Source organism: Pimephales promelas, chromosome 11 (genome assembly GCF_988280905.1).
Source record: "Pimephales promelas chromosome 11, fPimPro1.hap1.1, whole genome shotgun sequence".
Classification (NCBI taxonomy): domain Eukaryota; kingdom Metazoa; phylum Chordata; class Actinopteri; order Cypriniformes; family Leuciscidae; genus Pimephales; species Pimephales promelas.
In genome coordinates this window covers 18,616,249-18,840,137 of record NC_142779.1, presented here as the reverse complement: position 1 = coordinate 18,840,137, position 223,889 = coordinate 18,616,249, and the positions used below count along the sequence as shown (strand labels likewise).

The window sequence follows — 223,889 nt, the reverse complement described above, 5'->3', positions numbered from 1 at the left end:
TGCGCGTTTCCTGCGCGCGAGCGATCTGTTCGCATTTCCGGCAAGCCGCCTTTCAAAATAAAGGTCTCTATAGGTTAAATAACTAAAATTTACAAAGCAAACCTCCAAATATATAATAAACTAATAAACAAATTAAGAATATAACATATATATTAAGATAATATTAAGAAATATAGAATTACGATAATGTCAGAATGATATATTAATGCCCAAAACTAAATAGAATAACTGAGGGTTATTTATACATCCCTCCTGACCATTTATAAATGGTGTATCTTTATGGATTATCTGAATCATAACTCCAAATGCAACACATTCCAAATCTTTGAAGCCCCCCTTTACATTCTCATCCTCCAGAAGGATTTGTTAATCCAAGGTGAAGATTTCTGAAAAGAAATGTGGGTGTGTCCCACTTCTTCTTTTTTTTTTCTTGAAAATTAAAGCCATGAGTCCATCCTAGGATGAGTTAGAGCAGGTTAATCTTTAAAAGAAGCGATACACATCGTTACTCTGTCTGAGTCAAAACAAAACTCTTGTTATCAGCCTCTTCAACTTTAAGGATTCTTCTCCAGCTTTGGATTTCACCGTCATGCATGATGTCAGCATAGCTGACAGATGAGACCTAAGCTTGAAAAAGCTAAGGGTCTGGAAAAAAATGCTACAATTGAAATGAAAGTGTTAACCTCAGGTACAAAATTCTTTAATAAATACTTGTTGGGAAAATCAAACAGATGTACAAATAAAATTCAGATTCAGTATGAGCATCAGTGAATGTAGAATAATCAAAGCCAGTCATGTAATGGACTTTTGGAGGGTTTTTTTATACAATAATGAAACTTAAATTAAAGAGTTGGTTCACCCAAAAATTCTGTCAATTATACTCACCCTTTATGACGTTCGTTATAATCCGAGAGCTTTCTGACCGAAAGTTATTTCCACTTTCAATGCCCAGAAAGGTAGTAAAGACATTGTTAAAATAGTCCATGTGACTGCAGTGATTCAACCTTAATGTTATGAAGCGACAAGAATACTTTTTGACTGACTGACAGTATTCTCGTTGCTTCATAACATTAAGGTTGAACCACTGTCACATGGACTATTTTAACAATGTCTTCACTACCTTTCTGGGGCTGGATAGTATACGTTGTGTGCCTAATTTGTCTTGCAAAGATGAATAAAGGTCTTACGGGTTTGGAACGACATGAGGGTGAGTAATTAATGACAGAATTTTCATTTTTGGGTGAATGACCCTTTAAGGTTATTGAATAAATCTGAATTACGGTCAAATTTTGCATTATCCAATTATTTCTATATTCAACTGTAATATTTTCTCTGCACTAAAGACACCAAATGAAACAATGACAAATGAAAAAACATAATTTTTTCCCCCTTCATTCAGCCACAGCAACATGCACTGATACAAATTTCCTGACCTTCCAGAAATCTTGAATAATTGTATTTGATTTGAGTCCAATCCAATTTAACAGAACAGCTCATAAATAAAGAGGGAACAATATACCCCAGCTACCTCAAAACAAGGGAGTATTTCAGAAAACATAATTTAATCTTTGCTCATAGTATTCTTTTGTAAAATGGTATCATAGTACCATTTTTTTATATATAAAATCTGTATATTCAACACTATACTCAGACAGAAGATCAACTCAAGTGTTTTAAGTTCTTGACTTGGGTCATTAAATGAAGAGACTCTGGTCCGTTTGTGGTTCATTTTGAATTGTAGTAGCACAATACCAAGCAATGATGTTCTGAAAACATTTAAGAATAATAATAATTGAAAAAAAAATCTTTCTTCCAAAAGTCTTCCAACATCCAACTTAAAAACCAGACAGTCTGGGACACTATAGAAACACATTATTATCATGATATTGGCTTGAAAATGCAGGTGTTAAACTTCTCCAAGAAGACGAGTGCCACTCGAACACGCAGCACATCTTTCTCCAATGACGTACTTTAGACCTTCAGAAGTAGTGATCAGTGACAACATTTGTTGTTGATTTTTACTTTCAGCATGGCCAATGTGTCCAATCCCAAGTTGACATTCATTAGGAAAGTCACAAAAAAAATAATAACAGATAATCTATTCTAACATGAAGACAGATCATGTAATGTTTAGAGTATTTCTTTAAGTCCCCACAGACTTACAGCCTGTGGCCATAAAACATTTTCTGACCAACATAAATAAAAGGAATGACATTGTTGAAAAAGAGAGACTGAAGGAGAGAATAAGAAAAAGTAATAATTCTAAGAATGACAATAATAAAAAGGTCACATAACTTACTAAACTCAAATATACACAGCTGTCTTTTTTCACTATTTACATATGTACATACGCATATCTTGTCATTTATCATCTCTTAGTAGTTAAAGAACTAAAATAATTTTCAACAATAGTGCGTTGAGTGAAGTGGCCCTCGATTTTTTTTTTTTTTTTTACACTTTTACTATTATATGGCTGTCATGTTAAAGAACAAAAAAATGAGCTATAATTTCACCTATCAAAAGCTGAATGAGAATGTATCAGTCAGAATACTCTTTAACTGTTTAGACTACGAGTACCAATTCCCAAAGACAGTTAATTTCAATAACAATAATAGAAAAACTAAACCTTTTTTATGACAGTCTTAAAGGGATAGTTCATCCAAAAATGTTAATTCTTTCATTATTTAGTCACCCTTATGTCATTCCAAATATCAATCTTTCTCTTTTCTGTTTATCGAAAGTAAATAATCACTGAGGCTGTCAAGTTTCTTAAAAATAAATGTATCTTTGAAAAGGTCTTCTGAAGTCATACAATAGATTTGTGTCAGGGACAAACTTCAGTTATTATTCAATGAATATCTTGACATCCGCCCCAGATGAGATGTAGAGATTGTCTGACTCATGTTTTGAGTTTGATCTTTCCAGTAAATCGGTTGATCTTGTACACAAACCGCTCTGAATGATTTGTTCATTAATTGGACTGATCTGATCTTAAACTGATTGAACAGTTAACAGCCCAACAGAATGTAAGATATTAGTGAATGATTTTTTCGCTGTGTGACAAATAGACCAAAATTGATCAGATAGCTCCAAGAGACTTGGAATATACCATACAAATGTATTTTATGATACTTTGACGATACTTTTATGTTGTTTCTGCGCCCCTTTTGAAGCTCGAAAGTTCTTGAGCAACTTATTACAATTTACTCATTTTTGTGTTAGAAGATCTTTCTTCATCATACGGGTTTAGAGTGACACACAAGTGACTAAATGGTGACCATTTTTGGGTGAACTAACCCTGGCTTTAAGTGTATATGTAGCATTTGTTACAAAAAAAAAAAACATATGAGTATCATCATTAAAAATGTATATAAAAGGTGTAAGAACTGTCTTGAAGGTTCAATGAGGCACTTGAATATATATATATATATATATATATATTTACCTCTGGAAGACTTAACGGCTCCTAGCACTTGACTTTGGGCAGGTCTGGACATAATCAAAAACATTTTAAAGCTGCCTATCGCCAATTTCTCCTCAGCCCCAAGGGTCAAAGGTCTCGCCACAGTTCACAGACATAATCTCAAAGTTCAGCCTTGTGTAAAAATGTCCTTCTTTTTTAGGAAAGTGAGTGCAAGTGTAAACAAAAGAAAAGGGTTTTGAAAGTCTGATTTGCTGCATTTATGTCTCACAAATCCCTGTTTCATTTGACTACACGATGATAAAAAGGATGAAAAAGACCAATCCCACCAGTCCCAGATGCTTTCAGATCAGTCAGTGAAGAAAATACTTATGTTTTTCCAGTTTGTCTGGCTTTTTCATACATAGTGATCTTTCATGTGCTCACTTAAGCTCTCGTTCACATTGTTCTTGCAGCGGTTGTCTTTGCTGCTGTAGTGTGTCCTGTGTGGCTGACTTTGGGCTGTAGTGTGAATAGTGTACACTGCGTCCCCTCTAGAGCACTCGAGAGATGAGCATTTATGCAGAACTACCCCTCTGTCGCTCTCTTCATCTCCCTCTTCCTCCTCTTCCTCTCGCTCAGCTCCGTCTCCAACCCGATCCAGAGGGTAAAGCAGGTTCTTGTTCTCCTGCAGCGGGTCCGTGTTGTCTTTGTGAGGTGTGCGAGTGCACAGTAGTGTCCCGCGCTGGTTGTTGATGCTTTCCTCCATCTGCGTGTCCTCTCTTTGTTTCGCTTTCCTGCGTCTCCGGAACCACCACACGCACACGATGACACATAAGATCCATAATACCACAAACAACACACACAGCAACGGGATGAGGTAACCTGTAGAGAGAGACTAAAATCATTTATTTGATCAACAAATACAGTAAAAAATATGAAATATTATTCCCATTTCAAATATCACATTTCCATTTTAATATTATTTTAAAATGTAATTTATTCCTGTGATGGCAAAGCTGTATTTTCAGCATCATTACTCTAGTTTTTAGTATCACATGATCCTGCAGAAATCATTATATTATGCTGATTTGCTGCTCAGGAAACATTTCTTATTATCAATGTTGAACACAGTTGTGACATTGTGCATCGATTTAATAATAATGCATCGTTACAGAATAAAAAAATCGTACTGCCCCTAAACCGTTGAATGGCAACATAAGAAAAAGGATTGAAAGAGTGAGAAAGGATGAGCATGTGAAAAGAAAAGGGATGTCACTCACCAGCGTGGGGACGCGGGTCCTGAGTGTCAACTCTGACCTCTCTCACAGCCAACAGTAACGTGCTGTTGTGAAGTTTGGACAGAACATCAATGATGGAGCGGACAACATCCTGTATCTGAGCTCGTCCCGCAACAAAGCTGTTTTGCTCGTATGACTGAGGAAAACAAAAGAAAGAGAATGAAAAAGCGCAAAAGAAAATGTGCTGAAGTCGTTTCTCTCAGCTTTAGTCCTGATGTTTTACTTAGACACCCACTTTGGAATAGAACAGTACTGTCAAACTAATTAGGCCGAACCAAATTACAACACTAATTACGCATAATTGTATCACTTGTTGGGAAACTCAAAAAAATTGAGTCTATTTGGCCCTAAAAAGACAGTACACAAATGTATCGTTACACTGACACATTAATGACAACAACAACTAAGAGCCACATAAGTACAGTTTTAGCAGACACAACCTTACTATTGAAACAGGCTATCACAGAATACAGATTGCGGCATCCAGGAAAATGTTCAATCACAAATTAAACCGATAAAACTCACATTCGATTGTGTATCACGCAAGGAAAAAATTCTTATCCAATTAGGCTAAATGCCCTTGCACCCGATTCGATTTTTTTATGACGGACGAAAATTTTGGAGGCAGCGTGCAAGTGTGATTGACATAACATGAGGTTGTTTTTATTTTTTAACGTGCGAAAATTGCATTTGTGAATTTCGGACTCAGTAAGCAAGGGCCTGAACTACATTGGGAAAATTTAATTTGAACCAGGATATAAACAAGTAATTCGATTTTTTTTATTTATCCTCTTTGGTTTTCATAAGAAAGCATTCAAAAATTTAAACTGAAAAGAGAAAAGAGGAGGAATAATGGGGACATGTTGGAATGACTAAGGAAGAAATACAGCATAAATTATGTAGCTTATGAAATTAAATAATTAAAAAATCAGAAATGACAGAAGACCTGACTGAGCAAGTTATTCAACTTTCCCTTAAATTTCATGACCAGCTACATGTAATTTTTCTGTGGAAATAGTCAGAGTATAACCACACTGGATTCAACAGGGGACGTCCCAGTGCTGAGCTTAAAACATCAGCACAAAGTCTTTTGAGAGTTCAAACCATTAAAGGTTACCGCTCCTTTTCCGGAAATCTTTCAATGTTACTACATAAATCTTGAGAGGATTACAACATCAGAAAGAGTAGAACTAAGATTCTGGTCATTAAGGGCTTAAAGTAGAGGACCAGACCTTTCCCCAAGATTACTACAGCAATGGTCCCAGAGCGAGTGAAGGAGAAAGTGAGAGAGAAAGACGAGAGGGACTACAGACTGTAGAGCAGGACAGGTGAGGTATGTTAAAAGTGAAAAGCTGGATTTATTTTTTTCATGTATAAAGTCTTGGTTTAAATTTTACAAGCACTCTTTTGAAGCCATTTGACTGATTTAAAGTGCCTTTTTTAAGGAATGCAAACTGGAAGACAGGCAGGGAAATGTTTTAAAGCAGAAACGAGATGGAAAGAAAGAAATAAACACTCCAAAGTGAAGGAAAACAGATGTGATGGTTTCAGGAAGAGCGTGTTATTGGATGAAAAAAATCAGTGTTTTGATACACACTGTTTTAAGCTGCCTTCTAGAGATGTCGGAGTGATTGCTTATATGAGACGAGTCTACATAAATTTAACCACAGTTGGGTTTAGCAGAAGGAAACTTAAGCAGGCCCAACTTTCCAAGTTGGAGGCGTGTCCATTAATAGCTGATGCTAATTGATCATAAAAAAAACTTTTACTATTTAGTTTTAATGCATTTTGTGTTCCGTTTAAGAATCGAGATCAAACTGTAGCGCGCAAGACAAAAAAACAGATCAGTTAAAGTGGAAAAAATAAAAACTCATGCTACTAAAATCTTCATTGTTAACATTTTTTCCTTAGCTTGTTACCAGTGTTTTTATGTTGTATGTCAAAACGTGTTGCTTTTTTTTCTTAGCAGCTCTGTGATTGAACATGAGTACCGGGCTTGTTTACAACCGATGATGTAATTTCGTAGGATTAAAGACTGATGGTTGAAGAGAGTGAGCTCACCATAGCAACCTCCACGGCATTCTGGCTGGACGGTGATTGGTCACAAAGAATGGAAAGGGTGTGGTCTTTGGCCAGGGTTCGTATGATTGGCAGATACGTTAGCTCTGTGCAAACACCTTCAGCAGTTGTGCCCTGTTAAAAAAACCCATGAACATGCCACAAATGGAAATCATGTTTATGTGAGTTAATAAGATGTGTAGGGGAGAGCGGGGCACAACCTAACACATTTTGGTTTTGGCTCAACTTATTAAAAAATAATTAGGTTAGATTAAGTTTTTGTTTTTTTTAACACAAGCAACATACACATCTCTGCTACAAATGAACACTTAAAGTTTTTTTCTAGGACCTACCATTTTCGTACAGTTGGATTGAAAGTAAAAGAAATGCAAATGTTACAACTTACCCCATATGCAGAGGGGTTAATTGTAACAGACAGAGGGGTTAGTTAAAAAAACACTTGTGTGTAACACACATAATTCAGTACAATTTTATTTGTAGAGTTTGATATTGTTTGTGCATCTGTATATAGACGGATATCCATACATCCATCCCTCATCCAATCATCCTTCTATTATGGATCAATATCATGGATAGAGACATAGAAATGGGCTGCACAATTTTGCAATAAATAATAATAAATAAAATCATAAAATATTGTAATTGCAATTGAATTACATTTGTGTGTGGCAGCTGCATGTACAATTATTAATTATTAATAATAACAGTAATAATAATGAAAAAATGAGCTTAAAATAAAATTTTAAAGGGTTTATTGCATTAAAAACAGGCCATATTTTTAATAAATAAACAAGTGGTCAATGCATAGTAAACTAAATTTTAAACATTTTAAATTCCAACATTGTTTGTGAAAGTCCAACAAAGTTAAATGATTAAATAAATACTCAAAGCTGAAAAGTTGTGTGGCTCCGTTTTCATTTGATTAACATTGTACACTTGGTGGCTTGTTTGTAACACTGTGCTACAACTAACCCCGCTGTGTATTACATATTTTAACCAAAGCTAACAGTCGCCAGGAATTGCTGACATGTTTCAAAACGGTGCTATGTTTGAGCCAACAAGACAGTGATTAAGGCAATATAAAGTTAGATTTGGAAACGTATACACACAACTCGGAAACCAAAAAAAACCTATGATGAAAAAATGTACTTTCATGGTGTCAAACACTCTTTGTCAAGTATCTTCACAAAATATTATCAAAACTTTCTGCAAATTCTCGTGAGACCATCTTCTGGCAGCAAGAGAAAAATATCGTAAACACAGCCTGCTTGATCCTGACGAACTATGTAAAAGCTCCGTTACATTTAACCCCCGTTATGTTGTGCCCCGCTCTCCCCTATGTCTTTCAATACTTTTAGCATTTACTAAATGAATACCTCTTACCTGCGGGACACTGTCAGAGTCAAATACAAGCGTAACATGAGCACAGTTATCATCTAGGTAGCCGTTGTTGGGTAGGCACCGAGTGCTGATGGGGGGTGGCTTAGAGGTGGAGCATATTCCCAGCTGACTGCAGGGTGGACGAAGGCAAGACAGGAAATGATGCGCTACACACTCCTGTCCTAGTGGACACCGGGGGTGCTGTAGCTCACCAGAGTCTGAATGCAACATGCAGGGCTGACGACCACAACGCACCTGCGGTCACAATAAAAAAAAAAACTTAGTGAAGAATTTATGTCTAGTTACAAATAAATAATGATCTACATTTTCAACAAAATCTACATGGAGGTCTCATTTTCTTTATGCAAAAAAAATATGTTTGTGAGATGCATTTTAACATTTTAACTCCTTCCAACAATATGATTTTACACTGAATGTGACTACAATTGGACTGTAAGATTATGTTGGTACAATAGCACAGTTTGAGGTAGATCATAGGACTCACTTTAGTGCATTTGATGTTTCCATTCATGCACTGACAGCTGTTGCACCCATCCTCCCAACGATCACCATGAAGAAGCTGCAAGCCTGAGCTATCGCATGCCTTTCCAACACCAATGACTACCGATGACAAGAGATGGAGAGGAACAAAAGGTTAAAAAAAAGGTTGGGGTCAGTCTTTTTTTTTCTAAAATTAATATTTTTATTAAGAAGGGATGCATTAAATTGATTAAATTTGACATTAAAATACATTTATAAGGTTTAGATGCATCACAAATTCCTGGTAAATTGTATAATGGTTTCAATAAAAATATTAGATAATATAATAATAATATATGTTTATTGAGCAGCAAATCAGCATAGTAGAATACTTTCTAGAGATCATGTGAAAGAGAAGACTGGAGTAATGATGCTGAACATTTAGCTTTGCACCACAGGCATAAAAAAATATTAAATAGAAAACAGTTAACATTTTAAATAACTATTTTTTAACAAATAAATGGAGCTGGAGACTATGTTATACTGTATATTGGACATAATTTAGTGATTTTAATTCATTAATAATCATAACATTTTTCTTAATGTGGGAGGGACAATGAAACATTTCACTGAATGTATTTAGCTGTTTTTGATGAACACATATTTCATTTTTTTCCCCCACAAACAGTGATGCAGTACCACCATGATGAACTTTGTTGAAACAGGCAATTTAGTCTGGTCCAGTTTTGTTTGGCTCAAATTAAGGTGTGTTCACACAACATGAGTAGACTGCAAAGATTTTCAACACTTCATTTCTCATAATGCAAACAAGTAGGGTGGTCTGTCAGTGGGAACTCACACTCCTGGCAGCGCGGTCCAGCTCGTCCCACTGGGCACAGACAGCTATATCCATTAATCTCATCCACACATGTGGCTCCATACGAACAGGGAGAGGACTGACACTCATCTATGTCTGAGATCGAGTGAGAGACAGAAGTAGAGAGAGCATGTTAAAGTCACAATGTAACGAAAGTAGTCACATATCTTTTCTTCCGTACTGTGACATACGTCGGAGTGAATTTTTTTTTTGAATGCAAGCTTGCAGTCGATTGTGAGAAAGGGACATAGCTTATGCAGACAATATGATTGTAGAAGTCCATATGTCACCAGAGAGAAGTATGTCAGTTTACAGGGACAAAGACATTTTGATAAATTATATGAATAAATTATTATTGAGTGTCGACTAGGTACCAATGTGTTATTAGACCAAAGGTTCATTTTGTGCCTGAGTTCTCCTTGTGTTATTTTTGCACCACTAGTTGCACGAAATGGAACAGAGTGTATTAGTGTACTCCCACTTTTTAACATGCACTCCTCTAAACTGTAGTCTATGGGTGCTGCACTGCTCTAGTTGACTGCTGCTCATTTTCCCCCGAGAATATCTATAATATCTAAAATAATATCTATAATATTTAAAAGTAGACATGTCTGTGAGGCTACCTTATATGCTGAGTTTTCCGGTTCATTTATGAGACGAGCTCCAGTTCATGCACCGGCGCCTCCGTTTCGTGATTATGCTAAAGCAAGAATATTGATCGTCTTATACTGTACCAATGGCATCAAATAGTGTGATATAGGTAGTCATGCCCTAAATAGAGGCAACTTTTAATTGAAAAACAAAATTACTCAGATTTTTTAAATGTTAAAAACTTGAATTTTCTGTTATAACTACTATGTTATAACCCAGGTGAAAAATATGTATTAAAAATGTAGCCTACTTGAGTATGTTTATATCTATATATATATATATATATATATATATATATATATATATATATATACTAAAGTATAGTTTTTATACATTTAACAGTATCTACCCTAAACATACTAATGTCTGCTGGCCTGATATACGATGGTAATAATCTGTACAATATTGTAAGCACAGTGTATATCCTTATCGAACGTGTATCTATAAGCACGTCTCTCACCAAGACACCTGTCCTGCTCTCCACTGGTTCTCCTCACACAACAACTCAATGTGTCTCTGACCGTTGTTCTGTCTAACATTATCCTGTCCTGCTGTCTTGGCAATATAGCAGGCTTATCATTGTATGGCTGTGGTCCGTCATACGAGTAAATATTTCCTCAGTGTCCGAAATGTCATTGCGATGTGTTGTTTTCCTGTTGTTTGAATCGACCGCTCTCCCGCCCATGACGTCACACCCATTTTCAGATGCAAGTAAAATTTTCTCACATAAACAACTCCAGAAGTTTCTGTAGCGTATTTCTAAGTATATTTTAAAGAAAAAAAATCTAGTTCCTACATTTTTTTCTGTACATTGACTCGTCCTTTAAGGATTTTTTGTCCTGTCATGAATATTCATAGTTCTTGCTGTATCATTGAATCATGTTTACAGATACAGTATGTGCAGATGTATTCACTCACTTATGCGACAGTCAGGCCCTGCAAATCCAGGTGCGCACTCACAACGAAACCAGTTGACCCCGTCCACACACTGTCCCCCATTATAACTAGATAGAGAGAGAGAGACAGAGAGATGGAATCTGAGTAATACATACTTTATCATAACTGACATGCTTATCAAGATAAAGATGCTACAGACGCATAAACTAGTAGGCCCTCACCCTAGATGTAGGCATTTAGACATTTATATATTCAGTCTCCCTAAGAGACTCTGCCAAAGTTTTGTGAATGATAAGCCCAGTTGTTTGCGTGAGTGATTGTTTTTTTTTTTTTTTTGCTCTCCTTTCTGTACTTTTCTTCACTTACGTTATCTATTTCATCACTTACCAGGGATGAGGGTTGCAGTCATCAACATCTGAAAACAGAATGAAAACATCTCATGAAGGCATAACTACCAGAGGATATATCAAAACTAGACCTGTCAGGGCAAATCACAGCCTGCCAGCACACCTAAAGCCCAATCACAGCTATACATGTGTGGGAGTACATCACAATTAACATGCACAAGGTTTTAGTTAGTTGATATTTTTGGAAAAGAGAGTAAGCTAGGGGGAAACAGATGGGTGTGGTCTTACCCTGAGCACAGATAGGCCCCGTCCATCCTTCCTTACAGACGCAAGTGAAGACGCTGCCCCCTCCAATGCAAGTCCCGCCATTTAGACACGGACCAGATTCACACGAGCTGTTCATGGCTAGAAAGAAAGAGAGAGATACAGTGAGAAAGATACAGACTAATGAGTTCAGCATGGAGGTGTTTTGGTTTCTATCTCACCCATGTTACAGGTACTGCCACCCCAACCGGAAGGACACACACATCGGAATGAGTCTCCATGATCGTGGCACGTTCCTCCATTAGCACATGTTGTGGAATCACACTGATTGTCTCCTGTAACAACAAATCCACTTTGAGGGCAGGCACGGACAGTTAGATGCCTAAAATGAAAATACATTTAAACATTCACTTACGTGAGTTACACGTCTTTCCTTTCCAGTTGTCAGTGCAGCGACAGTGGAAATCATTCAGCAGATCCTTACAAACACCTCCGTTTAGACAAGGCTCACCACTACACTCATTTACCTCTGAAGAGAACAATTTAAGATTTAAGATATATAAGATTATATACAGAACATTATACATAATGCTACATTTTAGAGGACTTGGATCAATATTGCCAAATCTCTCAACAAAAACAAACAACCTGGATAGAAGACAATGTAATTGTGTACTGTATATTTTCTTATGTTCCCTTATGGTTTCATTTTTATTCTGTTTGGTCTGTTCCTGTTTGCCTTAGTTTTGTTTAGTCCCACACCTGTTTCTTTTGTATCCCCATGTATTTAAGCCCTGTGTTTAGTTCAGGTTTTTGTCTGGTATTGTTAATGTGGCTGTGTTTGGTTTTATTAAAGAATGATTTGTTTCTCCACTCCTACGTGCGCTTTATTACACCCAAACTTGACCGAATGCTGGTCAGTAATATATATATATATATATGCATCCTTGGCATAAGAGACTTCTTTCAAAAACATTAAAAAAATCTTCTGACCCTAAACTTTAGAACCATAGAGTATGAAACATTTTAATATTTTTTGTAAACTTTTATATTTATTTAAAGAACAATTTCAAGATGGCAATTAATCTCGTTATAACTATGTTGTATGCTACTTTATGCAATTTAAACTCCTAGGAAGTGATATATACATACATATATATATATATATATATATATGGACTATTATTTATTTCTCTCTCTCTCTCTCTCTCTAGTCACACACCAGTCACACAATGCCAAATTATGGCATTAATTATTACAAATTAATATTAAACCATTTTTTTTATTATTTTCAATGTTTAAAACAGTTGTGCAAATTAATATTTTTATGGAAAGCCATATATATTTGTGAAGAATTTTTTTGATGAATAGAAAATTTTATAGAAATGAGCAGAAATATGTCCTTGCTGATTAAAAGTATATATATATACAGTATATATTAAATCTTATTAACCACAAACTTTTAAATGGCAGTGTTCAAATCTAAATCTATTCATAAAGCTCTCTCTCATAGGACTGATACACTACTCCACTAATGTCAGACACAAAAATGATATAGAGCTGATATTTTTACCCAGCTCACAGAGTTGACCTTCAAAGCCATCAGGACAGATACAGCGGAAGGAGTCGATGTCATCAATGCATGTTCCTCCGCTGTGACAAGTGGATGATTCACAGTCATTTATATCTGAGAGAGAAAGCAGAAACGAATGTTGCTTGTATGTTTATATTGAAGGTTTAATACGGGTGTGTGTATGTGTATGTGTGTAATATTACTCACTCTCATGACAGTACGTGCCAGTGAATCCTGGTTGGCAGGCACAGGTGAAGTTTCCTTCTGACTGGCTGATGCAGCGCCCATGAGGACCACACACATTTGATAAGATGTGCCGTACCGCTTTTGCTGTGCCGTTGGTTGTCACGGCAATAGTACAGCTGTCAATCACTAATCGGAAAAACAAAACAAGATTAAACTTAGATTGTCATTAATGCTTGTGTGTAATATCAGGATCTTTGAAAGAAAACATCTAAAGAAATAAATCTTAAATATAATCTTGCTGTTGCCAGCGCCGTCCTCTACTACATTAACACATCATAACATAAATTTGATCAGACCTTCAGTGAGGTCATTTGTCTACCTTGGCAGGTGCTGGTCTTGCAGTGGTCTCGTAGCTGACTGCATGTTTTCCCCTCATATTCATCTGTGCAGGCACAGTAAAAATCTCCCTGCAGAGAGTGACACTGGGCTTTATTCTGACACGGGTTTGGACTGCATAGATCTACCTGCACCTACAGAGAAAGTGAGAGAATGAGAGAGGAAATTAGTGATTGAGAAAGAGACAGTTTTTTGTGTGCATATGGAATTATTGACCTCACCTCACAGTTGGTTCCAGTGTATCCGTACAGACACTCACACTCATAGCCCATGGCTAGCGAACGGCACCGTGCATCATTTTGGCATGGGGAGCTTGCACACCTGCTCGGCTGCACTTCACAGTGTCTTCCCATGAATCCCGGCTGGCACTGGCACACATAACCATGACGACCATCCTAACAAATACACACAAAGGTGGAGATGATTTATAAGCTGATTTGTACGTGGTGTACAAAAAGTTCCATCTCCAAATCTCGATAGTTAGACTTATAAAACATTTTTTTTTAATAAAAAATGTTCATGTCATGTAGGCTATCTGGCTTTTTATTCTTGGATAAGAATTTTGAAGATATAATTAAATTTTTTATAATTACATTTTTTTGTAATAAAATTTTTTAACTGTAATTGCAATTTTTTTTGGTGGAAAAAGCATTTTCTGTGATTAACCCGATTTTGCCAATAACAAAGATAACTGATGAATCCTTCATGCTAATGCATAAGATATGGTACAAATAGTGCAATACAAATAGTAAACATAAGATAAAGTGAGAAGTAATAGTAAATAGTTTAGTCAATAAAATTAACAAACAGTATACGGCAAATAAAATAGTAATGAATAGTACAATTATATAATATCATAAGTACATAATATGATAATACAAATATTTATCATATAGATTATGTATAATATTATAATAATAGCAATGGAATAAGAAATATCAATTACAGTAAATAGACAATAAAAATAATAAGTTAAATGGTGACTATGAATAGTACAAACATTTAACAGCATAGTTGTAATAGATTGATAACTGCAAGTGGTATAATATTACAATAATAATAATAACAGCAAATACAGTACAATGTAATATCAATTGCAGAATAATATTAGCCTGGATGCCAGCCCCAACTCCGCCCATAACATTTTTTGGTCGGGAAGTTCGGTCTGGACTCGATCCATTGAGAAGTAATTATGATCAGACAAGAAACGTTCGGGCCAATCAAATCGCCAGGGCGGGCTTTATACGATGATGGATAGGTGATCTGCAAGGACGTAATCATCACGTTATCAAAGAGCGCTTAACTGGTTTTAATAGATTAATTAATAGACAAACAGAGAACTGCAATCAAGGCATTTGTCGATCGGAAAGATATTTTTGCCATCCTTTCTACAAGATTCGGCAAAAGTGTAACTTATCAGCTGGCTCTGACGGGTCGCTAAGAAGATGGGACGTAATGAAAAGCCTGTGGTCGTTGTGGTTTCTCCTTTGGTCACACTCATGGAGGAGTAAGTAAAAGACGCAACACTCGTTATTTAACTTCTAAAATTAGTAAGTTCTGTATTTGAAAACTGCGCTATGCAAAGGATTTGACTTACTGCATTGCTCTGATTGGTTGTAGGTTTACCGACTATCCAATTGAGTGCAGAGTTTTTTTTTCTTCCCCTGGTTCGATTATGACACGCCACATAATCAAAGCCCTACAGAGCAGTATCAGACTCATATTCTGACTAGAATATGAGTATGACGAAGTCAGGCTAGAATAATATAGACAATATGAAAAAATGTGAAACATTATAATATTGATCATTAAACTGACATTTAACAAAAAGATTTGAGTCATTTTACTTTATATAGGCATACACAGTGACAATTTATAAATTTTTAAATATTCCTACATAGACTATATAAAATAAAATGTCACAACCCTGTCTCTTTTTGTGAGACCAAAGATCGCCCGTCATATTATATCTCATGTTTAATCACTAGACTAGAGATATCCGAGCCAGCGGCACACGTCAGAAGCACTAGCCGAGGTAAAGCTGTTCCAGGCGGGGTACATGAGCGCTGAGCGCCCAGTGAATGCCTGGATCTCACAATTCCGAAAACAAATTTTTAAATAGGCGCTATCTTTATAGAGTCTTTATAGAGTTTTAACCACATTTCGTGACACAACAACAGTAGTATTTTAAAATTTCGTGGCTTTTCTCCTCTGAACTTTACTATTACTAATTATATCATGACCAAATACAACCAGAAACAAATGTTCAGTCTTGCTTGTGAAAGACAATTCCTCGAGACCTGTTTTCAATTGTGTGGCAATTTGTACAGCCCCAAGAAGCACACGAAACAGGCATTTTTCTCAATTCTTGTTATGAGAAGTATGAGAAAGGTGCCCTCCGCTATATGATGGCACCGTTGACGTACACTCCAGTGGCCAATAGGGCATCTATGTATTTATTATGTCTATGTTGTGCAGGGCAGAGGCCCAAGCAAGCTTGTAAAACTTTAAGACGTAAAAAAAAAAAAAACCCAAGATATTAAATCTCATTCCATTATTTTAACACATTTTTTTTGGTTTTGAAGAATATTGGAAACCAACAAGTTTTTGGTGACCACTGACTTCCATTGTGTGGCCAAAAAACACACCTCTTTTATGTTCCACAAAAGAACTATAAACAGTATTGCACCTAAATAAACTAGCCTAGATTGTGGATGATTAATGAAAAGATGCAGGTTTCTGTACTGATATACTGCGCACAAAAGCTGTACAACCGATTCAGCCCAGAATGTCTAAAAAGTAATGTCAAATAAAACAAGAATATGCCCACCTGACAGGTTCCTCCATTTTGACACTGACCGTAACAGCTGTTGACATCTGTGAAATAATCATTAACACATCAACATAACATTCTGGTCCAATATGTGTAAAAGCAAAGAAAAATAAGAAAACGAGATTAAAGCATCTCAGAGCTGTTAGACATGCGAGAGCAGGCTGCATTACAGAACACATGCACAGTTAGGAGAAAACCTTTAAGAGACTAATTTAGAATAACCAAAGATAGAAAATACATCACTTCCTTTACAATGTGCTCATGGCTTTTTTCTGTTGAATACATACATTTTAAAGTTTGTGCTGGTCACTTTTTAAAAATGGAATTAAAAAAATGTTCAAAAAGGACAACAAAAGGCATCATAAAAGTGTTTTTTTGATAGCTCTCTGATAACTTGTGATGATCAGAGCAAAATGTAGCAGACTGAAGTGCTTTTCCTTGGAACGTTCATCAGAAAAATGTCTGATTTATGAACAAATCAATTCTTTGAGTCAGATCGATTCAATGAATAGTTTGATCCAGTTTACAAAATTGGTCAAAAATATTTGTTCACAAACCTCACTGACTCAATGATTCCATCACATTAACACTGTAGGTGAAAATCAGCAAATATTGACTTAAACTGGTTTAAATATCAGCCCATTTGCCATTCAAAGCTGTATGGTGTAAGAGAAACATTCTCATGGATTTGGATACACAGTAGGATAAGCAAATTATAACAGAATTGTATTATTTTTTTGGGTGCCCTATTCATTTGAACAATTTTTCTGCTTAATAAAAAGCAAAACAGCTTTAATCAGCGTTAGAGAATAGAAAGAAGAGCAAAAGTTTGCTGCTTTGCAAAAAAAGGGTGGAAAAGTTTGAGAGATATAGACTTTATAGAGTTTGTATACTGACTGATATTACAGTTCGGTCCCGCCCAGCCCGGGTAGCAGTTGCAATGATATCCACCAATTAGATTTTTACAAGCATAAGCGTTTAGACAAGGTTTCCTCGTACACTCATTCACATCTGTGTAAGAAAGAAAAGGAGGATGAGGGGAGATAGAGAGATAGCATGATAGATCGAGCCCCACCACCAAGCACAAGATCTCTGTTGTGTCAAGCCTCTTAAAAAAACTCAGATTCGTATGATGCACTGTGGCATATATAATACACATCCTCTGTGCTGACAGATTCTCATTTAAATTCCCCTGTGTGTGTTGTTATGACACTATAGAAGTTCATATAAAGGAGGTGAAAGTAATCTAAATGTTCATGTTCTGTCTTAAAAGCTTTCAGACACCCTAAAACAATGGTTATCAACCAGAAAACTAGCTAAAACTAGTTAAATCTAGATATTTCTTATTTTAATTCACCCCCTCAGCAATGTATTTATGTATGATTTCTAGACCTAAATAAATAAAATCTTCCTGGGTATTTTAATATTACATTTATATTTTCCTAGTTATGACAAACGCTAAAATATTTTATTGAGTAGAAATTGTGAAAAAAAAAAATCATTAATCAGTAAATCATGAACAACTGAAAAAATCATGGGGCCTTTAAATATTGTTGTGGACAATGGTGAAGCCTTGGAGTAAAAAAGCTGACCTAAAACAGGGGTTCCCAAACTTTACTGTCACACCCAACCCCCTTAGATGTTAAATATTTTCATGAAGTACCTGCTGATATTTTAAGTTAATCATTTTAATTTTTAATTGAACAACTAAACGACATATGCAAATATCAATGGTTATTATTAATAGTAGTTATATTTTTTTTAACTCTAATTTAAACTTGTAATTACAACTGTCTTATAAGATATTTATAATAATGAAATGCACTGCACGCTTTACTCTGAAACAGAGGAAATGGGTTTAATGTGTACAGGAGGGTACAATATGTCTTAAGTGAACAAATTAAAGTTGTGTGGCTATATGGGACCGATGGTGTACCCTGGATGAAATCGGACACCCTCTTCAAACCTGCACAGGTACAGTAACCCTGCCTGCTCCACACCTGAGACTGGAACACTACCGGGGAAACCTGACCCGGCCCCTATAACCAGACACCACAGCTACAATTCCACACAGCACTTGTTTACAGGTTATAACGCATTTCCTGTCGCACTCAGTAAAATACTTCCACCACACCCCTTTTGAGCTTCTTTCTCCATGATCACTCTAATATAGTCCCACAAAAAGATAAATTTAGTCCCCGTCTTGGCAGTTGCCAGGCCCGTTGATATATTTAGCTTTACTTAAATCACCTGGGTCTGGTTACAGATAATATTCAGCTATGTGCCATGACCACACAGGCTCGCACGAAATTCACACACATACAGTACATGCCCGCAAACTCAGGTTAAATCAACATACAAGCACGCAATGCCAACATTTATACATATTTACAGAAATATCACACGCTCATGCACTCGCAAAAAGCAATTAAAGGCACAAGCATACAGTACGCTCACGCTGTAACACAATCACCTGTGAGTAATTCGTGATGTAAGATGTAAACGTGACATTCAGTTACACACCTCATTACAATAAACAGGTGCCATGAGGCATCCTATTTGGACGTGATACGGTCCAGTTAAACGTGGTACTGTTTTGTAACCCTAGCCTAATATCAGTAATATGAATAACTGTAAACACACACATCTTGCTCTCACCTATCTGACAGGTCTTGCCAGTCCACTGTGGGGGGCATAAACAGTCAAAGCCATTCTCCAGATCAAAGCAGGTCCCCCCATGAGCGCACGGTTTTGACGTACACTCATCTTTGTCTGAAACACATGTACATAGAATGAAAATAAATATGCACAATTGAGAGTATAGTCTACTTCATCTAGACTAGATAAAAGAGGGTAATTTCTGACCTTTCGCACAAGTTGGGCCATCCCACCCTGGGGGACACTGGCACTCAAACCCTGATGCCAGTTCATGACATGTCCCGCCATTTGCACATGGATTTGACATGCACGCATGCTCGGCTGTAAGTTACAAATATACACACATGTTTTGATATACCTAAAATCAAATATACTGCAACTGTATTTTTAACCATTAAGAATAGTTTGTAGAATTATAAGACAACTTTTGTCAGAATATCAGAAAGCTTTTCTGCAGAGTATCAGAAAGCTTGTTTCTTACCGATATGGCAGTTTTTGCCAGAGTAACCCTCAGGGCAAGAGCAGAAATATTCATCTGGCTCAGCATTCAGACAAGTGCCTCCATTTACACAGGGCTTGTGTGTGCCACAGTAATTTAAATCTGTACAGAAACAAACAAATAAACTATATACAATCTTACTTTTCTGACAGGAAAGAATATGGCAGAAAAGTTGCAACATGCCATTCGGAGCAGACAAAATGTGTGTGGATGTCAGTGAATGTCTAATGTGAGAGGGAACAGGCCTCGACTGCATTCATTTACTATCTTAACAAAACATATTTAAGTAAATGAGAAGTTACAGGTCACAGCACCAAGAATCTCATATTAGAGGGTTATTTTGTGAGTGTGTGTGTGTTTGCAAATATTTGGGTAATCTACCTGCTTAAAAGTTTGGCATCTCTGCAATTAATATATATATATATATATATATACTGTATATTATATTTATTATTTAAAATATCTTATGTTCACCAAGACTGCATTTATAAAGCACAATATAAACAGTAATTATTTGAAATATTATTACAATTTTAAAACATCTGTTTTTTTTAAACATCATTTTTTTTAAAGTGTAATTTAGTTCTATAATGGCAAAACAGAATCTCCAACAGTCATTACTCCAGTCTTCAGTCACATGATCATAATGTGATTTGGTTGGGAAACTGATTTGGTTCTCAAGAAACATTTTGTGCAACTTAATATTTAGAAAAAAAATCAGGATTGTTTGATGAACAGAAAAGAATATTTTTTTTTACATTAACAGCTTTTATTTAAAAAATAAATACGTTTGTGCAGTAGTGTATGTGTTTCTTTTTGTAAATACAGATGCACTATGCCTTTGAATGGAAGACGCTGCCATATATGTTTTTATATTTTTTTCAATTACATGATATGCCACTTAATTCCATCTATATTTGCTGAAAAAAGAAGGTACCGATAATTCAACTTACCTTTGTCACACAGAAGTCCTCCCCAGTTCTTCTCACATGTACATGTCCAGGGTTTCAGACAAGTGCCATGCATACACCCCGGGTACGGCAAACACTCATCGCACAGTGGACCTTGCCAGCCGTACTTACACCTACAACACAGTAGAGCATAAGCATGAGTAGGAGTGTGTGTGTGGTCCTGGTTAGCCATATGTTATGGGGTCAAAATGTGTGTGATATTCTGAACGAAATTTATACTAATGAACACATTTATCGCACTGCAGTAAAAACCTAATAAATCATATCAACTTTCAATGTGTTTAACTTTTTGTTTTACACAAGTTTTCTATTTACACAAAAAATGTTGTCACACATTGCACATGTACACAACACCAGAAACTGTGAGGGAGAGAACAGAGAAGTCTGAGTATCACAGGGAAAGGAGTGTAGTACACACAGGTCGTGACCTCTGTCTCTTTCCTAATCTAAGACAGCAATGAATTCCAGACAGATTGCTGGTCAAAGGTCATTTCCACCTCACATACTTTAAAAGATTTCTGAATTGCCGTAGAGGAAAATAAACATCACTCAGACACACCGGGGATCAGTGGTTATATACAAAACAGCAAACTACATACTATACTATTTCTGCAGTCTTCAGCATCTACTCAGGTGACCTACTACAAATTTACATGTAAATTCTAAAACGCTTTTCATTAAATCATTTTCCCAAGATGATAACTGGACAAATTGAACATGCAAATGTGAAGAGTTCATGTGACAAACAGATCATCTGACAATAACAGTAAAAATAGCATAGACTTAAAGTGTTTTATGCATTAATTCTCATGTATTTAAAAAAAAAATGCTGTATATATACTGTATTCCATTCTGAAAATAGCCAACCACTCATACCTTCATAGGGGAGACAGAGCTAATATTATCATTTTATCCTTCAGTTGTCTGCTCTGGACTATTTAAAGCTGCTGTGCATGCAAGTAAATGTGTGTGTGAAACAATTTTACTCTAACAGACAGACTCATTCATCTCTTCTGGATGCATGGCCTGAGAATAGAGAGAGATCAACTAACACTTACACACATTCTCCCGGAGCGTCACAGCTTCCGTGAAGCTCACTGCAGCCTTGCTTACAGATAGCTGAAAGACAGAGAAGTACAGTATGAATTAAGTTCAGTATATTCCTTTGCTCTCCCTTCATTGATACATGTGATTTACATTCAGAGACTGAAGACAGCGCTAATAAGGTGTTCACACATAAAATGATTTTATTGCTGGAGGTCACCCAGAGGTTGTTGTCAGGATTACGTTATGTTCATTGTGTTTTGGTTTTGGTTCCTGTGCTGTTTCCTTTGTTCTCATTGTTCAGCCATTAGTTTGTTCCCATAGTAACTGATTTCATTCACCTGTTGTCTAATTTGTATCTTCATTACTCCCCATGTTTTCAAGCCCTGAGTCTTCCTTAGTTCTTTGTCTGTATTATTATAGATGTGCATTTAGTTGTGTTTGAGTAATAATTCCTGCTATATATATATATATATATATATCAAAATGTATTTCAAATACAGTACATTTATTTTTTATGCTAAGTATACTAAAATACATTTACACATGTATACCCTGCAACTGTTCTTTGGTATACTAAATTGGGAATTTTGTGCTTAATGCACTTTAGTTATCCAGACATAGTGCTGAGGTCCAACTAAAGATATACTGAAGTATATTTGATTGTGCTAAAGAGGAATTATTGCAAGTATACTTTCGGGTACACTTTAAATTTCTTGCATTTACAGACTGATATTATACACTGATCAAACTATCCCTACTAATAGTGATATTAAAACACATTTTAGGCTTAATATTAAGAAATGTGCATTGTGCAATTGAGAAGTCCTCCAAATAAAGTTTAATTATAATATTTACTGTATATCAGTAAGTCTCAAGCGATATATCAGTTAATATGTTAATGGATTTTGTAGTATACTTAGTATGAAATAAATGCATTTTAAATTAATTTTACTATAGGTTTTTTTTCACTAGGGAGGAATTGATAATTGTTGGATCATTGTTGTTTGCTAATTGCTGTGATCTCATGTGAGTCACAGGTTGCTGGAGTGAAGGGATAATTGTTGTGTACTCACACGGAAAAGAGATGTTGTTGTGGGGGGGGGGATAAGTTTATTAACTTAAGATTATGAGGGTACATGAATGAAACAATTGGGATGTGCTCAGATAAATCATTTATAATAAACAATGCAATGTTTCATAAATAAAATAAAAAATTGTCAATTGTGATTTCAAGGTGACTTTAACGGAACCCTGTTGCATTGCTGAACATCACAACATCAACGGTTTCTGTCGCCACCTTTCTTGATCTCTGTATCCATTATATACCAAAATCAATATACTGTATGTTTACTCATAAACACATGTACACACCTTTCTTGCAGTCGGGCCCAGTCCAGCCGTCCATGCACTGCTGACCGCCCAAGTGATCGCATGTGTAATGGCCAAAGTAATCATCTCGGGGGCGACACTGTTTGTTACACTTGTTGCCGTAGTAATAGCGATCGCAGCGCACACACACGCTGTAGTTCATGCTGGCTGTTTGGCCCTTGTGCTGAATGGTCCGTCGCTTCTCTCCGGGGTTCATTTCTCCGCGATTTATACTCCTCTCGATTAACAGATCATCACCTTTGACAGAGACAAAAACATTGGTTTATATGGGTGTGTGTTAATTATGAAGCACAGTCGGTCTTCCTGCTTCAGTGGAACACACACACTTGTCTCAGACTGCTTGGGAGCCAGTGAGGAAATAATACAATCAGGAACAGACCAGGAAGAACCCCCCCCCCCCCCCCCCCCCCCCAAGAAAACACAAACACACCCAAACTTGCTCTCGAGAAGAGAAGAGAAACATGGTGACCTTGCGAACAACTACAGTCACAATGTAGCGAAGCAAAAAAAGTGTGTGTGGGTGGCTGGGTGTGTGGGAAAAAGACAAACAGCGTCTTAAAGAGCGAGCGAACACAACTTCAACAATGATTCAAATCTAATCTATGCTGTTCATGAAGGTGGGTGTTGGCTTGAGATTCTCACATTGCAGCACTTTCCATTCCATTCAAGAAATTCACACCTGATTAAATTAGCAATATCATCGTCTAGGGACACGACAGGGATAGGGATATGGCTGAATCAGGGGGTGACATGATCACCAGAGGCCCAATCACTTACCTGAGGCCAGAGACTCATTTGCATATTACCAAATGGTAGGCCTAATACTATTTACCAAATACTGTCAATACAATTTTTCCTCGATAGACTAACATTTTTCTTTTTAAACTGTACAGGTGAATTCAGGCAAACTGTACAAATAAACTGTACATTATAATGTTGTGTTTAATGTAAAATAAATCATGATGTGCACAGATAAATCATTAAACACATAAGAATTATATTTTTCTCAAATTTGATTGCATTTGAAAAATGATAGTATGTGTATATGACAGCAATAAGAGACTTTTATCGATGGTAAATGTTTACATTTGTACATTAAATTTGAATATATCTCCCACAGGAATGCAGAAAATATTTGAAACAGCCAAAGTAAATTGAGGATGTATCAGAGATAGCAGTGTTATTTCTGACAGGTCATTATGTTTGACCACTAGCCAAGGTGCTCTATAAATCGTCCTTGTGCACATTCACTCACGAATCCTTCCCCACATCCAAAATCACCCCACTCGCCCCATCTCAGTCCACTTGCTCTCTTCCTTAAATGGACACACGATTCCAGAAGTGGAACAAAAGCTATGACATACTTTCCTACTTTCTGACTAAAAAAAGGAATTTGTAAAGCTCTTTCATATCAACTGTGCCATCCCCCCTTTTTTCTATACTCTCTTCCCCCTCTCACTCTCCCCTCACTTATAAACCTAAAAAAAAAAGTACTCATCTCCTAATTCATCTACAGCAATTAGTTATAAAAATACACACCAATCACTCCCTCTCTATAAACTGAAGAAGACACTTAGAGACTGTTACTGGGTAGAGTCACAGTAGTGTGTGTGTGTGTGAGAGAGAGAGAGAAAGAGAGAGAGAGAGAGAGAGAGAGAGAGAGAGAGAGAGAGAGAGAGAGAGAGAGACTAAAGATAAGCCAGCTCAAGAACAGTCACACACATAGATAAGAGCCCTAACTATCAAACAGGTAAGCAGCAGCTCTCGGAGTAATCAGTCGAGTTTATCCCGTGAGCTCAATCAACGCTAGAACTTCAGCCTTGATCTGAGAGGCTCTCTTTAACTCAAAACAACAGCTTTAGATAAAGAAAAACCTCAGGAAATGCAGATGAGGGCTGCTGTTAGGTTTAGAAACAAAGCATCTTTTCTTAGTTTCTTTTCTTTCCTATTATTTTCTTTCTGTCCTATTTACATCTCTCCATCAGTCTGTCTCCAGTTTGCTCTGTTTCACTGCCTCCAGCACAATGGGCGCGATTTGGCCCCTATTGCCACGGCCGATAACAGATCACAAACAATAGACCAAAGAATGCCAATAGCCAAATAATTTCCCTTATAAATACACAACTCTCGCGCTCTCTCACCCACATTTCTAAGTTTTCCTCCATTATAATGTACCCCACCTTTCTTAACTTCCACTTCCTTTTTGCATTTTTTCACTTATCCACTTTATTACCATCTAGCGATACAGGCAAGCACTACAGTACAAGAGAAACACAATAACACCCCTTTCTCTGCCCCTTGACGATACATGAACAATGCAGTTGACGTGCTGGCCAGAAAGAGCTGTTTAGAGTCCAAACGCTGAGCTGGAGAGACGGACTTCCTGAAAGGTAAACAGCCCCACAGGACCCTCTCCTCCAAAGGGCCTCAGCTACCTGATGCCCTGTAAACAGCACCCCACCTATTTAGCACCTATATATATATAAATGCTTCATCATTATTTTATCCAAAACAACATTAGCATGCAATTTTGCAAGACCTGTTTTGTATTTGAAGTACCCCTATTTTGTTCCTAGTTCTGTCTCCTACAATATATTTACATGTTATATTTATAATATATATATATATATATATATATTTACAAAAACACATTATTTTCCTCATAATACACATTGCATATCACCTAATTTCTTAAAGAAATGGTTAGTTTAAAGATTCAGTCTCTCTAAACTGGTCTACTGCTTACAATGTGTGCCTATTACACTGTCTGCAACCAACTTTTTAAGCATTTTCCAAAAGTTTCATATCCCCACACTGATCCACACATATGTAAACCCTTATAAAAGCTCACCGAGATGATACAGATGGAACAGATCAAATCAAATTATCACTCTATTCTCATTTTATTTAGCAAAATATCTCACCATTCACTGATGCTTTCAGATCGCACTCAATCACCATTATATGTTTGGTCTAAAACGCACCTGCCTTCATGTTTTGCCGCGGTAAATTGTGTAACAATTTAAATTGTGTAAACAATCAATAATCAAATAATAATGTTAAAGGTTATGTTATTATTAAGTTGATTAAATTGTATTAAGTTATTATTAATTATTAATATTAATTATTAATTAAAATTTCTATGCATAGAATTTTTTTTTTGCAGATAATGGTATTAGGACAAATCCCTTCAAGGAATTACAACCGCATTTAAAGGGGCCCTAAATATGCTAAATTCTTTCTGCCCCTATTAGCATAGACCATATTTATCTCCGCATCAGAGCATTTATCAGCAACATTTAAGTAAGAAATGTATTCTTATTCAATCCAGAGCAGTAAGTGATTTTCTGTTTTTATATTGTTGTTTGATTCATATTAACAGCATATTTCGCAGTAGGTACTGTGCATTACGCTGCTTTCAGTTACACAGATATAATATACACATGACAGTTTAAGCGCAATAACCCATGAAAGAGAACTTAGTTTAATACTCAGCAGCTCATTTGCATTTAAAGATACAGTATGTGCACGAAAACAGTGTGTTTTTCCTTCCACACAAAAGTCGGCATTTAAAACATAATAAATTATCTGAGGGGTATTTCGAGCGGAGACTTCACAGACACAACCTGGGGACAACTGAGACTTATATTATGTCTTGTAAAAAGGTGCATAATAGGTCCCCTTTAACACTTAAATTATTTTTCACCCATCTGAATTACTCATCAGTAATTCGCTCCACTCGTAATGCATCAGGAACATTCACACACTCTCACTGCCTCTTTACCGGTTGATGTCTCAACATCTTGTCATCTGGATGATCATCTAAAAAAAATGCAGACTAGATCTTGCTCATGGTCTGTCTGAGTGAGATCTAGTCTGTTTGAAATCCATGCTAAGCAAAGCCCTGTGCTATGTTTCAGAGAGTCAGAAGACAATTGTCTGACAAAGTTGTGTATGTGAACATATCAGTGCCTTGTTAGTGTTGTGTGTATTTGTGAGAGTGAATAATCATGCCAGTCAGTAGCCCTTTGCTTTAGGATTAATTATCGGTGGTGTATTTGTTTTTACGTGTGTGTTGTGTGTGTGAAGAATAGCATCGCAGCTGCTCAGACAATAATTAGCTCAGACATGTGTGGAAAATAACGAGCAGCAGTAACGGTAATTAATGTCTTAACGAGGCGATGACCTCACGCTCTTTGTTTAGGCCCAAACTCTCTCCGGGGACTTTAAGCATTACACGCGGAATATAAACATTTTCCATTTGCATGCTAAAACGACCTCCCTTCCCCATTAAGGGCAAGAGCACACTAGCAACAAACAGCCACACAAGATATTCATCCACAAATAAACATAAACTAACATCTACAAATACTCAAATCTGCTGTAAAGTGTCTAGAAAGGTTTAAAACCATACTCTGTGCTTGAAGACTGAAGGAGACATGTGCGTCGTTTATTCTCTTTTTCTTCTACTTTGCAGTAGAATAGACTGTCTTAATAAATTAGGTAATCCAATTACGTTATTAGATATAATGGATCAGGATTTGCTTATTATAGAGCAGTTCAGTTTTGCAGTAACTTGTTTCTGACCAAACCACAGCCTCCAGTCATCACCACCTCCCGACTGACCTACATATAATCCTCATTTACAGTGACATTCAGCACTAACTGATGTCCACCTCACTTGTTTTTCCCAAAAAATAAAATAACAATTTACTTTCTAACATAACCTTTTCCCATCCAGTCAAATACGCAAATCTCCAGTCCATCTCAGCAATGCTTAGTTTTGATCAATCCAGTTAAACTTTTTAATTGCAAATCAGGGTTATACTACTTACAGCTAGTTCAATTTAATGCTAGTTATCGTTTACTTCACTTCTCATTGTGAAGAACACATTAGGTGAACAGTTTATGATGTTTTTGAAATACACACTAACAATCAAAAGTTTGGGTTCAGGAAGAGTTTTTATTTTAAATGTTTTTGAAAAAAATCTCACCAAGGCTGCGTTTATTTGACCAAAAATACAGTAAAAACAGTAATGTTGTGAACTATTATAACAATTTCAAATAACTATTTTCCATTTTAATATTTTGTTATATTTATTCCTGTGATGACAAAGCTGAATTTTCACATGGTCTTTCAGAAATAATTCTATTCAATTATTATTATCAATGTTGAAACTGCTTAATATTTTTGTGGACCATATTAAAGAATATTATTCTCTTGTTCTTTGTTCTTCAAACTGGAAACAATATTTATTTGAAGTTTTTTTTATAACATTATTGTCTTTAATATCACTTCTGATTAATTTGATGCATGACTTAAATTCCTCAAGGTAATTAATTACCTGGAAATTTTGAGAGTATTTAGCATGTTAGGGTTTATATAACACATTGCTTGTAAATGATCATCGAACACAGAGAACATGAATTCCTTCGTTAATGGTACTTCCTGTCAGAGTCATCCTCTGTTATGGAGCAAAGGAGAAGCACCGGAGGAGAAGAGGAAAACAGGACACATCTGTGTATGACAACACACACACATCAACATTCACACCATGTGTTAACATGTCCTTTGCACTGGGTTCCCATACCATGACAGTTGATACAGTGCGTTCTGATAAACAAAAAATCTAGTAAATTAGTCTCTCCTACAGTAATAAATGCAGAGTTAACAAGGCCCAGATCATAGAATCTGCTGATATTCAAAGTTTTCTTGTTTTCTGTTACTGTCATAGCATTTTTATTACACTCATGTGCCACACCTGTGTTTAATCAATGACCTCATTTAACCCATGGTTTTCATTGAAATACACTTTTTGCGATTAGATCAATCTCATTGTAGATCTCAGACATGTATGCTGTATGATAATGAGAAAAATGACAGAGACTTTTAAACCTATGGTGTATATAATGGAGACCTTTACTTTTTCAAATAATGTAGATCAAATTAGCCAAAATATTTAAACGTGAGCATGAGGGTATATTTGGAATTTAGGGAATGATGGGCAGTCGGATTCTGCAGAAACTTGTGTAATTTTTTGCTGAGTTTTGTGCATGCACATCCTTCATGAGCCTGGGGGTACCCCATAATGGTTCAAAGACACATCAGACCACAGGAATCTAGCTCTAACTTAATACTCTGATCAACCACCCACCTGCTTTTTTTATTACAGTTTTTTCTCAGTCGCTTTGGTGCTTTTCTTAGGTCACATTTGAAATTCTCAAAACTTGTTCAACCTCTACATCATCTAGTCAATTGTGCTCATCGTAAAAGCAATTACTCATTCTTTTGAACAAATTGCAAATGGTAGCGTTGTGCAATTTATTATGTACAACTTATTATGTCTGCTGTGACATTTATTGTAAACATAGTGTCATGCCATTTCAACAGATTTGGCAAGCGATCCAGTGTTGGCGCTCTGGAGAGTGTCAACGATTTCTATTAACAATGTGTTTTTGTAATGTTGAGCAATGTAACCAATCACAAACATATCTGTTGAGTTCTTGAATTCAATGGCCAATCAGAGGCTGGAGTTTTTGTTCAGAGCTGAGCTCTGCAAACTCACAAAATCTTCTTATAACAAAGTGTAGACATTATGTAAATAAGAGATAAATTGTGCAGTCAGCGTCACTGATTATAATGGAACTTTGTGAGATCACAATTAACTAAAATAAGTGACTGCTTTTTAGTGATTATAAAAGGGAGCGTTGCTTTCTGCCATGCCTAAAATATAAAAAAAAAATTTACCAGGAGCATTTATGCTGCTGAGATGTGTAGGTTGTGTGGCAACACGTAACTTGAAACCATTTCATGGAAATCTATTTAAATATGTTTTAAAGGGGAAACACATCTCCTTAGTCTTACCCTGATAATTTATTATTCACATTAAGCATAACATACTGCAAAACCCAAGCTAATTCAAGAATGTTAAGTCAAATGACTTTCTGTGTCATTGTGGATGTAAACATGTTCAAGAGAGGGACAGCAGGTCATGATAGCTTAAAGATTGTGCACGCAGTAATGCATGGTGGTGTGTGTCAAGGTGTTGGGAAATCATTACTCACTGCCATCAGTGATCGTTTGGTTGTCCCAGTCCCAAGCCTCCACGATCAAAGTGTACGCTAGCTAGGAGATAGAGAGAAAGAGCTGGTTAATATACACAGACATATAGGTCTCCACACTCAAAGTCTATGCAAAAGACAAATAAAAAATATCAATGAAATAATACGCAGTGCAAAAACGGACAAACAAAACACTTTGGCACAAGAAGCACATACACAGTACTTATTAGTCTACCTACAGAGGCAAAGTAAAATAAAGACTGACTACACAACCATCCAAAAAAAAAAAAAAATCAATGTTTATGTATTCACATTAACCTCACAAAACATAGACGCTTTCAGCAGTGACAACATAAACAAACGGTACTGCGCATGTGCATTAATCTGGCCCAAACTTAACTTCCGGCAGACTTGCGGAGACAATCCATAACAAGTAAATAATCTAGTAGCTGGTATTTCTTGCCAGTCAAAGAAAATAAATGTTACCTGGCCAAACTGAAATGTGACACTGCCAGACCCGTTGAACAAAATCGGAGACAAGATGTTCTACCGACGTGTCTGATTTACCGCAGTGTTAAAAAACTGTGGCGAGCGCGACGGCGGGGTTTGATAAGGTTAACATAGCTCTCCTTACTAGCTAGGCTTCTTACATGCTTGCTAACCTTTTTTTAAGGTGGGTCTCCACATTGACAGCATGTTGGATGGATCTGTGCAGCGCTGTTTGTGATACTAACCATTCAATACACAGACTGGTCCGCTGTCAATGTGTTTGCGAGAGAGATAGAGCGTGCGAATATGCGCTGCACGCAACTTTGCAGTCAATTACAACTTTTCCCATCTTAAATTGTTAAAAACACGGAAATCAATATGTGGCGGTCAGCGCTGATAATGTGGTGGGCTGCCACAAATAAATGTATGGGAAACACTGTACTGGTTATCACTCAGATAAACATAGGCTATTTTAATACCGCTGTCTCCCTCATAGGAAACCTTAACATTTTTATTTTTAAAAATTGCGTTTGCTCCCTAGGTCAGGTTGCACCCCACAGCTCAACAACCTGCTCATCACCTTAACTTTTACTGCATTTGTAGTCAATGCCATATTATCCAGTAAACGCTAATAAACGAACAGAACGGAAGTTAACTTTGGGCCAGCTCATCACCATGGCAACGCGTCTGATGAAAGCGTCTATAGAAGAACATCCAAAGACATCCTCAAAGAAAAAAAGATATTCAAGTATAATAATACCTGGGGATTTTCACTCTAGGGATATTACTCTAGGGATATGGTTAGTTTGTAGCCATTATAAAACAATAGCAATTTATTTGATGTCCTCGTTTAGATAGCGTGTGAAGTGAATATGTTTGTGTACCTTTTTAACCGGATGCAAGTCATAATAGCAAAGTGAATAACCTGGTTCCCACAGTCTGGTGACTGATTAGCCCGGTTATAAACCAGATGAACGATGAGATGGTGTAAGGACTTTTGTATGAGTGTGCATCAGGTCACTGCCGCAGTCAACAAATTCATAAATGATTGTGTGATGTTTATGCATGCATGTTTTGTTTTTTCTACACTGAACATGCTTCGACAATGTTCTTTAGTTCATTCATTGCTTGGGAAAATGTTTTGCTAAGTCAAGTTGATTAACAACATGACTTCAAAAGGTTCCTGAACCAGCAGTATTTTAGGTGAGGGAGAGGTCATGTTCTTTCTCAAATAAGTGATAATAGCGTTTATTTCCTCAAATCTAACAGAACCAGAGTGCTTTTGGGATTGCAAACACTGTCCTGGATGGAAATTTCAGGAAATGCTAGAAAGAGAAAGAAATCTCAAGCATAGACAGAAGACAGAATATCATACGTGTAATAAGCTTCTGTAGAACCACTTAACTGTCACCATCCTGCTAGCGTGACGCTTGGCGCTCTTTATTTATTGCCTTTTTTTTCGTATCACATATTTTAGTAATCATCATAAAATATGAATAGTTTGAAAGCTTACACATTTAAAATTCATACTTTGAAAACCATTTCGACATTGAGTTACCGTGGAAATGGTACTTTAAAGCCTCTTTGTCGAAATCTGCAATTGCAGTCATTCGTGGAATTATCAACTTTATGTGAGTTGTACCTCGGCACAGTACAGCGCAGATGAACACAATGTTTTGAGGAGAGTGTGCGGCTGTCAGTCACCACGACGGATACTGGCATTCAGAATCACAGATTCTACTTTTTGGAAGTATGACCAACATAAGATCTGAAACTTCAATTTTTGTGATATCAACTTCAAATTTGGAACACAACTTGGTTATATATATGGCTTTGATGTTATTCTGTAAAATATATATTTTATATATACTGAGTGTCTTCTTTAAACCAAGATCAAACTTAGGCCTAAGGTTTTCAACCATTGTGCATTTTCATGTCTATTCTCAAATAGGGGGTTGGCAGTTAAGAGGTTAACTGTACAATGGCTTGCAATTGGTTTAAAATCAGAGATTAAAATGCAAGGAAACAGCTTTTTATGTTTCAAAGAGCCACTTGTTGAAAACAGAGGAGCTTTATGAAGAGTTGTTTTTAGCAGGTCTATGTTTTGCAGAGAAGGTTAGTTTTTTTTTTTTTTTTGGTTTGGGCAGAGATCAGGTTTACTGCAGCAGCACGGCATGAGAAACATGCCCATGGATTTTGTGTGCTAACACTCAAGCATCTTTTCTCTGGAAGCATGAATCGGCACGCTAACATCAGTGAAGCCAAACTGCTCAAACTTGTATGTGCATGCAGTAAATGGTAAGAAGGAAAGACTCATGCAGGCATGGCTTCAAACCTTTCACCTCTAAGCAAAATTCACAAATCTTACAAATCCTTTATTCTTTTTGGCATTTCATTGACATTCACATGTGTACATTTTTACTTGTACAGGATGTTGAAGGATGTACATTAAGAAAAAATGTAACACGGTAAATAATCAAAAACTCCTGGTCTTCTACAAAACACCATCATCATTGCTCCAGAAATGCCATCACTCTTGTCTTGTTCTGCCACTTGTTTTTAAAAGTTTATATATATATATATATATATATATATATATATATATATATATAGTTTTTCCTTTGTAAACATGCACTATTGTCAAAGTGTCCAATCTGCTTTGACACACAATCTTTCTCTTCTATCTGATGCTGTGTCTGTGTACTGTATGTTTGTGAATGGCCCCCTAAAAATGTAAGTATAGCCAGTAAGACAATAACTATGACATAATTTCAATGTCTTAGAGAAATGAGTGAAAGGTATGGGCTACGCTTAAAAAAAAAACCCCAGAAAATATTCATCTTCAAAGTTGTTTCTCTAAAATATTTCCAAGTTCATTCCATTTTGCCTGGAGATTTTTGTGATCATCTCATCCTGCTGAAAACTAACAGACTCCATTCTTGACTTTTTGATTTATTGATCATTACACGTACACTTTTCACGAAACCCTGATATACTTTTTAAGAATTGTTTGATTAATTTTCAAAAGAAGAGCATTTATTTGAAATATAAATATCATGCAACATTGTAAATCTCTTTTTATCTTTTGATCAAAATGTGTTAACATTATCATAATCATCTTAAAAATAAAATGAACTATGTGCATGCACTGCAGTACTGCCATATTAATGTATTTATATACGTTTTATGATTCTTACATTACAAAATTAAATAATGATTACTGTGGGAACTGGGAAGGACAGTGAAACCTTTTTTTTTTTTAATTATCTTTGGTAGAAGTCACAGTTTTTCTCAGTCGCTTTGGTGCACTTCTCACATCACAATTTATATTTGGACAACAGTTAGTTCAACCTCCACAACATTTAGTCATTTGTGCACATCATAGTAGCAGTTTCTAATTCCTTCCAACAAATTGCAAATGCTTTTGGACATGCATCAGTTTTCATACAACTCACTGCTGTTTTATAACATTATCATTTGCTTATGTCATGTCAGTCAAAATTAACTATAATTGTGAATGCTGAATAGTCATTCCATATAAAACTAACAGTCCTCATTTCATTGCTTGAGTCATCACATACAAAAATGTTGAACTAGTTGTCAAAATCTGTCAAGCAAAATATATTTTTTGACAATTTCTCTCAGGTGAACCTCAGCTTTCAATGATGAGAAGGGATGCTCATGAATGATTTACAGAACTATGTACAGTATGTTGTATGTTCAGTTCCAATAAGTACTGCAATATTGTTTACAGTTGTGCACAGATCTACCCAATGTGAGTTTATGTTTGTTGTAAATATTTTTTTCTTTTGCACAATGCTGTGAACAAATTAGAATTGCAAAGAGCATATGCAGTAAAAATGTGAAACATACATATTCAGTGTCCGTTACCTCACTAAATACAGTAATGTGTAACTTTACTGTAGTTTTCAAATGGCTGTGAAAATAGTATAAAGTGTTGTATTGAGTATTTTCAGGTAGTGCCACCAAGATCTGACTTTTTTGCATTGGAGTAAACTGTCATAATGAAAACATGACAAAGCCATATGACTATGTTTTTCATAAACAATGATGTCAGAACTTTTCATCTTACAGTAATGACACTAACACTGTCATTGACATGAATACTTGCTTTTGAGGAATGAGCAATCCATTTTGAGCAAGTGACACACTTTGCAGGTTATCAACTAGGTTTTGCAGTTTGTAATAATTGTTTTGAGAACTGCATAAACTGTTGTGCAAATGTAAATAGTCATGTGAGAAATGCACCAAAGCGACTGAGAAAAACTGTGACACATTTTTCTTTAATGCCTACATTTTGTTTGACATGGAAACAATAATTGGCGGACCCCCTGTAGTACTGCCACAGACCCCCTAGGAGTTGCGTTCCTCTTTATAATATCCAGAATAAGATCCAAACCCCATTAAATGTGTAAGGATGTTGAGGAATCAGTGTCAGCACACTAAAGAAAGGGAAAGGTTTTTTGTTGCATTAGTTTGTAGCATGAGCATATAATGTAAGTTCAGTGGCGTAACACAGTTACTAATCTCCATAGACAGCCATCAGACACCAACCACCAGTCAAGGGAGGAGCAGGAGAGGGGAAGATTTTATCTTTCCTTAGTTGGAGGGAAATAAGACACCCACATGCATATACACATGCCAGCAGATACACAGGAACACACGCACACACGGGCAATGAATAAATTACGCTTCCTAAGTGACACTGAGCAGGCAGTGTCACAGTTTTTACACATCAGAGGACAGTGAGGGGGATGTACTGTACTGTCTATTGCAAGAGTCCAGCCTGAATTTGTCTTTCATTAACATTCATTGTGTGGGAAATACTCGCACCTGTGTGAACAAATCGGTCTAAGGATTCAGGTCAAATGCAAATCAATGCACAATAACACACATACCCACACAAACACAGGAACTGTTGCACCTAAAAGCTGAATGTGATATATGTAGGTTGGTAACACACCTGTGTTCTAAATTCACTTCATACCCAATGTGCTTGGGTTTCCATGGCACAGAATTAACAATGCAATTCCATTGTGTGCAATTTTCAATGAAAGAGGTGGTGGTTATTTTTTAGCAATAAGCCAAGTTAAGCTGTGTATTTTGATTTTACTATGGTGTGATCTTACCTTCTAAAAGGAATTTATCACTGAAAAACAAAAAATGAGTGCTGAAAAACCTAAAAAATATGGCCATTTTATTGACATTTAGATGTACATTTTTACATGTATACACAGGTCAAAACTGAAACTTAAAGTTGTCAAACCTCCTCAGAAAACATTTTCCATGCATGTCAGGGGTAACGGTGGTAGAGACTGAAGGTTGTAAATAAATCTAAATTCTAATGACAGATAATTACTGGGCAACTACAAAATATCATCACTTTCTTATTATAAAATGTGCCCTGATATAAACTTAATGAGATACTCCACCCAAAAATGAAAATTCTGTCATCATTTACTCACCCTCAAGTTGTTGCAAACCTGTATGAATTTCTTTCTTCAGCTGAACACAAAGGAAGATATTTTGAAGAACGATTGGAACCAGACTTAACACATAGTTACACATAGTCCCTTTAAAGTGGCTTTTTAAACATACTTTAATTGCCTAATTGAAGATTAAATTGTGATAGATCTTCTAGAGTCTTGCCACTTTTAACAGTTGTTTGGCACCATTGACTTCCACAGCAGGAAAAAAAATGACTATGGAAGTCAATGGTGCCAAACAACTGTTAAAAGTCTATGGCAAGCCTCTAGAAGATCTATCATAATTTAATCTTCAATTAGGCAATTATTGTATGTTTACAGTAAAAAGCCACTTTAAAGGGACTATGTGTAAATTTTTAAGTAATTTATTATTTAAAATCAATATTTTTATTCATAAATATGTCCTCAATGGTGTACAAGTACCTCTGCCAATTATCTGACTTATCCTAGTAAACGAAGATTTTATCTTTATATACATGGTACGAGTAGGTCCACGGAGGCTTCCATGTAGTTCCGCCAAAAAACTATAATAGCAGAGAGGGACTTAAAGTACTAGGCAAACGCGTTTCCACAACGCGCTTTCGTTCAGAGCCAGCCTGACGTGACTCAACGCAGAAGAATCAGAAGAGCAGAGCAGTGGAAGGCACTTGTCACTGCCCCGGCAAGTTTGGATAGAGGTGGATAGAGAGTATGCAGCGGAAGTCCTGTTTTCTTCTCGACAGGTAAGTCAATATACAGTCTTAATTACAAGCTTTTTTCATTGTTTGGTTGTGTACTTTATGATAGACAGACATTAGTTCATAATGATATCTAATGCACATAGGCTACTTCAAAAAATATAATGAATAAAGAAGGCTTAACTACTTATTACAACCGTTCATGTTTTTCACAGTCAGTAATTCATACTGTAACATTCGTTTATTCGTTGTGTCAAGTTGCTGTTTGTTTGAAATAACAAACCTGTTCACCCAAAGAAACACTCGACGAAGTGCTATTCTTATAGCTTTTTGATACATAATGGCTAACATTGATGCAACGCGTATTTGAAAAAGCAAGGCGCTGGAGAGTACAATTCGTTTGAATGCAAAATACATCCACAAGGAACACGTGTGTGCATTACAGTAATATGTCTGATAGTCAAATATCAACTGTTATCAGTCCTGTACCCAGTAGTTGATATCAGAGACCAGAAGAAGAACACATTGCAGGTTTGCATCAAACACCTGCTCTAATGCTCAGCCAACTAAAGAGCACTCAGAAAATAGGAGAAAGAAACAGTCATGAAACAAGAGACCCAACACTCATCCAAGATTTAAAGAAAGCAGGATGGAGTGAAAGGAGGACAGGACAGGTCTGAAAATAAAAAGTAGAGGAGATCCAGTATTTAGTCATGCAGGCCCTCATAATGGTTTTTGCTGTCAAGAATGATAGACTCAAGTTTGTTTTGTCACTAGCATCACTTTCTCTTTCAGTTAAACTTTCAATGCAGCTTCTTGGCAGGTCCACATTTCTGAGATATAAAACAGAGACATAAATGATAAAGACACAGTAATTTAAGTGGCCTTACCCCTATATCTCAAAACAACCAGATACACTGACTGCTTTTAAAAGAGCTCATGTTAGCTTTGGTAAAGATATATTGTTATTGTACATTCCTGCTTGGTTTGTAAAAAGATCTCTTTTCTTGACTGTGTATTCAGGGTTTAGATTGAAGACTGAAAACATCCTAATCGTAAAACAGAACATGTACTTGGGGAGCTCTTACTTGGAAAAGCTTAAATAATAATTTTAAAAAATGTGTGTGTGTGCTCAGTGGGACAAGATTTTTTTTTTATCCAAAAACAAAAGATGGTATGCTGGAAAAGAATCAAAGATCTAACAGCTGTAGGACGTCAAGCGCAGCAGGACTTATAAGGCCCATAAACATCACCTTCCGTAAACTGCACCCCTCCCCTTGGCACACCAGATTTGCAAAGAAACTATGGACAATGGCAGATGCAAGTGCTGATCTACATAACAATGATGATGCACAGAGTGCGTTGATGCAACTGTATCAAACAGTATTGTGTGCCATCATCATTCCTATTCGTTGTTGAATCATTTTGAGGCCCTAAAAGCAGACAAGCTGCAGAAAAGAACATTATGGGAGGATTATTCCCATTAGCAAGTGTTTATTTTTGTGGTTTGCCAGTTCCAGAAATAACTATAAAACATCACAGCAGGAGGATTTCCTTCCTATTATGGGCTGTCTTCACCCGAGTTGTTAACACAAGACTGCAGACTTCACAGACTCCAACAGTTACAGCAAAGAATCTTCAAATGTGCACCAGCTGACTCTGAAATCAGTTGCTCAAATGACTGTTGAAACTAAACAACTTCTGAGCATGCTATAGTAGAATGACATACAACAATATATAGATGGATAGATAGACAGACCGATCGATAGATAGATAGATAGATAGATAGATAGATAGATAGATAGATAGATAGATAGATAGATAGATAGACAGATAGACAGATAGACAGATAGATAGATAGATAGATAGATAGATAGATAGATAGATAGATAGATAGATAGATAGACAAAATATTCACGCACAGTCATTCTATCTCAATTTTAAAGCCACTTTTAAAGGCATATGTACACAACATAAGAACACTGACAGCTCTCACCAAATGCAGTGATTTCCACTACTTACAAAACAGATTTACCAGGTTTAAAAGGAAAAAAAAAAACGCACACTGATGTAAGCTCTGTGTGGTTTGAGTTAAATGTTTTACCCACAGTAATGTGCCTTGCGTTATCTTACAAACTATCTGTTCTGGTCTATTTAGCGACAATTCCGCTATCTGAAACATGATCGTGTAGACAACTCCCACTGCCTCTCTCTTTCTCTTCTCTATCCCTTGGGTTCTGATATCACTCATGCCAGCTCTAGACAAGGACTCAGTCTTGTGTAAATCGTGCCTTTCTTTAAAAAAAATAAATAAAAAAATACTCATCTAATTTACGCTGTTGTCCTTCACCATATCTTATGATTCAGTAAGAAAAGAAAAAGATGTTGCCAAGATGACGTGTTTTATTGAAAGGGTGGCATGTTCATAATGATTCCTTTCTACAGTAAAATCAACTGTAGCAACTATTTTGTTGTAAATGTACATTGTTGTAGACCCCCTGCTGAAAAAAAGAGAATACACTTAAGCAGCCTGATATAGATAGATAGATAGATAGATAGATAGATAGATAGATAGATAGATAGATAGATAGATAGATAGATAGATAGATAGATAGATAGATAGATAGATAGATAGATAGATAGATAGATAGATAGATAGATAGATAGATAGATCCATGCAGCCCCGTGCAGTAAAACACACTACGTCCTATAAATACAACACCATCAGTTACGCGTGTAACTGTATGCTCAGCGCGCGCGAGAGACACGCACCAACCGCCGCTCGCGCAGCGAGTAACCTGAGAAGCCCTACTCATCATCTCTACGATTAACGCCAGTGACCACTGTGACACCAAGCTCTCCTCTTTCCACCGAGTCAAACATTTGCTTTGCAATGAGTGTTTAATGCGCTGCTACCAGTTGGTGTTGTTAAGACCAGCATGTTTCACTTGAGCGTCTTGGCCATCTGGTCATGGAACATGGTAGCTGGTCTCTAACTGGTCTAAACTGGTCGTTAGCCAGTCCAAGGTAAGTAATCATGTTGGACCATCAATAAACAAGCTTCCTGGTTATATAATCTTAATGTGGTCAAGGTTATAGCTTAGCCAACCTAAATGCCTAACCATTTAAACCAGCGAAATGTTCACAGCCAACCATCTTAAGGTGGATAATATGCAAAGCAATTCATTGCATTGAAAACCCCTTAACATAAGCTGTAACATATATTTGCCTACTATATGATTTGATAGGCTACTTACCAAATGTCATGTTAAAAGTGTGTTTTCAATTACAATACCTTTATTGTATCATAAATTCAATGAACACCTTTAAGCCTCCTTTAACATATTCAACCTTAATTCAAGTTTAAACTCTGAAAGTTCACAAAAGCGAGCATATTTTTAACAGTCGATATAAAGTAGCCTATTACAGTATGCTAGCCTAGGCTACATGATCATATAGCCTATGTATGTAGAAAGTGTTCACAAAAAATGTTTGTTTTGTTGAGTATCGGTAAACACCTACCGGCCAAGCGAATTGAAAGGGAATGATAACGGTCCCGAGGTCATTGGCCTTGTTTGGGTTTCCATTGAATCCTTTCGACTGAAATGTATTCCCTCCGACCACGCTCGAGCGTCCAGTGCCGTACGTACATAAGCCAGATGTGGTGACCTCCACCTGGTATTCCTTTAGACACACTTTCAAGTACGTGTCACATTCGTCCAGGTCGCACAGACCGTCTCGTGCGCTCCGCGCGCCGTCACAGCAGTTTCCATTCGCGAGCTCACCCATGTCATTCTCCACGCTGATCAACTGGAGCTCTAAATAACCCGACGACTGGCACACCTAAAAATAACATAGTTAAAATATGAATTACAAACATTATTGCACAGAATAATGTGTCTTGTTCCTAATAATAATGCTTTATCACTATAAATAATATATAGCCGAGTGCATTGGCTTACATTTGTGGTTAAGAAATTATTTTAGCCTATGGTTCAGGTATTTCAGAAATACCAATGCATTCACAGAAAACGTCAATAAACAGGCTCGTGCAATATAGAAATATGCACTTTAAATCATTTACCGTATTATATGCAATGCTTACAGTTTCAAAGTCGGGGCATAACAGCCTACGCGGACTTGTTTTAAAACGCTTTAAACTTTGAGGATCACATGATTCCACTGACAGAAGGATAATTCTATTAGGACAAGAATCCCAAAATCTAATTTGACAAAAATCAATGAGTTTCAGTTCAATGTTAAGCGACTGTTTAATCTATGGACTTTGCAGACAGTGAAGGAAAAAAGTGGACTTAAAAAGGCTTAAGGAAATTTAACTCACCTCAGTCCAAAACGTCAAAATTAGCAACACTATTGAGAAACAAACTCCAAAATAGTTATGCATGACTCCTATGAAGTTAATACGACATGGTTAAAAAAAGAAAACCAATAAATGCATCGGCCACAGAAATCCAGCCATACAAAGTGATTCGTTTCTCCGCAAGACCTCCAGAAGATGAGATGAAAGTCACACACATACATCCACTCAGTTCTCCAGCGCGCTGCTCTCACTATATCAGTTAACTACTAGACGGCTGAACGGACTTGACTGACAGTTCAATAAACCATTGGCAAGTCATCAGATGAAGTAGAACGTCTGTGGCAGCCAATCGCATAGTCAGAGGGCGAGGCCTCCGTACAAAATTATAGATCTGACAGGATTATTGACTTAGTTTAGAGAGTAAAAGAAAAAAAGATTTTGAGATTTAAAGATTTTTCAAACAAGTACTGTTATCATTTAATCAATTTGAATCTTTCACAAAAGGAATAATTTTCTGTTCTATAGCCTAATATTTGACAACTGAATGGTTATATAATTACTGGTAAAGGTAGGGTGAAAATTATTATTTATTTTTTTAGCACTTTTTGTAAAAAAAAAAAAAAAAAATTCTCTGCTTGCACTCTTTCACAATCCAAATTGACACCCGTGTCAAGGCACAGTTAAAAGTTTTTTTGGTAACAGATACCGAGCGCCCTCTAGTGATCGATTACTGGTGGATTATATCATAATAATGTTGCCCTCTGAAAAAAAAAAGAGTTCACCCTTTGGCCTTATGTAGTCCTGGCTTCTTCTTCTTTTTATTTTATTTTATTTTTTATTTTTTGTCAATTGTAGGTTTTTTAATTCTCTCACAAATAGGATGGCTTACATGTTGAAAACATGTTGTTGGGATATGGGAATATATGAAGTAATAATCACAATTTGAAAGGCATGTCATGTCACACCCAAAACATCTTTTTGTGTGTGCATGAGGTTCACTACTAGGCCTATATACCAACATGTCTGTTTGTTTGTGCTTATAATTCAGTACTTGCATTTCACTCTGATATCTCTTTATTATTTTATCAGGCACAATATAAATATATAAATATATATATATTTGGTCAAAGGCTTCCCACCCCTCAGCTGTGATGCTAGACCTGAACTTTTGCTCTTAGTCTGTTAGTAATAGACTAAACAAGATGATATCACAAATTTGCTGTATTGTTGTGTCACATCCTACTATTTGTTAATCTTTTAATCTCTTTCTCTGCTCGCTCTCTTTAGGAAATAGGTGACGTTGTAGTCCTAATCTTGCAGTCAGACTCCATCCTGCGTTCTTCTACTGCCGGTCCATAGCCAGAGTAAAGGAATAAAGAAAGGAAGTCAGCTACATGCAGAAAAATTATATGTGAACAATGCTCGCTGCAGTCTGAGGATGTGACACACTGCAGCTCTGATAGAAAGAAAAGCACCTGCAGTCTGTTAAGTTCACAGAACATGTACAAATTTGGGAAGGGGGTGGGGAAACTGTTCTGTTTTCCAGTGGATGCACATGAAATGATATCTACACAGTGTTCTAAAGGTATGACTAATTGAAAGAGTTGTTGTTGTTGTTGCTCTGAAGTTTGGCCTGCGGTCGAAAGTACAATTGTAGTTTTGATACAGTGTTGATGATTGATTTGTTTAGTTGCAGGATGATATAAAAGATTAAAGCTTTGTCTGTTGATATAAGAGATTACCTCACATGCAAAATCACATTCATACATGCAGTGGCCCTAAATATTATTTTAAGCATATCTTAAAGGGGTCATATAATGCCATTTTTGTACAAGTTAATATGAATGTTTAGGGTCTAAATTAAAACTTTGTAATATACTTTTATTAAAAATTTGTTTTCAGCACGCCGTTTAGTCTATCTGCATTTTGTTCTCTCTGCTTCCTCTTGAAGATGCAGAGAAACTGAAGTTCTGAAGAGTTAGTGAGCAGGTGTGTCATTGGGAGGTGTGAAATTCTGTCTCAGGTTTATAAATGTCAGTGATGGAGTGTGAGAGTGCTTAACCTCTGACCTCAAGGCAGACTTCTATTACAGCTAATGCAGATTCCCTCAGTGTTTGCACTCTACACCTCTTTTATGGTCACTGAAGGGGTGCGACATGCCAATGGGCTGACCTGAATATGTCATCTTCAGAAGAGGCATCTTACAGCTCACCTCAGTTTGCCCCGTTCTGATTGATCTCAATTGCAGATCATTTTGTTTACTCTTTAGTTTTACATTTTCTTTTAAATCATATAAAGCAAGATTTAATTTCGACACCAAAAACAACAACAAAAAAAATTATTAAATGGCCTGTAATGTAGTGTAATGCAATGTATGCCAGGTTTGTCCTTTTTGGAGCTTGACAGCCCCTGGTCCCCATTTGCTTGGTGGTCGAATGGTGGTTTGTTCAACATTTTACGTTCCACTGAAGACAGAAAGTCAAAACATCCTTTTTAAAACGTGTTGAAGCATCTTTATGGAAGTATAATATCTGAATAGAATTTCAGAGAGAAATTTGGCAAACCTTCCACTTCTAAACTTTGATACATCTTGTTAGCATACTAACCAAATTTCATGGTATTTCTGCGAACCAAATTGTTAGGACAAACAGTTTCCACCCCAAACTTTAGTATTGAGCCAGTGTCATGACTCATGCCTGTCTCATCAGGGTGCTCAGACTGCAATTCTGTTTAGTGCCGCTAGTGACAAATATTACTACACCTTCAATTAAAAAAAAATTGGGAAACAAATGTCTGACTGTTGAACTGAAAGTTGTTTATAGTTTATATACAGCCTGAGACTGTAAACCGCTGGTAATTAGACAGCTATGTGACCCCACCATATAGGCCAGTTTTTGAAGCCCAGCTGTGGTTTTGATTCAGGCTTCTGGGAATAGATGCCAGGCAACGTTTAGGTCTGCGGCCCACGAGGGTTAACCTCAAGCGGGTGTGTGCGTGCCTAGCGGTGGGTGGGTATGTAAAGGATGGAGCTGTTATCAGCTCAGTCAGCTGTGCCAATCATTCATTGCATTAGAGTGCTGTAAGAGAGGGAGGAGTACACACACACACACACACGCACACAAACACATGCACACACAATGAGACATTGTGTTGCTTATATACAGTGCTGAATAGAAGGAGATAGGCAGGGCTGGTTGAGCATGGATTATGTGTTTCTCAGAGAAATCCCTTGAGTGTAACTCTGACCTTTACTCATGAGAATATTCTCTATTGTGTTTTTGAGGGGTGGGGGTATACATCAGTCCTCAAGTTTGACTGAATTTAATTTTGTATGAATTACTTCAATGTGATTTATTTGGAGACAAATGACTTTTAGAAGAAAAAAAAATGTTAAGCATGAAAGTCCACCCCTAAACCTACCCATCAATGGTGTATAAGCAGTTTGTACGGAAAAAAAAGATTGGTTGTTCAAACTTATACAAATTAGCTGCCAATTTGACAAAATGTAGTTATGAATGGCCATGAGAGTGTGTATCCAATATCACGCTCACAATCATGTTGTTGGTACAAATATCATGTATATTCGGTATATAGCCAAAACCTTATGTACAGAATTAATTTCCTCTTCAGCCTTGCTGTGTATTTGCTTTCACTTGTTACCCAGTGTTTAAACAAGTTTTCCTCTCTTGTTAAGACTTGCTAAGATTTTGTTCTTGTGTTTTTCGAAGGTAAGGGAACTGTTCTTGGGGAGGGAAAGATCCCGTGCAATTGTGTTTTACACAAAGGTATTTTTTGTATGAGGTAACATTTCCTACAATAGTGAGAGAATGAGAGAAAAAAAGTGAGGAGAACAGGGTTGAGAGACTTCATTGTTGAGAAATCTGTCAAAGCATGATGCAGGGGATTCGAGGGGAATTCCACAGACATTCCAGTCTGTCCCAAACACTTCACAGCTCAGTTTAGCAGCACAGGAAAAACACTCACCATGACTCAAGGTCATATCACTCTCCCTCTTCCATGGTAAATCTACCTGTACAATCCCATGCCAAATCACATTCCAAGTTTTTGCTTGAATGATACAAATTCCTCAACCTTGACACGATGTAGGCGGGAAAAACCTTTATATGTGAGACAATAATCCTCTCGTGTGCAGGATTCTGGTATTAATTTTCCAAGAAACGGAGACAGAAAGCATTAAAGAGGAGGAAAGTCTGGCCTCTACATGTCAAGGAGACTACAAAGTGCACACTCACATTTGTCTCTATGCCAAAAATAATGCCTGGGCAGATCTTATCAATCAAAGCACAACTGAACTCTAGTTAAACAAGAGAAGATGAGAATGGCTCTTATCTTTGTTTACTGTAAGCACAGAACACTCCAGAATTTTCCAAGGGCTCTTTGTGACATTACAGCTCCGGGTTCTGGATTCGGTTCGAAATGGAGCCAACTTTGTTGACAGTTAAGAGTTTAAAGAGCCTGATCTGTTTGTCTTTGACGCCTCAGATCTTTGGCGCTGCTCAGATTCACGGTGGTTTGTATTTCAGAAGCTCCCTGGAAGATAAACACGCTGGTCTGTGATTGATCATTTTCTAATTGTTCTCAAATGAACTGATAATGCGTCTACTTAGTGATGTCATACCAAAAGAGCGCTGTGATGTCATGATCAAAATAACCCCATACCATGAAATAGTCTGTGCTTGCAACTTTGTTGCAGAAATTAGGGGAGGTTTCATCTCTTTTCTCCCTGCACCAATCGTGGCCTATACAGAAATGAGTTACTGAAACCGCTGTGAAAGATCTTTTTTAAAGCTCAGACCTGAAGCCGGGTGAACAGTGTGTGAACCAGGCCTTATCGCCTACATAACTGTTTAAGCTACCTATATGTTCTTCAGTCTAATGGTGGCCAAACCGGCAGCTGTGTTCCGACTTGCAGTGAAAAGCCTTCCCAGAAGTGAGGAGGCTGTTATAGCAGAAACATTATGGATTTGAAGGAAAATATTCCGCGAGCGTATATGGGTGTGGTTTCACGAGTCTACATACTTTCATTTAGTATATACTGAAAAACACATCAAGGTTTTGATATAAATATTGTGAATGCATCATTCAGTCAGAATATTTAACATGTGCCTTTCTTTATCACACAGAGTTGAATACAGCCAGATAAAAACACATTGTAACTATTGCTGTTTAAAATTAGGTCATTTGTTGCTACATCTCTTGTTCTATTTTTCGATTGTATTGTATTCTATTTATGAAACTATAGTTTTGTACATTTTGTCTCTATTGTACATCTATTCAAAATGTAAACATAACTGTCTTTAAATAAAACATTTATCAAATATTTCTATAGATTATTGAAATTTATATTACCATGAACACTGATGGGATTTACTTTAAAACAATTTTCACATCACTGATAATCACTTTCACAAATAATTACAAAGAAACAGAAAGTAGGCTAATATTAAAGAATATTTAACACTTTTTTTAATACATGTACATTGGGCAAATAGTATGCAAAATATGCTAAATATTGTCAATTCTATAAATATATAAATACATTTTATTTACCAGGTTGAACAAACCATGGGCCAAATATTGTATTATCAAGTGGTAGATTAAATACTTTGTTGTTTTACTGAACGCAGATCTGTTGAAGTAAACATTAATATAGAAAGTGTTTTCTGTGATACTCCTTATTTTCCCATCTTAACCATGCATAATTATGTTTTGTGTAATTTTATTATTTTTGCATGTATCATTGTTTTTTCCTTTTCTTCCTGCTGCCCATCTATCACCAGTAACCACAAGTTGAGAACCACTGAGATAAACCAATATGGTCCAGGGCTTTTTCACTCTGTAGGGATCATTTGCTTTTCTTTTAGGTGGATAGATGACAAGCCCACACACCGGACAGGTTGATGACGGTGATTCAACCTTTACCTGAGTATTACTGCTCTTAAACATTGCTAGACATTATGTCTCCACACTGCATCAAACGCACACACATCACATCACCTATACATCCATTGAACTACAGTATCATTCATTAAAGCCTCACAATAACAGACGCAGCGTCTCTCTGTGCTTAGAGAGATCTGTGAAGGTGGGTATTGCAATAATAGGGCAGCTGTTTTGACTTTAGAATGTGTGTGTGTGTGTGTGTGTCTACACGTCTGGATATGGATTAACTTAATAGTGTGTGTGAACAGAGAAGTGTCTTTTAAGAAGGATTTTAAATTGTCTGGCTCCAAAACGCAGTATTACGGTCAGTCTTTTACGCAAAACCCAATTATTACCTGACCACATAATAATGTAGTGTTACGACGTAAATCACTGTCTGTACGATAAATAATTTCGTGATTTCATGATCACAAATGTGTCACGGTCTTTGAGAAAACAGAAAATGTTTCATATGATGTATATCCAACAACACAAATATAACTGCAAAACCATATATTATTCATCTACAACAAATATAATGATAAATACATGTAAATCCATTATCCACCCCTTCACTATTTTTAGCATAATTTATAGAGGAAGACAAAAATGCTTTCAAGACCAGTCCGTGACTGTAAAACAACAATGAATTGCAATAAACATGTACCCATATTCAATTGGTTTGGACCAAATTAAATGATTGGACAAACATTTTTTGATCCTAAGACTTTCACAAGAGGAGATACATTGGGCCTATACTTTTTTATATTTAGACCACTTCTATTTTTGATTGCTATCAAGATATGAAGAGAGTTTCAACCATTGGTCCATCAACCATTTTCTGATAGGCCCTTCCTTATCAGAGCATGCTACAAAAGTCCTTGTCCAAACTCTATCCAGACTGGACGTAATGCTCTCCTGGCTGGTCTTACAGTTTGCACTGTAAAACCTGATCCAAAATGCTGCAGCTAGAGTGGTCTTTAACGAGCCGAAGAGAGCATCTCACAAAACTGCACTGGTTGCCAGTTGCTGCTCTCATCAAATTTAAGTCACTGATTTTTGCCTACAGAACAACCACAGCCTCTCTACTTCAGACTTATACGTGCCATCCATAAACTTGTGCTCTGCAAGTGAACGCCGTCTTGTGGTGCATAATCTCAAAGAGGCACAAAATCTCTTTCTCGGACCTTCACCTGTTCCACGCTGGTGGAATGACCTGCCCAACTCAACCAGAGCTGCTGAGTCCATGGCAATTTTCAACAAACAGCTGAAAACGCATCTTTTATGGCAACACCTGATCCATAATACTAACTTTATCTTCTATATCTATTATCTTCAAAAAATAAAAGTAGGCCTTCATGTACTGTGTTAGACTAAACTGGGAAGGGTCATTGGGAAGCACTTGCATTATTGTTGTCCTATAAGTTTAACTGCTTATATTGTTCTCTTTTGTAAGTCGCTTTGGATAAAAGCGTCTGTTAAATGAATAAATGTAAAATGTAAATGTATTTTTTTTTTAAATGTATTAAAAACATTGCCAATGTTACACCAACCAACCAAACTTTTAAACACACGTTAAAATATTCATGCTGTGCTTTGATATGATGCCTTTAACTGATTTATTGGCAGCATGATATTAAAGGGATACTCCACTTTTTTTTTTTTTTTTGGAAATAGGCTTATTTTACAACTCCCCCAGAGTTAAACTGTTGAGTTTCACTGTTTTCGAATCCATTCAGACGATTTTCTGATATTTAGAAGAATATCATTAACCAGACAGTTTCTGGTCTCATTGACTTCCATAGTAGGCCTACATTTTTTTTTCCTACTATGGAAGTCAATGAGACCAGAAACTGTCCTGTTACTGATGTTCTTCTAAATATCAGAAAATCGGCTGAATGAATGCATTTGAAAACGGTGAAACTCAACTGTTTAACTCTGGGGGAGTTGTAAAATAAGCCTATTTCCAAAAAAGTATCCCTTTAAGTCATTTTGACATTTTCTTTAAATTGATTTCTAATAGATTACACACAGGCTAATAAATTCCTCAAACATGATCCACATAATGAAGGGTCCCATTGTAGCTCTGTTGTCAATATCAGCCATAGCTGTTAGGAATAAATCAGAAAAAATTTAATTAAATAAAAAATCAGTTTTAAAATTATTTTATCATGCCTGGAGCTGTTAGATGTCCTGTATTTTGTCAAATAAGATCACACTCGATATCTCATCTTATATTCATCTTATTAAAATCTTAATTTAGCACATACAGTATATCAGTCTGTACAGTATCCCAGGACAGCTGTTAGAAAGTGCAAGTCTCTGGTGGCTAATTCTAATGATCTTTGAGCAGAAATCTTTCATTGTGCTTCTATTTTCCAGTTTCTCTTTGATGGTGACCCATTTTCTGAAAACTGAGTAAAAGATATAAGGATGTATGTGTGTTTTCTATGTACACAGTTTGGAATTTTACAAGAGTAACCATCATTTGGGAGGTCTCACGCACATGTGCCCTTTTGGAATTAATTAAGAAAATTCTTGATAATTAGTCTTTAATTGCCCTGTTTTGCACGCTGCTCTTCTACAGGGACTTTTCTGCAGTTTAATTGGCCTGGCCTTAACAAGCTTTCTCTCATCATTAACCCCTCATGGGTTTAACGATCACTGGGCCTTATTTGAATATGAAAAGATGGCAATTTATGCAGATTTCTTCACTAAGAACCTTACAAAAGATGAGTGATCATATTTCGAATTATATATATAATACATACAATTATAATATATCATATATATATATATTCTAATATGTATATTAGAAGAGAGAGAGAGAGAGAGAGAGAGAGAGAGAGAGAGAGAGAGAGAGAGAGAGAGAGAGAGAGAGAGAGAGAGAGAGAGAGAGAGAGAGAGAGAGAGAGAGAGAGAGAGAAACAACGATGGACTCTATTCCTCCATTTGACCAGCAGGTGTAGCTGTACACAAACAAAAAATTGTATTATTCCTTTCAATTTGCCACCTGCTGCAACATCCTTTTTTTTCAATGTTTTCAAATTTTTTGATGCCGAGGAGCCACAAATATATTTTCTATATTTTGTAAAAAATATACAATTTATAGGATGTGAATGTCACAAAGATATCCCACAAAATACATATATTTTTGAATAATTCTCGAGTGTCCATAACAGGAGGCTAAGTCTGGTATGGTTTTCCTTAGACAAAATAGAACTCTTTTCTTCCAGCAGGATTCTCTACCACAAACTCAGATCAAAGCAGGAGTATGATTGATTTATGGGGTATCATGCTCCAATATAAACTATTTTTAATGCCCTCCTATTCCCTTCATATCATGTGTTTCATGTATGTGAGTGAGAGAGAGAGAGATATTTTGTAACTGGTGTGCCTCGGAAAAGAGATTTCAGTATCCATGGATTTCCCGGTTAAATAGCTAAAGGTTAAATAAAATATATCAAATAAAAAGGGTGTTACCATCTGTGTTTCAGAGTGTCATGTCAATCCAATTGTATTAGCATAGAGCTTTTTATATGCATTTTTAAAGAGCAGCTTCAAATTCATAATGTTAATGTTTATAATACCCTAATGCCTAGTACACATTTATCAGTTAGAGGTAAAATATTGATCAAATATTGTGTGAGTGCTGCAATGTTGTGCTGTAATCTAAGAATGCTGACTGCACAAAGGTTTGGTATGACCCCTGGTCCTCCATGCTTATTACACACCCTGAATAATAGTATTTAAACCCTATAAAATAAGCCTTTGACTTCAAGTCATGATGCAATGGTCGCCTTTGGTATGAAAGTACCTTAGGGTCATATAAATCCTAAGACACAAGTGAGATCACACTTTGTATCAGAAATAAACATGTTTTTTTTTTTTTTGGTTTTTTTTCAAAAATGGCCGCCACCGAAAAAAACTCTATAGAGCCCATATTTTTGCTTCTCTTATCGCTATAATGACAAATTTGGTGTCAAAGTATACATTTGTGGGATCAAGGAATCCAATAATTGGGGGTTAATATGCACATTTCACATAAAAAAAAATTGTCATCAAGAGTGACTTTACTTTAAAGGGAGGGGGGGGGGGTTGACTGCTTTTTTTCTTTGCATGATTGTGTTTATGAGGTGCAATATAACATGTATTTGTGGTTTTTCTTTTTTTTTAAAGTCTTATTTTTCATAAACTTCACCTTTATTGTAAGCCGCGCTCTCCTCTGTCCTCGAACGAGCGGTTGACTTCCTGATTCTATGAAACCACTCCCTCAGAAATAGGCAGTGGGCTCAGATTGGTTAGTTTGGGCCTGTATGTTGTGGTTGGCTAAACTGTCGCTCACATTGTCCGAGAGGTTAAAGCCCATTACCTTTACGGGCGAAACATGCATGCCAAAGGTCCTATCATGTAAATAATGGTTACAGTCTATGGTCAATACGTGCAGTATCAGTTTGAGGCAGAATCAGACAGAGAAAGCCGCGAAGAAGAGAGTCAAAAAATAATTTGCTACATTTTTTTTTTTACTGTAGACACGTTTGTGTTACACAATAGATCCGCAAAGCGTTCTCGACCGCCTTCATCTCTGGAAAGTTTATGCACAAGCTCTTTTTTTGGCTTGACCACAGGCCAAAAGTCAGTCTGCCCTCGTAAAAGCCGTCCCAGCCTGAATGGGCTCTATGCACGGCGGTATTTCCGGTGAAGGATTAGGGATGCTCGATAACTTCCGCCGATCATAGAGTCCAATGCAATACCGAGAATTTATATTGAATTTTATACTCCATGGTTATACTAATGAAACGTTAGTCACAAAAACAGATAAAACAGACACCCCTCGTTGTGTTTATGCTTCTTTTTAAAATTATATTAAATAAACATAACTATATATAAAATTACATCTTAACGTATGTACGTTTCGTTTCAAAGACGGGAGGACAGTAAATATTGAAGACTCTGCCATAATCCCGTTTTCTCCGGTTTTCCTCCGCTTTAATCTACACAACCGGAAATGGACGAGCATCCTTACGTCAAATGCGGAACTTATGCGTGCATATAGCCCATTGGTCTGTCCCCCAGGTTTACACCTATCTGATACCAGTCGATCGCCTTCCAGGGATCCAGAGCTGTGACACAGTTCTGAGTTACCTTGAGACGTAAACGACCGGATGCCCATGCTCGCCGCGGGACCTGCGTCTTCTGCCAGTGCTGTAAAGGGCGCATGCGAAGCGGACCTAAACGAAGAAATTATTAAGTTGTGATTAGACTGTGTTTGGCATGCATTTTTTTTATTAAATAAAAAAAAAATTATGTAAATTAAATTGTTTACTTGTCATGGTAAGGACAACATTCTTGTTTCTTAGTCTTGGAACCTAATTTATTGGACTCCTTGACCACAAAAATGTACACGTTGATACCAAATGTGTCATTATAGCTAATATCTATAAAAGAAGCAAAGATATGGGCCTCTCAAGTAAGGTCAGCGGCCATTTTTTTAAAAATGTGTGTATATTAGATACAAAATGTTCTCACTTTTGTCTTAGGATAAATTTATTCCTATGGCCCTAAGGTACTTCCATAGCAAAGGGGACCTTTGGATAATGTCTTGACCAAGTCACTTAACCTCCCCACTATAAAGCAGACCACAGCCAGTGTGCCTAGGTAGATGTGCTGTATCGAAGAAAGGTTTAAATGTCTCTACAAAGCGATTTATATTGTACTACTACTGCGAAACACCCAGTATATCCCAGGATTTCTTAATCTCTGACCTCTTACACACACACATCTGTCTTTTGAGATGAAAAACAATACAAATATGATATAAAAAGGGGGTCAAAGGTCAAATGACATGCAACAGGAAGCAGAGAGCTTTTTTTTACTTTGTAAAAGTTACTTAAAGCTTCAAATGTTACTATTTCCTAACGATTAATTGCTTGTTAGTATTCCTGATTTGTAAATCACTTCAAATAAAAGTATCTGCAAAAATAACATGCAAATAATATTCTGCAAAATCAAGGGAGACAATTCTTTCTGACAATGGTTACATTTATTTAAAGGTTCTTTTGTAACAGATTTACAAACAATTTCTCAGTCTGTATAAAAAAGTAATTTATTGTTCAAAACACATTCAACGCACATTGGAAGTTAAACCTGAATCAACTATTTTAAAAGTCGTATTCAAACAAATGTTAAACTGAAATCTAGAGCGGAATTTACTGCATCTAAAACTTAAATCTCACAGAAAACAGGAAGAAAGACCATCCCCGAGTAGGACCGTTTTTAATTAAGTTCCATAACAATGTCTTTAAAAAAAAAAAAAAGAAAAAAAAGGCTAAATTATGTGAATGAAGTTTTGTTTTATTTATTTTTTTAAGATTAATGCAATTAACAGCATTTAAAAATATACTCTAAGAATGATGAATGAGAACAGTGATTTCTCTTGACTTCGGATGACTTCTTGGCCTCGAATTTAGAGTCCATTCACGAATCTATCACTGTTGGTACAGATTATATTTACTTATTGTGCTTAGGAAGATCACAAATAGTCACCGATGAGTCATTTCCCCAATCCCGAAATGAAAACCCAGGGTAGACTGGTTGAGAAAAAGTGGTCTGGATTCTGTGTAAGAGGGTCATTTTATCACTTGAGACATTGTAACAGGACACGGTTCCTGCAACTTGATCGAGAAACACTCCAATTGTAGAGACCAAGCTAATGTTAGTCTGAAGGCTATTGTGGTTGACACAAATTTTAGCTGCTGGAAAGTCACATTTCCAGGATCTGTTGTTGGAGCCAAATATAACAGATCCTCCTCCTTGACTAATGTTGTCATATGAAAACGCAATAGAACCACCAGTTCCTCCAAACTGAACTTCAAAATAAGAGCGCCCAGACAGACAGTTTTGACACAACACCTGGTATGTGGCTGTAGCTTCATTGTAAGAACGTCCATAGTATGGGTCAACAACATTTTTCTTTTCACGCCTTGACACAGACTTGTTCCGTACAGAGAGCAGCTTACAGGCTGATGAGCTATTCAGAATCAGTTCAGAGGAATCTATTGATAAAATCAAATAAAAATTAAACATATGTAATTTTTTTACCACACTCCTGACATTTACAAACCGCTACAGTGCAACTCACACATAAGGAACTCCTCTCTAGTCTTGGGCTGAGCAGGCAAATCTAAACAAATAAAAAACATATATTTGAGACAAGAATATTTGAGAAAGCATTTTTATATTTATTTTATTTTTTTTAAATGTGAAAAATAAGCTGACTTACACTCTGTGATCTTCTTATTATTCACCATTATATGGATAGTGGGAACTATTAAGATAAAAAAAAAAAAAAACACATTCCATGATTATGACAATCTGCCTGCATATTCTCTAACATTTGTTTTGGTAGACATGATAACCAATGCTTCAAATCTGTTGCTTCAAGTCAATGCTCAAACCTAATTTTGACAACAGAAAATTAAACTAAAATAAAAAATTTAAATTCAGTTAAAGACAATAAGTAGATTTTATTTAAACATCTTTAAAAGCTATCTCACCTTTCTCTGATATCCGAACAATATCTTGTTCACAGAGATCCAGTTGACTTTTCAGCTGACAGATTATGGTTTCTATTTCCTTGAATGTCAAATGTTGTCTGACGGAGATGTTGCACAAATTTGAACACTGGTAGTCGGAAAGAGAGGAGAAATTCTGCAATGGAAAAAGCAGCAATAAATAAAACATTTCAAGAAATGACTTTTGATGCAAACCCAAGTCTGTTTATTGCCAGAGTTGTTACCTGAATGAAATAGATGTCATCCTCCACCTCAGAAAGTTGCCCCAGTTCATCACGCCTCCTCTTCAGGTCGCTGATCTCCTGCTCCAGTGTTAGTATGAGTTCCTCAACACTGCTTACTTCTGCCTTCTCCTGAGCTCTGATCACCTCTGTTACCTTAGCATGTCTTTTCTTCATGGAGCTTATCTGACCAGTAAATACCTTCTCACTGAGCTGCACTGCTGCCTGTGCAGAGAGCTGTTAGATGACAGAGGAAAAACTTTAGGCTGTAAGAAACACCCCATTGGTTCAGCTCTGACTGTAACCCCTAGACAATGTCAGCTCTGAAATTACACCTAAAACAATCAAATTGACAACAAAAACAACAACAACAACAACACATATCAGTGTTACAATAGACTATATTATAAATGACCCCCCCCCCACTCCCACTATTACAGTACTCTCATACTATAATATAGCACACTTTAGTTGAGTACATTATTATACTATAACTATAATAAATCATCATTTAGCAGTCAATCCTCCAAATAATCTGAAATGCTAATGTTGTATTTTGTGGTAAAATTAAAGATGTTACACAATGTACTTACCTTATGAGAATTCACGGCCTGTCTTAATTCCTGTACCTTTGTTTCTCGCTGCTGCATTGCCTTTTGTAGGGTATCCAAATTTTTCTTCAACCGTCCCTGTGACTGAATTTATAATAGTCTGGAATTAAGCTTCTGTAAAATTTTATGTTTGTTATGAAATTTGTTCCCAAACATTGAAAAGTATGCATTCTTTCAAAAAACATTTTGGGCATTACATTGATCTTATATTTTAACTACCTGAAAAAAAACAAACAAAAAAAAAAACAATCCACATCGAAGTGTCTATTTAAAACATTTTTATAAAGGTAGGGTATGGGATTTTTCCTACCTTCTTTCCTCCAACGCGGGCCCTGACTCCACCCACTCCACCCAATCGAAAAGGGGGGTGGGGAGGGGGAATACTACGACTGGTTGATTGACGCATTTACTGTTCAATGATTCTTGGTGGTCTAGGAAATGATTGGCCCTTCCCGGTCCACAGATGATTAAATTGTTTTATTTTCATTACAGTGCTTCTAACTCAGTGGCTGTAAGTGGGTTAGGAATAGGATTTCATGTGATTGAAAAAAAAAATCAAAAAAGAAAATCACATACCCCACCTTTAATAATCTCAGAGATGTACTGACAGTACTATATAGCTGATCTTCTGTCATTCAATGCACTGAAGTTTTTTTAACTCATTAGTATGTGAGGTCACATGTGATGGGTTTCTGACCAACTCTTATTGTTTTTTTTTTCCACCAAGTATAATATCTACTAGTCTTAATAATGAAATATTATTTGTGACAATTTTGTCCAGCACATCAGTTAGAGGTGGATGAAAACTAATTGTGTAACACATTCGTGTGTGAAACCAGACAGATCCTCAGTTGAATACAAGGAAAAAAGTCCAATTTAACAGACTTTTTAATGATACAAAATGTCATTCAGACAAATCAATAGCCCTACCTGTATGTCTTGTCTTTCTGCTGAAGATGAAGTCATTTTATGGTTCTGGTGGTTGATCAAAGCACACTGCATACATATCAGCTGGTGATCTTTGCAACAGTACAGCTCCAGTAGCTTACCATGTTCAGAGCAGATTTGGCCCAGTAGATGTGGTGAGGCATTGACCAGTTTGTGCCGCTTTAATGCAGGAGATGTATAATGAGTTTGGATGTGAGATTCACAGTAAGAAGCCAAACACACCAGACAAGACTTGATGGCTTTTAGTTTGGTCTCCATGCATATATCACACTCCACATCCCCAGGCACAGCATAATTGAGAACAGGAGAGGCTGTTCCTGCTTCTGGTGCTTCTCTCTTCATTCTCTCTACAACTTCAGCCAGCACCGTGCTTCTGCTGAGAGCAGGTCTTGGGATGAACGTCTGCCTGCACTGAGGACAGCTGTGAACTCCCTTCTGATCGTCTCGATCCCAGCACTCATTAAGACAGTTCATACAGAAACTGTGCCCACAAGATGTAGTTACTGGGTTGTTCAGAAGATGAAGACAGATCGGACAGTTAAAGGGATTTTGATCATCAGATGTTTCAGCCATTTTGCTGCTATGAGAACAGTAGAAAACCTTGAAGTGATGTTACTGGGAAAAAAAAGTAATTCATGAAACCTAAAACTGAGTCAAATGTCACTCAACAGCTTGCAACGGTAAACAAAAATATTTCAACATAAAAAATGACTTTTGTGGTTTATTCAATATTGCTACTAAGAGAAGCTTAAATATCTTGACTATCACTCCCAAGGTGCACTCAGTAACTTGCACTGGTAAGAGTATTTATCTGATGTGTAACGTTACAATAATGAATATTTTTCAAAAGTACTGCTCATTTCTTATAGGCAATAGCTTATTTGGGTAAAATAAATGAGTGCTAATTTAACGACAAAGAAATTTTGCAGTTTTTTTTTTTTATATTTATTTGGGTGAACAAAAGTATATAATTAATTAAGTTAAACACTATGACGTGATTAGTCAGTCTACCATTTCAAATCAAAACCACATCACTTCTTATGTTTCTCTAACATGCAACGAGGGCACACCTCATGATCGCACGACCGATCATAAACCTCTTTACCTGGAACTTTCAGTCAACTTACGTTCCACTTTCATTAAAAGTGTATCTCTCTGTCGTACACCGGAACCTCATTTGGGAAGAGAAGCAATGGTAATAGAGAAAAAGTAGCGCTAGCGCAAAACTAAAAGCATTTCCCCAAAGACATTCTCTGATTTCCGTTTTGAAAGTTTGAATCGAGTAGCTAACGTCCTCATCATAGGACACTGGCTAAATGCTAAATCCAAGCAAGGGGGTTGCCATTGGCTAACAAGCCTTCACCTGCTGTTAGCATTCCATTGACTCCCTTTCATTTTGGCGTCACTTTGACAGCGAATAACTTTACATCTGAGGCGTTTTAAGACTCCATTTGTCCATTGTTTATTTCTAAAGAAACACAACCACTCCCCCAGAGTTAAACAGTTGGGTTTTACCGTTTTCGAATCCATCCAGCTGATTTTCTGATATTTAGAAGAATATCAGTACCCAGGCAGTTTCTGGTCTCGTTGACTTCCATATTATATTATTTTCCTACTATGGAAGTCAATGAGACCAGAAACTGTCTCAGGGCTCCAGACTAACTTTTTTTACTAGGAGCGCTGTTGCCCCTAACTGAAAATTTTAGGAGCGCAAGCTGAAAATTTAGGGGCACACCTTAAATCAGCTTGCAATGCAATTATTCAAATTTCCCCCAAAATAACTGTAATACTGACAAATTCTTTAATAATAAATAGACTTAACATTATGATATGCTGTTTTGTTTTAAGTTCACAGGGTTTCAGACTCAAAGTTGAGGGCAGCATCACCTCAAATGAGAACTCACAGCGAGTTCTACAAAAAAAATAAAAAATTTGGTAGCACTGGTGCTGACAATAAATCACTAAGCTTAATTTAGGGTGTAGATGAAATTAACTTTAGTTATTATCATTTATAATGTCTTAATATTAATTAATAAAAGTAGTGAAAATATGTATATGGAGCGAAAATAGCCAATACACATCCTACTGTTTACAATGGTATTATTATTTTTTTAAAGTGTTTAAATAAGAGTTTTCCAACATCTCAATTTTTTTCTTTTTAGGACAATCTTTAAAGGATGAACAAAAAATGTGTTGGTAATCACATAAAAAATACAAAAAAATAAAACATTTATATATGATATTATTGAAGTGCTGGGAAAAGATGTGTAGCTGCTAGGCTACTTGTAAGCATTTGACTTTCTTACACATTATCATATTTATGGTTAGAGTTAACTTACTACATTAGCCTAAATCCATGGTTCTGTTAGGCTGATTTGTGGACTGAAAGCCTTCTATAAGTGTTTCTCCTTGTTTCCACGTCAGCGCTGTTTGATCTGATATGGTTTATAAAAGAACTCTGCGCCGAATCGGAGTGTTTCTCACTGGATCTCGTGGTGTTGATGTTATTAATTCTGAGGCGAATTCAATGGATTTCTTCACTGGATCTCCTATTAACAGTGTTGCGTGAGCGAGATCGGCCCGCGACTGGCAAGTTCGCGGCTTTATTTTACCGTCAATGATTCGGATCGCTGCTGCTGCTCCACGGTCCTATGAGTGACGTATTTTCGTTCCACTTTCATTTTGTTTGCATTCGCTGCTAGGTAACGACTAACGAGTCGATAGATCGCTGATTGCTCAGACGCACATCAGGTTGTGATATTTGTCTCCGTCTCCTTCCCACAGACGTTTACGCGCGCTATTCTTGTCACGGATTCATAGACGCGCCCCTTCCACGCTTTACCATGCGTTTAACGTGCGGCAAATTTACTGGTCGCACATGTGCGACTGGATGTAAAATTCAGTCGCACACTCTCAAATTTTGGTCGCAAAATGCGACCATTTGGTCGCAGTCTGGAGCCCTGTGTCTGGTCAATGATATTCTTCTAAATATCAGAAAATCGGCTGAATGGATTCAAAAACGGTAAAACTCAACTGTTTAACTCTGGGGGAATTGTAAAATGAGCCTATTTCCAAAAAAAGTGGAGTATCCCTTTAAGTTCAGGAAGTAGTGAAGCTGTGCATATGGTCAGAGAATGTCTAATTGAAGAGAATTGGCACTGGCTGGTTACTTCCAGGTTCTGGACTGGCTGCAGTAACACGTCTCTGTCCATGCGGGGGCGCTCGCGGTCGAGTGCAGAATGAATGGGAGTCAATGGGGTTTCACCCCCACAAATCTACTTTTCTCAGGATGTAATTTTTTGTCAAGTAATTTGAAAGTTGCATTCAAAAGGGAGGGCTAAGATAATACAATCAGCTGAAAATTATATTTTTAAGTTCACTTATCTGTTCAAAAATGTGATGACGTCACACAACAGCAGAATGCTAGCGTGTTCCGGCCAACAACAGTCTAACCTGTAAGAAATCAAAAGGACATAAGTACTCGTTCATTCGACTTTTACCCTGTAATCATATTGAACTTAAGGAATCAACAATAAAATCTATGTTAATTTAACGACAAGCAGGTGAAAGAGAAACATGTAGCTGTTTAGCCCCGGCCATAGACTCCCATTCATTCTGCTCTCGCCCGCGATCACCTCCAGTGGAATTCTAATGGAACTGCAACCAGGATGAAACACAACGGGGCTAATAGAAAGTGCCAAGGCTCTCCGTTAGACGGGCTCTGATATGGTCAATTGACTTTATGCACAGCTGCACTACTTCCTGAACTTAAGCCAGCTCCCTTGTTTCCTGTCTGCCATTATTGGCCAAATTGATTAGTTCAGGCAGAGCCCGTCTAACGGAGAGCCTTGGCACTTCCTATTAGCCCCGTTGTGTATCATCCTGGTTGCAGTTTCATTAGAATTCCACTGGAGGTGATCGCGGGCGAGAGCAGAATGAATGGGAGTCTATGGGGCTAAACGGCTAAAAGTGTCTCTTTCACCTGCTTGTCGTTAAATTAACATATATTTTATTGTTGATTCCTTAAGTTCAATATAGATTACAGGGTAAAAGTCGAATGAACGAGTACTTATGTCCTTTTGATTTCTTACAGGTTAGGCTGTTGTTGGCCGGAACACGCTAGCATTCTGCTATTGTGTGACATCATCACAGTTTTGAACGGATTTTTAGAACAGATAAGTGAACTTAAAAATATAATTTTCAGCTGAGTGTATTATCTTAGCCCTCCCTTTTGAATGCAACTTTCAAATTACTTGACAAAAAATTACATCCTGAGAAAAGTGGATTTGTGGGGGTGAAACCCCATTGATTCCCATTCATTCTGCACTCGACCGCGAGCGCCCCCGCATGGACACAGACGTGTTACTGCAGCCAGTCCAGAACCCGGAAGTAACCAGCCAGTGCCAATTCTTTTCAATTAGACATTCTCTGGTTCAGGTGTGCCTGACCTCAGTAGTCACAGCCACAATAATCAGACACACCTGAATTAATCAAGTTAAAACTGAACCAGGAGAAGAAAAATATCATATAAAACATAAAACAATTATGTTAATTCTGATGATCTATACTATAGGGGTTATGCGCAACATTCTTCCAGGTTCATCAGAATTAACATAATTGTTTCATGTTCAATTAAATAAATGTATACTTATTAATAACAATACTATTAAAATAGTGTACATGTGCTCAATTTATTTATAGAAAATCCCACAATATAACTTTGTATATTGTTACTATTACCTACATCCTATTTTTCTTCTCCTGAGGGCTGTTTCACAAAAGCAGAATTTAGAAATCCAGGATAAGAGATAAAGCTGGGCTTGACCTAGTGTGATCAGTGCATCCTGGCTTTATCAGTTTCAAAAAGGCCAAACCAGGCTCAGGAGGAGCGGCTATGTCAAGCCAGGTGTAAGTAATTCAGATAAGTGGGAGTCAACAGCTTTCTTCAACAGACCACACAGTCCATCACAGATTCATTGATGCTACAATGGATAAGTTGCGTGCGCTATACCTCAAGTGTTGGGTGTAACCAATTACTAAGTAAATTCCTTGTCCTCTCCTTGTAATTTCATTACTTTTCCTTGAAAATGTAAAGTAAGGGATTACTCTTAATTTATCTGTAATTTATTTACAGTTACTTCTGATGTAATTGAGGTAAAAACTGTGTATAGATCAATCCGATCTCACAGCGATTCGTATGCATTTTATGAGGAATCTAAATATTACGACCGCACTCGTACAAATTCGTATGAATTATTGTAAAATATGTATGAAAAAAGTGTGAAATGTCATGAGATCAGACATAAAACAGTAGTGGGTTTAACATCAAAATGTAGCCTATTGTCTGATGCTAAAAAGTATGTTTTTATAGCTAATGTAACCTTCTCCACCTTGGTCAGTTTAAGGATAATTCATGCAATTTTATAGTATTTATTTGAAAGAATTAAAACAGATTCATGCCTCTCCTTGTATTATTCAGCTGGTTGATATGGGATTTTGAAAGTAATTAGTAAATAAAAGTAATTAAATACTTTTTAGAGAGAGTAATTAGTACAGTAATCTAATTACACTGTTGAAGAGGTAATTGGTAACTAGTAATTAATTACTTATTTAGAGTAACTTACCCAACACTGCTGACAGCTGATTAATTTATGTTACACAGCTTATTAATGTTCCTCTTTTTTGTTAAAAATCCCCAGAAAAGCAGTAGGGTAGAGTGGGAGAAAACGCCCCCCAAGGGGCATAGTTTCTCTTTATCATAATTACTACAGTAACATATTTCTGTTCATCAAAGTCTTTATTTTACACTTGAATGCAGTATAACTAGGCCGTAAAATCTAAATATTTGAACAAAACATGAAAAAATGACTTCAAGTGAGCATTAGCTAGCTTGGTGAATGCAATGATGGAAGGTGGTTAGGTGACCCAATGATAAAACAGTGACTTTTAATGCATTTATGTAATATATTTCACTATTAATATACTAATTTATGTTTAATATTTATTTAGGGTTTTCTGTTTATCTTGATGATAATGATGAACAAATACTACATCAATTATAGACCTCGTGTAGAAATCAAAATATTCAAATGTTATAAATTTGGCTATTTTTTACATTCCTGAAATAAATATTAATAGGTATATACAGTATATTATGTTGTTGCATTACTTGTCTTTTACTTTTAGAGATTAAAAACTATGTTCATTTTGCTGTTGATCTATGAAGGAAACTGGTTGGTAAGAAAGGGGGCATTTTACCCCACCTTGGGGGGTGTTTTACCCCACCGCTGGGGCAAAACGCCCCCTTTGTACAAAAATATTTTCAGTCAAAAAACAAATTAATTATGAAGGTTGACCAATTTTAATATTTGGTAAATAACTCCTGCCAAAGACACTCAAAACTGGGATGGCAATTCTAGTCACATTTATGTTTTGTTTTACAGTAATGTCTTATTTTCTTTAAGGGGGGCATTTTCCTCCACTTCTACCCTAACGCTCTTGCAGGTAATTGTCGGGAAAAGCCAATGTGTCGGACCTGTCCCGAAACACTCTTTCACGTGTGAAAGGCCTTCTCAATATAAGTGCTTCATCAAATGTCATCCAAAAATAGGCATGCCATTGTATAGGAAGAAACATGTATTTAGAGCTACTTATATTGCTTGACTTGATTGACAAAACTTTTGCTTCTTTATCAGCCATTTCTCTAATTCCCTCATCACATACAATAGACTATTAAATACCTATCTGTCTTCAAAAACACAATTGAATAGTAACAATGCCCATATGGATAATTATTATTATAGTTAATAATGGTAGGCTACCATCATAATGTTACAATAATAATAGTAGGCTATACTTGACTGAATGCCAATATGTATCTGAGGTATTTTAATGCAGACTGATAAAATTGCGCTGAACTTATAGATGACAAAACGGAATAACTGACAAAACACATTGGATTCTGATCTGCATGACCACTGACTGAACAGATAAGGCACGAGGATTGACTAAGCCTGGCTGTTAGCCTGGTCTGGAGCAGGCTAGCTGCACAGAATAAAACGCCATGGTAACTTATGTGCTACTGCTTTCGTGAAACCGAGTCCCGGCTTAATTCAGCCAGGATATCTGGAAAATCCCGGCTTAATCCACTATCTTGGTTTTGTGAAATAGCCCTCAGGTTCAGTTTTAACACTATATCCTAATCCCACCAAAACATATAGGCCTACACATACACAAATGCGCCTACGATGCTTTTGGAAAACACTGCCAAGTGATTTGTGATATTTTGAGTAAAGAACACAATCTTATTTTTACACCACTTCATTTTATCATCACACTAAACGCCACTTAGAATTAAAAATTTTAAATAAAACTTGAGAAAAAAAGAAGAGTAGCTTGTACTCACCATGCAGCGATGAACAGCGGAAATGAAAACCGAAAGCATGCTAGAAATCGACGTCATGTGTTCACGGGCGCGGCCTACTGATTTTTTTTTTTTTTTTTTTTTTTTTTAACAGAGAATATACAAAGAGATGTACATGACAATTACAACTCACAACAAATAAAATAATAAAAAAGAAAAAAAAATCATGCCAGGGGTAAAAATAATAAATTAAAATAAGTTACAATAAATTAAAGTTACAAAAAGCTAGGTCTTTCTTGCCATTTTGAATTACGAATTACCATATTGTTTAATCTCTTTTATAAATTGTTCAAAGCTTGGCTTGGCTTTAGCCAATTTTTTTCACATGAATGTGATATTTTCCAAGTAATATGAAAAGTTGCATAAGGAAGCACTTTTGGAATCAACATTGTCCTGCAAAAAAAAAAAAAAAAAAAAAAAAAAAAAAAAACAACATCAAACAGCTCAATTTGTAGACATGTTTCAAACAACTTAGAAATACAATTTGAAACATCCAACCAAATTTTTTTTTTTTGAATAAATACAATTAAAAAGAGATGAGTTACAGATTCTTTGGCATTGTCACAAAATTTGCACAAGTTTTCAATATTCAAATGGAAACATTTAGAAAGTAACTCCTTGACAGGGTAAATTCTGTGTACAATTTTATATGATACCTCTCTAATTTTATTATTAATACAAAACTTATTTGTTATAGACCATACTCTTTTCCAATTAATATTTTCTAATTTCATTTAGATGACCAAAAACCTGTTGAACAAGGCAAAAAGTTTGTTTTTAAAGTATTTCTAATATATTTGTTACTGCATTTATCTATTAATATATTAATATCCCCAATAAATAATGTATCACAACAAAAACTGATTTGATGATCAATATTTATAGGGCATAACTAAAGATTGACTTTTTTTTTACAAGATATCTTTGTTATTCCATATGAAATATTGATGTGGTGAAATGTACGGCTGCTGTATTTCCCAAAAGCATTTTAAGCCTAAATTGATCATTAAGATCATGGGTGCCAATTGCTCAACAATCAATTTAGGCTTACAATGGTTCTGGTAAATGGAGCCCTGAGTGTGTGTCAGTGAACATGGCAATTCTACATTCGATTCATTCATTCCTAAACAGCCTGGCAACAAAAAACAACAACAACAAAAAATCCTCTTATTAGCAAAATTAATCAATATTCCCTCTCTCTCAGGTCATTTTCTCACGATCATGGGAAATCCTGTCCCTCTCACATGCTTCCACAGATTAACCCACAATCTCTCCCATCAGGCCCGATCTCTGATCAGCACTGTTTTCTTATGTGTGATATATCAAAAAGTCAGAGTAATAGGTTCCAGAGCAGTGAAAAAGAGATAATGATAAAGACAGAAATGTGAAGAGGTGAGTAGATCACGTTCATCATTTCCCTCAGGGTCTGGATCTTGATCAAGATATCCTCCCAAAGGATGCGGAACCATAGAATACCATTAGGATCACAGGCTAAATATTTAAATAAATTTTCTTTTCATCTCAGATATAGAGACTATACAGTTTCACAAAGGAAAATGTATGTAACAAAACACGTTTGTTGATGTTGCAGAGTTCTTTTCTTTTCAGAGATTTTAAAAGCCTTTAAGGCAAGACCGTCACACCCAGTAAACACAGATGACCCTAAGAGAACTTCAACTCCCAGCAGCCCATGCCCAGCAGAGACAAGATTGACTTCCAGGGTCTCATCCAGAGGGATCTTACAGTTAGTTATAACTGCTCATGTTTCTATGCCAACTAAAACACAACAGCCTTGAGCACAAGAACCTAAAAAAAACAGATGCTCAACTCTTTTCTTTGCCTTATTCAAGTTTTACCCAGTGGCAGTGAAGATAGCTTGTCTTAGGTCATAGTGTCGAAGGACTCGGACAGCAAGCAGACAAAAAGAATAAAAATACACAGTGGTCACGCTGAAAAATAAAGAGAGAAGACGTAGTGTATTATGATTTCACTTTATTTATTTGCACATAAATACGATTTAGGTTTACTGAACACTGATTTGAGTCTGTTGTATTGTTACTATTACTGCTGCAAGACCAAACCCAAAAGATATTGGCTCCAACGAACTCCTGAGGACTCGCATACCAAATCCCGAGTACTCACATACCGAATCCCGAGGACTCACATACCGAATCCCGAGGACTCACATACCGAATCCTGAGGACTCACATACCGAATCCCGAGGACTCACATACCGAATCCCGAGGACTCACATACCGAATCCTGAGGACTCACATACCGAAGAAATTTTTTATTATGCAAGCAAGAGTTCACAGATATCAACATTTATTTAACTACCGGTATATCGATTGTGGATGCAAGTCAATGGATTAATCAATTTGGGATCACTGATCACCTTTTATTTTACTGTATTTTCTAACAGTTTAAGATAGTTACCGTAAATTGGATCATTTTTACTTGTAATTATTAGCTTTATCAAAATCTAAATGGCTTGGGTCTGCATCAGTAATATCTGCTGTGTGTTGTGGCATGACTGACAAAATATAAACCCCTCCAATACTTTTCTAACAGGAAAAGAAAAAAAAGCGTACTCTATATTTGACTCATCTTTGAATCTGGGAAAGAACGAAGTATAAATAAAGTAAAACATTCTCGAAGAGCACCAACTTTCTGATACCGAGTATTCGGATATGAGTAATAATACTAAAACTATCCTATTTAGTTCTTCATTAACAAACCATCAATTCATTTAGAAACAATCCAACAATGTACACATCTCTTTTACCTGTTGAAAATATAAATATATATATATATAAATTGCATTTTGTAAATATTTAACAGCAAAAATAAGATCAAACCATTGATATTTTAACAGCATTTATCTGGAATGAATTTTTCAAGTACTCCTCTTCATAAACCAGAAAAGCGGCAACCATCAAATCAAAAATGATTATTATTCTCATCAAAGTACCTTTTAAACATTATTCTTAAGTTTAAAAAAAAAAACAACAACAACTAACTAGCCCAAAATGGAAAATGCAACAGACCAGTGGGTAATTTAATAATAAAAATTAAAAAAGGCACTAGGAAACTAGCCAGGTAGCTGAGCAAAATTGAACACTGTCACTAATCAGATTTCACACCCGTAATCCACTCTGAAAACATAAAGCTACATCTGGTTTAAAGAATAACACTTTGGCTCTAAAAATCATCATACTATTCAAGGTCTGTAATACTGCCATTGTAAAGGCACGTGTACATGCACACATTTGTCCACACAGAGGCCTGAGCCTCGTGTGGGCTAATCGCTTTAGATGTGCAAGATCATATGTCATCATTAGCCTAAAACACACAGTAATGCAGTTAGCAAGCGAGAGATAGAGAGAATCATCTCTCCCAGTCACCACACACATCCATTTAGTCTCATACTCCTGTTTTAAATAGTATTTAAGTTACTTAGTGCACATGAGCTCAGAACATGCACCTATTGAAAAGCACAAACACAAGAAGGTAGGGTCTTTGTTCTTGTTTAGCTATAGTTCTTCTCCTCTGTTGTGTGTAAAGTTCACAATATGTGTTTTCATCTTGCAAACATAAGCACGAACACAAGGAGTAGTGAGATGGAGGTTGTTGCATGTGTGTTGCATGTTTGGGGTCAAAATAAGCAGCAGGCTAAATCTTAGTGTGTCCTCTCCACTGGTGCTCCTACCCCTGGTTTCAGAAGCCATCATCGTCATCTAATTCATAACCATAATCTGTAGAAAGAAAAGGAGAGGAATGCAGAAAGCTAAGGACAAAACGTCTTCTCTTTTCTGATCTAATAAAATCATACAATAATAATAATAATAATAAAAAAAACAAAAGGATACTTATAAATAATAATAAAAGTGTCAAAAGGAACCAAGTTTATATATACTGTAAAAAAATATTTTCAAGATTTGTTATGACATTTTTTTCTTTTGTCAAATCAACTTAAATAATTTATTTAGTTCAGATAACTTATTATTTTGAGTTTCTGATGATTAATTAATCTCATCATTGTATTAACTTACTTTTTCCAGTTCAAACAACTTAAAATTAAGGCAACCAGGTTACTTAAATTTTTAAGTTAAACCAACAATCTTTTTTTACAGTGAATGAATAGTTTCCATGACGTAATCTTAAATTCATTCATTCATGACGTAACCTTTTTTAATCTTTTAAGCACATAAAATAGAAAGGTTAAAGCTCTTCATTAAAAAAGTTAATAAGGTTTATTTGAGAAAATCTATTTTTTTAATATTCATGGACTATATTTGGTTAGAAAAGGATGAAAGCCCCTAAAGCAGTATTATTATTGTTAACTTAATCTATTAAAATAGTTTTTGTTAATTGAAATACAGCTGCAAATATATGAAAAAATAAACACATAAGATAAAACAATGAAAAGATACTTCTTTTTTTAAGTACTAAAATTTCTCAAAACTAAAACTGAAATAAAAATAAAGCTTGATATAAATATTTTAAATAAAACAAAAAAATAGAAATGCACAACAAAATGAAAATATAAGAGAGAATATAAAAATAAAAGCTAATTCAACACATTAATAAATACTACAATAGTATATAAATAATAATAAAATGACATTGTTCTAATTTAATAAGTCTATATGAATAGTAAAAAAAAAATTCATCTAATAGGTCAAAGGCTTGCATCACATACCCGTGCTGCCCATTAACTGCACGGCACTGACACAATGTTCATCCTCATCATCCTCGTCTTCTTCATCTGCAGGCTCATCGTACGCCACCGGTCCGCTCTCTACAACAATACTATTCTGGGTTGGGGCAGCAGGAGTGGCCACTGGAGCACCAAATCCTTCCTAGAGGGCAAAGTCAACATGAAATGGTATTTGCAGCTCCTTTAGCATCAGTCATCATTCAACCTGTTTCCAAGTGAAAACATATTCAAGTAGGAGAAAAGAAAATGTAGGATTGAAAAGATTACGATTCCTCTCTGGAATAATGAGCATCAATAATTTGTGCATCATAAGATAAAGGATGTCAATTTAAATTTGTTGACTTCAATGTACTCCAACAAACCTTTTGACGGTGTGATTCTATTATAAAGCTATATTAAATAAGAATCACACTTATCTTTACAAGTAAGCTTCACAGTTAACAGATAACCTTGTCAGTGAATTTATGAGCCGTTTCTTTTCCTGAGGGACAAAGGGAATGATGTCAATCACAAACCTTCATTTCCTTTTGCCATGTGAAGGGGTGTGGGGGGGAGGGGGGGTGATTATGTATTCACACATATTCACAGAAGTTTAACAGTAGTAGAGACAGTTAACAGTAGTAGAGTAGTGTCATGAGATTGACACACAGACTGACTTAATAACAGGAAAAACAAGGCAGAGAAGAAAAGATCAAGGTCCCTGACATACAGAAAGATGAAGCATCATGGACGAAACAGCCGGAGGGAGTGACAGAGGCACTGAAGAGCTCCAGCGGTCTACGGCCAGAATGACGGCGTGGGATCAGTAGGAGCCGAGAGAAAAGAGCATGTGTCATCAAGGCCTCCTCAGAGTCCAGACATCAGCGGCCCACTTTCTATTACAGTCTGAGGCAGTACATTAGCTTACCATAACCCAACTCAAACCGTCCGGTGCCTTTGAGTATCGCCACAGAAATAGCCTGCTGATCTAGGAGAAGCTCGGCGGATCAAAATAATTCTCTTAATTTAAACATGAAAAGGAAGAACCCGTTTCTAGGTCAATTTAATGCAGTTTTTCTGCACCAGCGTTAAACTAAGTGAAGCTCTGGGCCAGAGGCCATTTGAGGGTTAAGGTAAATTAGTTTAATATATCCAGAGACCTGCCAAGGATGTGCTAGTATGACGGACTGTAATTTAAATTCACTCACCTGATCCAGGGCCAGCTTCTTAGAGGGTTGTGCACACACCAAAGGCTGTAACCTTAGAAACAGAAAGAGAGAAAAAGAGAGACATCAATGGCAGAATTCGTGGAGATACATTAGGTAGATTCACTTACTGCTCCAGATTTGGAACTAGTGTAGTTGATTATTCAACAACAGATATCAATCCAAACTTTATTATTAATGCCTTCACAGTCAGACCTCAGCTCCCGATCACTACCAAACTGTGCTTTATCTGAAACCCACCGTGTGAAATAACTAAAATCTGAAAAACTGTTTCCTCTGAAACCTAAACTTAAAATGGAATCAACCCAACTCGGATAAATTCAAAGAAAACATGAACAGTCCTAATTATATATAAAAAAATGCTAGATGAATTTATGTCCACCGACTTCACTTTAGATATTAATGGAATACATTTAGCAACAAGAAATGGTACTGTCCTGTTATCCAGACCCCACAATGGCCTATCCCTAACCCCGCCCCTAAACCTACCCGTCACTGGGGTTAAGACCAATCAGGGACGATGGCAAATTTGAAATTTAAAAATTGAAATTGAGAGACAGTGAAAAAGATAGACAAGATCATTAAGAGAACATGGATTATTTCTCAACAAAAGCTGCGCACGAGAATCAAAAATGACATGCTATACAGTCCAATACATTTTTATATTTACCTCGTCAGTTCTTTTCAATTCTGCTCAAATTGACACACTGCTTAGAAACACTGCTTAAAAGTCACTGACTTATTAGAATGCAAATCTTGACACATTATTTAAATGAATTCCCTAAACGTACAGAATTTAAATTCTACCAACCCAGAAAAACACAAGTTTTATAAACCCACAGGCACTTAACAAACCCCTGCTTCATAATGAAATGTCACTCTGTATATTTAGTAAAAATGTATTCACTATATTTTTCAGAAACAAAATGCATAAAAAACACTGGGAAATCTAGCACATTTTCATAGGTGGTGGTAGACATGGACAAGTCTTGTCTTGAATTACCTCAAACCTCTCACTGTACAATTCCCAAAGGAATAAACATGGCATCTCAAGTGACAACAGAAGGGGGAGATCAAGAGACAAACAGAGAGAGAGAGAGAGAGAGAGATGGGGGGATAGGACAAGAAGAATCCAGCGACGCAGTTTATCCCAGTATTTGCAAGTCAACATGCAGAGGCACAGTTCGAATAATAAGTTTACTCATTATTCCAAAGAATGTAAGATATGTTAATAAGGTACAGATATGTTGCACTAAACTCGCAGCATAAATGAACGCTAATCAGAGTCATATGATTCTCCTGATGATACATCTGAATATGCAGAAGAGATTCATTTCTCATGGGAGCAGTTCTCTTTATATAACCACAAGGCGTCCCAAATCTACTCAAACTCTTAAACTCAACTCAAACACAAAAATCTCTCACAGACAGACAGACTAAGAGAATGAACGATAGAAAGGAGAATATAATGAAAGGAGGATAGAAAATAAGGATATAACCAGTGCCGGTCCTCTATACGCAAACTACACAAGATGTTTGCGTATGGACCCTGAACCACCAGGGGGCCCCCTTGCTTTCACAGTTTATACAAGGAGTATATCATTATATATTCATGTCATTCAAAAAATGGCAAAATTTCTTTTTTCTAGTTAACAATTTATATTAATTTAATAGCTGTTTTGGACATCATGCAGTGCGGCAGATAATGACGACTATGGTGCTGAATCCGAAATCACCCTTAAATGTTAGACCATAGTGGATGTTATTGAGTGCGCCACATTGCAAAACCGCAAAACAAAGTGTATAACCGATGTACTCAACGGCTGAATTCGCTCACTCATTTTCATATACTCCTTCAAATGAACCATAAAGGGCTAACGTAGGGTTTAGGGGGCGCTTTTGGATTAAACACCACCCTCTCCATGTAATCTAATGCAAGTAATCTAATGCAAGTAGGACATCCAACTCCATCCACATCCAAAACGTCACCTTGTGACTCCTCATTCCCGTTTTGCCCTGCGATTGAAAGGGTTTTTAGGTATAAGGGTAGGTTTTGAGTGGGTTTCAGTCCGGTTTGTCATAAAAAAAAAAGTAAATTAAAGAAAATTGAGTGTGAGGGTTAAGACTTCTCAGTGCTTCTCCTTGTTTCAAAGTTAATGAGGAAATTAATCTAAAGTTAATGAGTAGTCACTGACGCATCAATATACTTTTTGGGGGATTTTCGGGAGGAGATTGTAGCTTTAAATCAAATTTTTACATTTCAGAACTGTACTTCACATCGACATAATGAGTTGTTCATCAGTAAACTGTACTAACCGATTCTGCAGATGTGGGCGGGGCCTTGATACCACGGCTCCACTTCACGATCACTGCTGCGCAGACTCGGCCTCCGTAATCAGCCCAAGATGTCAGCGCAATATTGAAACATTGGCGACTTAAATTCTCTACAATGGTAGTGAGTAGTAGATCGTCTTTTAACATGGCTATGGTTTCCAAACAAAGCTTTCTGTCCGGAGCAGAAAAAAAAGATAAAAATGTGCCAAGAACAAAGTAGGTATGTATTTTTGTAACATTTTAAATTCTTATTTACTCTTAACAAACCAATAAATTTGTAATAAATAAATAAATAAATAAAATACCCCAGTCTAGATCTCCGGGGTCAATATTAGTCACCTGTGATTCATTAGAAAGTTTGTGTCAATATACATCAATAATCAAAATGTTCTTGTGCATGGTTTATATTTAAGAATCAAACATTCCTGTTCAGTCACTCCTGTCAAGTGTTTTAGAAACAATGCCCATTAGGGTCTAAAGTTTAGAGAATTATTGATGTATTTTCGTATGTGGGTAAACTATATTTTTTATGCTTTAGTTTCGTTAAAGTAAATCACGCCTTTAGAAAATAATGTCAGCTGTATTATAGTTTTTCTGACAGCTAGATGGTGTCAGAGCAATACTTTCATAAAGCATTTATTTAGCTGTAAACATTTTTTTTTTTATTTAATATTACTCACAGTTTTGCTTGGGGCCGCTAGAAGTGTAGGACTAGCACCGGATATAACGAAAGAACAATAGAAAGAAGGCTATATTAGGAAAAGTAAAATAGAGAGGATGGACTGACAGACAGACAGATGGACAGACAGACAAGATACGTTCCTTCAAATTCTCAGTCAGTAACACATGCATGCACGCACGGTTGACAGTCCTTCATGACCCAGCATGCAAGTGTCCTATTGATGCTACAGTGCATTCTGGGATGGGGAACGGTATGGTACTTGGCATGAAAACAAGCTGTCAGAGCCAAAACACAGTGACAACATTCTATTCCTGAGAAACAGCGTGTTCCACACACACACACACACACACAGTTTTACATTTACGTCAAGGGCTGATAAATTGTTCACACCACTGAGTGGGTCAATTATTCAAACACATAGCACAACAATAATGATTAGAGATGGGAATCAGGGCCCTGGTGATGCAGTATATTGATATCTGGGTCACAATATAATAATATTGTAATTCTTTATGTGACAGTTAATAAAATCTGTGATATATTTTCATGCTTTTAAGAATCATAAGTGGATTAAAAGGATTTTATTTGAACAGAAACACCTGAAATGTTCTTTTCCAAAAATATTAACATTAAAAATATAAATAAGTTTATTTTGAGAAATTCAGTATAGTATTGTGATACTAAATCTTTTTTTTTCTCTTATTGAGTCTTTGGTTTGTCATTGTGATGACAAGTTTCTTTCTCACAGATCACTGTTAACATTTTAAACATTTACTCTGACCTTCCTCATCATCCCTTTATTTCATAAGCTGCTCTCAGCATATGACTAAATGGCTGATGTCAACAGGGACCTTTATTTTATAGAGCTGAAACAGTATGACACTATTACTGCTGAGCGCTCGAAGGCATGAGCAACTGCCTAAGAAGTCGGCCTCTTCATCTCAGAAGCTAGTTTTGGTCCCAGGCAGAGATAAGGCTCTCTTTTCCACGAAGATGACGAAAACTTCCTCTAGTTTTTGGGTCAAGTCAGCCTTGAGAAAAACTCAACTTACTTTGATCTCGCAGACAGCTCACCTCTCTGTCTCTTTCTCTAAAGATGTAGGTTTTCTGCAAGTAAGCTGATTAAGTAAGAAACTCTGAGCCGACAGCAGAAGGAAGCTCAGAGGAAGAGCGATGGAAGCGAGAGAAAGAAAAAATTTGGGAAGCGAGTCTATAACAGCTGTCTGAGAGACAGAGAGGAGGAGACTGTTTAATTACCAGATGTGTGATGGTGTGAGATGGCGATTTCTGGCACTCCAGGTGTGAATGTCTAACACGAGATGATCTCATGTATGGATACAGAGGAAGTGTTGGAAGAACAAAGGACCACAAAAATAAGCACATTCCGTCTCAGGTTCTCACAAAGCCCTACCTCCAACTCTAATGAAACCCTTTGGCATTCATCTCTCTCACACATACACACTTTTTATAATCTCCATTGCTCTATATAAACGCTGAGCTGCGGGTATCTGAGAGGACAAGAAAATGACCAGAGGAGGAGAACCAGGGAGAGGGGCTTAAAACAGCAGGGGGCAATTATACAAGCTATTTCTGGACGAGAGAGTGAGAGAATGTGAGACATTGTGAGAGACTTATTAAATTTAAGGTTCAGTAGAATGGAGGCATGAACAGACCAATAGATGGGTAGATGTTCAGGCAGTTGTGGGGTGTCGGGAATATGCTGTTAAAATACAGCAGAGAAGGGAGGTTGAGTGTCTGTGTATAACAATACCTCAGTGTGCAACAGAGGATGGGAGTGAGCGGAATACAATGGCTTTACTGTCAGCACAACAACACACACACACACACACTCACGCACACCAAATTTTGGTCAATACATAAGAGCCTTTTTTTTTTTTAGCCATATTGCCAAGCCCTAGAATGAGATTCAAGTAACTGAATAAAAAAAATTGAAGAAAACAAGGTACGGTCATTTTTGAGCGGTAAAAGGCAAGTCACTGAATAATACAGACACTCCCATTCAGGTAGACTCCATTCAGTAAACAGACTGCAGGCTGTTATGAGTGAGAAGAGGGAAAAGCTTGAAGAGAGACAGTGGCATGGTAACAGTGTAATGGCTTTTAAAAGGATGTTCAGATTGCTCACCTTTCCATTCAGAAAAAAACAGAGATAAAAGCTACTTTCAGAATGAATGATTCAGAAGATCTATCCTGTTCACTTTTTCAGTTCAATCAACGAGAAAAACACCGCACAGATGAAACTGGCCACTCAAAGAGAGAGAGAGAGAGAGAGAGAAAGAGAGAGTTGCTCATTGTTCCATGATATTGCCCTTACAGTGTCAAGACAAACTGTCGGAGCACATTTTGTGTGCACTGCAGGGCCACCAAGAGCCTCTCCTTAAAGAGAGAATATCCATGACTAATGACAACCTAGAAGAAACCAAAGACTAACAACACAAATGGAAATGAGTACACGGTAGTAGAGCACACACGCATATTCTCAAAAAAGGGAGTGGGCCACAGTGGGGCCTCACTTTAAATATGTGCTCTAAACTTTAATGTGTTCCATCCCAGCATTTAGAGACTAAATTTAGAGCAGAATGAGGCTATTCTGACTGACCATATGCATGGGACTTTCTCTCTCTCTCACACACACACAGAGTTAATTTAGCATAGAATTAGCTATTCTTAACAGACCTGCCCTGTACTCAAAGGCACAAAAGGGTAAAGGACATAAAAAAAGAGAGAAACAAACATAAGGACCTTTCACACTAGCAGTCCGGCCCACAAAGCTCTGGAGATTTTCCATTTGAGGGTCATGAGTGAGACCCCAATTAGCTTTTTCTCTCAGGCAATCAATTCTTCATAATAAAATGTAAACATATGGGAATTTAAAGTTTTGATGATAATTTGAGTACATCTAAATGATTGTGCTACTTTAAAAAGTTCATTATCAGATTATAAATCCATGGTACTTTACTATGGTACTGAACGACTACAACACATTATTTACATGTTTTTTTTTTTAAGAAAAAGGCCACATTATAAATCTCATCAGCAAAATTAACTTTTGATGTCCAAAAACCATGGCAAAACCATAATACTATTAGGTATAGCAAGATGCTACAAGGAAGAATTACCACATAATGATGTGATCTGGGAAATGTTTGCCTAATGCAGCATGGAAAACGTGAAAGCAGAAAGCGCTACAGCATAAACAGTACAATTTTATTAGACTGCTGTTACTAAGCGGATGTAAAACATGAATTTTGCTTTAACAAAAATACCATGGCTGTCAAACGATGCGATTAATCGCATCCAAAATAAAAGTTTGTGTTTACATAATATATGTGGGAGCACTGTGTATAATTATTTTACGTATATAAATACACACTCATGCTTGTATATATTTAAGAAATATTTTCATGTATATACTGTATATAAATATTGTATATAGTGTATACTGTATATAGATAAATATTTTATATATAAATAATATTTTTTTTCTTAAATATACATGCATGTGTGTGTATTTATATATACAAAATAATTATACACAGTGTACCCACTTATATTATGTAAACATAAACTTTTATTTCGGATGCGATTAATCGTGATTAATCGTTTGACAGCCCTAAAAAAATACAATTGCGATAATTTATTAAAAGAAGGCAGACTGTGTGTAGCAGATGCACCTTGTTTGAAAATGGTAAAATAGAAAATAGTGTTCATGTGAATATAAACGTATAAACAGAGTAAGAAAATATAGCAGGAATCATGATACAGTTACAGTAATGTACCCTGCCATTGTGTATCCGTTGGTTTATAATTAGCATAGAAGAAAAAAAAGAGCTTGAGGTGGTTACAGGAAAGAGTCCAATAAAGGGTGTGGGCAGACGAAGAAAAAAATCAGGGTGTATTAATAGGAGTGGATCTGTTTTAAGACTTTCTAGAAGATATTACAACTCCAAGACACAGGATTCCTAATTGTATTACAAAAAAAATTCAGGTGCTCAACAATTTTCCAACCCAAAAATAATCTGCCCGTCACAAAATGCTCCTTAATGCGACACAAACATAGTCGATCAGATCTTAATTGACGTTTAATTTACATCTAGGCGGAGTAAGATTTCTCTGTGGCGGGGGGCAACCTTGGTTGACGCGAAAAAGTAGTAACAACCAAATCAATAAGATGTCCAGTCACTCAACGCGGTTGCAGCTGGTAGGGATAAAACATTTTTTAAACACAAGAAATTTTTTTGCATCATGCTTGGATTAGATATGGAGTTAGACTGTGATGGTGGGAACAGGCGGTGAGTTTAGAGGATTTTCTAGAATAGAATGTGTCCAAATCCAAAGAAAAAACGAGGGAGTGAAGAAAAACAGAAATAAATCGAGACATAAGAAACCTTTCTCCTAGGACTCCATACCTCTTCCCAAAACTGCTGACAGTTTTGCCAATATTGGGTGAAGTCAGTTGGAGTTTCCGTCGATGGGCCGCGGGGGTTCTTTTGGCTCCAGTGGAAGCTTCTTCAGGCTGGCGAGTGGGACTTTTTGGGCTGGATTTGTTCAAGTCTTTCAGGACATCGTAGTTTATTTTAGTGGAGATGCGTTTCTGCTCTAACATCTTTTCAATGGCTTCATCTGCAGTGCTGGCATTGATGGGCTCACGCCTCCGTGCTGACTTATTTCTAGGCTGTGAAATGACACACAAAAATACGGAGATAAACATTTGCGACCCTCGCAGCTACAACTGTCATTTATGAACTACTTTTGTTACCTTCCGCTCTTTATATGTACCCTCCTCCTTTTCCTTTGCTATTCTTTCTTCCTTTTCTGAAGAAAAACAAACATATCATTCTAACAAAACTGTTCCAAACTTGATTAAATGTTGTCTTTTTAAATGAATCTGTCAAAGGTAAAATTAACAAACAGGACAGTTCAATCTTCTCCACCTTTCTGTTCTTTGAGGTAGTCTGCATTTTGAAGCATCCACAGTTCGGTCTTCACCTTAATTTCCTTCTCATTCAGGATATACTAATAAAAAACAGAAAGATATAATTAAATATATATATATATATATATATATATATATATATATATATACAGTATATATATATATATATATATATATATATATATATATAAATCGCTCAGGTCAGGTCATGGTGGACGAGCTAAACAGACAAATAACATTACATTCTATATTTAAAGCAATTCCATTATTCATTTTTTGGATGTGAAATCCCATCTCAGATTTCAGCTTTAAAGAACCAACTTACAAATTACCATGTCGGTACTATAGTGAAGTCAAAACTTACACGATCAATCTCATCCTCGTCGATACCGCTCAGGTCTAGCTCACCACTTTCTGCCTCCACATCTGATGGAGAAAAACAAAGAAACAAAGAGTTCCTCAATATTCAATATTTTATTGATGGACATAAGAACATCAGAAGTCTGAATAAATTTGTACAAACATTATAATATAAAAATAAAGTGAAATAGAATAAAATCCCAAAAATGATCACATAATAAAAATGTAAAACAAAATAAAAATTACAAAATAAAAACTTGTTGTTGTGACTATTTCAGACTGCTTTGGCAAAAGGAAAAGAGAAAAGTTTTGCCTGGTGTTTACGCCACATAATTAAAGTGTATTAGACGTTTCACTTTCCTAAGGAGAAACACATGCTGCCATTCATCAGAGAGCATTTCTCTGAGCCAGTTGTTAAATTAGGTTAGACGAGATGCATAGAATATCCCACTGCAGTCCAACCCAAAAACCTTCACATAAAATGTCCCTCAGCAAATTCACATGGCAAAACATACTGAAAAATATGTGTGAGTTTCTCTGTGGTCTCTGCCCTGTAGCAAATCTTGCTAGAAAGTCCACTGGGGCTGCTGGGATCATTAAACCAGCGGCTCTACAGTAGCAACTTCCAGGGTTATTCTTATTCCCCCCTCTGCCTTCCGTCTTTTTCCTCTTTTCCAGGTCCAGTTCCTCCCTTCCCCCATCCTTACTCTTTTCTTTCTGCCTGGAGATTGTTGGCAACGCTTCAGAAGTTTGCTTTATAGAGCATCCCTCTCTCTCTTTCTCTCTCATGTGTTATGGGGACGGGGGGAAAACAGAGAGGGAAATTCTTGTTTTCTCGCCTCTGAACGGAGGCCCCTCAATGTCAGTCGATCCCGTGAGTCAAGAAACCTGACCTCATCTCGCATCTGAACAAGCACAGACTAAACACACTACACAACCAATGTATGTGAAGTTGAACACACACACACACACGTGAGTCCTCCAACACCACACATTAAAACACTGTGCAATGAGTCACATGTGTGTGATGTGGTGAGAGCGTGAATAGCAGAGATTAGTTACAACAGGCGATAAAACCACACCAGAGAGAGACTACCAGGTGCAGCTGGATCCAAGAAGATGAATAAAGACAAGAAACTGTAATAAAACAAGCACTGCAGTCTGTCTTCCCCATTAGGCCAAACTTTGAGTTCATGTTCAAATGCTGTCTGTTTTCATTCACTTAGGACATAACCAACTGTGTTTAGCTCGGCAGAAAGTACATTCGACTAAAAATAGCATTAAAAGTGTGCATATGTGCAGCTGCACTACCTGAAGACATATGCATGCATGAGTGTTCGACAGCAGCTGGCATGTCAGTCAGACAACACTTAAGGGATTGAATACTGTTAAAAAAACGTAAAAATAAACCGTTATTGTTAGTTTTTCACCATCGACATGGTAATGAAGTACCGTCACTTAAAGGTATAGTTCATCCAAAAATGAAACTCCCCCTAATGGTATAAGCCACTACCAGTGTTGGGTGTAACTAATTACTAAGTAATTAGTTACTGTAATTTAATTACTTTTCCCTTGAAAAAGTAAAGTAAGGGATTACTCTTCATTTATCTGTAATTTAATTACAGTTACTTCTGATGTAATTGAGGTAAATACTGTGAATAGATCAATCCGATCTCACGGCGATTCGTATGCATTTTATGAGGCGTCTAAATCGTACGACCGCACTAAAATATGTATGAAAAAAGTGTGAAATGTCATGAGATCTGATATAAAACAATAGTGGGTTCAACATTAAAGTAAGTAAGTAAGTAAGTAAACTTTATTTATATAGCACTTTTCACAGACATGAAGGGTCACAAAGTGCTTTACATTAAAAAAAAAACAAATAATAAAAGAAATAAAAACCACAACACACATTACAACACCACCATATAGCTAGTTAAAAGCTTGTCTAAAAAGATGTGTTTTAAGGTGTTTACTAAAATTTTCTACAGTGTCCAAAGCTCTCAAGACTAATGGAAGAGAATTCCATAGCCTTGGAGCCACCACACAAAACGCACGATCGCCTCTTGTTTTAAAACGAGTTCTAGGAACAGTAAAAAGGTCTTGGCCTGAAGACCTCAAGGAGCGACCGGGAGAGTGAATGTGAAAAAGGTCCTGGATGTACGAAGGAGCTTGATGGTGGAGAGCTCTGTAGGTAATGGTTAAAATTTTAAACTGCACTCTAAAACTAATTGGGAGCCAGTGAAGAGCCTTAAGCACAGGAGTGATATGTGATCTCCTGTTTGTCTTTGACAACAGTCGTGCAGCAGCATTCTGCACAACTTGCAATTTTTCCATGGAGGATTTGTTTAAGCAAGTGTACAGTGCATTGCAGTAGTCCAGACGAGAGGAAATAAAAGCATGAACAAGCATCTCCAACTCTTCTTTAAAAACCACTGATCTAATCTTAGCGATGTTTCTGAGATGAAAAAAACAGGAACGAACCACAGATTTAACATGACTGCTAAAACTCATCGATTTATCAAAAAGTACACCTAAATTTCGTAGCACATCACCATCTGAGGATGATAAAGCCCCAATGGCCTGCCTAATCTTTGGAGTAATTTTATCAGGAGCCATAATCAACACCTCAGTTTTGTCCGAATTTAGCTGCAAAAAGTTATCAGACATCCATTTATTGATGGAGGCTAAACAATTAAAATTAACATTAAAATGTATTGTCTGATGTTAAAAGTATGTTTTTATAATGTAACCTCCACCTTGGTCAGTTTAAAGATTATTCACGCAATTTCATAGTATTTATTTGAAAGAATTAAAACAGATTCATGTCTATCCTTAAATTATTCAGCTGGTTGAGATTGTTATGAAATTTTGAAAGTAATTAGTAATTAAAAGTAATTAAATACTTTTTAGAGAGAGTAATTAGTACAGTAATCTAATTACACTGTTGAAGAGGTAATTAGTAACTAGTAATTAATTACTTTTTTAGAGTAACTTACCCAACACTGGCCACTACAAGGATTTTTGTCTTTGTCTGGTAAGATTTTGTAAAAATGCACCAATTTTGTTTGCTTGCAGTTAAAATGAATTGGCACTAAAGAATTCAAGCTTCAAAAAAGGAAGCAAATGTAGCCCATATAAATCATGCACTATATTATGGTAACACTTTACAATAAGGTTCATTAGTTAACATTAGTAAATGCATTAACTAACATGAACTAACAATGAGCATTACATTAGTTAGTGTTTATTAATCTTTGTTAATGTTAGTTAATACAAATACAGCTGTTCATTGTGCGTTCATGTTAGTTCACATTGCATTAATTAATGTTAACTAATAGAACCTTTGATTTTAATAAAGTATTAGTAAATGTTGGAATTAATATCAACTAAGATTAATAAATGCTAAAGAAGTATTGTTCAGCCTTAGTACATGTTAACTAATGTAGTTAACTAATGAACCTTATTGTAAAGCGTTACCACTATATTTAAAGTAATTTTAATGGCAATATGAAGCTACGGTAAATTCAAATTCCAATAATCTTTTCTTGATTATGGTGATGTATATAATAGTGAATTAGCTTCTCGAATGAGAAGAAATATAGGATGGGACTTGATTTTGTCCAAAAGGAACAGACTGGATTGTTTTTTTTTTTTATAATGCACATAGATAAATTATTTATAATAAACTGCAATATTCCATAAAAAGAAGAAATGTCAATTATGATTTCATAGGTCAATATCAAACGTTGTAAATAATTAATATATTAACTCTATAAACTGGATAAGTCCCATTTGTAAACCAGCCCAATTGTAAAGCAGATCAACTGATTCAATGAATAGATCCAACACAAAAGAACAATTTTAAAGCTTTGCTGCACACAGTAAATTAAGGGTGAGTAAACAACAACTTTACTTTCTGAACGAACTGTCCCTTTAACATTCCCTGAACACAACAGAGGCAAAAAACCCGAGAGGCAGAAAAAAGGAGACAAGTTCAACAAAATTACAGAGAAGAGAAACAACAAATGAGTGACTTCACTTAACACTAATCATTCTCCCTCTTCATCTATTCCCCTGTTCTTAAATCCAAAAAAGTCCTGAACATGGTCCTGAGGCTACATTTCTGAATGATGTTGTCCCCCCAGACATTAGCGTTCCCTGTGCAAGGCCCCCCTCGTCTCCAGAGGTTTCACTGACACCAACACCTGTTCAGAGTCGAGCACTATCCTTGACTAAACACAAACAGATATTTCAAGATACCACCAGATGGACACCTCCTTTCTTTCTCTCCCATGGACAATTCTCACTCTTCAACACAAGCAGGATCTCATCAAACGTAATCACCTGATAACGTCACTCAAACTGACTGGCGGGTCAGGAGAACAAGCGCTGAAGCTCATGGAAAGGAAAAGATGGACAAAGGAGATGCAGAGATATGGAAAGAGAGAGGAAGGGGGGGTTTCTTCTGGAGGCGAAGAGGGCAGACAGGCCCATTAAAAACTGACCCCTTCTTGCCCCTGTGACTTCCCCAGGGAAACCCTTCGCCCACTCACACACCTGCTGCAACTGTCTATATCGCCCAGGGGCTGGAAAGAGAACGAGAGAGGGAAAATGTCAAGAGAAAATATATGCATGCACTTTTTCACACTCTACTGTACAACACATCTACAGACCAAAAATGGGGGAGGGTTAGACACATTTTTAAACAATAAAATGTAAATGTACCAGCAAGAGGAAAAGATTTGAACAGACTTTATTCATGAGATCTCTCATTCTCACTCACATTCGGCTGCCCTTCAGGTGCTAAATCTAGACAGGAAAACAGCCTCATGGGGGTCCGCACAGATTTTTCTGTCAGTGCACGTTAACGGTAAAGTGAACGTGTCTATCACATGGATCCGGCCTCCCAGAGTCATTTGTTGTCTTCCTCTCCACAAGTCTATCAGTCAGTCACACTTTTATGATGTCATGTTTCACACAGATAGCGGCGTATCTGTCAGATGACATCACATCACTGTCAGTGCTTGCATTTCATTAGAAGAAAAAGCAATAAATGAGTGGCAAGGATAAAAACGATAAAGAGAATCAATCAAACGGCAGGAAAAAAATAACGGAATGAAAACATTATGAAGTGTGTCAACAGTTGAAAACTTGCAATGACAATAGTTTCACAGCTTTAAAAACTCAATTTAAAAGTATACAATAATTAAAATTCAAAAATATAGTTTGCCGATATATTTATTATTAATTCATAATACATTAATGTATTTTGTTGAACAAAATTAAGTAAATGAATATTGAAAATTTGATGAGAACATTAACATTTTATATTTATATATAAATAAATATATAATGCCGTTCAAATGTTTGGGGTCGGTATAATTTTTTTTTTCTACAATGTTCACCAAGGCTGCATTTTTATAATCTAAATTTACAAGTAACAACAATATTTAAAAAGAGTAATTAATATTATTAATTTCAAATAACCGTTTTCTACTTTAATATTTTAAAAAGTAATTCCTGTGATGGCAAAGTTGAATGTTCAGCATCATTACTCCAGTCTCATCAGTGTCACATGATCTAATATGCTGATATAAACATTATATTAGTGCTCAATAAACATTTCATATTATTATCAATGTTAAAAACTTAAATATTTTTGAGGAAACTGTGATAAAAATGTGCAGGGTTCTTTGATTAATAGAAAGTTCAAAAGAACAGCAATTATATGAATTAGAAATTCTTTGTAATTTAATAAATGTTTTTACTCTCACTCTTGTTCAACTGGTCTTTGCTGAATAAAGTATTCAATTATTATCAAAAGGGCACCTCAAAATTCAAACCATGTGATCTGTGACGTGATTCTAAACATGGTGTTTATGAACATTGTTATAAAGACTAACAAAGCCACATCTGTGTGCGTTATAAAGGCCTTATGAATGTAAATTACCGTCACTTTTGGCCCATCTGTCCTTTACAAACCCCTAACAGCTGTCTTGAGGATGCGTTCAAAGCGAGCAAGAAGAATAAATGTCAGTCACACACTTACTTTGTCTTTCATTCTCCTTTGAAAAGCACCTCTCCCTCCCCTCCTCTCTCTCTCTATCTCCTCCCACTCTTTCTTAGTGTAAATGAACAAGTCTCTTATCTCCTCCTGCTCTGAAGATTCAGGATGAATGGATGGATCTAAAGGATGGGGAGGGGAGGAAAGACTCCATCCACTTTTTTTCTATTGCAGATCAACAGTGAACACTAACATTATACAAAGGGAATGGAAACTAGAGAGTGCAAATATAACTGATCTATAAACAAAAAGGAAAACCAGAAATGGAATCACAGTAAACCTGGGGATGCTGCTGGTATCTCCTGCTGTGTGGTCAGAGAGGACAGTGAATGGCCATCTGTAGACTTGCACTCACTGCTGCATTGTTAAGATCACAGGCCCTCGCCCCCTCAGAATAATACACTGCATTACACAACAGCACCAGATCTCTCTCCCCCAACACACACACAGACAAGAGAGAGAGAGAAAGAGACAACAGGGCCACCACTCTGACATCCTCACAAAAGAGAACTGACCTTAGAAAAAAGCAACAACAAGGAAAAAATAAAAGTTACAAAAAAGAAAAGAGGAGAGGATGGACATCCATATAGCCTGCTCGCTCTCACAGTTTCAATAGTTAAAGGGTTAGTTCACCCAAAAAAGATATTTTTTTCAGTATTTACTCACCCTCATGTTGTTCCAACACCGTAAGACCTTCGTTCATCTTCGGAACACAAATTAAGATATTTTTGATCAAATCTGAGAGCTGGATCACTCCTCCATACTAGTCCATAGGCTTCTTGAGGAATTGAAACTTGCTGGCCTCGAAAAGTTATTAAAGACATCGTTAAAATAGTCCAAGTGACTTCAGTGGCTCAATCTTAACTTCATCAACTTTTTCAACTATTCATTTACTTCTCTCTCTGCCTCGAGTCAGGTTACTAGTTTAATTCTGTTGTTGTACGTCACTCGCATCAAACACATGACCAGCGTCGGCCAATAGTGAGCCTACGTGTGACGTAGCTCTGCGCTATCACACTACGTCAACTGACTAGTGAAGGAAGTGAATAGTTGAAATAAAGTTGTTATTTTTGTTTGTTTTTGCGCACAAAAAGTATTCTCGTCGCTTGATAAAGTTAAGATTGAGCCACTGAAGTCACTTGGACTATTTTAACGATGTCTTTAATAACTTTGAGGATGGCAAGTTTCAATTCCTCAAGAAGCCTATGGACTAGTATGTAGGAGTGATCCAGCTCTCAGATTTCATCAAAATATCTTAATTTGTGTTCCGAAGAGGAGTAAATACTGACAAAATTTTCATTTTTGGGTGAACTAACCCTTTAATATATTGCTATATATTAAAATATATTAAAGTTTTTGCAAATCCCGCATTGAACTCCAAGATTTGAGGAGTCGTCAAAATAACGTGTTTGAGGGCGGTTCAAGTTGTTCGCAGGAGGACAACATGCAAAATAGGTTGACATTATGCAAATGTCTTTTCTAGTGACATAGAACCATCACGCAGTGGGATTTGAATTCCTGATGACTCTAGACAGGCTCAGGCCCCGTCCACACTACTGCGTTTTCGTTCAAAAACGGAGACCTTTTGCTACGTTTGCACCTCCCGTCCAGACTAAAACAGGGAAAACGAAGACCTAAAACAGAGAAGTTTAGAAACGCTGCAGCTCCGTTTTGTGTTTTGAATCTTTGGAGGGCGTTTTAATGTAGATGGGACAAAATGTAGGACTTCAGAAACGCTGACGCAGGGGCTCACGCTCGGCTCCATGATTGGGTGCCATCAGTCATGACGTATCCTTCCCTGATTCGTCAATCACTGTTTACACCGGTACGCGCATGCCCAGTGTTGATGAATGGTCACGTGATCTGAGTTTTCAGTCGTTTTAATGTGGATGGAGATCATTTCTAATACGCAGATAAAAACGCTGGTGTGGACGGAGATCGCATTCGTCTTAATTCTCCGTTTTTAAACGAAAAACACAGTAGTGTGGACGGGGCCTCAGAGTCGATTATTTTTGGGATATAATAACTTTATTTATCATGCACTTTCGACTTTACAACTTTGTAGAACAGTTCTTAGACGGCTATATTACACACTGCAAGAAAGGGAATATTAGAAAAACTATAAAATGGGCACTTTAACATTTTTTTGTTCATATAGGGTACACAGAGAAATAATGAAAAAGTAAAAAAAAAGAGCAAAATAAAAAAATTCTGCATTGCTCTATATAATAGTATAAGCAATGTAAAAAGACGTTTTGAGCACTCGTTTCAAACTTGACCTCAGGTTAGTTAACATGCTAAAGCATGCTAGCAGCAACACCATAAGAGGACATCCGCGACACTATGAAATATTTTGCTTAATTGACTCCAAATCCAAGTAGTAAAACAAAACCTGTTGTATCTGAGACATTACCATTCTTTAACAAATCATATACGATATACAGTAGTACATAGTGTAAGTAAGTACGGTATATCATTCAAAACAACTTCTGCGGAAATAAAATAACAGTGCGAGTAAAAGAATCGATTAATTTAAATTAAAATGGAATTAATTAAAGAGGTAACAATTAAAGTCAGTAAAAAGGATAGCTCGCTCGTATGACTTTCTTCTGTAGATCATAAAAGAAGATATTTTGGGAAAAGCCTCTGTTTTTTTGTTCATAAAATACAAGTCAATGGTCACCAATTCAAAATATCTTCTATTGTGTTCCACACAAAAGGATAAAAAGTCATACAGGTTTGAAAACAATTAGGGTGAGTAAATAAATAAATAAAAAACACATTTTTGGTTTAATTAATCCTTCTTCAAGGTAAATTATGATGACGGACAAGACTAATGGTGCCAGTAATTGTGATAATGTCATTCATTAAGTTGAATGATGTAGTGAAAGTTCTCGCTCTCATGCAACATATACTCACACATAACACAAACAAACACTTCTGCATTTCTAAATAAGAACATCCAGCTCAATCACACTCTCACGCACAGCAACTAGTACACTCTAACAAGTATCTTATTGTCTGGAATGGAACAATGAGGTAGCCTAAAAATAAACAGGGAGAATAGACAGAAAAGCTGAAGCAGATAGAACCGAGACAGAAGAGTGCACACACATTCAGAGAGAGCCATGTTTTGTCAGTGGCCATATCATCACGAACATGAAATGAGCAAATTGATGGAAATAAATGACAGTGTCACAGTTCACAAGGCATTCATTTGAGTTTACATGGACACAGGGCAAAACAAAAACACTAACAAAAATACCTCATCTCTGAGTCATGGCTTTTCCTGAACCCAACTCAAAAACCAAACCAAAATACACACACACACACTGTATGCGCGGGTCTCACGAGCAATCAAATGTGCATACTGCCAGCCGTAGTGGGTGGATGAAAGACAGTGCGCTAATGACAAGGTGCTGTGTTCAATTAGTGCTTCAAAGAGTGGAGGGGGGCTTCCTCTTCCTCCGCCCCATACAAATCATCCACAATCAGCACAACCAATCGAAAACATGACAACCTGCTCGCATAGCCAATCACACAATCTGACAACCTGCCAGCACTCTATCCTCAGGAGTTTACCAGCTGCAGCTCTTCTGCCTGTGATGAACAAAGTCTTATTCTCTCTCTCGAATACTCTCGCATAATGCAAACGCAACAACCGTAAAAGATAACGCAATCATTTCAGATAAACAAGTCACTCTTGAGTTCTGCTCTCCAGAGGCTGGGTATCTCTCACTATAGTGTGGAAGAGGGATAAAATAAAATAAAATTAATTATTTTATAGAAAAGAAAATCAAAGCAAGAATGTAAATGTAAGATGTAGGTGTCTTTGTTTCCACGGTATTTTCAATTTTGATATTTTTAGGTCAAACCGTTCTTGTCGGTCAGTCATATAATGGAGGTATATGGGGTCCACCTCAAAGAGCATGCACAGAGAAGTCCAAATTAAACATGATTTAATGACTCGCAAGTACACATTGATGGCCTAAGACACGAAACACGCGGTTTGTGTGAGAAAACGAACAGTATTTATATCGTTTTTACCTCTTGTAACCACAGCCACGTCCAAATACTCTGAGGACGCTTCTTTCTGCGCAAGCGCCGGAAAGCCCCGGAAGTGATCACAAATTGAAAAATTTAAATGCTCTTTGAGGAGGACCCCATATACCTCCATTATATGACAGACAGACAAGCAAGGTTTGACCTAAAAATATCAAAATTGAAAATACTGTTGAAACAAAGATACCTACATCTTGGATGCCCTTGAGGTAAGCTAAAACATATCAAAAATTCATTTCAAAGTGAACTATCCCTTTAACACGAATGTGAAATGCAAGTAGATTCAATGAAAGTGGATTAATATGAGTGTTTGATTTGAGTGTTCTGAAAAGGAGTCACTCCAGTTGTGTGAAACGAAATCAGATTAAATGAAAGAAACACTTTAGGACCGGTTTCACTGACCTGTCCTAAAGTGCTTCTTAGATTAAGCCAAGTTTAGGCCTTAGTTTAATTAGGGCATTTAAACAGCTTTTATTAACATGCCTTAGAAAAAAAAAACACTACAGGTACATTTTTTTGCTTTTAAATAAAACGGCTCAAATATGCGTTTTAATTTGGGACTAGGCTAAAGCCTTATATGTGAAACTGGGGGAATACATTTTAAAAAAAAGCAGTCACTATAGTTGCACACTTCTTAAACTAAAAAAAAACGGACGAAGCTCAAATGTGTAATGAAAATGAATGAAAAGAATGTTAATGTTTCATAAAGTTGTCAATCTAGTGCCACTCCTCTTCCTCTGCTTGTACCCTGTCAATCTTATCACAGCGAAACTGTGGTAACAAAGAATGACTGTGGAATTAAAATAGATTAAGTGTTTATGCAACTCTCCTACCGTTCTCCTTCTCCTCTCCCATTTTGGTGATGGACTCGGGCAGGCCCAAACTGGCCGCAGTGGGCAAAGCACCAAGCAATAATGCTAACGAGGGCCGTTTGGTTGGAGAGACTTTCTCTCCATCTCGCTCCTGCTGATAGCCACCTCCATCCTCTCCACATACAGCACTGCACAGGTGAGACGCTGCTGCCCTCAGCTCGTCGTCCTCTCCTTCATCATCACCAGCAAGGACACCGGATGATGCCAGGGAAATCACATCATCTGGGAAAACCAAGAGAGAAAATACACATGCATCTCAAAAGTCTCTCAAATAACTACAGGAGCAACAAATAAAAGGTAAACAGATTATAAAGATGAAAGGAAACTGCTGTATGTATGCAAATAAAGTACAATTATTTTTGTAATTAAATTATTTAGCTAATTAAAACATGAATGCATTCACCCTTTGATTTTGATTCGCTATGATCCAGCTGACATGGAAAGAAAGTAATTATATAAACTAACACAGCTGACCGCAGCAACACAACGTGGATGCACACACACACCATAGAAAAGTGAACACACACATGCATGAAAAGGCACACACACAAACACACCCACGCTCGCAGTCTTAATTAGCTCCCTGCTGTAATCACTACATTAGAGAAAGATATATCACGCATGGGGAAGTACTGGATCTCTGGATGTGAGTGCTGCTGAACAACGAACTAATTGGACAGAAAAGTAAACAGAATTTTTGCACAAGGGAAGTAACACTCCACTTCCGAGAAAGAAAATGTTGTGAGAGTAGCAGTTCTCACTAAACAAAGAGAAATTGTGACAAGAGTATAATCATTTGTTTTAAGCGTCATTCACCAATAATTGTGGTTCTCATGAAGCAAACCATCCCTACAAAAGTGCTTTCCACACAACAGCCAATCATCACTCGTTGTAAACAAATTCTTACGGTTTTATAAATATGCGCTCCCATCGGAGACAATGCACCATAGACAATCTTTAAGTAAAGCAAAGCATGCGAGTCTCAAAACCTGTTGATGCACAATAAGCTGGCCTAGAATACACTTGCGAGCCAAGTCTATCACACATTAAGCTATATTTCTGCATTATAAAATGGTTGTCATTTTGAAATACTGGATACTTAATTTTCAAATATTTTTTTTAAATGTTTTAAATATAAACAAATGATTTTGATATGATATTGAAGAAATAAATGATATATTAATAATGATATAAAAAGGTTGATATACCTGTATGTGTGTGTGTGAGTGTGTATTGTATTGGTTAAAAATGTTACCCTCACATGATATACATTACCATTCAAAAGTTTGGGGTCAGTACAATTGTTTAAACCAAAAATAAAAGTATATTTTTATTAGGGCTGTGCAAAAGTTAATTGTGATTAATCGCATCCAAAATAAAAGTCTGTGTTTACATAATATATTTGTGTGTGCTATATATAATTATTTTGTATATATAAATACCTATGCATGTATATATTTAAAAATTATTTGCACTTAAATTCTGTATATATTTATAAATACATAATCTTTATTATATAAATATAAATATTTTATATATGAATAACACATTTTCTTAAATATATACATGCATGTGTGTGTATTTATATATACAACATAATTATATACAGCACACACAAATATATTATGTAAACACATATTTTTATTTTGGATGCGATTAATCGCAATTAATTTTTGCACAGCCCTAATTTTTAGTCAGCATGAAAGCATGAAGTTGAGTTAAATCATTTAAATTGTTTTCAAATATTACTATTTTAGATGAATGCTGACCTTTTGAACTTTCTATTCTTGAAATATTCCAGAAAAAAATTAATCAAATATTCCACAAAAATATTAAGCAGCACGAGCATTTTCATCTGTGATAAGCAACGTTTCTTGAGCATATCAGCATATTAGAATAATTTCTGAAGAAGCACAAAACAAGACTGAAGAGTAATGGCTGCTGAAAATTCAACTTTGCCATCACAGGAATAAACAACATTTATTTACACCGGTTTTATGGATTTTTTCATGAAATCACTGAGACTTGGTGATGGTGAACATAAGAGACTTCTTTCAAAAACATAAAAAAATCTTACTGACACAAACTTTGGAATGGTAGTGTGCGAACTTGGAAAAAAAAAAATCTTTCTGTGGGATTGTGTGTGAATACTATACCTTCTCTGGAACAGGATGCATAAAATCCCCTGGCTTTGGGCCTGCAGCTCTCCAGCTCGACTTCAATCTCATCCTGATAGCCACAGATTTCACCTGCAGAGCACATACACGTGTGTTTTCAAACACCCATGATGAAACTTTGAGCATAAAGTCTGTCTACAGTAAATGTTTCAAGGTACCTTCAATATCATCAACTTTTTTTGAAAGCTCCAGCTCAATCTGTGGAAGAATTCATCAGAGGAAATAATTGGTCTGACTGTGTGAAAGCACATATTGACAGAATGTCGGATTTTAAATGTTCATCATTCTAAATAAAAGTGTGATTCGTGACCTGTTTTAGCTTTTGCTTCTTAATTCCAGCCGTGTAAGAGGGCGGGTCGCACTCCTGCTCCAGATCCACCTTCATGAACTCCTCAATAGTCAGCTCACTAGTGGGCGTGTCCTCAAATTCATTTAGCCTTTCAATCAAACACACTGGGGGTCAAAACATAAAATAGCAAAACCGGGCCTAAATTCAAAGCCTCAGAAAGAAACTACAAAAACTAAATCCAGGAATAGCACCAATTATATAATATGAATGCTACTGCGACATATTGCAAATAGTAATAACTGAGCACAGCTTGTGGTCACACTGTGATTATTTTAGGTCAAAACACACCTTTTCCTCAGTGTGGCCTCACAGACTTTCACCACGCTGATCACTTCCTTAATTGTGCGACGGAACTCATGCATACGGGCAGCAACCAAGAGCGCTACAGGGAACACAAATACACAACTTTCAGTAGATCATACACACTTTCACTTCGAGAGAGAGAGAGAAGGAGAGAGGACAGATAGTCAAATATGAAACATTAATAGGCCTTCAGAAAAGTGTGTCCACTGTACCTGCCCCCCTACTGATTCACCTCAGGCAGAACAAACAGACATTTAATGCACCTGCAATTCTGCAGAACCCCTGATGCCTGTTTCACTCTGATTCATTAAAGAAACATGAAGAGCCAGATGCACTTCTGAACTACCTGACAAACTAAAGAATGTCCAACACCAGAAAGCATGAAAGCATGTAAAAGATACAGTACTGAAGAATTTTAGAGCTAAAAGATCCCTACAAGATTAACTCATATAAAAACGACATCATGGTTCACTGCCATTCTCTAAAAAGTTATTGTACTGCTTAAAGAAACAAAATGACAACGTTTTTGGCCTTTTTTGATATGACCGTAGAGATTTTGACAGGAAAGCGTGGGGTAGAGAGAGGGCAATGGAATAGGCGAAGGACCTCGAGCTGGGAATCGAACTCAGGTCGCAGTTTTGCTGTAAGTCGGCACGCTAACTACAATGTTAGTGCCATCAAAATGACTGAATTTACATTTCAAATACAAATATTATTCTCATTATGCCCTAATTCACTGATTCATAATCTCATTACAAAGACATATTTGTAGTATGTTTTTTAAAGAAATTAATCATTTTCATTCAGCAAGGACACATTCAATTGATCAAAAGTGAAGGTTAAGACATTGAAGATGTTATAAAAGATTTATATTTCAAATAAATGCAGTTTTTTTGGACTTTATCAAGGTTTCCACAAAATATTAAGCAGCACAACTGTTTTCAACATTGATAATAATAAGAAATGTCAACTGAGTAGCAAATCAACATATTAGATCGTTTTCTGAAGGAATATGTGGCAAGCAGTGCGGGGCCGAGAGCCGTGGGTACGGAGCTAGGCCTGATCCTCTCTCGTCTTGCACAGTTGTCACTCCTCCTTTCTGGAGATCCTCCGGGAGACACAAAACCGGTGTGGCGCGCAAGTGATATTAGCGCTTATTAGCACTCACACAACTGGCCTCGCTCCATTCCCACGGCTCTCGGTCCCGCCCTGCTTACCACAGGATAAATTACATTTTAAAATATATTAAAATAGAAAACATATAGTAATATTATTACATACTATCAATGTTTTAACTGTATCTATCTATCTATCTATCTATATAGATAGATAGATAGATATCCTGCCATTCTAAAAATGTACTTTGTCATGTAAACAACAAGAACATAATGCTTTTCAATTTTCTCATAAGCATCTCTCAATCACAGACAGATGTATCTGATGAGTCCTTTCTAAACACATTGTCTAGGTTGTGACAGATTAAAGGGACAACACATTGAACCCCACTCTCCACTGCATGTCAGCTTTATCTAACTGACCGCTATCTTGAGTTCAGGTTCATGTTGCGTTTAAAAAAAACAGCAGTTTCCTCCTCTGCTGTTTAACCCAGCAGGATATCAAATCAATCTGTGTTTCAGCTACTAGATGAGGACTATTCAACAAGCTTGAGGCATTCATCACACTCAGCAGTCCTCTCTGCCACTCAGTTTATCTTCATTCTGGGACTTTTTCACATTCTTTCAGTCTCTCTGTCTTTCTCAAGTCTGTGATCTCTCGCAGCGAAACAAACTCTTTTAGGCTCATGCTTCCTCTTTTCTCAGCAATGCTCCTGAAAGATTAATGGGAGATTCATTATTCAGGTTATGCAGCGAAGGGGTGGGGGGCAGAGAAAATCATGCTGAGAGGCAGGAGTCATCAGTTATTCTAAAAACTTAATTACTGAAAACTTCATAGCCTGTGTAAAGCTTACACAAGACTGAAAGTGCAAGAAAATAAAAATGACACTGACGAACATGCATCAGAATTTATCTGCACTGCTTCACTGAGACAATTTACAGTGGCAAAAAATATCAGTGAGAGTAATTTAAACCGATTGGTGATTTGGGAACCACTTCAAATGCGTGACCTGATCTAATTACAGAATTTGACAGATCCAACTATCTTAGGATATTTCCTATGACAGATATAAAACTTTCAGTTCTGGAAGGGGTTTCTAGAGCGTGCATTCCAACTGTGGATGGATGTTTCAAGGATGGTGCCTGCGTTTTTGCGCATCTAACAAAGCAACCCTTCACTAGCTCACATCATTAAAGAGGTCGCACCGTTAGGGGAGGGTTGCCATGGTTACCTGCTCCGCAGAGGCCTGAAGGTCTTCGTCCCGTGTGCATCCAGTCTCTCTTCATCCTCTGCAGGAGACGCAGTGCCGTCATCGAAACCTCGTGGCTCTTCTCTCCAAATTCCAACATTTGCGCAAAACGCGGGATATAAAGACACGGATCTGTACGGAAAAAAATTCTGAATTAGAAAGATAGACAGGTATATCCAGACTTTCTCAAACACTGTTGGATTCTCAGTTCAATAACGGTCGGTGTCAAATCTAACGTTTAAAGCTGCAAATGAGTGGCATGTGGGGGTTTGTGCGAGATATCCTTTATTGGACACAATATTACACCTTTGCCTTACTTACACAATCTTAAAGTGCTAATACTGGGGCTCATAACCACTGATGAGTGTTCAGTTCAAAGGCTTTTAATAAACTTGAATTTCACCAGTTATGTCAATACAACAAATATCATATTTATACTGTCTGTCATCCAATACTATACAATTCATACAGAGATTCTCCATCATTAAGCTTTAGCCAACAACAAGATGTTTCTCACACCATCAAAACTGCTTTAATGGGAGAAAAATTACAACTCGAGGGACTTTTCAAACACTTGTCAAACACTTCAGTCAATGAAATAAATATCAGTTTTTAAATAACATGTTCAATAGATTTTTTCAGTTTGAGGGGCCACTACATATTTGGGTCTATTTTCACCAACAATACTAACGGCTCTAGTTTGAAATCGTGTGTGTGTGTGTGCAAACATACTAAATATATACATACATACACACATATACTGTACATATAAATATATATATATATATATATATATATATATATATATATATTAGGGTGATCAACTGTCCTGTTTTCCCAGGACATGTCCTGTTTTCAAATAACAATTTTCTATCCATACAGAGGAGGAACCTATATATATGAATAAACCCTATGAACAAAATATAATATTTAAAAAATGTTTTTCCCCCAATGTTTCTTATACTCTTAAATGTAATGACATGGTAAACATACTAAATAAAAAAAACACATGATGTAATACAATGATGTGTGTATATACAGTATATACATTCACAAACACGTACATATTCAGTAAGGGTACTTGGCCTTACTGATGGAACTGGGGTTACATAAATCAAGAAAGATTGGGACACTCTGATCTAATTCCCACTACATATGTTCAAATAAGCCGCTTAGATCTGTCTGTGGGGGGTAAAGAAGAGACCGGGGGAGAGAGAGAAGCCTAATTCTGCGTGAGGACTCTTTATTGGGACTCTAATTCTTTATTGGGAATACGGATAGCAGTCTTGACTCGTGCGCACCACAGTATTTTCACAAGTCCAGCCCTCGTCCTGTTTCTGACTCCATCGCGATTCGCGACAGGAGCAGTAACGTAAAACTTTTGACATCGCTTTGAGTCGAGCATCACCTCAGCTGAATGATGAAAACAAACCAACGCATAAAATACAAAATTTGAGGTAAGAACATTTTGAGGATGTTTCACTGGTTGCACAAGTATAACAGTTAAGCGTGATGTAAACGTTATGTTTACAGGACGCTAATCTAGTGTGTAACAGAATCTGCAGGGCTCATCGCTCGATATATTTGAATACTAATATACATTGCTTTTAAATAATGTATATAGAACTAAGTTGCATCGGGAGTGTAAAAAAATATTGACGAACGAAATAAACGACGCGTACTGACGAACTTCGAATTTGATGCGCAAAAACACAAAAATATTTTACTTGACGCGGATAATTAATGGAGAAGGTAAGCTTGTAAAGTTATATAGGTTACATATGACGAATTAAAAACCAACACTGTACAGTCCACAGAGAGCCATTTACGCAGGGTTGCCATGACCTCACAAGAAAAGCAAGCAAATTATTTTGGACGAGTATTTTCAGTAAATAAACTTTTATAGAATTCACTATTTCACATATACATGTATATTTTCAAAAACACACACATATATACTGCGAATAATCCCCCCCAAAAAACATGAATAACCATGTGTAAAAATCCCAGATTTATCCCAGAGTTGCTTATAAAAGCCGCACATGGCAACACATTACAGGAGGGATGGAGACAACCCTTCGCTGCTGACGTCAAACGAGAGAGAGAGAGAGAGAGAGCTCAAAATAAACTAAAACTTCATCATTCTGTGTGGACACAGCAGAGGAAAGGTCCGCTTTCCCGCTATTTAAGACTACAGACTTTTTATATATAGATATTTCTTGTGTTATTCCTAAACCGATTTGGATTGGATTTTCGATGTGGAGTAGGAGAGTACGTGATTAGGGAAAAGAGAATGGCATGAAATAACGTAATCCTTAAAATCCCAAATATTTATGTGACCGGTTGAGGACAGTGGAGCTGCTTTTGTTTTCAAGGACAATACGCAATATTATTTAGGAATACCACGGACCACGATTGTAGCTGATATATTCTTATATATAGCTATATACAAAACAAAAACTTTTATTTATTTTTTTGTTCTGATGCCCGCTGCGCCGGAATGCAGGTTGTCCCATCATGGCCGGATCATGAAATGCGTGACTTTTATACTCTTGCTCCCCGAAACGTTAAAGAAGTTGAAGCGGACAAACAAGCACCCCGGCAGGTTGTCTGTGTGCTATAACATCTTATCTCTTTCCCTGAAGAAAAGGATGGCAGCCGAATTGTACCCCGTGAACGATCAAGCCACGGTGCAGAAGAACGGAACCGTGATGCTGAGTCTGCCCGAGAAGAAGAGCGCAGAGCCGGTCGCGCAAACCACCGCGTGCACCGCCACCACACCGACCACAGAGCAAAACATCAACAACAACGTGGAGGTTCCCAGCTGGCACTCCGCGCACCCGACGTTACGAGAGAGGCAAGACATTAAATCTAGTGAAACATAAAATCTGAACAATTATTTGTATAGTTTTAAAGAAAGTTATTAAAAAAAAGATACAAATATAGTGATAAAATATTTTGAAAAAATGTTCAGATTTTATTCATTTAGTTTAGTGTAAGATAATATAATTAAGGGAAGTAATAAAGAACGTTAAAAGATACACCTTATATAATTTAATTAATGTTTAGATATTATAATATTTTCTTTCAAATTAAATATTTAAATATATTTTATTAATACACAATGTTTTACTTTATGCAGAAATGCACTAATGTTCAATAATGAACAAATGGCAGATGTTCATTTCATTGTTGGTCCACCCGGCGAATCGGAAAGGGTCCCGGCACACAAGGTGAGTACACACCTCTCTCCCCTAACCTGTCCCCTACAATAACCACAACGTTATTTTGGATGTCTCCCAAATCGAACAAACCTGATTCGACCCAGCAGCTTATCAGTGGACCTGAAATAGGTGTCAGATAAGGGAGACATCCAGTAAATGCTTGGGAAAAAGGATAAAACACTGATGGATTGCCTCTTCTCCCTTTCTCAGTATGTGCTGGCGGTGGGGAGCTCTGTTTTCTGTGCCATGTTTTACGGGGATCTCGCGGAAGCGGACTCTGATATCCATATTCCAGATGTGGAACCCGCTGCGTTTCTCATCCTGCTCAAGTAAGACCAACTCACTAATCACATCCGGGCATTAATAGCAGGGTAACTCGGCTTTCATGCCAAGCAGCACAGATGGGTTCACCAAGGCACCCACAGTGATGTCTTGGTTTAAGAGTCGCCCTCTTATTTTAGTGCTTTTCAAGATCGGTTATTGGATTGTGAATGATCCCGAGAAAGTTGGAAGTCACTATTTAAAAAGCAGTAGCAATGTTCAGTTCAGATCAGATCAGTTTTGGTGAAGTATGAACTAGTTGTTTTATTCTCTTCATATGGATCTTTGCACTTAAAATGGACAATTTATAATTGCAGTGATTGCAGTGTTTATTAAAAATGATTTATATGAGCACATTCTTATATTTTTTTAATGAAAGTGCCCCCATAATCTTCGATCAAAATAACTTCCACCCCCTGGCACAAGAGCAGAACAAACCGTCACTCAGAAGAGATCATAGCAAAAGCAAACGATAACGATTCAATCAATTCCTGATGAAAGAAATCAAGTCCCGTCCTACATTTCTTTCTCATTCGAGAAGCCATTTCACTCGGATATACGTCACAATAGACGATTGCAACTTCAGTTTAATGTGGACTTTAAGTTTACCCTAACCTCTCTATCTTCCTCTTCTTTATCAGATACATGTACAGTGATGAGATAGAGCTGTCGCCCGACACAGTTCTGGCTACTCTCTACGCTGCCAAAAAATACCTGGTGTCTGCTCTGGCTCGCGCATGTGTGGGTTTCCTCGAGACGAGCCTGGAGGCACGAAACGCGTGCGTTCTGCTATCTCAGAGTCGGCTGTTTGAGGAGCCGGAGCTCACTCAGAGGTGCTGGGAAGTGATCGACGCCCAGGCAGAGCTTGCGCTGCGCTCTGAAGGTTTCTCTGAAATTGACCTGCCCACACTGGAGAGCATCTTACTCAGGGAAACGCTGAACGTGAAGGAGGCGGTGGTGTTCCAGGCTGTCCTGGGATGGGCCAATGCAGAGTGCCGAAGACAAGACTTAAGCCTTACGTCACAGAACCAGCGCTCCGTGCTGGGAAAGGCGTTGTACCTCGTGCGCCTGCCTTCCATGACACTGCAGGAATTTGCGGATGGAGCCGCACAGTCGAACATTTTAACCCTTGAGGAAACGCACAGCATCTTTCTCTGGTACACAGCTGCTACGAAACCTTCGCTAGGATTCCCGGATGCATCCAGGAAGGGGCTGGCGGCGCAACGCTGTCACCGGTTCCAGTCATCCGCCTACCGAAGCAACCAGTGGCGCTACCGCGGGCGCTGTGACAGCATCCAGTTCGCCGTGGACAAGCGAGTGTTTATCGCCGGACTTGGTCTGTACGGCTCCAGTGGGGGGAAGGCGGAATATAGCGTCCGAATTGAACTAAAGAGACAGGGAGTGCTTTTGGCACAAAACCTGACCAAATTTGTGTCGGATGGTTCCAGCTCAACGTTCCCTGTGTGGTTCGAGCACCCGGTACAGGTGGAGCAGGATGCTTTCTACACAGTTAGTGCTGTTCTTGATGGGACCGAGCTAAGTTATTTTGGACAGGAGGGAATGACAGAAGTCCAGTGTGGGAAAGTCACCTTCCAGTTTCAGTGTTCCTCTGACAGTACTAATGGGACAGGGGTTCAGGGAGGACAGATTCCCGAACTGATATTTTATGCATGAGTACTCGGACTGACCCATTAATGAACAGCAGGGGGATTTTTCCTCTCAAATAATTGCCTTCATTCACATTAGCTACGAGACACTACTAGAAGAGAAACAATGTCCTCTGATCTGATTTTATGTCTCACAAATATCGGAATGCTGCCCATACTTATTTATTTCTTTAAACATATTGGGGTTTTTTTAAAAACTTTAATTTAAGCCTATTTTCTTTCTAACTATCTATAATCTGCCTATATACAATGGGGCAGTTTGCACTTGAAACTAGACAGCTATTCCTCTGTCTTGTTGTTTAATTGTTATTTGTTGACAGCTTGATGCTGAGTGATCTGAAAAATCATAAAACATTGTTTTCTATTCATCAAACAGTTTTTCTTTTTCTTTGGTCTAGTGTATGATAATACTCTTATTTACTGTTTAAATCAGGGTAAAATATACCCTTAAAAGGATACTCCACTTTTTTTGGAAATTTTACCACTCCCCCAGAGTTAAACAGTTGGGTTTTACCGTTTTCGAATGTATTCAGACGATTTTCTGATATTTAGAATAATATCAGTAACCAGACAGTTTCTGGTCTCATTGACTTCCATAGTATATTTTTTTCCTACTATGGAAGTCAATGAGACCAGAAACTGTCTGGTTACTGATATTCTTCTAAATATCATAAAATCGGCTGAATGGATTCAAAAACAGTAAAACTCAACTGTTTAACTCTAGGGGAGTTGTAAAATGAGCCAATTTCCAAAAAAAGTGGAGTATCCCTTTAAAGAGGGTATTTCATCTGTTATTTTTTCCCCCATATAATGAAAAGTCAATGTGTTCCAAAGCAAAATTATTTGGGCCATAGAAAACAGACACATTTCCAAATATCTTCCTTTTAGTTCCAGAGACAAAAGTAAGTCATACAGGCTTGGAATGACATAAGAGGGAGGAAAAGATAACAAATGTTTCCAATGTATTGTTGCTTTAAAGCAACAGGCGACCAAACATTGCACAAATCAATCCAGTGTTCAATTCAAGTTTTACATTTGCAGTTTCACAGCACCCCCTTGGTATTAACATCCGCACTACACTGACCCATTCACATACTCACACAGTACAGTACCAGTTTAATTTGTGTGAACCGAAAAGCATCATGGGAAAGGGCAAAATCGCTTGTTTGTGATATCTGATGCTTACCAATAGCTGGTGCGTTGATGCACAGCTCCCTGGCTAAAACGAGGAAGGTTTTTCCCAAAACATACACGTTCACCTAGGGCAAGAAAGAAAGAGTAAGACACAAATTTGTGGTTGAGCACAAAGAGAAACAGACAATGGGAATATATAACCGAGAATAAGAGAACGAGATAAGATAGAGTGAGGAGGATGAATAAAGGGACAAGATGACAGTAATAACGCGCTGTGTATTTTAACAGATGCTGAAGGTTGCAGAGTTCATAGCTCTGGGGTTTGGATGCGTACCAGCATCACCACAGTCTTCACTTTCTCACAAACTTTATATCGGTGTCTTATCATTGAGGATGAACTACAATAACAGAATATTTCATAAAACAAGCTTTAAACATCATATAACTCAACACTTATCTTCTTGGACCACCTTTATAATGATTAAAAAAAAAAGAAAAGATATCCATAAAGAATGATTCACATGCACAAACACAGACACCCTATTTCTTCCATCTGGGCCCCACAGCATCAAAAAGGAATCTTTTTTGGTTGATGTCAGGGGTCACGACCACTGAAAAGTAGGAAGGCCCTCACACACTCCTGACCTGAAAGGGGCGGCAACAGCCTTATGCCTCAAAAGAGCTCCTCTGTCTGGGAGAGAGCAAAGGAATTTATGGGTCCTTTCTCTGGTAAAATCCCCTAATGACTCAAATACCGCAGTGGACAGGGTCTGCTGTTAGCGTATAGGGCAGGGAGGGAGTTTAATAGGACAGCTGGGAGGGTAAAAATATAAAACGGCCACACCAGCTGGAAGAAAATGGCTTTCACACAGTAATACATGGACAACGAAGTAATAAATAACTGGGTTCAAATGCCTTGGATTGATAGTGAAACTGCATACTTGTGTTCTAATTTAATAAACTGTTCTTTCAAAATTATATCAGCATAAGAAATAAAAATAGTGAAAATCTGTAAGTGAAAAATGTACAAGAATTTTTTTGTCCCACTTTCAAAGGAATAAGGTCTCAAACTTGCTTATTTGACCTAAAAACAGGCCTTAATCTACATCAGATGGATAGATTGCATTTAGATGTTTAGGTGTTAGTAACTGACCTGTAGGATGTCACTCAAGTCAAGCAGCATGTCTGAGAAAGTGCGTTAAAGTGATCATACACAATTGGATTTGCATATGTATTTGACAGACAATTTTATCTGAAGCTACTTGCAACAGATTCAAGATGTTAATTTTTTTTAATGCATGCATTTTCTGGCCATCGAACTCATGACCTTACATTCTCAATCACTTTCAGGAACTGGATTATTTACAAATGAACTATTTAGTCTGTAAGGACCTAATATATTATGCAATAATGGCTTAAAGTAGCAATTAAATCAAACCAACAACTCCTATTTTTTATGGAATAAATAATTTCCCCTCATTCTTGCATCGACATCTGTTTCCTTATGACGTTTTTATAGCAGTGCGAGAGTGACAAAATAATCCCTCACTTACAGAAATCTGTCTGAGATCACAGCAAACGACAACAATCCAGCAATGATCCAATCATTTCCCGATTTTGTGAACCAAAATCAATTGAGAACCAACTTCCATTTCATGCCAATTGTATATATATTTGTATTACACACACACACACAGGGACACTTGGTGAAGACAGAGACCGACAAGAAACAGGGAGGGATATTGGTCAGATTTGCTTGACATTTTCCCTCTTTGAGTAGAGCTCCACTGAACCACCACCTCCTGAACTCTGGAAATCCCCGTCTCCTGGCAACCGTGTACTCTGTATCCATGGAGACCAGCACACCTGTCTAATCAAGACAAAGTGTATTAAAACATCCCATTAAAAAGTCATTGTGGGATTTTCTGTTGCCACGGTAACAGTGAGAGATAATCCTAAATTGTGGGATTATGGATGACCCTGTTAAATTAATGATCATTTTTAGGATGGATCAGGATTTGACCTTTCCAGGGAGAAATCCTTCATATAGCAAAATTAGCTTAAGGGCATTAATGTTTTCCATAATTACTTGATGGAGGTCAGTGTTTTAAGTGTCCACATATAAAAAAAAATAATAAAAAATAATAATAATAATAATAAATACATAAAAATAGGATAAAATGGGGAAACAACTACAATAATCCACAAACTCAGCAAGATTAGAGCCATTTCTAAGGCTGATGTTTGAAAAATAATGAGAAATAATGTGTGGCTAAATTTACCCTGTACAGTAGAGCTTGAGACCAACAATGCCTCACTCTCACACACTCTCTCATGCACTCTTTCTCTCTCTCACACACACACCCCTCCTAGGCAGAAAAAGAAAACTCTCTCATGAGTTCTTATATAACCCAAACAGACGTCTGACTGAACACATATGTTGCATAATCTCAGAGAAACGGAAAGATTCTGCTGCCTCCATTTAATTGTTAATTGCACAAAAAGTGAAAGCGAGTACCATTGTCCATGAAAATCCAAATACACACAAATGTGACAATGTTTTGGCTTTTTCAGACAGTTAAAAGGCAGAAGAAAGCTGAAAAATAATCACCTAATACTCGAGCATTTTCACATATAGGGCATTAAAGTTATAACAGCTGAAAATCACAGTTATAATATAACTGAAAATAACAGCTGGTGCATTTAAACATTCATCTATCCATCTGTGATTATTATCTACTACACCTCACACTGGGGGACACTGAGTCAATTACCATTAGAAAGACAACACATAAATACCCACCTTGAATTAAAAAGTAAAACAAATCCATTTAAAACATTTATTTAGATCTTTTCGCTGCTTTTTATCATTGGTAGGAATTATATCCTTATCAATGAGGGATAATAGATAAAACTACTGTCACTTTCTAGATTTAAACTTGGGTCGCATTAGGGAAAATGCTGGAGGATGTGCACTAACTGCTAGGCATTAAACAGTTCCAATCTACTTTTAATCTACTTACAAAAACATTTATTTTTACTTTTATAGAGGCCTAATGCAGTCTCCTGAGAGACACACCCTGCCGTATTTCCTGCTTCTCTTTTAACACACAAAAACACCCTGAAAAAGCCAACTCGCTTTGAAGCGAAATCCCGTCTCGGACACCAGATGAGGTTTTTCTGAAGCTTAGTTAGGCTAAACAGGAAACAAATTTCTTTATGCACATACAAATTAAAGATAACAACCTGAGTTAGACCCTGACTCAGTGAGTCAGTGTGAGTGTAGGATTATTATTACAAAAATAATCATGAGTGTTCACACAAGGGAGAACCGAGGCTATATGACTAAGCATCAGACGCTGTGAGTGTTTGTGTGTGTTGAGGAATGCAGACAGATGTACGTGTGGAGACCAAATCAAGACGACTGACTAACGCCTTTGACCATCTACCCTCACAGCGGGCCTCTCTTGCTCAACCTCTCTTCTTCCGTACCTACCGCTTCGTCTTCCCTCCATGGAACGCAATCTGAGTCACCATCTCTCTTTTTCAAGCTATTTATACAGTGTATATACTCAAACAAACTAGCATGCATCCACACTTACAGAAATTAAAAGCTGTATACAACTATAAAGTAATTTAATTAAAAAAACCATTAAGATTATAATGTGAACACTATGCAGAGCATTACTAGCAAACTGCTTACTAAATACTACACAGTATATAGCCTAATACTTCAAATGAAAGACTAATCATTATAAACGTTTCAAACAGTAGTATGCTACACGGTTATAACTTGACCTCATCAAGTCAGATACATAGCGTACAATTATCATCATTAAAAAAAAGTCAGTTTTCTCTGTAGTTCCATCAAATAATTAGTCTAAATAGAAATAGCAGCTGTAATCACCCCCAATTGATTCACCACACTGGAAATGGGAGATCAGCTCTGCATTGTGGGATACAGTGTTTTGTGCAGTGGGCTATGTTGTAAACTAAGCAATTAACAAATATACAAGCTCATCTGGGTATTTGTATGCAGTGCACAGTACAGTACACATACTATAAAGTTGCAGTAGGCGTTCTAGGGAAATTAGCCTGCTAGCATTGAAAGCATACGATCCCACCATCCCTCCAAATTGCCGGGCCGTCCAAAGCGAAGCCTCCAAAACACATAAAGGCATACACACACCTGTTCTTGGCAAAGCGTCACAAGAGACTGCGTTAAACTACCTCATGTCTCAAAGTACATTAGCCTACAATAATAATGAACGTAAACAACTTGGGACCTTGTAACTCACTTCTGCAGATTCATTGCGGTGTTGATACTGTTGAAATGGAAACACATAATTTTGAGTCTGAGGTTGTGAACAGCTCCGGTTAGAGCATCGCGAGTTGCCATCTCTTAATTACGGCGTAGTATGTGTACTCAGCATAAGCTCATTGTTTTGGAGGAACTGTAGAAGATGGCTGCTGTTTCTTTGTGGTGCTCTGTGACCGACATCTGTCTGTCCTCTGCACAGCATGAAATGCACTGATTATAATGTATGATATTTTTTTAAATGTTATACATTGTCCGCTGGTGTGGACAATAATATAGATATCGGTAGAGTTATCGTTCTTGGTGTGAACAGGCCTTAACCCAAAGCTAAAACTAATTGACAACCACGGATGCATCACATATTATGAATATTTTATCATCTACATCACCTTTCATGGTTTATAACCCTCAGTAGCGGACACTTTATTTTCACTCTAAGTGCTTTCATCACCTCATGGCCAAAAGGATACGAGGTGTTCCCTCTGTCCGACAGACGAGGTAGAGGCAGGCGGCGATAACATGTGATGATTTGCGTCCTCTGGTCAGATGCTTGCAGAGTGCCATCTTGTAAAAGTTGAAGGCGGTGTCCAAACAGTGCTGGTTCATTTGTATCTGATGACCAAGATGGTTTATCTGTCGCTTAGCTAAAAAAAAAAAAAAAAAAAAAACAGTCAGACTAATTCAAAGCACATTCACAGCAGGTTTAGTCCCTCGAAAGAAAAAAAAAAACCTTCAGATAAGAATAAAACTGGAAAGTTTGGAGCAGGTCTGAAAAAATACATATTGAAAAATCTGATAACTGACCAAAAAAAAAAAGTTAAAAATGAAACGTATGCACGGATGGATCGTTTACAACAGGATCTAACATGCATTTGGAAAATCGATACGATTTTTATTTATACTCATTATTTATACTCATCAGTATACTCATCGAGTGTCTCATGCCGACTTCAAGAGTTTTTTCAGACTTTTTTTCTATCTGTATTTTGATACGTTTTTTTTTTTTTTTTTTTTTTTACAGGGGGTTGTTTTTTAACGCATTTAATACAGGGAAGTGTGTGTTTTTAGAAACATTTTCCTATCCTAGATTAATATGCAGTGCAGTCAAATATTAGTAATGCAAAAACCTCTACTATTATTAACATTAAGACAAAAAACTGGTAGTTTTACCATAATCAAAAAACATATTGAAATTATACAAGTTTCTATAAAGTTACTACAAAGTAAGAGTCTAGTTACATTATATATGAGCACCTGCTGTGGACGGGCTGTTCGGCCCTTCAGAATGGGAGGAGAGCATCTTCAAGCTGAAAGCAGGTCTGTTTATACAGATTCAAGATCCCACAGAGCAACTTTTGTTCTCTCACCACACACAGATAGTATAAATCTCAATGCAGACATGAGGCCATTAATCAGACGCGTACATTCCCTCACACATAAAGTGGCCTCCTCATTTCCCTCCCAGCACACACACAGACCATACGGTTGTCTGACCAAACTGATTCATCGGTTACTACACAAAAGCACATAAACCCACCACACCTTCTGACTTCTCAGGCTTAATAAGCCTCTTTCAAAAACAACCATTACCATCTGGCTGAAACAAACTTCACACGCTTAACTTGAAACCACATTACACAAGCCCACAGCTTCCAAAGAACCCCCCTTTCCTATAAACACAACACACACACTTAACCACTATCTTGCTCAATCATGTAGTTCAACGAAACTTTACGGAATATTATATGGACATATGTAACGCACAATATCGGACAAGTTGTAACTTTTCAATAACACATAGTACCGTCTCACATTCATAGGAAATGCTTTGGCACACTAAACTAAACAATTTACCCCTTAAATTAAAAAAAGCACAATATAGACGTCACAATGATACCTGGCAGCTCTGGACTTTTGCCAAACAAAAAAAAATTGACATTTGTATGATAAAGGAATAAATTAACATCTATAGCTCTCTGTATGAATGAATTAAGCGATTAAAATATTTAAATAAAACACACACCAAGAGAAATCACATATGAAAGGTTTATAGATAGCTTGAGTCACATTATAGAAAGAAAAGTTACATACAATACAATTAATATACATTTGGGATTATATCACGATTTCCTCAAAAACATTAAGCAGCACAACTGTTTGTTATCAACATTGATAATTGTAAGAAATATTTCTTGATCACAAACTCAGCATATTAGAACGAACTCTGAAGGATCATGTGACTCTGAAGACTGGAGTAATGATGCTGGAAATTCAGCACAGGAATAAATTGCATTTTAAAGTATGGAAAACTTGTAATTATAATTTACAATATAATTTGACTAAATAAATGTGGCTTTATAGGAATCTTTAAGAAAAATCTTACTGATCCCAAACTTTTGCATAGTAGTGTCTATGCTTTATGTCTGCTTTTTGACTGTCATGGTGTATAATGAAAACTTATGACATATGAATTCTTCATAAATGGAAAATGCTGTATATTATGAACGCTCACCATTCTGTAGAGTGGCAGCTCTGGACTCCCTCCCAACACCAGTGTGGAAGTTTCCTCCCAATGATGGAGCATTTCCAGATGCTATAAAAATCAAAAATAAAATATATTAATACTAATACTAATATTATGAGAACAGAAAAATATACTTTTTATAACTAAGCACTATAAGTTATTTGATCAATACTTTTGGTTTTGTTTGTTATTATTTGTTTTAAAGTTGGGGTAGGTAGAAATTTAAGAAAACTTTTCCCCAAATTTGTTCAAACTGTCTATGTATACCAGTGCATAATTAAAATATGGGGTGCTGAGTGGATAGCAAGACACTTAACCCCTAGTAGCTCCAGAGGCGTGCGACCTCTGACACATATAGCAATGTAAGTCGCTTTGGATAAAAGCGTCAGCTACATGAATAAATGTAAATGTGAAATACAAGTACTCTGAAAAAGAAAGTATACTCATCGAGTGTCTTTAATCCTCTCAGTGCTGCAATAAACACAGCTCATTATCTCCAACCGGGACGAAAGAAATGATTGGCTAGGTGACTGTCACTCTCGCTCGCTACCATGGCTACCAGCACTGCTGCGTTTGCACTGTTTACTCGAGGAGTGGAAGAGGCATGGAAGCTAGGAAGAATCACAATTATGGCAGAGAAAGAGCAGCCAAAATTCCCAGTTACCTGCTTACACAGTCAGCGAAGGAAAACCAGGCAAAAAAGGAAGACAGTATTTGAAAAGGCTATGACCAAAAAGTCTTTGGATAAAGCAAGAAGTCAGACGAGAGTCAATATCGCCGGGGCTTTCCATCCATGGCGACAACTGACCACCAGGGGCTGAAAAGTGTAGCCAACAGTGCTTAAACACCGTATATGTTGTGAATCTTACACGAAATTCACCTTCATCACAGTGTAACTGATGGTAATGGGAAAACGTGCATCAATGCAGCCTGTTTTTAGTTTTTATGTTACTAGTTCGTTACCGAATCAAACTCAATATATTTTAAACTTTACCATTACCAGTATCGATATGCTAGCTTGATAGTGAGTACTACCAGCCATGTTAGTTGTTTATATTAATAATGATAAAGTTAGGCATTTTATTACATGTGATTCTGACATGATGTCACTACATGCACTGAGTTCATGTGTTTTGGGGGCGTGGCTTTGTAAGGATCCCAGACGGGAGGGGGTGGGAGTGAATGAAATAATGAGCTGTGTTTATTGCAGCACTGAGAGGACTACAGACACTCGATTTGTATACTTTCTTTTTCAGAGTACTTACATTTTAATTATGTATTGGTATACATAGACAGGTTAAACATATTTGGGAAAAAGTCTTTTTAGAAAATTTCTACCTACCTCACCTTTAATAAATCTCTTCCCATTAATATTTTTTAGTGAACAAGAAAGGAAATAACAACATGTATGTCCAAATTTCAAACTTACCATGTTTAAACTACAAGAGCTGTTGAAAGTCAGCTTCCACTATAAATTGTTTTTACAGGCTTTATGTTGAATGTCACAGGAACAAACAGGAAAACATGTCTCATTGCAACCGCTTATTGGAGAAAGTTTTAACAGCAGTATGACCTGACGGAGACATCTAAGCACTTTTAAGGCAATCCACTAACCTAGCTAGTTATTTTTATTGTTAGTGTTTTATTCAATTTTAATATCCAAATGTTAGTTCTAGATATCAATCTGCATCTGAGATGGACAATGGTGTTCATCTCTGCTCGCTCCTTTGAAGATATCTTTATTAAAACGGCCCTATATTTAACAAAGCACAAACAAAAGACCTGAACTGGAAGCGAAGTGACCTGTTTTAGAGAATATGGAAGTTTGTTGCACATTACCATCATTGCAGAACATTCATTTTAAAAACAACACTTGGCAGCCATCTGGTGTTCAAAGATGGTAATGCAGTTGAAAATAAATAAAAAAAACTCATCCCATTTTAAGGACATAGTGCAGGTTAGAGTAGCCAGTGACTCAATCACAGGTGTAACTATCGGTAAGCAGGGTACGCGGTTGCTTACGGCCCGGACCAATCAGAGGCCCGCATGACTAACATATTGATTGACAGCCGGGGCCCCCTATCACATGATTTTACTACTTTAAGTCTGATCACATTTTACTTAATCAAGAATTTATTTGAATAAATAATGACAACAACATATTCTACTGATCATCAAATACATGAGTGAAATGAACAATGATGGATTTTGGTGTAATTTGTTTTTTGAATTTGGACTGGGGAATATCTTAGTGTGTCATTTAAAAAAAATAAAAAAGTTGCCAAATACAAACTTTTCAAATATTTGGGAAGATTTAAGGACAATAAATAATTCAGAAAAGTGAAATTATACAAAACTTCATGACTAGAATTTCCTTAGAAAATACCGAAAGTATAAGTGGAAGTTGGTTGGTGGAAGCAGATTATAATATTAAAAAAAGATTTCACAGGCTAACGTTTCAGAACTGGACCTGTTTCCAGTCAAGGTTCATAACAAACCTAATCTAATGGATGGTGAGATAGAGGACAATATCATATAGCTATCTTTTCTTTCAGATCCTCTAAGATCTGAAAGATCCTCTAAGACACACAATTAACCTCATAAGCTAAAAAAAAAAAAGATTATTCCCTCATTAACAAATTAAAATTAAACAATTTCAGTAAGAAATTGTCTGTGTTGTAGATGAACTATCACTCACAGTCACCAGCGACAAACTGTCCTACGGCGGACGATCCTCCTCCACTGTTCTCCACGAAGGTTACCTCGGAAACGATGATGTTGTCCTCCAGCACGGTGCCGCAGCCCATGCACACGGCATCACCCCGTGCCTGGTCCACATCAATGTCCGTCCCTCCACAATTCTTACACCTCCTCATGTTCACGACCAATCAGCTCACACAATATAAGGAAGGATCTCTAAATGCATATAAAAAAATGAAAAAGATCTTAGAGCCACATATACTTATATATATATTTATATTATATTTATATCTATATATATTTATATTATATTTATATCTATATATATTTCATTGAAAATACATATCTCAAGATATATTTTTTATACTTATTAAAAATTATTGACATTTTAGTTTTTTTTTTTTTACAATTTGTTTTTGCCTCAGTACAGTGACATTATAAAAGCCATTAAATTAATTTTGGAAACAACATCTTTAATATCACACTTAATATTTTTTTAAGATATTTTTGATATCTTAAAATATACAGTAGTCATTATATTTAGGCTCCTGAAGTGATTACAATATTTCTCATTAATGCAATTATCTAATCAACCAATCACATGGCAGTTGCTTCAATGCATTTAGGGGTGTGGTCCTGGTCAAGACAATCTCCTGAACTCCAAACTGAATGTCAGAATGGGAAAGAAAGGTGATTTAAGCAATTCTGAGCGTGGCCTGGTTTTTGGTGCCAGATGGGCCGATCTGAGTATTTCAAAATCTGCTCAGTTACTGGGATTTACTGAAAAGGGAAAACTAATTTTCCTCGATTTACAGACGCTTTTAAGTAAAACCCATTTGCAGCTGTACAGCTAGCACATTGAGTGTCTGGCTCACTCATAGGCTGTGCTGCGGCAACTGCACATCCGTTGGCGTGGGCACCTCTGACGTGCGAACATGGAATAATCTCCCGTTCAAACTCTGCTTCCCGAAAGTTGTAAACTGCCTCCGGGACCCATTTAAGGTACAAAAATCTATTCAACAAAAATAGTGATGCAGTTACTGAAGTGTGTTTTCGCTCATTCGAGCTCTCTCTGTTGCTGTGTGGAGCAGCCTGTGTCAGTCACCTCTTCCTGAACGTCACTCACGCACTGGGGTCTCATGAGGAAACACAGCTTTTTGAAGTTTTTCTTTTTCTCGAATACAAACACATGCCTAATGCAGTGTCACCGCGTCACTTGGTCACTTTTGGCGTGACATTTTATTTTCTAATGACTTTAATTTAGTTAGACCTACTCTAAACTATGTATAGAATATCTTGCTCTCTTGACCCTCTTTTTTTTCTTTTCTTTTTCTTTTCTTCTTCTTTGTTTTAGATAGTTACACTCTTACCTTCTTTTCTCACCCTATATTAAGATGACTCTGTACATATTGTTGTCATATTTTGTACAGATATGTTTGCAATTTTGTTACAGAATTGTGTGCTATGATTGTCATCTTTGTTTGTTTGTAAGCATAATAATAATAAAAAAACTGAATTCTCATTTATAAAGTGGCGCAGCAGCGCCGCTGTGAGGGCGCCAAGTGAACTCCGCCTCCAACAAGCCCACGTTGCAGCAGACATCCACGGTATAGATTTAAACGCCCAGAATCCATGTCAAACAGATCGGATCCTACATGAATACGATTCTTGAGGGGTCAAGGCAAGTGACTCTTTTCTAATCGATGTCATGCAATCAGCACCGCTGCAACGTGGCAATCTGCTAACTTTACAATGAAATCTGGAATTCCCCAGAACATGTAACGTTATGTCGAATAACCGTTTCAATCTGTGCAGATGTATAACTAGATGAATTGAAAAGAAGACGTACCTCGAGCAACTGGAAGATGACGAATCCCAGGCTTCACCTGTCTGATCCAGAGACCGTTAAAGGCCCTTCAGTTCCTGTCTGTTGGGGTGACAACTGTGTGTTCTCAGTTCTTGGTCTTCAGTCGTTTTACAGACTGTATCACTGAGTTAATGACCAAAATATGCGATGTGTTTCTCTACATGACAAACCGGCAAATTGAGACTCTACTATCCAAAAAACACAGTAAGCCACATGTTTCCAGTCAGCGTGCGAAGCGGCTCATACCAAAATGAGCAGCGCGGAGGGGTGTCAGAACTGCTCGCGTCCATTATAACATACTGTGAGAGACAACGGCGCCGTATTAAAACACTGTTGCTCTTTTTAATGATATATTCATTTAAAAAAAATGTTAAATAACAAAGTATACGGTTTATAAGATTTAATAGCTTGATGACTAATGGGTGGTTTTCCCTGTCTGACACTCTTAATAAACTGACGTAACATGTAAACGTAGAGTGCAAGTTTGTTGTGTTCAATAGAATTCAATTCTTGAAATTCAATAAAAAAATCAAAAAAAGAATTCAGCAAAAAAAATTAAAAATAAATACCCATCATAGTACTAAAGAAAAAGAATTAATCTAGTCAAATAGAATAAGCTATTTACAAATGTGCATAAATATAGTGGCTTGCGAAAGTATTAGAAATATTACATTTTTATCTTTTATGTTGCTGCCTTTGCCTTATTTAAACTAAGCCTACATTAAATTACCTTTTTACATTGCCTATTCATGCCCTTTTCATGGGACACTTGAAATTCAGCTCAGGAGCATTCAGTAATATCATTGTAGATGTTACTACAGTTCGAGGGTAGTTAACCTGTGGCAAATTCAATTGAATGGGTATGATTTGGAAATGCACACACATCAAATGGTCTAACAGCTGAAAAAACCAAGCCATGAGGGCAAAGGAACTGCCTGTAGAGCTCAGAAACAGCATTGTGTCAAGACAGATTTGGGGAAGACTGCAATAAACGAAACATTCTGCTGTATTGAAGATTCACAAAAGCATGTAGCCTCCACAATCCTTCGGAACTTCGGAATAACCTGGACTCTTCAGCTGGCCTCCAAACTGAGCAATCGACGGAGAAGGGCCTGGGTTAGAGTGATGACCAAGAATCTGGTGTTCTGTCTGGTTTAGCTCCATATACTGTATGTAGATAGGAGAAATTTACAGAAGGACAAACATCACAGCAATACTACAGATATTAAAATTTTACTAGCAAAGAGCTGCACCTCCAAATCTGTCAGTATATAGACATGTTCCAGTGGCCAGGAGAAATGTGATTTGCCAGTTTTCTAAAGTAATACAACAATAAAAAAAAATGTGATTTATTCACGGGCAGTCACATGTTAATAAAGACATCATTTATGATCTTGCAATAAAAATGTTAGAGCCTTATGTTAGAGCCTTATGTGTAATTATTTACTATTATTTAAATTATACGTTTATCACTGAAGAGCCGCTTTGGAACAATCTACATTGGTAAAAGCGCTATATAAATGAAGAAGACTATGACTGATATATAATTATATAATACCAAAAATCATAATTGGCTGAAACATAAAAGTATGAGCTCAAACAAATCCAGGATATATTTCATAATGCACAACACATTTCACGTCCATGCAGTCGAATGAAAGTACTACCGTCACTGTTCCACCTGTAAAAATAATAATAATAATAATAATAATGCACTCTAAAAAATGCTGGGTTGTTTTAACCCAACTTTGGGTCAAATATGGACTAACCCAGCCGTTGGGTTAAATTTTTACATTACATTTTTAACCCAACATTTTGGGTTTGTCCATATTTGACCCAAAATTGGGTTAAAACAACCCAGCATTTTTTAGAGTGTGTATAGCCAGTTCATTTTAAATGAAATAGCCTAAAGACCATTACAAAATAAAACAAGAAGCTGGTATACATAAGAACGAACACAGACATCAATTTGTGTTACTATGAACTCCAAACACACGCATGTTATTAAGGACAAAATAGAAATGTGCTAAACTCCCATGTCCAAAGTCTACAGGGTTCATGGAGTCAAAAAAGAAAATCTCCTTTGATTTTGGCTTGTGGATCTGTAAAAGAACATGACATTAGAAATTACCGATGCACAAAAAAAATACGGCTCTGCCTGAACCTATCCATCTCCGCCCCCTGATCCCTAACTCTCCCCTAATCCTAGTATCCTACCCATCTCCACCCCTTAGATCTGGATCCAACTGCGCCCCTGGATCTCGTGTACTGCAATGAGGTGCTACTGGAAATTTTCGATAGCCAAAATGTTGATGGTTCTCACTGCAGAACATGAAATCTACGGGAAGGAGTTGGATCCAGATCCAACTCCTCCCTAAACCTACCCAGCTCCACCCTGATCCCTAAACTCATAGATATCATATAAAGACTAGATACCCTATTGGCCGCTGGAAAACGAAAAATCCGGCCGCCATCTTGAACCGGTCGTATTCCTAGTCTCGTTGCGTGGCAGCAAGATGCCAGAGCACTGTGGAGCATTTTGAGTTACCTCTCCAACTTCTAGTTTTATTGATAACCTATATCTTACCACGTGCGATTTGGCTATTGATATTACAGAAGTCCTGTGGTAAAATTACATTAACTTTCTCCATCTAAAGTTAGTCCAACACATGTAAAGTTGTAAAGTGTAAAGTTAATCCGATAGGGCTTTAGTCTCGACATTTTCCCCTCCTACATACGATAAAAAACGGTATAGGCTTAATTGTCCGAATATAATTTTTAAAAATCAACGTTACTGATGCAAACACGTTGAAAAGCTTGTTCTCAATTTTTATTACAGGTGGCTGCGTTCGGTGGATTCGGTGGCTGCCTTCTAGAAAGTGTGTGTGTGTGTGTGTGTGTGTGTGTGTGTGTGTGTGTGTGTGTGTGTGTGTGTGTGTGTGTGTGTGCGTGCGTGCGTGCGTGCGTGCGTGCGTGTGTGTGTGTGTGTGTGTGTGTTCGTGTGTGTGTGTGTGTGTGTGTGCGTGTGTCAATCATAAACTGTTTCTTCAACTTATTAAAATATCTTACTTTACTGCTACTATCTGTTTCTGCTTCTTTTATATGGTGTGTGATTTATAAAATACATTATATCCTTCATCACATGTGTCTGGTCACTTTATATCTTATATTAAAATATTATATTACTGTTAACCTACAATGGATATTAAAATACGCCGAACCATGTGTCCTGTATCATAGCTACATGAATGACCTTTGCAGCAAAAAAAAAAAAACCGCGTGAAAATCAGTTAGTGAGATATTATTAATTTAATGCGCTGACAGCTCATTTCACCTGCCATTCAGATTACACTGAGAGGAGCGGATGACCGGTTTAAGATGGCGGCTCCAATTCTCGTCCGTGCCATAGGGCGTCTACCTATATGATATCTATGCCTAAACCCACCCCTAAAAATACGCAACTCCACCCCTCAGATCTGGATCCGACTCCGCCCCCTGGATCTCGTGTACTGCAATGAGGTGCTACTGGAGATGTTGGCGCATCCTCGAGAATTAGACCATCGAGAGTCCATAATGCACACTAGTGTAATTATGGGTATAACAACCAATAAGTAGGGCCTGCTACAAGTAGCCAACATTATGCATTACAGGCTAACGTATATGGAAAAAAAATAACATAATCCTGTGCCCTGCCCTGACTCCCATGAAGGAAGTAAAATCAAATCCTTGGTTGCAGCAGTAGCATCCTGTGATATGAGAATCATGGTGAACAATAAGGTGTAAAAATTGGGAGTTGAGTCACCTCAAGTTGCAGCAGCCGCGAGGACAGTGAATGTGCAGCCATTCTAAACTTTTGTTTTTTTACGAGTTTTTGTAATAATTTTAAATATTTGGGGGTAAATGTCATTGTGGACCCCTCCCCCCTCCCCCTCCCATGAACCAGTAATGATTCATTTCCTCCATTTGGTTAATATTTTCTTGTACTTTATGATGTCTATCGGTCACACAGACTCACCCTACTCCAAGTTATGCCCACTTACTGTAACGCCCATCCCCTCCCCTTGCATCGCAGCCCGCGCACTGAAGCCAGGTGCACTGTTTTCCATTCTCCTGAAGCTTTCCAGGGGAATGGAATGGAAGCATGTCTTCAAAGGGAATATCACGTAAACCGTGTAGTAGAATATAGCTTAATGAATACATTTTATTTCTGACTTGCATTGGATCAACGCTAAACTGAACTGCCTAGTTTTTAAACCATGACTCCATGCGACGATGCTTTGGCTACTTTTGTGCTTCGCGACTGCTCTTCTTGTGGGTAAGACTTACGTTTAATATAAATCTTAGGGCGTTATAATAAAGCCGTCTGATGCGGCATGTCACCATGCAAATAGCGTACTTATGCATTTAAAATCAAGAACAATAACTTTTTAAAAATTCGTAAAAAATGTGTGGGTGAAATACTGCTACAACAAGCCACTTGGCTTACTTAATTATACCTTTATAAGTAGGCCCTATACCTCAATAAAAAGATAATTATAGGCCAAATATAGTACAGCATTGTATGCATAACTTTTCTGCCAGTATAAGTCAAGTACTTAAAGTGCAATTTTAAGTATATTTCTGAGAAATATATAAAAAGTAGAATGAAACTTAAGTATACTTTATTATTTTAATTTCTTAGAAGTATACTAATAGTAGACTTATTTCTTTCAAACTTATTTTTCGTAAGGGCACGGAAGTGTTTTTCACTAAATTTGGTTTTGTGATGCTATATGTTTCAGTCTTTGATCTGAAAAATTACAGAGTAGCCTATAAATAGAAAGAAGTATATTACTTAAAGACTGCACATCAAAACATATAATTTAAAATGCAAAATATAGACTGCATTTCTTGACAGCTGTATATTAAAAGCGGTTCTTCTTTCTTACTAAACAGACTTGATATCTTAAACTTTGTTTACATTTTTTATTCCTTTACAACTTATGGTCCTCCCATTAGATAAACATTTGAATTTCAAATTATGAACAATAAAGCACCCCAAACTCATACCATTGTTGATGCTTATACAGAGTTGAGTCCAAGATATTACAAGGCTGGATAAAGCATTTTTTCCCCCAAGTAACATTTAGATATGAAATATTTCATTACAGTATGTTATAGATAGTTTCTATAGCGAATGTATGAAGGAATGTATTAAATATGAAGTAAAACTTTATTTCTCTTTACCCAGCAGTGTTTCAAGCAAATCTAATTCCTTCTTGCTGCCTCTTTTCAGCTTCTTTTGAAGTGATTGTCACTGATAAGCATCTGCTGGCAATCCGTGGTGGTTCAGCTGTACTGGGCTGTGAGTTCACACCTGATCCTGACCTCTCCAACTTGGTGGTTACCTGGCAACGATCGGAAGACTCACAGGTTGTCCACAGTTTCTATTATCAGCAGGACCAATTGGACAGACAGAGTCCAGAATTCCACAACCGGACGTCACTTTTTATTTCAGAGCTTCATAAAGGAAATGCCTCTCTTAGAGTTGCAGAAGTTAGACCGAAGGATGCAGGGCTGTACCTGTGCATAGTGAGCAATGCAAAGGGAACAGGAAAAGCCTTGATGAATGTGACTTATGGAGGTATGTGTCTTTTTTATGGTTTTGGAAAAGTAATTCCAGTGATTAATGTAAGTTTTGGAACTGAGAACTGGTTCCTATTCATAATCAGTTCCATTGCAAATAATAATCAAAATAAAAAAAATAGCAACCAAATGACGTTTCATTGCATTAACTGTTCCTGCATGTGCATTCTTCCATCAATGTGGGCGGATCACCATACGAAAATGCTCAGTGATTCCTGTACTTTTCTCTGCTACTGAATTTAAAGTTTTCACTGAATTTACTTACTTCTAATTCCTGTGTAGTCTAATAATAATATAAAATAATAGTTTGTGATTCAAAAGCGTACAGCTCGGCTTTTATGAATTGGTTCATTTTCATTTGATACAGAGTAAACATAAACAAATGAGCTATTCAAATTCCAGTTTCTTTTTACTGTTAAGTTTATTTTTGTTTGAGGATTAGGTATCCTAAGAATTGAGAATAAGTCTGCAGTGGTTTCGCTGTATCATGTTTCATGTTTCCCATGGTCATGGAAAGCCTTGAAATATATAAAGTGTGATTTCCAGTAAACAGTGTCCTAGTTATGCTTCATTGTAAAATACATTTTATAAACTAGAAAATTACTTTAGTAGTTAAAACAATCGATATTCTTTTTACATTTTACTTCAGTATATTTCAATACAACACAGCTGATTATGTGTTTCTTTCTCAGCTCTTTACTCTGAGCCCAGGTTAAGCATCCATGTAAACTCCTCTGCGTTGACAGTGCAGTTTGAGACGGAGGGATTCCCCAAACCTGAGGTGATCTGGCTGGACGAACATGGCCAGAACCTCAGCTGTCACCTGGAGCTCCACGGCCAGACAGGAGATGGGCTTTACTTAGTCAAAAGCAGCTATGAGGCCCAGAAGCCGGCGGTTAATGTCACATTTACACTAAAGAACCACCTCCTAAACCAGAACCTTCAGAGACCCGTGTTCCTCAACTATGGTATGACTTTCTGTTTTCAAAGTGTGTGTGTGAGGAGGTGACAGTTAGAGGAATGTCATCTGTTACTGTATGCATTTCAGGCATGTTTGTCTTGCCTCAAGTGATTTTTTTGGCATCATTTTCATGCTATTTTAACAACACAGAACTCCTTTGTCTACATAAGGTTGGGTTTCCACACCTAAAAAAAATATGGAAATATAGAACAGTACATCAATTGATTCATCTACAGACTTGACTTTTCCAGTTGATGTAAGACCATTGGAATTGCATTGCAGATTAAAACTTGATCAATGAGAAATGTGAGTCTTTGAGGTGATTACGCAAAAGTGGTAGCGCAATTTTGCCTAATGTAGAAACACCCAAAGCAAACTACATTTATCTAACTATAATGTCATTTAAAGAGGCTTGGATGTTGGTTAATAAGCTAAAATAAACTGCAGTGCTGTTTACTGAGATGATTGATTTTGGCCGCACCCATTATTCCTAACCCAGAAGGTAATTAACAGCTATTTAAAAGTATTTAAACTGAGAGTGATTCAGTGTTTTTTAAATGGTTTGTCAAGATTAAGATCAGAAATACTTTAATTATTACTCATAATTTACCCAAGTATTGGTTGTTCATGGATCAGCACGCCTATCAACCAATTATATTTAGTGGTTAGGTTTAGGGTTAGCCTGTGGGTTATTGCTTCGAATTATCATTTTTGATTTAACCCCTAGTGGTTTGGTTTAGGAAATGGCCTATTGAAGTCACACCAACAGAACACACTTTTCTGACCCATCAATTTGAGCTCTTGGAGTCTGTACTACCAGCTGCATCTTTTTCTCTACACATTGGTCCACACTAAGACAAACTATATCATGTGAAAGGGAACATATCTTTCTGAAATGCATGCACAGTAAGGTGGACAGGTAAGCATTATTTTCAAATATCTGGATTAATTTGGGTGTAGCATTGGTGGGTCTCCAGGAACAGGGTTTGGAAACACTAATTATAGCTGTGGGTTTTCCCTAAAATATCATTAAAATCTTTCAATAGAAGCATTGTGTCTTAGATGAAATCATGGAAGCCATTTGCCATTTTGGGGCATTTTATTGGTAAACACTATGATTTTTTTTAGTTGTCTCGATTTCCTTTATCATAAAAATTCTGTAATCTTAACGTTATACATGAGTGGTCTGTTTTTCCCTTGTCAAATATCTGTGCCTCTGTAACCTAGTTACAAACATTTTCTACTAGTGGAGCTCCAGAGAATTTCTAATTTAACGGCCATTAAAGGTTAATGGTTAACTAGTGGACAGAACACAGATGGCATTTTAAACTAACAAAAAAAAAAAAAAATCAAATGTAAACTCAGACCTGCTATTCAGTGTGTCACATTGTGATTACAGAATGCAAAGTTAATTCCCAAATATAGCATAAATGGTTTTGGTTAACTGTCATCCGAGTGACTGATTGTACACTTCCAAAATATCTATATACTGAATTTCAGGGTTTGAAAGCTTTTTGAAGGATTTTAATCTTAAATGCTTTTTTTATATTGTGAAATAAATATATCTGTACAATATCTGTCTAAATCTAGATTTAACAGTGCATTTGACACATTCTGAAGCACTTACCACATTAAGCAAAGCTTCTTTTTCTGTTTCAGATAAGGACACAACTGCAAATCAAGGCACCATTGCTCTTGTCCTGTCTGTGGGTTTCGTTTTTCTGGTCATTGCTATAATTTGGTTTGTGCGCAGAAGAAACAAGTGCAGACCTTCAACTGGGATTGTGAACCGTGTAAATTAATGATTCCTGTTTGAAGCTATGACTAATTCTGTGCAATGCATGCATGTTTCGACCTGTTGCATTGCTGTGCTCATAAATCACTGGCCATGTGAAAAGCAAGTAGATTAAATGTCTGTTCAGTGCACAGACAATCGGATTCTTTAGTTAACGTCAGTTTACGCTAGAATGCTCAAATGAGCAGATGTCAACAAAAAAGAGACTGTAAGAGGGAGTTTGTGGTTGTGCCAAAAGTCATTTCTTTGTATTTACTGCTTATTTATTTTTGTTTTTGTGCTAAATCTGTCATATGAAATGATGAATTTACTCACACACTGAATTTTCAGTTAAATATTTAATATTTTAACTGCAATAATCATGATTCTGTATGGTATGAATAGACAATTGAATTAATATTGTGCTTACCTTAACCATTTACCATTACCTTGACATAAGTAATACACTAAACTTCTGCATATTTTGAAGTTTGTACTGGATGCTTGTGCAACTATGGAGCATTTACCTTTTGTGTAACATGCAAGAGTTGGCTCAGTCATGTTCATGCCTTCCATTCATTACAAACCCAAGACAAACATCATTACACATCTAACAGTTGCACACCTTTCGATAATAAGAATCTAAATTCCCTTAGAAACCCAGTGTTTACAATATCAACTGTTCACTGTTTAAGGGATTTATGTCATTGTTGACACAGCACTTGATAATTCTCTGTAATCTATAGACTTCTGTGCAACTAGCAATAAGTATAGGGTGGATACTGCCATGATCATGACAGCAACACCCTTGATGAACTGATCTGTTTTACGCAAGTAGACTAATCATGGATCATAAACAATTTTTGTGGTTTTAAGGGTTTGTGAGGATGATAACATTGCTAAAATTCCCACAAGTCCACTTTGCTTTTCTGCTATTTTATTCTCATTTAATAAGTGTTGCTTTGCAGATACAGTATCTCTTTCCAGACAGCTCAATGGAAACCAATATATTTACAGAAAGCTGACGAGGTTCAAATATAGGGTTTTATTGTTTTTTTAAATAGTAAAAACATCACAACAGCAAAAAGAATGGCGCTTATTATTGACAGAGAAATTATTGCTGCTGTCTTCCAACTTCTACCTCCAGCCTCAATTGAAACTGAAAGAAAAAAAAAAACAGGAAAGTGACGATCAATGATGCAAACAGAATTCTGCTGTAAAGCAGCTGTAAAAAGACAACAGTGTCGTTGCTCAGCTGAAGCCAGTTCATTGTTGATCCAGTTCAGTTCAACAACTGCAAAGTTCATCAGTAATCAATTCCGTTATTCTGGAGACAACAGTGATGTCATCATCTACTGTAGCTCAGTTCAGTTCACATCTGATAGTGTCAATGCAAACAAATCAATAATATTACTGGATATAAAGCATCGATTCTACCTCAAACCACAATTATTATTATTAGTAAAATGGGTTTAGAGGATTTAGCACCAAATTGAAATCAAGCTTCAGATACAAGTGGTTACTTGAGGAAAAAAATCCAAAGAAAAAAATATATAATGTGATATATTTTATAAATGTTTATTCAGTCCAACAAAAAAAAAAAACATTTCAACATTTTCTTGTGTTTTTGGTTGAGTTTCTTTTACAAAATGTGATCATGATATTTGTATTCTTATTTGTAGGGCAAAGCAAACATAGACCTTCATTAATATGCAGATTGAGGACTGTTGGGACACTCCAGGCACAGGATGGTTCTGTTAGAGGCAGAGTCATTTGCACCTCAATGACATGTCTATCATTTGCTACACAGGACATATGCTTTCAACTACATACTGTTTTAATTAGCCTACTAGTATGTTCTAATATGTAACTATGTCATGTTTGGTCTCATCTGACAATTTATACACTGAAATGGATGGTGGTGAAATTAAATTAGACATTAAAGTATCCTAATGTACAAAGTACTGGTTAAACATGCATTGAGGAGAATGTTAATGTTCTTAGCACGCATTTGCCTCATGTTTTAGTTTCCTGTCGGTTTTGGTGTTGGTATTCCACTCATGTTTAACAATGCTTTGCTCAGGGTATAAGTAGGAAAGCTAACTGTTGATCTAGGAGAAAGTCTGTAACCGTGCTATGAGAAAGGTTTCCACGGCCTCGTCTGCACAACAGTGCATTATTTGTTACAACTAAGTTTACTATACAGTATGTTGTTTCATTCTACAGCCAGTATATTTAAACAGGAAAATTAATAAATGACTTTGCTTGCTTTGAAAATCGTTCTTAAATTTTCGTTATCTAAATGTTCAGGTTAAATCCTGTGTTCCCATCAGTTCTAAGAAAGACATTTACCTTTAAAGAATAAGAGGTCAAAGATTAACAACAACTTTATGGAATCAGAATTACATTAGAGTCAGATAAATATTTGGATTATACACGCCATCCTTCAACTGCCTTTTGTTCCGATTATTTGTTAAAAATAGCAGCATGCTTTCAGCCTTACAAAATTAATGAAACAAATGAACGACAGTTACTGCTCAAACTAGGTTTTCAAACCCAACTAGTTGTACTTGTTGACTGTGTAACATAATCACTGCAATCTGATGCTGGCTGCTTTTTCCCACACACTATTTAGAAGTAATTACAACAACCCAGCATCTGTTCTTCCTCATGTTTGAGTATGGTTAAACATTATATCCATCAACTTTGCATCAATACAACCTGTAGCAGTAATATCAGTAACTGATTTTTTTACTCACTGCTGGTTGAGCAAGTAAAACTTGTGTTAAAACACTATGGGCTGATCAATGTTTCCATTTCTGCTTTGGCTTGGTTGAAAAGAAAAACTTGGTTTAAAGAAATAACATTGAGTTAATTTCCTCCATTTGTGGTTGTCTCTATGAAAGACGACAGATCTAAGTTTGTTATCTGATGTTAACTGTTCCCAGCAAAACTGGTTTAAAAATATACTGTTTCATTCTTTTATTATGAGGTGATGTGGGAAGTGTTTTTTCCTTGATAGTCAATGGACTATTATTCTTATTAAAATAAACATGACCTCATGCACACTGAAAATGTGCCTGCAGAACTGGAATGAATTCACAAATCCTCTCACATGTCATATAGCACTTAATTCAAAGTCACTTTCACAGAGACTGTGAACATCTTATTATATTCATTATGGATAAATCATGGCTATTATGGGTATTATACTTCCATTTTCAAGGTGAATAGGTCTGAATTTTAATATCACACTTTTACTTCACTAACCCCAGTGAAAACCTTCTGACATGCACTTAGTTCAAAGTGAAATAGGAGAATTTACCATAGTCGAGGAACACGGGTCTCTGAAGGTTCTGGTTCAGGAGGTGGTTCTTTAGTGTAAATGTGATATTAACCGCCGGCTTCTGGGCCTCATAGCTGCTCTTGACTAAATAAAGCCCATCTTCTGTCTGGGCGTGGAGCTCCAGGTGATAGTTCAGGTTTTGGCCATGTTCATCCAGCCAGATCACCTCAGGTTTGGGGAATCCCTCCGTCTCAAACTGCACTGTCAACGCAGAGGAGTTTACATGGATGCTTAACCTGGGCTCAGAGTAAAGAGCTGAGAAACATAGAGAGTTAATTTAGTATCATCGGGAAGCAAAGATACACCAACAGTAACTTTTAGTCGTTTTAAAATATAGGCCTATGTATTACTGTTACAGGTATTTGACTAAACATATTCAAATAGGCTACAGATAATTGTATAAAAGATATACTGCGCATCAGTTAACATACTAAAGTCACCATTAAAGTTTAAAACTTTTGTTTTCCAAGCTTTAATAATAAAATGGCATAAAAAATAATTTCTGTTTATTTTAAGGACAGCATACCCCCGTAGTCCAGCTCTATCTGGGCTTTTCCCGTCCCTTTAGCATTGCTCACCAAGCACAGGTACTGACCCACATCCTTAGGTCCAACTGAATTTATTCTAAGGGTGGCATTTCCTTTACCAATCTCTGAAATAAACAATGATGTCCGATTATAGTATTCTGGACTCTGGCGGTCCAGTTGGTCCTGTTGATAATAGAAGCTGTGGACAACACGTGAGTCCCGTTGCCAGGTAAGCACCAGGCTGGACAGGTCACGATCTGGTGTGAAATCACAGCCCAGTACAGCTGGACGACCCCGGATCGCCACCAAAAACTTGTCAGGAACATTCACCCTAAAAGAGGCTAAAATAACGTGGTCTGACTTTAAGTTTAATGTAAGATTTGTTCTAATTTACAAAAATAAAAATTAAGATTTTGCAGCTTGTATTCAGGGTTAAATCACTATGACCTCCCGTAGCCTACATTACATGATAAAAAAACAACAACAACATGCTACTAATGGTATCACTTTAACAAATTAGTTAATCAAACCTTTAATATCTTAACAGCAATAATCAGATGACAAAAAATATTATCTTTATACTTAAGAGTACCTTATAAACATTACATCCCCTAATACGAATACCACATTTAAAAACAAACATTATGGAAATAGTTTAATAAATATTGGTATGCAAAACCTACAATGAAAAATAATATATCAACGGTTAATTCTAATTTCTAAGCTACCAGATGCAACTGCTGAACTGCTGAAAACTAATGGTGGTGAAATGACTAATATATTTAATATTTTATGATTTACCTTATATTATACGTTAAAACATTCGATTAGCTATAAATAGGCTTTTCTTACCAGCACCGACGATCCACGCGAAACATAAAAGAAACATCTTTAAAATGAGACTGATATCACTTCTTTCTTTCTTTTTTTTTTTTTTTTTTTTGTAGCAACACGTGGTCACAACTCTTTGTTGTGTTATCAGAGGCATATCCGTGTTTCCACAGACGCTACAGAACTGCATGCAGCTACTCTAATTTAGAACACATTAGTTTACATTGTAGGATTAATATTTTTAATCATGTAAAAATCAACATGAAATGAGGTTTAATATTTAGGACATTAACAGCAACTGTGTGTGTTCTGGTTAAACAATTCCACCAACAAGTTTAGTGTAGGCTAATCAAACTGCAACTTCGAACTGCAATGTGATGGGAAACCAACAGTCGTAATTTATTAATGCAATAACACATCAATCTTGCCTTATATCTTATTTTCCTAACACAACAAACCACGTAGCCTACAGTTGACTAAACATGCAAATCATTATAAAATATTAACTATACTCTTTTGCTACACACTCAAAAGCAGGCTATGTACTTTTTCTTCACAAAAGTATAGTATAAGCGAATTATTAGTACACATGCAGCAGCATTAGTAAGCCTGAAGACATTGATTAGCTTGTTTTATTATTATTAGTTTACTTTAATTAGTTACTTTTATTAGTTTTATTTAATGTTTGACCAGGCAAGATATTGTAGAACAAAACCCTGAAATTATATATATATATATATATATATATATATATATATATATATATATATATACACACCTGGTTTAAAACAAATAATAAAAAAACAGGTGCAAATAGAAAAAATAGAACAGCTCACAATTGGCTTTATGCACAGCTGCACTACTTCCTGAACTTAAGCCAGCTCCTTTGTTTCCTGTCTGCCATTATTGGACAAATTGATTAGTTCAGGTGTGCCTGACCTCAGTAGTCACTGCAACAATAATCAGACACACCTGAATTAATCAAGCTTGGCCAATAATGGCAGACAGGAAACAACATAGACAAGGGAGCTGGCGTTCAGGAAGTAGTGCAGCTGTGCATAAAGCCAATTCATACCAGAGAATGTACTTAGTTATCTCAAAATACCGAATTGTAAATTAGTATTTAAATGACATATCCATGGCACAAATTGAATTATTTTTCTTTCCTCGTGATTGTTTTGTTTTTCCCTATGTTTTTTTCCTTCCATTGGTGCTTCACACTCCAGTCCAGTTGGTGGCGGTAAAATACCAAAACTTGGATTATAAAGAATCCATGAAATCATACAAGAAGAAGTTGAAAGTGCAGCGCCAGACCAGTTTCTACGATTCTATGGTTTCATTTGCTTGAAGAATATAATGGTGTCAGCAGGTGACTATGCTTACAAAGGTTTAGAGCTGAATTCGGAACTGTATACTAGTAACTCTACGTTTACCGTCTCTTTCAATGGCGTATGCGTTTCCGAATTTAGCAAAAAATGCGTCTTCCACAAGTGTGTCTGCGTATTTATATGGAATCACTATTCGTATTGTTTAAATAATAATAATAATAATAATAATAATAATAATAATAAATGGGTTGAATTGTTCATTTACGTTCTCTCCAGGTGAAGTGTTTTGTCTGTTGTTGGTCGCGATCTTGTGGGGAGGAACAAACCCCTTCCTGAAAAAAGGCTCAGAGGGCATTGAAGGAGTTCAGAGGGACAACAAACTCCTCCAGTTTTTGGCCGAGATCAAATTCCTTTTTCTTAATCTCAAGGTGTGTAATTATTTTATGCATGTAGTCTGTACCAGAATTTTTGTATATTTTATATAATTTATATATATTATGTATTTTATAGTATCTGGTGCCATTCTTGTTAAACCAAAGTGGATCAGTAGTTTTCTATTTCACTCTCGCTTCTACAGGTGAGAAATTTCTAGGTATTGGCAACTTATGTTAGGAATAGCATACTCTTACCATTTCTTCAGTTTATATGATTCTCAATCATGATGAGAGAATATTATTGTGACGTTAGTGTTGAGATTTTAAGTGCTGCCTGTTTGTTTTGTAGATCTATCTCTGGCCGTTCCCATGGTGAATTCCCTCACATTTCTGTTCACATTACTAATGGGTAAATTGCTTGGAGAAGATTTTGGAGGAAAGGGTATGGTATTGAAGTATCTTTAATAACATCATTTACTCTGCCACACAGATATTTCACTCTCTGTCTCTCTTCTCACGTAGGAGCTCTGCTGGGAATGTTACTCATCATGTCTGGAGTGACTTTGTGCATCCTGAGTTCTGTCTCTGAGACGGACGGCACAGGGCTCCGTAACACAAGTGACCACTAAAACATGATGCCACTGGCCTGGAAGGTGAATGAGGAGATCGGTCGGCTCCAGCCATGTTGCCAAACATATTCACCTCATTGAAAACTGACACAATATCTGTGCTGCTTTTTTTTCCCTGTATATACCATACCTTTACCTGGAGAAAACTGTATATCTGAAAACTGAAAAATGTATAACTTAATATCTTTACTTGAACTGTTGGTGAAAATCCAAATGTTTTGCACTTTAATTACAACTGTGGAAACTTTTAAGCATATGTGGATTTTACAAAATACTTGTACATATTGTTTTATTATCAGAAGCTTATATGGATTTGTACTAATAATGTGGATGTGGCCAGTGTTTACATACATTTATTTTAAATGTATTTTATTTTCAGAGGTCATATTTTGTTAAACATAAGAAATAAAAAGCATATTTTTCAGTGAATCTCTACATTTTGAGGACACTGTTACATTTTTTTCAAATGCCATTTTTCACGATCTCCATGTTCAGAGCATGTGTGTGGATTGGGAAGGTGTGTCTCTTTTTCCAGCATCATCTTCAGCCTGGGGAGGGCGCTCAGCATCCCTGTCAGTCGGTTCCTCATAGGAACCCAAAGTCTGATACATACACAAAGAGAGCAAGACAAGGTATTTAAATGATTCATGTTTACAAATAATTTCTAAATACATAATCCACAGAACTCCATCTGTAAACAATTAAGCTCATTAGGAGTACATAATTAACCCCACATCACAGACAACTACAAATTGTAATAGATAACAAAATTAGTTAAAGTCACCCCGTAGACAAAAAAAAAAAAAAAAAAAAAAAAACAACACATGATTATCCAACAATATCAAGTTGTACTTCCAAACAATTGTAACAGTCGGGCTCCTTAGCCACTAAAACTCATAACAAATACATAATATATAAAAAAAAAAAAAATAATAATTTACTATAACATTACATTAAACAATGCTTCGTCATTCATACCCTTAGGTGATAAAGTTTGAAGAGTGTAGATCCAGAACAACTCACGTCTCTGTAGAAGTAATTCTATGTCGCCCCCTCTAGGTGGCAAAGTCACTTTCTCAATCCCACAAAACCGCAAAGAAGTAACATCGTGATTCAAAGTCACAAAATGTGCGGCAACTGGATAGTTCATATCTTTTCTTCTGATCGAACTTTTATGTTCGCTAATTCTTTGTTTCAATTGTCGTGACGTTTTCCCCACATAGCCGATACCACACGGACAGCGAATCAAATAAACCACATGAGTGGAAACACAAGTGATCACAGATTTAATGCTATACTTTCTGCCAGTTCTAGGGTGACAGAAAAATGATGTTTTGAAAGTATTGTTACACTGGGCGCAATTACCACAACGATAGTTGCCTTTCTGTATAGGGCTTAGTAGGCACTGAGATGTACGAGGACTAGTACTCTGAAAGCGAGCATGTACTATGCTGTCTTTTAAATTCCTAGCCCGTTTGTATACAATCAAAGGAGGATGTTTAAAGATATCACTCAACTCCGGGTCAGATGACAGCAAATGCCAGTGTTTTTTAAAAATTGATTTAATCATAAAGGACTTAGGTGAATGTGTTGTAATACAGGAAAAAGAGTACTTTTTAGATTTTTTTGTCTTCTTTCTTAACAGTTCAGAGCGTGTCTTTTTAAAGGCTGTATCGAATGCTTCCTCAACCCAATCTAAAGGGTAACCTCTGCTCAAAAAATTATTTTTCATGATTTTCGATTTCTCTACAAAGTCGGAGTCAGAATGACAAATTCTCCTCAATCTGTAGAACTGACTCTTAGGCAGTCCTTTCTTCAGAAAAATAGGATGAAAACTGGTAGCGAGTAACAGTGTGTTACGATCAGTCTCTTTAGTAAACAGAGTAGTAATCAAACAACCTTCGTTCTTCTGTACCCACATATCAAGGAAGTGTACTTTAAAAGAATTGATTTCAGAGGTGAATTCCAAATCATCAACCAAGTTGTTCAAAAATGTAACAAATTCTCGAGCATCCTCATGGTCACCCAAAAAAATACAAAATATGTCGTCGATGTATCTGTACCATTTGATGATCTGTGAATGAAAAGGATTCTTCTCTGTATTAAATATATAGCTTTCTTCAAAAAAACCCATAAATAGATTGGCATAGTTAGGGGCAAAATTTGAGCCCATTTTGCCCCTAACTATGCCAATCTATTTATGGGTTTTTTTGAAGAAAGCTATATATTTAATACAGAGAAGAATCCTTTTCATTCACAGATCATCAAATGGTACAGATACATCGACGACATATTTTGTATTTTTTTGGGTGACCATGAGGATGCTCGAGAATTTGTTACATTTTTGAACAACTTGGTTGATGATTTGGAATTCACCTCTGAAATCAATTCTTTTAAAGTACACTTCCTTGATATGTGGGTACAGAAGAACGAAGGTTGTTTGATTACTACTCTGTTTACTAAAGAGACTGATCGTAACACACTGTTACTCGCTACCAGTTTTCATCCTATTTTTCTGAAGAAAGGACTGCCTAAGAGTCAGTTCTACAGATTGAGGAGAATTTGTCATTCTGACTCCGACTTTGTAGAGAAATCGAAAATCATGAAAAATAATTTTTTGAGCAGAGGTTACCCTTTAGATTGGGTTGAGGAAGCATTCGATACAGCCTTTAAAAAGACACGCTCTGAACTGTTAAGAAAGAAGACAAAAAAATCTAAAAAGTACTCTTTTTCCTGTATTACAACACATTCACCTAAGTCCTTTATGATTAAATCAATTTTTAAAAAACACTGGCATTTGCTGTCATCTGACCCGGAGTTGAGTGATATCTTTAAACATCCTCCTTTGATTGTATACAAACGGGCTAGGAATTTAAAAGACAGCATAGTACATGCTCGCTTTCAGAGTACTAGTCCTCGTACATCTCAGTGCCTACTAAGCCCTATACAGAAAGGCAACTATCGTTGTGGTAATTGCGCCCAGTGTAACAATACTTTCAAAACATCATTTTTCTGTCACCCTAGAACTGGCAGAAAGTATAGCATTAAATCTGTGATCACTTGTGTTTCCACTCATGTGGTTTATTTGATTCGCTGTCCGTGTGGTATCGGCTATGTGGGGAAAACGTCACGACAATTGAAACAAAGAATTAGCGAACATAAAAGTTCGATCAGAAGAAAAGATATGAACTATCCAGTTGCCGCACATTTTGTGACTTTGAATCACGATGTTACTTCTTTGCGGTTTTGTGGGATTGAGAAAGTGACTTTGCCACCTAGAGGGGGCGACATAGAATTACTTCTACAGAGACGTGAGTTGTTCTGGATCTACACTCTTCAAACTTTATCACCTAAGGGTATGAATGACGAAGCATTGTTTAATGTAATGTTATAGTAAATTATTTTTTTTTTTTTTTTTTTTTTTTTTTATATATTATGTATTTGTTATGAGTTTTAGTGGCTAAGGAGCCCGACTGTTACAATTGTTTGGAAGTACAACTTGATATTGTTGGATAATCATGTGTTGTTTTTTTTTTTTTTTTTTTTTTTTTTTTTTTTTTTTTTTTTTTGTCTACGGGGTGACTTTAACTAATTTTGTTATCTATTACAATTTGTAGTTGTCTGTGATGTGGGGTTAATTATGTACTCCTAATGAGCTTAATTGTTTACAGATGGAGTTCTGTGGAGTGGTCATGTACACATTTAAAAAGAGATGTTTTAGAACATTTTGTATACTCCTGACGAAGGTCGTGTGACCGAAACGTTGTGTGTGAATAAACTTGATTAAAAAGTGCAAGTAATGATAGTGTGCGGGAGTTCCTTATCTACTTGAATGACTAGCTGGTCTTATTATCTGACGCACCTATCACCTGCAGGTGTGCGATGGAGTTTGGTTACTAAATACATAATCCAAAATTAGACTATAAAAAAATGATGCATTATTGGCTACCACAAGCAATTAAATATATCAGGCCGTTACTAGAGATGGCACTACACTACATATGCATTTAAAAATTATTATGCATTAAATATATTGTTCACAATCATAAACTGACTGGTTCTTGCTGTGTTTCTTCACTTCGTGGGGAATGTTCAGAGACCCTGAGTGATGATGATGATGATTTGAAATGCCGTGTGTCTGACTCCTAAACAGGAATGAAATGAAAGAAATGATCCTCAAAAAAATCTGCATCATTTTATGAAATTATATAATAATCCCTCTTAAGGTGATAAGGTAATCCCTCCATGTTCAATGCACTGTGTCTTTACAGTGTCATGTTTATTTGCATTGCTGGACCTGTACCCCTGTTTCTCTCAGCAAAGCTGACGTGTCGTCCCATGCCTCCCTCTCGGACACTACAAACTCTATCTCTCTGATTTCACTAGAAAGATCAGCTGATGGACTGTGTATTTCACCAAAATGCATCTTAATTGGAATAAATAGTGTTTAATAATAAACAGGTTTAAATGATTGACTTGTCATTACTATCATGTGCATTTCACACACTCACATGATTTATACTGGCTGGGTCAAACGGATCTCTTTCAGGAGGCTCTTCGTCCTCCACAATATCTGCTTCTCTCTGAAATGATAATGATTTTAGAAAAGACTAGATGAGATGAGATGGGACAAAAGAGGGGAGAGGTGTACCTGGTCAATGGGAAGCTCTACAGTTGTGTTTTCATCCTCTGCGACCTCTTCAGCACCTCGAACCTCCTCTCTCATACTGTTCTCAGGGGCCTTAAACACACTGTGCTCATCTATCACACAAGAGAGACTGCAACAGATTAATAAACAAAAAAGTTACGTTTAAGTATATTTTATTTACTTGTTCAGCATTCACCTGTTGTGTCTTTAGGTGGGGGTCTGTTTGAGTGTCTGCGAACTCTCACAGGTCTGGCGTAGAAAACAGAGTTCTCCTCTCTTTCTCCTCTCCTTCCTCTCCTCTTTACCAGCTGAGGGGAGCTCTCTCGCTCCAGCTCATCTCCTGTGGACTTCACACGCCTGCCTTCCCTCTGAAAGCAGACAGCATTTACACAAGAGAATATAGTGGGTCAATGATTTTGGGTTCGGTTGAACGATGACACTCTAATTTAAAGCACATAACAGAGGAGGGGAAAGGGAGAATTAGAAAACTGAGCATTTAGTTTTTACCTCGGGTGAATTCAGGAGGGTGGAGTCACTGTGGCTGTCCTGGGGAAAAATCTTCCTACTCTGAGTCGGATCGTCATATGAGAACATTAACGAACTTCAATAGAACAATTTGTCTTATGAAAAGGTATTATTATTCTGACACTAAAAATAAATATACAGCTGGGCTCCATACGTAGTCTGATATATTTATTATATGATTTCATAATGATTTGTAATATATATATATATTTTTAAGATTTATTTATTTTAACTCCACTGTATATTAAGTATAAATAGTACCTTAATTCTTCTCTGTAATCCTCTGTCTCCTGCGTAATGTCTAGAGTGAAGACAGATAGATCCTATTTAACATGATTTCATTTATGCATTGTAAATGATATATTTGAAGTCAGATGTATGCGATCAATAAAATCATAATTTTGAAAATAAAGAAATAATATTTTATTCAGTAAGAATGCATTCATTTATCAAAATAGTCAGTAAAGACATGTATAATGTTACAAAGCATTTCTATTTGAAACACTGTTCTTTTGAACGTTCTATGTCAAAGAATTTAAAAAAATGTTAAGCAGTACCGGTGTTTTCAACACTGATAATAAGAAATGTTTCCTGAGCACAAAATATTATATTAGAATGATTTCTGAAGAATCATGCAACACTGAAAACTGGAGTAATGGCAGCTTTCCCATCACAGGAATAACATACACTTTAAAATATATTAAAATAGAAATTTTAAATTGTAATAATACTTGAACTTTTGATCAAATAAGTGCAACCTTGGTGAGCATGAGTGACTCATTTTAAAAATATAATATAAATTTTTTTTTTTTTATTCAGTAGTGCATGTGCAAAGAAATTTGAGTGTTGTTAATCTCAATTATCCACCCTCATCACCTGTCCGCGCTGTTGCCTGTTGCTTTGTTTAGCAGTATCTCCACATATGGGAGTTTCTTGAACCTCTCTGTTCCAACAGCGACATAGCTTTGCCCAGACTCCAGCTCCTCTGTGGAGGTCACTGTGTAGCCCTCCAGAGTACAGAGCCTGAGAGGTCAACAAAGTGATATGATTAACAGGAATCAAAACAATCTGAGGACTTGCTTCAAACGCTTATTGAAACATACAAGAAACAAGATTTATTTTTAAAAAAAAACAAGATTTTCACCTGCGCACGGCTCCAGTGCGAAGCATGGCTTTTTCCGAAATGAGGCTCAGGATCTGCTCTAGATTTTTCTGCATGTGTCTGGGAATGATCAGACGCATGACAGGACTGAGGATGTCCCCGTTCCTAAATACACTGAATATGAAAAGGAAGACTACATTTGAATTTCTCTGAAAGCATGATAAAAAGTGGTTTAACAGAGTTAAAGCATTAGGTTTGTGCATTTAAATGTCTAAAATGAGTTCTCACAGTATGATGCAGGGTAGAGTGATGACCTTCCTCCATTTTGCAGACACATTAGGCCTGACAAGTGCTTTCGCCTGTAAAAAGAGAACTTATTATTAATTGACAATTAAATGTATAATTTTGTCTATGATAAGAATACTATACAAACAATATTTTTTGTATAGTGACTGTTAAACTTATTGTCAGGAAACTAATTTCCCACACAGTCTCTCTTCATGTCTCTCATATCACATTGCATCCTCTTAAAGGGATAGTTCACCCAAAAATGAAAATTCTGTCAGTAATTACTCACCCTCATGTTGTTCCAACCCCGTAAGACTTTCGTTCATTTTCGAAACACAAATTAAGATTTTTGATTAAATCTGTGAGCTGGATCACTCCTCCATAGGCTTCTTAAGGGATCGAAACTGGCCGGCCCAAAAGTTATGAAAGACATCGTTAAAATAGTCCGAGCGATTACAGTGGCTCAATCTTAAGTTTATCAAGCGACGAGAATACATTTTGTACGCAAAAAAACAAACAAAAATAACTTTATTCAACTATTCATTTCCTTCTCTGTGGGCCTCGAGATTTTACGTATTGAAACTACGCAAAGCTTCTAGGTTGTACGTCACATGCGTCACACACATAATCAGCATGTGACGTGCAACCTAGAAGCTTTGCGTAGTTTCACTACGTAAAATCTCACGGCCCACAACAGAGCCGGAAGACAATACAATGCTGAATAAAGTCGTAGTTTTGGTTATTTTTGGACCAAAATGTATTTTCGATGCTTCAAAACGTTCTAACCCACTGGTGTCACATGGACTATTTTGATGATTTCCTTTCTGGACAAGGACATTATACCGTACATACATTTTCAATGGAGGGACAGAAAGCTCTCAGACTAAATCTAAAATATCTTAAACTGTGTTCTGAAGATGAACGGAAGTCTTACGGGCTTGAAACGACATGAGAGTGAGTCATCAATTCATTTTTGGGTGATCTAACCCTTTAGTTCTCACATAAAACAAAAACTGCAAATCAATATTTAATGTCCACTTCTTTATTTGGCAAGTACGTCGCTGTCTAATGAGCAGTTTATCAAATATGTTGATGCTGAGTCAGTGTCCCCTGCTCTCAAGGCTATTATTAACAGTGGTTTTAGCAGCTCTGTGCGCAGCATTAAGGGGTCAGGCTCTTAAACATGTCCTAACAAGCTTTCTGATCTGATAAGTCTAGCGTGCCTCCCCTGGCCTTCTATTGTTGGAAGGGACAATAACACCGCTTTCTCCCACTCCTCCTCTTTATGACACACTTCAGCAAAACATCCACAGCAACAAAACAAAAAAAACACAAACACAACATAACACGCCAGTACACAGACAAACAGGTGTGATTTTTAATGCATAATTGCATATATCAACTTTAGAATATTGTAAAAATTTTGATTTAATAATAAGATTTAAAAAGCAACAAATCAGTATTAAGTACACAATTGATGTACCTGATTTGGTTCCACAGCTCTGAACATTGGACCCTTCTTCTGTCCTGTACTCAGATAACTAAACACATACAGAAAAGACAAATACTATGCAGGTTTTAGCCTTTTATAACGTCAAGCCTGGAATCTAGTTTATTGATCAAACTCATAAAATATTTCTGAATATTTAGAATTTTTTTCAGATATTTTCAACTTAACTTTGGTTTTAAAGTCCCTCTGTATAGTCAATATTTTGTATCCCTTAAAAACTCATATTTGATGTTTACAAATTACAAAATTACAAATTGAAAAGTTTTTGCTTTCATCCCTTAAAATAGGTTGAATGTAACTCTACACCCTTGCCTCATTTAGTATGCGGTTCAATGAACATTTCCACTCACACCCACCTGCGATTTCAAACTGCGATTTTGAGACTTTGGTTTACTTATGAATTTGCACATGAATTTGCATTTGTCTTAAAGCACATAAAAAAACACCACAGACATTTAAACAACATTAAAAGCTTGATTTTCACCACATGATGACTTATACTTTTTGTTTTATTAATTATTTAGTTAGTTATTAATTTGTATATATTTTTTGTATTTTAGTACCTCAACTTATTTAACATTTATTTCAGTTAGTTGCAACATTTATGCAACATAAACTTTTGTTTAGGTTTTTTTAATTTTAAGCTTTTCATTAAATACTTACTGTATATATCATTACATTTTTCAGCTTTGTTTCAATTACTGAAAATAATTTTTAATTTTAGTTTTAGTTAACAACACTGACTTTTTGTTTGAAGTTTTGTTATGTTATTAAATTAATACTTTGATAAATGTGGCTGAGGTGTCCCAACACTGAAACCACTGAGTCTCAACATCAAATTGTTCCCTTGATGTAAAGGACAGTGTAATTCAGAATATTCTCATTCTAAATGAATTCACACTTACTCCAGTTTCTTAAAGCGCTCAAACCCTGCAGCCACATACTGTGCCCCTTGCTGTAGGTCAGTGAGGTCCGTGACCCGGTGGCCGTAGCGTGGCGTATAGAGTGTTCGAATAGCCAATGGAGCTCCGATACTGAGAGTGATATCATTAAGAAATGCATCCATGTTGGAGATTTGCCTCTGGTTGACCACAAATCTCCTTCCTGATCAAAAAAGACATACACATACACACATATATGAAATGACTCATTTCAGAAATATATACAGTATATACTGTATATATTCAATTTAATATTTAGTCTATATATAGAGTATGACACATATGAAATGACACATGTAGTTTTATTTCAGAAATACTGTATACACAGGTGCTAAAATTAACTCTCACTCGCCAAACGCCAAATGCGTGTATAAATTGAGATGGTGCATTGCCAGTTGTCTGGTAACATTTTTATGAATTCTAACAATCCAAAGTCACTAAAGTTTAAGCCTTGCCAATTTAAATAAACTCACACGTTGTTTGGGAAATTTAGTGTGCACACACAACCAAAGTGCACATCCAGACCATGCGCAAATACTGAAATAAGATCTGTTTTACGCATAGGTTTTACGTCTTCTTGCACTGGAACGGACATATTCGCACAAATTATGTACAAAAAATGCCCGCCGCTGTGAGTAACCTAGTAAACACAATCTGAATTTTTTTAGTGAAAGTAAAGAAAGCACATGTACAACCACACATTGTGTACAGTATCAGTATATTGGATCCGTGCAGGTGTTAAAGTGCCAACATCCTAATATATTTCTGCAGCTGTCTTTATGCATTTTTAAGGTCAAACAAAAATTAAACCTGTTTGTATATTGCTAATGAAAGTTAATGCATTTTGTATTTTATATTTATTTATTGCTTTGTTTTAACTATTGCTATGTTCTTTGCACTATGGACATTTCATTTTGAGTCCTGAATAAAGTTAGATCTATCTATCTAAAAAAGGACCAAGAAATCATGACATAAAAATTTGCCCTTTTCGCTTTGTTATTGCACATTACTAGTCTTGTTGTAAACAATTAACCAGTGTTAAAACAGAAAAAAAAATTTAATTTGTCGTGGCAATCTTTAATCAAAATCTGAGCATTTCCCTCCCTGATGACTTCAGTTTGATACCTTGGGTTGAATATTCTTACTCCCTCCCATCCGTCAGTTTTCTATGAGCGAGGGATGGAGAGGATGTGAGCTAAAGTAAAACCCCGGCCTCTATCCTCCGTTTCACTAGGAAATACGTCACAAATATAAAAAATATTTATGGCCGGTAAATTTATAAATTTCACCAGCCATTGAGAAGTGTGGCAAAAGCTTAGTTTTAGGCCCAGTATATACAGTACAGTACGCTTTGACGGTGACATACTGCAATTATACAGACAATTGTTTTAGAACCTGTTCCAACCTGTAAAGAAGGGGTCTCCATTTCTGAAGACCTTTACACTCTTGACTGGAGGCAGGTGACTAGAGACACCAGTGGATGCCATTACCCTAAATGAGCCACATTAACACACACCTATAAAATAAACACAAATAGAGATTAACCCTCTAAAAAGGACACCTTACTTATGCCATCAAAATGTAAAACTACATTTATTAACACAACTGTAAATGTACAGATCCCAACCTTAATTACACACAGATCACAACCTTAAGAACACACAAATTTATTCACTATACAGATAAGAGATGCACTCACATCCTTATTTAAATCCACACACACTCACAAAAAATACTTACAAAGGAAAATTATAGTATCCAGTTGATCACCTGGAGATAAATATCATCTGGTCTGTTACTTCCAGTTGTGCTACTTTTTTGTGTTTATTTCTAATAGCAAAGTACTGAGTGTGAGAGACTCAAACACCTCACCCTGACGCCCTCCCTTTCGCACACAGACTAAAGTGTTTCCTGGTTGTCATGGTAGCATTACTAACTATGGCGGCGGCCTTTGTGGGGCTTTACAATCCGTAACAACAATACGGAGAGGGAGAGAGGGAGAGAGGGAGGTAGGGAGAGAGAGAGAGACGGGGAGAGAGAGAGAGAGAGAGAGAGAGAGAGAGAGAGAGAGAGAGAGAGAGAGAGAGAGAGAGAGAGAGAGAGAGAGAGAGAGAGAGAGAGAGAGAGAGAGAGAGAGTTGAGCTCCAGATAATTTGCAAGAAAAATAAGATTTGTTTGCCAACAAAGCTAAAGAAAATAGAGGAATCAACATACAACAACATTTAGACAACATCTAAAAGGTTTTGTTGAATCTGGACAGTTATTTATTTTATTTTTTACACTGTCACACCTGAATCTGAGGAAAAGTTCAAGAGAAGCTGATCACAGGATAACCCTCTGCAGAGGAGCATATTCAGGTTAGAAAGGATAACATCAAGCAACAAACAACAACAACAACTATAAGAAAGCTTGCAGGAAAAGAGAGATAAAGATATTTTAAGTAGACAGTGCTATTTTTCTCTCTTTGGACTTTTTCTTGATTTTTGTTTGAAAGAACAGCACAGAAAAATATTTTGGACATTTTGGACAAAACTGGAATTATAAAAAAGTGATCTGTGAAAGTCATTTTTTGGCTTATTTTTTGGCTTATTTACTCATTTTTGCCTATTTTATATCTCCACTGAGGGATGAAAACAAAACAATTCAAAACAGTGGCAGTTATTTTCAGTTGGTTGTTGATATTCTAAATCAAGGATGGCATCCAGGCTGATGCTCAGACACAAGCAGATGAAGGAGAGCCCTGACACACTGTTTGCTGATCTACATGACCACAGTGCCATGAACAACCTGCTCTTTTACACTGAACACAGCCCTTTATGGCACACTGCCTTCTGTCAACATCTCACCTTTGTCAAGAAAAGAGGCATCTGTAAAGGCAGACAGATCTTAGCATTTGAAGACGCTGACAAAAATGATGAAACAAGATCTTTGACCCTGAACTTGTATCAAAATGGCACTGTCATGATTCAGGGATCAGAGTCTGCTCTCAAGGTCTTCATTGAAGATTTTGAACTAATAAAAACGCTGGCACTGTCTGATGATGTGGACAAGAATCCAAACATTGATGACTCCCCTGGAAAATCAGTCCAAAAGACGACAGTGACTTCAGCAACTGCGATCTAATCTCCAATGTCAAGAATGAGAGGCAATTTTTCACCTCTGGAAGTAGAAGTTGTGGAGATAAAAGAGTTAATACTGTCCCACCTGAAAGACTTCAACATGGAACAAGTGACTATTGACAAAGAAATTAAAACAAGAAGTTGAATATCTCCAGAGAGACAGAGAAGAAATGTCAAAAGAACTTCAGCAAACGAAAGATGAACTGAGGGAAGTAAAATCCACTTTAGGAAGACAACTAGCAGACGTGAGAAAAGAAATGCAGGAGGACTTCTCTGCCTTGAAGTCAGTTCTTCACACCAAAGATGAACTCATCACAAACCTAAAAGAAAGACTCAGTTCTGTTTCAGCACCTACAGAGTCTTCTGCTAAACCCTTGATTCGTCCAGAGATGCACATGGAAAATCCTCAACCTGAACAGACACCAGTGGAAGAACAGCCTCACTGCTCGACTGACCCAGCATCCCAGACCCACAGCGCCGCTGCACAGGACCCGAGAGAAACACACGCTCTTATCCTGACTGACTCCAATGGGAAATACATCAGTGAGAAACTTCTGTTACCAAACATGAGAACCAAGAAAATATGGTGTCCAAACACAAGAAGTGCTTTTCAGATCCTGTCTGAGAGGAACCCACATGAAAACTACAAGCACATAATAATCCACACAGGGACAAATGACTTAAGGGCCATGAAGAGCCGTGTGGCTCCTGTGATGAGAGAGGTGGTGATCAGAGCCACACAGCGTTTCCCAGGGGCCAGGATAACTCTGTCCATACTGCTGCCACGCTCCGACATGCCGTTCCACGTGATCCACGGGAATAATGTGGAACTCTCCAGAAGCTGCGCACTCATCCCTAATGTTCATCTCGCCCATCACAAAGACATACAGCCTCATCATATGTACGACCACGTACATCTCAATAAGCAAGGAGTGAAAGTCTTCGCCAGAGTACTGAAAAGCACAGCACTTGGAAACACAGCAAGAAACAGCAGAAACTCCAATAACAAGAGAAGCTCTCAGCCACCAAGAAGCCCTCGTCCTCCAGCAGAGCACAGACCGACCCCCGGACCTCCATCACAACACAAGAGCTACGCTGCGGCCGTTCAACAACCCCAGAACCCTGCAGCGGCTGAAATAAGACATCTGCTGAACATCATCTGCTCCAGACTGAGGACATAACCTGCATAACGCACACACACTTTACAGAAGAACTCATCCATGAAATCTTTTAAAATCAGTTGTTGGAATGTACAAGGTCTGCACTCTTCTACTTTTGGTAATAAGACTGCAGACCAAGACTTACTCAGCAGTGTAAGAGATATGGACACCTGTATCTTTCATGAGACGTGGTGTCGTAGTAATGAGGCGTTACACTGTCCAATAGGATATAAGGAAATTATGGTTCCTTCAACAAAAAATTCTAAAATAAATTGCGGCCGAGACTCAGGTGGAAAACTTATATGGCAAAAAGACTATTTAAAACATTCGATTAAAATCGCTAAAAGTGGTAAATCATCTATTTGTCTTGAAGTTAAATCTGTCATACCACAGTCCAATCTTTACCTCTGTGCCATCTATATCCCACCGCACGACTCTCCCTATTACGAAGAGCAGAGCTTCCCAACACTACAGGCTGACATCTTACACTTCCAGTCCAGAGGAAATGTCCTCATCTGTGGAGACTTCAACGCCAGAACAGGGCGAGAAATTGATTATGTAAATATTGTAGATAATGACCATGTCCTCAATGACACCACGTTTCATTCCTCAGTGAAAAAAAAAAAAAAAAATATATATATATATATATATAATATGACACAGAGAAATAGCTATGATAACTCAGTGAACATTAATGGAAAACAAATGTTAAAACTCTGACAACAAACGTTAACAAACATTTGACATCATAAAATCTCTGTACAGCAACAGCAAAAGTGCAGTGAAAATCAGGAACCACAGAAGCGCGTTCTTCCAGCAGGGCCGTGGAGTGAGGCAGGGCTGCAGTCTGAGTCCGACTCTATTCAACATCTTCATCAATGATCTGGCATCAGCGCTGGACAGCTCCACTGTGTCTAATGTATTTTGTACCCTGAAGTTGTTTTATCCGAGAATAATGGACATAATGGTCCATTCAGATGGTCAAGGATTTCAGAATTAAACATTAATGGCTTAACTGTGATACAGGGAAAAAATCTCTATCCCATCTCATATGTGCAAGTTATATTTATTTCTGAAATGTAATTCATACAAAAATACAATCTCTTCTTTGACACAGACACATTTATGGACAAAACAAACTTATAAATAAAAATGATTTACAACAATTCTTAAACATGTGCTGTAAATGTTGGTCCACTTCAGACCTGGTCCAGTATCAGTGTGACACATCCATTCTCTGTTTAAGGGTGAGATACTGCAAAAGAGCAGAGCAGATGCATATATATATATATATATATATATATATATATATATATAAATAAAACAAATATCAACTTTTCTCACTTTCTTTCTGCTACTGATGGCTTGCTGGATCCACAGCAGCTCCATGGCCAAAGTGCTCCGCTGCTGCTTCAGGGAATCAGGAGTGTGTGCAGTGTCTTTCAAAACTGAATGCAAACTTGTTCCTGCCAAAAACAAAAACATGAAGTCCAACTGTTTTATTTTTTTAAATAATCTTAGTATTCTTTTTTTCCCCCAAAGTCTCTTCTCATTTCACCTGTCTGAAGTAAGCTGCTGTGGCAAACATCTGAATTCACAGCATTGCAAACTGTAGAAGAATACTCCACCAGGTTTTGTCCGACAACATTCTCTCCTATCTCTTCCACAGGCGTGGAAGTGTCTCGGCTGGCTGTTTCAGGAGCTTCATCTCTCTCTGGTACCTGGATATCAGACTGAGGGAGAGTTTTCTCACTGTCCTCATTTTCTATCTTCTGTTCCCCCTCAGAGTCATCCTGGTGGTCATGGCACTGAAACCTGGAGCGTTCATACTGCAGCAATAGGCTTTTCTATAGATTACATTATATGCATTAAAATCTATTATTATTCAATATGAATATTGGTACTAACTGACATACATGAATCACTCAATTAATCAATCAACAGATGAAATGCATTCGATGGTTAAATTACACAAACAAAAAGACATCATCTGACCAAAATGTAGTTTTTAAACAGCAGTAGACACTATGAGAAATGAGTAATGACAGAGAAGCTCACAGTGTCAGTAAAGTGAGGTTTGGGAATAATGTTTCCTCTCCACTGCAAGTGATCCAATCCTCCATCAATCTCTCGCACGATGTCCTCAAACTGAGCCTGAACCAAAAGTAGACCTTGTCTCATCACATAACCGCGACATCGAGCCTGGAGAACACAATTCACAATGTTAGCTTTACTTTTTCTGATACTGGGACTAAACTGAGGTCAACTAAACCTCTGCACATGTTTATTTTTAAAGCACAATCTACAGAAGTTCTGTTGTTAAAAAGTTCATTTAAAGTTACTATTCAAAAGCACATTTTCTTTGTTATCTTATACAGCTTTTAATGTATTGAAAAGAACAGGTCCTCACAATAAAAGAGATCTGCTGCAAAAATTAAGATAAAGAAATGAATATGAATGAACGACTGTAACTTAGTGTAAACAAAAATGAACTTGCCTAGTTACTCATCAGACAGACGTTTAAACTAATTATTTATTTATTTATAAAATATTTGCACACCAACGTTAGAAACTGAATCAAAATAACAATAATAACATTTACAATACCTGAAATTGAGTTAATATCTGAATCCATGTCTGTTCGTTCATAGCGCCGCTGTTTGTTTGTGCATTTCTTCCCCAATAGACACCGCGAGGATCAGACGGGATCTCAGCTCATGACCGCCTCCCGCTGTTTGGAAGAGGTTTTGGTAATTCCTGGTGTGCAGCACTTACATACATAACCGGTCAAAAGTTTGGATGCATAATTCTTCTTAATGTTTTTGTTACTGTACTGTAAAAATACTGAAGGAAATAATAATATTGTGAAATATTATTACAATTTAACATTTCTATTTTAATATATTTGAAATATACTTTATTTCTGTGAAGCAAAGCTTAATTTTCATCAACCATCACTCCAGTTTTCAGTGTCACATGATCCTTCAGAAATTATTCTAATATGCTGATTTGATACTATTATCAATTTTGGAAACAGTTGTGCTGCATGATATTTTTTGGAACCTGTGAAACTTTTTTCAGGATTAATTTATGAATAAAAAGTTTAAAAAAGAACAGCATTTATTCAAAATATACATCATTTCCCACTATATAAATCTTAACTATCACTTTTTATCAATTTAATGCATCCTAAGTATTAATTCTCTTTAAAAAAAGAAAGAAAAAAAATTACTGACCCCAAACTTTTATAGAAATCAAACAAAATAGAAATCTTTTCCAATGATATAAATCTTAACGATCACTTTTTATCAATTTAATGCATCCTTGCTGAATAAAAGTATTAATTTCTTTAAAAAAATAAAAATAAATTACTGACCCCAAACTTTTTAACGGTAGTGTATATTCTTAAAAATAAAAGTAGAAAACCACTATTTCAAATTGTAGTAATATTTCAAAATATTAATGTTTTCTTTTTTTTTTGACCAAATAAATGCAGGCTTGATGAGCATAAGAGAAATAATGTTAAAAATGTGACTGGTACTGTATACATTTTAATATATTGTATAAAATACTGAACCCCCCAATTTAAATGTTTTTTTTTTCTATATTATTGATCATAATGATAACATAAAAAACTACTTTGATTTGAGCAAATGTTGTCATTTTGTCACATTTAATGCTTCTAAACTTCTGACATTAAAATATCCCACCCTTCTCTAAAATCAAACTGCGTCACACAATACTGCAGCTCTCATTTGATTTTAATGAATCAAACTGCTTACACTACCTATTACCTGATTACCCATGAGCAATATAAGTCACAAAAAGTCAAAGTGAGTTAATTGTTGCATTAAGTTTTATTACTTAAGCACACAAATAGAAAATAGTTTATATGCACAGATAAACAAAAAACATGGACAAAAAGCAAAGGACACTGATATTTTCTTTTTTTTTTTAAATAACTAATAAATAATTCTCAGAAAGAATACAAATGTCATTTTTCAATGATTCTTTCAATTACAGCCTGTACGTGCAGATGCAAGATCAGATTCCTGCCATGAATGAATTTAAACAGACTTCCCCTCAATTGCAACAGTACTGATTCTCTATTGAAATATTTGGAGGTAGGCATAGCGGAGGTCAGCTGTGAAATGAAGTTACTGCATTATGAAATATATATATATACAATTCAAACAGGTGTTTCTTTTACTTTTCTCTGAACTTGTTGATTTGTTGTGCCGATGTTTTATAAGTGAAACGAGAAGACTGGCTTTTCATAAGGGGTTGTTGTTAGTAAGTTTGTATGGATATGTAACATTTTTTGCAGCAGTTTTGATCCACTGCAGATCTTACAGCACAAGATGTTACAGCACTGCTTTTGTGCTTTGGACTAGAGACTATACAAATCTACAGGTTTCAAATACAATATTGTGCTCCATGAAAAAATGGAGCAGTTCTTGAGTCAACTCCTCTCTAATTGTAGAATTACCAAGAAATCAATGGAAAATGCCTGATTCCATTATGTTTTCAATTTAGTTTATACAATAACACACATACAAATCCTGCACATTTCCATCAGTTCCTTTTACAAACAACTTCTATCATGATAGTTCCTATCAACATATTTAAAACTCTAGTTTACAAACATGGAATATAACATTATTTGAAATAACCTTTACTTCAATTTTAATGTACAAACATCTACAAAAAGACTCCATTCCATCATTTCGAGAGTCCCATGAAGACCTTCCGGTAAAACAATCAATGTAATCTAGAGACTGAGAAGAGGCACTAAGATCAATGATCTCAAGCAGTCCTGAGTGAGTTTATAGCTACTCCACAGCCATTTACTACATCATTCCAGAGAACACCGACTGATAACAAAAAGAAAATCCATTGTGTATGTGCTCGTTGACGAGTAATGCAAGTGTTAATTTTCTCCTTTACTGCAGCTATCATGATTGATAATAATTCTAGATCTCAGGTTTCCGAAGTAGTCAGCCTTTAGCAGTGATGAAAGAACCTGTGATTAACTCATTCAAACCCTAGAGTTACTATTTATCCCAATTTAAACACTTTAACAAAAATGGCTTTCAGGTTTAAAATCATTGGACGAATTGTTAAATGCAATAATAAAATATTTAGACAAGCAAGTAGTGCCTTTTTTGCCGTTGAATTTCATTAACATGGAGAATGTGCTTTTATGCTGCTGCCGTCACTTACTATTGCATTAGTCACGGATCACGATGATGGCGCTCATTAACTTGCAGTTGAGTTGTAGCCATGGCAACTTGGGCTTAGGTCTGCACAGTGATTTGATGGTCGGCGGGGTTTGGTTTCTTGCTTCAGGTGTTGGAGGTCTTGGGTAGGTCTTGATTTTCTGCCAGGTGGAGTTTCTGTCTGGTTAAACAGCATTAAGGAGATATGCACTGCTAATGTACATCTAAGGTCTGGAGGTCCTATTACATATAAACATGCAGACTCCAGTATTCTCTCTGCACATTTAATGCATGTACCTATTTGGCTTCCATTAGGACACACCTGATCTACAATGTTTTGAGAAACACAATCCTTGCACTTATACTGAAGCTAAAACTAAGTGCTTAGCTCAGAACACTGAGAGCTTTCACTGTGACTGAGTCTAACACAAACCTTATCTGGATAAACACCCTTTTTTTCACAATATATTTTACTTGAGAGAGAGAGAGAGAGAGAGAGAGTTGATTAAGATTAAAAGTTAATTAACATTGTATTTTATCATTCTTGCAATGTACAACACATACAAACTATAAAGTGGAAGGATACATGGAGCTGCTCAATTCTTCCAGCTATATGGGACAAAACAGAGATGCATTTAAAAAATCAATATAATTTGCTGCTGCTTTAAAAAGACCGAACTACAATTGCTGAGCTGACAGAATCAGTTTAGCAGGAGGAAAGCTTCAGAAAACAACGAATCCTTTTTACGAATTACGTGACAATTATTTAAATTGTAAATATATCATGGTAGATGTAGTATTTATTATGCGGCTGATATAATAATGGGGATTTGAAACAAATGTATAAAGTAAAATATAGCATTGTGGAGGGGATGTGCTTAATGAAATTATTGTCACAATGCAAAAGTCTTAATAGTCCTAAAACAAGCTTAATGAAAAAAAAGTGGGATACAAAGTAACCTGAACTGATTTTTATAAGATTCAAATACACTCTGTTATACTGAGTGAAGCATCAATCATGAAACAGTTCACACACACACTCTGGGCTCTCTAGCACATACCACTGAGCTGACAGCTAGAAGGGAAATACTATCAATAGTAACTGTCCAGCCCTTCACAGGCTGATGAAAGAATTCAGTCAGAGAGCGACACACGGACTTGGATAATAATACAAGATTCAGCCACAGGCCTGTATTGAGATACAGGGTATTATTGTGTCCAGTCCTTGAGTATTTGTGTGTAAGAGACGCTCAAAGTGCTTGAATAGTTGAGAGAGAACAAATAGACTGGTGTTCCATATCCAGTCAATCCAGATTCCACTAATGTGGGCGTCTACTGTAAGGTACAAATATACATTTGCATCTAAAAGCAGAATAAATGTCTGTGGTTTAAGCATTGGTATGAATGGATAAGACAATAAGGGCTGCACGATTTGGAGGAAAAATTAAATTGTGATTAGAATTTAAAATACAAATTCCAAGTTAGTTGTGCTTGGTTGAGATCACATGGAGCAGAATTTGGAGCAGAATTTACTGAAAGCATTGAATCTTGAGCTCAGCATTGCGCTTTACTCTGAAACACGCAGCACATGTTTTCATTTCATTTGTTCCCACTTGATAATCACACAAAGCCATATCACAATTTCTGTAATTTCAATTAATCATGCAGCCCTACAAAAGTTGGAGGATAAAATGAGGTGAATTAATGTCTCACGTTAGAAAGCAGGTGTTCAAGATTGCGGTCCGAAGCATTTTTTCTCTGGTCTTCAGACAGCTCTTCCACATGACTGTCCAGACTGAAATGGAGCCGGGCCAGACGTTCCTGCATCTCCCTCACATGTTCAAGTTGCTCAAAGGAGCACACCTTACCTGCAAACACAGCATGTTATAGATATAGAAACTAAGATTTTACCTTACTAGAGTCGTAAAGCAAATCTCTTTATTCTGTTTTGTTTTTTTTGCTTGTGATTGGCTCTTCGTTGCTCAGTATCAACATGTCTTGGGCAAAATAAATGATTTCTTATTTTTCACAACTAAGGGCTTTGTGGTGTTTGTGGTGCTGCTCTTTCTTATTTCTCATCTTATCTCTCTGACAAACAATTCTACATTTCAGGAAAAGATTTTCGTTCACCTACTCTCCGTTCTCGGGCCATTATTATTCATAATTTCCATAATATTTCTTGGTCAGATCTTCCACCGGCATGGTTTTAATTATAATTTTTTTACGCTGTTGACATCCAATTATATACCATCTGTACATCTGCCCTATGGGCATGAAATCTTTAAATCTCTGCTTGTGGGCATAAAATAAAAGCTTGGCTCCATTCAAATTTTCTAAAACTTAAGATGGACAAAACTGAGATTATTTTTACTGGACCTCCGTCACTCACTAGCAAAATTCATATCAATTTCACCTTTGAGATAGCTGGCTCTCATATCAAACCATATAATACTGTTAAAAATCTTGGTGTAATCTTTAACTTCTCTCTCTCTTTCCAGGCTCACTGAATCAGCATTCTTTCATCTATGTCGCATCGCCCAGCTCCGTCCCTTCATCAGTATCAAAGACGCTGAAACTGTCATCCAAGCATCACGTCTTGATTACTGTAAAGCCCTTTTTATTGGTCTATCTGCTAGCCCCATTTCCAGATTGCAATATATTCAAAACTCTATTGCTAGAATACTTACCTACACCAAGCATTCGACCCATATCACCCCAATTTTGTATGATCTTCACTGGCATATCGTATTAAATTCGAAATCCTAATAAATAAATTGAACTCTCTCCCCCGATCACTGTGTTGAATTTTCTATTTCTAAATTTAAAACTATGCTCAAAAACTCACTTATTTTCTGAATGTCACCATTCAAGTTGTATTACATTTTGTTTTGTCCAATTGTATTCTGCTGTATGCTGCCCCGTCTACATAATTCTCCTTTACTGTATTAATCTCATCTACCAAAGGTTGTTTTGTTTGTTATCATTGTCCATTGCATTATTGTAGCTTGTCCTTGAGTCCTTGAAATGCACTATATAAATAAATCGTATTATTATTATTATTATTACCAACTCACTGATGAATTAGGTGGAGTAAATGTGCCACCCTTACACACCTTTGCATTCCTCAAAAATTTCCCAACAATTAAAACTGCCAACCGTTTCTAATTACAGCCCAAACTATTAAAGCTTCTGAATAAAACCCTAGCACACACGTGTCATACCGAAAGCCTGCAGTTTTCCAGAGTGAAAGTCGTTGAGCAGGTTAAGCAGTCCTCCCTCCATCTCTCTCACATCTGAGACATCGGTGAGGAATGAGTGCTGGAGAGGTGAGGAGGACTGGGACACGCGGCTAGGTCCGGCGGGCTGAGGAGCTCTGGGCTTCTCTCTGTGAGGTCTGTATCAGTACAAAAAGAACCAGAATCACAACTAGACTCTATTTTGTGGCACAATTTTTAAATGTCCCCTTTTTAAGGGGAACATGCACACAAACCTTGTGTTTTTAGGGGGAACCACAGGAACGGCAAGTGCTTCTTTAGATGGACCCATTGCCCCCACCGATCTCTTGCACTTTCCCCTGGGTTTGGGGGAGGGGGGATGGGGTAGACCCAATGAGAATGTGGCGCTCTTGCTCGCCGGGAGAACGGTGAGCTTTCGAGGGTTGATGGGTGGAGGAGGGGGATGGGGAAGCGACACTTTGGGACTCCTTTTCTTCCTCTTGTCCTCCATAAGGGCACTGGCACTTTCTAAGAGACAGACAAGAGCTCAAAAATTACTCACCCTGGTGTTGTTCTAATGCCATATTTCTTTTATGAACCACAAAAGGAGAATTATTATTTTTTTTTTTGTAAAAATCCCACTTGTGCTTGTTCATATAATGGCTGTGAATAGCAACCAGCATGAAGGTTTATAAAAAATATGCAAAAGTATACGATGTGAACAACATTATTATTATTTAACAAAAATCCTAACCTTGGCCGTTAAAATTAACAAAGACAGGACAAGAAATGCAATCCATCATCCATCGAGGTGAATATATATATTATATATAATAATATATATATTCGTTGTGTTCAACACAACGAGAAGTTATCGTATTCACATCTGTCAACAGAGTTCCGACCCCAGAAGAACATATGGAATATACAACAAGTGTTGCATCATGTGACTTTGGCGTTAAAAAACTAGCTTAATGCTGGTCACTATTCACTGCCATTATATGGACGAAGGGCCATACGGTATTTTTCTGTACATTCTTCGTTCAGACAAACACAATCGGAGTTATATTAAAAAATGTCCACACTCTTAAAAAATCTATTTATGGGCTTAAAGGTAAAGGTAGAGTGTGTTATTTCTATTTTGAGTCACTGAATGGAATTGCAAAAAATATTGTTATATGAAAAAGTGTTACCTGAACATTGAACTGAACATCACCTTTGTTTTGGTTGGGAAGGCAAACAAGATCATTATATAAAAACAAGGGCCTAAATTGCAGAGATAAATTAAATATTGTGGGGGCCCCAAAATATGAGGGTTTGTCTCAGGCCAGTTCAGTTGGTATCACTGAACTCAAGTCAATTTCAGCTTTTTAAAGCAAACAGATTTCAGTTATTACAGCAGGTCAGTCAGAGGCTGCGTTAAACATTTAGCAATTATTAATGTCTGACCTTGAGCTGCAAACAGATGGAATGGAAAATTCAATATTTTGAGTGACTGCATGAAGTCAAATAACAATATCAGAGGTAACATGCGTGATAAATGTCATTGGTAAATGTATATATTAAATCATACTTCTAATCATCCTAACTTTATGGGGTTTAGGGTTGTTTCAACCTCCACCAAAACTATAGATTGGTGCTTATGGATAAAGTACCCCTCTCTGCCATTTTCTTGGTTTATTTATTCTCCTGTTCTGTTTCTCACCCTGTGTAAAGAAATACCTTGTTATCAAGTTTTTTCTTAGAAATTGCAACTGCTTGGGTCAGGTTTCTTGCACTCTGGCATCAATTCAACCATCCGTATAAAAGTAACATAGCAGCTGTAAGAATATCAATAACCTTTTTGAAAATATAAGCAATATTTTAAAAAGCATTAAACTGTAGGCCTGTACTATTTAAAACCTAAACCTTAACCCAATAGGTTGGAAAAAAGCAATAAATTAATTTGAGCAATTTGTATGTTCCTGCCCATCCTTAATTACATATAAATGGTGGATTCTAAATAAGAATCTAGATTTTAGAAATAAAAATTCAATATAAAATATATGAATGATGATTATATGAATTGTACAAACTTGTATATTATAGATTATGTATTAAAATAGCCATTCAGATGAAGCATTATTCATTCATTCATTTGCCATACGGAATAATCTGGGTCAAAATTTAAATGAATGCACTTTACATTAGGCTACATTACATATTTTTTACGCGATAACGTTACTCCATTTTTTCTTTGCAATTATAGAATTGTAACTAATGTTGATATATTTACCAACGCGAGATCTACTGCATTTTTCCTTTGGTGAAGAGCTTTTACACAGAATGGAAAGGATTTGCACAGGATACCCGATGAGGCGCGATGCGCACATCGTCAAATATGGCTAAACAAAACGATTTACTCACCGGCTGGCGGATAAGGATAGGGCTCTTTGAGCTTTCCAACGCAAATTTAAGACGCCCGTGTTGGTTTTTCCATTCCAATGACGTGTGATTGATACGCGGTCCGTTTTAAAAGTGCGTGCTGTTTCCAGCGGCAGCTCTCCAAGCTTGCTCTTCCACTACCCGACCGCGATTCTGAATCTCGTACTATGGTGAAGATTGGTCATTAATATTCATGAGATGCGCTTTCGCTATTGGAAGAAGCGTCCTAACTACATCATTAATATTCAAGAGCCGAGTCTCAACAATGGGTACGATTAAAAGCGACGTCAAAACAATAATATTATTATTCATGAGTTAAACCTTCGCCATACTAGGAAAGTGGTCACAATAGGATGCAAGCTAAGCTCTCGTTTAAAGACACTGAGAATCACACTAACTAAAACCTCAACCACACAACTGGTTATTTAAACAACGTGTTTTAATATGCCATTATACAACAAAAAAATGACTCTATAATGAATTTCTGCAATAGTCAACCGTTGACCGAAATGTGTAGCCATTGAGACATGTGTCGCCATCTAAAGGCCATTGTGGTAGCCTACAGTAACGATAAATGATATCCTCCTCAGGTCCAGGCAATGAAAGTTGTTTGAAATTAGTATTTATTGTCAGTATCATTTCATTGTTTTAAATTATAAGAAAAAGGATATATATATATTTTATTAATTATGTTATGCTATGTCCACACTGTACTGGTCAACGGGAAAATAAAATGACATGTAAAGGCAAAAAAAAAAAAAAAAAAACAATCATTCACCAATCAATTTGTAGGTTTCGAGATTTGTTTTTAATCAAACCTGTTTATAAAGATGATTCTCAACTATGTTATGAAAGATATAACAGAATGGATTGACATACTATTTTACTTTATGTGGGTAAAATGGGCATACATGTGGAGTCCCATTCAATAATGTATAGATACACTGTATCTGATTAGCAAAATAATGTATTCTTTAGGGCAACGCGTAATTAAAAAATAATTGTAATATAAATAATGGGAGAATAATTGACAACATTTTCACAATAATACCTATTATACCCATATTCCTGCAAAATTTGATCACTAAATTAATGTCAGCCAAAAGACCAAGGAAAAATTGTTGTCATGGTGAAACCTAACATTTGGTATCTAAAAGCCCTGAGTGTGCGCTTTACAGGACATCCACACTGTAAAACTGTGACGTATATGGTGTCAGAAATTAACTTAAATATAATGTCCACTACAGTGGACAAAAGTTTATTCCTGGGTCCCAGAACCTGAGAAATATTATGACGATAAATCTAGGGCTTAATGATTTAAAAATAAATACAAATATTTGAATTATAGAAACACATTTGTGTCTGATTATGTCAGATGATTATGACAGCCATGTAAGAAGTAGTGCATTAAAAACTTCAGAGAAACAGACTTAATATAAAAATACGTTTCCTTTTTATTTCATGGCAAGTCAGAACATAAACAGACAAAAAAAATGCACTTGTAGAAAAAATAAACAGCTCTCATGCATGTTTTCTGCTCATCTGTGATGACTGACAATAATTTACGCTTGTCTAACTGACTTTCTGATTAGAGGCACTGGATGAATACGAATATGCTTTTCCCAAAACTATTCTGTCTCTGAGCAGTTTGAAAAAGGCGTAATAATTACTGAATAATATTAGAGCTAATGATATCGTCTGATGCCATTTCTCTGAACACATCAGTGAATATAGCTGGTAGAATATCATTGCACCTTCCAGGATTATGAGAATGTTCAATATTCGAAGTGGTTTGTTGAAGAAAAACTGTTAGGAGAGAGGAAAAAAGAAGGGGAACAGTGGTTATTGCAATATTATTCCCATGAAAAATACATAATACATTCTTTGTAATAATATTTCTAATAACATTGACATTCATTCTGATGAGTCAGCAAACAGCAAAAACAACGCACTTTTTGTTTCAGAGTTCAACTACAGTTTATACTTACATAGAAACGATAATGCGAAACATCTGAGGGAACTGCTACGTTATAATGGCCCATGGCCTTATAAACATTTTTACTGTGTTTTACTAAAACTCCCTGTGGCCACATGTACTCTTCTGTCCATCTGTAGGGGGAAAAAGCAAAAGAAAGAGTTAACAGTCTACAAACAAAAGCAAACACATTGCAACAAAGGTTTATAACATGATTTATCAATATTATATGCAAACAAATACAAAATAAAATGATAATAATAATTAAATGAGAAAATGTTAATTTAGGAAAACAGAAAAGAGTAAAAATAATAATATTAATAAAAAATAACATCTTGTGGCAGTAGTAAAAATAAAATTAACAAACAAAAGTAACAAATATAGTAAGATAAATATGCTCTAGGTGTACATTTTGAAAACCAATTCATGTTCATGTTTAAAAACATATTGGTTCATTTAATTCAAATTAATTTAATGTGCTATAAATAAATTTGTTGTTGATTGCATTGGCAACACCCAAGATAAAATGAACATGTTGAAACATTCAACACAATGCAGCCATTTTTTTAAGGGTGTGACCAAGAACTGAACACTTCACTAAAACTAGGCTCTTTCTTTAAAAGCATTTGGAATCAATCGGTCAGAACCTGCTATACTAATATATTTACCAACAAAGACGCACAAAAAGCTCTGACACAACCTAAATCTTTGACATTTCTATGACCCCAGGTCAGACGTACATGTGTTGGAGGACGTTTGAGCAGAGGGAGGGGTCCACCTTCTGCCAGCAGCCCAGGTGCCCAGCCGCTTTGTGGAGCAGGTCGCAGTAACGGGGAGGAAGTAGGTGTCGCATCAGAATGACAGAAGTACTGACGGACACCAGGATGAACAGCTCACAGGACCAGCGTTTATCTACATACTGAGTGCTCTATACAAACAAAGAGAAAAATGATGAAAAATAAATAAATGTAAAACAATTCACTCAAGACTCTTCAGGCTTAAAGGGACAGTTCACCCAGAAATTAAACTCACCCAAAATACTCACTGTTAAGTCATTTCAAACATGAATGAATTTCTATTTTTTGCTGAACACAAAAGATTGAATTTTGAACAATGTCCGAAACCAAACAGTTGATGGACTCCATTAACTGCCATTGACTATTTTTTTTCTTCCATAATATGAAAACGTAAATGGGGTCCAGCAACTGTTTGGTTACCAACATTCTTTTGTGTTCCACAGAAGAAGAAAAAATCAGATTGGAAACAACTTGAGGGCGAGTAAATGATGACAGAATTAGAATTATTATGACAGAATTAGTTTTTGGGCGAACTATCACTTTAAGACAAAATGTGCAGTGCTAGGTATTACAGAGTAACCTAAAAACCTGCAATATTCCTTTAAGTGCGTTTATTTAGCAATAACATTAAACTGATAAAAAAAATGACAGTGAAACATAAATAATCTTTCAAAAATGATCCATTTATAATGAATGCTGATTTTATGAACTTTCTATTCATCAAAAAATCCTGAAAAAAACCCATTAGTTTACAGAAAAACATTAATCAGCACAAAGTTTTTAACATTGATGATAATAAGAAATGTTTATTGAGCACGAAATCAGAATATTAGAATGATTTCTGAAGGATCATGTGACACTGAAGACAAGATTAATGAAACTGAAAATTTAGCTTTGCCAGCACAGGAATTTTTTAAATATATTAAAACAGTTATTTTAAATTGTAATAATATTTCACAATTTTAATGTTTTAACTATTTTTGATTAAATAAATGCAGCCTTGTTAAGCATTTGAGACTTATTAAAAAAAAAAAGTAAACCATCTTACTTCCCCGAACTTTTGGATGGTAGTTTTTGTATGCATTATAGGCAAATATAATTTCCATTTATTTGATTATTCATTATTTTTAAGCAGCTTGCATAGAAAAATTATTTTTAAAAGAACATGTTGACAAGTTCACACAAAATACATCCAGAGTTATATTAACAGAACCCATGACGCTAAACCAAAGTTTTGCATTGAGGACAGAAACCCATAAAAATAATAGCTGGAAAAATAATTAGCATGTGTTGGTCTAAATAGGAGGACAAATTTTTCCCCTTAGGTCAGTGGTTCCTACACTGGGATACCTATACCTTGAGGGTACGCGAGGTAACAGAGGGGGTCCTCAAACATCCCATATCATCCAATCAAATGAAATCCTCTTTTGCGGTGAAAACTAACTGCATCCAAACAAGCAGCGAGCATTGCATGCAAAATCAAGCTACATTACTGCAGCTCTTGACAATGTACCTTTATAAAAATGGGGATTAACCACGTACTAGTATGGAGAACAAATATAGACAGACTGTGCAAACAGATCGATTTAAGACTCAAACTCTCTGCTATATGGAAGAAAAACAATGTGAGTTCTTGTTTTTAATGTTGATAATATATTATATGAGCAGCAAGAATGCAATTTTTCCCAAAAATCCACACGACTGCAAATGTGACATTGATTTTATACAACAATTCAACAAACAGATTCAGAAGTGTAATAAGTGATGAACATTTTGTATTGCTTGTTCTGTTTTGCAACAAAAAATTGTTCCAACGAAAGCCACAGCCGAACTGCAACACACAGCGCTGTTTAGTAAATTAATCTGTCTCTTTAAAAGTATTCTCAGTCAATGATTCAATGACCCATTCAAAATAAAGCCACTTGCTTCTTTTCTGACTTACTGACTTAAGAGTGACTTACCGCCATCTACTGGCAGTGTCACTTTGTTTTTACAATCATTGCTTATTTCTCTATTGAACGTTTTATATTTAAAACATTATTTATTTGATAAAGGTATTTATAAATGTAAAATTGTTATAGAAAATCAATTTAAGGGGAGAAATATTGTCCCTTAAAGACCTCCTGTGGTGAAAATCATGTTTTTAATGTTGTTTATATGTCTATGTTGTGTTTTAATATTCTTTAAGACAAACCATGAACAAATTCATAAGACAACACCATTGCTGATCAAAAGGCTGATCATTATCAACTGTTATGTGTCTGACGTTGTAGAGAGCAATACATTAAACGCATAACCATTCTGATACATCGACTTGTAGACAAGCCTGTATAATTTGCTCTTCCACTTCTTCTAAATCAGTTTCTGGTTTAAACATATGTGGCTGAATTAATCCACTAGTCATTGTGTAGTGTTCACTACAGTAAAGTTGACCAAGTCAAAGTCAGGCATGTGATTGGCTAAGGACAAAAAAGCAGGAAATATACCGAGCCAGAGAAAAGACCACAGAAAAGTGGTCATATATCACTAATGCATAAGCACGTGAGTGTACAGAAAACCTGTCAATGCACTCACCTTGACGAACCAAACAGGTACAAACGCTACGTAGTAGGCACTTAGCATGGAGCTAACCAACACCTCCTTCATCCTCCAGTTGAAGTCCATCTTCAGGTACTCCACTTCTTTGCGGATGAGGTCAGGAGAGAGACAGCAGGCGTGGGTGGGCATGGGCTGAACACTGTACAGCTGACTGGTGTGCTGTTTCCATGTTTCCTTCAGGACGGAGAGATAGTCCCGCCCCCCACGTCCCAAAGCAGCACCGGCCACCTCTTTAGAACTCATGCCGCTTAACGGGGACATGGATCCAGCCCTGCGGAAATCACAGCTGAGTCGGAAGAAAGGGATGTACATTCCAAACCTGACGGGGAAAGATAGAGAAGAGTGTTGAAAAATTTAAATATCATAATGGATAGCTATGATTGTAAATTCTGACTGTCCACTTTAAAATCTTTAAGATTTTTACTCACGGATAGCAGAGGAAGAGCAGGCTAAGTACAGAATACGCCTTAAAGAGATAAATGAGTGAACGACACAGACTCCATCCTGCAAGAGTCAGGACGGCAAAACGAGCCGTCACCAGGAAGACAGAGTGTGGGAAGGACAACTTCCCACTTTGTGATGCCTTTGGAGGAAAGAAATAAGGCAAAAATGATGATACACTACTCGTTAATTTTTAAAAAACTGTTAAAATGACATACGGATATAAAATAATGCACATTACCTCTTTTACAATGGCAGCAATTAGCCTGCGTGCCAGAACTATGATGGTGAACACCAACATATTATAGTCAATTAGGTGGAAGTTCTGAAAAAAAAAAAAAAGAAAAGAAAAAGAAAAAATAGGATTGAAGGCTTCTGTGGAGTTTCATTTTTGAGCCTTGAGACGTGACTCACCAGAGAGGTGTGTGAAGGTGGGTGTGACGGGGGGTACCACCACACGGTTTTGTAGATGTTGACGTAATGCACAAACAGTGCTATAAGATGGCACACAAACAGGTGGAGCTCAAACAGGACGTTCCGGTCCATGGAGAGTTCCGGAATCTTACAGTGCTTCAGTGGCACCACCGTCTGAGTGGCCAACGGAGGGCTGGACATTCCCGTTCCGGACCCATTCCTGATGATCACACGGATTTGAAATAGGTGGGTTACATAGGAGTATTTTAGCAAAGCAATAGAACATTAGTTTAGTATGTGTAGCTTTACCCTCACCTGGTCCGTGACCTCACACCAGTCACAGGTGAGCTGGTGGAATGGTTGCCATTGCCAACGGAGCCTGTCTCACTGCTCAGCGGAGAACGACAATATGTCGTTCTATTCGCTCCTCTTCTTCCTCCTGCCATTCCAGATCCGCCCTTCCCCTGTCTAAATTGGTTACACTTTAGATACCTGCAGGAAAACAAACCACAACAATAAAGCTCCAAACACATAGTAAGACTGAATGTGAAAAAAAAAAAAAATCGAGGTCAGATATACACTAAATCATATCAAATAATCATTCACTCTATGCTAAGATTGAATGTTTTTGAAATAGGTCTTTTATACTCATAGGCTGCATTTATTTGATCAAAATGCAAATGTGAATTATTACTGCAATTTAAAATAACTCTTTTTTTATTTATTCTCATGATGGCAAACCTTTTACAAGTAAATTCACGTTTGGTTTATTGTCATGTCATTCAAGCTATATGCAACATGCTGCAGTATCACATTTGTGATAAAACTATGTCTGGACTAGTTTTTACTTGATAGTTTTTTACTTATTTGTCACTGGCGAGTCTGTTTTTACTGTAAGTTACCAACACTACTGGTCTTGTAACCAAAAGAATTTACTAATTGTCTGTTCACAAACTCTTCCTCATATTATTACTGTAGGTAACTTTCACATTCACAACTTTCATTCTAGATGCATCGTAAACCTTTTATGGGAGCAATTGTCAAAGCAGTGTGAAGGCGCTTGCTGTCACAAGATCAAAAGGCTCAGAAACATGTGCATGGACTTCATGATCTGACTGAAGGCTTGATGTGAAACATGAAAATTACTAAAATGCCTTTATAATTACTGAATCAAACCCATTTGCATTGAGTCTGACTGTACATTATGGTTTGTCATTAAAGGGCTCATTGCACCAGCAGATTTATACCAATGTAAACACAGGCAACCATAGAGAGCTCCATCACCACTGGTCTCATGCACAGTTCATGGACAAAAGACCACATGCATGCAGCTTTATAGGCTTACCAATGCACGTGCAACGATGGGGTCTCCCTATAGCATCCCCAAATAATGCATTTGTGTTATGGTTAGTATTTTACAGATATTTTTTCTGCATAAAACGATGAAAAATCTTTCCTGATCGCTCTTGTGTTTTGCAGCACTGCCTTTATTGATATCCAACTTTTGCGGAAGCGTTGCTGTTAAACACGTAGGTTGAAAGACATGTAGTTTTTTTTCTGAAAACAAACTGCCTTAAAATGCAACAAACATTTCTCAGATGTGTTTCAGTCTTAACGCTCAGAGAAATAAATGATTGATCGATTATAAGCCTGCGGCCTAGCACTGTTGCATTTGCACAATCTAATTTTGAGAAATCGGAAAAAATATCTCTTACCACTTTGAACCGCGGAGTTTAGTCCGGATAAGGCGACTGTAGGATTTGGGCAGAAACGCACTCAATACTTAGGTACAGAACTAATTACTTTGGATAATAAAGAGTTTGTTTTATTTCTGACAGTAAACGAGGAGGGCTCATTCTGTTGATGTTGTACCTCGCACGCACGCACGCGCAGTGAGCAGGGGGAGGAGGCAAGCGTGCGCGCCGCGCGCGTGCGTGTTCATCTTGTGCGTGATCAAAGCACATCGTGTGTGTCTGTCTGAGGTGTAGTTTATGCTTTTACTGTCTATGATTTAATGAAGTATATTTTGTCACACTCTCCATAGTGTTAATGGCTGCTCATAGCCTATATTACATTACACAGAACCGGTTTGGAAACGTTAATGAAATGCAGTGTTTTTATGCAGATTTATTGAACATATATTTTACATATAGCCTACAGTATAAAACAGTGAGTAAAAAAGGTTAATTCAGCAAGGATGCATTAAATTGACCTAACGTGTCAGTAAAGATTGTTTAGCCTACATCTTCTTATGATACGTACAAACACATTTAATAAATGCTGTTCTTGTGATTTTTTTTATTTTTAAAAGAAAAATTGCTCAAGGTTTTCCGCAATAATTTTAAGCAGCACTACCATTTTCAACATTAATAATAATAAATGTTTATTGAGCCGAAAATCATCATATTTTAATGATTTCTAAAGCATTGTTCACGTGACACTGAAGAGTAATTATGCTGAAAAAATATGCTGAATGTATTAACATACATATAACTGTAGGATATTTTATAATTTTACTGTTTTACTGTATTTTCGATTAAATAAATGCAGCCTTGGAGCAGACCTTGAAGCCATCAAGACTTTAAATATTTTGAAGTTTTCCTAAATAGTCAGGTTAAGTATGTAAATTATTCACGATGTTTTTTTCCTGTTCATTTGTTTTCGTATCGTGTTTTTGATTCCATGTGGCATTTTTTTCTTCTGTTTTTCTCCCTTTCGTTTGGTTGTTATTTATAATGGTGTTTGCAAAGATATCAGATGATGTTGTTACCCGAGAAAACCACTAGAGGTCACTGTGTGCTATGTAATATGTGTTGATACGGTTGATACAGAAGAAACTGAGCACATGTAGAAATAAAGGAACTCTTATTGTTACTGCACTTCAGATTGTTTAACAAAGAAATTATTAAACAAAACAGTGTTCATTGTTTATTAATATAGCCTATATAAACATATATCTCCACCTGTACGCTTGCGTTTGTCCAAGAAGGCGGATGTTGCTCGGCTGACGGATCGCTCTACTGACCAATCAGAGCGCAGACAACGATGCGCACGGGTGCGCGCCGGAAGAGCGCGTCCACCGCTGCAGAGCTAGTGAGAGCAGCACCACCAGCAGCACACGGTGACGGGATTGAAATGGCGTAGCGCGCAGTCCACTGCCGCAACAGCGCAGCGGGGCCAGGCTCACTGAACATTTCAGAGCCTGGCCCGTTGAACTCCAACCAACGAGTAACGTTATGATAGGGATGACTTTTCGTTCCAGTTCACTCGCTTTTATACCAGCACGAGATCACCGGAGACGGTAAGTGTACGATAAGGATTGACTTGTACTGCAAGAGCTTGGCTTTGTCTAATCTTTGTGTTGCAGTTTCGCATTCCAGCACTTGCGTCACAATCAAATAATGTAACGCTACATCTCGACCCCTGCACAATGCATAGGTGATCATGCATTGTGCATGAGTCGAGATGTACATTATTTGATTGTGCATTACAATTCAATTAAGTGCAGTAGAACTAATGGCTACATTGTTAAATGAAACTGCAGATATTAATTAAACTGCTTTGTCTTATCAAATTAGTGACCCTCATATGTCATGACAAGAAGAGAAAGGAACAGTCCGGAAAGGAACTCATGACCAGGTAGGTCAGTTGTGCAGCAGAAATAACACAAGATACTTGACTTGTTGGGCTGAGTATTGACACAGATTTAATTTGATTCAGCTCAAAAGCTCTTGATATGGTTAAATTCTGATTTACATTTAATTTGGAGAATTATCAGGTACAGTATGTCAGTTTTCAACTGTAAAATGCACAAACCTGGCATTTGTATATTACTATAATATTATATTATACGTTATAATAAGACATCACTGACATGTTTAGTTAAAAATATAATGAATGAATGTGTGATATTGTACATATAGTTAGCATTTTAGTCATTTTCTTTCAAGATAATTCACGAGTTATGGACATTAAATGCCTTTCCTGAGTTAAATGTAATGTTAAGTGTCATAATCATTGTTTCTGTGGTTGAAACAATACTATCACGCCACTTAAAAAAAGCATCAAAACGGTATTTATTGTTAGAAGTCAAAGCTTATTGTGAATATTGAATGGGAGGCTTGCAATAAGTAATGTTTAGATACATTTTTTTCATGCATCAACAAAAAGATCAATCAATTGGGATTTAAAAATCAATATTGGTACAGCAAAAATAAAGAGAGTAATTGATATTGTGTCATTGTTGGGCTTACGTCCTTGCCTTATCTGATCTGTTGCAGATGAGACCGTCTTGTCTTTGTTCTTCAAATTGTCCTCCATCCTGATAAGTTGACCTTCCTCCAGCGATATTTCAGGGAAGTGTTTGTTCAGCATACCAACTGTCCCAGGTCTATGATCATATCATCTCTGCACTTTGAAGATGATAACTGAAGTTGTGTTTATTCATGAAAGAACCATAAACTCCTCATGTGTCCAAAAAACGTAATTGTGCCACAGTAAAGAACCATCGTCTGGTTATAAATAAACCCAGTGGATATTTATATAGTTGCAGGTTGAGTTAAAAAAAAGTGAAATTGGAAAGAGCAAAAGCGCACCCGATTTGCAGGTAAAACAAATGCACGTTTAAAAACTAAATCTTGCAAGCAAGATGAAGTAGCTTCATCCCAGAATTTTATTTTCTGCAGACTAAGTGCCTAGATGTGTCCCAGCTCCTGTCTCTCAACTGACTATTTCCATAACTTAGCTTCAAACATACAAGTAAAGCACTACTGCGTCATTTATTTAGTCATTACAAATGAGACTACATACTGTAGACAGAAAGCTCTCTTCAAAAAATGTTTTCTCTCATCTCTGAACTGATATTGGTGCTTCAGCAAAACCATGAACCTTTCTTCATGTTTTCTATGTACTTGTATTGACATACCAAGATAGACGGTGGCACACTGACCCAGGCATACGCATTATAAATTCCACAGTTAAACCTTTCTAGTGGTGGTGGTGTTCTGATGAGATGCAGGACATGATGAAATATAATTATTTTACTACCTCAGAAGTTACCACAGCTCAGACCCACACAGCAAGCGCTCTGATCTAACTATATTCACATTTCTTTTTCTCGTTGTTATATAAATATAACCATTGTCTATGAAATAGTCATTGTCTGAGGAGTCATGATGTTTCTTCTCTTGTACATTACCTTATTAATAGGTGTAGGATTAAAAAAAAACGACTGGTTGTATATTTGTCCTATATGTTCTCAAGGAGAACATGAAGGGCGAGATAAACACATCACTTTAAACCAGTAACATTCTCATGGTTATCCTTTTCATTAGGCCTGAAGAAAGGCAGAAAAATGGTTACATGTTTGGCACTGGTCACAACGGTCAAAAATAGTTAATAGCTAATAGTTTAATATGTTTAATGTAACATCTCAAATAGATTATGGCAAGTTGGTCTCTGGGTAGAGAGCCTGTGCTCGATCCTCAGCTACAGTGCACTGTGAAAATAGGAAATTAACTTCATCTGTAAGGAGAAAATGCACCTAATGTTTGTTTTGTTTGTATAGTAGTTTCTATCATACGGATTGGTAGAAATAAAAGTGTTATGTACGCAGTAAGAAGAGTAGTGAGGCCTCAGTGTGGGAAATGTGCAATATTTGTTTATTTCCTTTGTCTTGTTTTGAGATGAATATGTATATTGTACAAACAAGTGACAAGTTGTTCGCAAAAACAACAAAATCACCAATGTCTTCCATTAAATGATGTATAGTTTCATCCGCTTGCTTTAAGGTGGCGGGATTTGTAGTGCCAGCATAAACGTGGCCATGCATGTACGGTAGCGATGCTTGCTGAGTTTAATAGTCGTAGTGACATTCAGTATATGCTATAATAAAGTCGTTTAGAAAATAAAATTAGGCAGACAAAGATTTAGTTCTAGTAACCACCATGGATGCAGCATCCACACCTTGATCGGTTTGATTAAGAAGCGACTCGGTGAGTCATTTTTTCTTGTTCAGAGTTTGTTTTGTTTTTTTAATTCATGGGCAGTCATTATTAGTTAATAATAATGTGTTGTAGCATGCTGAGGATTAGAACAATGGCGGTTGGTATTGACGTGCGGCTAGCCATGCTGAAATACATGTATGTTTCAAAAGCACTGTGTGAGTTTGTCCTAGTTTGTACTGTAAAAAAATTAAGTTCTGGGACCAAAATAGTCAAGTTGGATCAAAACAAAAGTCTCTAACGGGCAAAAAAAAAGTCTTGCTAAAGGAATACTCCACTTTTTTTTGGAAATATGCTCATTTTAAAACTCTCCCAGAGGTAAGCAGTTGAGTTTTAACGTTTTCAAATCCAATGTGCCGATTTTCTGATTTTCATAGTAGGAAAAAAATATACCATGGAAGTCAATGAGACCAGAAACTGTCTGGTTACTGATATTCTTCTAAATATAAAAAAAATGGCTGAAAACATTTGAAAACGGTAAAACCCAACTGTTTAACTCTGGGGGAGTGGTAAAATTAGCCTTTTTCCGAAATAAGTGGAGTATCCCTTTAACTTAGAAGATATTACATGTGTTGAAGAGTTTAATTCGATACCTGTTTCAAGATAAATCCTTAAAGTTTTTTTGTTTTTTTTTTTGTCTGTAATAATCAGACCCAAGGGAGAATAGAGTACTCTCCTCCTGATTAGAAAGGGTAACCTAGAACTGTGTTTGTATTCATACCTCTAATATTGCATTTTTCCATCAGGTATTATTGTCTCGGACTAGAGCTGTGGGTAGATTATTTCTAGTAGCAGAAACTCTTGATTTTAAAGTAACATGTAGAATATTAAGTGGCATAAAGCAATTATCAAAGCATTGTAATGTAGATAAATACCTCAATGACTGGAATGCAAACTATATTTTTAAATATACTCGAAGATATGCAAGCCATGATGTGTATTAAGTTCATGATTTAGAAGCAATAATCAGTTCATGCATGAATTATAGTGTCAGAAGTAGTTTATTGGTGTGAAATAGAAATCTGTAGCATATTTGTGATAGTGGTAAGTGTTTTATTCAGAACACCCCATCACTCATACAGAACTATATACATTTCATAGAACAAAACAGCCCCATTTTACACGGTCACCAAATAAATATGTGAAGTAAGGTAGCACTGTGGGTGTGACAAATATTAAAATAAAGAACTTTTTATTTTGGACAGGTGGAAGAAAGTAGATAGGAAGTGTATGTGTATGTATATATATATATATATATATATATATATAGTGGAACGCACATAAGCTGTATGCTTGTTTTCATTGACAGCAATATGAGCAGTGTTCTGGGTAGTAGCTTGAGACACTCTGATGATTCATTACATCAGTGAATCCTGGGTAAATAAAATGTACCACAATACATCCAGAATATAAAGGATCCATTTGGGAATTTACATGTATTTTTAATAAGAGTGCAAAAAACAACATTTGCTGATGCATGGTAGAAGTGGACAAGAAATGTTTTGTGCTGCATGCAATAATTGAGCTTAGCTTGAACATATTTATGCAGAAATGTGATAACTAAATCTATGAATGGACCAATGTTGTGACTTTCTTTTTCTAATGCATGAAATCCCAAAGGTTTATCTCTACTGTAAATTATTCACAGATGTATTCATTAAGAAATGCTACTTTTTGGATTTGAATATTGTATGATGAAAATGAAATTGTTACGAGTCTGTGATTCAAGAGGCAAAGTCGGATACAATACGTTTTTAGCAAAGCCTTAACAATTTTGAGTTTAAATGGAAAAACCTACAAATAAAATTTGACAGCTTATTTTTGTTCAATGCCAATAATGCAGTCTATACGCTTTGCCCGACCTGATTTGTATTGACGATTTTGCCTCTGAATGTGAAACTCTATGCTTAGTCTGATCTATGCACTACAGATGCACCCCGCATGATTTTGTACAAAATATTACATTTTAGCAATAAAAAAGCAGCATGGTGCCAATCATAAAATGTGTTGTTTCCTTTCCTTTCTTCAGTGTTCTTGTTTTTCTGTAGTTTAAGAGATCACATTAGACATTTTTCCTGCTATATTTATTTATTTATAATAATATGAACAATGAACAAAGTGCAACATAGTAACCAAGCAAGGTAATATTTCGCACATTTTTGAAGAACCAAACTCCCATTCAATACATCACACAAACATATAAATACTCTATTTACAACAAGAAAGCTGTACATATTCCACACCTGCCATTTCTTTAGTTTACGTTGTGTGTGTGGACAATTTTTCCATCATGTCCTCCAGAATATTCACCTGCTTCAGTTGAGCTTCTAAATACTGCTTCAGCTAGAGAAAGGAGAAAGAAAATCCAGAATGTTCAATTCAGTTAAGGAGCTGTTAAATCAGCCTAAAATATCATTTAATAGAAAATAATGTTGCTCTCCTTCTGTACAATAAGCAGTGATTGCATAAATACAAACCTCTTTAATATTTTTGTCCACGAGTCTGTGTTTGAAGTTGATTTTGGAGGCATTAACACATGTGCCACTTCTTAGCATGTAGCTAAAATATAATATAAACATGTAAAAATAAAAATATGGCTGTCATAATTATAATAATAAAAACATTACAAATTTATAATCATTATAAACTACTCCCACCAGTTGATTAGTTCTTTTCGTAAAAGGAAGAGATTTCGTAAAGCAGACAGGTGTTCTGGGGTGGAGTGAAGAACCAGGCCAACACTACCATTGCAACCAGCACAGTGAAGGACCTGGTAGGTGCTACAGATAGAGAAATCACAATGGGACATCCATCCGACACGCTGAAGCGGCTGAGATCAATAGAAAGCAATACTTACGAGAAAGCCAGTTTACCAATCAAACTCATTTCCAGCTTTTTATTCACCCTCACATCCTCAGTAACATCTGCAAAGGGAAATATTCAAATGTTTTTGCAGAGATTATTACTACACACCTACCCACGTGTTTAGTATATTTTACAAAACTTTTCATGACTGAATCTATCTGCACCTTTTTTTTTAATCTACATGCTTTTAAAATGAGGTAAATTACAACTTACTCAAACAAATGATACTCTCTAGGCTCTGGACTTCCCCGCAGATGCCGAGAGAGTCTCCAAGCACTGTGTTGCATGTCAGGCATTGGAGAACACTGCAATTCCTATAATCTACCATACGCATTTCTTTGTCTGTCAGTTCTCTTAGCTGTTCTGCAATTGAACTAGTCTGTGTCGAGTCACATGGACCGATATCATAAGAGCTTTCGAGCAAACTTCGAGTGCTGTTCGACATTGTTAGCTAGTAGCTACTTTTGTCTTTGCTCCACTCAGTCACACAACAACAGTTCAAAAGACGCAACCACGTTAATTCATTTATTGGTTTGACCTCTAGGTGGCGCCCAAACCCCTCAATCAAACCCGGATTTTGCCCAAGCCTTTCAGCCAATCAAAACCAACGAAACATAAACGCCACTTCTCATTGGGTGTAGTGCAGCGTCGTCATTGGCTTCTCAACCAATCATGTAACGGAGAGGGCTGTTTTTGAAACGCGGTTATTTCATTTTTCAAACGGCTATCAATCCCACCTAAACAAACCGATCTGTACAAGAGAGAGTGTCGGCATTACGTTACATTTCTGCATTTGGCAATAAGCTTATCCACAATATGGATTTGGACTCGCTTAAATATGTGGAGTTGCAGCGCCTCGCTAAAGAAGTTGGAATGAAAGCGAATATAAAGGTAAATCGAGTTTACCAAGTAACGTTATGCAGTGCTGTGTTGTGTTTGCACGCTGCCAACCCGTGATGTGTATTAAATGATCTGCATTATATCCACACACACACATATACATATATGGAATTTAACTATTACTTTGTGGCTGTGTGATTTTTATTTTTTAAATGCTCGATTTTAATTGCATTTAGGCTGAAAAACTATTGAAAGCTTTAAAAGAGCACTTTTCAAAACAGCAACAACAGCAGACATCGGAAAATGTGAGTAATATCTTTGTTTATCGTCACCCTTAATCTGTTCAAAATGTGAAGATTTGTAATAACAGAAGCAAAAAAACTGCATTGTTTGCAGGGGAATGATGTAGCCAACGCGCACGACTACGATGCTATCCCGCCCGTTGACGCGCAAAGCGCGCACACGGCAACTTTTGTGACCGAGCGCCGAGCAAAAGGACGCACTGCCAAGAGAAAGCTCAGTGACTTCCCACCTGTCACTGCTCAGGTATACACGAGCATATATACAGAACATATCTTTTATACTAATTTATAAACGTTATGTCATTGCATAATGAATTGTTTTTAATATGTAATGTTTAGACTGAAGAAAAGCAGGCACAAGAGCAGAGCCGAACGAGCTCCAAGAGAAGGAAGGTGTCCTCAGCCAAGGACACACAGACTCTGATTCCACCTGAAATCTCTACTAAAGAGGATTCTGTTGAGAAAGCTCTAGAATCTGGGGAAACCAATCCAGACTCTGAAGATGCTTCTACAAAGCCAAGTGTGGAAGGTGAGGCTTGAACAATTATAATCAATTTCAAGTTGCTTGTGGAGAGTAGATATTATCAATCATACTTTTAATTACTTCTAATAGATAAGGGAGTTGAGGAAGTTATTTATTGATTTGTATTTGAACAGTGTATGCGGTGATGACTTTTAAAATGTATATCTTGCAGGTGTGGGGAGAAGAACTGTGGGTAAGATTCCCCGTCATGAAGGTCTGATGAAGAGGAAACCTACGCTGCGGCCGACAACTCCTAGTAATATGATACTTCCAACTATATATGTGAAAAGAAAATATATTTTCCAGTCTGTCTGAGCTTGTTTAACATTTGTAACCAAATATTCTGAGCTCTGCCCTTCAGTAAAGCATTTGCAAATCTCCATTTCCTAGATTTCAAAAAACTCCATGAGGCTCATTTCAAAAAGTTGGAGTCCATCGATTCGTATGTGGAAAGGAAGAACAAACAAATGGAGGTGATCAGGAATTCAGTCAAGGAGTTGAAGGTAACAATGACCTAGGGTTATTATCATTAAAGTACAAGTTTGGTATTTTACACTTAAAGCCCTGTTTTAAGATCGTTTCTGATGAAATAGAATGGTTAAGATTGGTATGAGAATTTTTGTTTTTTTGTGGTTGCAACCACAGAAACCGAAAATGCACATGTCCAAATTTCAATCTTAACCATTCTATCTCAATCTTAAAACAGGGCTTTAAGTGTAAAATACCGAACTTGTCCTTTAACTAAAACTATTAACTATTAGTGGTTTATAAATTTATTTTTGTAATTTTAGACGCTGTCAGAAAAGACGCTGAAGAAATCGGTTGAGACGAAGGCTCAAACTGTAAGTCACCAAACAATTCCTATCAGCTGTCCCTTTTGAATTAGCACACATCCTGATAATAAATTTGTGTCATTTAAAAAAAAAAATTAATTGGCATATGAAGACTTCAGATGTGAAAGCCTAAGTCCATCTTAAGTTTTAGTTATATTAACATTTTTATCAGGTCTTCAAACTATGGAAATAAATCTCACATCTTGTCGAATGACAGTTTTATTGTGTCAAAGTCAAACCAGTTTATTTCTGGAAGAGGTTGACCTGAATCATAAGCAAGCTTTGGGATTGTCTCCCATTAGAAGGTGCCTCCTAGCCGAGCATCTCTCTTCAGTCCTGGCGTGCAGGAGAAGAAACCAATGCCAGAAAGACGCAGGCTCACTCAGCAGACTGCCAGCAAGTCTGCATTGAAGGACAGCGCCACCTTCAGACCAACAGTCCTCACCACCAATAAAATCAATGTCAGGTAAATACATCAGTATGCATAGTTTTATCCACTTACTTTTGAAATGCTTTTAGTATTGAGATCAAGTTAAATATAGGTGCTAAAGCCAAGCATTGACAAATAAAGTGACTTTTCACTTAGACTTTCTGTCTCTAGGTTCTCACAGGCCACTCACGATAACGAATACAAGCGTTCTCTGGTAAAGACTCCAGCTCGTATGTCTCCTCTTGTCCCTCTCACCTCCACCCCGGGAAGAAAATCTGATGTTCATACTAAACCTGAACTTAACAAAAGTGTCAACACCATCAATAAAACACCTGGTATGGGTGATTCCATTGTGTTGCACAAATCATTTTTATAAATGATTTTACGACGCATTGGTTTCATTTGTTGTTGGTTTTTGCAGGAGTTACTCCATTTGTTTTTAATGGGAACAACAGCATGTCAGTCACACCTGGTACCATCAACAAGAATACATTTGATTTAAAGGCCAGTCTCTCTCGACCACTCACCTACAAACCACACAAAGGTTTGTCCACACTCAGAAAAATATATAATGTAATGCCTGGGACTAACGTGTCAGGCACTGCTTTCTTGAATTGAATGATCTTATATCTGCTTGCTATTCATTGTCTTTAATTTCTGCAGGAAAACTGAAGCCTTTCGGAGCACAGGAGAACACAGAACTTAATAAATCTCAGACTGTTCCTTCACACCAGAAAAACTATAAACAGCACCAAGTTCAAACCAGGTTAGATGCTTATTTTGATTATCCATTGAGAGATCAAATACTGTTCCGTAAGATTTTTTTTTTAATTTAGCAAGGATGCATTAAATCAGTCAAAAGTGACAGTAAAGACAGTTATACTGTTTCTTTCTGTTTCTATATTTTTAATTAATATTTTTTTATTTTTAGTTTCCATGAAAACATTAAGCAGCAAAACTGTTTTCAACGCTGATAATAAGAAAACTCTGCACATTTTCTGAATGATCATGTGCAAATTCAGCTTTGCCAATTGAATTTTAAAATATAGACTTTCTCATGGAATATGCTTTACCTTTTTAAACTTTCAGAGAGGAGCGACGTGCCAAGCATACAGTAGACCGAAAACAGAAGAAAGAGAATATGCTGGGTGCCAGACGGGGCCTGGTTATGGCCTAACTGTCTTTCCTGTTTTGCTATTTTAGACACTCGCTGTACATGTTAACTTTTGTCTGTTTTGTTCCAACTTTTTTACATTTTTACTCTTCTGTAAACATCTCTTTTATTAACATGGGTTAATGTGTAGTAAGGTTAACCATTTATAGATGAGGATTTTATATCTTAAACATTGATTTATGTGTAAAGAGATGGCCTGGTAAATTGTATTTAGTGTGAATAGTTACATTTGTACTTGGGGAAAAAAACAGTAGACACTTAAAACGTTGGTCACACAAAATGTCTATTTGAACTTGAGCAATAGTCATAAATTATAATTTTGTACTTTTTTGTCCTTCAAGTGGTCGTTTTTTTTTTTGTGTGTGTGTGTGTATGTGATATTGGCTTGCAAAAAATCCATCCAATGATTTGTTTATACAAAGTTTTTATTAATAAAACATTTGTAATGTTTGTTATCTGTGATTTGCTGAATACTCTTTAATCCAATTAGACCTCGGGGTTTCTCTTGTAAAGTTCATAAGCAAACTCCTCTGTGTGGGCATGGTCGTTACACAGACCAATGAAGTCAATCTCCAGCTGAAATGGACCGTCTGCTTTGTCCCCCAATGTAAAACCAATACTCTTTACCTAAAAGCACACAAACAAGTTTTGAGTTTGATGTATGAATTTGCACCACAATACTCTCATAAATATATCATCAGAGGAAATAGAAGGATTAATGATTAGATGCTCATATCAATTACAAGGAAATAGTCATGCTGACCTTATCTAACCAGAGGACATGCTGGTTATCCTGTATTCTTCCACGACTGGAAAGGAAGAACTTTGAGAATGGGATCTGTAAGACAGTGATGATTGCACAATTAATAATCAAGAGCCCTGGACCGTTCAAAAGTTTGGGGCATAGTACGGTTTTTGAAAGAAGTCTCATGCTCACAAAGGCATTTATTTAATCATTAATACAGTAAAAACAGTAATATTGTGAAATTTTAATTAAAAAATATTAATTAATTTAAATTTCCCATACAAGGAACAGGTATCAAAGCTCTAATGAACTATATATAGACAGTTGCCATCAGTACTGTCAAAATATTATTACAATTTCTAATAACGGTTTTCTATTTTAATATAAATTTATATATACATGTCTTTTATTTCTAATGGCAAAGCTGAGTTTTCAGCATCATTACTCTTCCGTGTCACATGATCCTTATTACATGATTTAATATTTTTGTAGAAACCGTGGTACATTATATCATGATTATATAAGTTCAAAAGAACAACATTTATTTGAAAAGGAATTTTTGTAACAATTTAATTCTTTACTGTCACTTTTGACACATTCAATGTAATGTTTCCTTGATGAATAAAAGTATCTTACCCCAAACTTTTAAATGCAGCGTAAAACAGATCAATTTAAATGCACTTTCATATGAACTGCAGATGAAGTGTCTCTAGATTTCCATAAGTGTAAAATTCTTAAGACATGCCTTAACTTCCTGCCAGTAGGGTCCTCCTCTAGTGTAGAGGAAGTAACTGTAGATGTCATCTCTCTGATGAGAAAAGAAGGTCTCAGCAGACACATTTACCATCCATGGTCTTCCATCTCCGCGGATACGCATATGTAACGTGTTGAAATTTGACCAGTCATAGGTCTTTTTTCTGTCAAATGAGGCCTGCAGCAGAGAGGAATATTGTAAGGTCAAATAACATGTTATTGCCCCTTACGGCTAAATTTAAATGATGTACATTTATGCAAATAAACTTTAAAGCTGTCTTTCTATTTGCAACTCATGAATTATAGTGTTTCAATGTACTTTCATTAAAAATTGTACAATTCTAAATTATACTGTTCAATGTTTGGGGTCAATCAGACTTTTTAAAAAGAAATGAATACTTTTATTCATCAAGGATGCATTAAATTGATAAAATGTGATGAAAACATTTATATTGTTTTAAAAGATTTCTGTTTCAAATGAATGCTGTTCTTTTGAATGCTCAATTCATCAAAGAATCCTGATTTTTCTAAATCAATTTTCACAAAAATATTTAGCAGCAAACATTGAAAATATTAATAAATGTTTCTTGAGCAGCAAATCAGCATTTCTGAAGGATCATGTGACACTGTGAAAACTGGAGTAATGATGCTGAAAATACAGCTTTGATCATAGCAATATATTATATTTTGAAATATATATTAATAGAAACCATTTATTTTATACATTTCACAATATTACTGTTTTTCTGTGTTTTTGATCAAATAACACAGCCTTGATGAGCATAAAAGATTTCTTTCAAAAACATTTTAAAACATTGACTGACCCCAAACTTTTGAATGGTATTGTAAATCCAAGATTCTGTCTAAACCACGTTTTCATGTGATCTGTGTCAGCTTAAATACACAATATAAAATATAATATAATGAAAGGGAAAAAAAAGTCATTATATTACAAATTAATTTAAATGTTTTCATCCTAGCTATTCACATTAACATCTCCACTGAAAAAAGTCCTGCAGAAAGCTCAGTCTTTATTACTAAACGAAGCAGACAGCAAGAAAAGAATTTATAAGACATCTGAAATGTGATGATTAACTAATCAGATAATGGATTAGACAGAGAGATGTACTGACCAAAGATTGTTTGGAGCGCATAGTGCAGTATCCACTGTATCGAGTCTCTCCATCACGAGGAGGCGTGGAGCACAAAGAACCGTACAGAAAACACGTGGTGGTGTTCTTTCCCAGTTTGATGTATGCCACACTATGGCCCCCAATTTCCTGATCAGATGACACGACCCACTGATCGAGACTCTCCGGCCCACGGAACTCCCACTGGACACGGGTCTGTTCCAGCATGTGCTCTTGTAATGGCTTTCCGTCTGGTCCAGTCCAGCGTTGGACAAACTCATCCTTCAACAATCCAATGTGCTTCTTGATACCCTCCACACCTTTGGAGAAATCAAAGTTTATCTTTTGCCAAGGCCAACGGGTGTCTGGGGCCTGACCCGGTCTGCGGTAATCTTGTTCATAGACGCTCCTGGTGCTTAGTATAGCTGAGCATCCAATCGTAGATGGAAATAACAGTGGCTGCCTGTGAGTGACTCCATAAACTCCTGACAGAGCTTTTAATGCTTTCCTCGAAACAGCCATTTGGTCCGAGTAGCTCTTGTGACCAGATCACTAGAATATGCTGTAAAAAGGAAAACATCATATGTAATGAAAATGAAACACCTTTTATACATGCATACCTGCCATATAACATACGGTTGATCTTCTGGATTCAAATGTTTTCACTTTTTAAATTAGGCTCTGGTGAACCCCAGAGGGTTGAAAATGTAAAAATAAATCCAAAATTAAAAAGATTAAAAAAAAATGCATTCAAATAAATATGTAAATAAATAAAATTAGAATACAAATAAATAATACATTTTAGATTAATATAATTTGGATTAAATTTAACGAGTAAAAAACTAAAATGAGATATACATACATTTAACAGTGCAGTAGGCTATAGTGGGTAAAAAACTTGATTGGCACAAGATATTTTCCAATTAATATTTTAAATTGTACATTTGGTGTGTCCATTTGAATTAGCTTAAATTGGGTTTTTATATATGAAAATATACGGCTGCCATTTAAATTTAAAGACGGTGGTCTCTTACACGATCGTACATTATTAATCTAAAAAGATTAAAAAAACAAGTCTAAACAACACCACAATAGTACATTAACATGCAAAAGCTCATGGATATCTTACAGCATTTTTTCTTTTCTTTGCAAACACTTACACGTTCACCTGATTGTCATGAGCAATGGGAGTAAATCTTAGTTGACTGGATGTGACATTCAGAAGTCATAAATTACATGAAAAAGACACTGCGTTAATGTTAATGGCAGTTATTACACGTTACAGCTATGCTACAAACACCGAGAGTGACCACATTTGTCATATCTAAAAAATAATAAAAGAATAAAGGTAAAATTTGTCTCGAAAAGCAATTAATTTTTCCTACTCATTTGAGCCATTGCAGTCCGTCACATAATCTGTCCTTACCTGAAACAAGCACACGTGATTATGGTCCTACCGACACCAAATATCTCTCCAAGGTGATTCCCACCCACCACACATTTAGTGATTATCAAATAATATTATAATTTTGGCCAAATAAATGTATACATAGTATTTGCAATCAACAAATACAGCACATCTAATCCTATGTACCAGTTTGTCGTCGCTGGTTTACGGAGTGACGTGTGCGCATGCGTAGAGCAGCTCTAGCGCCTTTGTGTGGAGGAGTGCGGCGCTGCTGTTTAAACACACACACAGGGGAGCCAGGCAGCTAACCATGGTGAATGTAAAGAAACGGAAAGGTCGGGTCGTGATTGACTCTGACTCGGAGGATAGTGCAAGCGATGATAATTTGGATCAGGTAGGAATATCATTCACGTGAATGTGATCCAAAAACCTCGCTGTTTACCGATCTCTAAGGCATTAAGGTGTCAGAACTGTACGTGTGTGTTGAAGTCCCATGCTAAGTGATGTTGGAAAGCTATCTGGTTAGCAGGGGCCTAAATGTTGCCGTCGTGTTCGTTTTGAGACATAACACCTGCATTTTTTTATTTTACGTGATTTTTTGTCGCCTACAACACACGGCTAATTCGGTTTACAAATGTAGCCGCGTGCGTTTAGAACCTTTTCTGTTTTATGACGTCACATTGCCGCGGCTAAACTTCTATTTCGGTTGTAGCCATAGAAATATGATGAGAGACTAGAGCGGACAGTCTCTTCTCAAACATGTTATGAAAGCAGTTTCTGATTGGACAGTTGAAAGTCACATGCATGAAAATAAAAATATGCAGTTTGCTGTTGTGTCAAAAGACCTTATGTTATTTATGATGTGCTTAGCTGCTAATCATTTGAAAATATAGATTTTTTTTAAATAAAACTTAAAAATTGTAAAGTTATTTATAGGTTTAAAGTTTAAAATGTAAAAAATGCTTATATACATTAAAGTGTTATTTCACCCAAAAATGTCATTAATGACTCACCCCATGTCATTCCAAGCCCGAAAGGCCTCTGTTCATCTTCGGAACACAGTTTAAAATATTGTAGATTTAGTCCGAAAGCTTTCTGTCCCATTGAAAATATATGTATGACATACTGTCCTTGTCCAGAAAGGGAATCATCAAAGTAGTCCATGTGACATCAGTGGGTTAGTTAGAATGTTTTGAACAACAGAACTGGAAGACAAAACAATGCTAAATAAAGTCATAGTTTTTGTTATTTTGGACCAAAACGTATTTCCGATGCTTCAAAACATTCTAACTAACTCACTCATGTCACATGGACCACTTTATTTTATTTCCTTTCTGGACAAGGACCGTATTCCTTACATACATTTTCAATGGAGGGACAGATTCCTCGGACTAAATCTAAAATACCTTAAACTGTGTTCTGAAGATGAATGGAGGTTAAGGATTTAGGTTAATAATCCAAAATAGCAATAATAAATAATAAAAAAATCATTTGCATTATGGCAAGGTTTTCAGTCTTTTAGGTGCTATGGACTCCTATATATGACCACCCTTGTGTGAGGGACACAAGGGTCCTTTAAAATTTTAAAGGAGTCTTTATAGTTGCTTGTATAAAGACCTAATATATATAGTGAAAAGAAATGTTATACAATTTTCTAAAATATGATTTGGTAATCATTATATATTTTTTAGTTGATTTGAATTGAATTGTTTTCAGTTTTTGTCTAATTTTAATTTATTTTAGTGTAGTTACTTAAATAATTGAATCGTATTGTATATTGTTAATACATTTATTGTTTTACTGTTATTATTTCATTACATATTTACTCGGATGCCCTTGGCCTCCCTTAGCTCCCCTGTGTCGCCAGACCCCAGTTTGAAAACCCTTGCTTGCTGAATGCATGAATTAGAACCATGATATGCCCCCTATAGGCAGTAATCCATACTACACTACATATCAACCTGTGCTCTTGTTTTCATTTCGATGTTGTTGACAAATTTCAGAGCTAGCCAGCTAGCAGCTAGCTAAACAGAGCTCAACACAAACACTAACAGCAGTGTGATTACTGTCACCATATTACTATGTTTTTGTGTTTTGCATGTATATTCTTTGCTGAAATTTTAATTAATGCTAACAGCTTAAATGAGTACCAAAACATAGTTATGCTCAAATGCAGGTCATATTGAAAACCCCATGGTCAGTGGAGTTTGATATCTGTCTGTGCTTTGAGATGATTAGACTCTGTTTAACCATATAGTGGTTGTTAGAGCATTAGGAGTGTTGGGTTATAACTATCCTGAATCCCTCTGTAATGTGTTTTTACTTCAGGATTAAATGAGCAGCACCATGACAGGCAAGCTTCTAGATCACTCACTATTTGGGTTCATTAAACAGAAAGAATTGATTAACTGCTTTAAAACTATTATTATTCATAAATAGCATGTAGCATTATTTCTGCTGCCACACCTTCCCAGCAGGCCTCAAACATAAAGTAGAATTGTGTGGACATTAAGACAGCCTGCACGTTTTCTTTAGGTTTTTAATGAACAACAAAGAGGGGATTCACCTTCTCTCTTCACCAAATGCAAGGAAATTCACTTGGGAAAGTCCTAGCTGTCAATCTTCCTCTACTTTTTGCAGGAGCTGCTGTCTCTTGCCAAGAGAAAGCGTGTGGATTCTGATGAACAGGAAGAGCCTGTTAGTAAACCTGCCGCCTCCACGGACTCAGAGACATCGGACAGTGATGATGAGGTATGGAGCTTTTCAGTTACTAAAGGTTGGTGCTGACTTTTTTGGATATTCAGGCTTTTTCCTGGGTCATTTTTCCAAATGGTCTTTGGTGGAGGCGGATGAACACAGTCATCCACACACACAGTTCAAGGTACCCTACCTTTGTGAACTGTGAGCCCAGCACTGGTAATAAATAAATAAAAATAACAGTTTTTAATAGGAATCGATCCTATTTATTATTGAAACAAAAATAATCACTGTCAGGACAGATGATAAAATAAAAAGTGCTTAGTAATAAAAGTGCTTAGAATTTAATATTTAATAATCTGTAAATTTATATCTAAAAAGACAAGCGAGATTGAAAAGGTTGTAATAAAATGAACAACTAAGTGTCACATTAGTGGTAGCTCTATTATTTTGCATTTACACTCTAATAATTCCTACAAAGGTTGTTTGACATAGTAAAAGGATTCACGTGCGTGCAGAACTCGTGCTGAACAAAAACTCAGCCATGGTTTTGAAAAATGTTGATTTTAACACATCTGATTGCATATTGCGTTCACACGCTCAACAGATATGTCTGTGACTGGCTACAAATTTCAACACATTGTAAATACTAAAAACCTTTGACGCTTGTCTCAAAGCGCAAACACTCAAAGGAGCATTTTAAAGCATCCGACTATCAACATGTATCGGTACTACAGAACGGCTGGTTTAATCACATTAAATGATCAAATTAATCTTTGGCGGGAGAAAGATTCATTTTGGCAGCTGGCAATTTTTTTTTTCAATGCAGGAAAAATCCTGCAAACATTTGTTTGAACCGTCTAGAACAGTGTTGTGCTGATAGATGATAGTCAGAGATATCGCAAGTAGCCGATCTCTTCACGATATCAATAGTAGAGATGCACCAATTGATCTGCTGGTGACGAAAATCGGAATTGGCCGATTTTCACGTGACCGGCGACTGGCCGGTCAGTCTGACATATGCCGATCTTATGCTGGTCAAATGCACTCAGGTGCTGCATGATCAACATCAGCATCACACGTGCACATGGAACGCACATGTAGGAAACCTTGTGAATTGCGGCCGTTTCACACCACAAACGTGAGCAGCGCATATTATTTCCGCCACACATGTAAATCAATGAGTGCAAGAGCAGCGTGTGAGCGTCGAGCAGGAGCGGCGGTGAAGCGCGGGTTTCGTAGCAGAGACTGTTTTTGCTGCAATGCTCACGCTCAATTAAAGTGAAAGCACACTTTTGATGGACAAAATAATTATGATTTCACACAAAAGTGCCTGTATGGGCAACCTCACCAACTAGTTTTGAGAGAAATCAAAGCCATTCTAGCTCTCCCCAGGGTGAGACCAGGTGACAGCAGAGCATTTAGTAGCTTCGCATTAAAGGTTCGAGCTTTGGTTGGCATGCTCCAATCTTCGGGCCAAGACCAAGTTAAATCTGAATTGTCCTGTGCTTCTCATGTACAGCAACTACTCAGTAAACTGCCCACCGAGCATGTGACCAACTTTGCCCGTTATGCCCGTACAATCCTAAAGGGTCAAAGCTACAACCTGATTAGCTTTTCCGCTTGGCTCCAAGAAGAAGCTGAGTGTCAAGCAATGGCTGATCAGGTTAGTGACTTTCCAAAACCATTCCTGAGTAAACCTCAACCAAAGACTTCCATTAACACTCGAACAGTCTTGTACGGAGTTAACAGTAATTCTGTTGTGCCAAGATCCATTAATAAGCAACCCCAGAATGTGAGAGATGGAGAATGGAGTTCCAAATATTCATGCGCCTATTGTTCCAGTAGAGATCATTTCATTGGCCTGTGCCCCTCTTTTAAATCTCTAGAAGACACCAGGAAGGATGCATGGATTAGAGAGAACAAAAGATGTTGGAGATGCGGGCTTAACCATCTAGCTGTCAACTGTGACTTGAAGAAACCCTGTCCACAGTGCAAAGGCAGACATCTTGGTATCCTTCATGGAGTTAATTGTCGTGACCAAGATAACGGTACATTCTATCTTAGTCGCCTTGGAGGTTCTGGTAGGGTCTTGCTTAAAGTTGTTGAAGTACTTCTCCATTATAAAGGAAGATCCTTGCAAACCTATGCCATCTTAGATGATGGATCAGAACGTACCATGTTGCTACCTCAAGCATCTGAGTCTTTGGGCCTCAATGGGGTACCTGAGTCCCTAATTGTTAGAACTGTACATCAAGATACCCTTGCACTTGAAGGTTCTTCTGTAACCTTTGAAATATCTTCCATGACCAATCCAGAAAAGAAGTATTCCATTTCCAATGCCTTTTCTGCTGCTAGATTGGGACTGGCAGAACAGACGTATCCTGTTGAGATCTTGCAGAGACGTTTCAGACATCTTCGAGACTTACCCCTTCCAGCCTTCTCTAAAGTCCAACCACTTGTTCTTATCGGTGCAGACTATCCACACCTGATAAATCCCATTGATCAGGTGTATTTCGGGCCTCCTAAATCTCCAGCTGCAATACAGACCAGGTTAGGATGGGTACTTCAAGGCCCAATACCGATTCCTAACACTGATGAGACTCAGTGTCTTTTTACCATCGCTAATCCCCTAGAAGAACTTCGCCATGATGTGGAGAAATTATGGAAAGTAGACATCCTTCCTTTCAGGAATGAGAAAGTCATTACTAGGTCTAAGCAAGATCAGGCAGCTATGGAATTGTTGGCCTCTAAGTCTAAAAAAGACCAGTGGATGGTGTGAAAAGATATGCCACTCCGTTATTGCGCGCTTCTTCCGCCATAAAGCTGCGGACCACACCAAATGCAGTTATGTCTTCTCTCAGATGTATCGAACGACGCCTCCAGAGAAATCCTAAAACTGCTGCTGTGTACAACCAAGAGATTGCTAAGTTGGAGGAATCCGGTTATGTTTCCAAAGTGGAACTTCCCCATGACTCATCTGATGAATCGTGGTATATTCCTCATCATATTGTGGAGCATAACGGAAAAAAGAGAATAGTCTTCAATTGTTCCTACCAATATATGGTCCTTCGAGCCGGAGGTAGAAATTTGGTGGAATGGATTACCATGCAAGACCTGCAATCCGGCGCAGCCTAAGAAGCAGAAGACCTCCTGCCCGTTTTGTTGACTGTATGGTGAGAGAATATGGTCCTCCTCCACCTCCCTCACCAACGCTAGTTGTAAGTGATCATCACCAAACTCAGTATGAAAATCCACCTTTAAGACATTCCCCAAGCTCATCGGCTCCTTGTGAACAGCCTCAACATGATTTGCTCGATATGGATGTTAAACAAGAGATACTTGGACTTAAGGGTATGCTTGGTGAGATGATGTCTAAAATGTCACAGTTAGTAGTTTCTTCCAGACATTCTGAATTTTCTGAGTCTTTTGATGATGCTTCTGATGATGATGATAATGCCTTAGTTAATCCATCTATTGTTCAAGAATTGTGTGCATGTATTAAGACAGCTGAAAAGAAACCTACATGTGAGAAATGTAATTCCTCAACTGTTCCTTCACTGCTTCCATTTAGTAGGCCTAGTTCTCTGCCTCTTCCTCCTTCCTCATTGTTACGTAGTCCACCCCAACAGATGCACACACATGATATAGCATCACAACTACAATTTAGTATGTTACAACCTTCTATTGTTCCATTGGTTCCTGGGCCTTCTAATTGTCAGTCCCCTCAAGTGCAAACATCACCAGTGTTGGTACAACCAACTGGTCCACCACAACCAGTTTTACCATGTAGTTCCTTTTCCTCTGCCATGGTTCATTCTCAGTTATCCTCACAAGTAACATCAGCACAGTTACCTCCACAGCCTCGGTATGCTGTTTCTCAGTATTCACAGCCATTAGGACCATCCTCTAGCTCGGCAATTCCTCATGTAGCCTCAGCTAATGTAGGCCCTCACATGCAATCTGTAGGTCAGGTAGGGAATGATGTTGTACAACCTCCTGCCCCACATATTCAACCAATTGTTCCCACTACCCAGTCAACTGCAATTCCATTCCTTCATCCTTATCCATATTCCCAACCATATTATGCATCATATCCTGTTCCTTCCTATCCTACTTCTCGTGTTCAGGGACCTACCTTTCCTTTCCTGGTTAATGATGATCCCCAAGAATTTGCAATGTTGCAGCTAGCATTGACAAATTTGTTGTCACCCCATGAGCCAGAACATTACAAATTCCATATCTTGTTAGATCATTTAAAATTTTCTCCGGCTCGAAGGACCATATATTGGATCTCAGATGTTAAATGTATCCAAAGTTCGTTGGAGTTGTAGAAACTTGATGGTGTGTCTGATTAAAACACATGGAAAAAATACCAGTCCTTTGCTCTCTTTTATTTTCAGTTCAGGATGATAAAGTCTTAATTCACATGGAGCTGACACACATGATGCCAATGAACAGATGTTAATGGAGGGACAGGATAAACAGGATGTACAAGATGGTCTTTAGTCATCAACACATCCTAAGGAAAGGACATGGTTGGGTGTCCATTCCAACCACCACACCTCACCAATACAAAAGGAAAAAAGGGAGGAAGTGAGGTCTACTTATAGACCTTGCCCAGGGGGTGTATGGGTAATGTAGTGAAACTGACAAAAGGATTGTGGGATATGAAGTGCAAATATGTAAGGAGAAAGAAAAAAAAAATAAAAAGCACATTTTTTCCAACCTTATATACTGCAGTAAGGTTGCAGAAATCTGAAGGTTTTTATGGTTATTTAAATGTACTATCAAAGCAAAAAAAGTTGTAGTTGTCATTTTAAGTCTTGATCATTTTGATGGCAAAATGTACAGTGACATGTAGAACGTACTGCAATTCCAAATAACTTGAATCAGTTGTGTCTTATGTCTGATGTTTAGGCGACTGAAGTGTGTGCATTTACTTGTTTGAAATACTCCTGGTTCTGAAAGAAATTCTGTGTCCATGTCAAAATTTGATTGTAAATTAAACTCCTTATCGATGTGTTCTATTGATTTATTAGTGGACTGTTGGAGGCACTAAAACCAAAAAGAAGGGGAAACCTAGCAAAGGGCCTGAAAAGAAGAACACAGTCAAGAAAAGAAAGGGCAAGACGGCTTCATCCGGCAGCTCAAATGGAGACAGTTCAGCAGAGAGTTCGGCTCCAGAGGAGGGTAAGGCAGCGGTTTGGATTCTGTAATGCTGTTTTCTGGAAAAGTACATTTCAAAAGGTGTTTATCCCTGCTTTACGTTTCATAAGGTGAGGTGTCAGACTCTGACAGTAACAGCTCATCCTCCAGCTCAGATTCTGACTCGTCATCAGAAGATGAGGTTTTCCGGGATGGTTATGGAGATGATCTAATGGGGGATGAGGAGGACAGGGCCCGTTTGGAGCAGATGACGGAAAAGGAGAGAGAACAGGAGCTGTTTAACCGTATAGAGAAGAGAGAAGTCCTCAAGAGGAGGTGAGAGGAGTTTCAAAGCTCAGATCTGAGCGGCCATGGTCCGATTTAGTCGAAATATGTTTATAGTTGCAGAAAATAGCCTTAAATTCATGATCTTTGGAATCACAACGGGCTAATAAAAAGAGCAGAATAGACTTTTCAGATAATTTTTGAAGAAACAGTTCTTATCGATAAATGTTTATTTCTTCCTTTAAGGTTTGAAATAAAGCAAAAACTGAAGACAGCGAAGAAGAAGGAAAAGGAAGAAAAGAAGAAGAAACAGGAGGAGGAGCAAGAGAAGAGAAAACTGTCTCAGGTCCCAGATACTCAGGTGGTAAGTAAACTGTATAGCCTACAAGTCTTTTCTAAAATAGGAATCCAAATATGGTTTTACATGTGTTTCCTCTCTATTGACGCAGGTAATGTCCCACAACAAAGAGAGGCGGATCAAGAGAGATGAGAAGCTGGACAAGAAGTCACAGGCCATGGAAGAGTTGAAAGCAGAAAGAGAGAAGAGGAAAAACAGAACTGGTACTTTTACGTTTACGTTAAACAGACAGAATTTCAAATAGGAATGAATCAATAAACATCCAAAATAACCGTATTTACTTCGATTATAACTGGATGCCACTTGCATGCAGGGTGATCAAACTACAATGTAGCAAATGTTTAAAACATTTCTTTTATTAAGCTATTTAATAAAAAAAAAAAAAATAAATAAGTAGAAGTATATCTTGTATTGTGCAGAAAATTAGCATTCTGTAGCCAGTTATGCCAGCATCTGATCTATAACTATTGACCTTTCAGCTGAGCTCCTTTCCAAACGGCAGCCGCTGAAGACAAGTGAGGTCTACTCGGATGATGAAGAGGAGGAGGAAGATGATGATGACAAGTCTTCTGTAAAGAGTGACCGTAGCTCAAGGTCTTCATCTTTTGATGAAGAGGAGGAGTAAGTATTAGACAATTTGTCCATCTTTGCATTAACCTTCTTAGTATGTAATAACGATTTGGATAAAATGTTACATTATCAGTAAAAAAAGTAAAAAAAAAAAGTTTCAGCATATTCGTATCAATGTTGTTCTGGAATAAATAGAAATGTATTCATTACTTTTCATTTAGTGTATGAACACATTATGTACATTTAATGTACAGATTTTTAAAATTGATAAACAGTACTTCTATATTTTAAGTTTATAGATTTATAAAACAGTATTGAATTTTTTCTGTTATTATTATTATTATTTATTTTTTTAAATGGTGTGACAGTTGTGTCACTTTGTAATAAGCATGTTTATCAACTGTGCACCTGTGTTTCAGGAAAGAGGAGGCTCCGCCCAAGTCCCAGCCAGTGTCATTACCAGACGAGCTGAATCGGATCCGACTGTCCCGGCACAAACTGGAGCGCTGGTGTCACATGCCGTTTTTTGCTAAAACAGTTACTGGTTGTTTTGTTCGAATTGGCATTGGAAACAGCAGCAGCAAGCCTGTTTATCGGGTCAGTGAAAAATATTAACGTTTCTCATCCATTCACATAATAAACATCTTTTAGCTTTTGTGATACCACAAACAACTGCAACCTGAAAACACACATTTTAAGATATCACATGGAATATACAGAGTTGTAAATGTACAGTCTCTGAAATGAAATCCTGTAGGTGGCTGAAATCACTGATGTTGTGGAGACGGCTAAAGTTTATCAGCTAGGGTCCACGCGAACAAATAAAGGCCTTCAGCTCCGGTACGTTTGCATAGGAAAACTGAATATATGTGCATTCATCTCTTTGTCCTCCATGAGTTGTGTAATGTGTATTGCATGTTTGCAGACATGGAAATGACATGCGCGTCTTCAGACTTGAGTTTGTGTCCAATCAGGAGTTCACTGAAAGCGAATTCATGAAATGGAGAGAGGCGGTGAGTTTTAAATATGCAATGTTCAATAAAAAAAAGAAAAACTTAGAAGCATGTTTTCTTTTTTTTTAATTTTGTCTCATTTGTACTTAAACTTTTATTTACTCTTAAGCAAATTTATTATGGAAACTAAATTTGAATTTTGGTTGAATTTTAGGTTGATTGTAGAAGTACTGTCACACTGTAGCTTTATGGGATGTGCATATCCAGTAGTAACCTTTTTGCTTGCTGCCCCATAGATGATGTCAGCAGGAATGCAGTTTCCTACTTTAGATGAGATCTCCAAAAAAGAGCAGTCCATCAAGGAGGCGGTCAACTACAAATTTAATGACAAAGACATTGAGGATGTACGTTCCTGTTGTCCTTAATACAGAATGTTCTGATGGTTATCAACTTAATGATTGTATTAATGTGAAATATTGTTAATGACAGATTGTCAAAGAGAAGGACAGATTCCGAAAGGCCCCATCAAACTACGCCATGAAGAAAACACAACTTTTCAAAGAGAAGGTGTGTAATGATTAGATGTACTAGTAAAATTATGTCGTTTATGTGCCTACTTGCTCTTATGCTAATCATGTATAACTTGTGTGTACAGGCCATGGCTGAGGAGAGTGGTGATGGAGAAAAGGCAAAAGTACTGCAAGATCAGTTGAATGAGCTGGAGGAGAGGGCAGAAGCACTTGACCGACAGAGAACCAAAAATATCTCTGCTATCAGGTCAGAAACGCACATTCAATACTACAACTACTCAAGTCAACCACTCAATTGTTTGGAGTTTGTAAATGTTTTTAATGTTTTTGAAAAAAGTCTCTCATGCTCACTATGGCTGAAGTTTTTGATTAAAACACTGTAAAAACAATAATGACGTGAAATATTAAAATTAGTGCTGTCAAATCGCAATTTAATAAATTCTAAAATAAGAAAAGTTTTTATTTATATTTTATATATATATATATATATATATATATTAGGGCTGTGCAAAAGTTAATTGCGATTAATCGCATCCAAAATAAAAGTCTGTGTTTACATAATATATTTGTGTGTGCTGTATATAATTATTTTGTATATATAAATACCTATGCATGCATGTATATATTTAAGAATTATTTGCGCTTAAATTCTGTATATATTTATAAATACATAATCTATATTATTTAAATATAAATATTTTATATATGAATAACACATTTTCTTAAATATATACATGCATGTGTGTGTATTTATATATACAAAATAATTATATACAGCACACACAAATATATTATGTAAACACAGACTTTTATTTTGGATGCGATTAATCGCAATTAATTTTTGCACAGCCCTAATATATATATTATAAAAATAAACTCAAACAGTTATTTTGAAATCGATTAATTGCGATTTACTTGATTTGACAGCAGTAATTACAATTTAAAATATATTTTCTATTTTAATATTATAAAATGTAATTTATTTCTGTGATGCAAAGCTGAATTTTTAGCATCATTACTCTAGTCTCCAGTTCAGGATTCTTTGAATAGAAAGATCAAGGAAACCACATCTATTTATAAATTAAGAACTTCTAAATGTCTTTACGGTCAATTTTGATCAATTAAATGCATTTTTGCTGTAAAAGTAGTACTCATCCCAAACTTTTAAACAGTAGTACACACACACACACACATACAAACCCTAGTCTAACCCCTCCTCTTCATAATTATTTTTCTTTTTTTTCCCCAGCTATATTAACCAGAGGAATCGGAGTTGGAATATTGTGGAGTCTGAGAAGGCGTTGGTGGTAGGTGTTCCCGTCAGGATTTATTTATTTATTGATTGATTGAGCTGTTTCTTTCTTAAAGAATATTCTAGAATCTAAAATGTCTTGGTTGTGTTTCAGGCAGAGGGTCAGAACGCGAAGAACCAGCAGATGGATCCATTCACCAGACGGCAGTGTAAACCGACTATGGTGTCCAATGTGAGCCATCTTTCTGTCAGCTTTTCTGTTCTACTTTTCCTTTATTCTTATCCTTTTTTTTTTTGATCATTTTAAAAAACTGAATTTTCTTTCTTTTTTTTTTTACAGGCAAGAGATCCCTCAGTTCACGCCGCTATTTTGGCTCATCTTAACCAGAAATACGGTTCAGGCTCAGGCCAAGACAACAGCCAGCTGGCTAATAAACAGGTAACACACTCTCACAAACAAGCCCACACCAACATGTGCCTGTTCTGACCCAGTATTCACTTGTTCAACTTGTTTATTATGCAGGGCCAGGCTAGCCAGAAAGACAAAGACATTATCAAGCAAAACAGTGACCTCTCAGAGGACCTTTTCAAAGTTCACGACTTTGATGTCAAAATTGACCTACAAGTTCCTAATGCTGGTAAGTGTCTCATGTCTAATAATTATATTACTATTATAGGCATTCACACTGTACAGACAAATGCCAACAAACATGTTTGTAATCTTTTGTAACGGTTTGTATCACGGTTTTAAGTTCACGATTTCTGTACGGTTCAGTATCTGCTATTTGTTTTTCAGGTAGGTCTAACATTAGTTTTCAGGTACAGAAATTGAGCAAAGTAGTCAAATGTAAAATAACACATATTTGACTGTAAAAATTAAAGTTTTTAATCCTATAGGACTGTAGAAGTTCACTTAAGGCATAACAGACTATGTCTGCTAGGATACTCATAAAGATGGGCATGTTGACAATTTTTGTGTGAATTTGTCCAATCAAGCTCAAGACTTTAGAGAGAACCCCCTTTTTGGGTACATTCTAAAACTCTTAACCTGGCTTAATGTACTACGGAGGTGATATAATAGACCAAACTCAGGAACGCAACACATTTAATTACACTTTAAGCTTTTTTTAAGCATCAAATTTTATATTCACTACATAGTATGATTTCCTGAGCAGTCCATAGCTTTTTTTGGGGGGGGGGTCCAAAATACATATTTGAGAAAATGTCTAACCAGCCAGTGTTCAAAACTATCTTCTTGCCGTAGCTCGATTCAAAGTGGTAAGCTTGTAATAATGTTTTAATTCCAGTGGTACTGGTGGATTTCCGTGGGAGATTTGAACATGTCTTATGTGATTTACTCTCACCACATGAAACATAAACATGTCAGACGTTGTTATAGAAAACCAGTGGAGACCACAGCACAAAATAAAGCCATGCATGCCAGCCTCCCACGTTTCTGCCACTGCCTCAGAAGTCCAGCGTGGCGGCAATTGTCATGTTTTAACATTGCTGCTGCTGTTGTTGTTTTTGGTGTATGCCTTTTAATGCAACGTCATTCCCATAGAAACCAATGCAGATATTCTGGAAAATGAAAGAACACCTCGATCCATGCACAAATCGGATCCAAACAGTTGCCGTACACAGTGTGGACAGTCAATAGTTTAGATTATTTTCTAATCGGACACACAAATAATTGGATTTGGACTGACCGCTTGAATATAGCCCAAATGCATCGAGTTGCTGCCTTGTGATTGGCTGATTAGATATTTGTGTTAACGATCAGTTGAACTGGTGTAACTAATAAAGAAGAAAAAGAATTGTGTGTATAAGACCTTTATAATGTTAAAAGATTATTATTTTAAATAAATGCTGTTCCATCACAGGAATAAATTATATTTTTAAAATGATATTTTAAATTGTATTTCACAACATCAGTATTTACTGTATTTTGATCAAATAAATTCAGCCTTAGATAGAGCAAGACTTCTTTCAAAAGCATTAAAGAATCTTAGCGGTCCCAAACTTTGGAATGGTAGTGTATGTGAATCTGATCCTATGAGGTTCTATCTTCAGTTTTGTTGTTTATTATTATATTCATTTATTCTTTATTTTGATCATCCACAGAATCAAAGTCTTTGTCGGTGAGTTCGAATGCATTGCCTGTTAAAGATGGGGCGCCACGCCGATCTCTCAACCTGGAGGACTACAAGAAGAGACGAGGACTCATCTGACCTACGTTTTTATCCACCCCTGCATGATTGGACACCTGTTCCAGGGGTCTAAAGCTGCGGCCGCCCCTGTGTGTGTGTGTGTGTGTGTGTGTGTGTGTGTGTGTGTGTGTGTGTGTGTGTGTGTGTGTGTGTGTGTGTGTGTGTGTGTGTGTGTGTGTGTGTGTGTGTGTGTGTGTGTGTGTGTGTGTGTGTGTGTGTGTGTGTGTGTGTGAGAGAGAGAGAGAGAAAGAGTGCGTGTATGATAAAGAGAAAGAAAAAGTGTGTACCTTTAAGACTGAGCGTGTCAGAGACTGTATGAGTGTGAATGTAAATGTTTCACCTGTTTGTAAGAGGAAATATTCATGAATAATGAAAACTTTCAGGTCTTTTCCTGCAAAGGGTCACTTTTAGAGGTGAAAATTTCTCTGTATTATTTACGGCGTGTACCGGCGTGAGAACAGAAATGCATTACCTGATTCTCCTTTTCTTACCGATGTATGCAGCTTATTTTCTCCCTCACAGAAACGACCCTTTTATATCCAAGCTTGTGAATGACTATCTCTAAGGACACTATTAAAAAAAGACGACACAAATCTTGGGGTTTTTTTGAAAGTTTTTTTTTACTTGTCAATAATGTGATTGGGTCTGCCTCGCTCCCTTGTTCCCTTGAAAACTCGAAAGCTTTTCTTCACCCTGACCCTTGTGTAATGGGGTTGTTAGGACAGGCCTGCTTAACTCCGCTTTCTGGTTTAAAGGCTGAGGGGCCGACCAATCCGAGGGGGAGTTAGACAATGTCATCACACTCCCTAAACTTTTGTTTTATGTAAGACAATGATCAAAATAAACGTGTCTGCCATGGGCATGAAAACATTGAGAATTGATGTATCTTTTTTGTTTTTACTGCTCCTCTTCTTCCACATCCCTCTGTCTCCCAAGCTGATGTAAGTGTTATTGATCATTAATTATTGATGAAGTCTTTTAGTCAGTTCGTATAGTTGTGGCATGCCTTGTAAATAAGCGACCTTGAGTGAGCGCTGCTGAATAAAGGAGGAACTGTTTCATAATCCCTGTGTTTGTGCTTTTACTGTTCTTGCTCATGTTTGTACTGAGGATTTTCATAAAAGTTTGAAGAGAAAATTGCAATTTCAAACCAAAGCAGTAAACATTTAAATACATTCTATATTCACTGAATTTCATAATTAAGTGAAAATGGTGCTTTGTAAGAAGGAACCGAGGCATTATGTATTGTATATAATATGCAATATACATTATTTTACATTACAGAAAGGGACATAAGACTGTAAAAATGACCAAATTGCAATCAGGCAGAGCAACAACATGCAACGTTTTTTTCAGTCAGGCAGTGTGCAGGGCGCACTGTTATGGGGCCTTCGTGCAGTTCCTGGTCCACGTCGGTCTGGATCAGAATGAGAAACTGGATAAATAAACAGTCACTGATGATCAAGACACCCGTCGACATAATTTCGCCTGATATTCTCTAAAAAAATGACCCTGCAAGATTGATTTGCTTTCTGAGAGATCGGAGCCCCTTCAGGTACAGCAATATAACATTAAATGCCGTTGTTGGGCAGAAGACGTGAAACTGACAATGCGATGCCCAACATAACTCTCGTTTTGTTTAGAGGATTTACTCTACAAATGAGCACATGTCATTTACTCGATAACTTGGTAAAATGTAGTGCATAGTGATTTTAAAATGACAGCTGACACTTGTGTAAATACACCGTGTTACGTGGATTTGGACTTACATGTAAACAAATATTGTTCAGGAAGATATGTCAGAAACTAGGCTATAGATAAACAATATGCTTAGTATAATACATTGATGGATTTTGAAATCATTTATGCATTCGACATACTTTTAAATATATTTTTCGTGTTAGAGAATATCAGCATTGATAATGAGAGGAGTTTAAAAGCCCCTGGACGTGGCTCCAGAATATACTTTAAGGGATGGGTTTTGTTTTCAATTCGTATGCATTTGCATTTAAGAAGTCAAACATTACAGATCTGACTGATCGTGTGATGCACAATGGCATCTCGACTCAGAATCTGATTTTCTTAAAAAAACAAACACACACACACACACACACACACATATGTAGTGTATAGTGCAATATAGGTTATTGAATGCAAGAAACAGAGGTGACAGCAAATTAGCATGACAGACTAGCAGGCTTCACTTTAACATCTCCTCACTTTAACATCTCTGCATGCACGTTTTCTATTCCAGAGGATTTTAGGATGTCTTGGCTTGTTGATCTTGCCGGGAAGGCCGAGAACTTCCTGAATAAAGTGGACCAGGGTGCAGCCACCGCTTTGACAAAAAACGCTCATCAGTCCTCTCTGTCCTACAACAGCCCTGACACCAAAGAATCAATCCAGTACAACTCTGCAGCTTACAGCTCCACCCATGATCAACAGCACAGGGACTCCATCTCTGCCTCATCTACCGGAAATTCAGCTTTCATCTCTGCAGCTGCTGGGAACATAAAGAAACCCAAAGCCACAGTTTTGGCTGGTACAGCTAATGTCTCCAGCACTATGCCTTTGGGTTCCAGCAGCAAAGTATCATCCAACTTTGTGCGACCCAAAAAGCCTGAAGTGAACGATGATTTGCTCTTTGACTTCTTGAACAGTTCGGACCCACCGCAGAGCGAAAGAAAGGAGGTCAGGAGAGAAACGGCATCTAAAGCTTTGGGCCCTACGGGGGGTTCAACTCAGACCCAGATGCCCCCTCTCTCTGTGGCCAGCGATCTCCAGTTGAGCCCTTCTGTCTCTGCAACTCCATCGTCCACACAGGGCCTGTCCAGAAATTCTAGCCTCAGCTCGCTCTCAAACAGCTCACACAGCGTTAAAACAGAGGATGGCTCCACTCGAGATCAAAGCCAAGGTACAAAATATGCATTGTACATTGTGTGTTCTAGCATTTGGTTAATTTCATTGGTCTGAGGGCAAGAATTTTGGCCTATTTAAAATTGTGGACCATAATAGGTTAATGACAGTGAAGAGATGAGCCGCTTAGTTTAAAGAAACTCAAAGATCTTCCTATATTTGATAATAAGGGTTTAAATGAACTCCCATACAATGCTGTATCAGTGTGGAAAAATATTTTATATTTGATATATTACTGTTATATAATAATGCATAATATTAATGGTAACAATAATAAGAATATTAATTAGTGTATGGAAAATTAATATAACATTCAAGTAGCCCAGCTCCAAAAAGCAGGATAGTAGATTGTGGATACAACTAAAATGAGATCTAAGTCTACTTTTCAGGCCAGGGACAGTGCCAATGTAAAGACTAATTTGACTTTATTGGATTATTTATTTGTCATGCCTGACAGCTGATAAGTCTCTGATAATAAAATAATAAAATTAAAGAATTTTTCATAGAGTTTATATATACAAAATTGTTGAATTTTATTAAATGTTTGTATTTATTGAGTCTGTATTTGCCATGAAATATCCTGTGAAGCTAAAATGGCAATGCACTTAAATATTATTAAACATATAATTTTGTCTAAATATAATTATTTTTTTCTGTTTTGTCTAAATTAAACACTAAAAGCAAATATTTTTAGAATTTAGGCACATACATTTTGATATGTAGTTCTTATTTCATATCTTCTGTCCAGCTGTTGTTCCAGAGAGTTTGAACTCAGGGCTGGATGTTCCCCCAGAGGATCAGCCAACACTGGAGATCCCACATCAGGACCGCCATCAAGAGCTTCAGCAGCAGCAGCAGCAGCAGCAGGGCCAGGAACAGGTGATCTCCAACCTTCGTCTCGAGAACCAACTTTTACGCAATGAAGTCTCTTCTCTTAACCAGGAGATGGCCTCTCTAATCCAGAGAGCCAAAGACACGCAGGAGGGTGAGCCATAGAGATTTCTGACCTGTTTTTGTTGAACTGCTTTCAATCGGTATTAGTTATATACACTTCCCAGCCAAAAACTAGTTGCTGTAGATAAAGTTCTTCTAACCCTAATTGATGGAGTGGTCGGCTATGGACTCGGAGGTTCCAATTGATGTGTGAAAATGTTTCTTCATGCTCCCTCCCGACCATTTTTTCCACTAATCAGCCTGATGAGTCTTTGCTTTGTCATCCTGGAATATGGCTATAATGTGTCTTCCTACTTGAAAAGAAATTAAAAACTACATGCCCCATCAATTAGGGTTAGAAGAACTGTTTCCAAAACATATAACATGCTACATGCATAATAATCACCACAGTAATGATCCAATTATAGACTCTTAAGCATTTGCCCATTTAAATCCAAACATCATCTTCTTTTTTGGGCCGGATAGTGTAGTATTAAAGTATTTATTAATTGTATTAATTAACTTGTGTTCATGTGCCCTCATAATCTATAAAAATAATTTACTTGCAACATCTCTTCTAATCTCTGATGACGTGTTTAGCGGCGCGAGGGCGGGGCATTCTGTCACTTACATGAAATCGACCAATAGCAAACGACAACGATCCAACAATCAATCAATTCCCGATGGACAAAATCGTGTCCCACCCTAGATTTTTTTTCTCATTGAAGAAGTCATTTCACTTGGATATTCATCACAATAGGGAAGAAAAGTCTTCAAGAAGCAACTTCTGTTTCATGTCAACTTTAAACTTATGGATTTCAATTAGTGATTTAAATTTTTTTCTAAGCCAGCAGTTTTTCATCTAATATTTATGTCAGCTTTATTTCAATTACCGAAAACTGTTGTTAGTAGTTTTTAATTTAAATAAGTACAGAATCTTATGCCAGGTACACACTACATGATTTTAGCCCCAATTTTCACTCATCGACAGTTTTGTGAAAATCGCTGACAAATGGCTGAAATCAGAGGCAAATCAAATGTTTGGTTGTGAAACGTAGTTTGTAGACCTGTCAAGAGTTGTCTGCAATTCTTCCTATTGAAATGTATTGTAATGTGTAACCCCCTGTCGGCGATCAGTCGTGTAATGTGCACACAGTAGCAACTACATGATACCCAGACAATCGTGTAGTGTGAGAAGAACAGCGATACGCTGAAGCCATTAAATGATTATTTCCTCCACTTGTGTAGAGGTGAACCTTGCCAGAGCTCGTGCTGACAAGTGGAACTCGGACCAGTCTCGCGTTGATCGCACGGTTCGAGAGCTGAGCGCACAGGTTGATGACCTCACCGAAGCCCTGTCGGCAAAGGATGGTCAGCTGGCGGTCCTGAAAGTGCGACTGGACGAGGCAGATCAGCTACTGAAGGCCCGAAGCTCAGCCCTTGAAGAAGCTCAGAGCGAGAGGGTCAGGTTGGTCTCTTCAACAACTCAAAGAAGCAGAACATCACAATTAATCCATATCTTCTCTTACTGTATGTGAATAAACAAACTTCTAAAGCCATTTTGTGTTTTAGGATTCTTCAGGATCAGAGTGAGGGGAGCAGTCTTCAGTCTCAGGCTTTACAGACATTACAGGAAAGAGTAAGAGACTCAGAATCAGCAGTTAAGAGAGAACAGGAGAGCTACAGACAGATGCAGGTGAGTTGGCAGGTGTAAATGGGGCCATTGAAAAAAACAGGATTTATGTTACAATCTTTATCCACCTTATTCTGCGCCCGTTCTATTTCCCATGATTGATAGCGGGTTCAACTAACTAAATCCGTTGAAGTATTTGTTCACATAGGATGCTAGCACTCTTGTCCGAAAAATATCAGTCTACACGTGCGTTTTATTTTTAATATGAGCGAAATACACCTAACACAACAAATCTTTAACTTTTAGGTGGCAAAATATTTTTTAGTAATTCTATTAATTACACCCTGCAAAACAAAAGTAATAGCCCACTAACTGGATGAAGAAGGGTCGGCCTCCACAGAACATAAAATATTCTTTTTATTTTATTTTTCGTTCTCGCATTTATGAGAAATAAAAAAAAAACAATGCTACGAACGTGACAGTTCTCCATTATGGACATGACCGCTCTGAAAGCGACTTTAAATCTTTCACAGAGATCTTAAAGAGAAACCACAAAGCCTTTCTTTAAAGTGAATTTCGTTTTTTATTAATTGTATCTTAATTTCAATCAATGTTTTATCCACCAATTGCCTGGTTTTATTAAATAAGAAGTAAATATAGTAGAAAGATCATCATGACGGAGGCGCCGGCGCTCAAACTGGACTCTGGTCTCATAAAGACTCTGGTCTCATTCTACAGCAGAAGTCGGGGGTGATAGAGACTGTCGGATGTTCATGTATTGCTGGATTAGGGAGATTGTGCAGTCATGCATCAGCTATCATTTGGAAGTTATGAAGAAAAGAAAAAAGTTCATTTTGTTTTTATCTGTGATTTAATAAAAAAATAATGTGATCAGATCACATTTGATGAATGTTTTTTTTTCGATTTAGTTTAGCGATGTGGGGATGACACAGTCTGAAACACATGGCAAAAAAGCATATAGACCAGATTCGAACCGGAAGTTGGCAACCGGAGTCGTCGTCATGGCAGCGCACATTGTTTAGAGCAGAATAAGCTGGATAGGTCCGAAGACCTTCTGTAGGACCTGAAGATTAACAGATGGACCGGGCAGGTCTTAGTTACATGCCATTTTCTCACAGAGTGAGTTTGCAGCACGACTAGCGAAGGTGGAGGCCGAGCGTCAGACATTGGCGGAGTCTTTAACGAATGCAGAGCGTCGGGTGACGGAAGAGAAACAGAGAGCTGAGGAACTACAGCAACAGGTCAAGAGCGCCCGGTCTGCAGCAGAGTATACCAAACAGGAACTACAAGACTACAAAAACAAAGCCTCACGCATACTACAGGTATCATTCTTTCTTTATTCTCATGGCACTTTTTATCTCTGTTGGATAAGCGTATGAAGTATCATGGGTGTGTGGTGTTGTTCTTCTAGTCTAAGGAGAAGCTGATCAGCAGTCTGAAGGAGGGCTCAGGTCTGGAGGTGCTGGAGGGGGCCGGGGCTGGAGTTGAACTCGAAGAGCTACGTCATGAGAAAGAGCTGCAAAGAGAAGAGATTCAAAAACTACAGGCTCAGATACAGAGCTTGCGGACAGAGATACAGGTGCGCACACACCAAACAAAATTCCAAAATATACAATCTCAAATGTTGATTTTATTGATATAAAGTAAAGTATGCACAGATGCAGATCAGGGCTAGGCAACATTAGTGTGTCTCCTTATATTTGTTAGTTTGATTTTAAATTACTTTAAAGGCTGACGAACCAAAAATTATTCCAAACACTAAAATTAAAAAACTATTTGATTTAATCATTTCACTATAATAATACATGGCTATAAATAGCAATATTTACTTGTTTGTTTATAATATATATTTACTATATAAATATAAATATTTATATTTACTATATAAATGATATTCTAAGATGAAAAATGGCAAAACAATAAATGCATTTTTTTTCTATATTATTATATATATATATATATATATATAATTAAACTATATTTTATTATATTATATTAATCAAATTTATTTTTCATTCCATGCTAAACTACAAATTGCATTTAATTATATTCATTTATATGCAATAAATGCCAAAAATTCCATTCTTTCACTTAAACATTTTATAAAATCAAAATATTTACAATGTTGCTTAATTTTAATGCCAGCGAAATTATTTAAAATATATAATGATATGAATATATCATATATATATATATATATATATATATATATATATATATAAAATATATGAATATGTATATCGGCCAGCTCTAATCCAGATGTAAACACGCAGTAGATATCTTCTGTTTCCTCTAGGATCTGGAAACCCAGGCGCTCAATGAGACCGAGAACTGGAGGGAACAGCTGGCTGAAGTACAGGAACAACATGCCCAGCAGATCAGAGCCAAACAGGACATGGACGCAGAACTGGAGAGATCCAAACAGGTACTTCAGATGGCGTCATTCAGGTTTTCAGAGAGAGTGTATTGTGCTTCAGGAATATGTTGAATAGTGAGTGAATATTGATTCATTTTAATGCAGGAACTGCAGTACATTGAGGAAGAGCATCATCGCACTAAAATCACCCTTCAGGGTCGTGTCAAAGACCGAGAAGATGAGATCCAGAAGCTTAGAAACCAGGTACCCCACACACACATGCCTGGACATAAATTTATGAGGACAGAAAAGCAATTGAGGATTTGCAGCAAGCTTCTTCAAAAGAAACCTCTGTGCACTCACTCTAAGTTTTCTGAATTTTGTTGGGAAATTTTACAATTCTCCTGCTAGCTGACCAATAAGACTCTGAGCAACAGCAGTCAGGCGGAGCTGGAGGGCCGTTTGCACCAGCTGACAGAGACACTGATTCAGAAGCAAACCATGTTAGAGGCCCTGGGCACAGAGAAAAACTCACTGGTGTTTCAGCTGGAGAGGCTGGAACAGCAGCTGAAGAGCCTGCAGGGTGGTCCGAACAATGGCTCACACATCAACATGGCTGCCATTGAGGGACCAGGTCAGTGCACCGCATGATGGAACTGGATCAATTCAACCATTTAATTTTCGACAGCCCAACATGATTGTGTGTGTGCAGGTGCCAGGCAGAGGAACACCCCAATCCTGTTTAGTGATGCAGACGGACCGGGTACAGGAGTGTATGGGAAGGTTCGTAAAGCAGCCAGCACCATCGACCGCTTCAGGTAACTGCATCCCTGGATATCTGCTAAATGTATTTTACAGTGTTCAAATAGCATTATAAAACTGTGTGTTTGTTTTTTCCCCTTTCAGTATACGTTTAGGAATCTTTCTCAGACGTTACCCCATGGCCAGGGTCTTTGTTATTATTTATATGGTGAGTTCACAGCATTTAAAGAAATGTTTGAAAGTAAAACTTAAGAATTTAAACTTTCAGGGAAAATGTTGTATGTTTGGTGTGTTTGTATTTATTTATGTGTTGAATGTATGTTTTTCGTTGCAGGCACTACTACACCTTTGGGTAATGATTGTCCTTTTGACATACACACCAGAGATGCACCTCAGTCATCCTGATGGGAGATGAAGGACTTTCAATATATAAGACGACAAAATAATCTGTTTGTGATTAGTGAAAGTTAATAAAGTTTCAACTTAGGGAGATTTCAGGCTGCCCTACAGTGGCTCAATATGCATTCATATACAATTTGCACAGACATGTTGTTGGATGTTTTCTCTCTCTCTCTCTCCCTCTGTTATTCTCACATTTTCCCTCATTCCACCTCATTTATTTTGTCTTGGGCCATTTTCAGGAAAGTTTGGTATGAGTGTTAAGAGCAGTATGAAGTAAAATATTTAAGGTATAATGTAAAGGTGTGGTTTTAATCGATTCAGAATCTCTTTTCTTTTAATCATCTCTATTTCATGCAAATATAATCATTATTTTTGTCATAGGGAAATAACGGAATGTATTCCTGATACTGTAAAGCAGATTTATCTTAATAAATATTAACACAGACATAATATTTATTCTCCCAGCTGTTTTTGTAACTTTGTTATATAGTAGTACAGACATCGGAGGGGAGATAATGAGGAAAATGTAGAAGTTGCTCAAATATATTATAAATGAATACTTAAAAATAACACATGTATTTTTATTTGATCAAAATACAGTAAAAAAAGTAATACTGTGAAATATAAATAATTTAAATATCTATTTCCTTTTAAATATATTTTAAAATGTAATTTATTCCTGTGATGGCAAAGCTGAAGTTTCAGTGTCACGTGATCCTTAAGAACTGAATCAACACTGAACTAACTTTAGCTGAATAATGAATTTATTTTCTTTTAGAGCTGCTGTAACACCAAAACTAATTGTTTGCATCACTGAATCATTTTCCTGTTATCCCTGTAAAGCTGCTTTGATACAAATCTGTATTGTATAAAGCGTTATATAAATAAGGTGACCTGACTTGACAGAAATCAGTATAATATGCTGATTTGGTGCTCAAGAAGCATTTATTACAATTATTATTATCAATTATCAACATTAAAAACAGTTCTGCTGCTTAATATTTTTGTGGAAGCCTCTGATGAATAACAGCTTCAAAAGAACAGCATTTTAAATAGATTGTTTTTCTAATTGTGTAAAAGTCTTTGCTGTCACTTTTGATCATTTTAATCCATTCTTGCTTAATTAAAAGTATTAATTTCTATAAAAAAAAATTCTTTTGAATAAATATTACATAACCAATTATACTACATATATCGTGCCGTATGTCATAATTTATGAATATTATTACATTTGCTGTCCCGGAGTAAGTTTTATCACTGTGTTGCAGTACCCGTTGTGTCCAGTGGCGTCACTGTGGATGCGTGGGAAGTGTGAGCTGCACTATGTTGGTCCTCCACCGTCCCATAATCCATCTGTGCTATCCACGTCTCCCCTGACTGATGATCATCCGTCCGGCTGTGATGGCCGCGGTTGAGCTGGCACTTTATCCGCGTGAAAAACACAACGACCCAAAACAAACCCGTACCAGAAACCTGCCTGACCACATGTGGATATAACCCGGCGACCAGGTCTTCGTAATTGCCGTGGATTTAACGCGTATAAACCGGCGTTTTGTCTTTGTTTATGTCATGAAGTTTTGAACCAGCTGGAATCCGGATCTGCTGCTTTTATTAATGATTATTAACAGTTACTTATATTAAACAAACCAACATAAGACGATAATAATTATTAACGTTGTAGTTACATGAAACCCTCGTTCGCACATTTGAGCAACTGTGCTGTGAAAGGCCCGGGTCGGTGATTTAGGGTTAGATCAGGTTCGGCTCGTCATGTCATCCTGGCTGGGAGGGTTGGGCTCTGGCCTGGGTCAGAGTCTGGGTCAGGTCGGGGGAAGCTTGTCTTCGTTTACCGGACAGATCTCTAATTTTACCAAAGATATTCTTCTGGAAAGCGCAGAAGAAGTGGGAGGTGAGTTGACTACAGTCATGAAGATCATATCACTTCCTATAGTTGGACTTTTTTTTCCCTTTCACAACTGTAGGCTAGCTAGACTGCTGAATGTGACAGTTTTATATGTTGATTAGTTTATGAATAAAGTCAGTCCAGAGATGCTTGAGAGCTCATTTCTCTGTAAAATGTACTAGTTGATTTTGTCAGATTGTTGAGATATGATTGTTTTGTTAGGTTTGAAGATGTAATTTTGTTTACATTGTCATCTGCTGAAATAAATTGAACTAATTAAAGAGAAAGTCCTCTAAGAAATTATCGTTGTTTACATTTTGATATTCCAAACCTCAATGACTGACTTTCTTCTGAGGAACACAAAATGAAATGTTAGGGACCTGCATCTTCCTTTCTGTGCATTGAAAGTGATTAGCGACTGAGCCTGTCATTATTACCTTGTCATCCTCTGCAATTGTCATATGGTGCTACAGTGCGCTTATATAATAGGATGAAGTAATTATAGTAAGACAAGAGTAAAAGGTTTGTTTGCATACAGCAGTTGAATCCCTATCAGAGATGTAGCTGTAGTTGGGTTTTAGTTTTAGCGTTTTCCCTTGTGAATGGGGACTTAATAATGAAGTAGGCCTACTTTTGTGGGTATCTTTGTCTTGTTCCTTTATGTATATCGGCTGTATTAATTATGTCAACTCTAAACAAAACTCCAACAAAAACTGGTGGCATAAGTAAATATGCCCTTTTTGACCATTGGAGGAGTGGAACACACACACACACACACAAGACACACTGAGAACTTTGATCAGCAGCTTCCAGCAAAGCAGACAGACCTAACAGATTGACTGAGTCAATCTGTCATGTCTCACGATGCATCGACCTGCCTGTTAGTACTTTCAAAAGAGATTATACTAAATAAAGCCTATAAATGTGGTGTGGCAAAAGATTTCTGTTCACTAACATTAGGTATGATGAAACCATTGAACATAATTTATTAATATATATTTTGTTAATCCCTGTTCATTCCTAATACATGAATAATCATGTAAACGATTTGTTTATTTTCATTAGCTTTAAAAGTATTGTTTATTGTTATTTCATGTCATATTGCATTAACGATGTGGAGAAACTTATTGTAAAGGTGTTACAGATGGCATAGTAGCAGTTCTTTGGCTGGCTGCCTGGAAGTGGCAGGTGTGACTCCTGGTAGGGGTTTGTCCCATTCCACAGCAACAGAGACCACCTAGTACATGCAGTGTGCCCTTGCCTTGAGCAAGGCAATACTTGTGAGGGATTGTCAGTCACCATATAAGTGGACTGTTGTTTGTTTGTGTCATAGATAAAGTCTATATTGAAGTGACTTAATCACTGTTTTTGTTAGAAAGTAGTTATTTAGTAGGTGCTGGTAACTTGTGTGGTTTTTTATCTAAAATGATTTCTGGTTCAAGCGCCATAAGATTCAAGCAAGGAGCCATGGTCATTGTGTGTCCTTGAGCCAGGTTTAGCTTCATGATACTTCAAGTGGATTATCTTACTAATAATGGACTTGTAATAAAGTTATTGCTGTTACACACTATGCTACACCACCCCAATTATGTTTTTCAGACTGTTCAGTCATTTCCTGAGGCTATGAGTTTCTTAGTCTTAGTTTCTTAATATTATATGCATTAAATAATGAAAAAAAAGTTATTTAATCTTAGTATGCGTGTTAGATTTGGCAGTGTGGTTAAGACAGAATATGCTTTGTGTGTAAATGTTTCTTGTTTGTCGTGTGAACCTGAACAGAACCTTGTTGAAATAGAGCTTTACTGTTTAGTAGAGGTCGACCGATATGTTTTTTTTCACGTCGATGCCGTTACCAATCTTTTGAAATCCGGGTCGGCCGATGACCGATTAATGCTGTCGATTTATTTTGCCCAATATCTGGCCGATATTTGCTTGGTTTTTAACCTCTATTTGAAAGATAAATTGTAAAAGAAATTATAATTACTTAACATAGACAAACTCTCTCAACAAAAACATTTTATCCTCTCAAAAAATGTCCTGAAACGTATTTTTGGTTTGTTTTGTTTGTTGACGGACAAAGACAAATGGACATAACCTAATTATCACAAAAAAGAGAAAAAAAAACTTTAAATGATTTAATTTTTTATATATAAGATTTGTCTGCTGTTCACTTGGCTGGAAAATGACTCTAGCGGCAGGGTGCGTCAAACACGTGTTCCATGACAACACTAGGCTGCCCATACATGTGCCTGCCTTATAATCGGCTTGATATACTTGGATATTGGCCGATGCCAATATCGGCCTATTAATCGTCCGACCGATTAATCGTTCGACCTCTATTGTTTAGAGCTTGCCAAGGTGCTAACATGCTGTTACCTTTTTCCACTCTTAAGAGTTTTAAATGCAGTATATTGTGCTCGTACTTATTGTTATTTACTTAAGAATCCTACAGAATCCAATCTGTATTTATTTCCAAGTGTACTTTTTCAGTAATATACATGTAATATTCTGCACTGGGTGTGCAGCTGCTGCGAGGAAGTCCATGTCCTCTGGAATGTTGCTATTTAAAGGGACAGTCACCCAATAATTTACAAAACTGTCCTTTAAAACTATGTGATATTTTTGTAGTCTCTGAGTGGATTTAATAGGTCTATGTCTCTACTCTACACACTTGGCAAAGATTGTTCACCTTTAACCAGTGAGGTCTTGTAGTTAGTCAGTTTAGTTAGTCATCTTCATCTCTTCCTATGACTTGGATATGTTTGCCAGTTTACAGATGAACAGAAGTTCCCATAATGTTTAAACAAATATTTTCTATTTATGTAAATGAAAAGAATTTGTCAGTCTTATTTTCTGTACAACTGAGCTTTATGTACAGAATGTACGTAATATTATCTTACTTTCTTACAGATGCTGCTGGGTCTGAGCTACAGGTGTCCAGCTCTAGATTTCAAGAACTGGAGACTTCATATGTAACACAAAAATCTGAGGTGATTAATTTAGCACAGAAAAACTAAATTATGCTGATATTTCTCTATTCTATCATGAAACAATATTTAGTGTGCTTTAAAAGGACATTTCTACTACAGTTCAGTAATGGAGTACAAATTAATAATTACAAGATGAGTCATTTCAAAATATTATAAATGAATGCTAAGATTTGTAAATTAAAAATTGTCTTTGAATGTTTATTTTTGTGTGGTTTAGTATGAGCGCTTGCGGAGACTCAACTCTGAGCTGGAAGAGAAGCTAGAGGCAGCAGAGATTCAGATCAAACAGCAGTCATTGGAAAACAGAACCCTCCTGCAACAAAAAGAGGTTTGGGTCAAAACTAACTTCACTTATGCTCTATTTTCTGACCTGAAAATGTATCTAATATTAGTGCAAAAATGTCTCTTAAAAAGGAGAAAACTGTAGAACAATAGTGATCGTTTTATGTGTGTCTTTGTGTGAAGGTGGAGATCAGTCACCTCAAGGCTCGTCAGATTTGTCTGCAGGAGGAGTTTCAGAAACTCCAACACTCTTCTCAAGCTGCGACCAGCTCACCCTTCACTGATGCCGCTGTGCTTCCCGTCACTACTGCTGCCACTACCACTACTTCGTCTTCCTTTCTGCACCGGTCCTCAGCTGTCCATCAAGGCTTCCATGGCGATGAGGTCGACCTCAGTGATGTCCTGTGGTCTCAGCAGGAAATTAACCGTCTTTCCAATGAGGTGCATCGTCTAGAGGCTGATGTAGCCCATTGGAGGAGAGTTGCACAGGTCACTTTTCATTTTTACCTTGCAAACAGTTTAACAAATATGTCATGGTATAGTTATCGAACTAGAATTATTTTTCTATTAATTTACCAGGCATCAAAGCTGCCAGGAGTTGAGGGGAATGGAGACCAGGGTGAAGTTCTGAAAATGCAAAGAATGATCAAGGTGAAAAACCTTTTGAACTGTAACAGAGTTGGAGCTTTGCTGTTGGTCAGCTCTCAGAATCAGGTTCTCTTTTAAACCTAATTCACGTTCGGACCCAAACAGGAGCTGAGAGAGGAAATGGCACGGGAGGTGGATGAGCACCAGCATGAACTGGCAGCTTTGCAGGATGCCCAGAGGCAGAAAATGGCTGAAATCTCAAAACGGCACAGGCAGGAGCTGGCAGAGTATGAGGAGAGAATCGAGGAGCTCGAAGAGCAGCTTCAGAGTGGTGAGGAGGAGCATTGATGCATATTAAAATTAGAGTCTGGACCTTTTTGTACTTTTTAAATGCAGTTGAAATTAATTTTGTATTTAATTTGTATTTGGTATTTAACTTAAAAATGAACAATTGAACTTTGAGTTCAACGCTGTGTTTATCTTCCTCTTCCCCAGAGGGTGGAAGTGTTGTCAAATCAACCACAGTGCAGGATTCCGCCACACTTCAAGAGCTTCAATCGACCATTCAGTCTTTACAGGATGAGGCAGAGCTTCAGCACAAACAGTACAGAGACCTAATGGTCAGATTGGAGGAGGCAGAGCATCATAAAGCCCAGATGAAGCAGGAGAAGGAGGAGGCTACCGCAGAAAATACAGAATTGTTGCAAAATTACAGTCGCCTTCAGAAGTCTGTAAATGAACTCCAGGATCGAGTCAAGGAGCAGGAAGGAAAGTCTATGCTGAAAGCCCAGCAAGACAATGAAATACAAACCCTGAAAAAAGCTCTGGCAGGTATAGAGAACCCCAGAAATTGTGTATGATCATTATGGCTCTGTTCATCCTATCACATCATATATTGTTATTGAATGGGAAATTTAAAAACTGCTCTCTATTTTTTCTCTATTTTTTTTTTTTTTAGATGCAGAGAAAGAGATGGCTAGACTGAAGAGTCTTACTGAGGTAAATATGCTGAAAACCTTCCCCTGCTAGAAGTTTGTGGCCCAACAATATTTAGACATTTTTATTCATGCTTAGGATTTAAAGGGGACATTGGATGCGCAGTTTAGGGTTTTTAACATACTTTGGTTAAAATTCCTTAATGGTTGTGTAAAACAACACCCTTTTTACCTCCTCAAAAGCAACCCTTTTTGGTGCATGTCTCTTTAAATGATAATGAGCAACTGCTCACGACATGTCCCCACCCCTCTTGTCCATGGGGCGTTTCAACACAAGACACATAAAGCACTGCCTTGGCAGACAGTATATAAATGGTTGAGGGTGGAAATATGGTAATATGGGTCAATCTGTCAGTGGTCGTGGGTGGAGCATGAACAAAATGACATCATATTATTCAGAAAATCCAAACAGCTTGATTATTGAGCGTGTTTAGGCTTTTTGAGGATTAAAAAAAGGAGTGAATGGATTTTTTTCATTGGTTTTTGGTTTTGTCCACATAATGCAAAGACACATTAATATACACCATATAAGTGAATTTTTTTCAAGGACCCCTTTAAGTATAAAACAATTGATCCCAATGACCCCTTTAAGTATAAAACAATTCATGTACATTTTCAAAATTTAGTCAAAGTTTTTGGACACTTTGTGGTTGCCCTATGAAATACACCTGGGCTTATTCTTCAAATGGCACGAGTGTCATAATGATTTTTACATTGTTTTTTTATTATTATTACTTCAGAGCGGTCCTATGGAAGAAGTTGAACATGCTGACATTCTGGAGCTCAACACCATCATTGATACCCTCAGGACAGAGAAGGAAGAGATGGAGAGAGAAAAGGTTTGAATAGGTTAACAAAGTTATGGGACACAATAATACCATTTTTTTCTTGTTTTTAATCAGAAGTTGCAGTATCTGTAAAATTACAAAAATCTTTGCAAGCTAAGGTGAACAATACTTCTGTAGCCTTTTGAAAGGACACTTGTGTGTTATGCATAAAGTAATATGTGTTTTTCAGACAAACTAGTTTCATAAAATGTTTATTTTTAGCTTGCGTTAGTTGAGAGACTGAACCTGGCCGAGGAGAGACACAGGACTGAAGAGTCAAAGAGTGCTGTGGAACTGTCTCAGGAAGTTTCAGACCTAAAGAGTCAGCTAGACAGACGGGACCAAGCACTAAAGCAAGCCCATCTTGATATAGAGACACTCAGTGCTGAACTGGAAGAACTGGACAAGCAGAACCAGGAGGCTACACAGGTATTCTTTTTAAGCCAATTTTCCATAGTTATAAGACATTAAAAAAACAATGATTGGATCTGATAAATGTAATTGAAATTTAAGTTAATATACTGCATACTTATTCTATTTTTCTACTCCTACTCGGCTACTCCAGCATCTTATTGCAGTGAAGGACCAGCTGTCAAAGCAGAAAACACAGGCTGAGGCAGAAGAAGCCCGTCTTCAGTCAGATCTCAGCTCCTCTCATAACCAGAGACGGACTCTTCAACTGGAGCTGGAAGCCCAAGGCGAGAAGCTAAGTCAAAGTGCCTTTTCCTTGAATGAGCTGCACATGACAAAGCAGCAACTGGAAACCACATTAAAGGAATTGAGGGAAAAGTTGTGCAAGTCACAGGATCTGGGCAGAGAACTGCGGCAGGAGTCATCCGACCTCAAGAGGGCACTTCAGGAGCGAGAGACAGAACTTATTGCACTTCGTGAGGAGTTAAGTCATTCTGGGGATCAAGGGAATGAGTTCGAGGGACATCGGAAGGAACTTGAGGCAAGGGATAAAGAGATTCAGGACTTAAGAACAGAGCTAGCAGAAATGAAGACTTCCTTCGAAAAGTCTGCTTCAGAAGACTTTGAATTGAAAATTGAAAATAGCAAGTTGAAAGAAGAGAACACTCAGGCTTTGGACAAGATAGACTGTTTGGAAAGGCAGATCCAAGATGGTCAAGCCTCTCTAAGCAGGATGTCCCTGGAGAAAGATACCCGCATTGAAGCCTTGAAACTCGAGAAAAGCCAGTTAGAGTCTGAGCTGAGTCAATCTGAGAAGCGACTATCAGATCAAGCCAAACAGTATCAACAAACCATCGATGAACTGACCAGAGCACGCTCTATGGATGCTTCTGCACTGCAGACCGAACATGAGCGAATGGTGAAACTGAATCAAGAGAAAGACCTCACGATTGCAGAGCTCAGGCGTGAGATAGAACAGATGGTTTCCGACCACAAAGACACCAGCGAAATGTTGGACATCACTGTGGCAGGTCAAAATCAACTCTCAGAGCTTCTGCAGGAGAAGGACTCCTTTGCCGAAACCCTGAAAGCTCAAGCTGTGGAAATGCAAAAGGAATTAGAGGGCAGTGTCTTGAGAGTAACTCTTGAGCTTGACTCTCTGAGAAGGTTAGTGGAGGAGAAGGACAAACAGCTTGGAGCCATGAAGGAAGAAAACAGCCATCTGAAAGAAGAGATTGACCGCGTGAGGGACCAGCAAAGCAGACCGCAGTTATTTTCAGAGCCTCGGACACTGGACATCATCACAGAGCTTGAGGCAGAGGTGACCCAGCTCAAAGCTGCCAGAGATCAGCTCGAAGAAGAGGTCCAAGCCCTGAGGACAGTATCGGATGAGCGGCAGGCCACTATGCTGCAGTCCCAGCGTTCTCTACAGGTGCTACAGAGTGAAATGGAGCAAGCACGGTCAAGACATGAACAAAGCTCTCTCAATTACGAAAGACTCATCAGTGCTAAGGATGAGGAGATTGTACTGCTTCAGTCAGAGGTGGAGGGCCTAAGCACACGAGGACAGAGTCAAATGCAGTACGTAGAAATCCTACAGGAGGACAAGACCCCGTCATTGAATGGTGAAAATGGTAACGAGAAACACGACCTTTCAAAAGTAGAGATTGAGAAACTAGTGAAAGGGATCAGAGAGAAAGAGACTGAGATTAACCAGCTAAATGAGAAAAACCTCTCTCTAACCAAGCAGCTTGACCAACTTGTGGTCGCTCAAAATGAGTTGGGAAAACTGTCACAATTGGTCCTTCAAAAAGATCTAGAAATCCAGGCTCTGCACGCTCGAGTGTCTGGTGGCCATGGTCAAGATGTGGTGTTCCTGCAGCAGCAACTGCAAGCATATGCGGTGGAACGTGAACAGGTGATGGCTGTGTTCAACGAGAAAACCAGGGAGAACAGTCAACTGCGCTCAGATTACCATCGAATTATGGACATCGTTGCAGCCAAGGAAGCAGCCTTGTTGAAGCTCCAGCAAGAAAACCAGCGGCTCTCCACCATGAGCGACCCTTCAGGCAGTCAAGAGATGTTTCGAGAGACCATTCAGAACCTCTCCCGCATCATCCGTGAGAAGGATATCGAGATTGACGCCTTGACTCAAAAATGTCAGACCCTGGTCTCTGTCCTTCAGACAACTGGCGTCAGTGATTCCATGAGCGGTGGCTCAGGAGGCGTGAGCAGCAACCAGTTTGAGGAGCTCCTACAAGAACGTGACACCCTCAAACAACAAGTGAAGAAGATGGAAGAGTGGAAACAGCAGGTGATCACAACGGTGAGGAACATGCAGCATGAATCTGCTCAGTTGCAAGAGGAGCTCCTCAAGCTTCAGGGGCAGGTTTCTGCCGACAGCGACTGCAGCTCAAAGCTATCGGTGGATTACACCAGACTTATTCAGAGCTATGAGCAGAAAGAAAAAAGGCTGGGATTGTTGAATCAAGAGCTGGCACAGGTGCAGCAGACCATCAGCCAGCTGAGCAGCACCAAAGACGTGCTGCTTGGGAAACTAGGCAGTGTCAAGCAATCTCCAGACGTTTCTGCTATGATTGCAACCCAGGCTTTTGCTCCTCCAAACCTGAAGGAGGCAGCACTACCAGGCCAAGATGAGATTGTACATCAAGAGTTGCAGTCAATGCAGAGAACATTAGCAGAGAAGGAGAGCATGATAAGAACTCTGCAGGAAAACAATCATCGCTTGTCAAATTCTGCATCTCTGTCTGAAAGTGAGCAGAGAAGCCATGCAGAGGAGCTCAAGCATGCCAGAGAGAAGCAAGAATCGCTTCACCGCTCCCTCAGAGAGAAAGATCTACTCATTAAGACCAAGGGAGACCAGCTCAGTCAGGTGACTTATAATTCTGATTTGTTGAATTGTTGGTAGGAAACGCTGTAAGATGTGCAGACCTTAGATAGAGGGTATCTTATCTTTTTTTCCCCCTGTACACTCTAGGTGAGTGAAAATTTACGTAACCGTGAGAATGACAACGAGGTCTTGAAGCAGGCTGTGACGAACCTCAAAGAGCGTGCACTGATCCTGGAACTCGATGTGAAGAAATTAAAGGAGGAGAATGAAGCGATAGCAGCAAAAGCACGCGAGAAAGAGACAGAGTTCCGTGCCCTGCAGGAGACCAACATGCAGGTGTCACTGTTGCTTCGGGAGCGAGAGTTTCAGTTCAGTGCTGTGAATGAAAAGGCCACTGCCATGGAAAAGATGCTAAAAGATAAAGAGCAGGTTTGTCTATTTGTGTGTGCTGTTAAAATATCTTATCCAATTTATTTATTTATTTATTTTTTTTGCTAGCCATCGCTAGTGTTTTTGATAATTTTCACAAATATTTCATGGCTCCGAGAATATTTTGTTGTATGAACAAAGAACAGACCCTCTGCTTTTAAACAAAAAAAATCCTCTTTTTACTCTTGCTTTATGCATTATTTTTTATCACCACTTGGTGACAATGTGGGTGTTTCATTTGAAAAAAAGCAATGTTTTGTGCAAAAAGCTGAGAAAATTGTATTTTTGGCAGACCTCGGTCGACTTTTCATTCAGTAACATTTGGCAGTTATGATTTATATGCTGTTTAATATTGATAATCACATTATTTTACATATGCATATGATATTGTTTGAGATCTTCTTTGCATGTGTTTTGACCAGGATATTCAGTACTCTTTTAGAAGATGTGTAGTAGCGCCCCCTACCGTATAAACATGGAAAGCTAGAAAATTCTGTCAATGTTGTGGATAGAGTTAACATGCCGAGATGGTTGTATGGTTTCGTAACAATGATTATTTTAGAAATTCCGTTTTGGTTCAGAAATTACATCATTTAATGTTAGGGTAATTTAACATTGATCAATTTTACTTGAGCAAATATTAGATTGATTTTTGAATGATCATGTTAACCTAAAGACTAGAGTAAAAGCAGCTGTGAATTCACAAGAATACATTTCATTTTAAAATACATTAATTTACACACCCCAATATTTTGAATGGTAGTAACTTTTTAATTTTATTTAGTTCAATTTTCCTGTTCACCCACCTCCCAAAATAAACTACAGTGGAAACAATGCACTTCCATAATGTTAATGCCAATGAAGGCATAACACTTTTTCTTTCGTTTTATGCCTTTGTCTGTACTGTAGGGTAAATCTGGTGAGCTGAACCAACTGTTGAATGAAATTCGGTCCATGCAGGACAAGGCAGTATTGTTTCAGCAGGAAAGAGATCAAGTGATGATGGCCCTCAAACAGAAACAAATGGAGACGTCTGCTCTGCAGAGTGAGGTAACAAAGACCAAGATTACACATCTTTACTGTGCTTTATTGTCTTACTGAAGTACTGAAAATATGAACTGTTTCCATCTCCCAATTATCTGTTAATACCTATTGCATCAATTACAAATATATTAATACTAATTGAGGAATTATTGTACTCCCATGTTCTTTCTGTGTAGCTGCAACATATGCGTGATAAGGAGCAGCGCCTGAAGCAGGAGGTGGAGCGTTTGCGCAATCACCTGTTAGAGATTGAGGATTCGTACACACGTGAGGCTTTGGGAGCTGAAGACAGAGAGGGAGAGCTGAAACGCAGAGTGACACTTCTAGAAGAGCGGCTGGCATCTTCCTCTAACGCCGTGGAGAGCGCAAGGTGGGAGTCAGAGGGTTTTTGTCTGTTGGTATGACTGTTTGGTCCTAACCAGTGTTTGCTTCCAACACACTCCCTCGCTTTTGCTTTCACACCAATTCATATCAATTAGAGCAGATCGATGATGGATAAATTGAAAATCATGATTTTTATTCGAATAGTGGTAAAAATCTCCTATGACTTTGAACAGACAACTAAATAAACTGGAGCTTCTGACAAAATGTAAATGCTGCAATCTATTTAAAAATGTTTTAATACTGTATGCTTGCAGCCCATTTTTTTTAATGTATCCATTGTATTGTTTAAGGCTTCACCAATGTCTCTATGTGTGTGCATGTATGTAGTCAGCAGGCAAGCCTGCAGGTGGAGTCTCTTCAGGAGCAGTTAAATGGTGCTATCAGACAAAGAGATGAAGCGCTAATTCAGCTCCGTTCCGCTCAGGATCAGGTCAACCAGTATGCAGTGTCACTTTCTAACCTGCAGATGGTGCTAGAACAGTTTCAACAAGGCAAGAGTGTACATTATTTTTGCTATTCCATTTTTGGTATAGTTTTTGAAGCAGTTTTTCTTGTATGGAATGATGACCATTAAAGCAATTATAAATGTTGATTAGTGTGTACATTTTTTTCTTTCCTTTTTTTAAATGTTTGAATTAAGAGAAGAATCTGCAATAAGTCTTCAAAGTTGACATTTGTATCTCTCTTTACAGAAGAAAAAGCCATGTACTCAGCAGAACTGGAAAAATACAAGAGAGAGAAAGAAGAATGGAGAAATAAAGCTGAAACTCTTGGCGATCAGGCTGCCGCTCTGCAAGTCAGTTCAAACCTCTGTCCTTTCTGCACTCTGCTTGACACAAGTATTTATATCATTGCTCAATGTCTGTGTGTGTAATCTTAGATAAACCTGGATGAAGCGAACGCAGCTCTCGAATCTGCCTCTCGACTCACTGATCAGCTGGACCTCAAAGAGGAACAGATAGAAGATCTAAAGAAACAAGGTGAGACAGTATGTCTTCCAACTGAATGACTGTTGAAATCAGTAATTTCTTAAAAAAATCATCTCAGCATTTCACCTCATTGTGTAACTAGGGCAGTGCTTCTCAACCTTTTGACTTGAAGGCCCCAGTTGTCCGACACAATATTTTTTGAGCGATGCCATACTAATTAAATGTTATTTATTATGTGATTCTGTAAGATTCAAGATTCTGATTTCAAAACAAATAATAGTTATTTAAAGGAAAATATAAATTAATTTAATATTTAAATTTTAAAAGATTTAAATTTAAATAGTTTTTATTTTATATATATATAATATAATCTCAGAATTGCGAGATATAAAGTCAGAATTGCGTGATATGAAGTCGCAATTGCGTGTTATAAAGTCAGAATTGCGTGTTATAAAATCAGAATTGCATGATATGAAGTCAGAATTGCGAGATATAAAGTCAGAATTGCGTGATAAAGTCAAATTTGCGTTTTGTAAAGTCAGAATTGTGAGATATAAACTATTCTGAGGGGGAAAAAGTTGTCTTCCAACCTTAGAATTGGCCTGATAACTCTCAATTGCCAGTTTATATCTCACAATTCTGAGAAAAGATGTCAGAATTTCAAGATATAAACTCGCAATTGTGTTAAAATCAGAATTGCGAGATGTACCCTGGCAATTGTGAAAAAAAGTCAGAATTGTGAGATAAAGTCTAAATTCTGTCTTTTTTTCTCACAATTGCGACTTTATTTCTCAGAATTGCAACTTTATATCTCGCAATTGTGAGATTTGTTGTTTTTTTTTTATTCAGTGGCTGAAACAAGCTTCCATATTCCTGATTCAGTTTGATACTAATTAAGATTTTATTAACATATATTTCTCTCCATAAATGCATCCACTATACTGTGGAGTCGGCATAGTTATCTTCATCTTTGTCGCCGTCATTGACTCAGAAAACACTAGTTTATTAAGATTTCCATTACATGAGAGTAGATGTAAAATCTTAATAAATTCTAATAGATATTCAAATTTTTTTCGCTACACATTCATAATCATTACTATTGCTGGTGCACTGCGGCAAGCTTTATGTGTGCGCTTGAGTGCTTAATTTATATTTTAAATGCTCATTATTATGGCTTAGTATTTCTCTGTAGATGTAGATCAATCTTAACAATATTACATATAATAATCTTTCTCAGCCCTGAAACTCAAACCATTTTCTGATGCCACCCCCATCCATATATATATATATATATATATATATATATATATAAGTAATTCAATTATCAAATATCATAAATGTGCATAAAACTACTACTAGTCGACTAGAAAAATCTTTAGTCCGTGGCAGCCTTCATTTTTATTGCATTTCATTGTTACTTTCATGATCCTGTGTTGTACAGCACTAATATAACATCTATCACACCAGACACAACCCAAAAAATGTTGAAAATGTTGAGACGTAGAGTGTGCCACAAAAAGACTCAAGCTCAGTCACCCCAAAACTCATGACACATGATCTGAGATTAGGTTTGTAGTTCTGTAAACCATTTTTTCTGAAGAGTCTTGTGAATGTCAACAGGTCTAGGAACATCAGGAACCATTAAATTATTTTTGACTCTTTGAGACTATGCTTTATGTAGTGGTATAAGTTTGATTAATATCTGTGCGGAAACTAAGAATCACACGTGTGCGTTTGGGAGAGCGATGCCAGGTCTGTAGACTATATAGATGTTTAGAATTCCTTCACATCTTCTTTCTGTCCGAGAGACAATATTTATGGCATGTCAGTAGCCAAAGTGTGTAGACAAAGATTCTCTTTTTCAATCCACCCTGCCTTTCTATCTCAGCCATCCCTTTCTTCTCTGTCCCTATCAAGCCTCAAATCAACAATACGGGGCAGTCGGTCTAAGAGGGAGAGGAAGGTGAGGGATGATTGCTGGGATTTTTATTGCATCTGTCAAAGAATGACTGAGGCGAACGTAGACAGAATGATCGAGAACGGTTAATTTTTGCTTAGCAAAGCACAAGTGCAGCCGACAGACATTCCAGGGTGTTTAGCGCAGACAGGAACTCTCTCACCCTGTCTTATCACTGAGTTCATGTGGTCTCTAGAGGTAAAGTCTCAGAGGAAAAGAGTTCTCAAGAGCCGAACCGCCAAACCTTCTGGACCAATTAGGGGTGTTGGAGATAAAGGCATTTAGAGCACGTCATACTCGCACACGTCCTTGTCTTTACTCCATGAGACATTCCCAGACACATTTAACCCAGTACCACAATTATCGCTGTTTATGTTAAGGTGATCACACACATACTTATTAGTTCTATGCAAACACTTGTTCTCGACGGTTTACATTAATGGATAACAAAGTCATACCACCTTCTGCTGAAAGCTTTGTCTGCATCTCTCAAATACATTGTCCAAAATTAACTCTCGCCAAGTGCAAGTAAAATTGACTTTGGCTAGAAATGAAAGACTTTCTTGCTGGTGGCTTGTAAACTTTATAGTGCTTGGAACTTAAGAAACTTAATAGTGGGGTAATTCATTTTGACTTTAATGTCTTCATCTTGACTCTAACTTCCATTATTTGATCAAAATTACAATAAATACTAGCCTGACTTCGTTATACTCATATTCTAGTCAGAATGCGAGTCTGATACTGCTCCATAGGGCTTTGATTATGAGGCGTGTCTGAACCGAACCAGGAAAAAAACAACTCTGCACTTAATTCAATTGGATAGACCTACAACCAATCAGAGCAACGCAGTAAGTGACGTATGTTGAGCGACGCATGAACTCAACTGCACACACTCTGGAAAAAGTATTCAAAAAATAACGTGTTAACGATCTTTGTCGGTGTTGCAAAAAGAATTTAAGGATTCACGGATTAATTGCAAACACGAAAAGCATAATTGAAAAAAAATGCGTTGTTTGACGTGATGATTACGTAACTGTAGATCATCTGTCAATCATCATATAAAGCCCGCCCTGGCAATTTGAACGGCCCGACCATTTCTGAACTGATCATAATTACTCATAATTATGATCATACTCATAATTAGATCATAATTACTGTATATAATAATGGATCGAGTCCAGACCTAACTTCCCAACCAAAAAACTTCCGGCTGGCATCCAGGCTAAATAAATACAGCAATATTGTGAAATGTGATTACAATTTAAAGTTTAATAACTGTTGATTATTGTATTTATATTTTAAAATTTAATTTATTCCTGTAATGGCAAAGCAAACCAGTCATTAGTCCAGTCTATAGTAAACTATTAATTGCGTAAATGTTTTCACTGACCCTAAAGCCCTTTTGACCTTAAAACATGAAAACACAATCTTGTGTGTGTTTGTGTGTGTGTGTGAAATTTAATTATTTTAACTAAAGAAAATCACTTGAATGTGAAAAGAAAAGGGATCCTACACACACACACACACACACACACACACACACACTTAGACGAAGCCATATCTGATAGAGCCAGATATTAGCCAAGGGAATTTTTTCTTTATTAAGGTGTTGGTTTTATGAATTGGCCATAACTCATGACCCAAACTGTGACGGCAATGAAGGCTACATAACAAACAATACTCAAACATGTGCTTTTGTCTGTTTTGCAGTGGAGGTGAGACAGGATATGTTGGAAGAGGCTCAAAGGAAACTGATGAACCTCCTGAACACCACCGAAGGCAAAGTGGATAAGTGAGTCCAAAACACAGTCTGCATTGGAAACATATTTCATACATATTTCGATCCAAATATTTTCAAAAAGGGTGTTCCTTGTGAAAAATCATCTAACATCATTAATTGCTGACACAGGGTTCTGATGAGGAATCTTTACATGGGCTATTTTCATACCCCCCGAAACAAGCGCTCTGAGGTGCTGAGGCTTATGGGTAATGTGCTTGGGTTGGACCGAGATGAGGTGTGCGAGGTAGGTCAGCGCTCTCTGCTTCTCATCATGTATATTTCTTTTCATCCTCCCTTTTACATTCACTTTTTTAATGTATTCATCTTCACAAATGCAAATGTGCACTTTGGATTCACATTCAGTGAATGTTATGTCCAATTTTTCAAAGAGGAGGTGCAGCCTCCTTCACTTTTTTTCATTTCCTCCTTACCCTTGTTGTAAAATTCCATTGACTTTTCATCACTCAAATGCGTGGCTCTGCTCCAGACCTCATCTCACCTCTGAAACTTGATGGTTAAACAAGTGTGGATTCAATATTTGACCACCTGACTCCTGATGTTCGGTTCTCCGCCCAGCTATCTCATGTTTGATGTCAGCATTGAGGATGTTTATCAGATGTTAAAAAGATTTTTCCACTCATCTTACATCATGTGTTTAATTTGGCGCAAGCCTAGAGCTGCCCCCGCTGGTTTTGTTGAAAAAGGTTTTTTTTTTTTTTTTTTAGTTCTTTGAAGGATGACTTCAAGTTGCGTTTAGTCTTTGTTGGTAATCAGTGTATAGAGACTTCTGCTTTTCCAGCCTGCGCTAAATGACATGTCAGCATCCCTGGAAACCCTGCACACATGATGATCAAATTCATTTGGCAGACTGCTAATAGGGCTGGTTTGTTTTCTATTGGAATATCTGTTTTTCCGTTTTGATCCTGGTGGGGCTGAATTTCTCAATAACTAGGACAGATCAGTTATGATGATAAAGCAGGATGTGGCTTAATTTTTTTCTCGGAAAAGTCTTAATTTTTAGCCACTATCCTCAAAGGGTCAAAATCCGTATGGAATTTTGTCTGTTGCAATGAATTGCACTGCAATTGTTAACAACCCTTTTTACTTCCATAATGTGTCATATTTCCGAGTGAAACTGCATATTCAGCAAGGGGAAAAATGGGAATTGGGAATTAAAGAGATGGTTTCCCCAAAAATAATTAAAAAAAAAAAGAGTAGTACTTGACAATGTATGTGTATGATGTAGGAGTAGCTCAAGCTTTGACGGCAAGGGTTACTCTTTTGACTTAAGTCGACTTGTGTACAGCCATCGGCCGGAAGCTATATCTTTTAGTCGATAAAGTTTTAAATATGGATATTTTTCTTACACGATCGCATCGTGCTTCAGAAGACCTTTATTAACCCACCAGAGCCGTTACAAGCACTTTTATCATGGATGGATGCGCTTTGATAAGCTTTAATTTTTTGAATGAACTATCCCTTTAATTGGATTGTTCCATACCAGAATGATTTTGCTGAAACAATACTAATTTGCCAATATGCTTAGTGTTTTTTTTTTAGTATCATTGTTCCTATTAATTATTCATATTTCACTTTAAGCTAATTTTCTAGAATACACAGAGGAATATATTACAGAGGAAGAAAGAGAGAGACTGCCTGGGAGACGGACAAATACTGAATTAGATTATGGGCCCATGCCAATCCTGCACCTAAAGCATTTCCTTACCCACAATCCCATTGAAGTAGGCTGGGGTCTGGCAGGAGAGACTCCAACTATTCAGTAAGTGGTTAGCAGAATTACCCAACAGCCTCAAGAGAAGAAAGAGAGAGAAGGAAAGTGTGTGTGTGTTTCTGGGTCACACAGTCCCCTTTACCCTCTATTTTATTTCTCCACTCCTCCGCACACCTTCACATTTTTTATGCTACACATTGAGTTTAAGTTTCCACTCAAGACCTCCTTGTTTACAACTCTAAAGGCTAAAAATATTCCCGGTCTGCCTCTTTTCTTCTGAGAAAGCATTCTCTAGTCTGAGTGCTCTGAGGACAGTGGTTTTTTTCTGTATCAGTATTTCACTGAACTTTGTACAGTTATCCTGTTTGAGTGAGAGGGGAAAAATACAACTCTCTGAAACACAACCAAAGACGTAACACGCATAAACACTCCCTCTGACTTACTGACTTATGACTTCTCTTTTTACAGTTGTTACAAGAAGAGGGCAAGAGTGGGATGACCGGATGGGTCTCGAGTTGGCTGGGAGGCAGAGCCGTTCAGAGTGTACCCAACACCCCCCAAAGACCTACACAGGCTCAAAACCTTAACTCGGTGGGCACACATGCTAATGAATGCACACATACATTATTACACAAGTGCATCTTCCGTTTACACTAGTGTCTGTGTTTAAAGTCCTTCTCTGAGATGTTTGTGAAGTTCCTGGAAGTAGAGTCTACTCCTGCACTCCCTGCCCCTAAACTGCCCGTTTATGACATCAAGCCCCTGAGTGCGCCCCCACCTGGCCGGGGTACTGCTAACACACCTGCATCAGGTATGACGTCTCATAAAAATAGGGGTATTGGTACCATATCGGTTATTTCTTAAAAAAAATTTATTGCTTCTGGCTTATGTGTGAGTTTATTTTTTAATGGATCGGTATCAGCCGATATTGGGTATTTAAATGTGCATGATAATTTCCTATATTTTTACGTTTAAAGGTAATTTTTAAAGATTTGAGTAAGTTTACACTGTTAATGTTGAATTTTTCTTTTTCATTTATTCAGACAAAATAGCATAGACCATTTGTCAGTCTATCTGTATCTATGAATATCTATCTGTATCTATGAATATCCTATTCACACTAAGCACAATAACTATAAAGGTGTAATAATCATTTTAATTCCACGAGAATAGGGAAATCACACCACAGCCATAACAATACCGACACAGAGGAACAATATTGTTAAAAATGCTTCCGGAATGTTCAAATATAATATAGAATGTACAATTTCAAATTTTCAAAAATTATCCACTTTGGTGAGCGTTTTCAAAAAGCTTTGTTTTCATTAATAAAAGCCCTATCTAGTGTGGACCGAAGGCCAAAACGGAGAGAAAAAGATGTGTTTTCGAACAAAACCGCATTAAGTGTAGACAAGGCCTTTGTATAAACAGTGTTAACGTTATAGTTATCATTCTTTGTGTGAAAAGGCCTGTATATTTGTGATCACTTTTAAGGCTGCTCATGTTGTTTCAGGTGTGTCAGGCTCAGGTAAGCGCACTGGGGATTCAAACCCTTTCCTGGCGCCACGCTCTGCTGCCGTACCCCTTCTCAATACCGCAGGTACAGGTAGCACTGCAGGAGCTGGGGGACACCTGCTCATGAAGCCCATCTCAAACGCCCTGCCAACGTTCACACCTGTACCTGTGTCAGCTGAGTCCAGCGGTGGAGCCGTGCTGAAAGATTTACTCAAGCAGTGATTGTCCACCTGTACTGCCACTCAGCTTAGCACTTTAGCTTATCAGGACACTACGTTCCAGCAGACGGAACAGAAACTGGGCCATGTCACGGATTCAAATATTTACTAAAATGGCTGATTGCCATTAGAATGAAAAAGATAAAGCTACTAAGGGCGGCCCGTGCTCGTTAAATTCGACTAAACGGAGTCCTAAGTTTGACAGAATCAGATTCAGTTTGCAAACTGAGGAAGATTACATTATCGAATATTCTTGTGACATTCTCCCACCATTTATTTAATGTCGTGCAAACATTCAGTCTCATTTTTAGACAAAAAGAGGTGTTTAATGTTTTTCTAGTGTGTCGAGAGACTGTCTGATGCTGTCTGGCATCCACTACACGAATGGATTTATTAAACCGTTTCCACTTCTGCAAAAACGCTACCTACTCTTTCAAAATCCTCCCATTTTGAGTGCTATAAATGGTTGGCAGGTACAATAACAGTTAATCAAGAAGTGACATTTGATCTTGGATTTAGACTGCTGCACATGCTCCCATGCAGTTATGTTATTTATTTATTTACATCGATCATCATCATATTGTTCACTGCTTATGCAGTGGGGTGGGGATAAGCTAAATGTATCTGTAATATTCAGATTTCTTTCTAAGGTAGAAAGATAGATTATGTATATACAATTTGGAAAAACAATATTGCACACATAATTGAAGTATAAGAAGGAATGAGAGGATTAAAGTGTAAAAAATGACCTGTATATTTTATAATTGGTGTTAATAGATTAAAACGGCGGACCCCTAATTCAATGGGTTCAAACCAAATATTTCTTTGAGGCCTAAAATAAAGTGGATTTTTTTTAATAGAGAAAATGGCCTTAGTAAAACTCTTTTTGGTTACTATATCTTTCATAACAGTTAGGTGCACTTGATTATATAGATTTAGGATACATTTATACATTTTGCGCTCGTGTTTATTTAAAGTTGATCAATCTTTTTGAAGTTTTGAAAGATGGCTCTTGAAAGTGATATTCAACAGTGTTTCTCTTTTCTGCAGAATAAACTCTTCTCTACATATATTAGCATTTTTCTGTTTTCACTCTTGTCTTTTTTTCTTTTTTTTAAGCGCTCTGCTCGAGTGAATTTTCCGATATTAAGTTATGGTTCCATTCTAATAATTGGTGTTTTTCCTTATAAATACATCTCATGATAACTATGCAAAAGAACTCTGGTAATTAATTAGTTAATCATCTAAGCCCTGAAATTGTATTTCCATATATTCTACAAGATTTACAGGGGTTTGTTGATCTTTTGCGTCTGTTTTTTTTTTTTTTTTTTCCTACTGCAGACTATGTAATCGCAAGGCTATAATTTAAAAGTCCTTATGAAGGCAGTGGTGTAGAGCATTATCAGACCAGATTAACCTCAAAAGGAAATGTCCGTCTTTCCCAATACGTCTCCAGGGAAAACCCTGTCTGGAATTCCAATTGTAGTGTAACCGCGTCTAATACAGCTGTCTGTAATCTGGTGCATAGATTCTTGGAACATTTAACCATTTAAGTCAAGTGATATTGACATCCAGTTGTGGATTTACAGTACGTGGTCAAAAGTAATATCTGGAGGGGATATGTTTTAATGACCTTACAATTTTTATTAAATCATCAAAATATGAGGAAAATATTTTATATTTTTTTTAAATAAAACCCTAAACTTGGTCAATGTATTTATCTGACAAATTATTTGGCAAAACAAGAAAAGCGGTTTTATTGTATTATGGAAACAGGTTACAGGTTTTGTTTTACTATGCAAAATAAATAAATGAATAGAAAAGAAAACAAATTGACAACAACATTGATTTATTAATATTTTGTTAATTCTATCTTGTTTTTGCTTGTGTTTTTAATTTAGTGTGTTTTATTTGCTTTATCACAAATGAAACATTTTACTTCAAGCACAACTACGCAATACCAAACGTTAAACAAGTTTTTAACAGTATTTGAATTTAAGGAATTTTTTTCTCGGCAGGACATCACTTTTGGCCACTGGTGTAAATACACTCACCTAAAGGATCATTAGGAACACCATACTAATACTGTGTTTGACCCCCTTTCACCTTCAGAACTGCCTTAATTCTGCGTGGCATTGATTCAACAAGGTGCTGAAAGCATTCTTTAGAAATGTTGGCCCATATTGATAGGATAGCATCTTGCAGTTGATGGAGATTTGTGGGATGCACATTCAGGGCACGAAGCTCCCGTTCCACCAAACCCCAAAGATGCTCTATTGAGTTGAGATCTGGTGACTGTGGGGGCCATTTTACTACAGTGAACTCATTGTGATGTTCAAGAAACCAATTTGAAATGATTCGAGCTTTGTGACTTGGTCCATTATCCAGCTAGAAGTAGCCATCAGAGGATGGGTAAATGGTGGCCATGAAGGGATGGACATGTTTAGAAACAATGCCCAGGTAGGCCGTGGCATTTAAACGATGCCCAATTGGGGCTAAAGTGTGCCAAGAAAATATCCCCCACACAATTACACCACCACCAGCCTGCACAGTGGTAACAAGGCATGATGGATCCATGTTCTCATTCTGTTTACACCATCTGAATGTCTCAACAGAAATTGAGACTCATCTGACCAGTCAACATTTTTCCAGTCTTCAACTGTCCAATTTTGGTGAGCTTTTGCAAATTGTAGCCTCTTTTTCCTATTTGTAGTGGAGATGAGTGGTACCCGGAGGGTCTTCTGCTGTTGTAGCCCATCCGTCTCAAGGTTGTGCAAATGCTTTGCTGCATAACTCGGTTGTAACGAGTGGTTATTTCAGTCAAAGTTGCTCTATTAGCTTGAATCAGTCGGCCCATTCTCCTCTGACCTCTAGCATCAAGGCGTTTTCGCCCACAGGACTGTCGCATGCTGGATGTTTTTCCCTTTTCACACCATTCTTTGTAAACCCTAGAAATGGTTGTGCATGAAAATCCCAGTAACTGAGCAGATTGTGAAATACTCAGACTGGCTCGTCTGGCACCAACAACCATGCCAGTTCAGGAGATTGTCTTGACCAGGACCACACACCTAAATGCAATAAAGAAACTGCCATGTGATTGGTTGATTAGATAATTGCATTAATGAGAAATGTCCTAATAATCCTTTAGGTGAGTGTAAATACCTTCAAAAGTTCAGGGTCAGTTTGTTTGTGTTTTTTTAAATAAATTATTTTGCTACTAATACTTTTGATTGCTTTATTCAGCATGCAAGGATGCATTAAATTGATCAAAAGTGCAGTAAAGCCTTACATTATTACAAAAGAAAATTCCTATTTCAAATAAATGTTGTTCTTTTGGAATTAATTCATCAAAGAATCCAGAAACAAGTATGATGTTTTCCACAAAATCATTAATCTACACAACTGTTTATAACTCTGATGTTAACAAGAAATCTTACTTGAGCACCAAATCAGCATATTAGAATGCAGCAGATGCTGTTGATAAATCAGCTTTGCCATCACAGGAATAAATTGCATTTAAAAAAAAAATTGAACTGGATCAAATAAATGCAGACTTCATGAGCACACAAGACTCAAAATAATGTTGTAAGTAATGCTTTGAATGAATGAAAGGGATTTATTTGACACTATTATCATGGTGTATTGTGTTGCAATGTGTTGCATTCAGCACAGGCAGCTGTATTACTGCTATTTCATACAAACTGCATGTAAACAATTACTTTGCTGTAATGGCACATTTGAATTCTAGAAATTATCTGTGGTGCTCTGAAGCAAATCTGTTGCACTATGGTGGAAACACTCTCAATGTGTTGGACATAGTGAATGTAAGCAGGTGTCAGATTGTAATGTGAACATTGCTCACACAGCACTCACAGAGCCAGACAAAATAACCCTGCCCTAACCAGGGAACACCTGCTTCAGCCTCCCACATTCCTTCCAGCCATTTTTCCCGCTGTTAGATTGTGTACATTTGAACCATCATAACTCTGCTGTCTGTTTTATCCAACCCGATCTCACGACCAAGTCGTACGAATTCGACGAATGATTAAAAAGTGGCTAATTCGTAACAATTCATACGACCTCACTCGTACGAATTAATACGATTTTGCTAAATCGTACATATTTTACGAATTGGCCAATTCGTATGAATTCATACGCATGACCTACCCCTTACCCCGCCCCTAAACTTAACCATCACGTGGGTTTAGACAAATCGTACGAATTAGTACGAGTGAGGTCGTACGAATTAGTACGAATTAGCCACTTTTTAATCATGCGTCGAATTCGTACGAATTGGTCGTGAGATAGTGTTGGTTTTATCAGCGTCAGATCAAGTCTAAACCTTTTTTATATCTCAAGATCTCCACCCAAATGGGCTTTTGCCCAGAGGGTCTGTTAATCTGGCAGGCTTTAAACTCACCGAGCCTGAAAATATTTGTATTTCAAGAGTCTAATGAATGTCATTAAACAAATGTTAAGTAAAATCACTGATGCATTTAATGGCCCACTGAACTATTAACTGATGTAACTCAAAAAATCTTTGCCCTTTACAGTTCTGCCACACTGTAAGCCTATTGCCCAAGTTCACTGTTGAGACTGAACGGTTGACTTGATTTCGAGTGTGGCAGTGTGCTGCCTGCCTGGTGATGTGACCATTGAATCCATCTACTTTCCTTTATGCATGCCAAAAAGCCCTGATAAAGTGTCTCAGTCTCCCAGCAGTCTTCCCTGCTGAATTCAGTCAGCATCTGGCTTGCTAGATGCTGCCAAACCTACTCCCAATTAATCAATTGACAAAAGCTGATATATAAAAGGATACAATAAAAACAGTTCGACTGTGTATGTGCAGCCTTCCAGTCAAGTGTGTGGGTCGAGTGTGTTACAGCTCAAAGGTTAGCGCCGGTACAAGATTATTTCAGCATATTTACACTAGGCAATAGCTAATGAGATACAGGTCAAGGTGAGACTGTGGTTATGGTCTGCTATCCAGTCACCGGGCCGCAGTGAACTTTTTATATTGATTTCTGTCCAGACACCA

The 223,889-nt window shown here is 37.0% G+C and overlaps 18 protein-coding genes and 2 long non-coding RNA genes across 33 annotated transcripts; 10 read left to right on the top strand and 10 right to left on the bottom strand.

The window, feature by feature from the left end:
- Positions 1-676: 676 nt before the first annotated feature.
- jag2a (jagged canonical Notch ligand 2a) lies at positions 677-41,544 on the bottom strand. 2 transcript variants are annotated; one of them, XM_039671861.2, is made up of 26 exons: positions 41,306-41,544; positions 40,486-40,806; positions 30,294-30,354; positions 23,211-23,465; positions 21,851-21,911; positions 20,775-20,905; positions 19,804-19,923; positions 19,530-19,643; positions 19,323-19,436; positions 17,562-17,675; positions 16,662-16,708; positions 14,053-14,226; positions 13,815-13,965; positions 13,457-13,621; positions 13,250-13,363; positions 12,092-12,205; positions 11,898-12,011; positions 11,701-11,817; positions 11,453-11,480; positions 11,087-11,172; positions 9,500-9,613; positions 8,666-8,781; positions 8,164-8,415; positions 6,763-6,894; positions 4,684-4,837; positions 677-4,285 (listed from the first exon to the last, which is right to left on the bottom strand). In XM_039671861.2, exons 1-26 carry the CDS (start codon positions 41,366-41,368, stop codon positions 3,819-3,821), a joined length of 3,699 nt encoding a protein of 1,232 aa, XP_039527795.2. In that variant the 5' UTR covers positions 41,369-41,544; the 3' UTR covers positions 677-3,818. The 2 variants fall into 2 exon arrangements, with proteins under 2 accessions (XP_039527795.2, XP_039527796.2); XM_039671862.2 differs by lacking the exon at positions 17,562-17,675.
- An 11,771-nt stretch (positions 41,545-53,315) lies between these two features.
- LOC120479335 (E3 ubiquitin/ISG15 ligase TRIM25) lies at positions 53,316-64,052 on the bottom strand. The gene is made up of 8 exons (XM_089117145.1): positions 63,987-64,052; positions 56,564-57,196; positions 55,616-55,717; positions 55,026-55,259; positions 54,784-54,937; positions 54,510-54,554; positions 54,369-54,410; positions 53,316-54,282 (listed from the first exon to the last, which is right to left on the bottom strand). The coding sequence occupies exons 2-8, from the start codon at positions 57,152-57,154 to the stop codon at positions 53,738-53,740; spliced, it is 1,713 nt and encodes a 570-aa protein (XP_088973271.1). The 5' UTR covers positions 57,155-57,196; positions 63,987-64,052; the 3' UTR covers positions 53,316-53,737.
- Positions 64,053-66,934: 2,882 nt separating this feature from the next.
- Positions 66,935-112,561, bottom strand: brf1a (BRF1 general transcription factor IIIB subunit a). Its single transcript, XM_039672079.2, has 19 exons — positions 112,197-112,561; positions 110,346-110,563; positions 107,636-107,716; positions 105,594-105,767; positions 101,959-101,990; positions 100,858-100,930; positions 94,442-94,591; positions 92,080-92,173; positions 91,753-91,879; positions 91,601-91,640; positions 91,422-91,514; positions 89,227-89,487; positions 78,266-78,327; positions 77,900-77,981; positions 77,725-77,780; positions 77,375-77,640; positions 69,912-69,963; positions 68,707-68,866; positions 66,935-67,759 (listed from the first exon to the last, which is right to left on the bottom strand). Exons 2-19 carry the CDS (start codon positions 110,521-110,523, stop codon positions 67,722-67,724), a joined length of 2,019 nt encoding a protein of 672 aa, XP_039528013.1. The 5' UTR covers positions 110,524-110,563; positions 112,197-112,561; the 3' UTR covers positions 66,935-67,721.
- btbd6a (BTB domain containing 6a) lies at positions 95,776-100,044 on the top strand. 3 transcript variants are annotated; one of them, XM_039672081.2, is made up of 5 exons: positions 95,776-95,916; positions 97,105-97,316; positions 97,602-97,692; positions 97,894-98,012; positions 98,646-100,044. In XM_039672081.2, the coding sequence occupies exons 2-5, from the start codon at positions 97,111-97,113 to the stop codon at positions 99,676-99,678; spliced, it is 1,449 nt and encodes a 482-aa protein (XP_039528015.2). In that variant the 5' UTR covers positions 95,776-95,916; positions 97,105-97,110; the 3' UTR covers positions 99,679-100,044. The 3 variants fall into 3 exon arrangements, with proteins under 3 accessions (XP_039528015.2, XP_039528014.2, XP_039528016.2); XM_039672082.2 differs by lacking the exon at positions 95,776-95,916 and adding an exon at positions 96,609-96,627; XM_039672080.2 differs by lacking the exon at positions 95,776-95,916 and having other exon boundaries at positions 96,586-97,316.
- On the top strand, positions 110,964-112,341 carry LOC148977165 (uncharacterized). Its single transcript, XR_016145545.1, has 3 exons — positions 110,964-111,349; positions 111,879-112,028; positions 112,163-112,341. It is a non-coding gene; the product is annotated as an uncharacterized LOC148977165 (long non-coding RNA).
- A 3,719-nt stretch (positions 112,562-116,280) lies between the features above and the next one.
- LOC120479782 (V-set domain-containing T-cell activation inhibitor 1) lies at positions 116,281-122,851 on the top strand. Of its 2 annotated transcripts, XR_005622965.2 has the most exons (5): positions 116,281-116,529; positions 117,490-117,837; positions 118,532-118,807; positions 119,541-119,719; positions 120,460-120,682. XR_005622965.2 is itself a non-coding variant. In XM_039672556.2 (4 exons), the coding sequence occupies exons 1-4, from the start codon at positions 116,487-116,489 to the stop codon at positions 120,600-120,602; spliced, it is 810 nt and encodes a 269-aa protein (XP_039528490.2). In that variant the 5' UTR covers positions 116,282-116,486; the 3' UTR covers positions 120,603-122,851. The 2 variants fall into 2 exon arrangements, 1 of the variants encoding a protein (XP_039528490.2); XM_039672556.2 differs by lacking the exon at positions 119,541-119,719 and having other exon boundaries at positions 116,282-116,529; positions 120,460-122,851.
- Positions 121,597-125,405, bottom strand: LOC120479783 (V-set domain-containing T-cell activation inhibitor 1). 4 transcript variants are annotated; one of them, XM_039672558.2, is made up of 4 exons: positions 125,300-125,405; positions 124,447-124,788; positions 123,900-124,175; positions 121,597-121,733 (listed from the first exon to the last, which is right to left on the bottom strand). In XM_039672558.2, the coding sequence occupies exons 1-4, from the start codon at positions 125,334-125,336 to the stop codon at positions 121,606-121,608; spliced, it is 783 nt and encodes a 260-aa protein (XP_039528492.2). In that variant the 5' UTR covers positions 125,337-125,405; the 3' UTR covers positions 121,597-121,605. The 4 variants fall into 4 exon arrangements, with proteins under 4 accessions (XP_039528492.2, XP_039528493.2, XP_039528494.2 ...); XM_039672559.2 differs by having other exon boundaries at positions 123,900-124,121; XM_039672560.2 differs by having other exon boundaries at positions 124,516-124,788.
- Positions 125,406-126,342: 937 nt separating this feature from the next.
- tmem234 (transmembrane protein 234) lies at positions 126,343-128,046 on the top strand. Its single transcript, XM_039672797.2, has 5 exons — positions 126,343-126,647; positions 126,883-127,034; positions 127,117-127,183; positions 127,330-127,422; positions 127,503-128,046. Exons 1-5 carry the CDS (start codon positions 126,635-126,637, stop codon positions 127,607-127,609), a joined length of 432 nt encoding a protein of 143 aa, XP_039528731.1. The 5' UTR covers positions 126,343-126,634; the 3' UTR covers positions 127,610-128,046.
- dcdc2b (doublecortin domain containing 2B) lies at positions 127,820-138,511 on the bottom strand. 3 transcript variants are annotated; one of them, XM_039672792.2, is made up of 14 exons: positions 138,364-138,511; positions 138,029-138,139; positions 136,588-136,786; positions 135,656-135,713; positions 134,173-134,243; positions 133,927-134,058; positions 133,659-133,805; positions 133,044-133,083; positions 132,765-132,824; positions 132,454-132,625; positions 132,261-132,370; positions 132,121-132,192; positions 131,665-131,754; positions 127,820-128,211 (listed from the first exon to the last, which is right to left on the bottom strand). In XM_039672792.2, exons 2-14 carry the CDS (start codon positions 138,108-138,110, stop codon positions 128,101-128,103), a joined length of 1,344 nt encoding a protein of 447 aa, XP_039528726.2. In that variant the 5' UTR covers positions 138,111-138,139; positions 138,364-138,511; the 3' UTR covers positions 127,820-128,100. The 3 variants fall into 3 exon arrangements, with proteins under 3 accessions (XP_039528726.2, XP_039528727.2, XP_039528728.2); XM_039672793.2 differs by having other exon boundaries at positions 132,765-132,803; XM_039672794.2 differs by lacking the exon at positions 131,665-131,754 and having other exon boundaries at positions 127,947-128,211.
- Positions 138,512-141,949: 3,438 nt separating this feature from the next.
- Positions 141,950-143,644, bottom strand: iqcc (IQ motif containing C). The gene is made up of 5 exons (XM_039672527.2): positions 143,510-143,644; positions 142,961-143,104; positions 142,461-142,749; positions 142,247-142,368; positions 141,950-142,157 (listed from the first exon to the last, which is right to left on the bottom strand). Exons 1-5 carry the CDS (start codon positions 143,549-143,551, stop codon positions 142,119-142,121), a joined length of 636 nt encoding a protein of 211 aa, XP_039528461.2. The 5' UTR covers positions 143,552-143,644; the 3' UTR covers positions 141,950-142,118.
- A 2,013-nt stretch (positions 143,645-145,657) lies between these two features.
- On the bottom strand, positions 145,658-151,900 carry ccdc28b (coiled-coil domain containing 28B). 2 transcript variants are annotated; one of them, XM_039672750.2, is made up of 6 exons: positions 151,743-151,900; positions 149,612-149,864; positions 149,343-149,515; positions 147,835-147,989; positions 146,708-146,730; positions 145,658-146,302 (listed from the first exon to the last, which is right to left on the bottom strand). In XM_039672750.2, exons 2-6 carry the CDS (start codon positions 149,845-149,847, stop codon positions 146,248-146,250), a joined length of 642 nt encoding a protein of 213 aa, XP_039528684.1. In that variant the 5' UTR covers positions 149,848-149,864; positions 151,743-151,900; the 3' UTR covers positions 145,658-146,247. The 2 variants fall into 2 exon arrangements, with proteins under 2 accessions (XP_039528684.1, XP_088973269.1); XM_089117143.1 differs by lacking the exon at positions 151,743-151,900 and adding an exon at positions 151,059-151,123.
- A 1,290-nt stretch (positions 151,901-153,190) lies between these two features.
- tmem39b (transmembrane protein 39B) lies at positions 153,191-159,854 on the bottom strand. Its single transcript, XM_039672701.2, has 9 exons — positions 159,701-159,854; positions 158,301-158,477; positions 157,986-158,205; positions 157,813-157,896; positions 157,559-157,713; positions 157,107-157,449; positions 154,476-154,663; positions 153,749-153,869; positions 153,191-153,566 (listed from the first exon to the last, which is right to left on the bottom strand). The coding sequence occupies exons 2-9, from the start codon at positions 158,429-158,431 to the stop codon at positions 153,333-153,335; spliced, it is 1,476 nt and encodes a 491-aa protein (XP_039528635.1). The 5' UTR covers positions 158,432-158,477; positions 159,701-159,854; the 3' UTR covers positions 153,191-153,332.
- Positions 159,855-161,048: 1,194 nt separating this feature from the next.
- LOC120479886 (uncharacterized) lies at positions 161,049-165,990 on the top strand. Its single transcript, XR_005622986.2, has 3 exons — positions 161,049-161,286; positions 161,564-161,624; positions 162,266-165,990. It is a non-coding gene; the product is annotated as an uncharacterized LOC120479886 (long non-coding RNA).
- Positions 165,991-166,230: 240 nt separating this feature from the next.
- Positions 166,231-167,402, bottom strand: oip5 (opa interacting protein 5). The gene is made up of 5 exons (XM_039672736.2): positions 167,066-167,402; positions 166,845-166,911; positions 166,645-166,767; positions 166,465-166,546; positions 166,231-166,330 (listed from the first exon to the last, which is right to left on the bottom strand). The coding sequence occupies exons 1-5, from the start codon at positions 167,295-167,297 to the stop codon at positions 166,247-166,249; spliced, it is 588 nt and encodes a 195-aa protein (XP_039528670.2). The 5' UTR covers positions 167,298-167,402; the 3' UTR covers positions 166,231-166,246.
- A 156-nt stretch (positions 167,403-167,558) lies between these two features.
- Positions 167,559-171,409, top strand: nusap1 (nucleolar and spindle associated protein 1). Its single transcript, XM_039672730.2, has 12 exons — positions 167,559-167,743; positions 167,929-167,997; positions 168,089-168,238; positions 168,334-168,523; positions 168,690-168,773; positions 168,908-169,020; positions 169,309-169,359; positions 169,653-169,816; positions 169,952-170,115; positions 170,202-170,324; positions 170,444-170,546; positions 170,870-171,409. Exons 1-12 carry the CDS (start codon positions 167,669-167,671, stop codon positions 170,955-170,957), a joined length of 1,374 nt encoding a protein of 457 aa, XP_039528664.2. The 5' UTR covers positions 167,559-167,668; the 3' UTR covers positions 170,958-171,409.
- ndufaf1 (NADH:ubiquinone oxidoreductase complex assembly factor 1) lies at positions 171,362-175,198 on the bottom strand. 4 transcript variants are annotated; one of them, XM_039672731.2, is made up of 5 exons: positions 175,009-175,198; positions 173,586-174,144; positions 172,445-172,630; positions 171,718-171,792; positions 171,362-171,581 (listed from the first exon to the last, which is right to left on the bottom strand). In XM_039672731.2, exons 2-5 carry the CDS (start codon positions 174,102-174,104, stop codon positions 171,441-171,443), a joined length of 921 nt encoding a protein of 306 aa, XP_039528665.2. In that variant the 5' UTR covers positions 174,105-174,144; positions 175,009-175,198; the 3' UTR covers positions 171,362-171,440. The 4 variants fall into 4 exon arrangements, with proteins under 4 accessions (XP_039528665.2, XP_088973267.1, XP_039528667.2 ...); XM_089117141.1 differs by lacking the exon at positions 175,009-175,198 and adding an exon at positions 174,712-174,961; XM_039672733.2 differs by lacking the exon at positions 175,009-175,198 and adding an exon at positions 174,743-174,961.
- A 27-nt stretch (positions 175,199-175,225) lies between these two features.
- rtf1 (RTF1 homolog, Paf1/RNA polymerase II complex component) lies at positions 175,226-190,057 on the top strand. The gene is made up of 18 exons (XM_039672729.2): positions 175,226-175,384; positions 177,631-177,741; positions 182,730-182,880; positions 182,967-183,171; positions 183,367-183,484; positions 183,570-183,681; positions 183,958-184,099; positions 184,468-184,645; positions 184,806-184,888; positions 184,974-185,061; positions 185,298-185,405; positions 185,491-185,568; positions 185,657-185,778; positions 186,781-186,838; positions 186,938-187,015; positions 187,124-187,222; positions 187,307-187,421; positions 188,908-190,057. The coding sequence occupies exons 1-18, from the start codon at positions 175,301-175,303 to the stop codon at positions 189,012-189,014; spliced, it is 2,037 nt and encodes a 678-aa protein (XP_039528663.2). The 5' UTR covers positions 175,226-175,300; the 3' UTR covers positions 189,015-190,057.
- LOC148977164 (uncharacterized) lies at positions 180,755-182,394 on the top strand. Its single transcript, XM_089117140.1, has one exon. It carries the CDS (start codon positions 180,786-180,788, stop codon positions 182,019-182,021), a length of 1,236 nt encoding a protein of 411 aa, XP_088973266.1. The 5' UTR covers positions 180,755-180,785; the 3' UTR covers positions 182,022-182,394.
- A 310-nt stretch (positions 190,058-190,367) lies between the features above and the next one.
- On the top strand, positions 190,368-198,466 carry golga5 (golgin A5). The gene is made up of 13 exons (XM_039672481.2): positions 190,368-190,548; positions 191,248-191,907; positions 192,658-192,894; positions 194,091-194,310; positions 194,415-194,538; positions 195,615-195,818; positions 195,908-196,075; positions 196,793-196,921; positions 197,018-197,116; positions 197,264-197,486; positions 197,565-197,670; positions 197,759-197,822; positions 197,949-198,466. Exons 2-13 carry the CDS (start codon positions 191,259-191,261, stop codon positions 198,027-198,029), a joined length of 2,304 nt encoding a protein of 767 aa, XP_039528415.2. The 5' UTR covers positions 190,368-190,548; positions 191,248-191,258; the 3' UTR covers positions 198,030-198,466.
- An 854-nt stretch (positions 198,467-199,320) lies between these two features.
- trip11 (thyroid hormone receptor interactor 11) lies at positions 199,321-219,929 on the top strand. Its single transcript, XM_039671863.2, has 22 exons — positions 199,321-199,925; positions 202,830-202,909; positions 203,127-203,237; positions 203,375-203,680; positions 203,771-203,842; positions 203,945-204,110; positions 204,275-204,610; positions 204,738-204,778; positions 205,515-205,613; positions 205,824-206,030; positions 206,167-208,905; positions 209,011-209,292; positions 210,202-210,342; positions 210,513-210,706; positions 211,048-211,211; positions 211,413-211,516; positions 211,601-211,700; positions 215,317-215,398; positions 215,516-215,630; positions 217,587-217,709; positions 217,791-217,929; positions 218,632-219,929. The coding sequence occupies exons 1-22, from the start codon at positions 199,787-199,789 to the stop codon at positions 218,853-218,855; spliced, it is 5,964 nt and encodes a 1,987-aa protein (XP_039527797.2). The 5' UTR covers positions 199,321-199,786; the 3' UTR covers positions 218,856-219,929.
- Positions 219,930-223,889: the final 3,960 nt, after the last annotated feature.

What these genes read in the sequence shown, in the direction of transcription:
- trip11 (XM_039671863.2), top strand. Translation starts at nt 199,787, where the DNA reads ATGTCATCCTGGCTGGGAGGGTTGGGCTCTGGCCTGGGTCAGAGTCTG. An exon ending in AAGAGATGGAGAGAGAAAAG is followed by an intron (nt 205,614 to 205,823) that starts GTTTGAATAGGT and finishes GTTTATTTTTAG; the next exon opens with CTTGCGTTAGTTGAGAGACT. An exon ending in ACCGAAGGCAAAGTGGATAA is followed by an intron (nt 215,399 to 215,515) that starts GTGAGTCCAAAA and finishes TTGCTGACACAG; the next exon opens with GGTTCTGATGAGGAATCTTT.
- LOC148977164 (XM_089117140.1), top strand. Translation starts at nt 180,786, where the DNA reads ATGGATTACCATGCAAGACCTGCAATCCGGCGCAGCCTAAGAAGCAGA.
- brf1a (XM_039672079.2), bottom strand. Translation starts at nt 110,523, where the DNA reads ATGAGGAGGTGTAAGAATTGTGGAGGGACGGACATTGATGTGGACCAG. An exon ending in GAGGCCACACTGAGGAAAAG is followed by an intron (nt 91,880 to 92,079) that starts GTGTGTTTTGAC and finishes TTTGATTGAAAG; the next exon opens with GCTAAATGAATTTGAGGACA. An exon ending in TGCATCCTGTTCCAGAGAAG is followed by an intron (nt 89,488 to 91,421) that starts GTATAGTATTCA and finishes TGGTTTTCCCAG; the next exon opens with ATGATGTGATTTCCCTGGCA.
- dcdc2b (XM_039672792.2), bottom strand. Translation starts at nt 138,110, where the DNA reads ATGGCATCCACTGGTGTCTCTAGTCACCTGCCTCCAGTCAAGAGTGTA. An exon ending in GAGCGCTTTAAGAAACTGGA is followed by an intron (nt 135,714 to 136,587) that starts GTAAGTGTGAAT and finishes GTATGTGTTTAG; the next exon opens with TTATCTGAGTACAGGACAGA. An exon ending in CCCACCTAAAGACACAACAG is followed by an intron (nt 132,371 to 132,453) that starts GTGAATGCTGAA and finishes CTTGTGTGATAG; the next exon opens with ATGAGCACAGTGTGTTTAAG.
- ndufaf1 (XM_039672731.2), bottom strand. Translation starts at nt 174,104, where the DNA reads ATGGCTGTTTCGAGGAAAGCATTAAAAGCTCTGTCAGGAGTTTATGGA. An exon ending in TGCGCTCCAAACAATCTTTG is followed by an intron (nt 172,631 to 173,585) that starts GTCAGTACATCT and finishes TCTCTGCTGCAG; the next exon opens with GCCTCATTTGACAGAAAAAA. An exon ending in ATGTCCTCTGGTTAGATAAG is followed by an intron (nt 171,582 to 171,717) that starts GTCAGCATGACT and finishes GTGTGCTTTTAG; the next exon opens with GTAAAGAGTATTGGTTTTAC.
- tmem39b (XM_039672701.2), bottom strand. Translation starts at nt 158,431, where the DNA reads ATGGCAGGAGGAAGAAGAGGAGCGAATAGAACGACATATTGTCGTTCT. An exon ending in CTGCTCTTCCTCTGCTATCC is followed by an intron (nt 157,450 to 157,558) that starts GTGAGTAAAAAT and finishes TTTCCCCGTCAG; the next exon opens with GTTTGGAATGTACATCCCTT. An exon ending in TTTCGCATTATCGTTTCTAT is followed by an intron (nt 153,567 to 153,748) that starts GTAAGTATAAAC and finishes CTCTCCTAACAG; the next exon opens with TTTTTCTTCAACAAACCACT.
- rtf1 (XM_039672729.2), top strand. Translation starts at nt 175,301, where the DNA reads ATGGTGAATGTAAAGAAACGGAAAGGTCGGGTCGTGATTGACTCTGAC. An exon ending in GAGTTCGGCTCCAGAGGAGG is followed by an intron (nt 182,881 to 182,966) that starts GTAAGGCAGCGG and finishes ACGTTTCATAAG; the next exon opens with GTGAGGTGTCAGACTCTGAC. An exon ending in GCAGCAAGCCTGTTTATCGG is followed by an intron (nt 184,646 to 184,805) that starts GTCAGTGAAAAA and finishes GAAATCCTGTAG; the next exon opens with GTGGCTGAAATCACTGATGT.
- jag2a (XM_039671861.2), bottom strand. Translation starts at nt 41,368, where the DNA reads ATGCATAACTATTTTGGAGTTTGTTTCTCAATAGTGTTGCTAATTTTG. An exon ending in TGGGCCCGACTGCAAGAAAG is followed by an intron (nt 21,912 to 23,210) that starts GTGTGTACATGT and finishes TCTGTCTTTCAG; the next exon opens with CTATCTGTAAGCAAGGCTGC. An exon ending in AGGAAAGACGTGTAACTCAC is followed by an intron (nt 12,012 to 12,091) that starts GTAAGTGAATGT and finishes TTGTTGTTACAG; the next exon opens with GAGACAATCAGTGTGATTCC.
- tmem234 (XM_039672797.2), top strand. An exon ending in TCCTTTTTCTTAATCTCAAG is followed by an intron (nt 127,035 to 127,116) that starts GTGTGTAATTAT and finishes TGTATTTTATAG; the next exon opens with TATCTGGTGCCATTCTTGTT. An exon ending in TTTCACTCTCGCTTCTACAG is followed by an intron (nt 127,184 to 127,329) that starts GTGAGAAATTTC and finishes TTTGTTTTGTAG; the next exon opens with ATCTATCTCTGGCCGTTCCC.
- iqcc (XM_039672527.2), bottom strand. Translation starts at nt 143,551, where the DNA reads ATGAACGAACAGACATGGATTCAGATATTAACTCAATTTCAG. An exon ending in AACCTCACTTTACTGACACT is followed by an intron (nt 142,750 to 142,960) that starts GTGAGCTTCTCT and finishes TGTAATCTATAG; the next exon opens with AAAAGCCTATTGCTGCAGTA. An exon ending in CCATCAGTAGCAGAAAGAAA is followed by an intron (nt 142,158 to 142,246) that starts GTGAGAAAAGTT and finishes GCTCTTTTGCAG; the next exon opens with TATCTCACCCTTAAACAGAG.
- ccdc28b (XM_039672750.2), bottom strand. Translation starts at nt 149,847, where the DNA reads ATGGAGGACAAGAGGAAGAAAAGGAGTCCCAAAGTGTCGCTTCCCCAT. An exon ending in GTTCCCCCTAAAAACACAAG is followed by an intron (nt 149,516 to 149,611) that starts GTTTGTGTGCAT and finishes GTACTGATACAG; the next exon opens with ACCTCACAGAGAGAAGCCCA. An exon ending in TGGAAAACTGCAGGCTTTCG is followed by an intron (nt 147,990 to 149,342) that starts GTATGACACGTG and finishes CTGTGTTTGCAG; the next exon opens with GTAAGGTGTGCTCCTTTGAG.
- golga5 (XM_039672481.2), top strand. Translation starts at nt 191,259, where the DNA reads ATGTCTTGGCTTGTTGATCTTGCCGGGAAGGCCGAGAACTTCCTGAAT. An exon ending in GCTCAGAGCGAGAGGGTCAG is followed by an intron (nt 194,311 to 194,414) that starts GTTGGTCTCTTC and finishes TTTGTGTTTTAG; the next exon opens with GATTCTTCAGGATCAGAGTG. An exon ending in AACTGGAGAGATCCAAACAG is followed by an intron (nt 196,922 to 197,017) that starts GTACTTCAGATG and finishes ATTTTAATGCAG; the next exon opens with GAACTGCAGTACATTGAGGA.
- LOC120479783 (XM_039672558.2), bottom strand. Translation starts at nt 125,336, where the DNA reads ATGTTTCTTTTATGTTTCGCGTGGATCGTCGGTGCTG. An exon ending in GATAGAGCTGGACTACGGGG is followed by an intron (nt 124,176 to 124,446) that starts GTATGCTGTCCT and finishes TATGTTTCTCAG; the next exon opens with CTCTTTACTCTGAGCCCAGG. An exon ending in ACCCGTGTTCCTCGACTATG is followed by an intron (nt 121,734 to 123,899) that starts GTAAATTCTCCT and finishes TTTTTCTTTCAG; the next exon opens with TTTCAATTGAGGCTGGAGGT.
- btbd6a (XM_039672080.2), top strand. Translation starts at nt 96,943, where the DNA reads ATGCCCGCTGCGCCGGAATGCAGGTTGTCCCATCATGGCCGGATCATG. An exon ending in AAAGGGTCCCGGCACACAAG is followed by an intron (nt 97,693 to 97,893) that starts GTGAGTACACAC and finishes TCCCTTTCTCAG; the next exon opens with TATGTGCTGGCGGTGGGGAG. An exon ending in GCGTTTCTCATCCTGCTCAA is followed by an intron (nt 98,013 to 98,645) that starts GTAAGACCAACT and finishes CTTCTTTATCAG; the next exon opens with ATACATGTACAGTGATGAGA.
- oip5 (XM_039672736.2), bottom strand. Translation starts at nt 167,297, where the DNA reads ATGTCGAACAGCACTCGAAGTTTGCTCGAAAGCTCTTATGATATCGGT. An exon ending in ATTGGTAAACTGGCTTTCTC is followed by an intron (nt 166,768 to 166,844) that starts GTAAGTATTGCT and finishes CTCTATCTGTAG; the next exon opens with CACCTACCAGGTCCTTCACT. An exon ending in TGGACAAAAATATTAAAGAG is followed by an intron (nt 166,331 to 166,464) that starts GTTTGTATTTAT and finishes TCCTTTCTCTAG; the next exon opens with CTGAAGCAGTATTTAGAAGC.
- LOC120479335 (XM_089117145.1), bottom strand. Translation starts at nt 57,154, where the DNA reads ATGGCTGAAACATCTGATGATCAAAATCCCTTTAACTGTCCGATCTGT. An exon ending in TGTTCGGATATCAGAGAAAG is followed by an intron (nt 54,555 to 54,783) that starts GTGAGATAGCTT and finishes TTATCTTAATAG; the next exon opens with TTCCCACTATCCATATAATG. An exon ending in TAGAGAGGAGTTCCTTATGT is followed by an intron (nt 54,283 to 54,368) that starts GTGAGTTGCACT and finishes TTTTATCAATAG; the next exon opens with ATTCCTCTGAACTGATTCTG.
- LOC120479782 (XM_039672556.2), top strand. Translation starts at nt 116,487, where the DNA reads ATGCTTTGGCTACTTTTGTGCTTCGCGACTGCTCTTCTTGTGG. An exon ending in GATGAATGTGACTTATGGAG is followed by an intron (nt 117,838 to 118,531) that starts GTATGTGTCTTT and finishes TTTCTTTCTCAG; the next exon opens with CTCTTTACTCTGAGCCCAGG. An exon ending in ACCCGTGTTCCTCAACTATG is followed by an intron (nt 118,808 to 120,459) that starts GTATGACTTTCT and finishes TTTCTGTTTCAG; the next exon opens with ATAAGGACACAACTGCAAAT.
- nusap1 (XM_039672730.2), top strand. Translation starts at nt 167,669, where the DNA reads ATGGATTTGGACTCGCTTAAATATGTGGAGTTGCAGCGCCTCGCTAAA. An exon ending in GAATGAAAGCGAATATAAAG is followed by an intron (nt 167,744 to 167,928) that starts GTAAATCGAGTT and finishes AATTGCATTTAG; the next exon opens with GCTGAAAAACTATTGAAAGC. An exon ending in TACAAAGCCAAGTGTGGAAG is followed by an intron (nt 168,524 to 168,689) that starts GTGAGGCTTGAA and finishes TATATCTTGCAG; the next exon opens with GTGTGGGGAGAAGAACTGTG.